At 40.0% G+C, this 288,358-nt stretch overlaps 4 protein-coding genes, 3 long non-coding RNA genes and 1 other non-coding gene across 79 annotated transcripts; 5 read left to right on the top strand and 3 right to left on the bottom strand.

Annotated features, from left to right (window-relative positions):
* Positions 1-11,844: 11,844 nt before the first annotated feature.
* SIDT1 (SID1 transmembrane family member 1) lies at positions 11,845-110,098 on the top strand. Of its 10 annotated transcripts, none has more exons than XM_081572118.1 (26): positions 11,884-12,726; positions 44,739-44,860; positions 45,821-45,991; positions 54,009-54,054; positions 58,250-58,351; positions 58,969-59,052; positions 60,905-60,992; positions 62,561-62,632; positions 63,212-63,305; positions 74,891-74,934; positions 82,166-82,237; positions 83,575-83,720; positions 84,488-84,561; positions 85,589-85,655; positions 87,343-87,416; positions 88,848-88,971; positions 89,170-89,287; positions 92,796-92,932; positions 93,563-93,671; positions 97,105-97,119; positions 98,172-98,248; positions 102,245-102,291; positions 105,466-105,571; positions 105,662-105,772; positions 106,966-107,079; positions 108,441-110,098. In XM_081572118.1, exons 1-26 carry the CDS (start codon positions 12,517-12,519, stop codon positions 108,501-108,503), a joined length of 2,487 nt encoding a protein of 828 aa, XP_081428244.1. In that variant the 5' UTR covers positions 11,884-12,516; the 3' UTR covers positions 108,504-110,098. The 10 variants fall into 10 exon arrangements, with proteins under 10 accessions (XP_081428242.1, XP_081428244.1, XP_081428243.1 ...); XM_081572117.1 differs by having other exon boundaries at positions 98,169-98,248; XM_081572116.1 differs by lacking the exon at positions 97,105-97,119 and having other exon boundaries at positions 11,845-12,726.
* LOC145538999 (uncharacterized) lies at positions 47,206-102,127 on the bottom strand. The gene is made up of 5 exons (XR_014077491.1): positions 102,027-102,127; positions 80,855-80,973; positions 74,687-74,810; positions 70,921-71,186; positions 47,206-49,922 (listed from the first exon to the last, which is right to left on the bottom strand). It is a non-coding gene; the product is annotated as an uncharacterized LOC145538999 (long non-coding RNA).
* LOC145539962 (U6 spliceosomal RNA) lies at positions 73,211-73,317 on the top strand. Its single transcript, XR_014078099.1, has one exon. It is a non-coding gene; the product is annotated as a U6 spliceosomal RNA (small nuclear RNA).
* Positions 110,099-124,332: 14,234 nt separating the features above from the next.
* On the bottom strand, positions 124,333-171,919 carry USF3 (upstream transcription factor family member 3). 5 transcript variants are annotated; one of them, XM_081572080.1, is made up of 7 exons: positions 171,635-171,919; positions 149,622-149,746; positions 146,619-146,683; positions 145,253-145,281; positions 142,295-142,377; positions 135,524-135,620; positions 124,333-132,832 (listed from the first exon to the last, which is right to left on the bottom strand). In XM_081572080.1, exons 3-7 carry the CDS (start codon positions 146,663-146,665, stop codon positions 126,396-126,398), a joined length of 6,693 nt encoding a protein of 2,230 aa, XP_081428206.1. In that variant the 5' UTR covers positions 146,666-146,683; positions 149,622-149,746; positions 171,635-171,919; the 3' UTR covers positions 124,333-126,395. The 5 variants fall into 5 exon arrangements, with proteins under 5 accessions (XP_081428206.1, XP_081428204.1, XP_081428205.1 ...); XM_081572078.1 differs by having other exon boundaries at positions 149,631-149,746; XM_081572079.1 differs by lacking the exon at positions 149,622-149,746.
* LOC145539000 (uncharacterized) lies at positions 127,042-163,613 on the top strand. Its single transcript, XR_014077492.1, has 2 exons — positions 127,042-127,652; positions 162,036-163,613. It is a non-coding gene; the product is annotated as an uncharacterized LOC145539000 (long non-coding RNA).
* Positions 171,203-207,148, top strand: LOC145538998 (uncharacterized). Of its 4 annotated transcripts, none has more exons than XR_014077489.1 (6): positions 171,625-172,255; positions 172,363-172,478; positions 172,594-172,736; positions 173,154-173,248; positions 197,260-197,389; positions 199,750-200,174. It is a non-coding gene; the product is annotated as an uncharacterized LOC145538998 (long non-coding RNA). The 4 variants fall into 4 exon arrangements; XR_014077490.1 differs by lacking the exon at positions 171,625-172,255 and adding an exon at positions 206,839-207,148 and having other exon boundaries at positions 172,310-172,478; XR_014077487.1 differs by lacking the exons at positions 171,625-172,255; positions 172,594-172,736; positions 197,260-197,389; positions 199,750-200,174 and adding exons at positions 171,203-171,250; positions 177,318-177,631.
* Positions 177,933-208,108, bottom strand: NAA50 (N-alpha-acetyltransferase 50, NatE catalytic subunit). Of its 7 annotated transcripts, none has more exons than XM_081572214.1 (6): positions 208,000-208,108; positions 204,417-204,499; positions 182,601-182,737; positions 182,059-182,178; positions 181,687-181,753; positions 177,933-180,954 (listed from the first exon to the last, which is right to left on the bottom strand). In XM_081572214.1, the coding sequence occupies exons 2-6, from the start codon at positions 204,431-204,433 to the stop codon at positions 180,777-180,779; spliced, it is 519 nt and encodes a 172-aa protein (XP_081428340.1). In that variant the 5' UTR covers positions 204,434-204,499; positions 208,000-208,108; the 3' UTR covers positions 177,933-180,776. The 7 variants fall into 7 exon arrangements, with proteins under 7 accessions (XP_081428340.1, XP_081428339.1, XP_081428341.1 ...); XM_081572213.1 differs by lacking the exon at positions 208,000-208,108 and adding an exon at positions 207,270-207,543; XM_081572215.1 differs by lacking the exon at positions 208,000-208,108 and adding an exon at positions 204,584-204,607.
* Positions 208,109-208,378: 270 nt separating this feature from the next.
* On the top strand, positions 208,379-267,955 carry ATP6V1A (ATPase H+ transporting V1 subunit A). 50 transcript variants are annotated; one of them, XR_014077470.1, is made up of 20 exons: positions 208,437-208,671; positions 209,207-209,317; positions 225,926-226,054; positions 227,058-227,165; positions 235,852-235,946; positions 238,316-238,490; positions 239,495-239,623; positions 241,702-241,916; positions 242,204-242,341; positions 243,611-243,762; positions 247,341-247,503; positions 248,050-248,158; positions 253,206-253,328; positions 253,424-253,538; positions 254,136-254,199; positions 260,553-260,756; positions 262,063-262,157; positions 263,691-263,862; positions 265,593-266,089; positions 267,250-267,955. XR_014077470.1 is itself a non-coding variant. In XM_081572139.1 (19 exons), exons 7-19 carry the CDS (start codon positions 239,512-239,514, stop codon positions 265,683-265,685), a joined length of 1,755 nt encoding a protein of 584 aa, XP_081428265.1. In that variant the 5' UTR covers positions 208,437-208,671; positions 209,207-209,317; positions 225,926-226,054; positions 227,058-227,165; positions 235,852-235,946; positions 238,316-238,490; positions 239,495-239,511; the 3' UTR covers positions 265,686-267,955. The 50 variants fall into 50 exon arrangements, 19 of the variants coding, with proteins under 19 accessions (XP_081428267.1, XP_081428261.1, XP_081428268.1 ...); XR_014077476.1 differs by having other exon boundaries at positions 267,233-267,955; XR_014077472.1 differs by lacking the exon at positions 227,058-227,165 and adding an exon at positions 212,869-212,929.
* The last annotated feature ends 20,403 nt before the right edge of the window (positions 267,956-288,358 follow it).

Raw genomic sequence — 288,358 nt, 5'->3', positions numbered from 1 at the left:
TGAAGGTAGACTGTATGTATGCTATAAGATGTATGCTATAAACTCTAAAGCTATCACTAAAATAGTAAGAATTATAGCTAACAGAGATGGTATCTATAAAAAGATATAAAAGAGATAATAAAAATAGTTGATTAATCTAAAAGTAGGCAGAAAAGTGCAAAAAAAGAAATAACAGATGAGAGATAGAAAATAGCAAGATAATAGATATATATTATTACATTAAATGTAGATAGTCTAAATACTTTGTCTATAAAACAGGTGATATGTATGCTTTAAATATGTGAAGTTTGTTGTGTGTCGATTATACCTCAAGAAACCTGTTTATCTGGCTTTCTCTGGGTGGTCCAAATATGAGCCAAAAAGCTCCCCAAACCATAACAAGCCCCACTTCTGCTTAGCCCACCTCCAGTTTCTGCATCCCAGATTATAATCAGAGTATTTCTGAAGTCTTCCCTTTATTTCACTATTAACATTTTCACTCCCTGTTGTCTTTGAGACTCTGCCAAATGCAAATGATGGTGGATGATCCTTTCTATACCAAATGCTGAATTAATGGTCTGTTCATTCTCATGTCAATAGTCTTTGTTCCCACAACTGCTTCTCTTCTTTGTGACATTTTTTTTTTAATATGGGGAAGATTCTTCTTCAGTACTACCTTGAGAAGAATCACTTTTTGTATATTCTGATTTTTGACATGTAGAAATGCCTAAGAGCACTGTGTGTTCAGTTGTGTCCAACTCTGCGAGTCCATGGACTATATCCCACCAGGCTCCTCTGTCCATGGAATTTTCCAGGCAAGAATACTGGCATGAGTTGCCATTTCCTACTCTAGGGGATCTTCCCGACCCAGCAATCGAACGTGCATCTCCTGCATTGCCTGCATTGGCAAGCAGATTCTTTTACCACCGCACCATCTGGGAAGCCCAGAAATACCTCAACTGGGCTATAAATCATAAAGATCTCTGCTTGGTAGTGAGGAGCAAAAAATAGGGAAGCTGGCAGACATGACCAAATCCTGACAATTCTAGGCGGATTGTTGCAGAGGTTATGGTTTGGTTCCTGGACTGACTGCTACAGAGATAGTGGGTCAAGTTCTATTGTTATATATTATCTGGTCATTGTCTGTTTGAATATTCAGATACCACCATGACTAGCAAACGAGATCTAGAGCAAATGCAATTTGTCCACCACTGCTCATGTCGATGAGTTGAGGGTGATTTATATATTTTGTAGAGTTTACATCAAAACATTAGTTAATTCTGCCGAAGTTAATGATAAATTCACCTTATAGTCTTTTCTACTTGTATAATTCTTGTATAATATTTTCTACTTGTATAATTCTCTTCATTGAGAAGACTGCTCTGATTGTTAGGGTAAACAATGAGTCAGCAAATTCTCCAATGAGTCAGGTACAGTACCTGAACAATCAAGGGTGTTCTCCTTTTGTAACTTGTATCTGTGTCAGAATTTCCATCGTTGGTGGTTTATAGAATTAAAGTCTTGGTGTATAAACAAGTGTTAGAATACTATTACTGAAGTACATAAAGTCTTGGTCTGAAGCAAACGAGACCATGTGTTCTGCCTGCAAAGCAAGTAGCAGCCTGAAGGGGCACATAGAAATCCAAGAAAAAAAGACTTTATCACAACATAAAGTCAAAACCAAGAACTTACATATTTAGATCTTTACTAGTCTCTTCCAAGTGGCAAGTATTTGGCCCATCACCCTACAAAGGCTGTTGAATTCAAATTTAGAATTATCCAGGGACTGATCAATAAATTTTAATAATTGATTCTTTCTCTGGGAGAAGGGAAACTAACAGAGTCATAGGTTAATGTGTGTAAGGTAATTTGTCCATGTAGGTGCAAGTGGAATAGTCATTGGCTATAATTCACTATGATCTCATTTGATGAGATTAGAGTAGCCTATAGATTTTCATCATGAAGGTCTAATGATGAATGATGTATCCAACAGTCATTAAGGTTGAGGACAGAGGGTCCTATTTGGGACAATCTAAGTAGAGTGTTACTGAATATGAATATGTTCCAATCGAACAATTATAATAAAAGGGGGGGAGGAGAGAAGGGAGCACTATGGGTAGAAAGCATCAGTGATCTATATAGTAATAGAGAATGAAAATGATTATCAGAAAACAGGTAAAAAACAAAACAAGAACTAGACAAGGGTCCTGGTGTAATATCTTGGTTGGTATTTGTTCATTTTTCCAAGGCCATGTGCTTATCCCAAAGGTCTTGGGTCAAATGTCTATTTCCAAAGATCAGTTGCTTCTAGAGGATCTGTAACAATCCTTAGCTTGAAGTTCCCTGCTGGAGTAGCCTTCCAGTTACATGAACTCTGAATTGTTTCTTTAGCGGTGAAAAGTTAAGTCAAAAATTGACTTGCTAAATTTTCACTAATATACTTTTTGTTTAAAAATAATTACAGAAGACAACTTAAGTGATGCAAACAAACTATACATAACACTTCATGAAGTAGACAGTCTCCTTGTGAAGAACTACAAAATGGAGTAGAAGGAAGGAAGCTTTTATTGGCTATAGAAAAGAGAAAAATAGAAAATATGATTAGCTGGGGCCACACAGTTGACCATGTTTGGGTGAGAAGGCTGCGAGCTGGCTTACACTTAGGGATTGATTGACTAGATGTACTACATTTCTGGTAAAGTAGAGCATTTACAGAGATGAAAAAGTTATCTAAGTTTTGGTTTACTAATGTGGCACCCTTGGCAGGAGTGACTCCATCTTGGGCCTAGAAAAGTATTTCAACAGTTGTTAACAATACCTAATAAGGTCCCTTCCACTGAGGTTCAAGAGAGGTTTCTTCCAGTGTCTCCTCCAATAGATGAAATTTTCTAGTTGATGATCATGAAAAGTCAATCTATGAAGTGTCAAGGGAAGCTACCTTATCAAGTTCACCATAGGACTGGGTATAGCACATGACTCCCTTGCAGTATTTTGCCACATATGCATTTTTGCATGCAGCAGAAAAGAATCTAATAGCAGGGGTGAAATTTCTAAAAGTATGTGCCTTCCTATTAACAGTTCATAGGAATATAACCAATGTGTCTCTAAGACATATGAACAAAAGGGCTACTGGGAGTAACTTTAGCCAAGAGAGCTCAAGGATTTCTGAGAGTTTTCCTAACTTTAATTTAAGGATTTCATTGGTCCTTTTGATCTTTCCCAGAAGTCTGTGGGTGTTAAGGATAGTATAATTTTTGAGAAAGTGTGATGCCTTATTAAGTTCTTTCATAGTGGTTCATGAAATTGTGTGCCTTGGTCAGTTGACATAAAAGTTGGTATACCCCAAGTTTGAAACACAAAATCAAGCAGCATTTTAGAGACTGCAATTAATGTTCAGCAAAGATTTTTAGCAAGGAAATGCTGTAACCCATCCTAAAAATAAATAAATCCCACAGAGAGCGGGAGCTGGATAAAATCCATCTGAAGGTGTTCATAGGGTTCCTGGCCATGCCTCACCTTTACAGTTTTTCCAGGATTATATTGTTCACAAGTTGCACATGTCCCCAAAATAATCTCAGCTGTGTTTTTAAAGTTTTCCCACCAATGCTGATTTAAAATAGTAAGCATTTTGTCCTCACCGTAAGATAATGAGTAGTGTCATGGGGAAATTCAGCTAACATCCATTTGAAGTCAAATGGCCATCTTGAGAGTCCCAACAGTTATCTACATGAAGGGTGCATCACACTTCTTCCATTCTTCCTTTTCCAAATTATAGGCAGGGCTTTTGATGTGGATATTTGCTCATGGCTTCTTTGACTCAGTCCAGAGATTTATCTTTGGGGGTTTGGTTAATATCATAACCTTGGTTAAGCCTGCTGGTTTGGCAAAACAATCTACTTGAGCATCTCCTTTAACTTCCATTTGATCTTTTTATCTCTGGCACCATGGGCTTCAAACTTATAATAGCCATCTCACTGGGAAGTTGAAGTACATCTAAAAATTCTTTAACTAGCTGTCCACTTTGATGGGGATTCCAGCAGAAGTGAGAAGTCCTTTTTGTTTCTGAAACGTCATGTACCACTCCAGAAGCATACCTGCTATCTGTATATGTGTTAATTCTCTGGTCCTCAGCTAGTTGACAATCTCTAATAATAAGTGTTTATAAATTCTGTCATCTGGACTAGCTTTCTCTCAGGTAGAGGACTATGCTGATAGATTGCAATCGGTGATAGTGTGATCATCTCCAGTTTCTATTTTGAAGTATGACCCATCAACAAATATTATATCAGGATTCTCAATGGGAGAATCCTCTCTAATAAAGTTTAGCAAGGTACAGAAAGGCCTTAATTGAAGCAAGCCAATTGGAGGTTCCACTTCTTCTGGTCAGGGCAGAAGAGTGGCAAAATTCAGGGTGTTGCACAGTTAATGAAAGAGGGAGAAGTAATGTGAGAGGGAGAAGGCAACAGAAATTCATAAGAAGTTAAGTGACTGACTTAACAGTATTGTATATTCTTAGTAAAGTCTACCCCCATGTAGATCTGTAAGGTCAAGCATGCAGCCTAGAATGAATTCGGCAGGAGCATCAACAAGTTTTGCAGTGGCAGCATTGCACTAGGACAAGGGGCATCAGCCCTGCAACTGGAGTGAGAGTAAGGCTACGGTAAGTGGTGGGTGTCTAACGGTTCTCATGATGTTCATTTATAACACCGAGTTTTGTCTAGAACACTCATGTACAAATAGACAAAAGTGTTTGCTGTTATTATTGCTTTTCAGGATGTCTTGGGAAATAGACTATGGAAGAGCTTTCTTCAGATTCTAGAAGGCTTGTTTAATACTTGGGCTTCCGAAAGACAGTGGCTTGTACTGAAGACTTAGCCATTTCGTAAAGAGATGTCACAATCTCAGAAAAACTTGCTGAAATGTTTAGCTGTCATCTCAATTGAAGTTTTATGACAACTCTAGGACAGGTTTGGGATAGTCTTCATCCCGTCACGACAGAATGTTTTTCCCTCCTTAACTAGGTCATTCCTTAAATAATGGACTATGTTTTGGGATAATGCAATTTATCTTTTTCGAAACTTTATGTACCCATTCTGCTAAGGCTGAGAACAAGTAAATGAAATCCGTTCTACAGGCTTCTCTCAACAAAATAGAAGATCATCTGAATGTTATTATCAGAACTGAATCACAAGGGCAATTTGAATCTTTTACTCCCTGATTACAAACCAAAAAAAAAAAAAAAAAGGAGGGGTTATCAGTGAACGCCTGGAGCCTAGCTGCCCATATTTGAATGTTGTCCAGTCAGTTGAAGGCAAAAAGATATTGACTGTCCTGATGTAGAAAATACACACTGAGAAAGGCAAAGCAATAGTCTGCTGCAGTGAAGCAGGTAATGTGGGGAAGAACTGATGACAGCATAGTATTTAAGTTAGGTAAGTCCCTTGGACTGCGAGGAGATCCAGCCAGTCCATCCTAAAGGAAATCAGGCCTGAATATTCATTGGAAGGACTGATGTTGAAGCTGAAACTCTAATACTTTGGCCATCTGATGCGAAGAACTGACTCATTTGAAAAGACTCTGATGCTGGGAAAGATTGAGGGCAGGAGGAGAAGGGGATGACAGAGGACGAGATGATTGGATGGCATCACCAGCTCAATGGACATGAGTTTGAGTAAGCTCCGGGAGCTGGTGACGGACAGGGAAGCCGGCGTGCTGTAGTCCATGGGGTCGCAAAGAGTTGGACATGACTGAGTGACTGAACTGAACCAAACTGAATGGGGAAAAAGGATAACAATTGTATTGATATCCCTGAGATCTTGAACAAATCAATATCTTTGTCCATTTGGTTTCTTTACTGGCGGGACAGAAATGTTACAAGGGTTAGTGCAGTTTATGAAAAGGCCTTTGGGTATAAGGCCCTCGACCACAGATTTGAGGCTTTTCTTTGCTCTGTGTTTGTGTGTGTGTTAGTCACTTAGTTGTGTCTGACTCTTTGTGACCCCATGAATTATAGCCCACCAGGCTCCTCTGTCCATGGGATTCTCCAGGCAAGAATACAGGAGTGATTGCCATTTCCTTCTCCAGGGGATCTTCCTGACCCAGGGATCGAACCTGGGTCTCCTGCATTGTAGGCAGATTCTTTTGGGGAAGTTTGGATAAGAGTTTGGTAGGATCTATCTGGACTTCAATAGATTTCATTCAAATTGTTTTTCTTATGCCAATTCCCATGAAAATTTTAGCCCATAGGGAGTCCAGTAGTGTCAAGATCTTCATCTGGAGTACACATGAAATATAGTGAAGAAGGGAAGGTTTATACAGAACAGACACAACTTGATTATGAATAGGCAAGCCTCTGAAACCAGAAACAGTCCCTCTTGTATGCATTTAATATTACACTTCCACTTGCAAACTATATCTCTCCATAATAAATATATAGGGGTGTATCACAGTGCAGGAAGGAATGTTTTTCAGTCAAAGACTCAAGGGTTGTAGTTAAGGAAGAATCTGTGGATTATCTGAAATACCTACCACTTGTGTGCTGTGCTTACTCCAAAGAAGAGATTGAACAAAGATGGCAGGACTTGATGGAGAAAGATAGTGTTGTGGGAAGATATTTTCTAGTTTCATCCTTTTGTTTGTTGACAATTGAATTATGGTCTATGGTCCAATCAACCTTTATTGGAAATGTTTGAGGCATGGCTTTTAGGAGAGTTTGACTTGAATTGATGGGCTTTTTTTTGACCCTGAGGTTTATCATGGAAAGAGGGATTCTATAGGTCCCTCTCTACATCAGTCTAATCAGTTTTGCAATCCAGAATTTAGCATCATAAGGTTCTGATCAACATGAGTACAAGTTGATATAGGTCAGGTAACCCTGGGTCATATGCACCCAAAGAATTCCAAATTCTTCCATGAATATTTGCTGGTATTGTTTGGGTTCAGGGAAATTTTTCACTATAGTTGCTAATTCCCCCTCTGTACAAGGTTAAATTTTACTGTTGTCTGTATACCTAGCTTATGGGAAGGATGAACTCTTAGAAGTAACTGGCATTTGGGGATTTTAAAAGAGTTGTTGAGAAAAGGTAGGAGGTCTGGACAAGATGGGGAGCTAAGATCTCACATGCCACATGTGCAGAAGAGAAGAGAGTAGAAAGATAAGAGGAGATGGGGAACTGGCTATAGGAAGGCAACTGGAAGACAAGGAGGGGGAGGACTTGCTATGGAAATGAGTCTATATTGTTGTTTAAGTTTGTCAAATTTGTTAATCAGCTTTGTCCAAACAATATTTTAGTGCAGCAATTTTTAACAGTTTTATTTCAGGGCTTCTGCAAACCAGTTTAAAAAAAATGCTTTCCATTAAGTCTGAGAAGTTTATTTTCTTTTTTAAGGTACCTCTCAAATGAAAGATTTTGTTTAAACCCAGTGTTCCACACAGTGGCCATTGAAGGCCCAGGTCATCCTTGGTGCAGTTATGCCATTTGAAACACGGGTGCAAGAATTAGAACTGTAGGGACTTCTGTGGAAGTCCAGGAGGTAAGACTCTGCGCTTCCACTGCACAGGGCACAGATTCGAAAGCTGGTGGGGGAACTAAGATCTCACATACCACACGTCCAGAAAATTTTTTAATTAATTGAGTAATTTTTAAAAAAAGAATTAGAACTATAATGAGCAGACGTATGACATATAAAAAGTAGGAGTCTTTCTAGAAGAAAGAGAGGAATTAGACTTAGCTGACCCCGTAAGACCTAGCAACAGTCAGTTGAAAGTGGTGCTGGTGCACTTTGAGACCCCAGTGTGATGGTGTGCATGCGTGTGTTCAGTCGCTTAGCCGTGTCTGACTCTTTGCGACCCTATGGACTAGCCTGTCAGGCTCCTGTGTCCACGGGATTCTCTAGACAAGAATAGCGGAGTGGGTTGCCTTGCCCTCCTCCAGGGGATCTTCCCAACCCAGGGATCGAACACGTGTCTCCTATGTCTACCTGCATTGGCAGGCAGGTTCTTTACCGCTAGTGACACCTGGGAAGCCCCAGTGTGGTGGTAGCTGCTTCCAAATGTAGATCCAACAACCTCCACCTTGAGGCAAGTGCAGAGCCAGAAAGAAAGCTCTCTATGGATCAAAGTCAAACTCTAAGGATTAAAAAAAGAAAAAGAAAAACAACAATAAAAACCCTGCAAGGATAGTCTTATTTAGGCTAAGCAACTTTAGTCCAAAAGAATGCCAATCTGATGCCAGTCCAGGGAGAACCATACTGGTCTGTGAGACTAGCTTAAACAAAAGGCTTAAAAGGTCTATGCTTGTATTCTCTTCTATGACAAACAGCACTTCTAGTTATCACAACACAAAACAGAAGTAGAAAAGAGAGCACAAAAAAGGATTAAAAAATAAAAGAATGGCCTGAATCCACCAAAGATGTCAGACAAATGGAAACCAATAACAAAACTTGGGTATCAAACTGAGACTCAATAGCCAATGAACTCGAAGCAAAGAACAGAGTTCAGACCCAGTGCTGACTCACCAGGTCAACACATATAACTGGCCCCAAGGGCAGCATGAAATCTGGAGTTGGCGGTGACAGGCAGTGCAGACATCCCCATGCAACTTTCAGGAAAACTATGGAAATAAAGACCACCCAAAGAAAACAAACAGAGGTTATTTATTCAGAGCTTGCTATAGTGAACCACCACTTGTGTTTGGCAGAGACTCAAAGGCAGACAGGAAAGTGGGAAAGATTTATACAGAAAAAAGGACATTTTCAGCAGCGCTCTGATTGGATCTTGATGGCATAGAGAAGCTAGGGTCAGGTGCATTTTACAGTTTGTGGAACATATTTGGCTTCCTCTGATTGATCCTGGGTTGGAAGCAGGGCTAAATTTGGAGAAGTTGGCAGTTACTGACAAAGTCCTGACTGTTTTGGGCCATTTGGTATGGAGTTTGTGGTTTGGTTTCCTGGAATGGCTGTTGCAGAGGCTGTGGGTCAGGGGTCTCTTGCCATATATGGTCTGGCCATTGTCTGTATGTTCAGTCTCTCACAGTGAAACCTCGGCATTGTAGATATTTTTAAAACCTGGTTAATTGACCATGTTTCATTTTTTAGTTATTGAACTAAAACTGTCATATAGTAATATTTGGTTGTTTAACATTTTATATTTTTTAATATAATTTCAAATACATTCTTCCTCCCTTTTATCTTGTGATCCTGGGGAGGTTAATTACCTAAGGTCATTCATTGGATTGGGGCTTGAATTAGGAGTCAGTCATAGCATAGGCTGATTTGCAATATAACACTCAAGTTGTCTGGTATAGACACCATCTATAAAGGCTTTAAAATAGATCTTTTGGGCTCTGTATGATAAAGGGTCTGTTCAAATTGCTTCTAAATTCATTACTTAAAATTAGGATAAAGGCTTGAAGAGTCATAGCTCCCTTCAAATACCTACAAGGCTGTCATGTGGAAGAAGGATTAGGTTTATTCCTATGGCTCCAGACAGCAGACCTCATACCAGTGAAGAGAAGCATATTTCAATTTAAAATGTGAAATATCTTTCTAGTAATGAGACACTTGCCCTCTAAAGACAGCTTCCCTGGTGGCTCAGACAGTAAAGAATCTTCCTGCAATGCAGGAGACCTGAGTTTGACCCCTGGGTTGGGAAGATCCCCTGGAGAAAGAAACGGCAACCCACTCCAGTATTTTTACCTGGAGAATTCCTGGAGAACTCTGCTGGACAGTGGAGCCTGGCAGGTTACAGTCCACGGGGTAACAGAGAGTTGGACACAACAGAGCAACTAAGCACAGCTCACAGCCCTCTAAAGAAGGGGCTACCTTGTAAACCGGCCAATTCCTCATCTTTCTTAGTATTTGAGTAAGACTCCATGATCAGTTCAGTTCAGTTGCTCAGTCATGTCTGACTCTTTCTGACCCCATGGACTGCAGCGTGCCAGGCCTCCTTGTCCATCACTAACTCCCGGAATTTACTCAAACTCATGTCCATTGAGTCGCTGATGCCATCCAACCATCTCATCCTCTGTCATCCACTTCTCCTCCTGCCTTCAATCTTTCCCAGCATCAGGGTCTTTTCAAATGAGTCAGTTCTTCACATCAGGTGGCCAAAGTATTAGAGTTTCAGCTTCAGCATCAGTCCTTCCAATGACTATTCAGGCCTGATTTCCTTTAGGATGGACTGGCTGGACCTCCTTGCAGTCCAAGGGACTCTCAAGAGTCTTCTCCAACACCACAGTTCAAAAGCATCAATTCTTCAGCACTCAGCTTTCTTTACAGTCCAACTCTCACATCCGTACATGACTACTGGAAAAACCATAGCTTTGACTAGTCGGACTTTTGTTGGCAAAGTAATGTATCTGCTTTTTAATATGCTGTCTAGGGTGGTCATAACTTTTCTTCTAAGGAGCAAGTGTCTTTTAATTTCATGGCTGCAGTCACTATCTGCAGTGACTTTGGAGACCAAAAAAATAAAGTCTGCCACTGTTTCCACTGTTTCCCCATCTATTTGCCATGAAGTGATGGGACCCGATGCCATGATCTTTGTTTTCTGAATATTGAGTTTTAAGCCAACTTTCTCATTCTCCTCTTTCACTTTCATCAAGAGGCTCTTTAGTTCTTCTTCGTTTTCAGCCATAAGGTGGTGTCATCTGCATATCTGAGGTTATTGATATTTCTCCTGGCAATCTTGATTCTAGCCTGTGCTTCACCCAGCCCAGTGTTTCTCATGATGTACCCTGCATATAAGTTAAATAAGCAGGGTGAAATATCCATGATCCTACACCTCTAGAAAGTGCTTGAACTGGCCAGGCCAGTTAATCTCAAAGGAAATTACAAACACCAAGTTTATGAAACATTTTGAAGTTATAAAAAGAGACATAGACATTTTAAATACAGAAGTTTAACATCACTCAAATTCTGCTTGAAATTATGTTTCTCAAAAAAAAGTTCTCAGTTCTATTTTAAACCCTACCCCCCAGACTCTTCTTTGAATTAGCACTTTAGTCCTCATGCCCACCCATATATTTTCAAAAACATTTTTTAAAGTAAAAAATGTTTTTAACGTCCTAGTAGGAAGTCATCTAAATCAATCTTCCATCTGCATTGTTTTCTGATCACACATTTACAACTATATATCAAATGTATTACACTCATTTTTTGATGTTTTAATAAATTGTAGGAATTCAGTGAGGTTTAAAAAGAGAGAGAGAAACCCTTTCCATTGAATGGTAAATGCTGGGATTTTAATCTGCAATCTTAACTCTTTGAACATGATCTTTTTTCTTCTTTGTGGCTTCTTTTTTTAATGTTCCCTCAGGTTGATTTCAATTATATTCTCTTCCAGTTTACAAATAACTTGAAGCTGAAATGAAACAGAGTCCTCCTGAACTGGGATTATCTGGTGCTCTAAAAGGATTTGCCAGAGATACTCTCCTCACTCTGCTCTTTTTTTTTTTTACTTTATTTTTAATTGGAGGATAATTACTTTACAATATCGTGGTGGTTTCAACCCACTCTTGACCTGCATCTTCAATTGTTTAAATTGAATCTCCTAATTTTTGCCTGAAGGGTATTTCCTTTTGATTTGGGGTTGTGGTTTCTCTCTTGAAAAACAATACAGAATCCTGGGGATTCTGCCAATCTAAGAGTCACTGCTGAGACAAAGTAGACCCGAAGTTGGAGCAGAATGTGTGTCCTCTGCACACATCCAGTTGCTCTGGGTCTTCTTGACAACTTCCGGGACTCGACTTAAGGCAGTGTTCAAGATTGTTTTCTTTATCATATTTATTTTTTTATGACTGTACATATTTACATATGTTCACGTATGGCGAGGGAGAGAAAAAGTGATGACGTGAGGCTCCTTGAGATTAGGAGGTGATAAGGAAATAAAGCAGGTGACTGGGAAGGGAGAAGTGAGAATTCTGTTAGAGAAGGGAGACTTGAGAGTTAATAACTATCTCTCAGACGAGCAGGAGTTCTCTGCAGGTAGCAGACTGGAAATGCGAACTCGTGCACCCTCTTTGGGGACAGGCTCTGTTGCTTTCTCTTCCTTCGCTTGCAGGAAGGTGCATATTTATTTAAAATGGATTGAATTTCCTGCTCAATGGCTGGTCTTGATTCTTCAGGACTAATGGGTATCTCCTTTTAATGTCTCCAATGCTGTTTTTTTCTTTTTGAGGTTGAGGGGGAAGAGATCGGTTGAAATTCTGGTTGGCTAAGTGCGAGAGTCTCAGAAATGAGAAAGGGGGCAGGAAACGGACTTAGAAGGCGGCAGGAGGCCCCGTTCGCCCCCCTTTGCTGAGCACCCACTACCTCCGCCTGGTGACATTCCGTCGAGACCCCAGGAGGCTGCATCAATATTTGATCAGCCTTTCGCCAGCGCGTTGCCAGCACTCGTCGGCGGGGCTTGCCAGGCATCGCCAGCGCGGCGCTGAAGACAGAGCCGGGGCCGCCGGGGGCTGTGGGAGGACCGGCTCTGCTCTCGCCCCCTCCCCCTGGGCCGCTGTGCTTGGCCGCGGCCGGGCCGCGGCGCCCACCATGCGCGGTTGCATGCGGCTGGCGCTGCTCTGCGCGCTGCCCTGGCTTCTGCCGGCGGTGGCACCCGGGCGCCCCGCGCCTCCCCCAGCGCTGCGCCGCGACCCCCGCAACCCTGCCAGGGGCGCAGAGTTCGATCGCATTTATAGCGGGGTGGTGAGCCTCCCCACCGAGAACATCTACTCCTTCAACTACACTAGCCAGCCCGGCCAGGTAAGACACTCGCTCCCCGCGCTCCCAGGAACTTGCCCGACCTCAGAGCCCCGCCGCTGCTCTGGGTCTCCGGGAAGTCGACCTCGGGAGACCTCGGGGACCATGGAACCCTCGTTCCCTTTCTCCTTCAAAGCAGTGACTGCCCGAGCTGCCGCGTCCTCTGCCACCGGCCTCGGGGACAACTCCGCCTGCCCTCGCGCCTCCCCAGCCTGGTAGCAGGCATTACTGGGCTTTGGAGGGGCGCCGGTTCCCCACACCGTCTGCGGGTCTCGGTCCCCTGACCGGCCCTTCTCTAGGGAGGTCACGATTTATAAAGCTGAGAAGGAAAATGACCACACCTCCGTTCCCAAGCCCCTGTGGGGAAGGAACCTCATCTCTTTTGGTTGATTCTGTCAGACCCTTCTATTCCATAGCGCCTGGGGAGGGAGAGCTGCTAAGAATCTAAAATGGGAATGTGTGAGAATGGACGAGAGCTGCAGAACCTCTGTGTGTGTGCAAGAGCCACTGCCTGCGTTTCCGTATCGTCGTCACACGCATGTGCTTCAGAGAAGCCAGAAGACCCGGCCAGAGATACCAGAGCTAAAGCCCTCAGCCGATCTATGGAGGTTTTGAGTTTACATAAAGATGGATAATTGAGTGCAAGTTCTAGACCTATTTCTGACCAAAGTTGAGGTGAGACAAGGGAAGGAAAAGATTGTTCCAGCATCTATCCTTATGACACATAATACTCTGGTTGTATGATGTGAGAAAATGTATAGTTAGCTTCCCCCCTCAAACACAGTGCCCTTTGAGGCACAGCGGAAAAACTCCCCAGTGTACCTGCCTCCCGTTCTTCTTCACATAAACGTCTGTGAATGAATGTGTGTATGTACATATACATTTGTATGAATGTGTATGTATCCCTTGCTGTGCCAGCATTCCCAACTCCCTCGGAAAATTCAGAAACAGACTGAGATACCAAAATGTGTCTTCCTAACTCTCACTTAGGATAGAAACTCAGAAATCTGGTAGCTTGGAGTAGTATTGAGCCAGAGGGACTACTGTGCCCATCACCACTCCCAGACATTTCCCCAGTGTGTGTGCTGAGCAAGTGCTCCATCTCCAGTCTGAGACCAGATCCTAAGCTTGGTCTTCACCATGGACCATGTCACCATATTCTTACCCTGTCCTGTCCCCCACTGACCTTCAGGTTGTACATCCTAAAGTGAGCAGAGTGATTGTGTGCAGAGCCATTTCACTGTAGACAAGAGGGGGAGGGTGTCAGTTTTTACTCCTTACATTCCTCCTAACCCAGTTCTTCTGGATGGGTGTGCTGTATGGGTCAGCTGACATTTCACTGAAGTAGGTTCCCAGTCCTGTTACTGGCTCAGAAAAAATAAAAGTCTGAAAAATCCCATGATCCATGGGGTATACTGTCAGTTTCCCTCTAAATCATCGGTAAGGAAACTCAAATGACGGGTGCAGAGTAAGATCTAACATCAGGCTTTAATAGTTCTTACACTTCTGCTTACAGATAGAGTGACTTTTTTTTTTTTTTTAGCTGTTGTTTGGACCTTTTTGCCCATAGTATTCAGGGAGTTCCTCTACCACAGCACAAGTCACCCTGTTTGCCCTTAGGGTCACCTACTTGACTCTCCCAGAAAACCATGAGATATTGATACATTTCTGTGTCTGTATTGCTACATTCTCTCCACCCTAGTACCTAGCACAGTGCTTGGCACATAACAGTTTACTAACGTTTTTGAAAAAATGAATAAATAGGTAGAAAAATACCTTAAGGAATCTTTAAGCTATAGCTAAATAAAATATATGCTTTTTAGTAGGTTGACTGTGAGATCATTTCACATAAAAACAAAATTTTAAAAAATTGTTCTGAGGTTATGCTCTTCCTATTTTGCCTTTATGTATGCTAAAATGCCCTTTATTTTGTGAAACAGTGGTGATAATTAGTTTTTAAAATATCTTTGCGTGATGCAGTAAAAAGCTGACAGTCCCTAAATTTTGCTAGTCTGGGAAATACAGTGGGGAACCATGGGACTCAAGTATTTTAATTATTTTAATGCCAATATGGAATAATATGAACCAGATGTCCTCAAATCTTACAGCCTTTTGAAACTTCTCTTTAATGTGCAAATAAGACAGTGGAACCCTCAATTCACTTACTTCGGAAAATTGCCCTTCGCTCTCTCCAGTCCAGTATTCCAGATGCTTTCTCCAGAGATGGCATTTTTCTGACCTAGCCATCCAAACCATTATTCTGTTTCTCTGGGTGGCTTCCTCTCTTCTTTGGTCCCTTTTGCCCTATTTTGGAAACCAGCACCCCCTCCTTCTAATACCATGAACAGAATCCAGTTGGATATAGCAGAATTTTACTGAAGGTTTGGAATAGCATGAGGGAACTGAATAGCAGAGTAGGTGATAGATTAAATCAGAAAATAGGCAACAGACTTAATTTTTGTGCTCCAAAATCACTGCAGATGGTGACTGCAGCCATGGAATTAAAAGACGCTTGCTCCTTAGAAGAAAAGCTATGACCAACCTAGACAGCATATTAAAAAGCAGACACATTACTTTGCCAACAAAGGTCCATCTAGTTAAGGCTATGGTTTTTCCAGTAGTCATGTATGAATGTGAGAGTTGGACTATAAAGCAAGCTGAGCACCAAAGAACTGATGCTTTTGAACCGTGGTGTTGGAGAAGACTCCTGAGATTCCCTTGGACTGCAGGGAGATCCAACCAGTCCATCCTAAAAGAAATCAGGCCTGAATATTCATTAGAAGGACTGATGCTGAAACTGAAACTCCTATACTTTGGCCACCTGATGCGAAGAACCAACTCATTTGAAAAGACCCTGATGCTGGGAAAGATTGAAGGCGGGAGGAGAAGGGGATGACAGAGGATGAGATGGTTGTATGGCATCACCGACTCAATGAACATGAGTCTGAGTAAACTGCGGGAGTTGGTGATGGACAGGGAGGCCTGGTGTGCTGCAGTCCATGGACTCGGAAAGAGTCAGACACAACTGAGCAACTGAACTGAACTGAGGCGATAGATTGAATCAATAGATAATAGATTAAATCTAGGACTTCCCTGGTGGTCCAGTGGTTAAGAATTCAACTGCCAATGCAGAGGACATGGCTTTGATCCCTGGTCTGGGAAGATTCCACATGCCAAGGGGCACAGAAGCCCATATGCCATACCTACTACACCAAGCTCTGGAGCCCATTCTCTGCAACAAGGGAAGCTACCACAGTAAGAAGCCCCTGCTCACCTCAACTAGAGAAAGCCTGCTCATAGCAACAAAGACCTAGTGCAACCAAAATTAAATGAATAAAATAAAATTTTTTTAATATATCCTTTTTAAAAATCTGAAATCTAAGCAACGCTGTCATAACAATTTACCAGCTATTCCCTCCATCAGAAGAAATGTCAAGATAGTAGCACTATTTTTCAGGCCCTAGCTTGTTACCATCTTCTTGGCCACCCCTCACCCCACATGCTGGCCTCTCAGTCTCTACATTTTTGTTACGGTCTCACATCAATCAGTTTTGCCTCCATCACCAACCCCACACTCACTAAAGAACTCTGTTAAATAAAGATCTATGAACCCAAGAGCAGAAGCTTGGCCATGACCTTTCTCCTTTAGCCAAGCAAAGTTTTGGTCAGGGCTCTCTCTCCTGAACAGGTCAATTCCCATCTACTCCTCTTCAGTACAACTAAGAATTTGGTTTAGATGTAGGTATATTCTAAATTGGAAAAATGAAAAATATTGAAAGAAATACATAGAACAGTGCTTATATTTGTGCTGGTGGACACAAAGATTTTTACTTTGAAAAGACTAATCATCATTAAAATTACACTGGATATTTCTTATAAATACATATCTGAAAATACTGATTATAATACTGTAAGTAAAAGAAGAAATTGAAGCAATGTGGATAAGTGCCATCTAAAAGAAAAAAAAAGAATTTGATTTAGAAATAAAAAGGCTATTTTTTATTTCATTTTGTCTTTCTTATCTCGTCAAGCCATTGATAGGTTTGCCATTATTTTTCCTTTACCTTGGAAGAGAAAGGCTATTCTAAGTTTAGACTTTGGTGGAGAGAGGAAACTGCCATGGGAGATTTTGCTCCTAATCTTTCCTGTCAGCTACTGCATCTCCCATACCAAACTCTGTCTCCCAGAACTATTCAGCCAAGTGTGTCATGCTAATCAGCTAAGCAAGCACCAGGAAAAGTCCTACATGCCTTCCAGGCAAAGTAATATAAATATTCAGTTGCCATTAAAAGAAAAACCATTGAAAGAATGGAGTGACTGGTGTAAAAAAGGATAATGAAAATAACTATTTAAGGTACAGGTTAGGCAAGATCACGGTTCATTTCAGGTCCCTGGAGGGGCAGTGTCTGGAGATGCCCTTTAAGGGGCATAGGATTTCATTGTGTAGGTCAGGGTGTTCTATAACCGTAAGGCTGGGTGGGGCCAAACCAGAAGGAAATCACCTTGTTGAGAAAGTTGCCAGGGATATGTTTGACTGCGACATAGAGCTTAAAAGGTTTATTAGGACATGAGACTCTCTTGTAAAGACAGGTGGTGACAACAATCAGATATTTCTATTTGAGCCAGATGGTGATAAGAAGCCCTTAAATAAAAGTTGGAGCATCACCCAGCAAGAGGTCTTCTCTTTCAATAACAGAATTCATCGTGTGCTATAGATTTTTGAATTTGGAATATTTCTCTGGACATATTTTGTTTATTAAACTGAGGCATTTATTTTTTAATGACATAAACGTCTCTATGCCTAAGGAACAAAGCTTGGCTTTATTAATATCTAGCAGTATCTAGAACTAGTTATAGCAGCTTTTCAGATCCTGATTCAGAAAGCCTACCCATTTCTCATGAACAATGAAATATATATCAGGACATCACAGGACTAACTTTTAGCTAGTGTATTACTACTTACAAAGAAGCATTTAAAACCTTGATGCCTCAGCTCTCGCCATCTGTCTGTCTCCCACTGTGTTGTGTATATCCTGCAGCAGAGGAGCCTGCTCTGCTGTCCTCCCACACCTCCTTGCTGAACTGGACTGGTGCTTGTGTGTGACGAGAGATTCATCTCGTTAGCACAGTATCTGGGTGGCTGGTTACTGTCTCAGTCAGCACGAACTGTTAGAGTACCACAGACGGTGCCTTAGAAAACAAACATTGATTTCTCACAGTTCTGAAGGCTGGGAAGTCCAAGATCAAAGTGTTAGCAGACTTGCATGTGGTGAGAGCTGGCTTCCGGGCTTGTAAACAGCACTTACAGATGTGTCCTCCTTAGCCCAGATAGCAGAGAAAGACACAAGCTCTCTCCTGTCTCTTCTCTCTCTCTTTTTTTTTATTTTAAAAAATATTTATTTATTTGGCTCTGCTGGGTTTTAGATGTAGCACTTGGGCTCTCTAGGTGCAGTATGGAGGATCTACTTCCCTGACCAGGGATCGAACCCAGGCCCCCATGCCTTGGGAATAGAGTCTTACCCACTGGACCACCAGGAAAGTCCCTCTCCTGTCGCTTCTTATAAGGACACTAATCCCATCATAAGGACTCTAACCTCATGATCTAAGTACCTTCCAAAGGCCCTGCCTCCAAATTCTCTCACCTTGGGAATTAGGCTTCAGCTGATGAACTTGAGGAGAGAGGGTACACAAACATTCGGTCCATAGCGTTATCTCTCACTTTTTCCTGTGTAGCTCTGAAAAAAAAAAAGTATCGACATGTCATAAGGGTGTTTAAGAGGCTGACATTACTCCAGTTAGGAGTCTGATTTTATGGAGGACCCATGTTCTGCCTGCCTTGGCCTGATAGTCATATGCTAAACTGTATAATGGATTCTGTGTGTGCTGTTCAATATTTTAGCCACTATCCACATGTGACTATCATTTGAAATGTGACTAGTCACAAAATGAGATGTGCTATGTAGAACACATACCAGATTTTGAAGACAGTGTGAAATAAACAACATAAAATGTGTCATTAATATTTTATTGATCAAATATTTTTATATATTCAGTTAAATAAAATACAGCAATAAAATTAACTTTACCTGTTTCTTTTTATGTTCTTAAAGTAGCTTCTAGAAAATTTTAAAGCATAATGTGACTCATATTTTTATTGGACAGCACTGGTCCCAAGACTACAAGACTTTAGAGAAGTCATACATCCTACAGATAATTTTGTCGGAGGAAATGAGGCTTGAAAAGGTCAAAATAGATAAGTAGAAGTTGGATACGCACAAAGAAAGGGGAAGGGCTGTTCAGATACGGAAGAATATGTCCTATTTCTTCTTTGGCGAGACTGCCATCAGGGGTGGTAGTAGTATATATTCCTACCAGGAGACACATAATGTCTACCCTCTTCTTGTGATGACAGCCACCATTGATCATGATTGTCTAGTTTCATTAATTCATTAGGAACAGTAAGATAATATTGAATTATGTCATTTATTTTTTCATTTCTGAGACAGAATATTCTTTTCTGTCTCTATGAATTTTTTAAATTAAAGAATGGTTAATTTACAACACTGTATTAGTTTCAAGTGTACAGCAAAGTGATTCAGTTTTACATAGATATGTATATTCTTTTTCAGATTCTTTTCCAGCATAGGTTATTATGATATATTGAGTGTAGTACCCTGTACTATATAACAGGTCCTTGTTTACCTACTATCTCTGGGTGGTGAGATTATGGAGAATTTTAATGTTCTTCTCTGTACTTTCCAAGCATTTCACAATAAATACAATACACATTTCATAATAAAAGTAAAAAAATAATATTTTACTTTTACTCAAGGCAAGGGAAGCACTGACTGGGGCAGCGTTTTATCCTTGTGTGTTCTACCCTTATGTGTTTTTATCCCTTTAACTACCTGTGATCCTTCAGCAAATTCTCTTGCCTCACTGAACTTTATCTTTCCTACTGATATGAGGAGAAGATTGCAGTTCTCATCCTTATTCAAGAACTAAGGTTCTGTGTTCTGACTTTTTTTTTTTTTTACCATGTATGAGATTGTAGATTTTTTTAACTATAGACTAGAAATTTCTTGCCAAAAAGATCATTTCTCTTTGTCATATAAAAGCAAGTAAATGCAAACTTTAAATTACTGTTTGCAAAAATCTGTTCTTTTTTGTATGCTTTGAGGGGTTTCCCATAGGGCTCTGCCTGGAAGAGGTTTTGTTTTGTTTCTTCCTTCTACCTCTGCTGCACGTGCCCAACTTGTTTTCCAATCAATTCCTTATTGTTCCTTTTCGAGTGCCACATCAATAGGCTTGCTCTAGGTTTGAGTTTGGTTTTTCAGTTGTTATTTGGTTTGGGGTAGATTTTTAGAGCTGTGATGGTCTCTTCTAAGGGAGTATTTTAGGTTGTTACACAATTCGCCGAGATTTTCTGCCTTTCTGCCTTTCCTGACTTGATTTCCGTGTATCACCTGATCTATTCCCTAGGTCATTCCTGTCAGCTTGACCTGAAGATACCATGAAACCTGTTTGTTGCTAGAAGTGCTAGCATTTCTTTCTTCATTTAAAATAGAAGTAATCACATCTTGTTGATACTATTACTTGTTGCCATGCAGCAACCCAGAGTATGTTAGCCAGCTCCTCCTGCATTGTGTAACACTGAAGCTGACTGAAGTTCCATGTCAACACATCAAGATGTGCATTAATGATTTAAAGGCACATCTAATGAGCTATTAGAATTGGGCCTCACTACCCTTTCTGTTTATTTGTTAAGAAAAATATCAAATATATCATGAGCTACCAGATAATACATTCACAGTCCTTTCTATTTTGCTTAAAATAAAAATAAATTTATAAACATTGATTTTTTTTTTCTTCTCTTGAATATTTTGAAAATGGAAACTTTGAGGTTTTCCGGTACATAGTTGGTAATACAAACCAAAAGAAAACTGAAGGACTTGTATTTTGCTCAAAACCTAAGATCAGCAATAAGAGCATCATATTCCATTAAGTCCTCAGTCTAAGATCCTTTGGTTTTTATATATAATGTTTCTAAGAATGTGTGAAAAAATTGTATAGAAGAAGTAGCTGATTTACATGTTACAAAATAGCACTTCATTCCTAAAAAGCAAAGCTGAGTCTTATGTAGCAAATTTAAATTATATAGTAAATATTATTAATAACAGCATTAATTAAAATTAATTTGCTGTAGTAATTAATTACTTCAAATTTTTATTCCCTCATACCCTCAGTTTATTTGAAGTGACAGTAATAGCCAAAGAAATTGATTTTACTACTGGCAAGAAGTTATATGCAGATGTTAATTTTGTTACAAGATTTGACAGGGGATTTTCAGTTGGTTGAACAAGAAGAGTGAGGCTGGCTTGAAGGTGTCATATTGAGAAAATGTGTGCAGAGAAAGCTGCATATAAGTTTTCTTTCCTGATAAGAAACTGGTAGAAATCCACTTCCCTGTCACAGTTCCTAAGACCTGGGACATTTTCTTCTATCCCTGGTGGCTCAGTGGTAAAGAATCTGCCTGTGATGCAGGAGCCACAGGAGACGCAAGTTCAGTCCCTGGGTTGGGAAGATTCTCTGGAGAAGGGCATGGCAACCCACTCCAGTATTCTTTCCTGGAGAATCCCATGGACAGAGGAGCCTGGAGGGTTATAGTCCCTGGAATCACAAAGAGTCAGACAAGACTGAAGCGACTTCGCATGCACGAACCACTGAAAAGCTCTTGAGGGGCTAGCTGTCAACCCATACTTTGAAGGAACTTTATTTTGGACCCAGCCTTTTACAGTTGATCCCAAGGATGGCTGGGGTGTCAGTATATGATTATGGAAATATTGGCTATTTAAAAGTTAAGATCACCTATGTTTTGGTTAAACTTTAAAGTATTTGAATAAAATACTTATTTTCCAAAAATGGTGACAAAATTAAAGTTTATCTAACATCATCAAGGAACATGTTGTCCTGAGTGAAAATATCCTTTGGCCTCCTGGGAACTTACACTTGATACTGTGAAGAGTATAGATAAAAATTAACCTCTCCTTCGCCTAACGTGGGATGCAAAAGATTTTCGACTTTGTTAGCTTCCTCACTATTCTCCTATATGTATATATTTTTAACTAAACTTTATTTTTCAAAGCAGTTTTAGGTTTATAGAAAAATTAAGCAGAAAATGCAGCGAGTTCCCATATATCCTCTCTCCACCCACACACAGTTTCCCCTATTGTTAATATCTTGCATTAGCATGGCCCACTAATGATGAGCCGATATTAATGTAATACTGATATGGTATTGACCTTAATTATTTATTAAAGTCCTTAGTTTACATTAGGTTTACTTTTGGTGTTATACATTTCTGTGGGTGTTGAGAAATGCATCATGTCATATATCCATCATTACAGTATATTGTACAGAATAATTTCACTCCCATAAAAATCCTGTGTATTCTACCTACTCTTCCTTTCTATCATACCCCAGCAACCACTGATTTTCTTTACTTTCTTTTTAGTTTCGCTTTTTCCAGAACGTCACATAGTTAACATCATACAGAATGTAGCCTTTTCAGACTTGCCTCTTTCACTTAGCAATATGCTTTCAAGGATCCTGCATATCTTTTCATGACTTGATAGCTTATTTCTTTTTAGTACTAAATAATATTCTATTGTTTGGATGTACCATAGTTTGTTTATCCATTCACCTGTTTAAGACATCATGGTTGCTTCCAATTTGGGGCAATTATGAATTAAGTTGCTGTAAACATTTGGGTGCAGATTGTGTGTGGATACAAGTTTTCAACTCATTTGAGTAACTACCCAGGAGCTTAATGTCTAGATCATATGGTAAGAGTATGTTTAGTTTTATAAAAAAAAAAAACCTCTCAAACTAGTCTTCCCAAGTGGCTGTACCACTTTGCACTCCCACCAGGAATGAAGGAGAGTTCGTGTTCCCCACCTTTATCCGCATCTGGTGTTGTCAGTGCTTTGGATTTCAGCCATTCTGATAGGTATAGAATGATATCTTATTGTTTTAACTTGCAACTTCCTAATGGCATATGTGGTTGAGTATCTTTTCATATGCTTATTTGCCATCTGCATATATTCTTTGGTAAGGCATCTTCTCAGATGTTTTGTTCATTTTTAAACTGGGTTGTTTGTTTCCTTGTTGTTGAATTTTAAGTGTTCTTTATAGATTCTGGATAGCAGTCCTTTATCAGACACAAGTTTTGCAAATATTTTCCCCTTGTCTGTGAGCTTATCTTCTTATTCTTTTAATAGTATTTTTTACAGAGCAGTCATTCTTTAATGAATTACCATTTATCAGTATTTTTCCCCGTGGATCATGCCTTTGGTGTTGTAGCTAAAAAGTTCTCATAATATCTAAGGTCACCTAGATTTTTTCCTGTGTTATCTTCTGGAAGTTTTATAGTTGAGAATTTCACATTTAGATTTGTGATTCATTTGGGGTAAGTGTTTGTGAAAAGTGTAAGGTCTCGGTCTAGAATTTTTGTTTGGTTTTTGTTTTGCATATGATATTCAATTGTTCTAGCACCATTGTTGAAAAGACTGCCCTAGTATTTCAGTCTTACATGTATATTTATGACCTATCTTGGATCAAAGAGCTTGAAGCAACTCTTTTTTTAGGATTCATTGTCCTCACTATTGTTCCCAACCTTCCTCTCTATTACCACCACCTCTGGTCTCTTGTTGCTCCTTTGCTTTATGTATCTTATGTCTCTCTGCTTTTTCCATCCCTTTTTTCTTTCCAGTCTTCTGTGGACACTATCAGCCCAACAAGGTTCTTCCTCTTCTCTGGCTTTTTGAAGCTTTGCTACTGGCAAAATAGTCTTTCTCCTTCATCTCAGAAGATACGCTTGTTGCTTCCTTCCTGATTCAGAGCCATGATGGGTCCTCTCATTCGCTGGAGAGCTGGTCTCTCAATTTTTAAGGTTTTGCTATAGAATTTTATTATACCAGTGGTGGAGGATGAAGAACATATATTATTTGAGCACTCAGTGTATATTTGTCCTGACTTCATGTGCTGTTATTGCCTTTATTCATGCTAACAAGATTTTCTTTGTCAAGTTTGCTTAGCTGCAGAAATGTGTCATTGGGATTGCATTTGAGACTTTTTTCTATCCTTTCCAAAAAGAAATATAAAATATCCCCCAAAACCATAAGAAAGAGAAAACTGTAATTTAAACTTAAGAGCTGAAAGGACCTTATAAATTACTCAATCTCTTCCTCTTAACAGGAGAGAAAACTGAGCTGGTAAAATAAATTACTTGTCCAAATTATGTAACTAGTTTGAAGCAAAGCCAGGAACATAACTTGGGTTCCTAAGGACATTTCCTTGGGATATTTCTATTAAAGCCTCCCACAAAAGCACATCTTTTGTGATTATAAACAACAATAAACACAGTTTTTAAGAACTATAGTCATACTTCCACAGTCAGGTCACTTGATCATACAATTTAAGAGTTTTATGTCTGACTCCCTTACAATTACTGAAAATTGAAACAAGAGGATTTTCATTTCTGTTTTTCTTCTAAGGATTGTCTAAACATCTCTTTGCCTATGTAAGTCAGGCAAGCAGAGTTGACACTAAGTAAAACTGTGAATTTGACAGATTTCCTTCAGTTTTCCTTCAGATTTCCTTCACAGAACCACATCCGCCCACCATCGGTGATCCTACCCTGACACCCTGCCGACCAATCTTCATCTCTTTAGTGCTTTATCATCATTAATGCTGGGTTCCTTCTTTGCACAGACAGAGTGCAGCTTGGAGACCCAAGGAGTTAACCTGTTACCCTAAGGCAGTATTAATCCTGAGAACTGGTATTTCCAGATTCCCACTGAGTCCGGAAATAAGCTACAAAGATAAACTATAGCAAACAGGAATACCTGACTACTCTGTCCCCTTAGATCTAACTGCCCTTTTGTGGATGAAGTGACTCACAACTATTTTAATTTACCTAACCAGTGGTATATATTATGCTCCCCCCCAAATTAGCATGTAAATGCTCACCGTTTTATTTTATCCTCTCTAATACTTACAAAAAAGGAATCCTGTATTTGTCCCCAAACTCTCCCCATATTTTTTTCACCAGAGTGAAGAAATTAAAGATTTCTAGAAGGACTGTGTTTATCTGGGTGTTAAAGGGACAAATGTGGGGGATAATGAGAGAGGCAAAAAGAGGAAAGTCTGGGTGTGTAGAGGTGGTTTAGGGTGATCTGTGGATAGTAAGGCTCAAGTTAGCTGCAGGGTATGAGTAAAGCAGACAGAGAAGGAAAGAGGGTGTGGGGTCAGGCAAGGTTATTGGCTAGAGCAACAGAAATCAACTAACCAACATAAGCAGAAAAAGAATTTACTAGATGGATATTGGGTAGCACCCAGCCTGAGTTCTTAAGCTCACACTAGAGTGACCAAGAGAGAATACACTGTAGAAATAACAACAGTCATGAAGCAGGAATGTTGTAGCCAGGATGCTCATCTAGGCACCACCACCTCCTCTGCCATTAGACATGGTCACCCCTAGAACCTGCTGTCACGGTCCCTACTGATGTCACTACTGACAGTGAATGCTAAACTCTCCCTTCATCTTGTATCATTTAATCACCATTGAAAGTACCAGGTGAGAGCATCCAACCATCTGAGCGTGGGTCCTGTATATGGCCTCTGTGGCATCTACAGGCAGTCTTTCCTCCCACCAAACACACGCGGTAGAGGGGAGGAAGTTCCTCTAAAACAGGCAAGGCATTTGGATGCTGTTGCTGTTGTTTAGTTGCCAAGTCATGTCTGACTCTTTTGCGACCCCATGGACTGTAGTCTGCCAGGCTCCTCTGTCCCTGTGTGCACTAAGTCACTCAGACATGTCCACCTCTTTGCAACCTTGTGGATTATAGCCCGCCAGGCTCCTCTGTCCATGGGATTCTCCAGGCAAGAATACTGGAGTGGGTTGCCATGCCCTCCTCCAGTGGATCTTCCTGACCCAGGAACTGAACCCACGTCTCTTTTGTCTCTTCATTGGCAGGTGGGTTCTTTATCACTAGCGCCACTATTAACCCCACTCAAGTTCTCATGGGGTGTCTCTAGTGAGGATGTTTGTTGGAAGACAGCTACATGGACCCAGACATAAGTGATCAGGGACTGAAGGGAGGAGATCTAGGCTAGCAAGGGCTTCTGTCTTTGCCCATTTAACGAGAAGTGTTTCATCTGAGCATTAGAGTAGAACTCAAGTCATACATATATCATCTCTGCCACAGTGTTTACTCCACGATTAGAAATAGTTTCGTCTCTTAAATATGGTCTTCCCTGAGATGTCTTCTGCTTGTCTCGGGAAATTTTCTTTGAAGATTTTGAAGGGGAAGATATTTGCCGATGATTGGCTTTGTCTTGTTTAGAAAGCAGTTTACCTTAGGTTACACGTATGTCCTGACAATACATGTTTAAAATTATAAATGGCACCAGTCTGGCAATGAATACCACTACAGAAATAAACAGCTCATAAGTGTCAGATCATAATTCTCACAATTATCACAGTTTTGTAGTGCTTTTCCATCTTTAGAGCATTAATTAAGTAGGCCTCAGAATAGCTCTAGAAGAAGCATGCCTGCAGTGCAATCACTCAGCATATAAATAAAAGCCAGGGAGTAGATTCTTGTGTTCTGCCTCCAATCATAAAAATAATCATTTTTCCCTCTTTAACCCCCTCATAGGAGAAGGAGTAGAAGCAGGGAATAGAGAGACAAAGGAAAGATAAAAAGGAAAGAGGAATCACATACAGAGATGAGCAGACTTGGATGTCTGAAAGGTTGGTGAATCAACAGAAACCCCTGGTTCTGTCCCAGGAGCCCAGACTGGAGATGCCTCAACCTGAGGAAGGGCAGTGGAATGGAGGAGCTCATGCAAAGGCTGTGAAAGGCCCTGGAGATACAGAAGATGGCCAGCTCTTGATGTGCTAGGCAAATGGCTGCCCACAGTTTACGAGGCCATGGGTAGGGAACAGGGTGGGGGAGAGCTTTTGCATAGTGCTTTCTTGCCTCCCTTGGTTTGGCCCAGGTGGATTGCCACCTGCCTGGCCTTGTCATCATCAGGAGGGAGGAAGTAAGCAGCACCTACCCAGGGATGCTGGCTTGTGGGATGATGTCTGTGGAGGCTGGAGGGAAGCAGGGTAACCACTGTGCCTATTGACCTGCTGACTCTGAGCAGCCCCTGCTTCCCCACTGCCGCCTTCTCAGGGTAGAGGCCAGCAGGTCAGGATGAGAGCAGGAATGGTGGGGAGACTGTGGAGGGAAGGGATAGAAGTAAAATTGGTGGGGGAGACAAAGAACCTGGAGGGGTAATAATGGGTGTGGTCACCTTAGCTTCTCTCTTCTGAGGTTCTCACTACTACCTTAGGTGAATGATACCTCAGAGAATCAGAGCTTATGGAAGAAAGTAACAACAGATTTGCAGAGGGAACTAACATGAGAAACATCAACCTTTATCAGATGTAGCAGAATTAATGAACAGGAAGAATAAGGCATCATAATAAGCAAAGTGAATATCCTGGAAGAGATATGAATAGGAGGGCACTGTTCAAATGAAACAGGTTACAGTTATAATGATGAACCAACTGGACATCCCAGGTTTAAAAAATAATGTTGTTTACATGAAGACCTCAGCAATGGGTTGAACATTAGAGTGAATGATGGATTCGAGAACTGGAGAATAAAGCTGAGGATCTACCTAAAGAGATGTAGAAATTAAAGAGAAAAATTCAGAAACTGGGAGGGCAGACCCAAGTATGACATCAACATAATAGGGGTCTCACAGGAAGAAAACAAATGGAGAGAAAGGAATATCTGTAGAAATAATGCTGAAGAATCAATAACAGCTATTTCCCTGACATCCTGGGGTGTTTTTAAGACTTGTGAAAAGCTACAACCTTAGCTGGACTACCTCCAGTCATATGCAAACAATAACTGTGGTGTATGTATTAGTGTTTTTAGTCGCCCAGTTGTGTCTGATTCTTTAAGACCCCATGGACTGTAACCTGCCAGGCTCCTCTGTCCATGTGATTCTCCAGGCAAGAATACTGGAGTGGGTTGCCATTCCCTTCTCTCAGGGATCTTCCTGACCCAGGGGCTGAACCTGGATCTCTTGCATTGCAGGCAGATTCTTTACCATCTGAGCCACCAGGGAACTAAGTGTCAAATACATGCTTGATTCCAAATATGTCACAGATAAAGTCCTCAAAGAGAGACAAACAAATACATGGAACAATAAGCAAATATGAAACATGAAAATATGGTATAATTGAGCGCTAAATTGGGTAGTACAGTCCATACAGTTCATAAGTTTTATGATATTAAATGATGAAATTAAGGTGAATGAGAGTCTTCAAGACATACTAGACTTGACACCAGTTTTTGTGAAAAAAAAAAAAAAATCACGGAATTTCCCAAAATGTGTTCTATGGAACACTGTTATGTGGAATAGTCTCAGTGCTGCATGTGAAAGGGATTCCATGCGGAGTGGAATTTGGTCATGTTTTAACCGCCCAATATCTGAACCCCATTCCTATATGTTTTGGGGTAAGTCCTCATTTCATGAGTCCTTGCTGGAGACAGAGCTCTTTCCACTAGGAAAGCAGAACAGCAGGCATCTGCTTTCTCAAACACACCTTTCCCACACCCACCAAGCTCAGACCTGGGCGTGTGGCCTCAGTGCTGCCTATCAGATCTGCTTCCCCCAGACTTTGACATGGAGCCAGTGATGCAGGGAGGCAGCTGTTCAGCAGCAACAGAGGCAGCACTGGGCATCCAGGGATGGTCGTGGCAAAGGGGTGGTAGCACTTAAAACCTTCCAAAGGCTTTCTATTGTCGTTAGAGTAAAGCTCCAACTTTCCTATTGTGACTTTAAGACTCTTCAGGACCATCATAGCCTTTCAGGACCTCATACTTCAGCAAACCCGATTTTTCCTTAACCCTTCTGACTTGCATCTTGCCTTCTCTCTCTCTCTCTTTTTCTCTTTCCCTCCTTCCTCTCTTTTCTTCCTTGTGTCTGCTGTACTGTTCCCTCTGTTTGGACATTTCTCTTGCTTTGTCTGCATTTTTCTGGTTAATTTCTATTCATCTTTTAGGAAGATATTTCCCAGAAAGTCTGTGCCATGCACTTCCACAGCAACTTGAATGTTAATGCACTTGCTTGTTGAATTGGCATTCCGTGTGCAAACATGTGATCTCAGTGAGGGCAAAGGCTATGTCCACCCTGCTTAGTAATGTATCTCCATGCCTGGGACAATGCCTGGCACAGGGTGGGGAGTCAAATATTTACTGAATGAACAAAGTCCATCCTAAAGAAGCTAGAATCTAGACCGTGTATTGTTCTATATTCCTAGCCTGCCAATTATTATACCTATCGTCATTGTTTTCTCATGTTTTTATTGGAATTTAAATGTTTAAAATAAAATTTAAATCATAAGCCAAATGAGGAAAGAGTATATAAATGTATTTCTGTCCAGATCATTGCTGGCATAATGACATGGGTGAGACAAGGTCTGTAAAGCATGATTCTTAGGAAAGTGCTCTGAATACAAAATGCTGAGAATCTAAAATAGAGAATAAATAGCTTCCAAGGGGTAAACTGCTCTTTTCGATGAGATGAACGAGCTCCTCCAGGAAAGCTGGAAGCCAAACTGTGAAAGGAAATTAATATCCTACATGAGATGGACTACACAGCTTTCTCCTCTGCCGGGGTAGTTGGGCTCGTAAGTGTATCTCCACACTGGAAAACAGTCAGTCAACAGCTGATTAACTGGTGAACATGCAGGAGTGGCAAAGTACCATCCCAACCCAGAGCCAGGTAGGGCAGCGCTGCCTTCTACTCTGCCTGATACTCGGCAGGTTACAGAACACGGTCACCCATAGTCTAGGGAAATGGATAGTTTGGGTGTGATTGTTCCCATTCTACAGTTGAGGAAACTGAGAATTTAAGTGATTTGTCCAAAGTCACCCAGATAGTAGACGTAATACCAGAAATAAAATCCAGGTCTACGTGTCTTTCCGCATTATAGCAGAGGTTTACAGAAGATGGTTTTCTAAGGCTGCATCAGGCAAAGTGAATTTTAAACAATCACATCAATAACTACAGGAATCACTTTAATGCTTATCTTAAAAAAAAAAAAGTATGATTAAAGCAACTCAGTTCCCTGCAGTAGTTATGAAACTCATGGATGAAATGCTTCACTTACTAGGACTTTCTAGCTTCTAATAAGAAAAGGATTCAGAACTGCAAGGTCACTTTTCTCCAGGGCAGCTCTTTTCACTCAATAGTCACATAGTGGACTCGGCCAGCAGCATGCCTTCATTCAGCATGAAGGCTCTTGGCAGGGGGATACAGGTTGGAGATCAGCTGCTGGTCAGGAAAAGGTGCGGAGTCCTGGAAATTTCACTACTTAAAAAGTCTACAAATCTAATGTTACAGATTGATTTATGCCCTCCTCCCCAAATAATGTTGAACTGCTAACCCCCAGGACCTGTGAATGTGATCTTATTGGGAAGAAGGGTCTTTGCAGATGTAGTTAGATTAAAATGAGGTCATTAAGATGGGCCCTAATTCAATGTGACTGAAATCTTTGTAAAAAAGAGATTTTGGACGCAGACATACACAGAGAGGAGAACAGAATGTGAAACACACACACTGACAGAATACCATGATGACAGAGGCAGGGACTGCAATGATGCAGCTGCAAACCAAGGAACCTCAAGGATTGACCATCACCACCAGAATCAGGAAGAAGCAAGAAAGGTTTCTCCCAGAGTCTCAGAGGGAGAATGGCCTGGCTGACATCTTGATTTCAGATCTACTCTCTGGAACTGTGAGCGAATACATTTTTGTTTTTTTAAGAGCCAGTTTGTGACACTTTCTTAAGGCAGCCCTAGAAAATTCATACACTTAATAACACAGAATTCTAGGCTGGTACATTACTGTCCAGTGCAGTACTGGCTTCATCTTCATTTTTCTTTTCCAGGGAAGAGCAATGCAGAAATGAGCCATGTTAATCAGACCAAAAATAATGTAAGGTTCTCTAGCCGATCAAGAGAGAGAAAGAGACAGAGAGAGAGGGAGAGGGAGGCTATAATCAGTGAAGTTAATATAAGCAGGTCAAGCACTAGTAAGGTCAGACTATAGCAAAATGAGTCAGGAGAGCAATGAGAGGAAGTTTTGGAGACTGTTTGCCACATCCTTGAATAACAAAGAACCTGTATACGGAATTCAATATACAGAGAATACTGGTGGTCCAGTGGTTAGGACCTAGCACTTTGACTGCTGGGGCTGAGGTTCAATCCCTGGTCAAGGAACTAAGATTCCATAAGTCATGCAGCCAAAACAAAGAACAAAGAACCTGTATAAAATGTAAAAGTGACAGTTGTTGCTCAGAAGTGGCAAATACAAATGCTAGTGCACCAGGGCTTCTTGATGATGGTGATAGTGTTGAACTATTTCATACATATAAACAAGAATAGAAAATAATATAACAAACACTTATGTACCCACAACTTTAGGAAGCAAAAAGATGATTAGAATTCTCTACTTACCCTTGCCCATCCTCTTCCTTCATCCCCCAAAGTAACCGTTATAGGGATGTAATTTTTCATAGGTCTCTTGATTTATGCACATCTTATAAGAAAGCAAGGACTGAAAGTTTTCTATACTGTTCTTTCAAGGACATTTATATAGTGAACACCTCAGAAGACAGAGATAGTGTCACCCTCTGGGGCAAAGATCAGGCAGGGTTTCTGCCCATGGTGTGACCAGAATAATAAAGTCCTTGCCTCTCACCCAGAAGTCTGGGTCTTCTATCAGTATTGATGAAACTGTGGCAAATGGGGTAAAGTCTCAGATTCTTCCAAGTTTTTTAAAACAATGGTCTTAAATTTGGTGTTTATTATTTTCATGTATATATATATATATATATATATTTTATTAAAGACAGACAGAAATATAGACAGACAAGTAGATAGATACTATTTTGCTTATTTACAAAGTTTTTGTAAATAGGATCATGCAGTATGTATCCTTCAGCAACTTTCTCTTAATTTATCTCCTTTAGTTCTTCATACTCATCCATATTCTAGTTCATTCACTTCATTCTTGTTGATGACTCCTTGTGTGTATGTAAGAGTTTTCCTTGTGTACAAACTTAGGAGTGGAAATGCTGGAATGTAATGTGAAACCATCTTCAGCTTTAGTACATATTGCCAATTTGCTCTCTGATATGGTTGTACCAAACATTTTCATAAGCAATATGCAAGAGTTCCTATTTTTCTCCATTCTTGGAAATGTGGTATTGTCATACTTTTGTCTTTACCTATCTGATGAATATAAAGTATTCCCATCTTTTTACATGTTCTTTGGTCATTCTTCTCTTCAGTTGATGTTTATATTCTTTACCCATTTTTTCCATTGGGTTATTGTGTTTTTCTATGAGTTTTCAGGATTCTTTATATATTCAAGATACTGATGCTTTGTCTGTTATATATGTACAAATAATATCTCCTATTCTGCGGCTTGCCTCTCCCTTCATTCATGGTGTTTATATAGCTTCTTGATGTCCCAGTCAAAGTCTGTATCCACAGTGGAGTCAGGGATTCAAAATGGTGATGACAGCATGATCTGACCGAGAATTATGTGGAGATTGGACTGCAAGAAGGTTGGATTCTAGACATGATTCTTCTATAGCTGAAATCACATCACCTCTCTGTCTCTGGCTCCGTTCAGTTCAGTTCAGTCACTCAGTCATGTCCAACTCTTTGCGACCCCATGGACTGCAGCATGCCAGGTTTCCGTGTCCATCACCAACTCCCAGAGTTTATTCAAACTCATGTCCATTGAGTCAGTGATGCCATCCAACCATCTCATCCTCTGTCATCCCCTTCTCCTCCCACCTTCAATCTTTTCCAGCATCATGGTCTTTTCCAGTGAGTCAGTTCTTTGCATCAAGTGGCCAAAGTACTGGAGTTTCAGCTTCAACATCAGTCCTTCCAATGAATATTCAGGACTGATCTCCTTTAGGATGGACTGGTTGGATCTCCTTGCTGTCCAATGGACTCTCAAGAGTCTTCTCCAACACTACAGCTCAAAAGCATCAATTCTTTGGCACTCAGCTTTCTTTATAGTCCAAATCTCACATCCATACATGACTATAGGAAAAATCATAGCTTTGACTAGACGTACCTTTGTTGGCAAAGTAATGTCTCTGCTTTTTAATATGCTGTCTAGGTTGGTCATAACTTTTCTTCCAAGGAGCAAGCGTCTTTTAATTTAATGACTGCAGTCACCATCTGCAGTGATTTTGAAGCCCCCCAAAAATAAAGTCTCTGGCTCCTCTTCTGTAAATGGAACCCTTGGACTAGATGATCTCCCTGAGTATCATCTAGATGTTCTCACCTTCCCAGGTGTAAGTTTCTCTAACACTATAAGTCCAGGTTATGTGCACCAGCCAGGCAATAGCAGGACCTATGTGAACAGTCTCCACTTCACTATAACTTGGTAAGTGACTGACTAGCTTCTGTATTTTTCACTCTAACTCCTCCACATGGGCAGCCACTTTGTCCTCTGGGTGCTCACAGCACCGCTCATGTTGCTACTATAACACCATCACATTATGCTTTTGATAATAACACCATCTGCCTCTGTGACTAGATCATGAGCTACACAAGGACAGGGTTGCCTCTAGTATATCCTTAGTACCTCCCATAGCTCCTGATTTAGGGAATGTCTGATGAATGATGGAGGGAGCATGGGCAGGTAGGAAGAAAGGATGGAAACAGATAAGGCAGGGAGAGAGGGAGGAAGGAATAAAGGAGGGACAGAAGGACAAAGAACCTAAACATCCCCGAGATATACACCCAATGAACATAAGTTTTTAAAACAGTTTACCAAATTATTTGTATTTGTTTGTAAAAAATTTGTTCCGTGATGTTTGTAACATGAGGAAGAGGAACCATTAGTGAATACTGTTGTAACTACTTTACATGTAGATCAGTTTTTCAAGATCGCATCATAAAACAATGGTATGACTAATAATTGTGTGTGTGCTCAGTAGTGTCCAACTCTTTGCAACTCCATGAACTGTAGCCCACCAGATTCCTCTGTCCATGGGATTTCCCAAGCAAGAATACTGGAGTGGATTGCCATTTCCTCCTCCTGGGGATCTTCCCAACCCAGGGATCAAACCTGCATCTCCTGCATTGGCAGGTGGATTCTTTACCACTGCAACACCTGGGAAGCCCTTAATAATGGAAACCAGTAATTTCTGATTTTTAATCTCATGTTCCAATAAAGTCTCATTATTTTAGCAAAACCAAACTAGATCTTGAATTAAACTCATTTTTAGCCTCTTTCTGCAACAGAGCTGCATTATTTACAATTTTGAACTTTTCTCTACTGACATGTTCTAAAAGATTAAAAAGGGACTCTCTAAGCTTTAAGACCTTTCATAATTGTAATCTATATATCAGAGATGGGAATACTTAAATACTTCTTCTCTCATAGTTATAATGCAATTCCCTACTTGTAGTAAACATAGTTAACAAGTTATATATATAAAAGTGCTTTTGTTGTCATGACAACAGGAAGCAGCAACAGGAGAAATCTTGGCTCTTAAGAGTGGTCTGTTACAAGGTATCAGAGTCCATTATGCATTCAATACCTTCATTTAGTTTTGCCTTTACATGGCTTGCTTCATTGCTGCAAAGGTAATCTAACTTTCTCAGTTGAATATTGGCCTCTGGAAAAGCAAAACAACATCTGAACAGGACTTTTTATCCTTTCCTGGGGGATGAGGGGTACATTATCTGCTCATCTTGAAAAACTGCCCAGTGTTTTCTACCTCTTACTCTAATATATTTTTTGCAATTTATTATGCCAGTATCGGGAGAAGGCAATGGCATCCCACTCCAGTACTCTTGCCTGGAAAATCCCACTGACAGAGGAGCCTGGTAGGCTACAGTCCATGGGTTGCTAAGAGTCGGATACGACTGAGCGACTTCACTTTCACTTTTCCCTTTCAAGCACTGGAAAAGTAAATGGCAACCCACTCCAGTATTCTTGCCTGGAGAATCCCAGGGACGGTGGAGCCTGGTGAGCTGCTGTCTATGGGGTCGCACAGAGTCGGACACGACTGAAGCGACTTAGCAGCAGCAGCAGCAGCATGCCAGTATCTCTGAGGTTTTGTTTTGTTAATTTTTAATTGAAGGATAATTACAGTGTTGTGTGTCTATTGAATATAAGCAAAGTGGCTCAGTTGTGTCCGACTCTTTGCAACCCCATGGACTGTAGCCTACCAGGCTCCTCTGTCCATGGAATTTTCCAGGCAAGAATACTGGAGTGGGCTGCCATTTCCTTCTCCAGGATATCTTCCCAACCCAGGGATCAAACCCAGGTCTCCCGCATTGCAGGCAGACGCTTTACCGTCTGAGCCACCGGGGAAGTCTAAACAGGTGGAAGTGAAAGTCACTCAGTCATGTCCGACTCTTTGCAACCCCATGGACTACACAGTCCAGGGAATTCTCTAGGCCAGAGTACTGGAATGGGTAGTCTATCCCTTCTCCAGGGGACCTTCCCAACCTAGGGATTGATCCAGGGTCTCCTGCATTGCAGGCAGATTCTTTACCAACTGAGCTATCCGGGAAGCCAACACAGTGGCTTTTTAAAAAAATAATTTATTTATTTTAATTGGAGGCTAATTACTTTACAATATTGTGGTGGTTTTTGCCATACATTGACATGAATCAGCCACAGGTGTACATGTGTTCCCCGTCCCAAACCCCCTCCCACCTCCCTCCCTATCCCATCCCTCTGGGTTGTCCCAGTGTACCAACTTTGAGTGCCCTGTTTCATGCATCAAACTTGGACTGGTCATCTATTTCACATATGGTAATATGCATGTTTCAATGCTATTCTCTCAAATCGTCCCATCCTTGCCTTCTCCACGGAGTCCAAAAGTCTGTTCTTTATATCTGTGTCTCTTCTGAGGTTTTTAAAATCATAATTAGTAAGAACATTATTCAAAAATAAAAAGGTAAGTGAATTATGAGAGCCAGACTAGGAATAAAAGAGTGTGGAGATAAAGAGTGGGTTAGAGTAACCATGGCAGTAATACATCTGCTCTGCTCCTCTCCAAGCAGACCTCTTTCCAGCTGGCCCCACCAGACACACTAGCTTCCAGACATGCTAGTGACATTGGTGATCTCATGGTTGCGCACGTTGTAAAAGTGTGGTAGTGAAAGCCACTCAGTTGTGTCTGACTCTTTGCAACCCCATGGACTATACAGTCCATGGAATTCTCCAGGCCAGAATACTGGAGTGGGTAGCTTTTCCCTTCTCCAGCGGATCTTCCCAACCCAGGGATCAAACCTAGGTCTCCCGCATTGAGGGCAGATTCTTTACCAACTGAGCCATCAGGGAAACCCACAAGGGCAACTGGCAAGGTGTTGACAAATGGGGCCATCCACTAGATGGTTCCTTTGGAACAGTACTTCCCAAAGTGGGCTCCAATTCATGTGCATTAGAATCTCCCTACATTCTGTTAAAAACGCGTTCTTTTTAAGTTCTGTTCCTGATCTGCTGAATCAGAAATGTTGGGGGTTAGGTTTGAGAGATTTGAATGCTAAAAAGCACACTAAAATTTGGGAACTACTGCCTTAGAGTGACGTTTGGAAAAAAAAAAGGAGGGAAATCTCTCTGGCATTAAGTACATAAGAAGGAAGAAGGAGTTGAATGAAAAGGGAAGTCTAATGAAAAGGGAAGCAGACAAGCTAAAGATAAATCTGGCTTGTTCACAGCTTTCCTTAGGCTTTTACCTTGGTTCTGACTACTGTAGATTTAAGCCAGACGAAAGTGTGCTCTAAACATGTGTGCTGTGGGTAATGCTGGTGTTGGTTTTTGAACCTCAAAAATGAGCCTGCTTCTAAGCAAACTCCTTGTGCCAGCACCAGAGATGCCAAAGATGGTGTTTTCAGCTTCCCAGAAGAGTCAGGCAGGTAAACTAAATTAACTGTTAGAATATTGGGAGGTCCACATCCACAATGAGATACCACTTCATACCCATTAAGATAAGTATTATCTAGAAGACAGACAGTAGTTAGTGTTGACAAGGATGTGGAGAAATTTGAAACTTTTACATTGCTGATCATGTAAATTGCTAGAATGTATAATCCTGCACCTCCTTGGAAAACAGTTTGGCAGTTCCTCAAAAAGTTAAACATAGGAGGACTTCCATGATGGTCCAGTGGTTAAGAATCCTCTTGCCAATGCAGGGGACATGGGTTCGATTCCTGGTCCTGGAGGATCCTGTATGCTGTGGGGCAACTAAGCTTGAGTGTGACAACTACTGAAGCCTGCATGCCCTAGAGCTGGTGATCCACAACAAGAGAAGCCATTGAAGTGAGAAGCCCACGCACCACAACCAGAGAGTATCCCTGGCTCGAGGCAACTAGAGAAAGAAAGCCCACACGCAGCAATGAAGACCCAGTACAGTCAAAAATTAAAAACAAAAAAAGTAAAACGTTTTAAGAGTTACCACGTCACCCAGAAATTATACTACTAGGGATACACTCAAAAGAACTGAAAACATTTGTTTACACAAGAACTTCTTTACAGATGTTCACAGCCAAAAAGTAGAAACAACCAAAATTTCCATCAACTGAAGAATAAACAAATGTGCTTTATTCGTGCCATTGGAATATTACTGAGCAATAAACAGAAATGAAGTATTGACACATACTGTAACATGGAAGAACCTTGAAAACGTTATGCTAACTGGAATGAGCCACACACAAGAAAGCCTATATATTATTTCATAATATATGGAATAGGAAATCACCTACATGAAATAGGCAAATCCACAGAGACAGAAATTAAATTGCTGGTTACCAGGCATTGTGGGAAGGAGAGAATGAAGAGTGGCTGCTAATGGGTACAGGGCTTCTTTAGTGGGGCAATAAAGTATTCTGGAGTTAGGTAGTGGTCATAGTTTCCTAGCTCCGTGAATACGGTAAAACTACTGAATTCTATACGTTTAAGAGTAATTTGTGTGGTGTTATGTGATGGCAACTATGAAATTAAAAGATGATTACTCCTTGGAAGAAAAGTTATGACCAACTTAGCGTATTAAAAAGCAGAGACATTACTTTGCCACCAAAGTCCGTCTAGTCCAGGCTATGGTTTTTCCAGTGGTCATGTATGGATGTGAGAGTTGGACTATAAAGAAAGCTGAGTGCAGAAGAATTGATGCTTTTGAACTGTGGTGTTGGAGAAGACTCTTGAGAGTCCCTTGAACTGCAAGGAGATCCAACCAGTCCATCCTAAAGGAGATCAGTCCTGGGTGTTCATTGGAAGGACTGATGTTGAAGCTGAAACTCCTATACTTTGGCCACTTGATGTGAAGAACTGACTCATTTGAAAAGACCCTGATGCTGGAAAGATTGAGGGCAGGAGGAGAAGAGGACAACAGAGGATAAGATGGCTGGATGGCATCATCAACTCGACAGACATGGGTTTGGGTGGACTCCGGGAGTTGGTGATGGACAGGGAGGCCTGGCGTGCTGCGGTTCATGGGGTCGCAAAGAGTCAGACACGACTGAGTGACTGAACTGAACTGATCTATATCTCAGTTTTAAAAAGTGATGGGAGAAATGGCCAAGAAAGGAGTCAATTTGACTACATAAAAAAGAAATGGTTTGGGGTTGTCTATAGGAAAAGCTAACTTCTGTTTTCTTCTATTCACCCACTACTTCTGACATCAGATGTGTGGATCTTACACACATCAAACAATATGGTGACACCAGCTGTGTGTCCTGTGATTCAGTTCGGTTCCGACAGGATTTACCTAGTGTCTGCATCAGATCCCATAGGTTAAGGGCTCAGTCCCACAAGACTGCCCACCTCCCACTTCAGATGCCGATCACAAGTCTAGGTTGTTACCCATGCTCTGACCAACCAGCTGTTAATCAGAGATTGCTGTGACACCCCTCCCCCACCAGCTTTGATTAATTTGCTAAGCAGCTCACAGAAGAAAAAAATTTATTTACTAGATTACTTGTTTATTATAAAAAGATGTAACTTAGGATCCCCTGGAGTAGGAAATGGCAACCCACTCCAGAATTCTTGCCTAGAGAATCCCAAGGGCAGAGGAGCCTGGCAGGCTCCAGTCCACAGGGTCACAAAGAGTCAGACACAACTGAGCAACTAACACTTTCACTTTTAACTCAAGATGAGCAATATGGAAGAGGTGCATAGGGTAAAGTCCAGAAGTGGACACAGAAGCTTCTGTCCCCATGACGTTGGGGTGCTCCACCTTCCTGGTATTGGATGCATTCACCAACCTGGAAATTCTCCACACCTGTATTGTAGGAATTTTTATGGAGGCTTCATCCATGCTGCTGAATTGCTTCAGTTGTGTCCGACTCTGTGCGACCCCATAGATGGCAGCCCACCAGGCTCCGCCATCCCTGGGATTCTCCAGGCAAGAATACTGGAGTGGGTTGCCATTTCCTTCTCCAGTGCATGAAAGGGAAAAGTGAAAGTGAAGTTGCTCAGTCGTGTCCAATTCTTAGTGACCCCCATGGACTGTAGCCTACCAGGTTCCTCCATCCATGGGATTTTCCAAGCAAGAGTACTAGTGTGGGGTGCCATTCATTGCCTTCTCCGTCATCCATAAGAATGACCAATTATTAACTCAATCTCCAGCCCCCTCCACTTCCTGGATGATGGAGGCAGAGCTGAAAGTTCCAAGCTTCTAATCATGGCTAGGTCTTTTGGGTAACCAGCTCCCATTCTGAAGTTATCCAGGAGCCCACCTAGAATCTCTTCATTAGAACAAAAGAAACTCCTATCACCCAAGAAATTCCAAGGGATTTAGGAGCTCTGTCAGGAGCCAGGAATAAGACCAAATATTAGAACAAAAGATGCTTCTAGTGCTCTTATCACTTAGGAAATTACAAGGGTTTTAGGAACTCTGTTTCAGGAACTGGGGGCAAAGGCCACATTTTTTCTATTATTTTACAGTGGTATTAACATGCTGTATAGAGGTAATCAGAGGCCACACAGTCCCCTCCAAGAGAGGACATCCATTTATTAGATGGGATAGGGAAATATCAGGGAAGACTTGTCCAAAAAGGACATTAGGGATGAGAATGAAATTAAAAGACCAGATATCGGAGACACAGCCCTTTTGAGAAACAGCAAGGAATTAGGCACGTGGGGGACTACCAGACAAATAAACTAGAGAACAAGACAGTGATTAAGAAGAGCCCTGAGTGACTCAAACCAGTGGAGAAAAGATGAACTTGTTAATAGGTGGTGTTGGGACAACTGGAGAGCCATGTTGAAAAAAAAAAAATTAAAATTAAAGTCATTCTTCATACCATATACTAGTGTTGATCACAAAGGGATAGAGATTTAAGTATTAATAATATGATATCATAAAAGACTAGAAGAAAATACAGGCTTTAGCAACCTGGAGTGGTGAAAACTTTCTGGACTCTAATTCAAAATCCAATGAAAAGATTGAGAGATGTAGTTACATGAATCTAATCAAGCCCCTAGCTCTAACTGTCAGTCTATAAAAAATACAAGGGATAAAGGAACTTGTTTAATGACACCAAAAGGTGCAACCAACAAAATCTAGAATATGAGTGTGTCAGATTTGTACTGCTCTGTGAGCAGCTTTCTTCAACAAATAAATGCCAAAAGAGTGTTGCCGTGGGGAGGGTTGCCTTTAGATTAAAAGAGATTCAAAATACTTACCAACTAAATGAAATATATGGATCTTGTATGTACTCAAAATTTTTTTAATACTGAAAAACACAATTTTTAAATAAATCAAGAAATTCAAACACTGTGTTCTTCTTCTGAAGTTGCTCAGTTGTGTCTGACTTTTTGCAACCCTATGGACTTTACAGTCCATGGAATTCTCCAGGCCAGAATACTGGAGTGGGTAGCCTTTCCCTTCTCCAGGGGATCTTCCCAACCCAGGGATTGAACCCTGCTCTCCTGCATTGCAGGCAGATTCTTTACCAGCAGAGCCACAAGGGAAGCCCAAGAATACTGGAGTAGGTAGCCTATCCCTTCTCCAGCGGATCTTCGAGACCCAGGAATTGAACCAGGGTCTCCTGCTTTGCCGGCGGATTCTTTATCAACTGAGCTATTAGGGAATCCCTGTGTTGGTATTGGATAATTTTTTAAATTGTCATTAATTTTATTAAGTATGATAATGGTAATATGTTATATTTTAAAAAGGAGGCCTTATCTCTTAGAGATATGGATTGAAATATTTACAGATGAAATGGTATTATCTTTGGTATTTAAAATAATCAAAAAAAGATGTGTGTGGGAAATGGAGTTCCATTCAGTCGTTCAGTCATGTCTGACTCTTTGTGACCCCATGGACTACAGCACACCAGGCTTCTCTGTACATTACCAACTCCCGGAGCTTACTCAAACTCATATCCATTGAGTCAGTGATGCCATCCAACCATCTCATCCTCTGTCATCCCTTCTCCTCCTGCCTTCAATCTTTCCCAGCATCAGGGTCTTTTCAAGTGAGTCAGTTCTTCGCATCAGGTGGCCAAAGTATTGGAGTTTCAGCTTCAGCATCAATCCTTCCAATGAATATTCAGGACTGATTTCCTTTAGGATTGACTGGTTGGATCTCCTTGCAGTCCAAGGGACTCTCAAGAGTCCTCTCCAACACCACAGTTCAAAAGCATCAATTCTTCGGCACTCAGCTTTCTTTATAGTCCAACTCTCACATCCATACATGACCACTGGAAAAACCATAGCTTTGACCAGACAGACCTTTGTTGATAAAATAATGTCTCTGCTTTTTAATATGCTGTCTAGTTTGGTCACAACTTTTCTTCCGAGGAGCAAGTGTCTTTTAATTTCATGGCTGCAGTCACCATCTGCAGTGATTTTGGAGCCCCCCAAAATAAAATTTCACTGTTTCCACTGCTTCCTCATCTATTTGCCATGAAGTGATGGGACCAGATGCCATGATCTTGGTTTTCTGAATATTGAGTTTTAAGCCAACTTTTTCACTCTCCTCTTTCATCAAGAGGCTCTTTAGTTCTTCTTCATTTTCTGCCATATGGGTGGTGTCATCTGCATATCTGAGGTTATTGATATTTCTCCCAGCAATCTTGATTCCAGCTTGTGCTTCATCCAGCGAGGCATTTCACATGATGTACTCTACATATAAGTTAAATAAGCAGGGTGACAATGTACAGCCTTGATGTATTCCTTTACTGATTTGGAACCAGTCTGTTGCTCCATGTCCAGTTCTAACTGTTGCTTCTTGACCTGCATACAGATTTCTCAGGCAGGTCAGGTGGTCTGATATTCCCATCTCTTTCAGAATTTTCCACAGTTTGTTGTGATCCACACAGCATTTTCTAAAAACAGCTTGAACATCTGAAAGTTCACAGTCCATGTATTGCTGAAGCCTGGCTTAGAGAATTTTGAGCATTACTTTGCTAGCATGTGAGATGAGTGCAATTGTGTGGTAGTTTGAACATTCTTTGGCATTGCCTTTCTTTGGGATTGGAATGAAAAGGTGTAAATAAAATAAAATGGGACATTTTTAAAAATAATTATTAAAGCTGGATAAGAGTCAGACACAACTGAGTGACGGAACAGCAACAACAAAAGCTGGGTGATAAGTACATGAGTATTCATTATTTTGTTCTATCTTTTCATAAAAATACTATTCTCATTCCTTTGGAAGTAAATCTGAAAATTCTCAGATCCACTAAAGGCCTTGTAAGCAAGGATAATGCCAAGCTGAAATTGACATCTGAGGGGGTATAGCCCTGGGGATAAGAAGGCTAGATAAGGCACCAACAATGAGGGTCAAGGACTGGACCAGGAGGGTGTCATGGATGGGGGAGGGGAGGATCTGGGTATGGACACTATGAAGTTGGTAGAAGTGGTAGAACTTGATGACTTACTGATGGAGAATGCTACAGAAGTAGGAATCAGGGATGACTCAGGCTCAGAATGGCTGTGTCGTTCATTCAACAAGCAAGGAAATTCAGAACTTCCCTGACGGTCCAGTGGTTAAGACTCAGCACATCCACTGCAGGGAGCATGAGTTTGATTTCCGATCAGGGAATTCCGCATGCTGCAATGCAGCAACCCCCTCAATCCTCAAAAAAAATAGCAAGGAAATTCAGAAGATATTCAAGTTAGCAGTGAAGGAAGTGACAGGTTCCACTTCAGACAGTTTGTCTTTGTGCCTGTGGAACATCCAGAGCTTAGGAAAGAAGTCTGCATTAGAGACATGGTGTTGGCAATGATCAGCTGCAGCATAATTTCCATGGAAACATGTAGGATGTGGGCACAAGAAAACACTCCCTTTGTGAGCAAGCTTTCTTACCTAATTAATAAATTAATCTTGGACTGTTAACATTAAAAAGCAAAACTGGCTTCATCAAAGATGATATATGAGACCCAAATAGTAATAATCTATGATACCCATGATACTCTTGTCTCTCAATTTCCATTTTGAACAAGTCATAGATCTTCAGGGTTTCACTGCAAGGCTTCCTTGTTTCATTTATTTCCCCTACTTTTCAAGAGAACACTAAGGCTTAAATGGGCTTCACTGGTGGCTCAGATGGTAAAGCATTTTCCTGCAATGCGTGAGACCTGGGTTCAATCCCTGGGTCGGGAAGATCCCCTGGAGAAGGAAATGGCAACCCACTCCAGTACTCTTGCCTGGAGAATTCCATGGACGGAGGAGCCTGGCAGCAAAGAGTTGGACACAACTGAGAGAATTCACTTTCACTTTCAAGGCTTAAATACATTAAGGAGAAAACATCTCATATGAAAGATCAACTTTTTCTTACTTTGCCTTTTTTCTGTTGTCTATAGTATTAATATTATAAAAAGTGAAAACATTAGAACCATCTAGATTCAGGGGCATCGTTCAATTTCCTATCTTTTAAACAACCATGATAGTTGTTTAAAACTATCCTTCTGTTTGTGTTAGTCGCTCAGTCATGTCTGACTCTTTGCGATCCCATGGACTATAGCCCTCCAGGCTCCTCTGTCCATGGGATTTCCCAGGCAAGAATACTATATTGGGTTGCCATTTCCTTCTCCAGGAAATCTTCCCTATCCAGGGATCGAACCCAGGTCTTCTGCATTGCAGGCAGATTCTTTTACCGTCTGAACCACCAGGGAACAAAGGAGCTGCTGGTTTACAAAAGCATTTAGGGATTGATTACATCTTGGATAAGGACAAAGAGAAGACTCTTCAGCCCCTATCATATCTGTGGCTAGGGGAACATCAGTCCATCTGCTAGGCTTTAACAAAACATGGCAATCACTTTTTGGTTGAAAGCACAGAATGATTTTGCAAACCAAAATTAAAGCTTGTAAGCAGTTGAGGCACTTGTAGTTCTTTTTTTTCTTTTTAAAGGTATTTGTACATTTACCATTTATATTCAGATAAGAAGAGAAGCACACCGACATCTTTCTTTTTCTGTTCTGGGGTTATTCTCCTAATCTTGTGTTGACTGCCCAATTCAAACTCCTCAGCCTGCCCTTCGACACCTCCATAATTTGGCTTCACCCAAAATGACTTAAATCAGAATTTTGAGGGTTGGACCCAGGCATCAGTTTGTTTTCTAATCTCCCCTGGTGATTGTGCAGCAGTGTTGAAACTGACTGTGGTTACAATATGAATGAGGAGAAGACAACTGGGACATTTGGACTATCTATGAAAGTGCAAAATGAAAGTGTTAGTCGCTCAGTCATGTCCGACTCTTTGTGACCCCGTGGACTGTAGCCCGCCAGGCTCCTCTGTCCATGGGATTCTCCAGACAAGGATACTGGAGTGGGTTATGGTTAGCAGCAGAGGTAAGAACTGAAGTTTTTCAGAGCTTCAGATGGCAGCTCTGATGTGCGTGTCTGTGTGTGTGTGATCTGTGTTTCCTCCGTCTCGGCCCTGCTCGTAGGTGACTGCCGTGCGGGTGTACGTGAACAGCTCCTCCGAAAACCTCGACTACCCGGTTCTGGTTGTGGTTCGCCAGCAGAAAGAGGTGCTGTCCTGGCAGGTTCCTCTGCTCTTCCAAGGACTGTAAGTGGATCTTTCCCTGACAGCTTCATTACATTTGTTTTCCTTCAACATCCTAGACTTTAACTGCTCTTTTCCCTAGAGAAATCAGATGTTCGAAACATTGACATAGTATGCATGCTAAGTGCAAACAGTTGACATTGTACATGCCCTGACTGGTTCAGCTCTGTCCAGCTTCTCTCCTCTTTGATAATCTCTGATAAGAACCTAGAATTGTAGCACCTGAAGAATGTCTTGGTTGGTTAGTGGGTCATCCACAGAGGACAGGGCTAGGCCTTGCAGTCACCTTAAGTGAATGACACCTCCCGTTCTTCACAATGTTCACCGAGTGTGTTTTCTTTATCCCATAATATTTATTGAGCACTACTAAATGATAGATGCTGGGGATACAGTGGTGGAAAACAACAATGAAGTCTCTTCCTCATGGAGTTTATATTTTTGCAGGGGAAACTATATAGGGTGCTAGAGCACCAGCAAGAACAAACCAGAAAGCATGCAGACATGGGCACAGAGTACAGTGTGAAATCATTTTGGAGGCTGAGAATGTGAGGACTGAAATGCTGACTCTGATGCCTTGACTTGGACTCTGGGGCTTTCTTTATATTCGTTTAGCAAAGGCTTAAAGAGTGGCAAAATGGAATCAGGTTGTTTTATCAGAAGAGTTTCCCTTCTAAAATCTGATTAATTTTCTGATTGAATTAGGAGGGTGATGTGGTGATGCAGACACAACCTAAGTGAACTGGTTGGCACTCAGCAGTCCCCATATCTGTGTTACAAGGTCACACAATTCTGTGCCAAGTACATTAGCTGTAAAAATCACAGTCAGTAGGTCCAGTATGAAATTTTAAATATAAGGGCCTGGAGAGAAACTCAGAGAGAACTGAAAGGGAACGTTTCTTTCCCTCCTTGCTCACTGAGTGTCCTTTTCCTTCTCCCTGGTTTTCCCTCCCCTGGCTGCTGCAGATACCAGAGGAGCTACAACTACCAGGAAGTGAGCCGTACCCTTTGCCCCTCAGAAGCAACCAATGAAACAGGACCTCTGGAGCAACTGATATTTGTAGATGTCGCATCCATGGCGCCCCTGGGTGCCCAGTACAAACTGCTGGTTACCAAGCTCAAGCACTTCCAGCTGCAGTAAGCAGGGCTGCTTGTGGCCTTTCTCTGTTTGCCTGTCTGCTCTTCCTGTGCTGTGCGTGCTTGGTCCTGCTTCCTCCCTCCCAGATCAGCACTCCAGAAGGAAGTCATCTACTTGGCATGTTGTCTGTGCACCTTCTGAACTCCCCTGCTCACAGCCGGGCAGCAGGGCCTTAATCTGTGCAACAGGGAGGCAGAAGGGGACTGGAGCAGAGGGGAGAGTGGTAGACCTGACAGGCGTATCCTTTCCTGTCTGTCATCCAAGCTAGAGTGATGTCCAAGCGCTAGTGATGGGTACTTCTGTGTTCCTCACCAGTGCCACTTCCCTGAAGGCAGTTTTAGTTTTGTTTTAAGGAAGATCTTAAGCTGTTTTTCTCATCCTTATTACTATTCCAGTTTTCTCTTTCTGGTTAGGAATGTATACAGACTGAAAATAATATTTTATGTGGCTTTGTCCTTTGTGTAAAAAAACTTAATGACGGCTTCCTCCTTCTCCTTGCACTACTGTCCTTTGAAACCAAATCAGTCAGGATACATCATCTCAAATTGTTTACATTAGACATGGAGTATAACAAATTCAGTGGAGGGCATTGCCTCCAAAGGATCTGTTCCCTCTCAGAGATTACTCATGTAAAATACTGCATAAATCTGTGTGAAAAGGTAAACAGAAAGGCTAAGGTTATTCCTTAATAAGGTCAAAAACTTCAGGGAGTTTCCTGTCCCTTCCTACTCTAAGCTCAAGGCTTCTCAAGGGTTCAAACCATTTCCTCCCTTCTCAGTGTTCTAAGGAAACTTTTTAAAATATATCATTAAATTGGTTATATTAAAATTTTCATTTGTACTCATCAAAAGGTATCATTAAGAGAACAGAAAGACAAGCCATAGACTGGAGAATATGTTTCCAACACACATAAGAAAGGACTCATATACAGAATACATAAAGAACCTCTACAAATCAATAAGAAAACACTGGCAAGATTTTGGTTGCCATCTCCAGTATCACCCACCCTTCTGTGGCTCTGGCTTCTTCTGGTTGAGGATCTTAGAGCCTACAAGTCTGAGCACTGCTCAGGTTCAGACTCCTTTTCAGTGGAGTGAATAGATTTTCTGAGGCAAAAATGAGGAGATCTCAGGGCCAGAAACTACTTGAGAAAACAATCCCAACTTTGACCTCTCACTAGAACTTTGGGACAGAGTCAGAAGAATCTCAGAAGGAGAATCAATGTTTATATTTACCCAATGAAAATGAACAACATATCATATGTGATGGTTTTCTAAATCCCATTAGTCTTTTACTTGGCATATTTGAGTCCATTTATATGTTGCTTACAAGAGTGCAATCTTTAAAAAAGAATGTGTAAATGTAAATAAAAGATAGTAAAAGAAATATCATACTGATACTAAATAAAAGAAAGTCGATATAATATATCATATTATACAAGATATTCCTTAATGCAAAAAGCATTATTAGCTATAGAGAAACATACTTTTGCAGCTTATTTTTCTGATCAGAATGTTCTGCTCTATTATAAAACTCTCATTAAGTTTTCTCAGGCAGTTTATTCTGAAGTCTGTAGCCAGTGGAGTTGCTAATAGTAGTCAAATATTTATCTTGGTCTTCTCTATACCCTGTGACAGTGTATATATACCTGGATATAGATGGACAGATGGATTAATGAATGGTGAGAAGGATGGAGAAGTAGTTAGAGCATTTTACAAGTCCCTCCATTAACTGCGGAATAAAAAAAGTGATGTGATGATTTCAAGAGTAAAGAACCACCTACCTACCCCCCCAAAAAGGCAGAAAAAGATCAATTATATCAGTCTCTAGGAGGGAGGTTTGATCATTATAGAATATATGTTTTTAATAGAATCTCCATGTGATTTTAACGTGCAGCTAGAGTTGAGAACAACTACCTTTAAGCAATTTCTAAATGTGGTTCTTGTGTTTGTTTTAATGCTTAAATTTATTTGTGATATTAAACGGTATGGGAATTCATGCTCATAATCTGAAGGAGGTGGCACACGTTGCTTGAACAGAGGGCATTTTGAGCTTCAGAGGAGCCCTGCATCTGCTAATTGGTCTCTGTGTGTCTAACCTGTCACTGTCACTTGATAGCAATGTACTTGAATTCTAGGGCTGGTATCTCTAAGGCTACTTAGACACTTTGGAGAACTGAATTCTGTGAAACTGAAGTCATAAGGTCACAAGTCTGTGAGTGTTAATGAATGATTCTCATGTAGTGAAACTGTGAATCTATTCCCTCACATTGTTTTTTGTTTCCGCCTCTCACAATGTGACTTGACTTCAGCAACCAGATATTCAAGACCATTTCAAAATGTACATAGTTACAAGAGCTTTTCTGAGATTTAGATAAGCCAGAGAAGAGATGGAACTGAGATTTATGTGTCCCCTCCTCCCTGGCTCTGGATTGTCCCACACCAGCCTTGCTGTGTGTTAGTCACTCAGTTGTGTCTAACTCTTTGCAACCCCATGGATGGTAGCCTACCAGGCTCCTCTGCCTATGGAATTCTCCAGGCTAGAATACTGGAGTGGGTAGCCATTTCCTTCTCCAAGGGATCTTCCCAACCCAGGGATAGAACCAGGGATCCTGCATTGCTGGAAACCCAGAAATCCAGAGAATGATGGATCAGGCAAGAACTGAGGACTGGGGACATCTGGACTCTAGGTATTGAAAGGAACACTGAAGAATTAACTCAACTTTCCTAACACTGAAGTTTCTCTTGTATGTTTTTCTGTGTCAGGCTAGGAGGTACATGAAACATGTCCTGGGATTTTTTTTCTCGAATTGTAAATTTTAAGAATAGAAGGACATTTGGGGATTGAATTCACTCATTTCATTTTTACAGATGAGCAAACTGATGCCCAGAGAGGTTAAGTGATTTGTACACACTCACACAGCTGGGAAAGGGCAAAATCAAGACTAGATTAGACTCTGACTTGCAGTTCTGAGTTCTTCCCACTCTAACATGCTATTTCTACTTTCTGTTTTAAAACTGCCTTCTGAATTTGTGTTGACCTAAAAATGTTTCTCAATTCCAAGGAGCATTTCTTTAAATCCAGCTTAAAAAATAAAATTATGCTTTAAAACATTACTCCTTGCTGTCTTAACTCTCCTGCACCTGCCTCCACACACAAACACTCCAGTTTTTCCCTCTCTCCTTTTCCCAGACACCACTGTTCTGGTGTTCAGTGTGCCAGAGTGTGATGCTGCAGACGGGGAGGAGCAGAAGGCTGCAGAAACAGGCAGACACCTGACCCTGGGGCGGGAGGAGCATGGAAGGGCCGTTAAGAAATTTAGACAGTTGTCTAAAATGTCATAGGTGTGTGGAGAATGGATTTGAAGGGGGCAAGACTGGAGGCAGAGAAATTAAAAGTACTGATGCTGTGATCAAGATAAATAATAAGGAGATGAATGGGAGAATTTGGAGGTGAAGTTGACAAAGCTTGATTGAATATTTGGGGTGAGGGAAATGGGAGAGTCAAGGATGACCATATAACTTGTAGATGGCGATGCCTCTAAGAGAAAATGAGAATTTTGAGGAGGGAGGGAAGAGATGAGAATTTCATGCCGAACTTGAAGTGCAGGTACCCAGCAGAGAGTCGAATGTACACCAGCGCAGCGCTCAGGAGAGAGGGCTGAGCGACACAGTGCCCACCAAAGAGAAGCTTCACGTGGAAGGCCGGGCCATGTGGTGCCCACGGCGGAGTTACAGGAGACAAGGAGAGAAGCAGGCAGTACCCCATCCTTGCTCTCGGAGATCTTTATACTGTACCAGGGAGTTTAGACTTCACCTTGCAGGTTATGGAAGCCACTCATGAATCTGATTTTTGAGATGATTTTAGTAGCCATGTGGAAGACGAATTGGAGAGGCAATGGTAGAGGCACATAGGCAAATGAAAAGTTATCTGAATAGAGAAGAATAAAAAAATTATCAGGACCTGAATATATTATGGCAGCAACAAAGCTGTAATGGAGAAAAAGAGTCAAATAATACATATGGGGACAATTTACAAATCCAAAAAAAGACATGTGGCATGATCAAACAAGGAAGGGACATATGTATACCTACAACTGATTCATGTTGATGTTTGACAGAAAACAACAAAACTCTGCAAAGCAATTATCCTTCAATTAAAAAATAAATTAAATTAAAAATTTTAAAATACAGTCTTATACGAGTACTTGAATCCTTCAACCCTCCCGTAGCCTTCTAAGTAGAGATCTTGAGTCTGTTTTGAGAGAGACTTTTCAGTGTGCTAGCGCAGCTACCATGCTGTAAACAGCAATAGATTTTTGAGGAAATGGATGAGTGAAGAGGCTTTTAGACCATTTTGCTATGCGTCATCCTATGTAATTGCCCTTTGATATTTGGGGTAGACTACATAATGATTTATATTTCTTTTCAGGTTTGTTTTTTTGTTTTTCTTATTGGATATTACTTGAGCTAAGACAGTACTTCAGGTGTTACATTTATACTAATAGAATCAGTAAGACAGAGTGAGTAGTAGTTGCGGAGGGGAATCCAAGATGACTCCAACAATGATATCAGAAGTCAGGTGAGGCTTATGGACAGATGTGGCAGATAAGCATCAAGGAAAGGGTAGTACATTCCTTTTTGATCATATATGGAGTTTGAGATGCCTTGAGGGACAGTGAAGTGCAGAAGCCCAGCAGAGAAACACTCTTCAATGAGTGGAGCTCTGGAAGTAGCCCTGGGCTGAATGTGGAAACTTGAGATTCTCTGGCATTGTTGCAGCAACTGTGTGTGTGTGTGTGTATACAGACACATACATACATACACATATATGAGATTTTTATGGCAATTATAACATATGGTTATACATATATGAATGAAGATATATATGGTTAAGGAAAATGAGGAGATCAAAAACAGGACTGTGGGTCACATCCTCACGTAAGAGATGGTCTGAGAAATGGAACTCTCAGAAGAAGCTGAGTCTGCATGGTCAAATGCATGAGAGAAAACCCAGGAAAGCAGGTGTCACAGAGCCCACGGGAGGGAAGAGTTCTAAGGCAGAAGGTGTAGTAGTCAGTGTCAAATGTCACAGAGAGGGAAAGAACATTAGGGATTAAGTCACTGGATTTAGCCAAGAGGAGGTGACTGGCAACCTCAGGGAGATGGTAGGGAAAGAACCCTGACAGCAGTGGGGAAGAAAAGGGTGAATGAGGGATGGGAGCACAGCACTCTGTGAAGAGGCTGGTCTGTGAAGGAGAGGGAGGATACAGAATGATATCGAAGGAGGGAAATTCATGGGAAAGAGCACAGCTTTGTTGGGTGCATTTGTTCGTTATTTATTTTGAAAATGGTTAAGACTAGAGTATGTTTATAAACCAAGGAGATGCAAGGCAAATAAAGTTTATAGGACAGTTGGATTTTTGTAGAAGCAAAGCCCCAGAGAAGAGAAGAAAGGACAGAATTTAGCGCATGCGTGGAGAGTTTATACTCTGACCAGAGCCATGAGGTGGAGGGCTACAGATGGTGGAGGGCTGTGGGGAGATTTGTGGTAAACAAAGTCAGTTCATGACAGATGGCAAGAAGGAGATAACAGGAAATGATACCCTGAAGTCCATAGACCAGGTGAATAACCAGTGTAATTTCCTTCGGCAAACAAAGTGAGGGTTTTGAATCCCCACTCTGCTCTGTGCTAGGGCCTTATTGTCATATAATAAGATGAATATGAATCTCACAGTCTTCTCTGTACTCACCTCAAAAAATGACTTAGCTTTTGACTTTGTCTTTCCACTGATCCTTTCTTCCCATCTCCCTTTCCTTGTCCTGTTTTATTACCTCCTGCACTCTCTCTCTCTCCCTTCCCCATGGACCCCTCTCCCCTCTTCTCTCATCTCTCTTAACTCCTCTGTTCTTTTTCTCTTTCACTCTTCCTCAAGCTAGCCACAGTGAGGAAACAAAGTTTGTTTTTAGTTTTTCTTATTTATTAGGTAAACATTTGTTTCCCGTGTTTAATTTTTTCAAACAAATAAGTCAAAAATTCTACACTTCCTTCTCTAAAACTGAAGGTGTACATGTGTCTCAATTAGACTTGTTCTGTTGTTTAATGACCCCTGATAAAATAAACCTTCTCTACCTCTGCTGAGGCGTATGGGGAAGGAAGCAGAACCTTTCATCTGCAATAGACACCATGTTTATTTTGCACACACTGTTGACTCCAGGAGAAAGAGGAGATTACATGTGATAGTCTTAAGGAAAATAATATGTTTTCAAAGTTCGTATGTGTTGGACTAGTAAAGAAAACAGAAAGAACAAGGGGGAAAAAAAAACAGAAAATTCTTATCCATGTCCACACATTCAATGTCTTAACTGGGATGCAAATGACAGCAGAGAATTTAAAAACAAATTTCTGGCCAAAGAACACTGTTTGCTTCTGGAAATCTTAACCTGTCTGTTGCCAGGCAAGAAAACCAGCGTCCTTTTCATTCCCCTGACCTGGCAACAGACAGAACTGAGGGCCCGTGTTGCCCTGGTAACTGCAGATGACATTCTCCATGCTGCAGAGAGCCATGCACAGCACGTGGTTCCTGACTCTGGCTGTGGAGTCTCAGAGCACATACAGAGCTGGATTTGACAGCAACTTCAGCTTCTTTATATGACATAAGGTCGTGTGTTATTAACCATGCTTCAGCAGAACCAACCCTTGAGTCTAATGATGATTTCTATTGAGAGTGGATATATATACATAAATTGTATCTATTGCTAAATTCTAAATCTAGTCTGCTAGTGGCCTAAGTTGTTTGTCATTACCTTTAGAAACAGTGCTCAAAATCTGTGACTTCTAAACAACACCTCCAAATACCAACTTCATGCTTCAATGTCCTGACATGCCCTTTCTAAAGGAATCTTTAGTAAAAATTTTAAATGGTTTAATTTTTATAAAGGGAAAAATTAGGAGTGGATAAAAAAGACTCTTCAGAGAGCACCAGGGGATGAAGCTGGGGAGGGGCCCCAGAAGTTCAGGTTTCCAGAAGTGCAGGTCACACTGAAGGGTTGGGATCGTGCCATTCTCCTGACGCAGGCATTGAGAGTACAGTGAGTATGTGTGAGCGATCCTCACAATTAAGGATGAGACAAGAACCAGAAAGAACAAAAGCCCCAAACAGCCCTTGCATGGCTACAGAGAAGACCTAATCTGTTTTTGCATTTTCCAGTCTCTTGAACTGTTCACATGTGTCCTTTCCAATAGCACTCTATGCTACAAATGTATGTTTCCCACATCCTCCTCACACTCTCCTCAGTGCTGGATCATTGCTGTCTTCCACAGAAGATGCAAATATCTAATAAAATAATTTATAGAAAATTGATAATTGAAAAGAAAATAACTTCATTATATTCTTTTGGAGGTATGTGCATTTTAAGAAGGGTCTTAGAAGGCAATGTCTAACCCAAAGAAGACCCGATCTTGGAGGGAAATGTAGACAACTGTGGGGTGCTTGGGGCAGGAAGAGCATGCTCCTATTCCTAGAGACCCTCCCATGGTGATTATCTATTCATGATGTTTTTTAAAAAGTGATACTTTTTAAATATCCCATGGATACATCAAGATTATTTTTAAGTTCTATCTGAATTATGCAAAAGAACCTCAAGCCTTCTTTTCCTCTCTCTTTCAGCCCACTTCTGACACCTAAAACCTATAGTTGAGTGTAAAATCTTAAGAGAATCTGAAGACAAATGTGTCTATAAAAGTCAAAGTACTTACTTGTATAGGTATAACTTTATGGGTTTATTTTTATAAAAACATAAAATTGATCCCTTCCCCAACTTGATCATTCTTGAGAGCTGAAACCACCAAGTTCCCATGCAGTGTACGTTGTCACTCTTATGGGCCCAGACAGAACTGCTTTCTCAAAGGGAAGGGCTTTTCTTGCAACTAGTTTGATATTTTTTTAAGAAATAACTTTTGCTTGCTAACTTATGTTTTTCTTTCACTTTTCCCCCTTTCCCTTGTATTTCTCAGGACAAATGTTGCCTTTCACTTCACTGCCAGTCCCTCTCAACCTCAGGTAAGTGAAGGCTTCAAGGTTATCATGATTTTTACCCAAAGAAACCATGGTAACAGGTTGAGTTAGCACGTGGTGTAGCCCTTAATCTTTTACAACTTGAGCTATATTTGTATTTTTGGAATGTGGTTCATATAACCGGGATTTTGGACACTTCATTAACCTCATCACTTGAACTGGGTGATATGGGAGGCATGACATGTTTACAGATATTCCTTGGCTTAACCTTCATTCTGGAGAAGGCAATGGCACCCCACTCCATACTCTTGCCTGGAAAATCCCATGCACAGAGGAGCCTGGTAGGCTGCAGCCCATGGGGTCGCTAAGAGTCGGATACGACGGAACGACTTCACTTTCACTTTTCCCTTTCATGCACTGGAGAAGGAAATGGCAACCCACTTCAGTACTCTTGCCTAGAAAAATCCCATGGACGGAGGAGCCTGGTAGGCTACAGTCCATGGGGTCGCTAAGAGTCGGACACAACTGAGCGACTTCACTTTCACTTTTCACTCTCGTACATTGGAGTAGGAAATGGCAACCCGCTCCAGTATTTTTGCCTGGAGAATCCCAGGGACAGCGGAGCCTGGTGGGCTGCCGTCTATGGGGTCGCACAGAGTCGGACACGACTGAAGCGACTTAGCAGCAGCAGCAGCAGCAGCAACCTTCATTCATCAAAGTGTGGGCCAACTGTGCACACCAGGTACAGTGTTAGGCTGTACTAGGTGTCAGGGATAGAAGGATGAAGAAGAAGAGAGGTGCAACTTCTGCTTGCACGGACCTTATAATTAGGATGGGGATGGGGAGACAGAGCGTGGAAGGCCACCACTAAACAGATAAAAAGTAAACAACTGATCTGGAAAATATAACAAAAATGAGACAGATTTTATTATCTACAGTGTTATGGATGAAATTCATTTCTCCCATCATTAAGAAAGAACAGGTATGCTGACAAAAATTATCAGAAGATTTAGATACTTGGGTTATGCTCTCCACTAGACGGTAAACATAAACCACATAAACAGATTAAAACTTTGATTGATTCAGGCTGCTTTTCTAGTGATAATTCTAGCTACTTTCCTTTTTCCTTTCATAGATTCTGAAAGAGTAAGGTTCATGCAATAGCCAAGTTCAAAGCAGATTTATTTAACGTCCTGATGTTTCTTGTAAATTTTCAGTAGGCTGCAATACAACTTTGGTCAAAAGTGGCCTTGGATATACTAGAATTGGGTTTAACATATTGTATGGATGCTGCTGTAAATCTATTACAATCACTTGTGAGCTGGTGCACCAATTCTCAGAGAAAAAGCCCTATTTTGTAGAGTTTGCCCATTTCTGCAGTGTAAATACCTCCACCCTGGCTGATTTGAGACTGCCATCATGACATCACTGAACACAGAGTTGGAAATCGATGTGCACAGTCAGCTCCCCAAAACTGTCAAAGCCGACACCCGCACACCTTTAAGAGTTACACGTCCCATCAGTAAAAGTCTCCACAGTGCATATATGCTGCCACCCAGTGACAGAAGGGGACTACAGACCCACAGTCCATTGACCTCAAAGTATCGGTCACTTAATTCATGAAATGTTTGAAAGCACTAGTTGCAAGGTGCAATGGGAAGTATCTGGATAGGAAGGGAAAAACTTGTATCCCAACTGCAGAAAGAGTACAGTCTAATAGTCCAGTCCAGAGTCCTGAATGTCCTGAATGTCGTGATATACTTTGTAGACTGAAAACCAGTGATGATTATATATTGCAGCTTCTTTCCATTTTAAAAAATTATTAAACACTAAAGTCCAAATAGTTTGTATATAAATTACGAACTAGAGTAAAATATACCCCAAAAAACTCATGAAACAAAACAGAAATTCTTTGACACCTATAAGGTCTTATTTTACTCATAACTGTTTTCATTTTGGCCTATATTTTATATCTTCTTCAACTGTAGGAAAAACTTTCTGTATCTTTAAATGCACCCAAACTATTGTACAGACTCAGACAACCTGCGTCATCACTGCCTGCCTCTGCCCCTATTGACAGAAGCAGATTACAGAAACTGGATAGGTAATCAGGATGTAAGAAGGTGATTTTTAGCCTAAATTCCAGGCATTGCTTTAGATCTTTGTCATTTGCTTCTTTCTGGTAGAAGTACATTATCAAGGCAAAGGTTTTATTTACTTGGGATTTATGGTAATTTAGAGATAAAGATGGAGAAGGCAATGGCACCCCACTCCAGTACTCTTGCCTGGAAAATCCCATGGACAGAGGAGCCTGGTAGGCTGCAGTCCATGGGGTCACTAAGAGTTGGACATGACTGAGCAACTTCACTTTCACTTTTCACTTTCATGCATTGGAGAAGGAAATGGCAACCCACTCCAGTGTTTTTGCCTGGAGAATCCCAGGGACGGCAGAGCCTGGTGGGCTGCCGTCTATGGGGTCACACAGAGTCGGACACGACTGAAGCGACTTAACAGCAGCAGCAGCAGCAGCAGAGATAAAGAAAACTGGTGGGACTTCGCTGGTGATTCTTCTGCTCGTTAAGAATCTGCCTGCCAATGCAGGGGACACAGGGTTGATCCCTGGTCCAGGAAGATTCCACATGCCTCGGGGCAACTAACCCCCTGCGCAGTAACTACCGAAGCCCTTGTGCCCTAGAGCCCATGCTCTGCAACAAGAAAAGCCACCACAGTGAGAAAGAAGCTCACACACTGCACCTAGAGAGTAGCCTCCACTCGCCACAACTAGAGAAAGGCCGCATGCAGCAACAAAGGCCCAGCACAGCCAAATAAATCAATCAAGTTTAAAGCAGTTTATAAAATAAGAAGATTGGTAATACTTTGGCATATAGATAGGACTTCAGTAGAGGTCTACAGCTTGCACAAAACCAACTCCTAGAATATATAGGAATATATATGACATTCATTTTCATTACTGCTAATAGTAGCCATAATGATGCTTTTGAGGTAACAAAGTATGGTTTCCCTAAGAACCAAGAACACATGTTGGGAATTCCAGAGTATTCACCTTTGGAAGAGCCCTGTATTCTATGTATTTGAATCAAGCTTCAAAATAAAAGCACAAAATGAAGTGGGTTCTTGAGAGCATTGCCATCTGTTACAAGGCATGAACAGACTTCCAAACAGTACCAATAATGACACTCTTTAATCTTAAGATAATTTTTCCCCACTTGGAAGGCTTTGTATTGTTGAAAAGTTCTATTTTCATTGCTCTGGTTCTCAGTATAAGATTAGTAAAGAGGATGATGGAATGCAATATGAAGTTTTAATGGGTTTTGCTGCTCCTTCAAAGTGATAGATTTACTAAAGTCTGGGGGTGGGGGCTTTTTTGTGTGGTTTCCTCAAAGTCTTAATCATGTATTTCATGTCAAGCTTCTCAACCAGTTACTATATTTATAATTATTGGGAAGAAGTCCCCTGTCTTCATTATTAGCAACATGTTTAAAACTTAGAGTTAATAAATTTTTCTAGTGAATTGATAATCTAAGTAGGTAAATAGTATAACCTCTATTATAAATGTTTCCTTATTCTGATATTTGAGAAATATGTTTAAAGATATCTTAGCCTGCCCAAAATTGAGAACATATTTCAGGAGCCTAGATGAAGGGCTTGGTCTTTGAATCTAAATGTCATCTCACTGAGTTCCAGCCAAGAAATAGATTCTTTGGCCAAAAAAAAAAAAGTCTAGGGGAAAGGTGGGTGTAGTGCTAATTCTTGCCTATGGGAAGGTGGTTAAGATTCTTGGAGAACAAGCTTGTCTGCCTTCAAGGAAGAGCTTCATATTTCAAAATGACCACGTAGAGGTAAACTCTGTTTCCTGTTACATTTCACATATCTCTGATTCAAAGGGTGGGGGGATCTTCTTAAGTTGAAATTGGAATGAAGTGTGGCAAAGTTTAGTTGATAAATAAATATCATAAAAAATGATACAGCAGTGTTGTATGAAATGGCTCCTTTGTCTTGCTCATGGCTGTATTCCTAGTGTCTGAGCCCTGCACAGAGCATCTGCTCAATATGCAAGAGATAAATGGCTGGCTGAATTACTGGAGGCTTGCTGAGATTTACATCTGAACTTTGTGCCTCATATTAGAGGAAACCACCTTATTCATGAGAAAATAGTTTGTGACTGTAAACATTTCTCAGCATTAACAAATCCTATCTTCTTTTTTTTTTTTATTCTCAGTATTTCCTATACAAATTTCCTGAAGACGTAGACTCAGTTATCATTAAAGTCGTGTCTGCGTTGGCTTATCCATGCTCTGTTGTCTCAGTCCAGAATATCATGGTGAGTTTCATAACTTGTCAACCTTCCAATATGGAGTTTTATATTGTCCCAGGATAAACGAGAGAGAGCGTGAGCACCATGTCATCCTCTCTTACTTTGTATTGCTCACAAGACTGCTAAATAATAAAAGTGGTATCTTGTGCACACAAGTGCACAGTATGTGTTTATAGACATTGATCTGGGGAGATAGAGGTTGACTCTTCACCGAAATAAACAAAGGAAGGAAGGGAGGGAGGGAGGATCATGACAGAGAATAAGGAAGACCAAGTTATGAACTGCACAAGAAAAACGAATCTACTGCTTGTTCTATGTTTTGAATATTTTGTTGTATCATTAGGTCCTTTCTGTTTCATAAAGTATCAATAAAATATGGGAAAGGTGTGATATACTCTAAGACAGATCTTTTATGTTCTCTTCAATATTAATATAAAGTGACCTTGACTTCAGAGGACAAGGCACCAAATTTTAGGAAAACTATTTCATGACTGTTCTGGGAGGAAACTCTTCGTGGTTTCTGGCTCAGTAAGGACCCCCTCCTCTGTGATCCAGGTGGTATGTGTGGCATGTATATATGACATTAGTGATGTTTTCCTTTTTATCCCCCATGCACATGACAGTGCCCAGTATATGATCTCGACCACAATGTGGAATTTAATGGTGTCTACCAGTCCATGACTAAGAAAGCTGCCATCACACTACAGGTGAGACATCACTTCTGTGGGCATCATCGTCAATGAAAATGCACAGTTTATAATCAGGTTACCTACTGAACCAGTTTGGTCACCCACTGAATTTAGAGAAACCTAAAGGATTACCGCTCACTGTGTACGCTGAATCTCTTTCCTTTCTGATTGATTTCAAAACAAAGATTGCTATACGTGGTGGATAATGCTACTATACCAGGTGCCCTGTTCCCCTTGGGGAATCTTGGGAACCTGTGATGCAGCAGGAGAGGTGTCTGAGAGATTGCTTACAGAGGTAAGGGTGAAAGATTCCAGTCAACTCAATGGAGGGTGGAGGGTGCTGGTACCAATTTAGCGTAAAGCTTATCTGATCAATTTAAAACAACTAAATATATTCTACTAAAACAATATTGTAAATCAACTATGTTTGCATGCATGCTCAGTTGCTTACTCTTTGCGACCTTACGGACTTCAGCCCACCAGGCTCCTCTGTCCATGGAATTGCCCAGGCAAGAATACTAGAGTGGGTTGCCATTTCCTCCTCCAGGGAATCTTCCAATCTAGGGATCAAACCTGCATCTCCTGTGTCTCCTGCATTGGCAGGCAGATTCTTTACCACTGAGACACCTGAAAATAGTATATTTCAATTTAAAAGACACATATTTTGATAATTCATACTAGTGACAGTAAACAAAAGAGGACTTCAACTCTGGACAGAATGGGTAAGTTCAAAGGAATATGAACCATATTTGTGTAGAAGTTTGCCCTTTTGGTATTATAATTAAATTTTTGTTTCAAGGATAATTTTATAGCAAAAATATATACACATCATGTCAGCATATTTTCAAAGAGATTCTCTTCCTGCCCTTAGAGTGGTATTTACTTGAGGTAGCTGCAATTTGATACATTCTCTAGGTAAGGAGATACTGGTTACTGAATCACAGGCCATGAATGAGGAGAGGTTAATTATAATTTAAGTATCAGATCTAAAAACTTCTATTAGTCAGGCTTTAATTTTTAATGTCTCAGATTTGATACCTCAAATATCTGCTCTTGTTTTAGTAATTTTTTCCTTAGCACCTCAAATTTAAAAGGACAAAAAATAAGCATAATAGGAAGCTCAGATTTTTACACCATCTGGACAGTAAATTAACGAAGTACAAAGTGTATCAGTACTTTCTTACTCTGAATGTATTTGACAATAAATTAATACATCTCTCTGGACTCCTGATTCAGTCCTGGGCCATTTTCTTGGTAGGTTGAACATTAGAAATTTGAGAGTAATATAAAGTCAAAATCGTATAAATATACTAGATCTTAAAGATTATCTTGTCAACCATGCTTCATTCATGGATAACAAACTGGGACACAGAGAAGCTCACTCAGAGAAAGTCAAAGCCAGGACTATAACTCAGGTCTCCTAACTTGAGTATTTGCTTCCCTAACCTAAATTATTTATTTATCTGCTGACTGAATGACTTTTCAGAAAGTCATTTATCATTGAATTTTAAGATAAAAACACTATAAAAAGCTATAACACTATAAAAAGCTAAAACAGCTCTAAAAATAAAGTTTATTGAAGAATTTAATATGTAAGTATTAGACATAGGCTGTTGACATATATTTTATACAGTTCTAAGCACTCAAGTAGGCACAAGACAGACTGAAATCAGAAGAGTGTATCTACATAATTTCTTGGATATAACAATTATTTTATTATGGATAACCTGGAGTAGATCATGGGAATGTGTGAGTCCTTTCTAAGGAGTTAGGGAGAGGGGTGAACTTTACTTTTTTTCTCTTTTCTTCTTTTTGCCCCCACCACCATGAATTTTCTCCCTTCTTGTCACTATCTTTATGTCTTATGCAGAAGAAGGATTTTCCAGGTGAGCAGTTCTTTGTGGTGTTTGTGATAAAGCCTGAAGATTATGCCTGTGGAGGATCTTTCTTCATCCAGGGTAAGCAACAGTGAGGAATATTTGGCTATGTAGAAAAACATAATGGAAGGGAATGGAAACGAACCAAAAAGTTCCTTTTGGCCCCTTCTGATCCCTTTCAACCATCTCTGGTTCCAAGTAAGTCAGGGTTATCAGCAGTGGCTTGGCAAGGCAGTCTGTGATGTACTTGAGAAAAAAATAAAGAGAAGAAAATAATAGATCTCAAGACATTACTGATACTTCAAAATGCCATTTACCACCTTGAATCTTTTCAAAGTCTTGTATTTCCTCAGACTATATGAGGTAAGTTGGCTCTTTACTCAGCAAATATTTACTACTATGAGGTAATGGGGCTTCCTTGGTGGCTCAGATGGTAAAGAATTCCCCTGCAATGCAGGAGACCCAGGTTCGATCCCTGAGTCGGGAAGATTCCCTGGAGAAGGGAATGACTACCCATTCCAATATTCTTGTCTGGAGAATTCCACAGATAGAGGAGCTTGGTGGGCTATAGCTCATGGGGTCACAAAGAGTCAGACCTGACTGAGTGACTAACACACACACACGCACACACACACATGAAATAATGATTTTAATACAGCAAATCAAGGTCCATTTTCTAAGATCATTTTGGTAGCTAGCAATAATGGAGCCACCTATATTTATCAGTAGTCATCATTTCCCCAGGAAAAGTCAGAATTCTCAATTCCCATTGCCAAAATTGTACCCTTCAAGATAGTAAGTAAGCAAAGTAGGGCAACTTATCCCAAATGACAACTTACCCAATGCGTAAGCTCTTAGGCACAATACAGTGGTTGTGGGCAACTACCTACTAATTACCAAGGCAATGGAAAATGCTGTTGATTGAAAACATGGACCCCTCAACAGCTGATGGGCCATATGTGACCAACGTGGAGAGTGTTTACTGTTAAGTGTAACCCTGTTCTCTTGGTATTCAGGTGAATCTTTTTCTCATGTATTCTTTTTTTAAAGCACTATTTTAATTTTTATTGGAATATATTTGTTTTACAATGTTGTGTTAGTTTCTGTTGACCAACAATATGAGTCAGCCAAATGTATACATATATCCCCTCCTGCTTGAGCCTCCTCATATATTCTTTAATCTCTTAGTTACATAGCTCTAGAGTTTTGCCAACATCCAATGTTCTTGTAAACTACAAGTCCTTTAATGGCTGTAGAAGAAAAACAAATTCTCACTGGCTAGAAAAATGCAAACCAAAAGATGAAGGCACTCTCTATTTTTGCAGCTGTTTTCCTCAGATTTCCATGGTATATTGAGTCGTATGTGATACGAGCAGAAAGGTCAAGACTTCTTCATTTAAGAAATGAGGCTACATTCTCAATTAAGTCACTTAGTGCTACCAAAATGCACCCAAACAAAGGTCAAATGGAAAGTTTTAGCCAAAGAGTATTAGATGGTTTGAAGGTTTGGTGGTTTGGTTTTCATGTAGCTCTTGCTAAAAGAAAATTTAGCAACCAGAATTCATCCTGGATAGTTTTTAAACAACTGTTCAGATGAGAGGCCAGGAACCTAGTATCTGACCCATTGTGCTTTGTTCTTTTTTTACCAGAAAAGGAAAACCAGACTTGGAATCTACAACGTGCAAAGAACCTTCAAGTGACCATTGTTCCTTCCATTAAAGGTTAGTTTTGGTTGTTATTGTTGAGTCACTAAGTCGTGTCCATCTCTTTGCGACCTCATGGACAGCACACCAGGCTTCCCTGTCCTTCGCCGTCTCCTAGAGTTTGCTCAGATTCATGTCCATTGAGTCAGTGATGCTGTCTAACCACCTCATGCTTTGCTGCCTCCTTCTCCTTGTACCAGGATTCAGTGGAGAGATTCCTGTCAGGAAGGAGATCATGTCATTCAGTGCTAATGTCATCCTTCCAGAGAACATCGTAAGAAAACTAACGTTTACCTTAGAGATAGAAGAGAGAATCAAAGCATTTTGTTAAATCCCTTACAGAAAGCAAGGGAAGTCAGTTATGATTTTGTGTATAGGAAGCCCCTCCCAGCTTCCCTGAGGAAGTCATCACTGTGAAAGGCAGCCGTTTATGGACCATGACTGGGTGACCTCCAATAGCTTCCCTGCTTTGAATGGGATTACCTTAGGATTTAAGAATGGGTATGATGCAGATGGGCCTGTGAAGCTGTCCTGTCCCAAACATGGTCCTCTTTTCTCCTGAGGACATCCTGACCAGAGCTATTTCTCTTCCCTCAGGATCCGTTTATGTGGAATCCATTCTTCTCAGTTTCTTCATCTTCTTCTCCTTCTACTTGGTATACCTGTTTGTTGCATGCATTCATTATATCAGGTATGTCAAGAGCTTCAAGAAATGTCAACCCCCTTCACCTGTCTCTGCTTAGCAGTTAGCATGTTAGACTTTAGAGTCATACTGACTGGATTCAATTCTACCTTAGCCACTGTGTGATCTTGGGCAAGTTACTTAATCTTTCTGTACTTCAGTTTCCTCATCTGTAAAATGAGATAATAATTTACCTCACAGATCAGTATAATTGCAACGTTTATATCAATGGCCTACACAGAGTAAGTGTTGGTAGTGATAGCTATGTTCATAGTGAAACTTCAACGGAAAGGCATCTTGGGTATTTTTTAGAACAGAAAATGCTCAATGTAGATCTTATGGAATGTAGGAAATCAGTTTTACCTAACATGGAGATTTAGAAACAGCTTTGAACATTTCATCAAAAAGTAGAATTAATGCCTAAAATAAATCTTGTGGTATAATAAGTGCCAGGAGTAATAAATATGCTGTGACACTATATTATCAGGTACTTTTTTTACTGTTACAGCATCAATTTTACAGTCAAATATTCCCTCAGAGAAAAAAAGGAGATAATCATGCTGTAATTTGACCAAGGAAATTTCTCTTCCCAAGCGTTTGGAGCCCCCAGTGAAAAAGAATTGCAGTCTTTCCTTGTATCTCTGAACAAGCCTGAACTTGAGAATTCCATAGTTTGTCCCGGTCTCTGTGAAACAACTGCAAAGGAATGGCAGGAGGTACAATAAACAAATGTTCTCTCTCCTCTTGAGCATCTAAAGAAAACAAAGCCAATGTAGAGTTTTCAGATTATTGAGAAAGATTAGCCTCATCTGTAGAAAAACCTCACAAGCTACCACAGCAATACAACTTCTCAGTGATACAGGCCTACCTCTGACCCTAAAATGAATCCCTCTATGACCTTTCTGAAGCTTTGCAACTGAGAAACTGACTTCAAAAACCATTGACCATATCTGGGACAATTTGAGCACCAAAATAATTAAGGAGAATAGTGAATTATACACCATTGAGAAAAACAGAAATTCATGAACCCTTACCAATAAGGGAGAGAGGAAGGAAAAAAAGGGAGAGAGTGGAGGAGGGAGGGAAGAAGGAAGGTAGGAGGGAAGGAAGGACCTAAATACTTGCATATATACATTCAATGAATTCAACAAAATTACTAAAATATTTCCACATTAGGGAAAGGAGCCATTAGCAAATGTTGACATAGGAGGGAGGACTCTTGCCTACAGCAGAACACCAAACACTGACTGGTAAATAAGGAGAGAGTCCCAGAACTGGAAAATCAGTATTTTGCATAGGTCAGATTAAGAATCATCAATGAATACTAAAGCTAGGAGGAAAATCTGATGAGGATCAAGATATTTGCATGGCCTTAAAGTGATTCCCCACAAAAAGCTTGGAAGTTGTAAGGGAAAAATAGTAACCGTACCGAGGAGAAATTGGATGATTATTCATGTTGCAGGGTGATGAATATTAATATGACCAAAGGGAAGATGGATACTTCCTAGGTGTGACACCCTGAAAAGGACACAGCCTCACTTGTGCAGTACTCCAGCCAGAAATGCCCATTTTTACTATAATCATGAGGAAAAAACTAGACAAACTCAAAATGTTGAACATTCTATTAAAATGTGTCACAAAAGACGAAAATTAGCTATGGAAATGTTCCAGATTGACTGAGACTGAAGATACATGATGACTAAAGACAATACTTGATCTCGGACTGGATCTTTTACCAGAAGAAAAATATGCTATAAGGGACATTATTGGATCAATTGAGACAACTGTAATACAGACAAGATAAGAATATCATATCTATGTTAAGTGTATTGAATTTGACAACTACACTGTGATTATATATAAGACACTATCTTTATTCTTTGGAAGTATTTAAGCATAAAAATTGATGACATATGCCACTTGCTTTCAAATCTTTCCAAAAAATTTTGTATACACATATATATGAAAACTGGAGAAGGAAATGGCAACCCACTCCAGTATTTTTGCCTGGAAAATCCTGTGGACAGAGGAGCCTCATAGGCTACAGTCCATTGGGTCGCAAAGAGTTGGACACAACTGAGCGACTAACACACATATATGAAAACACACACATGCACCCAGAGACAAAGAATGATACAGCAAAGGGAGTAATATGTTAACAATAAGTCAATCTAGGTAACAATGTGTGGGTATTCTATAGTCAATTCTTATGGCTTCTCCAAAAATTTGAAATTATTTTCAAATAAAAAATGCTAAAAACAAAAACACCAGTCTACAGGCAAATACACCTGGAAAGTATATATACATTAACTGGTTATCAGCTCAATTAATTGATTAGATCATAACCACTAACATAGAACAAGTACTTGCTCTATGCCAGGCACTGCACTGGGCCTTCTAAGTAGATTATCTCATCTAAATCTCGACCACAGTAAGTACTAGTATTATTGTTATTATTTGACAGTTAAGAAAACTGAGGTATTGAGAGGTTAAGTAATTTGACCAAGAATTCACAGCCACTAAATGAAAGAGATGGGATTTGAACCCAGGCAGTCTGGCTGGATCATCGAAAAAGCAAGAGAGTTCCAGAAAAACATCTATTTCTGCTTTATTGACAATGCCAAAGCTTTTGACTGTGTGGATCGCAATAAACTGTGGAAAATTCTGAAAGAGATGGGAATACCAGACCACCTGACCTGCCTCTTGAGAAACCTGTATACAGGTCAGGAAGCAACAGTTTGAACTGGACATGAAACAACAGACTGGTTCCAAATAGGAAAAGGAGTACGTCAAGGCTGTATATTGTCACCCTGCTTATTTAACTTATATGCACAGTACATCATGAGAAATGCTGGGCTGGATGAAGCTCAAGCTGGAATCAAGATTGCCGGGAGAAATATCAATAACCTCAGATATGCGGATGACACCACCCTTATGGCAGAAAGTGAAGAAGAACTAAAGAGCCTCTTGATAAAAGTGAAAGAGGAGAGTGAAAAAGTTGGCTTAAAGCTCAACATTCAGAAAACTAAGATTATGGCATCTGGTCCCATCACTTCATGGCAAATAGATGGGGAAACAATGGAAACAGTGTCAGACTTTATTTTCTTGGGCTCCAAAATCATGGTAGATGGTGATTGCAGCCATGAAATTAAAAGACGCTTACTCCTTGGAAGGAAAGTTATGACCAACCTAGACAGCATATTAAAAAGCAGAGACATTACTTGGTCGACAAAGGTCCGTCTAGTCAAGGCTATGGTTTTTCCAGTGGTCATGTATGGATGTGAGAGTTGGACTATGAAGAAAGCTTAGCGCCGAAGAATTGATGCTTTTGAACTGTGGTGTTGGAGAAGACTCTTGAGAGGCCCTTGGACTGCAAGGAGATCCAACCAGTCCATCCTAAAGGAGATGAGTCCTGGTTGTTCATTGGAAGGACTGATGTTGAAGCTGAAACTCCAGTACTTTGGCCACCTGATGCAAAGAGCTGACTCATTTGAAAAGACTCTGATGCTGGGAAAGATTGAGGGCAGAAGGGGAAGGAGATGACAGAGGATGAGATGGCTGGATGGCATCATCGACTCAATGGACATGGGTTTGGGTGGACTCTGGGAGTTGGTGATGGACAGGGAGGCCTGGCGTGCTGCGGTTCATGGGGTCGCAAAGAGTCGGACACAACTGAGCGACTGAACTGAACTGAACTGAACCAAGTCTGGCTCCAGAGTCTTGGCTCTTAAAGCAAGCTGGTCAAGATGGGACTGGAGTGGGCAGGGCATGTGAGGGAGGGCAGTCCTGATTAAGGAGACCAGATCCAAAGCCTGGCACCCCAGCATGGATTCAATTGAAAAAGGTTCCAAAAAGCTGCCAACTTTGATTCTGATGAGTTCTAGTGTCATGGAAAAAGAAGTTCATCTTTTCTGCCTCTTTTAGGAAAACTGTCTCTACCACTGATGTTTTAGATTTTAGAAAATAGGATTTTACCTCTTCAGTTACCTAGCAGACATAACCAACACTAAGACAGACAGAAAAATTAAGTTAATAACTGGATATCAATCTCTCTAAAGCTGTTATTCAGCCTGCTGAAATGAGCACAGTTTTTAAAAGTTGCAGCCTAAGGTTCTATTGAAACCTCTGGCCACCCCAGATTACTGTGCTACAGTCAACTGCACAAACAGAATCTTTCCAAATACAGGCAAACTGAAAATAGAGATCTGGAGACATAAGAACTACTTGGCATATAACTAGGGAAACAGAATGAGAGAAAATGCTAACAGAACTCTTCCTTCATTGAACTGAGCAGGAATCACAAAGTTTTCTGCAAAAGCAAGTGAAGCCAGTCGTGGAGCAGAATACCATTTGCTTATTGAGCCTCCTGTTCCTTATTACCAATACCTGTAGTGTTTCCAGCACATGCTATGAGATGAGGGTGAAAACACTGATTAGAGACATGGCTCCTGCCCTCAGGGAGCTCAGAATCCAAAGTGTTTTTATGCTTTTTTCTGTTTCTGTTTTTTTTCTCTTTTTTAATGTTTTTTTTGGCTCAACTCCATTCTTCCCCTCCCACCTCCGAGCTCAGTTTATTTAACAAGTATTTATGGAGCCCTTGCAATGGTCCTCTGAGTCAAGCACTGACTGCATCCATGTTTCTCATTCCTTCCTCTCAGTCACCCTGCCAGACATTGAATTAAAACTGCATAATACTGATTACTTGTCCTTCTGTTGATTCCTGTATTAATTATCTGTTACCACAATAACACTGCATAAAATCAACCAAAAAAACTCCAATGGCATACAGCAATACATATTTATATTTACTCACAAATCTTTGGGTCAGCTGGTTGATTCTGCTAATTTGGACTCTGGACTAGGCTCAAGGGCTTCCCAGGTGGCGCTAGTGGTAAAGAACCTGCCTGCAATGCAGGAGACACAAGAGACGTGGATTCGATCCCTGGGTCAGAAAGATCCCCTGGAGGAGGGTGTGGCAACCCACTTCAGTATTCTTGCCTGGAGAATCCCATGGACAGAGAAGCCTGGCAGTCTACAGTCCCTAATAGGGTCGCACAGTGGGACACGACTGAGTGACTTAGCATGCACGCACGCACTAGGTGTCAGAGCTCTCAGCTGGGGTGGTCATACTGTGAAATTACTGGGCAGGTTAGTTAGTTAGTTAGAGCACTGGCTCTTCCAGACCGGCCTCAGCTGTACTTTACCCCTCATCCTCCAGCAGGCGAGCCCTGGTTTATTATATCTCCAAGAGAAATTGCACAAAAATGCAGGGCTTCCTTAAGGTGTAGGCTTTAAAGGGGCACAATATCACTTCCCCCTTGGTGTCCTTGGTCAAATCAAGTGATGAGCCCAGTCCAGATGCAAGAGGTGAAGATACAGACTCCATTTTTGATTGAATGGGCTGAATACAAGATGAAGTGTAGCCATTTTTCAACCAATCTAGAATAGTTCTCATTTACTCTTTTTTCTTTTATTCATTATATACTGCCTGCCTCACACTCGCTTTGTAAATCACTGCTACTGCTGCTGCTAAGTCGCTTCAGTTGTGTCCGACTCTGTGCGACCCCATAGATGGCAGCCCAGCAGGCTCCGCCGTCCCTGGGATTCTCCAGGCAAGAATACTGGAGTGGGTTGCCATTTCCTTCTCCAGTGCATGAAAGGGAAAAGTGGAAGTGAAGTTGCTCAGTCGTGTCCGACTCTTAGCGACCCAATGGACTGTAGCCTACCAGGCTCCTCTGTCCATGGGATTTTCCAGGCAAGAGTACTGGAGTGGGGTGCCATTGCCTTCTCTTTTGTAAATCACTGAACTCCTCTAATAAAGAATTTTATCAGCTCCAAAACCTAGAGCAAATGTGGGTAAATCCAATTAATACAAACACAATCATCTTTTATCAGTTCATATAATTGCTTGCTAGTTAATATCACTAAACTTGTTTTTTTTAGAGGGACTTCACTAGAGCCTCATTTGCCAGCTAGACCCATCAGCCCCAATTGTAACTGCTCTCCTTAATGATATGACTCAACAAATATTTACTTATCCTTTCCTGGGTGCCAGGCCCTGTCCCAAAGGTTAGGGATTTGGTGATGAACAAGACAGTCTAGAAACCTGCTCTAATAGAACTTACATTGTACAAAGGGAAGACAGATAAGGAGGCAAGCAATTAATAAAGAAAAAAATAACTTCAGGTGTAGAACAAACACATTAATGACTTTATTAAGATATAATTCATAGACCATAAAATCTACTCCTTTTTAAAAATTCAATGGTTTTAGTATATTCATAGTTGCACAACCATCACCACTATCTAACTTTCATTATCTCTAAAAAGAAACCCTGAGTTTACCAAAATGATAGGATACAAGATCAATATACAGAAATCAATTGTATTTTTATACACTAGCAAATATAAAATTCAAACTTGAAATCAGGAAAATGATCTATTTACAATAGCATCAAAAAAAATAAAACACTTAGGAAAAGAATTTAACAAATTAAATATAAGACTTTTACATTGAAACCTACAAACATCCTTGAAAAAAATTAAAGAAAATCTAAATATATGAAAAGACGTCCTGTATTCATGAATTAGAAGACTTAATATTGTTTAAATGGTATAGTAGACGGAATAGTGGCCCCCAAAAGATGTCCATGTTCTAATATTTAGAACCTGTGACTATGTTCTTTACATGTCAAAAGAGATTTTACAGATGTGATAAAATATGGCAATTATCCTAGATTATCTGTGTAATGTATAATGGAATTATACATTCTAATGTAATCACAAGGGTCCTTATAAGAGAAAGACAAGAGAGTCAAAGTAGGAGGAGGTATGATGAGGAAAGGCGAGGTTAGAGTAACATATCTGAAGATGGGGAAGGAGCCATGCCTCAAGGAATGCAGGCTACCTCTAGACATTGGAAAAGGCAAAGAAAAGGATTCTTCCTTGGAGTTTTCAGAAGGAATACAGCCCTGCTGATATCTTAATGTTAGCCATATAAGACTCATTTTAGAATTGACATCCAGAACTGAAAATAATAAATGTGTATTGTTGTAAACCATAATATTGTGATAATTTGTTATAGCAGCAATATAAACTAAAAGAAGTGGCAATATTCCTCTAACTGATCTACAGATTCAACACAATTCCTATGAAAGTTCCAGATGACTTTCTTCCAAAAATTGATAAACTGATCCTAAAATTCATATGGAAATGCAAGGGATCCCAAATAGGAAAAACAATCATGACAAAAAGAACAAAGATTCTGGACTCCCAATGCAGGGGGCCAGGGTTTGATTCCTTGTCAGGGAACAAGATCCCACATGCCTCATCTAAGAGTTCTCATGCCACAACTAAAACATCCCAGGTGTCGCAACTAAGAACCAGTGCAGTCAAATAAATAAATATTAAAAAAAAAAAAAAAACCTCTGGCACTGATATAAGAAAAGACATATAGATCAACGAAACTGAATTGAAAGTTCAGAAATAAACCCTTACACTTATGGTCAATTGATTTTTGACAAGGATATACCAAGACAATTCAATGAAACAAGAATATTCTTTTCAACAAATAGTACTGAGACACTTAGGCTTCCACATGAAAAAGAATGAACTTGTACCCCTACCTCAGTTTAGTTCAGTTCAGTCGCTCAGTCGTGTCCAACTCTTTATGACCCCTTGGAATGCAGCACGCCAGGCCTCCCTGTCCATTGCCAACTCCCAGAGCTTACTTAAACTCATATCCATCAAGTCAGTGATGCCATCCAACCATCTCATCCTCTGTTGTCCCCTTCTCCTCCTGCCTTCAATCTTAGCCAGCATCAGGGTCCTTTCAAATGAGTCAGTTCTTTGCATCAGGTGGCCAAAGTATTGAAGTTTCAGCTTCAGCTACCTCAGAACACACAAAAAAGTAAACTCAATATAGAACAAAGATCTAAATACAAGAGCCAAATGTATAAAGCTTTTTAGAAGAAAACACAGGAGTAAATCTTTGTGACCTTGGATTAGGTAATAGTTTCTTAGATATGACACCCAAAACACAGGTAACAAAAGAAAAAAATAGGTAAGTTGGACTTCATCAAAATTAAAACTTTTGTATTTTTAAAGGACATTATCAAAAAAGTGAAAATACAACACAAAAAAATTGGAAAAAAATGTCTGCAAATCATATATCCATAGTAGTCTGGTATCCACAACTATATTAAGAACCCTTCCAACCCAATGATAAAAAGAAAAATATCCTAATTTTAAAAGGGCATTTTTTAATTAAATAGATATTTCTCCAAAGAAAATATATAAATGGCCAATAAGCATATGAAAAGATGTTTAACATCATTAGCCATCAGGGAAATGCAAGTCAGACTACAATGAGATATCACATTATATCCACTAGGATGGCTACAATAAAAAATTTTACTGGAAAAATAACAAGAGTTGATAATGATGTCAGAGAAATTAGAAACTTCTGCATTGCTAGTGGGAATGTAAAATAGTTCCTGCTATCAAGCTGCAGTGGAAAACAGCTTAAAAAATAAAAGTTAAACATCGAGTTACCTTATACCAAGTACTTCCATTCCTAGATATATACCCAAGAGAATTTAACACATATATCCACACAAAAACTTGGACAAAAATATTCATAGCAGTGCTATTCATGATAGCTAAAATGTGGAAACAATCAAAGGGTACATCAAGTATAACAAATAAACTTGGTATATCTATACAATAGATATGATTATACAGCCATAAAAAGATTTAAGTATTTTCAATGAGTGGTGGTGGGAAAACTGGACAGCTACATGTAAAAGAATGAAATTAGAACATTCTCTAACACTGTACACACACACAAAAACCTACAATGGGTCAAACACCTAAATGCAAAGGTGGACACTATAAAACTCAGAGAAAAACACAGGCAGAATATCCTTTAACATAAATTGCAGCAATCTATTTTTGACCCACCTCTTAGAGTAATGATGTACTTCCCTAGTGGCTCAGACTGTAAAGCGTCTGCTTACAATGCAGGAGACCCGGGTTCAATCCCTGGGTTGGGAAGATCTCCTGGAGAAGGAAATGGCAACCCACTCCATGGATGGAGGAGCCTGGTGGGCTCCAGTCAATGGGTCGCAAAGAGTCGGACACGACTGAGAGAGAAGTCTTGTCTTGTCTTTAGAGTAATGAAAATAAAAACAAAAATAAACAAACAGGGCCTAATTAAAAGCTTCTGCACAGCAAAGGAAACCCTAAACAAGACAAAAAGACAACCCAAAGAATGGGAGAAAGTATTTGCAAATGAAGTGACCGAAAAGGGATTAATCTCCAAAATATACAAACAGCTCATGCAGCTCTATGTCCAAAAAAAAAACCCAACCAAAAATATGGGCAGATCTAAATAGACATTTCTCCAAAGAAGGCATGGAGATGGCCAGAAAGCACATGAAAAGATGCTCAACATCACTATCAGAGAAATGCAAATCAAAATTACATACAGAATTCACCACACAGCAATCAGAATGGCCATCATCAAAGTTTACAAACAATAGGGACTTCCCTGCTGGTTCAGTGGTTAAGAATCCACTCTACAATGCAACTAGGGATCAAACACACATCAAACACCCTGGATGTGTGTTTGATCCCTGGTTGGGCTGAAGAGCAACTACGCCCTCACGTCACAATTACTGAGCCCATTCACCACAGCTAGAGAGTGTGTACAGTGCAGCAAAAACCCCGAGTGCTGCAACTAAGACCCCAATTAGTCAAATGAATATTTTTTTTTTTAAGTTTACAAACAATAAATGCTGAAGACAGTCTGGAGAAAGGGGAACCCTCCTACACTGTTGGTGGGAATGTAAATTGATACAGTCATCGTGGAGAACAGTATGCAAGTTCCTTAAAAAACTAAAAATAGAACTACCAGTGCTTATGTGGGCAACACATATACTAAAATTGGAATGATACAGAGAAGATTGGCATGGCCCCTGTGCAAGGATGACATGCAAACTCATGAAGTGTCCCATATTTTTCCTTTTACATTTCTGTCTATACATTCTATTTATTTTTGAGAGTTTAATGTTGAAACTCCAACTAAAAATCTTAATTTACCTACTTTAAGAAATAATTGTAATATATAGTGGAACTACATGTAACTTTGTTCTGTATTTTTGGAGTCTCTTATAAATGTGTTATCATACTTTCATAGTTTAAAAAATAAAGAAGAAAAAATAGAACTGCCATATGATGCAGCAATCTCACTCCTCAGCATATATCCAGAGAAAATCATAATCTGAAAGGATATATGCACCCTGATGTTCATTGTAGCACTGTTTACAATAGCCAAGACATGGAAACAAGCTAAGTGTCCATCAACAGAGGGATGGAAAAAGATGTGTATTATACATACACACACACACATATATATAATGGAATATTACTCAGCCATGAAAATGAACAAAATAATGCCATTTGCAGTAGCATGGAGGGACCTAGAGATTATCATACTAAGTCAGACAGAGAAAGACAAATATTATATGATATCACTCTTATGTGGAATCTCGTTTTTTAAAAAGATACAAATGAAATTCATTTACAAAACAGAAACAGACTTACAGATGTCAAAAAGAAACTTCTGGCTACAAAAGGGGAAAGATGGGGTGGAGGGATAAATCAGTAGCTATCTTATATATACTACTATATATAAGATAGATAATCAACAAGGACCTGCTGTATAACACAGGAAGCTCTACTCAATATTCTGTGATAATTTATATGAGAAAACCTAAAAAAGAATGAATGTATGTATATGTGTAACTGAATCACTTTGCTGTACAGCTGAAACTAGTACAATATTATAAATCAACTAGACTTCAATAAAATTAAACATTTAAAAAAGACTTACATATTCATTCATGCTACCACACAGCATTATGCTAAATGAGAGAAGCCAAAGAGTGTATTATATTATACAATATAATTCCATTTATACATGAAATATCCAGAATAGACAATTTTATAGCAGCAGAAAGTACATTAGTGGTTCCCTGGGGCAGGGAGCAATAGAGAATGGGGAGTGACTGCTATTGTTTGAGATTTCTTTGGGTGATGACGAAAATGTTCTGGATGTAGAAAATAGTGATGGTTTCCCAACTTTGTGAACATACTAAAATTGGTTGAACTGTGCACATTAAAATGGGGGAGATTGGTGGGCTGCCGTCTATGGGGTCGCACAGAGTCGGACACGACTGAAGCGACTTAGCATCAGCAGCAGCAGCAGTGCACATTAAAGGATGAATTTTACGGCATGTGAATGATCTGAAAATAAATGAATGTGGAAGTAAATGGCATGTATGTGCCTAGGTGTGGAATTGCTGGGTCATATTGCATCTGTAGGTTTACCTTTTTGAGGAACTGCCAAATGGTTTTTCAAAGTGGCTGCTCCATTTTACAGTTCTACCAGCTGTGTGTCTGAGTTCCAATTTCTGTACATCCAAAGGCCCATTTGAGATCCCAGCAGAGAAATCTGCAACAAAGTATATGGGAACAAACATAAAATGCTGAGGTTTTTGCTGTCTTAGGAACATGTGTATGTCTTGTCTGCAGGTTTCAGAGAAAATCCACTGATGGAAGCTTTGGTTCCAATGATGGTAAGAAAAACCCCTGGTTTCAATTCAAACTGATGTCAAGTAAAAGATAACATCCCATCTGGTACTTCTGTCTCTCTGACTTCTGTGATTTCCAAATCCTCTGTTGATTCCCATTCCCCCAGAGTGGTCTAATCTGTAGTCTTTCTACAGAAACCAGAGCTAGTAAGAACTAATCATATAACATTGTGTAAGTTTTGGGTGTACAACATGATTCTATACTTGTATAGACTGCAAAATGATCACCACTAGAAATCTAATTAACATCCATCACCACCAGTGAAGTTGCTCAGTTGTGTCCGACTCTTTTCGATCCCATGGACTGTAGCCTACCAGGCTCCTCCATTCATGGCATTTTCCAGGCAAGAGTACTGGAGTGGGTTGCCATTTCCTTCTCCAGGGGATCTTCCAAACCCAGGGACTGAACCCAGTTCTCCTACATTGCAGGCAGACGCTTTACCATCTGAGCTACCAGGGAAGCCCAAGATGATCCATCACCACACATAGTTATAAATTTTTCTTGTGGTGAGAATTTTTAAGATCAATTCTTTTAGCAACTTTCAAATGCAATACATTATTATTAACTCTAGTCACCATGTTGCACAGTACATCCCCAGGACTTATATTTTATAACTGGAAGTTGGTACCTTTTATGTGTCCTATTTTCTGAAAAGCCTAAACCAGCATGAGTTACTTAGTGTTGACAAAATGAAGAAGGCTCTGAAAATTAGCTCGGAGCTAGAGGTACCCTTCAGATGGCAAGCAGAAATGAATGAGTGATCCAGAAAATAAATAAATAAAGATGCATCAGTTGGATTCATGTGGCTTCAGGTAACAACAAAGTTTATCTCAAACATACTTAAACAATAAAGGTGTCTCCTCTCCCTGAAAGTTGAGCAAAAAGGTGCTTCAGGATTCACTGAATCCAGTGGCTCAGGTCCTTTTGCTTGCCATTCCCCTGGTTCTGCTTTTCCCACAGTGCTGGTGGTGAGGTGGGTCCTCACTGACAATGTCCAGAGGGAAGGCCTTTTTCAGAAGCACCTAGAAGCTTCTTTCATGTTTCATTGGCCTAGAGTGGATCATATACTTATTTCTAAACCAGTCACTGCAAAGGAATCTATTTACCTAATATCAGTCAAGCCTGCTTATAGAATTAGGGTTAGGTCATCCTTCTCTAGGATCAAGGTTTCTCAAACTCAACATTATTGACACTACAGTCAGATGATTCTTTGTTGTTGGGAGCTGCCCTGTACGTTGTAGGATGTTTAACCACATTCTTCTCCTTGATCTATTAGAATTCAGTAATATACTCCTTCCTTGTGACAACAGAAAATATTCCCAGACATTGTCAAATGTCCTTTTGGGGGCAAAATGTTCCCCCTACTCTTACCCCCAACGGAGAATCACTGACTTAAAAATGTGGGCTGCTAGGCACAGGTGAGAATACAGGAACAAAATCCTAGCTTAGTTAGAAAATAGGAATGAATGTTCATGCCAAAGGGCTTTGAAATTAGGAGGAAGTAAGGAACCTTTGTGGGCTTCCCAGGTGGCGCTAGAGGTAAAGAACCTGCCTGCTGATGCAAGAGACGTGGGTTTCATCCCTGGGTCAGGAAGATCCCCTGGAGGAAGCATGGCAATCCACTCCAGTATTCTTGCCTGGAGAATCCCACGGTCAGTGGAGTCTGGTGGGCTACAGTCCATAGAGTCACAAAGAGTCAGACACAACTGAAGTGACTGAGCACGCATGCACAAAAGGAACCTTTGTCATGCAGAGAGGCTATGGTGAAAGATGGCACACGACCACTGGTGAGACAAGACTCAGGTGCTGCATAAAAGAGCAGAGAAGACAATCTCCATCCTAGGAAAGAATCAATTAGTGACTCTTAATCGTAGGAAGCAAATCACTGAGAGCAAGAGACAGAAGCAAGTGAGGGATTTTACCTGTAGTCTAATGTGAGAGATTCAGGGGAGGAAATTCTGGAGAAGAGCAAGGATACAGAAGGGCCAGGATCAGTGTGCCCACAGGGGCTACAGGAAGTTTAACTGAGCTCAGAGATACAGGAAGTGCCCTGGGGGCTAGAGTCTAGAAGAAAATGCTAGGAGCAGAGTCTGAAAGAGGGGATCCCACTAAACTTGGCCTGTTGGCTGCCTCAATCAATGTGGAGCTAGACATCGGAGGAACTGGGCCTAATGCTTTCACCTTAGGTGTGCCTGAGGTGGAGGAAATGGAGCCAGGTCCCTACAGTTTGCCAGATGGTTGGCAGCTCTTAATTATGTAACAATAGGATGGCTTCATTTGGAAAATCTATTAGCTCCCCTGCGTTTGTTTTTCATTGATTTGCCCTGCAGTTTGTAAGTCTTATTTGAAAAATGTTGACACTGGCTCCAACTGAACTAAAAAAGCAAAAGAATTTCTTTCATACTTCATGGGAAGAAGAAGGAGATAAGACCCTGGAGCCCAGATGAAGTGGAAATAGTGTTTGTAAAGAGCAGCTTCGGGCGAGAAGGGGCGTGATTACTGTGGTGTGACTGGATGGACCCCGTATTCTCCATTGTCACTTAAGACAGGGGCCTCTCTGGTAATCTGAGGGGCACCAGGCAAGCCTCCGCGTTCTAGAAACATTTCCTTCAGGGACAAAGGAGCCTGGCAGGCTACAGTCCATGGGTCACAGAGAGTCAGACACGACTGAGCAACTATCATTCTCTCACTCAAGGGCTCTGTCAGTAGAGAAACCCTACACTTTACATCGCTGTTAAAGAGCATATACAGAAACTCAGTTACCACCTCGAAAGAGAGACAGATGAAGCATAACTCGCAGGCCTCTGGCACGCGTGAGCTGTCACCATGATGCTGCGTGCAGCCTAAGAGGAGGGTACTTTCTCAAGTAGGGGAGCTGGACAAACCTGACAAGTCTGTAGACTGAGGAACCAAATGACCAATCAGATCCTTCCCTGCACGGAGCTATTACTGAACCAGCCTCCCAGCAGAGAGCAGGGTCTGGAAGGGAGAAGACAAGCAGTGTGCTGAGTGCAGAGGAGTCGGGGAGCACAGGCCATTCTCAGAATCTGTGGTAACGGGTCTCAGGCTCTAGTATTGACTCTCTGATCGATTTTTCCAAATTTCCTTGATTTTGCTTGCCTGTTTTTTTCTTCTAGAGGAATTTTACACCCTTGAAAAGATAGGTGGCCTTCCTTATTTTCTCCTCAACTTTTGACATATTAATACAACATGACACCAGTTGGACTAGGTAGCCAACTGGCATAAAAATGAAACCTCACAGCAGCTCAATTCACATCATTTCCAACTCCATCATTTCCAACCTTCTAAGGCTAGAGACAGAAGGGGGCAGGACAGTTATATATGTGAAGTCCCTGAAAGAGTCAAGCCTGCTTAAAATGAAATGAAGTTTTTCTCCTCACATGGAGCAATTAATATAAAAGGCAGGCAAGCAAGCATATCCTGTTCTAAGTTAGCAAAGCAGACAGATGGCAAAGGGCTCACGTGTAAAGAAAAACATACCAGAACAAGTTTCCTCATTAAGATGAGCTCATTCACAACTTTATATGTTTGCTTATTCCCAGCCAGAACATCTCAGTCTGTCCTATAAACTATTTTTTTCTGTTTAATTCTGCTTTCTATATACCATACAGTTGAACAGAAATATGGCTTGCCTTCTGGGAGCATCAATCACATTTGAAGTTTGGGAGGCAGTGCTTTGGTTCTTGCATTTCTAGACATTAGAAAAGTTAACAGAATATTGTTATCCCATGTTATCCAATCTCCTATTTACTTGTGCATATACAAGTACACAGATTTGAAACAATTGTACTGCATATGAAAATTTTGATGCTCTTGTCCATCACATAACTGTTGGTGTTGTGGTTGCTTTGGAGTGTAAGGGACTGGGAACTATACTGAAACCAGGTCCTGCTCAACTGTGAGCCAGAGTAGAGTGCAGAAATCATCCAAGTCTGAACAAACCTACACAGCTGGCTTTTTCTTTTTAGTGAAGTCGTTGCCTAACAAAACAGTGATTGTTTTTGTTTGCACTCTTGCTTTGATTTTAGTTTTCGCATTTTTTTTTTTGCCTCTTTTGATCACACACACAAAACCCTTTGCCTCCCACAGACCACTTCAACACCCCACCACAGTGGAACTCAAGCATTATCCTACGCACGCATCTATTTCCCATACCAGAGGGCTTCCTAGGAACAGAAAAGACTTGAAATTCTGCGGTTTATGATTTTAGTATCATTTTCACTGTTTGACATGTAATATTTTTTAAATTACACTGTAAACAAGGACCTAAGTTATTGATTATAAGAAGGGAATTTAGGCTTGAAAAGAGAAAAATGTGAAAGATACTAAGGGAAATGTGAAAGTTACATCACCTAAGGAAGAGACCAGAATGGTGGTTTCTGTGAGAGTCCCCTCCCCCTCCCAACACACACACAATGACTTTGATAGAAAACACTGTAAGGAATTACAGGCAAGCAGCAGCAGCTCATCTAAAAAACAAATATTGTGCTTAGGTACCTTTTTTGAATATATGAGTAGAAATGCAAATGTGCCTCAACCCCTTGTCTCTTTTGAAAAATGAGCACTGTAAAAGCAACACACTCACTGCCAATTATTCGTATGTTAAAGGAAAATCCCTTCCTTTTTTTTCAATTAAGAAGATAAATTTTAACTGAGACCAGTGCAACGAACCATTATCTATCCACTATCTGAGTGATTCTGGACAAATGACTTGATCTGTCAGTGCCTCCTTTTTGTCATCTTTAAAGTGGTGATAGTAATAGTACCCATGTCACAAGGTTATTGAAAAATTAAAAGAATGAATTCTTGGAAAGAACTTAAAAGAGTGTCTGACACACACTACTGTCACTACTGCTGCCTAACGTTTATCAAAAACTTACCGTGTGTCAGACACTCTACGTTAGGCAGCAGTAGTGACAGCAGTCGTGGCAGTAGCAATCGCAGCAATAGCAACAGAAGCCTTCGTAGCAGTACTAGCAGTGGTGGTAATAGTGGTAATAGTACTTGTTATTCTCAATAGCGGCGGCAGCAAAGTGCTCTGCCCAAACTACAGCCAAATCTGTCCTTGGCCAAAGAGAGTCAGTCAAACAGTACATGGCTTCTTCCCATAATACTCTTACTGTGCTCAAAAGATTTAATCTCTCACTCTGAAGAGTCTAAAAGTAACCTGTTTCTTTGCCTTGAAGTTGTATGAAAAGCACAGATGGTGTTGATACCATGTTACATATTTATGGGTGAGCCCAAGAAAAGCCAAGGAACATCTACTCTCTCTAAATAGTAAGAACTATATCAAGGAGTCTCCAAGCCTAGGAGCAATGCCAAGGTCCATTGTGAGAGCCCTGGGAATAGCCTTGCCTGCCAGGAATGTTGCATTAGCCAGAGGCCTTGCTGTCCAAGTGAGCTGGCCCTTGGCTAGGCTACCAAAAGGAGGAAGGAAATTGAGTCTCCAAGGCTATTGATTTGTTCCTCATCACTGGCTAAATGTTTTGAACTTAGGATTTAATTATTTTTCTCCATGGAGGAAAGGAATAGGCCCACAAAGAGTAAAAACATGATGAAGCCTACAGATTGGCTCCCCAAACTATGAATGTTTTTACTGTCCACCAGTGGGAATGAAGTTTGAAAGCTGTATGAAAAGAGCTGATTGTGACAAACAATGAATTGTCTGAGGCTTTTGGTTCTTTTACGTGTGTTGCATACTGTAACATTAATGTAAAGAATAATTGATGATATTTTCAAAGAAGAAATGGAAATATATTGGCAATGAGGATATAGAATATCTTACATGTCTTCACTGAAAATAGATTTCTCTGCAAGAGTACAAGACACTGACTAGTTAACTCACAGACTCCTTCACCTGCAGTGTGATACAAGCAATCTCACCTCTCAGGGAGAAGACCCATGATGGAAATTCCCACCAACCTGACGATATCCCAGATCTGACAAAGCTTAGGAGGCAGCAGAGAAATGTTCTCAGGTGTCTTCACCGATGATTGTGGCTCCTGGAAATATTGTGGCACGAAGTCAGAGTCAGAGAAACTGCCTAGATGCCTGTGCCCTTGTTTCTGTTCTCTTTGTTCAGCTCTTCCTAATTCTCAGAAGTGGATAAACTCAATGGGATAGCATCTTTTCAAATAACCAGTGAGAAGCTTAGGAGGCAGTTTTCTCTGGGGCTTTCCAAACCTCACTGGAATAGTTTGAGGAGCACCATCTTAGAAATATTTTTCTCTCACTGCCAACAGCCATTCGGCAACAGACACACCTATTATATCTCTGAAAAAAAAGTGAAAGTATTCATCGCTCAGTCATGTCCAACTCTTTGTGACCCCATGGACTGCAGCCTGCCAGGGCCCTCTGTCCATGGGATTTCCCAGGCAAGCATACTGGAATGGGTTGCCATTCCCTTCTCCAGGGGAATCTTCCTGACCCAGGGATCGAATCCAGGTCTCCTGCATTGCAGGTGGATCCTTTACTGTCTGAGCCACCAGGGAAGTCCATTCCATCTCTGCATTATCCCCCAAATAACCCATCTTCCTCTACATAGTTCCTGTAGTCACTATTGTTTGTCCCCAGGAGTGCAGTAATTTCTTTCCTGTCAGGGCTAATCCTGCCTACAGTTAGGGTACTGCTAATGGCTGTGACAAATAAACCTCTGAATTACAGTGCCTTAATCATAGAAGTTTATTTCTGGTGTTTATGTTCAGTGGTGACCTTTCTCATAGTGATTCCAGGACCCACACTCCTTGTGATTCTGCAGTACTGTTAGGCAGGAATCAGCAACATTTTTTTTCTGGAAAGTGCCAAATAGTAAATATTTCAGGCCCTGCAGGCCGTGGAGTCTCTGTCACAACTGCTCCTCTTTGCCTTGGTAGCCAAAAGGAGCCATACCCAGACTCAAATGAGTGGTTGTGTTCTGGTAGAGCTTTATATTCACTTAAAATCTAAAATTTCACCTGTCATAAAATAGTATTGCTCTTCTGATTTTCCTCCAAACATTTAAAAAATTTTAAACCATTTCTAGTTTAAGGGTCATGCTGGAATGGGTGGCAAGCTAGATTTGGCCTGCAGACCATAAAATTGACCTGCAGACTCCTTATATTAGAGTTAAAAGAAAATCAAACTATTTAAAGTTGTGTCCTTTCATTCTGGCAACTAGACACAAAGTGTTTGCCTCTTTGTTTTTCCTTTTAACAGGCTCTGGAAATATGTCGGTGTCACATCCCATTGCTGCCAGTACCCCTGAAGGGAGCAATTACGGGGCAATAGGTATTTTTACAATGAGTCCATTCATGGAAGTGTCTCCTGATTCTCCCAAGAATAAGATATAAGTGGCCCTCCAGCCACTAATAACTGTGAAAGTGGGCAAGGCGGTCACTGTATAAGATTAATTGACTGGGTGATCTGGAAGTTTCCTTCCAGCCTTTTTTCTGGTTCTATTGATCTGTTTCTTGAGTCTGCTAGCCACATTCAAGCAGAATTTTCTGTGACCATTGCTGTCAACTGTGGGGGTTTTTTCACATCCAGCCTGAGTTTAGGGTGTGGAAAATGCGTCAAGAGTCTGTTGTCAGGGAGCCCAACATCAATTGACCCATTGTTTCATTCTCAGGTTTCAGTGGAGTAAGGGCGCTCAGAAGATGAGGCTGTGCAGCAGGTGAACATGACTGAAGCCTAGCAATCCTCCATTTGGGCTAACTTCATAATTGAACCTGCTCACTGCCACCCAGTCATTCACATGGCAACCCCCAGGCTGGTTAAGTAGCCTGAAGGGGAGAGAATTCTGATCCCTGTCCTGTTAGCGTTGGAGGCCATTGATGCTTCCACACACTTCCATGATGATTACAGGTCTATGAATGGTGAGCTTTAAGCTGTCAGCATAGAGGGCCTGGGAATCCTGTATTCCTGCCCTGTTATTCTGTAACTTTGAGAAGCATGTGGGCTCAGTGCTGGAGACTTATTTCTGGCTCTGCAAGAACAGGGTTTTGTTGTTATTTTTTTTTTTTTTCTTTAACCATCTGAACAGAAGAAATAAAAGTGGAAGGTAGGCTTGGCTCATGTGCTCATTAAGCTGCACAAATTCCCATCTGCTCTCAGAAACATTCACAGGAACACAAGGATTCTTCCTGAGAATGTGGCTTCTATTATATAATCACAGATACGGCATGTGGGGGATTTCAGTGTACAAATACCTTATCCATGAGAAATGTATAGCTGCTGGATATGTGGGTGCTTACATATACATGTGGTAGATGCTATACATAAGTACATGCATGTGTATGCTTATATATTTATGTTCATATTTCAAAATATGAAACATGAAATATAAGCATATTATCTTTGCATCCAAAGAGTTAACAGAGCAGATGCCTTTATATTTTGTATTCAGCCCTAGAAATAGGTGATTTAAATATAAAAATAGGAGACAAGGAAAATCAGAAGTCCATTGAGGAAGAATTGTGAGAACATGTGTTATGGGTAAGGAGTTGGTTTTTACCAACACAATGTGTCCAAGAAAGGGTCAGCACTATGCTTTTTGCAGAGAGAGAGAGATGGGTTCCATGGGTTCTTCTCAGCTTGGGAAGGCAGAACAGTCTCCTCTGTTTCAGATGAGTCAAGCTCCAGTCCTGACAGGCAAATATCCTCCTCTGATGGTAGACAGCCATGCCAGTCAGACACTGACAGCTCCGTGGAGGAAAGTGACTTTGACACCATGCCAGACATTGAGAGCGATAAGAACATCATCCGCACCAAGGTACCCTCTCTGCCTGGCCACACCCTCCAGAGGACAGAAAGTTCAGGAGTCAAATACAACTTCAACAATGCCTCAATTGCCTTTATATATTCATATATCTATATATATATATTTTTTTTTTTCTTCAGGGGAAGTCAAATTTCTCAGGGGGCTTTTTAGATAAAGCTTAACTACCTACTAAAAGCAATACCCAGTTAATTAACACTCCTTTCTGGAGGGAAAAAGCGACAGCAGTAAAGAGAGCAGGGCTCTACAACGCTCACGGGTCTGAAGTGGCTGATTATGGACAAAAATGAGGAAGGGGTCCAACCAGGTGGAAGAAAAGATTCCACTGAAGGGTGTACTTGGAAAAACTCCCTGGTTCTAGGCATAAGATGCTTCAGGAGTAAAAGCTCATTTCTTTCTGACTCATATGTATCAGACTATGTTGTATCCAGTAAATGACATGAAGGTGAATGGCATGTTTCAACTCTGTAATTCAAGAATCGCACAGTGGGCATCTCTGAAAACTGGGAAACCAATTCTTGAGATTTAGGAAGCATTCAAGATTCCCAATGGGTTTCTCACATCAGTCAGTTTCCCTAAACCCAAGGGAAATGCTAGGATTTTTAAAGGCATCCTGGGAAAAGCAAAATTAGGAGAAAAGTCTTGTTTAATAATTTTAATCCCTAATGAGGGATTAAACTGAAATGTATAAAGCTCTTCTTTGTATTTTATGCAAGAAATTCAAGTACAGTTTTGCATTCTCTTTTTACTTGGCATCCCAGATGTTCCTTTACCTGTCAGATCTGTCCAGGAAGGACCGAAGAATTGTCAGCAAAAAGTATAAGATTTATTTTTGGTGAGTAGATAATGAGAAAGACTATGGCTCTCTTTAGTAAAAATTAAATTTTTCTTTGTAAAAGCCGCAGTGACTTATGTGATTCATACAAGTGAACCAAACCACAGGTTTCAGTGTTTAATGACACACACGTACAGGTGTTTAGAGGATTTAAGCCACAACGCATAGGAAAAACAAACAAACAAAACACAATCAAAGGCAACCAGTCCTAAACAAAATAAATACGAAGTATAAATAAGAACAGTAGTGGAATCCCATGTTTTTAGGGAGACACTAAATCCTCTTCCAGGAAGATACCAAAACCATCTTCCAGGAGGCATGTTACACTGAAACCATTCCCTCTTCTCTCACCAGGACTTACTGTTGGGAGAGCCAGTGATTTCTGGGATGAGATGCCTAGAGCACCTCAGGGTAGCTAGAAATCACCCTAAGGGAAGATGATACCATCAGCCAGTGATAAATAGACGTGCGATGGCCAGAGACCCACAGAGGCAGCCTCCTTCCAGGCAGAAAGTCTGAGGTGCCTGGCTAGGTCCCCTCTTTTCCCTCAGAAATCCCTGACTGACAGTTGTGACAGTTCCTCTCATTCTTTTCTCTAGAAGGATGCCCTTTTACTTGGACACGGATGCTAGAGGGAAACAAGGGCCAGTCAGTGGGGGTCATGTGGAACTCCATAGCATAGTGGGACCAGCGTTTTGGAATTAAGAGGTAGCTAACAGAGCTACATCCCCTTCGTGTGATCCATCACCCATTACCTACTCTCTGATCATTTTTAATCTAATGAAATCCTAAAGAGATAGGCCTTTGTTGATAATTTCGTTAAACCAGAGGTATTATTTACACAGTTATGCAAATGATTGTATGAGAGGAAGTTTGGGGAAATAGGAACCATGTGATCAGTTTCTAATCACTTTTGTGAGTTAAGCAGGCAGTTATGGGGTGTAAAGATACTTAAAAAAAAATAAAAGAGCAAAAATTCCATTGTTAATTTGGAAATAACCATTTCTGGTTCCTTTTGTCTGCATAGGAACATTATTACCATTGCTGTGTTTTATGCACTGCCTGTGATCCAGCTGGTTATCACCTACCAAACAGTAAGTGCTGCCTCAAACCCCAAAATCCCAGCTTTCACACAGCAGAGAAGGATCTTTGCTGTAATTTACAGAGAGAGGTATAAAGAGCTCTGTCCAAGAACTAATTTCTCATTTGGATTCCCGCAGGATTTCTCCATTGGTTTGTCTTTGACTGAGCTTTAAATCTAGTTCCCCAATGTTTTATCACAGACCTCTTGCATTACTTTGTCTACCAATCTGAAATTATTACCTTGCACTCATTTAGTCCTGGTATCTATCAGCTGTGTCTATTGTTTAACCAGTCTGAACTTCTGATCATCGTGGGATGATGGGTAAAGTTCCAGACCAAAACAAAGAAACTTGATGTCTAATTTAGCCAGTGTCCCGTCATTGAGGGTAAATATTTTTTGTAAAAGTTAGAACAGCTTCACTAATAAAATATTTAAAAGAAAAGGAAATATAAAATAAATAATAAACAAACAAAGGACTTTCCTAGTGGCACAGTGGATAGGAATCCACGTGCCAATGCAGGGGACACGCGTTTGATCCCTGGTCTGGAAAGATCCCGCATGCACAGAATAACTAAGCCTGTGCGCCACAGCTTCTGAGCCTGTGCCCTAGAGCCCATGCTCCGCAACAAGGGAAGCCACCACAGTGAGCGGCCCACACACCACAGGTAGAGAGTAGCCCCCACTAGCTGCAACTAGAGAAAGCCCACGTGCAGCAACAAAGATCCTTTGCAATGAAAAATAAATAGATTTTGTAAAGGCAATCAAGAATTAAAAAAAAAAAACAGCTTGAGAATCCCCACTGCACCTCTGTAGAACCCTAGGCTCCAGGTCACATAAGTGATCTTGTCTAGGATCTATTATACATGAAAAAGCCCATTTAGAATAGCACCAGGCTAAAGGTGTTTCTAATACAATGACTCTCAAACTTTGTTGTGTGTTCAAATCATCTGTGAGATTTTTTTAAAATACCAGTGTCCAAGCTGTACCCCACAGCAGTTAGATCAGAGTGGAATCAGGCATCAATATTGATGAAATTCCTTGTGATTCCAATATACGCCCACATTTGAGAGTCAACAGTTTAATAATATTTCACCAATTCCATACTTAATACGTGATGAGCACAAGGACTTTATAAGGTTTGAGCACCATGATTTATACTCTAAATATTCTCTGAATACTTTGGGGCTCTGTTGGAAGATACAGCTGTGCTGTGATCTAGGAAGGTTCTTAACGATAGTGATAAATATGGAAAACTGACCAAATATCTCCTTATGTCCACCTGCCCTGTGGTTATCAATTCAATGCAAAGGATGGGACAGCTCTTTACCCTCCCAGGATTCATCTAGAAAATAGGATGTGCTGTGACAGTCCTGATAGGCAGGCCCCAATGTTAGCATCCTTTCAGAATCCTTTTACAATGAGAACAAAGGAAATGTTTTCAGTTGAATCCTGCCTTGCCACATAATGAGGGACACAGAATATTTTAGTTCAAAGCCAGATGGTAGCATTTAAAGGAAATGTGTCTGTACTGTGTAAAGGCTGGTGATAATGACTCATCCAATGTTGAGAAGGAGCACTGGTTACACTGTAAATCTCTGACAGTTGATCACTGCAAGCACTGTTGTCTGCTTTCTGTGATTTCAGGCTCAGGGGATGGAGGCAGACAGCATCTCCTCTTCTCGTTCTTGCTTTTACAGGTTGTCAACGTCACTGGCAACCAGGATATCTGCTACTACAACTTCCTCTGCGCTCACCCCTTGGGTGTCTTGAGGTAAGCCCAGTCCTCTGGTTGCCCATGAGGCAATGAGAGATGCCTTTTTGTGTAATGTGGTATGGAATGTGTATTTTTAAAAAATACTAGAAACAATTGTGGGGAACTACCTCAATCAAAGAGTACGTGTAGTTGCTTAGTCATGTCTGGCTCTTTGGGGCTGCGTGGACTATAGCCCGCCAGGCTCCTCTGTCCGTGGAATTTCTCAGGCAAGAATACTAGAGTGGGCTTGCCATTTTTTTATCCAGGGGATCTTCCCCACCCAGGATTGAACCCAGGTCTTCTGCATTGCAGGCAGATTTGTTACCATCTGAGCCACCAGGGAAGCCCTAATTAAGGGTAAACAGGAATGAAATCAAGGATTGGAGACTAGGTATTCCTCTCCCACTCCTGTATGGGGTGTGGGGGGGTGGGGAGGAGCTCAGGAAACAGCCCTAAGAATAATCTGCTAAGGAGAAGGTGGGATGTGTTTGAAAATATCAGGTCCCTAGCTGTGATGGCCCTCTGTGGGCATAAGCTGCAAATACATTCAATCCACTAAACAACCTCATGAGATAGATATGATTATTATTACCACTGTTGTTTTTTTATTTAGTAGTTTTATTGCTGTCTTTAAGGAGATTATTTTCAATTATTATCATTTTTAAAAATTATTTTCTTGGCTGCACTGTACAGCATTGGGATCTTAGTTCCCTGGCCAGGGATCAAACCCATGCCTCCTGCAATGGCAGTGCAGAGCCTTAACCACTGGATCACCAGAGAAGTCTCATTACCCCCATTTTTAGATAAAGATATTAAGGCCTAGTTAGAAAGGCAAGGACTTGCAGAAGCTCCCTCAACTGTGAGTAATGTTGGGCCTCATAGCTGGGCCTGCTGCCCCCAAGGCTGTGCTCTATCCTCCAGAACATGGTGAAATGGAAAGAGGGATTTTCCTGGCAGTTGAGAGCCTGGCTTCTTCATCCAGAATGAACTAGTCTCAGTTTTCTGAAAGAAATCTGCTGACTGTGACTAGCTAACACTTATCCTGAAATTCACAGTTACAGAGCTGAATATGGACATATAACATGGGTCCATCTATTTGAATTCACTCTTGCAACTAGCTGAATGGCCCAGCTGCCCATCTGCAGAATAGCTCTCTTTCCCAGGATTCATTCCCTGCCAGTGCCATCGGGTCAGGAGAGGATCAGTGGGTGTTAGGGAGGCTGAACAGGCATCCCTGGGAGGAAACGGACACATTATCACAGGCTAAGCAAAGCATCCTAACACGGAGTTAGGACAAAGATGCTCTCTGATGATTTTCAGTCCTGAAGTCTCATGGAAAGGTTATTGGTGGAAAGCAGTACTGATTTCACTCGCTCCTCCATGCCTTCGTTCAGTCTCTGAAGCTCTCAGATGCCTTGACTCACTCGCTGTCTCTCTCTGTCTCCTTAGTGCCTTCAACAACATTCTCAGTAACCTGGGCCACGTGCTCCTGGGCTGCCTCTTCCTGCTGATAGTCTTGCACCGGGACATTCTACATCGAAGAGCTCTGGAAGCCAAGGACATCTTTGCCATGGTGAATAGAGGGCAGGTAGAGGGAGGTGGGAGCTAGGAAGGGTTATGGTTCCAAACAGGATCTGCAAGTAGGAGGGACATCTGGTGTGATGATGGATCACGTGTAAGGGACCACACAGGGCCAGAGCATGGGTAACGGGTTCTGTGGCAAAGTCACTAATGAGGATCTTCCCACTGACCATGCTTCCTGCTTTTTCAGGAGTACGGGATTCCCAAACACTTCGGTCTCTTCTATGCCATGGGCATTGCACTGATGATGGAAGGGGTACTCAGTGCTTGTTACCACGTCTGCCCCAATTACTCCAACTTCCAGTTCGGTAATCACAATTTACATCAGCTACACAGATCTGAGGTATAGGAGTCTTATCCTGGGACTCTCTCAAAAATGCCAAAGTCACGCTTGCAAGAATTAAATGACATTTACGTGTGCCGAAGTGATCAGAGGGTACCTCGCCACAGGGCATGATTTTCCCACGTTATATCATTGTTTTCTCCCTGACCACATTTTATCGACTAGAAAGCACTGAATACTGAGTATTGATCTCATGGCTAGGTCTGCAGGTAGGCAGTGGGGTGTCAGGCAGCAGGTCAGGTGGATCTACCAACAAGGTATCTAGAAATCTCCCTCAACGTAGCTTGGCTTAACTTAGCAGTTTGCCTGCTTTGGGTTGAAAGCAATTAAAAAAGCCAATTCAAATCAGATTAAATAACAAGTATATTTATCAGTGCAAGTCCAGTGGTGGCCCTGGCTCCACTTCTCTGTAACCACCCCCCTTGGCTGCACCCAGACTGCATGTTAGTCTTCTCCTCAGGCTGTGTTTCTTCCTGGTGGTAAAAATAGCTACATTGGGTCTTTGCTTCCTATCTCCATACCATGATGTCTGGAGGAGGCAGCAAGCTGGTTTCCAGGAGCCATCATTTGAAATCGAGGAAAGTTCTTTACCCCAGACTGCCCAGATGACAGCCCCTCACTCCTCAATAGCTCACACAGCCCTGAGTCCACTTCAGATTCTTTCTCTCTGTGTGGGTTAGTTTGGGCCAGGGTTACTACACCAATCACCGTGCCAAAGGAGGGGAGGTTACCTTTAGACAAGGGAGACGCTTCCCTGAAACCAGAAGTGCTGTGAGCTTTCCTGAACAAACAGGCTGTGAGGTGTGCATTTCTGAACAGAATTGGAGCTGAGATATTTGAGTTGGCATCTTCATGCTATTAGGATGGAGCAGGAATAGCTGACGCTGGAAGAAGGCAATTAACAACGTCCTCCACACTTGAATATGCGAATTTTGAAAACAGTCATTTTGTGTTTGTGCTCCAGCCTCCAGATGTTAACATCACAGAAATTCTGTCATATTTTAACTTTTTAAAATTAGAAGACGTTTTTAATAGAGGAAATCTATAGAGAACAATACCATTCACGACTCAGAAGGAACAAATGCCAACACTTTAAAATATTTGCCTTAATCTACTTTGTTAAAGAAACACAACACTGTGTAAAGTTGAGGTCCTGTTTTGAACTGCTTTCCAAACTTGTCCACTCTCTCCTTCCTCAGAAGCAACACAACTATGATTAATTTTATATTATCCTTCTAGTTTGTTTTTATAATTTTTTATTTGAATAGTTTTTCATTTTAATTTGAATAACAAATTAATACTAATTTATCACACTGTGTTCTACATCCTTTTTTCATTCAACAATGTTTTCAAGATTTATTGGTAATGAATCAAGGATACCCAGTTCATTCATTTTTGAAGATTGTCACTATGTAATAAAAATATACCACATTTATTAATTTCTCTGTTGAACACCACTTCAAGATTGCCAATATTTTGCTCAGTTCACTTCAGTTCAGTTCAGTCGCTCAGTCATGTCTGACTCTTTGCGACCCCATGGACTGCAGCACACCAGGCTTCTCTGTCCATCACCAACTCCCGGAGTTTACTCAAACTCACGCCCATTGAGTCGGTGATGCCATCCAAAGATCTCATCCTCTGTTGTCCCCTTCTCCTCCTGCCTTCAATCTTTCCCAGCATCAGGGTCTTTTCAAATGAGTCAGCTCTTCTCATCAGGTGGCCAAAGTAGAGGAGTTTCAGCTTCAACATCAGTCCTTCCAATGAACAACACTGATCTCCTTTAGGATGCACTGATTGGACCTCCTTTAGGATGGACTGGAAGACTCTCAAGAGTCTTCTTCTCCAACACCACAGTTCAAAAGCATCAATTCTTCGGTGCTCAGCTTTCTTTACAGTCCAACTCTCACATCTATACATGACTACTGGAAAAACCATAGCCTTGACTAGACAGACCTTTGTTGGCAAAGTAATGTCTCTGCTTTTTAATATGCTGTCTAGGTTGGTCGTAACTTTTCTTCCAAAGAGCAAGCGTCTTTTAATTTCATGGCTGCAATCACCATCTGCAGTGATTTTGGAGCCCCCAAAAATAAAGTCAGCCACTGTTTCCACTGTTTCTCCATCTATTTGCCATGAAGTGATGGGACTGGATGCCATGATCTTTGTTTTCTGAATGTTGAGTTTTAAGCCAACTTTTTCACTCTCCTCTTTCACTTTCATCAAGAGGCTCTTTAGTTCTTCTTCACTTTCTGCCATAAGGGTGGTGTCATCTGCATATCTGAGGTTATTGATATTTCTCCCGGCAATCTTGATTCCAGCTTGTGCTTCCTCCAGCCCAGCGTTTCTCATGATGTACTCTGCATATAAGTTAAATAAGCAGGGTGACAATATATAGCCTTGACATACTCCTTTTCCTATTTGGAACCAGTCTGTTGTTCCATGTCCAGTTCTAACGGTTGCTTCCTGACCTGCATACAGATTGCTCAAGAGGCGGGTCAGGTACAGACAATTTTGCAATGAATACCTTCATATATGTCGCTTTGTGCACATGTGAGAAAGGTTTCCTGGAACACCTAGAATTAGAATTTGGGGATCACCTGCTTTATGCATCTTCCATTTTACCAGAAAAAAAAGCCAAGTTTCTCCCCAGAATATTAGTTTGCACTCACACTAGCTGAGTAAGAGTTCCCACTTCCCCCATGTCACTAATTTTTGTTATTGTTAGATATTTACAGTTTGCCACATTTTTGAGTAACATAGGACATTACATTGTTGTTTTAATTTGCAGTCCCCTAATCCTCCTGGGGCTTCCCTGGTGGCTCAGATGGTAAAGAATCCGCCTGCAACATAGGAGATGTGGGTTTGATCTCTGGGTGGGGAAGATCCCCTGGAAAAGGAAATGGCAAGCACTCCAATATTCTTGCCTGAGAAATCCATAGACAGAGGAGTCTGGTAGGCTATAGTCTATGGGGTCACAAAAAAGCTGGGCGTGACTTGGCAACTAAACAACTGCAACCCTCATACAGCTAAGCCACGTGTAATTGCTAGCTGTCTCCTGTTCCTAGGCTAGAAAGCTGTGTACATGAGCAGTAATCAGTATGGTTATGTTTCAGGACACTGAGAAGGACCTCCTGCATCCAACTGGGACTCTCTTTATTGTCACACTATCCTGTCACTGTTAGCGGTTCTTTTGTTGTTGGACAGGGGCGTTTATATACATTCACCCCTGCGAGTGGGGGTAGTCAGTTATTCATTATATCATCTTATACTTTTCTTCTGTGAGCTAGGAGCCCCCCTCTTGCCGGGGGTGAGAAATGGAGTGTGTAGGGTTTGCCTCGAATGTGTCTGGGGAGGCTGGTACACTGGAGGTCACCACACGGGCTGAGGGCAGCAAATACTCCAAGGCCGGGAGGGCAGGGTTCTCTAAAGATCGGTCTGCCACCTACTGGATCCTGACTGTCTCGGCTCCTCCTCAGACACCTCCTTCATGTACATGATCGCCGGCCTCTGCATGCTGAAGCTCTACCAGACCCGCCACCCGGACATCAACGCCAGCGCCTATGCCGCCTACGCCTCCTTTGCCCTGGTCATCACACTCACCGTCCTCGGAGTGGTGTGTCCCTCCCTACAGCTGGCAGCCCTCTTGGGAGGCTTTTTATTGTTTGTGTTTATTTTTTGGACCTCAGGTGTACAGGTTTAATTAATCATAACCCTTGGCCCATGACACACTCTCATCATTGGTCCATTCACGGCATTTTAGTTATTTAGCTAGAAATTTTGAGAATGTAACAGATCCCTGTATAACTGACCCTGGACAGTGTTCATATAGAGCTGGTACCTGACTCAGGTAAAACTGGAATAGCCACACATAGGCCCTAATGGGACAGAGACTGACCTGAAAGAACAGAAGCCATTTCCCAAACATGTGTGGACAAGGGTCAGTCGCCTTCTGTTATTTGGAGAGCGTCAGCCTCCAACTGTAGACCGACTGCCTCTTTGACCGCTGTTCAGCTGCCTCACCCACTGCTGCCCATTTCCATTTCTTTCTTTTTCATGCAGCCAGGTAGCCATTCTTTCTCCTCTGAGTGTAGTAAGATCCCTGAGAGCTCAGAGGACAAGGAAATCCAAAATACACACACAGCTCGGTTTTTGACAACGTATGCATGCACAAGGGACGGAACAACTTTAATGAGTTCTTTGGGGGAAAAAAATAGATGATGGTAACTTTCGTCTTTACTTTTAGGTGTTTGGGAAAAATGGCGTGTGGTTCTGGGTCATCTTCTCTGCGATCCATATCCTGGCTTCTCTGGCCCTCAGCACCCAGATCTACTACATGGGTCGTTTCAAGATAGGTGAGTCACCTGTTCCTCTATACTAAACATGCCATTTAACGCCCACCCCCGCCCCCCAAGAAGAAATTGTCCTGCTTATCCTAAATGGGAGTATTACTTGTCGCTGTGAACACGTGCTCTGAATTGTGTGTGTTTAATAGCATATATTCTAAGAGCTTCCTCTCCTGTATAAAATTTCAGCAACTTATTATCACTAGTTCTGTTTTCAACTGAGAAACTAAGCTAGCTCAGAGCTGAGGACTCCTTCCTACTCCAAGTCTCAAAAGCTTTACAATTCACCAGGATTTGAAAGTGCGTTTGCAGAACAGTATGATAGTCACACCGCTAGTTCCACCAAAAAGAGTGTTTCTCAGTTTGCAGTATTTAAAAAGAATATTTCTCTAACCATGCTAAGTAGCTATCAAGAATTTATATATTCTTTTCAAATTCTGGGACTGGAACTTTCAGAGACCAACTTGCCAGTCTCAGGGGCAGGATACCTGCCTAACGTTCTCTGACACTGTGAACAGATCACGTTAGAATGCCTAGTGTCCTGCGGAAATCAGCTTCTGATCTACTGTTGGTCATTCAGCATACATGGGAGCAAATCATATTAGAGCATCTAAATTTCACCCATCATTTTAAGGTCTGGGAAGTCAGACTCAAAGATTCATTTGTATATTTCAAGAAAAACCAACATATATAAACATAGAGGCTCATCCCTAATATTTTCAGAGCCAAGGCAAGATTGTAAATAAAAGCCTGTACACCATACATATGAAAATGTTTATGTTATAAATAAAACTAAAAACACTATTATATATGGGGAAGAAAGAAAGCAGACCAACAACTGATACATACACCTTTATTACAACCTAAAAGGTACAAGCTCAAATTTAAAATTCTCAGGTGCATGGGAGAATATTCTAGAACACAGAACAGAACATAGCTGTACAGGAGAGCTGGTCTCCAGCCCCTGCCCATCTTTTCTTCCCACTGCTGGCTCTGTCCTGCATCTTAAGGGGTCTCACAGGTATGCATTTGGACACCCACCCTTGTCCAACATCCAATTGGCTATTCCTTGCCTCTAGAAGTGCATACTGTCCTCAGGAAAAATAAACCAGGGGAAAAGTTTATGCAGGTTCTGAGAGCAAACTCAAGGCCATCAGGGCAGGAAATTTTTGGGTCCAGAAATTCAGAATGTGACCTGGGGGGAGCAGTCCCCTTGCTCTGCAGACTCCTCACTCACTGGGGAATGAGTGCCTTTCAAATATGGCACCCCTGTTGCCCAGATATAAGAGCAATTCTAGATAACAATTGGCTTTAAAACTGTGCTGTGTACTTAGCCGCTCAGTCACGTCTGACTCTTTGCGACCCCATGGACTGTAGCCTGCCAGGGTTCTCTGTCCATGAGGATTCTCCAGGCAAGAATACTGGAATGGATTGCCATGCCCTCCTCCAGGGGATCTTCCCAATCCAGGGATTGAACCCAGTCTCCTGCATTGCGGGCAGATTCTTTACCATCTGAGCCACCAGAGAAGCCCGGCTTTAAGACTAGACAACAAAATAAAACAATCTCTCATTTCAGCAGTTTAATTTTCCCTTTTGGCATGGTCAGTAGGTTAACACTTGGTGTTAACGTAGCCAGGATACCTCCAGCTTCTCCAGTGGAAGCATCATGAGCTAGTTGTGTAGGACATTTGGTACAGCTCTCTGTTCATGTCCCATCCTCCATACTCAAAACTGAGTGAAACTGGACAAACTAAACTCTCAAAAGGAGAATAATTTAAGCACTATATTTCTGGGTTTTCCGAGTTGGAAAAATGCAGAATACGGAATACTGAATACAGATACATGTAATGGTCATGACCATTAATAGATAGAGGGGCTTTTAATATATTTATATCACCTTTGCCCCATACCTTTTTAAAAAAGGAGGAATTTAATGTAGTCTATTATAACCATGAAATAGTTTGTCAGGGTCCCAACAGGAAAAAGATGCCATGCCCAAAGACAAATGATTTATTCACAAAGGGACTCTCCATAGGACAGGAGTGGGGCAGAGAAGAATGAAAGTAACCTGGGGTTAGGAGCAGAGAAGCTTACTATCCACAAGCCCAAAAGAACACGGAGGAAGTGGTTACCAAGATGTGGAAGGAGGGCATCATGGAGAGCAAGTCAGCAGGAAAGGATCGATGTCCTTTTGTTGACAGGCAGCCTCACGGGGTGGGCATCAGGCAGATAGTACTCTGAGCTGACTGTTCTTTCTCTGTCCCTCCAGTCTCCTGCCGGGGCTTCTCACTGTCCAAACCCAACGGAATTAAGGGGACCCACTGCATGGTCCCTATAGTCAGCCTCCCCAGGCATGGTAGGGACAGAGACATGGCAGGTGGGTCTGGAGAAGCGAAGGGAAGATAGTCCTCACATAGCTTATCTGAATATTTTAAATTCCTGTACTAGGGAGTCTTCCCCAAGTGGTTACAGATTTACCAAAATCAAAAGGAAAATTCGCTACTTCATTGTGACAACTCAGTTCAGTTCGGACAACTCAGTTCAGTTCGGTTCAGTCGCTCAGTCGTGTCCAACTCTTTGCGACCCCATGGACTGCAGCACGCCAGGCCTCCCTGGCCTCCATCACCAACTCCCAGAGTTTACCCAAACTCATGTCCATCGAGTCGGTGATGCCATCCAGCCATCTCATCCTCTGTCGTCCCCTTCTCCTCCTGCCCCCTATCCTTCCCAGAATCACAACTGCATCTACATTTAGTCCAGAGGCAGGAAGTTGGGTTAGTGGAGAGTGGTCAGACAACTGCCTTTGCTTCCTCAAATCACAGCCTCCTTTCCCTGTGGCCCTCAAGCCTCACCTGAAAATAAATGTGGACACAGGAACAGTGGCAGGAGGGAGGCAGAGCATTGCATAGTTTTGTTAGTCACTCAGTCATGTCTGACTTTCTGCAACCCCATGGATTATAGCCCACCAGGCTCCTCTGTCCATTAGATTTCCCAGGCAAGAATACTGGAGTGGATTGATTCCTTTCTCCAGAGATCTTCCTGACCCAGGGATCAAAACTGGGTGTCCTGCATTGCAGGCAGATTCTTTACCATCTGAGCCACCAGGGAAACCCAGACAGAAAACTACAGAGCTACTTGCCCAAATCACTATTGTGTCCCTTGCCTCCCCAAAAGGACCACAGAGAGAGGAAGGGTTATAAGCTGCAAGGGGTGCACAAAAGAACATAGGGAGAGAAAAGTCTGACTCATGCTCTGAATGTGTGAGACAGGCAGGAGTCTGTGTTCTTTATGAGAAAACATTTCTTTTGTAATCACAGAACAAAATTAAAGTCATCCATTTCTAAAGGAAAATAAAATGACAGTAGTTTACCTGTTTGGCTTCCTTCTTACAAATCTTTTTTTGTTTTTTTTTCCCCTATTTCTCTGCTTCCCACTGATTCAGATGTGTCTGACACAGGTAACGTTCAGCTGTCCTTCCCGGGGTTTTCTAGGTTGTTTTCTTAACAAAACAACCTGCCTGGCTGACCTGCCAAGTCTGCTTTCTGAACACCCCTTCCAGATTGGGCAGGATTTGGTGGGAAGGGGGTGCAGAGAGAGACTCAGAGCCAGGTATGCACCCCAACCAGCCCACCTCCCCTGAGCTAATGCATGCACATCCTCCCCCCTCCCAGAGTATTCAGCTGCTTCAGGTGAACCCAGGGTTGACCTTGAAGAGTTGCAGCAGTCACAACAGACTTGGGGTCTACCTTCTCTGAAATGTTCACTTCAGGCAGACCCCAGCCTTGCCTGTGACATCTACATGTGGATGGCTCACAGGACAGCCCCACCTGGGGCTCTGGTCCTGTTTATATAACAATTATAACATGCACACTCACTGTGTTTCAGACCATCCTTTTGAAGGATTGCATTAAAAAAAAAAAAAGCTCCCCTCTCTCTTTCTCTCCCATCTATGTTCCTTTGACTATTGTTTTAATCCACATTCAGGCTTTCTGGACAAGCTCAATAGTCCCCAGTATTCCCTGGTTTAATTTTTACTCACTTTTAACCACAATGAGAAATACAAATTTGAATTTTTACAAGCTATGATTTCCCATGGTCTAGAGAGAGCAGATGTTTTAAGGTGACTTTTGAGAGGCCCCATACATCTCTGCTGTAAAGAAAACAGCACTAGAGTAAACCATCAACAGAGGGAAACTTAGCCACAGGAGACCGCAGGCGGGCTGGCCAGCTGCCCAAGCGGTCTGTGAGTGCTTGTCCCCTGTGTCCATCTTATTGCCTTTCTGCGGGCTGCCGCACGGATAGGGCACACCTGCCATGAAATCCCTGATGGCGGTGGGGGTGGGGGTGCATTTTTGAAAGCAAGTATTTATGACTGACCTATTAGGTGCAAAGCATGGCTTTTATGAGGTGAGGACATCTTCATCCTGGCCACAAAAGCTTGGGCCACAGTGGAGTGTTCTACATTATCAATGACTAAGCCTTCTTACCATGCGGTTGTGTCATCAGCAGATTGGGGAATCTTCCGGCGGGCCGCTATGGTGTGCTACACGGACTGCATCCAGCAGTGCAGCCGGCCTCTGTATATGGTACGTGCACGTCCTTGTGTCCCTTGGCCCTCTCCCAGACAACAGGACAGCGGGGCAGTCACTCAAGGCTCCCCAAACCAAGGGGGCCAGATGGCCTAGGGTGGCTGAGGTCCAGTTAGTGAGGGAAGAGGCATCTTGCTTCCTTTGCTTCTCACTCTTAAAAGACAAGAGGGAATGGAGCCCTTTTTATGTAAAAATTGCTAATATATAAAGAAAACATATGTACAAAACTGTCAAACAGTAATAATTGCTAGGGAGGGAGGATCAAGACAGAGTGTCCCTATAAAATAATCATCCAAAGAGGTATGATTATTCCATTTGTGAATACAAGGCAGTATTCATGATGACACCTGGACCATCCCAAGCCAAATGGGTCATATGGTCATTCCAATCACTTTCATCAGGAACTTACACTTTCCACAGTTTTCATTTGTTTGTTTTTTGTATACTGTTTGATTCTGACAGCGAGTAGGAATGTGTTTTTCAAATTTATAGTTATTGGTTCTTGGTAAAAATACACTGTTAAATATTCTGCCTTATAGTTTTCAATATATTACATGTTTCCACAGTGAGCAGAGGGATCAGGGTGCTGGTCTCAGCTGCCTTGGCTTGCTGGCCAGGGACCCCAGAGAACTTGCATCCCTCCTCTGAGCCACTGCCCCAGCCTTTACCCAGGCCTGTGGTCAGAACCAGTGATGCCCTTTGGGCCTGGCACATAGGTGTTCACTGAATTTCTGCTGATAGTTTATAATCAGAAGGATTTTTATATAAAGAATATACAAATGTGAATGTCTTTAATCCTGCAGAGCTTGGGCAGGAGCTATAGGCACTAAAAATTGAGGAAATTGAGGCTGGAGGGTTTTACTCAGGAGAGAATGTAAGATCCCATTAGGACCTGTGAGTATTATGGGAGACAAGCCTCAGATGTGAAACTTATGGGGAAATTGCTGCTGCTAAGTCGCTTCAGTCATGTCCGACTCTGTGCGACCCCATGGATGGCAGCCCACCAGGCTCCGCCATCCCTGGGATTCTCCAGGCAAGAATACTGGAGTGGGTTGCCATTTCCTTCTCCAGTGCATGAAAGGGAAAAGTGTAAGTGAAGTCGCTCAGTCGTGTCCGACTCTTAGCGACCCCATGGACTGTAGCCTACCAGGCTCCTCCGTCCATGGGATTTTCCAGGCAAGAGTACTGGAGTGGGGTGCCATTGCCTTCTCCATGTGGGGAAATTAGCGCTTTTGTTTTTACATTAATTGATGCATGCTGTCTTTTTAAAAATAGACTATTTTTAGAGTATTTTAAAAGGTTTTAGGTTCAGGGAAAAATTGAGAAGAAAATATGGAGATTTCCCAAATGCCCCTCCTCCACACAGGCACAACTTCCCCCATATCAACATCCCTTCCAGAGGGGCGCGTTTGTTACAGTTGATGAACCTGTTAACACATAGTCACTCAAAGCCTATAGTTTGCAGTTCACTCCTGGTGGTGTACATGCTATGGGTTTTGTGACGAGTTTGTAGTGACATATATTCATCATTATAGTATCAAACAAAGTAGTTCCCTGCCTTAAAAATCCTCTGTGCCCTACCTATTCTTCCCACCCCCGCCCTCCCCAACTCCACCAACTACTGATCTTTTTATTCTCTTTAGTCTTACCTTTTCCAGAATGTCATATGACTGAAATAATACAGCATGTAGTCTTTTCAGATTGGCTTCTTTCACTTAACAATATAGACTTATGTTTCCTGCATGTCTTTTCATGGCTTGATAGCTCATTTCTTTTTAGTGCTAATGTTCCATTGCCTAGATGTACTATAGCTTATTTATCCATTTACCTATTGAAAGACATTTTGGATGCTTCCAAGTTTGGGCTGCTTTGAAAAAATGTGCTATAAAATTTTGTGGGCAGGTTTTTGTATAGGCATGTTTTCAGCTTCTTTAGGTAATACCAAGGAGCACACTTGCTGGATTATATGGTAAAAGTATGTTTAGTTTTCTAGGAAACTGTCTTCCAAAATGATTGGACCATTTTGCATTCCCATCAGCCATGAATGAGAATACCTATTGCTCCATATCCTTGCCAGCAATTGGTGTTAGTGTTTTGGATTTTGGTCTTTCTACTGGTGAATTAATTATTTAAAAAGGAAGATATTTCTTTTAATAGATTTATTTAATATTTAATAGATTTTTATTAAAAATTAAAAAGATTTTTAAAATAGATTTTATTTAATAAAATTTAATAGATTACCCACAAAGAGAATCACTACTTTGAAACAGATGAGTGGCCATGAAAACTAAAGTATAATCAGATAGCACCTAAAAGTGTTACAAGCAGATTATGAATAATATGTTAGAGTAATTGTCCTTTGAGATGAAACTTACCTCTCTATTTTCTCCCCTACCAACAAGTTTAATCTTTGACCAGGGGATTTTTGCAGAAACTAATTCCTGTGGCCAGCGATTTTTATTTTGGCCAGCCAAAAATTCTGTTAATTCACTAGCACTATACAGGTTCGGAGAAGGCAATGGCACCCCACTCCAGTACTCTTGCCTGGAAAATCCCATGGACAGAGGAGCCTGGTAGGCTGCAGTCCATGGGGTCGCGAAGAGTTGGACATGACTGAGCAACTTCACTTTCACTTTTCACTTTCATGCATTGGAGAGGGAAATGGCAACCCACTCCAGTATTTTTGCCTGGAGAATCCCAGGGAAAAAGGAGCCTAATGGGCTGCTGTCTACGGGATCCCACAGAGTCAGACACGACTGAAACGACTTAGCAGCAGCAGCAGCATGCAGGTTATTACATTCAATAGTTACACCAGACACACCTGTGAAGTCTTCTCTAGCACCATGAATTTCATTTCCACTTTCTGTATCAGAATCAATCACTAAGTTTTTGTTTTTTTGTTGGTCAAATAATCACATCATCTGGATCCATATTCTGAAGAACTGTGATCTTCTTAGACACTAGTATATATGTCGCTCAGACAATCAGAGGAAGTATTTGCATAAAATTCACCAAAAAATTCTTCTTCACTCAAAAGTTGGTGATACATCATTTAAAAAAATTTATAGTAATACACTTGAGTTTAAAATATACACAGTGAAGTGAAAGTCGCTCAGTCATGTCCGACTCTTTGCAACCCCATGGACTATACAGTCCATAGGATTCTCCAGGCCACAATACTAGAGTGGGTAGCCTTTCCCTTCTCCAGGGAATCTTCCCAACCAAGGATCAAACCCAAGTCTCCCGCAGAGTGGATTCTTTACCAGCTGAGTCACAAGGGAAGCCCAAGAATACTGGAGTGGATAGTCTATTCCTTCTCCAGCAGATCTTCCCAACCCAGGAATCAAACTGGGGTTTCCTGCATTGCAGGCAGATTCTTTACCAACTGAGCTATGAAGGAAGCCCTATAATATACACAAGATTGGAACAAAAACCAAACGGAGCAAAATGTGAATGATAATGACAATCATGAATTACATTATGAGCTCTTGGTCAATTTTAGGTGCTAACAGCTTCTCACAGTGATGTCAATTGTATCACTCTCTAAAACGTATTGACATGTCTCTGGTCAATAACGTGTTCGAATCGTGTGTCTAGAAACCAGGAGCCTGGGAGCTGCGGGACCTCCTTGGAGCCAGAGTAATGAAACAAATTCCAATTGTGTCTCAAGAGCTGCCTTAGGTCCCACCAGTCACCACAACCCAGGGAAAAAAATCTCAGGTGCCCAGCTCCTTTAAAAGCAGGAAGGAAACAGCAAGACTTCTGCTTTACTTACCAGGCCTTCTTTTATAGGGAGAAAGTCATGTCTGCTTGCAGTCGGAGGCTTTGCCATTTAGCCCTTCAGAGGATTAGTGTTCATTCATAGGCACAGCTCTCCTGTATCGATAGAAAAACTGTTTTCACTAAAGCAGTTTTCCCATAATTGATGCTTCCTGTATGGTAAGAAGTAGTGCGTGCAGCCTTTCATTCACTGTTTTCTCTCCTCCTTTCCAGGACAGAATGGTATTACTCATCGTGGGGAACCTGGTTAACTGGTCCTTGTAAGTAGTCTTAGGAAAACATGTCTTTCTCTTTACTAATTTCTCTGTGACACTGTGGCTTAGCTTTCCTTGGCTGTCATTTTTACAAAGAAATCTGAAATTAAGGAGAGTGTGCTTGCTCTAGAGACTTGAAAGAAGGCTATTTGTCGTCCTGCAGAAAATGCACTTGTATACTAGTAGTGGCCTACCTTAAAGCAATGAGTTCCACATGTCGATGCCTGGAACTCATTTGTTCACCAAGACAAACATCAAATTTGCTATATTTATGTGGATAAATTAGATTAGCTATATATGCACATACATACATACACACAGATTTATAAAGAGAGAGATTAACTATGGCAGCAGTCAAAAATGCAACCATTTTAAACTTTTTTAGAGCTTTCCATAATGCTATCCAGTAGGCATTTCTCTTTCTTACTAGGGGGAGTGGGGTGGTGTGTGTGTGTCTGTGTGTGTGTGTAAGTCTCTTTCCTGTTTCTTTCTTTCCCTCCGGGTCTCAGCCTTCCTACTCTGCGTGTATTATTCTTCTTCCTTTTCTTTTCCTTCATTATTACCTTGCCTTTGTTTCCTCAGGCATGCATGCTGTTGCTTCACTTGTGTTCAACTCTTTGCAACTTATGGACTATACAGCCCGCCAGGCTCTTCTGTCCATGGGATTCTCCAGGCAAGAATACTGTAGTGGGCTGCCATGCCCTCCTCCAGGGGATCTTCCCAACCCAGGGATCAAACTGATGTCTCTTACGTCTTTACCAGGCGGGTTCTTTACCACTAGAGTCACCTGCGAAGCCCCTTTGTTTCCTCAAATGACCTCAAAGTAGAACAGTGCAGCAAAAGTATGTTTATGCTAGCTATATTATATGTATCTAGTGTTTGCAACTTATTCTTAAAAATGTGAATGAGTGACATTTTATTTATCTCTCAAAAAATAAGTAAGTTTAGCTGCTTTTATTAGTGGTTCTTAGCTGATCAGCAACCTTTGATAGACAGATGACTCTCCTCCTCCTCCCTTTAAGGCATCAGATATGAAGAAAGAGGCACACCCCAGGAAAACCAGAATCAAGTCATGAGAATTTGAATCTTATTTAGGGGCCATGTACATACAAAATAAACTTCCCACAATGTTGCTGCCCCAGGGGTTACCTTGGGGAAGGTCCGTACCTGTGAAGGACTATGCTTTACTGAGGGACGCATGCAGCAACATGGATGCAACATGGATGCATCCAATGCAACTAGAGATTATCATAGTAAATGAAGTACGTCAGAAAGAGAAAGACAGATACCATATGATACCACTTATATGTGAAATCTAAAATATGGCACAAATGGACCTAGTCATGAAACGGATTCATAGACACAGAGAACAGACTTGTGGTTGCCAAGTGCAGGGGATGGGCAGGGGGATGGAGGAGGTGAGTAGATGCAAGCTATTACATATAGTATATAAACAAGGCCCAACTGTATAGCACAGGAAACTATATTCAGTACCCTGAGACAAATCCTAATGGAAAAGAACACTAAAAGAATGTATATGTGTGTATAACTGAGTCACTTTGCTGTACAGCAGAAATTAGCACAACATTGTAAATCAACTATACTTCAATAAAAAATATATTTTAAAAAATGAACAAAAACTATTAATAACAGCTTTATACTTCAAATACTTAGGAATAAACTTTGAGAGATATGCAGGATCTTTCTGCAAAACATTTAACTACCTCATTAGGAGATAAAGACAAAAACTTAGCTAAATGAAGAAAGATAGCATGCCCTGGGTGAGAAGATTAACTATTATAAAGATATCGATTCTCAAGGTAATGTGCAAATTTAGAATCAGAAATGGAACTAAGTTAATAGGGTTTTATTCGGAAATTTATTTACCTAGTTAGACAAAATTTTCAAAGGTCTCTGCAAAGGATTAACAGAAGAAAGAAGGCACAGAGGTGTATAGTGACAGCCCAGCACTATCCAACAAAATTTCTGGAATAAAGCTTAAATGTTTATTAGCCACTTGTGGTTATTGAGCACTTGAAATGGGGTCTGACTGAGAAAATACACTTTTAATTTTATTTAATTTTAATTTAAATAGCCACATGTGGTTACCATATTGGATAGTGCAAGCTAGCCTAAACTATGTTGGGAATTCCCTGGTAGCTCAGTTGGTAAAGAATCTGCCTGCAATACAGGAGACCCTGGTTCGATCCCTGGGTCAGGAAGATCCCCTGGAGAAGGAAGTGGCAACCCATTCCAATATTCTTGCCTGGAAAATCCCATGGACAGAAGAGCCTGGCAGGCTATAGTCCATGGGGTCACAAGGGTCAGACACAACTTGGCGACTAAACTACATCTGACAACCTATGTTAGATAATCTATAAAACAATAACAACATGGTGAGGCACTGATTCAAAATTATGAATTAGTAAATCAGTATGAAGAGGCCAGAAATCTGACTATATATCATACATGTGCATAGTGTGTCTGTATTAAAAACAAGGTTTCAAAACCACAAGATAAGAAAGAGCTATATAGTAAATATTTCTGTTATCTCCTGCACTGCAGGCATTCTTTACCATCTGAGCCACCAGGGAAGCCCCGGATAATAAAGATTTCTGTTATAACTGAGTAGAAATTTGGAACAAAATTAAGGCCTGCTGCTGCTGCTGCTAAGTCGCTTCAGTCGTGTCCGACTCTGTGCGACCCCACAGACAGCAGCTCACCAGGCTCCGCCGTCACTGGGATTCTCCAGGCAAGAACACTGAAATTAAGGCCAAACCCCAACCAAATAAACTTCAGTATTTAGACAGCTAGCTAAAAATTGGTAATATGTGTCAAACCAATTATTGAGACAATTCTACGTCTAGTAATCTAATCATCTTAAATGCAAAAAGAAAAAAACCATGATATGTCTAAAGGTAGTCATTGTTGCAATTTTTTATAATAGTGGACAACTGAAGGACAAAGAAAACTCATTTCAACCAGAGAGTATTGTTTAGGTACATCCATGGATAGGAACTTTATAATCATTAAAATGAATGTTCTGAAAGAGATTTAATAAATTGAAAGTTAAAAGATTTTTAATTCCCCTCCCACCCACAATGGGGGTGGGGGTTGGAAGGGTCGGTAATACTACAAATCCAGCTTCCTGGCTACACAACAATTCCTCTGTGCGCTCAGTGCCCTCTTTGGACTCATCTACCGACCCAGGGACTTCGCTTCCTATATGCTGGGCATCTTCATCTGCAACCTGCTGCTCTACCTGGCCTTTTACATCATCATGAAGGTAAGAGTGGCTGCTGGCTGGGCGCCGCGGGCCCTCCTCAGGTGACCGGGTGATGCAGGAAGCCTGGCGGTATTTGCTTCTCACCCACAGCTTCGCAGCTCCGAGAAGATCCTCCTGATCCCGCTTTTCTGCATTGTCGCCACCGCTGTAGTGTGGGCTGCCGCCCTGTATTTTTTCTTCCAGAATCTCAGCAGCTGGGAGGTAAGAGAACAGTGTTTGTCTCCTGGACAATGTGCTCTCTCCATCTTGCTTTGCTGACCTTCCTAGCTCCTTCTCTTCACGGGCTTATTGCTGTTTATCTGTTTTATATTCTTTAATGTGAAAGCTTTTTTAAAAGGGGTTGGTTTTATATAAATATCCACACATAAATGCTCAATAAATGGCACGTCAATGGCTTCTTAAACACAAAGCCCTATCCCCACTGCCAATATGATCTTCACTGTGTGTTGTATTATGATTGTGATCCTGTTCCCAATGGATGCTTAATGTGTACAGAAAGCTTGATTAGTGTATCATCTCCACCTTATCATAATCATCATCCATAAACAGATACCCAGCTGCAGGTGTGTATAAATCCATTTCACAGATAGGAAAGCTGAGGCCTAGGAAACTGGTGATATATGTGAGGCATAGAACAGGGAGGAAGTCTTAGCTCCCCATCACCATAACCACCGCAATCAATATCAGAACATTTTTATCACCCCAGGAAAAATCCTACATCCATTAGCAGTCAGTCCCCATTTCTCCCTAACCCCTTAGCCTGAGGCAACCACTAATCTTTTGTCTCTATAGATCTACCCATCCTGGACATTTCATATAAATGGAATCATATGCAGTCTTTGAGTCTGCCTTCTCTGTGTAATGTTTCCTAGGTCCACCCATGTACAGATCACATCATGTCAGTATCAGTACATCATGTGTTTTTATTGCTGAATAATGGCTCAGACAGTAAAGATTCTACCTGCAATGTAGGAGACCATGGTTTGATCCCTGGGTCGAGAAAATCCTCTGGAGAAGGGAATGGCTACCCACTCCAGTATTCTTGCTTGGAGAATTCCATGGACAGAGGAACCTGGTGAGCTAAAGTCCATGGGGTCACAAATAGTCAGACACCACTGAGTGACTAACACTTTCACTTTTCATTCCACTGTATGAATATGCCTCATTTTAGCAGATGTTCAGTGGATGAACATTTGGGTTGTTTCCACTTTTTGGCTTTTATGAACACTGCTGCTATGAACATCTGTGGACACATTTTTGTGTGGACGTATGTTTTCTTGGAAGCTAATAATAATGTAGTGACCCAGGCATCTAGTAGCGACTGTAGGTTTCTGGATGCTCCGTCCCCTACGGAGTTGAACTGTGGGACTACATCCTGCCTCGCCTCCTTCCAGGGCACGCCAGCTGAGTCCCGGGAGAAGAACCGAGAGTGCATCCTGCTGGATTTCTTTGACGACCATGACATCTGGCACTTCCTCTCTGCTACTGCCCTGTTTTTCTCCTTCTTGGTGAGTTTATAAAAACTTTTCTTCTCTCTTTACATCTTGTATTCTTTTTTTTCTCTTCCCCCCTTACTTACATCCTCCTATTTTTAATTTCCAAGTCTTCATTATGATTCAATGTACGGATTGTTGTTTTTTTTTTAACATTGTATCCTCTAGTTAGATCTTCATTTTGTTCTTTTACTCTTCACTACTTTAAGACACAGTGCTAAAATAATTTTCCTTCAGTTGCACAATGCTTGGACTGCACTGATGATTAGAACTCACATGCCCAGCTCCCCCAGGAAGCGCTTTTGGTGGCACTCGCTACCATCTCAGCCACACTAGGTTATTCCTTCTTGTGTCATACTCACATTCCTCCCTCTCCTCCAGTCTCACTACATACCTTATTAATACAAACATTTTACAAGTTCCTGGAGTGGCTCAGGATAGCAGCCAGGCCTCCTGCTGCCTTTCAGTCTCTTTCAAATCTCTCCTGTAGTTCCTTTGTTTTTTGCCCACACACCTTCCCTGAAGCTGTGCATATTATAACAACCCAGGATGACAACTCCCAGCATACTTCCATCTTAATTTTGACTTTTCCAAAATAAAAGTATATGGTGCCTGCACACAAGCTCTTTTAACAAGTAATAAATAGGAGCCTCCTGGGTTCACTCCGACCCTTTACTTTAGTCTCAGCCAAGGAACCTCAAGAGCGGAGCGGGGCTGCCTCCTAGTGGCCAATTTGGGAAGTTTAACCAGTCTGTATAAACATCCTTCCTTAAGGCTTTCTTTAATCGTCACATTCTCTGGGGAGACAGAGATAATAAAAGTGGAGCTAAGAGTTCCCTCTACATCACAGAGAGAGTGATGGTAGAGGGAACTATAAATGGGGGGTGGGGGAACAATTCTTATAGCAATATTTTATTGCAACAAGGCTTTATTCCCTTTAGGTCCCCACCCAAATGTCCCCTTCTAAGTGGTAATGACGTCCCCAGCCACCCAAAAAATTTTTTTTACTTCATCCCATCCCATACTCCCTATATTCCCTCCACAGTTTAATTTTTATCCTTAGTACATACTGCTATCTAACATAGTAGCCTCTGTTCATGCATTTGCTTCATGTCTGAAGCCCTCTCTCAAATGTAAGCTCCGTCAGGTAGACATTTGTTTCTCTTTTATCCTAAGCTATATCACTAGCATCTACAATTGCACTTAATAGACCCTTGATAGATACTTGAATAAATGAATTGCAAAATTACAAGTGTCTATTAAGAGCACAGCACTGCAGAAGACATGAAAACAATTAAGTAAACTTGTGAGTCTTAGAAAACAGGGACTTATTGCAGCTGTGCATTCCTCTCATTTTTCTGCCCGTCTTGTTTCAGGTTTTGTTAACCCTAGATGACGACCTGGATTTGGTTCGGAGAGACCAGATTCCTGTCTTCTAAGCCTCCAGCATGAAGAGCCGGGGAGAGAGAACCACTGATCTTGGTGCTGTTTCATGAAAAACACAGGGACTGCAGCAAAGTCACCACTGCCAAACGCTCCACTCGCCCGCTGTTGGGTGAGCTCTGTACACATTCCCACAAGGAGGAGAGGAGCTAAGGGAGGCCCAACCTGCAAGAAAGGGAGGCAGACGAGAAGCTGCAGCTGTGGACAGAGATGAGACCTCCAGAGTCAGAAACACCCACCCTTCCCTTTTGTTGCAACTCTGAGCTAGACATGGGCAAGCTGCATCGAAGTCGACCACCTTGGGACTCCTCCTACTCTCACCTGAGACTCGCCAGCCATGGCAGAACCATGCTACACTCTGTCCTCCCCCTGCCTCCCTCCCCAGAGAGGCCAGCAGCCCAGATTTCCTGCCCAGAAACTCCAGGCTGGCCCCCTATGCACCTCTGTAACATCCACTGCTCTAGATATCCCCAAACACCAGCCTCCTCCTCCAAGGTCCTGGGATGATGTGATTCCCTAAAGTCTGGTAGAGGGGTGGCTCCAAGGCCCTGCCCAACTGGGATAGATGTTCTGTAGCTCCAGCTGGTCACCTCTGCTGCAGGAATGCTGTACACTTCCCTTAGGTTCCCGGCAGCATTAGGAAGACTCCAGGTTGTCACACACTCTTGGCGGGTAACTGTCTCTGGGACCAAGGCATGGGTGCTTCCCTGTTTCCTGAGTCTTCATCCCAGCGTTGTGTGTTGACCCCATGACTCAGGCTCTACCTTCTTGGGAAGGCCCTGTTTCTCCACAGATCAGCTCCAAGGTAGAAGGGGAAATGGGAAACTCTTCCACCATCAGGAGGAGCAAGAGGAATGCCCGACAGCACTAGGAGGCTGCTGACATCAGCCTCAGGCCAACGGGCCTCACACAAAAGACTTGGGTTCCTGGCACAGATTTAGCAAAGGCAAAAGTATCTCCAACTCAAATAGCTCCATCCTGTGCCCACACAACCCTTGGGGAAGACATGAGTGTTCTCATCAGGGTCACTGCTCTCGGGTTCCTGTGCCTCGGGACCATGACCCTCTTCCGCTGCTTCATGCAGATCAGGGCTCCAGACTTTCCCCCGAGGTTCTCTGGAGGCCACTCTCAGGGTGAGCCCATCTCCCTCCTCCCCTCCAGCTGCAGAGAGCTCAGCCATTTGGGGTTGTCCCTCGGATTCACATTCTCTCCCCAGGACAGTGTTGAAAAGCTCAGCACCCCCCACCCTCACTCTCACGCTGGTGGCTGCTCTGCCCCCAGGAAGTCCCATTTTGACCAAACTCCCTTGTTACCTGGGCTAGGATGCCATCATAACTTGTACATGCAAACACATGCACAAAGGTATGTCTGCCTGTGAAACCGAAGTTACTTTCTCACCTCTGCTTTCCTGATCTTTCGTGAGAGAAATGGATCAGCCACCCCTTTTAAAATATATTATTCTTTCTCTCTAAAATAGTGTTCAAAACACATTTTGGAAGTTTAAATAGCAAACTTCCCCTAATTTTAAGAACACAGAGATGCTTTCAATGAAGCATTGTGACCTTTTTTTTCTAAAATACTCCCAAATTTGTAATTGGTCTTCTGTTATTCTTTATTTCTTAAAAATTGTTGGCTTCCATAGGCCACATGCGGCTTCCCAGATGGCGCTAGTGGTAAAGAACCACCTGCCAGTGCAGGAGACACAAGAGACATGGGTTCGATCCCTGGGTCTGGAAGATCCCTTAGAGGAGGGCATGGCAACCTACTTATTTTCTTGCCTGGAAAATCCCATGCACAGAGGAACCCGGCATGCTGCAGTCCATGGAGTTGCAAAGAGTTGGACATGACTGAGCTACTGAACTGAACACATAGGCCATATGAAGGCCACCTAGGAGATGGTTCTATTAATCTAACATCTAAAACAAATTTCAAACCTGTTTAACTTTGCTGAGTTGACCTAATTCTTTTATTTTTTAATGCACTAAAGGATTTCATATCCAAAAAAGGTGGGGGCGGGATGTGAACAACAAAGTTTCTTCAAGCACCCCTGTGGCCTAAAGTGAATAAATTGTAGGACACTTAACCTGTTTGGTAGCTTGTCTGGGAAATATGTCCATGGAGATGGAGAGGGGGCCCTGTAGAAATGGATAGATTATGCTGCTGTATTCTTCAGCATTGTTTTCTGACAGTGTCTGCCTAGTGCTATAAACTCACATACTGTGGTTCAGTTATGTTCTCTGCAGCAGGACTGAAAACCCAGACCAAGCCTACTCCTATAAATATCAATTCTAAATGTATTTGTTGTTAGTTCTTTCTGTAGTGCTGATTTGTGCAGTGGTAGGAAGATATAAGAAAGGCATTTGACTGTGTCTGTTGGGTTGACAGGAACTCAGGGTAGAGGGGTGGACAGAGCTATTCATAGTGGTCCCTCGTCCACGCTTAGCACAGGCCGGTGCAAATTCTGTGCTCATGGACTTCTCTCTTTCCATGAGGGGAAGGCAACTCTGAGTTCAACAGGAGGGTAACGGGAGACAGCCAGCCCGTGAGGAGGATCTTGGCAGAGGCACAGGGTAACGAGAGCAGTTCACTTGGAGGGCAGAGACGTGGCAGCCAGAGGAGCAAAACGGCACATAAGGAACAGCCTCTTCACACCTCTGACAAAGGCTGGAGGCAGCCCCAGCTGTTAGCACTGGGTGGTAGAGGGATCAGCCTGGTTTTATTTTAGCAGTAGCAGTAGCCAGTGGAAAACCCGAGTCTATCTGGGGAAGGGACTTTCCATGGCTGGGATGGAGTCATCACCTGGGGCAATGACAGTGGCAGCTGCTTCTTCTGTGGCTCCAGGCAGCCCCCAGAATGGTCCGTGGGGTCACAAATGTATGTGTCAGGGGAACAATAACACCCAAATGTTTCTCCTCCTGGAAGATAGTCTGTCTAAAACTTGGGGAAAGGGGGAAAACAAAGATAAACATTCTTCATAGAAGGACCAGTTGGGTCTCGGAAAAATTCTTGAGTCAGACTTTAGTCCAGATATGTTCACCTGCTTGCTGTGTGACCTTGTGCAAAGTGCTGGAACTCTCTGGTCTTCACCTGCCACATCTACCTGACACTCCATGGAGCTGTGCAGAGCAGAAGGAGCAGTGCCTGCAAAGAGAAGATCCTCACCCGCACCTCTCGAATCCTGCAGGGTGGCAGCTTCCCCTCCTTGGCTGGCATCTCTCACGCATGGGGGCCCTTCACTGAAACCAGCTGTGCTGTCTTCTATCCTCAGTCCCAGGAGGCCCTGAAGGGGCTGGGAGGCCTCTCCACCTCCAGAGGAACTGTCCAGAGTTAACAAACATCCCCCTCCCCTCCTTGTCCTTTTAAAGCTGCATTTCACTGTCTCCGGCCCTTAAGACTGCAACACAGATGAAAAATCACTATCAAAGCTAGGGCCAAGTGGAAAGTCTGGCTGTGCACAAAGTCACACCTCATTACTGCCAGCTCTGCCCTGGGAATCTCAGAGAAAACCTAGACTTTCTCCTCTCCCCAGCAGTTACTGCTACCATGGTCCAGGGGATGCCCTGTGCAAACGTTTCCCCCGACCCTCCCCACCCTTATCTGTAGATAAAGCCAGGATATTCAGCCTGCAGGTGACAAAACCGGTCCCAGAGGAGGCCTGGGAGCGTCTCCTGGTGAAACTAACGAAGATCATTATGAGTAAAGATAGAACTGGCATCTACCCGAAGTCAGGTAAAGCCCTTGTTTACCATAATTTTGCCCAGCTTACAGTCTTTTTTTGGCTTTGTTTTTTAATGCTGTTTGGTGGTGTTACGGAACCAGGTCCATTTTACCTGATGTACAGCAACCAAAACGCCGAGACGCTGAGGTTCACAGCAAAGACAGGGTTTATCCACATGGCAGCCGCGCAAGTAGACGGCAGAACAAACTTCAGATCCTCCTCCTTGAAGGCACGTGGCGGGGTATATCTGGGATGAGGTATAAAGAAGCCGGAAGCACGGTGGGCTGGGGCGCAGGGAGCATGGCGAGACGGGAATAGGTGATGGGGAAAAGGTGTGTCAACATCTTTCCTGCAGACGTAACTAGGCTACGGGCCTCTGCACGTTCCAAAGAGCACAGGTAGACACCCCCACATGCCCAGTTGGAGGGTCAGTGGTCCCACCTAGTTTCAGCCAGTTCAGCTGAGCTAGATGCCATGGACTCCAGGTTCCTGGAAAACATCTCAGGCAAACAGGTTACTTATTGTCTGGGCCACATGCAGCTTGGAGGACATGGGAGTCTTAAAACAACCTTGATTAGGGAATGCAGGGGAAATGGATTTGACTAATTACCAACAGTTTCAGTGGGAACAAGATATATTTGTGTGGCTAAGTTCAAATGTCTCCTCGATATTAAGGCACCATCATCAATAAGGTTAATCACCTGCTAAATCTCAGGCTTTAACACACATGAATTCAAATAAGCTTGGTTAGGGTGGTGGATCAGCCTTCGCCAGTTAGTTTCTAAAAGGCGGTAGTAAGGGAACTCTTCCCTCTTTCTGACTATGTGTAGATTAGAAGTTTTCATGATTTCCCCTGAACTAAAAACTTTAACTCTTTGATTTTTCCTACCTCTTTTTCATTGCCTTGAAGTCTCTGTCATCTAAGGCTTATCCATTTCACTGGAGATGAAAAATAGCTAACCACAATATAATAGCTTTGAAGTCATATCACATTAAAGCTATGCTAATGTCTGGGTGTCCCATTTCTTATCCCAGCATTATAGTTATGACTCAGAAGACAAGAAATTTAAACACTGCAATATTTTCAAGTCAGAACATACAATCCCATTGTGGCTGGTTCCTGGGCCCCTAATTTCCTCTGACTCTTTACATTCTTTGTGAATTAGAGCTTTTAAATCCTTTAAAGAGAAGATTATCCAAATTAACTCAAAAGCCCTCCCCATTAGGGTGCTCTAATGTTGCCACCACAGAAAAAAAAGTTGATTTGTGTTTCATGATTTTTATTGTGTTCCTTATCTGGGCCTTTCACAAAGTTCAGTACCGGGATCTAGGCAGGCCTCTTCAAGGAACAGAACAAATTCAGGCCTGAGGTTCACCCTGGTTCTCTCTCAGTGTGGGATACCTTGTAAAGTCACTTGCTTCTTAGGGCATCCATTTCCCCTTTATCTTCTTCTCACCGCTTCTCTGTTCACTTATATAGAATCAGAAACACCGCTTCAGTCAAAAGTCAATCAAGAAATATCTGGGCCAAGCGCTGTGAGGAACCAAGCACAGCAATGAATTAAACACAGTCTCTTCCATCATGGATCTATGTTCCAAAAGAGGAGATATGCATGAGACAAATAGTTTGTTCATTGTAAGTAGGCAAAGAGCTCCAAGAAGAGAATGGCCTAATGCAGACCCAAAGAGAGTCCAAATATGTATCAGCAATATTTACTTCCAGATGTGTAGTCCCTAAACTACTGATACAACTCTCAAAACCAAATTCCTAGAAAAAAATATTTGCTAGGTTTCCAGGAGGACCTCTGCAGGGAGGTGTAGGTTCTCGCCATCTGTGGTTGCCAATTCTACCACACAATCAAGCAGAGAAATAGAATAATCGGAGGCACTCTGCTCAGTGTCAGAGAGAAGGTGCTATTAATAGTTCCCAGGAACGTACAACTTTGAAGACATTAGCTTATTGCTAATATTGCGTCAACTATGTCAGAATTTCAAATTAACTAGGTGCATGAAGAATTAAGGAGAAGGAAAGCTGAGATGAGGCAAGAATAAGCAAACATAAACCTGAGAGACCGAATTGAGATTCGATCAAAGGTCTGGTTCAAGCAGAAGTGTTTTCTGGGAAGCTTAAAAGGGAAGGGACCAATGAGATTTCAGCCTGACCCATCCCTAAGAAACTATAAATGGCATTAAACAAAAGGGTAAATTGAGACTTGATTGGGACACAGAGGGGAAGATAGCTGATTCTTTGAGTAACGAAAGTTGAAGAGTAAACTAAAAGGGAAAGAAAGTCGTTTACCTTCCGAGAAGCACTGGGCAGTAGTGTTGGCACACACATGATGGGGAGAGCCTATGGAATGTTGTTTTGAGAGAACTCTGTAAAAATGGTCAGAGAGGGGGACTGAGCCAAAGGAGGATGGATATACTTTTGATGTGGTCCAGTTGTGAGTTTGGTTTTGTTTTCAGGAAGACTGAAAGCAAAATGAAAGAGCCCCTTAGGCTCCTCTGAGCTGAGGCTGCCGAGCTGGGCAGTACTTGAAAATGTCAATTTGGACTCACAGGAAGGTTGCACTGTTGGGCTCTCACAACCTGCCTGTCATACCCAGAGGAGGAGAAAAGTGAGTCCTCTCCAGTGAAAGGGAAGAATCAGAAAAATAAGACAAATATTTGAAGCAACAACCTCAGTTTTTCATAAGAAAAACAAAAGTCACAGTTTTAATCCCAGCAGAGGACAGAGACTGTTAAGAGAGATGACTGAGGTGGGGATCATTTTAATTCATCCTTGAGGAAACAAAAACAGCTCCATCTCCCTAATTCTTAGGAATTGCAAAAACCCCACCCTGCTGGAGGACAAGCATGGGACTGAGGTCTGAGGTTTGCCCTTTTAGTGGGATCTTGTTATTGGAAACTATTACCCTCAATTTTCATCTCCAACCTCTACAAGATTAACGTTGGCAGAACTGATTATTAAAACAGAAAACTTGACATTGTGCCAAAGGTTTACATACATTCTATACATTAATCCTGAAACACTTACCACCACTAACTCCATGAAGTTTGCATTATTACTATTATCCCCATTTCCCAGATGGAGAAAACTGAAACATAGAAATAAGTGGTTTATGTAACAAGAACAGAGACAGGCAAGATAGATTGTATTGTAGCTTTTATTTGTGTCTGTATATGCAAAACACAGCCTGGAATTGTATAACCCCTGAACATATTAACAAAAAGAGAAAGTTTTTCCGAAATTTAGATGTTTGTTATATAAACCTGAGTGACATTGAACACACTGTGCTTTAGAAAAGCCAACCAAAATAAATCTGCGGCTTTGAATCATCTGGGCTCCCTAAACTGGACTCTTGCTTCAGTTTCTAAGCTTGTACAGTTAAGAACCAAAGCCCTTCTTATACATTCACTGACTACATTTGGCAAAGCCCTGAAGACCCAAAGATTTTCATTTTAAATTAAAATATACGTAGCCTAAGCTGTCAGGTCTCTACTGGGAGCCTGTTGGTTCAGAAACAAAATTAAGAGTGAAGGGAAATTACAAGAATACAGTGGTCTTTTTAACTTCCTAAAACACATTCAAAAACTCTAAATACTGTCAAGAGTCAAAAAATCTTTCAAAGTTGCCTCTGAAACTGATCTATGCTGGTCCAGTAGACCAACCAGAATCTACGACTGCCATCAGCAAAGACTGCTGAACTGTCTTTGCTCCTGGTGGCTGGGAGTGGTGGCGGTGTTCAGTCGGTCAGTCGTGCCCAACTCTTTGCGACCCCACGAACTGCAGCATGCCAGGGTTCCCTGTCCTTCACCATCTCCCGGAATTTGCTCAAACTCATGTCCGTTGAGTCAGCAAAGCCAACCATTTCATCCTCTTTCGTCCTCTTCTCCTCCTGCCTTCAATCTTTCCCAGCATCAGGGTCTTTTCCAGTGAGTTGGCTCTTCACATCAGGTGGCCAAAATATTGGAGCTTCAGTTTCAGCTTCAGCATCAGTCCTTCCAATGAATATTCAGGGTTGATTTCCTTTAGGATTGACTGGTTTGATCTCCTTGCTGTCCAAGGGACTTTCAAGAGGCTTCTCCAGCACCATTGTTTGAAAGCATCAATTCTTTGGCATTCAACCTTCTTTATGGTCCAACTCTCAAATCTGTACATGACTACTGGAAAAACCATATGGACCTTTGTCAGCAGAGTGATGTCTCTGCTTTTTAATATGTCATCTAGGTTTGTCACAGGTTTTCTTCCAAGGAGCAAGTATCTTTTAATTTTGTGGCTTTTTAATGACGGGAATGGTGTCATTTCACCAAAGTAAGGCAGTGGAATTAGACTGCATTGAATTGGGAAATCATAATTCTTCAATTTGGGGTACAATGATAATGAAGACAAAGGCTTCTAAATTTGTCCAGGAGTAAGACCAAAACAAACAAACAAACAAACAAACCCCCCAAAAGCAATATGACTTGTTTGAAACACTGACATACTAACCAATTTTCTTCTCCCATACTATATGCTATCTCTTGGGCTTTAAAAACATAATAATGGGAATTTGCACATTTGCCAGCCAGCAGCACTTTTTTAATGGGGTTTAACCAAGCTGAATAATGAGTTCCCAGAAGGAAAGTTCCCTGAAGCAGTAAGTTCTCCACCACTACTATTAGGCTTCAGTCTCTTTCCAAACCTGTGATAAAGCAATGTAAGAAAACACCACCCAGACCAGACCTATACAGCACACACTTAGTTAAAAACTGGATTTTTGTGTCATCCCCAAATCTGTAGTTTATGCGGTTACTTGAAAAATAAAGTGGCACATTTATATTAGATAACCAACCTACCTAACTTCTGAACTTATGCAGGCAGGAAATTAGCATTATCTCTTTAATTTCTCACAGGGAAAAGGAAAGGTCAAAGCAGATGTTGAGATTGACCAACATAAATGGATGCTGAATTTTATCAGCTGTTCGAGTTATGATATTTTATCTCTTTTATCCTGTTAATACAACAAACTGTATAAATTGACTTTAAAATGTTAAAACAACTTTGCACTCCTGAAAAATAAACCCCATTTGGTCATGATGTGCTATTCTTTTCTTGTATCAGTAGATTCGATTTGACATTTTCTTTAGAATTTTTACACCTATGTTTATTAGGGATATTGAGCTATAATTTTCTTTTATTATAATGTTACGACAGACTTGGTATCAATTTGGTTATGTTAACTTCGTAAAAGAGGTTTGAAAATAATCCCTCCTTCTCATGAATTTGGGTAGATTGGTGTTACTTCTTCCTTTAATATTTAGAGAAATTGCCCACTAAAATCTGCTGGGCTTGAGGTATTTTTTGTGGGAATACCTTTAAAAAAAAACAAAACAGCTGTCAAGATGTAATTCAGACATGATAGAATTCCCCCATTTAAAGTGTATGATTCAACAGTTTTTAGTGCATTCACAGAGTTGGGCAATCATCACCAAAATTTTAGAACACTTTCATCACCCCCAACAAAACTCCATGGACATTAGCAGTCACTTCTCACTTTCTCCCAAACTCCCCAACCCTGGGCAACCACAAAGCCACTTTCTGTTTCTTCAGATTTGCCTATTCTGGACATTTCATAGAAACGGAATTATATAATATATGGTATGAAGCTTTTTTACTTACAGATTTAATTTGGCTGATGGGTATAGGTGTTAAAGATTTTGTTTCTTCTTGCGTTCATTTTGGTAAATTGTATTTTTCAAGAATTGTGTCCATTTCATCTAAGTTGCCAGTAATGTTGTCATAAAGTTGTAAATAATGTTTTATGATTTTAATTTTTGTATGCTCTTTTGTGAAGTCCCCTTTTCCATTCATTTTATTGGCAATTTATATTTTCTTTCTTTTTTTTTTCTCCTGATCAGTCTTTCTAGGAGCTCTTTTGTTTGCTTTTTAATCTTTTCCAAAAACCAGCTTTTGGGTTTTCTGATTTTCTCTGTCATGCATCTGCCTTTTCTTCTGCTTATTGGTCACATTTTTTGTATTGGAGACTGTATATATTTCCTGGATATTGTACATAAATGAACTGCAGAGATTGAAGTTGTGTTATTTTTCACCAGAAAGGGATCACACTTTTCTTCTGTTAGACAGAGTTGAGCTGAGTGAGAGCTCAGATGCAGCTGTAGTTAGATGCAGTGAGATACAGTTCTCTTCTGGTTTTCAACATCTTGATGGTGAGACTGCTTCATCTAGCAGGAATTTGTCTCCTAAGTTTCATAAAACTGTGGGAACTTTCACACTGCCTTTTCAACCCATACTCATCCTATGTCCCCAGGGGAAAAAAGAGAGCCTAGAGATCTCATCTCACAGTAGGGAGGAATTTTTCTCTCTGGAGTTTTGTTCAGATCTATGTATACAGTCAAAGGAATTTTGTCCTTTTTATTGATGGGTTTTAGTATCTTTTAAAACACAATTTTTCTAACAACAATGTTCTGTTGTATATTCAATATCCTGTAATAAACCATAATGGAAAAAATATGGAAAAGAATATATACACACACACATATATACATACATACATATATATATATATATATATATATACACACACACACACACACACAAACACAATATAACTGAGTCACTTTGATGCATGGTGGTAATTAACACAGCATTATAATTCAACTGGATTTCAATAAAAAATACATTTAAAAAATAATTTTTCTAATTTATCTCTTTGTTCTAGTTGGTGCAGTGGGATTGTGGACCTGCCACTTGCTGTTAAATTTTACCTAAAAGTGAAAATCCCCTGGATAGCTTTTTAAAGAAATTTAAGTCACTAAAATCATCTTCCTTCAAACATCGAACTAGACTGGAAAGCTAACAAAATGTTACAGTATATAGCTATTATAACCTGTACATTCATTTTAGGGAGATTGAATTTATGCCTAGCGGTTGCACTATTATGGGTTGTATACACTTTATGGCTTATTAGGGCTCCTTGTATAATCAAAATGTGTGATTCATCTATGACCTGAAATGAGTAACAGTGGGCAACAGCAGAAAAAATGCTAAACCCTTGATCGTCAGAATACTGAGCTTTAACCTGAATTTGCAAAAAGCTCGACCAGGAAACACTGTGAGCACTAGTTTTCTGGAGGACATGTGGGATGTGCACTAAGGTCCTTACTTTACCTGTTTTAATATTGGCTATGTTTTATTCACTCCTAAGACAAACATGTCAGGTGTGAGATGAACACCTGGGTATCTGCTCTCCAATCCAATAAACTCTACCGATGCTCTACAAGTACCTCTCTCAACACTCTCCTCCTCCCTCCTTTCCTAGGAAGGATTCATCACTGTGAACTTTAGGTTTATCATTTCTTGAATTTATAATTTTTACCACATCTGTAGGCTATCCCCAAAGAACAAACTGTTTGATTTATAGGCATTTAAACTTTACATAGTTTTATACTGTGCAAGTTCCTCAGTGATCTGTTTTTTTCCCCTCAAACTTCATGCTTGTGAGATGTGACAAGTTGATGTGGGTAGTGGTAATGAAACACCTAATTCTTATCCCAAAGTGATTTTGTGCTTGTTTCCGACACTATAAATATACAAGGAGGAGAATTTAAATAAATCATCTCTCAGTTCTCTCCAGACCTGAAATTCTAATCCTACTTTTCACAATAAGTATAGAGGTGTACAGTTTACTGCAAAAATACAGCACTGATCGTAATTATGATTTGAGGTTGATTCTTTCATCAGAAATACAATCCCCATGGGCAATGTGTCATGATCTCATTTTCGGACATTCTGGCAAAATTTCAAGATTACTCGAATACAAAACTTCAGTACGCAAGACAAATCATTTTAATACCAGGTTTGAAGTGGTACATGCAATGATCAGAAGAGACAGAATTCACAATGCAAAAATGCAAAGTTTATTTTCTTAAATAAAATACTATATTCATATCTATACAAATAATTATTACAACCATTAAAATGTTACATTTACCAATAAAAATTTCAAAACTTTAAACAAGAGCATGGTTCAGAATATTCACACCCTAATACAATGCATTTGTAAAAAGATGTCAAAATAAACAGGACCTGTTCTTATTTACAACTGTAGGACAATCCTGGCCATATTATACATATCTGCTCTGAATTCATTACAAAACAAATTAGTTCCCATTAGAATTATAAACCAGGTGATTTACAGTAATAGGACACAGTGCACAGCAGACATTGCTGGCATGGGGATAGATACAAGTATTACATATACTGAAAGCACTACAGTTAGATTTTTTCTGGTGACTGCCCTACAGTAAGCTTCTCACCCAGTGTATCTATAAATAATGTGTGAAGGTAACTATGTTCTCAGATTTTTCCACCCACTTTTACTGAAGTGAATATATACGTGTATATATGTGTGTGTGTATATATATATGTATCTCCTGTTGAAAGTGGAAGCAAATCTTTTCTTCACAGTAACACAACTGCAGCATTTGAAGCAACACTGTCTGGTCCCTTTCTTTTGGAAGATCAACAGTTCAATTCCCCCTAAAAGTTACCAATATAGTCAAGTCCAGTGCCTCAGTGACCTTACAGATAAAAAACGGTTTTAAGACTTACGAGGTGGGGAATAGAGATCTAGAAAAGTGAAGAGGGGATTGACATGGAGTAAACTTTAAGTTCCTATGACACAGTATGGTGTATACCTGTACATAACAATTGAGGAAAAAGAAATTCATGATCATTTTTTTAAATGTCAAACTACAAATGGAGACTTATCTTCTATGTCTCATGAAATACCTAGTGACAGATTATGCAATCATCCAAAATAACACCACTTTCAATATTATCCCCAATATTTTCAATCCAGGTAGGCTCATGTTTATGAAGCATCTGAACACATGCGTGCACCAGAAAAAGACTACAGTTGACAAGGTTTGTGCAAATCTAGAAATAAGAATATTGAATGGCCACCACATACAAGCTCTGAGTTTAAAAGGAGTCTTGTATCTAACTAGTAAATTTTTTTTTTTTATAAGATCAGCATTAAAGATGGCTCAGAGAATGATAAGGCAACAGTGAGAAACGTCAGCTGTATTTGTCATCTAGGTGTTTGATTACACAGCATGTACCAGGCTGGTCCTTTGCCATAACAGAGGAGTGGGTGAGCGGTATGTTCCAATGGCTGGTCCTAGGACCAGAGGCACAGCTGCAGGTAAAGTGCAGTTTCCAGGTAGAGGCATGTGGGCACAACCAGAAATTCTGTGTCTAAGAAGGTCCTCAACACTTCTTCCCAGAACACCTCAGTCTGAACTTGATGACCCCCACAGACTCTAGTAGAAACACTCTTAGGCTCACACAGAAGTGTAGAATATAGGGAGAATATGATTAAGTAATAAAGGACCCTTTCCTGTTGAACTCACAGGGGAAGGAGAAATGGTTTCAGTCAGCCAAAAAGTTATCAGAGAAGAAACTAATTTCTAGCCTTTAATTTGCATAAGTGTATCAAAAATCATCACTTACTATTATTGCCCTCTGGAAGTACACAGCCATAGGTGATCAACAAAGGCAAATTTAGAGAGAACAGAATTAGAACAATGACTGCCAGGTTCCTAAGGATATCAACCCAAAGCCATCTGATTTTGGTACTACCTTTGCCCTTTCTTTACTCCTCTATGGGGGAAAAAAACAAGCTCTCCAAAACAAGGAACAAAATTATATGGCACATTAAGTATTTTCAGCCAATCTTGAATTACTTTTGTTTTGAGGAATTCTCTTTGCCCCTTAATAGAATACAGTGATTTCCAAAGCTAGGTCTTTGGGAATCATGGATTTGGGAGTATGAGTCCCTATTATGCACTGATCCAATGATGCTGGTCTCAATAAATGTTTCAAGGCAGAGGAGTAATCACTGATCCAATGATGCTGGTCTCAATAAATGTTTCAAGGCAGAGGAGTAATCATTCTGCTAAGGAATGACTGGGTTCCCTGCCACTTGTTTGACATGGAGCAGACAGAAGAAAATAAGAGCCTAGGTACTTTGCATCAAAGGAAGGATACAGCTAAGAAGAGTCTTAACCTTTTCTCAAGTTCTAAAAACATCACTCCCATTAAAATGTATTTCCACACTTTTTTGGAGTATAAATCTCAGCCTCTCTGTGAAATGGCTAATGTTAGAAGGCAAGAGCAGGGCAAATGAATTATCTTTAAAATATTTAAATAATTTGTATATTAAGAAGGCTAATTTTAAAAAGTCAATCCTCATTGCAGTTCACCCTGAAATGTGACTGAAAATCACTGAAAAAGAAGATTTCCTCCTCATTTTTCTCTTTCCACAGTTCTGACACATTAAATTTTATAAAGCATGATCACTCCGGAATGCGCACTCTTTACTTAGAAAAAGGGTACCATTGCTGGAACACCCCAAAGGTCTTAACATAAAAACAAAAACAAACTTCCTGGAATAGTATAAAATATCTCAAAACAACTTGTATGTACCAAAAAAAGAAATGACATCAAAGTTGATTTCTTTTATCCATGATTGACACATTAGAAATTTTTGCATGATAAGAAATATGAAATTTTTTACCCTATCAGAAGTTGCTGTGTTAAATGTTTAGAGGAATCAACATCTTTCTGAAATTGATTCCAGGTGATCAATAACACTAGGACAGAAATTATTTAATCAATGATTCACATATGCTTCATACATGTTTGTGTATTTCTAGAAATTACAAATTTATCTGTAGAAATGATTTTACATTTTGTAGACATATATTAGCAAGCCATGAAAAATATTAAATTTACTATAACCAAAACCGACTATGTTCTCTGCCATTTGTTTGCCAAAAAAAAATATCCAGAGATTGTTATATATTAAATAATAAATTTCCTTGCCCAAATCATGTGGCTCTAATTATCAAATACTTAATACTGCTGGTAAATCTCATATAATCGTGCTTATAAATCAAGTAAGATTACTGTGCTCTGAACATTTTCAGAATTGAGTTTGTATATAAACACATACATACGCGTATGTCTGTAAGACAATTAGAACTATATGGAAGCAGGAGCCAAATTATTTGCAGATGGTCACATCTTTCCTCAGATGGTCAAATAAACCTTACTTAGGGCTAGAGACTCATTTGGAATCAAAGTGTTGTATGCTTGGAATGAAAGTTCTGAGGAATGTAAATATTATCTCTGAAGAGAGCTGAGGAGAAAAATACAATTGAGACAACAGAGAAATATCTGCAAGTACCAGGCTTGAGGCCTTTCCACTGAATGTTCAAATTCAGCTTCTCCTTAGCCTGTTACCTTAGTTCTGATTTTACCTAACAGTCCCCAGTTTTTCAGAACTCAACAGCCACTGTGTGTGTGTGTGTGTGTGTGTGTGTGTGTTTGTGTGTGTGTGTGTGTGTAGGAGGAAGAGAGAGAAAGAGAAGGTGGGAAAGAGAGAGAGAGGGAGGATGAATAGCTGAACACACTAAGAGCAGTTCTTGAAACTGGCAGATTAGACCTTTCAAGTACAAGGAAAAACTTGAATGTTAAAGCTTAAAACTCAGTTAATTTAAGTTATAAATGTCATATTTTTTTCTCAATTAAACGTTTTAACTGTTTACCTGTTTTTCTTGTTTAAGTAACTTATTCATGAAGCTCTCCTATTTCTCCCCATGACCATTCTGAAGGAAGAAAATACAGACATATTCTTTGTTTCCAGTATATTTTTTGCCTCGAGGAGGCTGCCTCTGCCAGCAGCAGGGAGGGGAGTTTGGTGAGAACAGGTAAAGAGGCACAGATGACCCTTTTGGGTCTACTACAGACCCTTTTGCTGTAGTAGAGGTATTTGCTAGAGTTATCTGCTCTAACCAAGCCTTCTGTGTGTGTTCAGTCGCTTAGGCCTGTCTGACTCTTTGTGATCCCATGGACTGTAGCCCGCTAGGCTCCTCTGTCCATGGGATTTCCCAGGCAAAAATACGGGAGTGGGTTGCCATTTCCTTCTCCAACCAAGCCTTAGGAGGCTTTTTTTTTTTTTAATGGGAGTAAAACCAAAACGCTGGTCCATGGGTTAACTTTGTTAACAGAGCAGTTTATATCTCCCACTCCATTCCACTTTTGGCAGAATATAACAAGCAATGGGCTTGAAATGTGAGTACACATCAATTGTTTTCTTAACTTTTAATAAAGTTTTCAAAATGCAATACATGAATTTTGAATATATATCTTTAAAATTCAAAATTCATTATTAACTTCAGTGGGGCTTAAAAAAAAAGCTCTATATCAAGTTCTACTCTTCAACAGGTCTCAGGTGCCAATTTCCTATTTTCAGATGGCAGGCCTATTTTGAAAGAGCTAGTTTATACCTTAAAATCTATGTCCAAGTACACACACACTCACACACATGAACTTATATCAAGACAGTTTTTTGAAGCACCATTTCACATCTACCATCAGGAAAAGCAATGAACAAATTCATCTTCTCATTGTAACTCTACAATGAAGGGTAATAATGCAATATACAATGCCATATCTTAAATATAAATATCAGTAAGTGAAAATACTGACAGAGCTTAAGACTCTGTTCAGAAATATTTGAAAAGTAAGGCTCAAATAACTGTAGATTCCAAACACACTATTTAGTGATCAGTCCCTAGTGATTAAACAAATGTCAAAGAACCTATTTCAAGATCAAATAAATAGAACAGAGAGAGAATTCTACAACAAAACTCAATGAATGAAACAATCCTTAACTGAACACATGCAAAACCTCACAATACAACTGGCTATCATTCTTATGGCCTGATGCAAAACACAAGGACAAAATGGAAAACATCTATGTACTCTACTGTTTAGCTTTTCACTTTTAAGGCTACTTATTTAAGGAAGACCTTTGCTTTATAGGATCTTGGCACATTAAAGGATAAAATCACTGCAGATGGTGATCACAGCCATGAAATTAAAAGACGCTTACTCCTTGGAAGGAAAGTTATGACCAACCTAGACAGCATATTGAAAAGCAGAGACATTACTTTGTCAACAAAGGTCCATCTAGTCAAGGGCTATGGTTTTTCCAGTAATCATGTGTGGATGTGAGAGTTGGACTATAAAGAAAGCTGAGCGCCGAAGAATTGATGCTTTTGAACTGTGGTGCTGGAGAAGACTCTTGAGAGGCCCTTGGACTGCAAGGAGATCCAACCAGTCCATCCTAACGGAGATCAGTCCTGGGTGTTCATTGGAAGGACTGATGCTGAAGCTGAAACTCCAATACTTTGGCCACCTGATGTGAAGAGCTGACTCATTTGAAAAGACCCTCATGCTGGGAAAGATTGAGGACAAGAGAAAAATGGGACGACAGAGGATGAGATGGTTGGATGGCATCACTGACTCAATGGACATAAGTTTGGGTAAACTCCGGGAGTTGGTGATGGACAGGGAGGCCTGGCATGCTGCAGTTCATGGGGTCGCAAAGAGTCAGACATGACTGAGCGACTGACCTGAACTGATGGTTCCCTAATTAGGAAAACAAGACACAGAATTCAGATAATTTATAAATTGTTATAATTAAGGAAGAAGCTTCTACCTAAACCAAACCTTGGGAATAAAGGTTGATTCAATAACTCACCTATTTGCTAACTGCTTGACTTGAATCATGGACATTCATTCTATATTAATTCAATACCAGCCATGGGTAAGAGACTGTTCCAGAATACATTGGGCCAGCATTTGGTTATGAGCCACTGTGTTCTATCAAAATGTCTGTTTTGTTGGAGAGCAACTCAACTATCTCAACTATTTTACAAATTATCAACAATCAAATTTAAAATCTAGGTTCCTTCCTACTACCCAGGACACACCAAGATGACTTCCCCCAACTTCCAGTCTATTAGTATCTAGAGAATGTCAGATTACAAATCAAACCTGAAAATGTCAGTCTGCTTGGGAAATTTAAAGCGCACACCATGCAGTTAAAAATGAAAGATAATTTTTTTTTGACAACCTAGTATGCGCCTCATCTCTGACATGGCTTCCCTACATTCAGAAGATAACCGGCAGCTGATTATACAAACACAAGGAGATACACTCACACAACCTCTCTTCCTGTGCATGTATGTGTGAACACACACACAAATACATTTGTAATCTCACTCGTTACACTTATGTTTAGTCAATCAGTATTTAAACAGCTGAACTGCAATCATGACCTAAGATATGGCTTATGTTGTGGGCAGGTCGGTTGGAGGACTGCTTGGAAGAGTCTGAGGCAGAGGAGTTTGCTATCGTAAGCAAAGGGGACATCGCTGAGCCGTCAGGAAGAGCTGTAGCTATTTCTGGAAACAAAGATGTCATATTAAAATTGGATAAGTGAGAGTTGGTCATGTGCATTGGGGGCATGTCAGGCAGAAGAGGAAAACTTGGTTGAGCAAAGCCAACAGGTCGGGGAGGAGACAGAATTGATCCGAATCGGTTATTCAAACTTCCACTGTTTACCTTCTCTGTGCTGGGATTTGAGAACATTTGATTAGAAAAATAGGGGATTGAAATATCATTGGACAGTGTGGGATGAGCAGGAGAGTATGGGGGATAGAAGGAGGGGAGAGTATTTTGGGGATCCACAGGGATGAGGGCTGGGGTTCGAGTGGCACTAGGCTGAGTAACCTGTGGAATGAAAGAAGCATTAGCATTTATTGGCGGGTTCATGCCACCCTCAGGGATAAAAGGAAAACCAAAATTTTGTGATAGCGTGTGCTGGTCAGGCACTGAATTATCATTAGGTACTTGTGGGCTATCCGGCATGAAACGAACAATACTTCCTCTCTTTTCTGCAGCAGGTTGTTGGCGTCCAAGAATCATACTGCCGCCAGTAGACAGAGGAAGGTGAGGAAGACTTGGATCAAAGACATTGCTATGTCTTGGGTTTCCAGAGCGAGTCCTTTCAGGTGGACGAATTTTGGAACCGCTGCTGTCTTGCAATGGATGCCTTGATCGCTGGGGAACTGAAGAACTGGTTTGACGTACAGGAGGCCCTTGGTCAGCATTTCCGTGAGACGCAGACGGATGCGGCAAAGCTGGCCTTACAACCCCATGCATGTTGGTTGTGACTGGAGGGTTCATGTGGCCCTTGGTCCCATGACTGTCAGTAATCCTCATGGGAATGGATTTCTGTACAGACACATTGGGACTCGTGTTTCGACCTTGAATATCTCCTGAAGATGAAGAACTTGAAAATGGAATATTCAAGGTGCTGTTCCGGGTGTTAATTGCGCCCAGGGACATGTCACAGCTCTCCCTACTCTGACTCTCACTCTCCCTTCTAATATGGACACTTTCATGGCTCGGGGGACAGTTATATTCAATTGCAGAGGAGGGACCACACTGTGTAGTCCTCTGATGTTCTGAGAGGGATCTCTGACTCCCAATGACCTGATCGCCCAGGTGAGGGGCAAGTAAACTCTGCATGAAACTTTGGTGACATGTATTTTCATTGTCCCTTGTTGGGATAGCATTTCCTGTTGGGATGCTCTGAACTGGTGGATAAGGTAATCGCTTTTGGCGGTCGACTGGTGGTGGACCAGGGTTTTGACTAATACGAAAAGCTTGGGGCTGCATACTCCTCAAGGATGTTACAGGGTTACCTATTTCATTATTTCTTGAAGACTGTACTTCAAAATTATTCTGGGGCTGCTGACTGGCTCCACTTGGTTTAAAGGTCTGACAGTCAGAAAGGCGGATATCTGAGGCAGTATGGTCCACACGACCCTGCATATTATGAATGGCTAAACTCTTGTTTCTGGGAACATCAAGGTAGCTTCTCATTTCAAGCTGATCTGAAACTCTGGAACCCTGAATCGATATACCCATTCTCTGCTCTGAATTAGAAGATGTTTTTCCAATGAGTGCCTCAGCAGAGTAACTTGAAACTCTGTTTCTCTCCGGCCTGTGTGGAGCGCAGGTCATGTCTGAAGGTCTTGTCACAATACTCGGTTGGGATGCCATTTGCTGCTCTATGCCTCTTGATGTCAACAGCCTCTGCATTGGATTATGCCCAGATACGTGTTCAGAAGAAACCCCTGGAGCTTGCTGCCGGCTTCCCACCTCCTGTTGGTGCAGAATATCTTGACTGAGATGGTTCTGGTGGTTCCGGCTGGTGGAAGGGTTTTCACAACTCTTCTCTGCCTGGGAGCTTCCAAAGTGTTGCTGCATCTGTTGCTGCATCTGCTGATGGTGTGGGTGCGGCTGACCGCTCTTGGGTCGGGATTGGTCAGTTCCATGATGCTTGGGTTGTAAAGACAGCTGAGAGGCCTGAGTGCCCTGAACAAGATTCCTCTTTTTTTGCATCTGGACTTCCTGTTGCAGGGTTCTCTGTTGGTGGACGCTGTGGGGCTGAGAGTGGACAGAGCTCTCTGTGTGAGGTACATGACGCTGCAGCTGATACAAGTGATGCCTCTCTCTCAACTGCCCTGCTTGCTGCTGCTGCTGCTGCTTTAAGTAGAGGTGGTTACTATGCAGGTGAGGTACCCCTTGAGCTGGAACATGTTGCTGCAGGGCCTGCAGATGTTGGCCGGCCTGGGCTGGCTGCTGCTCGGCAATGGAAGCCTGCGAACCACACTGAACCTCGGTCTGCCTCAACACGGGGGCCACAAAGTTGTTACTAGGCGGAAATAATCGGGTAAGGCCATCCCCGTGTGCTGGGTTGCTAATAGGCACAACTGAGTTTGAAGAGTTGGGAGGGATCTGACCAACCATCATTTGAGTTTGATCGGAAATGCTGTCTGGAGTTCGGCTCATCAGGGACAGACCTTCAAGCCGGAGCGGGGCTGGCTGACAATGCTTCTGACGTTTAGCTGAAGACAGTAAAAGGTCATCCTGGACAGCACGCTTAGCAGAGTCTTTACGGCTTTCGTGATTTGGCTTTAAGAGTGGCTCTTGAATTGGTGTGTTTGGTATGGTACCAGCCATAGTATTTAGCTGTTCTTGGGAGTATTCGGTCATCAGGGATGGTCCAGGAGGCTGACTGCCATAGGAGCTAGATGAAACTGTCAGATTCACTGTTGTAGGAACAGCTGTTTGCTCTGAAGTCTGGGACAGACCAGTGCAGCTGACCAGAGGATGGCTGAGGGTACTCTGGTGGATAAGATTATTCACACTTAAACTGGTGATGCTTGGTGGCTGGGAAGTCGAAACCTGCAAAGAGGCATTTGATGTTTTCATTCCTATAGAACAACTTGGTTTTTCAAGGGACCTATCCACTGTGGCTTCAATTGAATCCTGAGAATTAAATTCATTTGGTGTTGCCTCTCCCTGTCCTGGACCATTCTCTTTAGATATCTGTGTTTTGAAAGGCTGGTCTCCCTCTAAAGAGGATGCTTCAGAAGACTTTGAAGGAACTTCCCGTATATCAGCTGGTACCTGGGTACCAGCTCTTCCCTTCTCAAGGTTCTCCTGGTCAAAAATAGCTCGTGCTGCAAGAGCAACTATATCAGTTTGCTCCACAAAGGTACAGCTGTCACACGTATTAGTCGTTGCATTGCTGGTGACATCCTCTCTGGCTGTTTCAGGAAGCATAGATGCAACTGAGAAACTACGACTACTGCCAGAGCTGGTCGACATGGGAGAGTCAGCCTGCCTATTGGTGAGCAGAGAACTATTAATAACCTCCTGGTCAGGGTTGCAGGAATGAGGCTGTCCTGGATCTCTCTCATCACTGCTCATCAGTAATAGCTCCTGTTTGGGATTCAACTCAACATTTGAATCAACTATTTTAGAATTTTCTGAAGAAAAGTCAGGATGGTCCACCTGGACTGAAAGAGATGATTTCTGAGGGTCTTTTTCTTTAGCAAGACCAGACAGCAGTGCAGTTAAACCTTGCCCCTTTAAGAGATCTGTGGTTTGTACTGTATCTGATGACTCTTGCTCAACCCTGCAAGGGTCAGTAATGACTTCTACCTCAGAAACACAGTCAGTACTTGTAGTGCTCGTGGTAGATGACAAATGAGAAACCTGAGAGACCAAAATGGGGGCATCATTCGCAGAGGAAATCAACACGTTGGCTGGTGTGCAGGATTTGGCAGCATCTGGCAAAGCCAAACTACTTGGTGGCTCATCCTGAGATGTCTCTCGTTGCGAAATGGGGAGAGAATCTTTGGATTTTGCTGGGGCCATTGTAAATTGTTCACTTGTTACAGATTCTTGGGAGGGTGAGCTAGACTCTTCGGCTGACTTAGATTTGGGTACAGACTCAGGCATCACTGATTCAGAATTCAGAACATTCCAAGAATGTGAACCAGAAACACTTACACTATTCGTCTGGGGCACAGCGGCAGATGGTAACACACCAGGGAGGCTTTCCAGAAGTCCATCATTACATGATGGCTCTGCGGAACCTTCAGTGCTGGGGCCATCTGACTTGCCCACATCTCTGAGTGGATTCAGGGAGCAGGTTGACTTGTTAGCGGCTAAGTGTTTCTTGACACCCGGCTTCTTATTCAACCTTTTTGCCTTCGTGTTAGGCAAACAAGCCACAGTGTTCACTGAGGGAGTAGTCACTAGGTTATAAGTACTGGGTGGTGTGGCTGAATTATCTGTTGTCATGGGAGGTGCTACAGTTGTTAATGAAATACAGTTAGCTGGGTTGATTTGACTATTTGCAGCAGTTTGAGGATGGACTGGATGGCTAACAGACAGCTGTACACAGCTTTGCCCAGCCATCTGCGATATGCTTTGATTGAGGCTGGCCAAAGCGCCAAATGTATTCAGGGCAACATTGGTATTTGGATCTTCGCTGGTGGTGGGCTGAATAATTTGCATAGGGGTTTGATTTGTAGTTCCTGATGAAGACATCACAGGCTGCAAAGCAAAGAGCTGTCCATTTAAAGAAATGGTTTGAGGCTGCTGTTGGCTGGATACAGTAACAGAAAAAGTTTGTGTGGAATTTGATGCTGATAAAGATGTAGGTCGTGGTAATATATGGACAAGGTGCTTTCCTCCAAAAGTCTGTGGGGTGGAAACATTTTGCACTGAATTGTTAGACCCTATGATAGCACTGGCTCCATTGACAGGGAGTCGAACAGAACCAGGAGGTGGAGCAGAGAGAAGTGGCAAAGTATTCTGGTTAGCTGCCTGGATGATGACTATCTGCTGACCTACTGTTTGGTTGGGAACCTCTGCCCTCATCACTGTTGGGCACGGGGTGGTGCTGGGTGGTTGAAGAATGATAACGTTCTGATTAGAAGGAGCTGCATTAACAGCTGACCCCACTGGCTGAGCCATCTGAATCACCTGCATGGCGGAATTCAATGGGAGGATACTTTTTGGAGGCTGAGATTTAACTTGTGGCTGGGTGATCAGTGGCTGCATAGGTACAGATGGACAGGAAGGCAAGGTTACAACTACTTGCTCAACTGGCTGCCCCTCTGCTGAAAAGGAATTATTCGAGCTGATGCCTGGAGCCACACATCTACTGTGGTTGGCTGTGGTGGGGCTAGTGCCAGATTCATTTAATACCGGGGTCACAGCAGAAGATGGTGTCTGGCTTAAGGGCTGAATAGTGTTTCCCGCCAGTTGCAAAGTAGTCCACGTCGTCTGTGTGTTTCCAGCTGAGGAAATTCGGGTAAGGCTATTCATGTTTTTCAAATCTGAAGCACTGACAGCTGAAGAAGGCAAAGAACAAGAAAGGGTCCAACCACTGTCCATAGGGTTTGCAGAAAGGGTGCTTACAGGCATGGTGGTCATCCCTCCTCCAGGGACAGACGGGGCCACCACCATGGTAACACTTGCGGAGTCTGCACCCTTGCTACTGCTTGCCACACAAGAATCACCGGCAGGTCTGGGAGGCTGGGAGCAGACTGCGGTGGTGACGGAAACAACCAGGGCGGTTTGAAGATCACTTCTGTGATCCTCTGTGCTCAGGCAGGACTCGCTTCCAGGCTGTCCTTGAGTGGCAGTTGCTGAGCAGCTGGAGGAGATGCTTGTGGCACAAGGGACTGTTTTCTTCAATACTTGGGGGCTGTCTTGCCCCTTCTTATTTTCAGAAGAATTTTGATCATTTAGACACGTGTGCAATGAACGATGCTGGGGTGGTTCAGGCCCAGCAGGAACAGCGACCAGTGAGCTGCTGGTGGGACCAAGCACGCTCGACTCACTTTCAGAGGTGGAGAGCTCAAGAATGTTTTGAGCAGAAAGAGCAGCAGGAAGACAAAGAGGAACAGGCTGGTTGGCAGCCAATGCAGAAACCGTGGTCTGATGCCATGGCTTGTTTTCAGAAGGGTAAACTCCAGAAATAGACACAGGAGTCACAAGATTGCAAGTCCTCTGCACTGGCACCACATTGGCAGTTTGCTTTTGTAAATTATGACCAACATTAAAGGTTATCCCCTGAACAGCTGTTCCCTGGCTGTTTCCACCAGGCTGACTCCCATTGGAATAAACAATGATATTTTTTTGAACCTGGTCACTGGGAATAACAACAGAGACCTTTGAATTTTTAAGATTTCCTTTCCAGTGGATTGTGGGGTCATCATATAAACATATGTCATTTGCTTTTAGTAATTCAATATATCGGCCATTTTCTTTTTGAATTTCTTCCAGTTGTTTACGTAGCTTTTTAATTTCTTCAGCTATAATATCAAAAAGAAAAATTTTTTTAAATTACCTCTAAATGTCAGTATTTACATTAATTTAAGAAAGAGCTGTATACTGAGCTACTGAATTCTAATTTTAGCAGTCTAAATACCTCAATTAAGAATCTTCAGCTCTTTTCCAATATAAGTTCTTTCTTCTTTTTAGAATGGTATCTCAAACCTCTATCTCAATCCTTTAAGAAGTACATATCTTTAAAGATCAACAACTCAAAGGTCAAAAATTACTCATAATGTAGAAATCTCAAAATTACAAATTCAAAATAGCGCAGCTAAAAAGGTGAAGCAAGGAAAGACATACTGCTATCATGGTAACATGCTAGGAAACTAACACTGAATATCAATATAGTAGCATTTCAATGTTAAAATAATGAACATTACTTATGGTGGTAACAATCTTTTCCCCCCTCCCCCAACCAACCACACCTGCCACCCAGCTTGTGGTATCTCAGTTCCCCGATTAGGGGCTGAACCCATGTCATGGCAGGGAAAGTTCAGAATCCTAACCACTAGGCAACCAGGGAACTCCAGACAATCTCTTTTATAAACGTCTTTGAAACAATAGAGACCAAGTAGAACATGTAAGAAGTAAGGTGGGAGGGCGATAAGACAGCATAAGTGGTGAAACTTGCATTTTCCTTAGTAGGGCCATATACTCTACTGAGGCATGAAGATGTCTGTGATGCCCTAAACCATTTTAAAAGAGACAGCCTCACTCATGGATCCTACTAAGGGTTAGGCTTGGCTGCTGGCATTTATGCTCTGTGACCCGATATAGCTCCACCTGCCTTGTCATAGTGGTAGGTATTCACCACTCCCTCCACCAAAGGCAGCTGATCCTCAAGGCCAATACCCTACATGGTAGCCTGAAATAAAAAGTTCTGTTCCAACAAGGAGGAGCGGAGACTATCAAATTGCTTTTCTCAGGTATTTAAACAGGAGACACAGAAAAAGATGCCAATGTGCTACAGACATCAGAAATTAAAGGACAATTATCCTGGACCAAATAATAAAGATGATTGTTCTCACTGACTGCACACTTACTATATGCCTGGTACTTTTCATTCACTGTCTCATTTAATAATAACAAAAACAGTAACAACAACAGATAACATTTATCAAGCATTTACTATGTTCTGGGCTTTACTCTAAGTGCTTTACCTGTGTATCTCTTTTAATCCTCATAAAGACCATGAGATGGGAACTACCTTTGTCATCACTACTTCTAGATGTAAAACAAAACAGGTTCAGAATAACCATATAATTTGTTTAAAGTTGACCAGATAGATGTTACAATTATCCTCATTTTAAGATAGGGAGACTGAGACTTGGAGCTGAGTAAAGGAAGCCAAGACTCAAACCCTGGTGGTCCTAACTCCCAAGGCCACTGCTGCGGTCACTGTGTGAGACTGTCATATGGACAGTGAGTATGTGGAGGAAGCTGTTGGGAGAAGAAAAGAAGAGAGAGCAGATGCACACACACACACACAAAAGGATGATGACAGAAACGACAACACAATCGGACTTAAGGGGCCTCAGGTGCCCCCCCAACTCCTGGTCTGGCTATTCAGCTCCTCTTGAATCCCATGCAACTTGAGTTTCCCTTTTCGTTAAGGTAACTTGATGGCCTCGGGCACTGGGCTATGAAACCAGAGGAGCCCTCATTAGAAACGTATACATCACTCTAGCCTTATCATCCCTTTTGTGGGTGCCAAACATTGATTGGTTACCAAACATTGATTATGTATCTAATTGCCCGACAGCATCATAAAACAGGACCTGGACCATAAAAGACAGCTGGCTGAGAGGGGTGGGGTAAGTTGCCATCTAATTTAAAAGTAAACAAGAATTCAGAGCGCCGACCTTCCAGACGTGCTTTCCAGTATCCTCCTCATTTCTTACAATAATCACGGCTTTGCATCATCTCTACTTCACTAAACTCCACCTTTGTTTCTCTCCTTTTAAGGTGACCTACTGAGTTGTCATAGGAGATTCTGTCTCTTCTCTTCTCAGAGACATAAATGAAAGATGGCTCAAACTGCCCTACCCCTCAGAGCTTTATACTTGCCTGGGGTATATTTGTTTTCAGCTGTCATAAGGAAACCTTCTCTTCAGTGCAAGTGGGAAAACAGAACTCATCTGATAGCATAAAAAAGTCACCTCTAAAAATCAATATTATTAAATGATCAGGAAGTCTGAGCCACACAATACATGCAATACACACAATTATGAACTGAATGCTTTGGCCTTTTGAGTTAATTCACAGTTAAGGGTTGACACAGGCATATACCTGTTTTTAAGTTACACTGAGCAGGACTCCCCCTACATCCTCTTATGGGATTTCCCCTAGCTGGGAGATCCATCTAGAATAAAGGAGAAACAGAACTATTCATGAGTTAAGCAAACAGAAAGTACAAAAAGAGTATAAAATAAAAATTGTGTATGTCTACAAGGTAAGAATTGCTCAAAGAAGAGGGGAAGAGATAAATCTGAATAAAGGCTGAATTTATTTGTAACACTATTCTCACAGACCCACTGAATATATGGTCTTTATAATGTTTTGGGGCAAAAAAGCCTTCTGTATCCTAATATAGTATTGTAAGTTGCACTGTGACACAAAGGCCTGAACACTGAAAAAACGATGAAAAGTAAGAATCTCAAAATCTTTACCTTGTTCATTGTTTCCTCCGTTAAGCAGGAGTTCATCGTTCTGCCTTTTCAATTCTGTTATGTACTTAAAGGCTTGGTCCAGGATCATATTCTTGCTCTGTCAAAGAAAGTCAACCATTTAAAAGTTTCACTGGAGGTTAAGAACTTGCCAGAAGAAAGTTAAAGCTTTGGTTTTTCCAATATGTATGATACATATCTTTTCACAATTTAAAACTGGCACTGTATTCAAAAACTTCTACTATTCATCTTTTATTTATGAAGTATTTACTGAGGCTCTGTTCTAGGCACTTGGGATGTAATAAACAAAAAGGACAAAGTTCTTGACCTTGAGGAATATTACTTGTTTATGAGGAATTATTATATAAAAATATTTACGTTTACAAATAAAATCAAGTGGTGATAAGTGTCATGAAGAAAAATAAAGTAGGGTCTTTTACTCTTTTAATCAAGTCACCTCCCCTTCAGGCTCCAGTTTGAGTTTAGATGCATCTTTCTCTAGGAACTCTTTCATGGGCCTCTCTGTTCTAGAATTCTGTATTTCCTTGGGTAAACTGCAGGAATTGTTCCTCTCTTACTAGAATATTTACTGTGTGCTAGAATCACAACATAGCATAATGGATGGGAGCGCAGGCTCCTCCACTTAGCATTTTTGTAACTTGGGAAAGTAACTTAGTCTTTCTAAACCTCAGTTCACTTGTAAAATGGGGATAATGAAAAGTGTCTACCTTGAAGGTGTGGTAAGGTTAAAGGCTTTAATACAGAGAGACTTTTAGAACCCGATGGGGTATAGAGAAAAGTGCTTCATAAGTGTTAGGTACTTGTAGCTACTATATGTCTGGTCCTATGTTAAGTACTTCAAATACATTATTTCTTGGACTCATGAGAAGAACTACGTTGTTATTCCTTACTTTTTTAAACTTTATTGAGGTACAATTGACTAAGATATTAAAAAAAAAATAGTAAAGAAGGACAAGGAAGGAGTCACAGAGATGGCAGAGGTTACTCTGTGCTGTGGACTGAATGTTTGTGTTCCCCCATAATTCATGCTGAGGCCCTAGTCCCTGAACTGATGGGGCCTTTGGAAGATAATTAGGTCATGAGGGTCTGTTCTCCTGGATGAGATCACTGCCCTTAGAAGAAAAACCATGAGAGAGGCGATCACTGACTCTGCCGTGTGAGGACACAACCAGGAAGAAAGCCCACATCAGGAACCGAACCAGCTGGCACCTTGATCTGGGACTCCCAGCCTCCAGAATTGTGAGAAATATATTTCTGTTGTTTAAGTCACTCAGTCTATGGTAATGTTCTTAGAACGACCCAAAATGACTTAGACATTCTGCTACAATATATTTCATAACGGGAGGCTGAGGAAGGCTCTCTGTGAGGTGCTGTCTAAGCAAAAATTTGAAGGGAGTATAAGAAAGCATGCCCTGTGGACATCTGGAGAAAGAAGGCTCAAGCAGCAGGACTGGCAAGGACTAAGGCCCCCAGGCAGGGTTGAGTTTGGCATGTTGGAGGAATGGAATGAGACAAATGAGATGAATGAGACAAAAGGCAAGTATATAGGGAAACAGTGGGAGGAGACAGGCCAGAGAGGGCCTTTAAGACCATGCAAAAATTTCAGATTTTAATGTGATCCTTTACTCTGTCAACCACAACTACAAACTATTCTAAATAGTAGGTTGAGATAACAATGTCACTTGGTTGAGTTTTGGTGCCATGCTCCTAGTATATTCCATTCCTAAGCTTTTACAGAAAGGTTGTATTTTACGTCAAAGTCCCTGTACTCTTTATTCAAATTTTTTAAATGGAAAACATAATACATACATAATGCAAAAAATGTAAATAATGAAGAGATATATAATGAAAAGCACATTCTTTTTGACTTTAGCCCTCTAAAGCCCTTTCCAGAGTCACCCAAGTTACTTACGTATCTTTCCAGAAATATTACATGCCAATACATGGATATGTTATATATATGTGTATGTATATATATATACACACACACATATCTTTTTTTAAAAATCCAAATAGAAGGATACTATAAACAGTATGTTACATGGATACAACTAGAGATTATCATACTAAGTGAAGTAAGTCAGAAAGAGACAAATTCCATATGATATCACTTATATGTGGAATCTAAAACACGGCACAAATGAACCTATCCACGAAACAGAAACAGACTCACAGACATTGAGATGAGACTTGTGGTTGCCAAGGCGGAGGTGGGGAGGGAGAGGGATGGACTGGGAGTCTGGGGTTGGTAGATGCAAACTATTACATTTAGAATGCATAAACAACAAGGTCCCACTGTATAGCACAGGGATATCCCTGGGATAAACCATAATGGAAATGAATTTTTAAAAAAGAAATATATATATGCATATAACTGAATCATTTTGCTGTACAGTAGAGATTGGCACAATATTATAAACCAACTATACTTCAATAATACTTCCCTGATAGTTCAGTTGGTAAAGAATCTGCCTGCAATGCAGGAGACCCCAGTTTGATTCCTGGGTCGGGAAGATCCGCTGGAGAAGGGGTAGCTTACCCACTCCAGTATACTTGGTCTTCCCTTGTGGCTCAGCTGGTAAAGAATCCGCCTGCAATGCAGGAGACCTGGGTTCAATCCCTGGTTGGGAAGATGCCTTGGAGAAGGGAAAGGCTACCCACTCTAGTATTCTGGCCTGGAGAATTCCATGGACTGTATAGTCCATGGTGTCGCAGATTCGGACACGACTGAGCGACTTCCACTTCATACTTCAATAAAAAGATTTTTAAGCATGTTTTAATTTTTAAAAACATACTTTTGATATTATAGTCATTTTAACAATACTAATTCTTCGAATCCTTGAGCATGGTATATCCTTCCATTTGTTTGTATTGTCTTTAATTTTTTTCACCTGTGTCTTATAGTTTTCCAAGTACAGGTTTTTACCTCCTTAGTTAGATTTGCTGCTAAGTCACTTCAGTTGCGTCCGACTCTGTGCGACCCCATAGACGGCAGCCCACCAGGCTCCTCCATCCATGGGATTTTCCAGGCAAGAGTACTGGAGTGGGGTGCCATTGCCTTCTCCTAGTTAGATTTATTCCTAGGTATTTTATAGCTTTTGATGCAACTGTAAATGGGATTGTTTTCTTAATTTCTTTTTCAGACAGTTTGCTCTTAGTGTATAGACCATAACATATTTCTGTATGTTAATTTTATATCCTGCAAATGTATCATACAACTTTACTAAATTCATTCATGAGTTCTAGTAGTTTCCTGGTGGCATCATTAGGATTTTCTATGAAGAATACCATGTCACCTGCAAAGAGTAATAGTTTACTTCATTCTTTCCAATTTAGATTCATTTTATTTGTTTTTCTTATCTGATTTCTGTGGCTAGCACTTTTTTTCTATTGGAAGATAATTACTTTACAATGTTGTGTTGGTTTCTGCCATACAATAATATGAATCAGCCGTAAGTATACTTATGTCCTCTCCTTCTTGAACCTCCCTCCCACCCCTCCATCCCATTCCACCCCTCTAGGTTGTCTGTCACAGAGCACCAGGTTGAGCTTCCCGTGTCATAAAGCAACTTCACACTATTTTACATATGGTAATATAAATGCTTCAATGCTCCTCTGAATTCATCCCACCCTTTCCTTCCCCCACTGTGTCCCCAAGTTCTCTATGTCTGCATCTCTATTCCTGCCCTGCAAATATGTTCATCAGTATCATTTTCCCAGATTTCATTTATATGCATTAATATATGATATTTGTTTTTCTCTTTCTGACTTATTTCACTCTGTATAACAGGCTCTAGGTTCATCCACCTCACTAGAACTGACTCAAATTTGTTCCTTTTTATGGCTGAGTAATAGTCCACCTATATAAATACCCATTCATCTGTTGATGGGCATCTATGTTGCTTCCATGTCCTGGCTATTGTAAATAGTATTGCAATGAATACTGGGGTGTGACTAGCACTTTTAATGCTATGATGAGTAAAAGTGGCAAGAGTAAGCATTCTTATCCTGAAGAAATGCTTGCAACTTTTTACCGCTGGGTATGTTAGCTATGGGCTTGTCATATATGGCTTTATTATGCTGAAGTATGTTTTCTCTATACTCACTTTGTTGGAAGCTTTTATCATAAATGGATATTGAATTTTGTCAAAAGCTTTTTCTGCATCTATTGAGATGATCATATGATTTTTATTTTTCATTTTATTAATATGGTATAAAACATTGATTGCTCTGCAGAGAGTGAACCATCCTTTCATCCCAGGGATAAACCCTTCTTGATCATTATTTATGATTTTTTAACATACTTTTGAATTCAATTTGCTTATATTTTGTTGAGAATTTTTACATCTACATTCATCAGTGATATTGGCCAGTAATTTTTGCACTCATGGTTTAATATTGGTATAAAAGGATTAATACTGTTAAAATGAGCATACTACTCAAGGCAATCTACAGATTCAATGCAAAATCAAAATACCAAAGGCATTTTTCACAGAATTAGAACAAATAATTTCAATATTTGTTTGGAAACAATCTTGAAAAAGAACAAAGTTGGAGGTATCATGCTCCTTTATTTCAAATTATACTACAAAGCTGCAGTAATCAAAACAATATAGTACTGTCCTAACACTCACACAGAGCAATGAACAGAATAGAGAGCCCAGAAATAAACCTATCCACTTATGGTCAATTAATCTATGACAAAGGAGCCAAGAACACTTTGAGGATAAAAGACAATCACTTCAGTACATGGGAAAACTGGACAGCTACACATAAAAGAATAAAATTGGAAATTTTCTCACACCATGCACAAAGTAAACTGAAAATGGATTAAAGACTTAAAGGTAAAACTGGAAACCATAACACTCCTAGAAGAAAACACAAGCAGAACATTCTTTGACATAAATTGTAGCAATATTTCTTTGTATCTGTCTCCTAAAGCAAGGGAAACAGTAGGAAAAATAAACAAAAGGGACTACATCAAACTAAAACTAAGACAATGTCCTTTCTTAAAGCAAAAGTTGCGACAAAAGCAATTGATAATGCCCACCTGCTGTTCTCTACTGCAGACAGGGGTGGGGACATCAGGCAAAGTGAAGAAAGTCTAAATCTATTCAACTTCTAGAAACCAATACTGACTTCCACTGCACACTCTAGGGCACCAAGAAATGATTATGGTTTCCTTTCAGAGAAACTTGTAGGAATAAAAGCCAAGAGGAGGAATATTTCACTAGGCAAATACCAAAGCTTACTGAGCAGTTACTATACACTGAGATATGGGGAAAGAAAAACAATCAGGAGACACAGTGCCAGCCCTTAAGTTTGCTTTTGTGTTAAGGAAACAAAAAGTATATTTTTAAGAAGACTGAAAAACACATTTATGCAAGACTGGGTACTACCTTTCAGGGAAGAATGTAAAGAAACTGAATTATAAGAACTTGCTGAAGGAAACAGTGTTGAGAAGTGAACAAATTGATCTGGCCCTCCTCAACAAAAGTCTGGGATGGTTTAGGACTGGGAAGCTCCAGCGACCATGGAAGGTGGGGTGAGGCATGGGGTTAAAAATTGAGGGGATTGGTAGAAAGATTCTTCTTTTGTAATAAGAACCAGTCCCCACACACACCTTATGCAACTGGATGACTTCCACACCTCCCCAACCACAGGAGACAAGTTTATATTCTGTGAAATTTGAACCCAAGGATTTCAGCCTCAGAGATACTTTCATGGCACAGAAGTGGACAAGATGAGGCTCCTAAGTGAAAACATGGTGGATGGGGAAGTAAAACAATGCTTCCTAAAGCATGAGACTCTCCAGCACCAGTTCCCTGCCCCAGCTCCCAGAATAATGGCAATGAGCTAGTCCTCTTCCCATTATCCCCACTACTAGGTAGGGTGGTGAAGGATCCTTCTCCAGAAAATAAAAATTAATAGCTAATTCCAAAAGAAGAAAATCTACAAATGTTGACATTTTTTCACTCAATAACAACAACTACAACAACACTAGATCATCAGACAATCACTAAACCATTAGGACCACCAAAAGATAAGCCTGTTCAATCAGCTTTTTAACGCCTCCTTCTCAAATATGAAAAAACAGCTGAGCTGTTATTAAACATTTAAGGAATGTCTCCAAAAAGAAAGACAAAACATCACAACAGAGGAGAGACATTTTTAAAAACCAAAACCCAATATATTATTCTCAAAGATGAGATAATACTGCATCGTCTTAAATAATATAAAAGGTACAAAGACAATAAGAAAAAAAGACATGGAAATTAAAAATATGAGAGCTGAAATTAAAAACAGAGGAGTTGAGGACTTCCCCCCGTGATCCAGTGGCTAAGACTGTGCTTCCAATACAGAGAGCGTGGGTTTTGTCCCTGGTCAGGGAACTAAGATCCCATGTGCCGCCTGGCCAAAAACGAAAAATAGAAGATTTGAAACAGACCAACTAATTGAGACTGAAAAAGAAGGGTAGAGGGTTCCAGAAGTAAAGTCTCAAAGGAAAAACAGGGAAAATGAAATTTCACAGCAATTTGACCATGCAGAAATTATAGTAAGAGACTGTTGGGAGGTGTGGAGAGAGTTAGAGATATGTACATAAAAAAGTTGAGCAAATGAAAAACAATGAGGCAATTATTAACTCTAAAAAAATATTTTTTGCCAGGGAACAAAAATAATCATTCTGAGCACAGACACAACTTAGGGAATTATCTGATCACAAGCAATTGGTTAAAGTATAAGATTTCTTACCTGTTTCAGTGCAGGAGAGCATGGGATCAGCTCTCCTATTCTGTTTATCCCAGCATTGATTTTCTTCTTTCTATGCCTCTCCACTAGATAGAGAAAAAATTCATTTATCAAACCTTGCAGTACTGCTGCCAAAGTGCCTCATTCTCCAAGGGTAAAGAAATTTTAGGTAAAGAAATCTTAAAGAAGTCTTATCGAACAGTGTCTACTGAATACAAATAACCATAATACGATTTCTAAGAATGTCATATTCTAAGCTTAGTGTTAAGGAAATCAATACAAGCCATACTTTTTTTTGCTTTTTTCCTCTCCCCCACCTCCCCAAGAGTTTTCTCCACCTTTAATCACCTTTTATTTGGATTTTAAATAAAGGGATCTGTAATAATTAAATTCAAATTACAAAAACAAATGACTAATACTGTATTACTCTTAGCTCATTATTATATTTCAAGTAATTATTAGAGATTTTAATGATAACTAAATTTCAAGAACCCACTACTACTTATGTTACTAGAAAGCTGCTGCTCTATAGAAAACATCAAATTAGACCTTTCCAGGCAGATTAAAGAACTGTAAAACACCTTTTAGGCTGACTAGAAGGCATTTTTGGAGTGGAAATAGCTATTAGTTGTGACTTAAAATAGATGAGAAAAGGCAGTGGCTTATTTTTCTCTACGGTGTCTGTGCTGTTCACTTTGCCCCATCTAAGGAGTTAGACAACTGACAACTTGGGAGAAATGTTCCAGGCTTGCATGTTACAACTTCAAAAGCTGTATGAAAGAGGCAAGAAGATACAAGAGATGATCTCAATAGTTTCTATAAGATAATGAAAATAGAAAAACTGGTTTACATTTTGTTAATTTTCTAAAATCTTCCTTTTAACAAAGGATTTCAGTGCTTCTAAGAAGATGACCTTTCAGATATAGCATAAGTAGGTCTTATTTCACAAATATATATTTTTTGCCTCATAATCTAGCAGTGAGAACACCCTCTCAATGACAGTGATTTACTTTCTCAATAAATTACTATCAGGACATATTTATTGTCCCATGTGACATTTAATTCCAGTAAAAAGATTTATCTTATAAGGCAAAAAAAAAAGTTTAGATGTACTGATACAGCAAAAAAAAAACACAGAGCAATAAAATAGAGCTCACCATTCTTCTGAATACTCTAACAATAATATTTGTTGTTATCTAAGAGCATATTTTCTAATGTGTGTAGACAAAACAACAACAAAAATAACATTAAGACTCTATCTATCCACAGTGATAAAAGGGAATTCACATGCAGTGAACTCCCATTCTGGGGAACATCAGTGTTCAATATTTCTTTCCATAGATAAAGTTTTCCCCAGGCTCCTTTCCTTAGGGAAAGGAAGATATTTATAGAGTAAAGTGAGTGAAGTGAAGTGAAGTCGCTCAGTCGTGTCCGACTCTCAGCGACCCCATGGACTGCAGCCTACCAGGCTCCTCCATCCATGGGATTCTCCAGGCAAGACTACTGGAGTGGGGTGCCATTGCCTTCTCCAAGAGTAAAAGAAACAATTAAATATATATTTTTAGACATGACTATAGTCCCTGATGGAAAATAAAATGTTAAACAATATATCAAATTGTCAATGTATGCATGATTACTTCTATAAATGTTTACCTGGCTATGGCCTGTAATTCTGATATTTAAGATTAAAGCAAAGTTTTTTTTCTACATTTCTTCTTATAGTTGAGGATTCCACAGCTTAATTTAAAACTGGTCACATTTCAAGTACCTTTAAAATCTACAACCGTTTCTTTCAAACTCCTGTAGGCAGCTAGCCTCCTCTAAAATTTCTGCAGACACATACTCTTCACTCTTTCCATAAGGAGTATATCTGGAATTCCTCAGTGGGTGAAATCACTTAAAACACTAGCTCCAGAGGTATACTAATCCTTAAATTAGCTAAATAGACTATAAGTCTTCATGAAACTTAGGGAGTACTTTGTCAACTAAAAACAATACATCACTCTGTATAATAGGCTCCAGTTTCATCCACCTCATTAGAACTGATTCGAATGTATTCTTTTTAATGGCTGAGTAATATTCCATTGTGTATATGAACCACAGCTTCCTTATCCATTCATCTGCTGATGGGCCATTAAAAAGAATACATTCGAATCAGTTCTAATGAGGTGGATGAAACTGGAGACTATTATACAGAGTGAAGTAAGCCAGAAAGAAAAACACCAATACAGTATACTAACACATATATATGGTATTTAGTCAATCGGTAAAGATGATCCTGTATGCGAGACATCAAAAGAGACACAGACAAATAGAACAGTATTATGGACTCTATGGAAGAGGGCGAGGGCGGGATGATATGGGCGAATGGCATTGAAGCATGTAAATTATCATATGTGAAACAAATCGCCAGTCCAGGTTCAACGCATGATACAGGGTGCTCGGGGCTGGTGCACTGGGATGACCTGGAGGGATGGGATGGGGAGGGAGGTGGAAGCAGGGTTCTGGAAGGGGAAAACATGTACACCCATGGTGGATTCATGTCAATGTATGGCAAAACAAATACAATATTGTAAAGTTAAAAAACAGAAAATAAACTAATTAAAAAAATTTTTTAAAAAAATAAAAATACAGCACAAATCATTACATATAAAATAAATAAGCTATATTGTACAACATAGGGAATACAGCCAGTATTTTATAATGACTATACATGGAGTATAACTTTTAAAAATTGTGAGTCACTATGTCATACACTTGTAATTTATATAATATTGCATATTGACTTTACTTCAATTTTAAAAAATGAAAAATAAAACCCCAAACAATAAAAGAACACTTTCCTATAATATAATGAATAATGATTCTGTGCTCATAACATGAAAACACAATCAGCTACAGTATAGTTTCATTTTGAATACAAAAAATGCTAACAAGTACAATTTAAAGTATTGTTTCTACCTGCATTGTGTGTCTCCCGATTTTTCTTTCTGAAACAAAAAATATAGATAATAGAAACATGAAAATAATAGGAAAACATTTTACTTTATATTTTGAGAACCATAAAAATTAATTTGATGAATTGGTATTTGTTGTATCAATAAGAAGCCATTTTAAAGAAAATGTTCTCAATAACAGATTATGGTATAAAAACCTAACTGCAGATACATCATTATAAATTCAGAATTCACAACTACTAAAAGTAACTACTATTCTCTATTTTCTCTTACCCCAAAGTCATTGGTTGGGAAATAAATCAATCATTGAAAATTGACCTATTTGAAAAATGTAATTAAGGAGCTAGTCAACTCCTAAAGTGATATGCCAAGTACAGTTGACCCTTAAACAACATGGTCTGGGACTTGTTCACTTATACACAGATTTTCTTCAATAGTGAATTTTATAGTCCCATAGGAACCAGAGTTGGTTGAATCCATGGATATGGAATCATGGATACGGAGGAACCGTGAATAAGAGGTCTGGCTACACCCTAACTACCACTATGTTCAAGGGTCAACTGTAGCTGATTTCCACCGTTTGCTCTGGCACTAGCTAAGGGTAGGGGTGACTGTGTAAAGAAGACAAACAGTAAAGAGGAACCTTGTAGTCCCAGGGAGGGAAGTGTGGCAGCCACCAGCACTCATACACTAACAATTGGCATTTGAGCCATCTTTTGCATTTATGTACATTAGGTTATCCAAATTCTTACATTTTCTCAAAAGCTGATCTACTAAAATCACCAATTTTCCCGTATATACCATTATTCAATACATAAGCATTCTCTAATAGCTGTCTAATCTCTGACAATGATTGTAATATTTAATATTGGAACCATTGGTCATGCAATTCTAAGCAGAAACATTGCCCAAAATGCCGGAAATTCTGAAGGAGGTATTATACAAGGAACCAGAACTAATGTTATATTGATGTGCATACTGGTATTAATGGTTTGTAATTTCACAAAATGTCTATTCAAACTGACTTCAGTCTAAGTGAACTTTGCGTCCACCACAAAGACTAATATTGAATGCAAGTAAAAATCTCAGAAGAAACTAAACATTTAGCACAGATTTAGGTATTATACTGTTTTAACTACTGATAGTCATTTTACCACTTATACTGCTAGAATAATTCAAAGGACAAGTAAATTTTAACTATATACCCCTTTCCATATATCTATTTATATTTATCCACAGCTATTTTTGAAGAGTAATGGTTTTCTAGACATCCAAATTAAAGTTCCCTAAAGGACTACCTATTTTAAAAAGTGGGGACCAATTCTGCTTATCTACCAAAACTGTATTATTTTTGGACTGCGTCTTCATACCTGTGCTGCTTTTTTGTAGGAGTCTCATTCTCTGTCATTTCTGGCATGGTTACAGTGATAGGAACCTACAAGGCATGAAAAGACATGTTAGAAAGTCTAAAGGCATTCTAGTATCTGGGAGAAACTGATTAATAGCAATTTGGTTTGAACCAAGATGCTAAAAAAATAAAAGTGACATCATGAAAAAGCACTGGATTAGGTATTGTGGACAGGGAAAAAAGTATAAGAAGATAGGACAAAAACTATTATAACTAGCAGGTGGAGAACATGGTGAATGTCAAATGTGAGATATAGCCAGGAAGTGCTTGAGAACACTGAAGAGAAAGATCATCACAGATTTGGAAATCAAGAAAAGCCTAAAGGCGGTATAGATTCAAGCAAGATCTGGAAAGACAGGTAAAACATACTTGATTTGGGAGAATATGTTCTTTGCTCATGATACAAAATTGAAAACAATGGTCATTCTCTCTGAATGCAGAAAAACCAAAAGTGACAAGTGCACAAATACATGCTATCCCACATATGGAAGCAAGCATTCATTCATTTACTCCTTTGCTGGACTTCTTTCATTTCAACCTGCTAGAAGTTTTAAACATTATCACTTGAGAATCATTAAAATCTGAGTTTGAGTATGAAAATTCTATTAATACTTAAAATACCGTGATACTAAAGAATATATATATTATGTGGAAATACACTCAAAAAGCCTGAAAGCAAATATATTACAATACGAATCACAGTTACATAAGGCCAGGAATATTATAGGTGATTTCTCTCTCTTTTCTGATTTTCAAGAATTTTGCAGTAACTTTAATGCCTTTAAATCCCAGGGATTGGCAATCTTTCAAAAGAGGCCTGTCAGGTTGGGCTACCTGTTCTGATACACTGCAAGAGTGCAAGAGCAGTTTCCCATTTTCTCTCTGAAGGCAGAAAGTAAGAAATTGGAGTCAGTGTGAGTTTAAAATCTGGTTCTGCCATTTCCTAGTTGTGAGGTCCTGGCCAAGTTGTGTAACCTCTTGGAAACTCAGACATTTCATCTAGAAAGTGGATCATAATCACAGTATCTAGATCACTGGGTTGTTTCAAGAAAGAAAAGATGAAATAATGCAAGGAAAGGACAACAGCATGGTGCCTAGTTGTAGTAAGGATTTAATCAATGTTAGCCATGGATATAAATGACCTGGATAAACAATGATGTGGTCACTCACCTAGAGCCAGACATCCTAGAGTGTGAAGTCAAGTGGGCCTTAGGAAGCGCTACTATGAGCAAAGCTAGTGGAGGGGATGGAATTCCAGCTGAGCTATTTCAAATCCTAAAAGATGATGCTGTTAAAGTATTGCACTCAATATGCCAGCAAATTTGGAAAACCTAGCAATGGCCACAGGACTGGAAAAGGTTCAGCTTTCATTCCAATCCCCAAAAAAGGCAATGCCAAACAATGTTCAAACTACCGTACAACTGTGTTCATTTCATATACTAGCAAGGTAATGCTCAAAATACTTCAAGTTAGGCTTCAGCAGTGCATGAACCAAAAACTTCCAGATGTACAAGCTGAATTTAGAAAAGGCAGAGGAACCCGAGATCAAATTGCTAACATCAGATGAATCATAGAGAAAGCAAGAGAGTTCCAGAAAAACATCTACTTCTGCTTCATTGACTATGCAAAAGCCCTTGACTGTGTGGATCACAACAAACTGTAGAAAATTCTTAAAGAGATGGGAATGCCAGACCACCTTACCTGTCTCCTGAGTAAGTTATATATGAACCAAGAAGCAACAGTTAGAACCTTACATGGAACAACTGGTTCAGACTGGGAAAACAGTACGACAAGGCTGTATATTGTCACCCTGCTTATTTAAATTCTACGCAGAGTACATCATGCAAAATGCCAGGCTAATGAATCACAAGCTAGAATTAAGACTGCTGGGAGAAATATCAATAACCTCAGATATGCAGATGATACGACTCTAATGGCAGAAAGCAAAGAGGACCTAAAGAACCTCTTGATGGGGGTAAAAGAGGACAGTGAAAAAGTTGGCTTAAAACTCAACATTCAAAAATACTAAGATCATGGCATCAAGTCCCATCACTTCATGGCAAATATATGGGGAAAAAGTGGAAACAGTGGCAGACTTTATTTTCTTGGGCTCCAAAATCACTGCAGATGGTGACTGCAGCCTCGAAATTAAAAGATGCTTGCTTCTTGGAAGAAAAGCTATAACAAACCTAGACAGTGTATTTAAAAGCAGGGATATCACTTTGCTGAGAAAGGTCTGTTTAGTCAAAGCTATAGTTTTTCCAGTAGTCATGAACAGATGTGAGAGTTGGACCATAAAGAATGCTGAAAGTCAAATAAAATTGATGCTTTCAAACTGTGTCCTGGAGAAGACTCTTGAGAGTCCCTTGGACAGCAAGGGGATCAAATCAGTCAAGCCTAAAGGAAATCAACCCTGAATGTTCATTGAAAGGATTGATGCTGAAGCTCCAATACTTTGGCCACCTGATGTGAAAAGCTGACTCACTGGAAAAGGCCCTGATGCTGGGAAAGGTTGAGGGCAAGAGTAGAAGGGGACAACGGAGGATGAGATGTTCAGATAGCATCACGAAGTCGATGGACATGAGTTGGAGCAAACTCTAGGAGACAGTGAAGGACAGGGAAGCCTGGCTTGCTGCAGCCCATGGGGTCACAAAGAGTCAGACATAACTTAGTGACTGAACAACAACAACAGCCATGGATATTGATGATGTATTTCAGGTTAAGGCTTTAGCTCTAGAAAGGAGGGAGAAGAGTCCTGGGAAAGAAGTAGAAGTAGATGCAGACAAGGTGCTGACAGAAAAGCACTGACTGAATCAGCCTGGGGAGAAATGTGTGCTCTACGTCTATTGCTGGCAGCTTATTAATTCCACTTTCTCTTTAACACTTATGAAGTCCAGATCAGCCTAAAAGCAAGTTCACATTACATAATGTGGGATACGTGAGTAAATAAATCAATCCCTGTCACCTTTCTCACCCAAGGGCTTGCAGAATCTCTTCACTTTTGATTCCTGGCTTCCAACGCCTCCCGTTTCTGATCCAAATCTATCATCTTCTGCCAGAAGATGGTCTATAAGTTATGTTTTCTTCTTGCTACACAAGAGAAAAATCAGTGAATGTTTATAGGTTTCCATTAGCAGCATGAAATAAAATGAGGACTAGCAACCTGGGGCAGGCAGGCAGATTTTCCGTGGCCTACAGGGTGATCTTGAAATCTCCGCACCTCTTAAAAGTTAGTGAACCTAGTTGCTTTCAAAAGTCACTTCCCAGTGGGTTATGCATGCTCCACCCCGACAAAAATGGTAGCACAGCAGCCATTGGACAGTCTCCCAGAGGTGAGTCTCTCCTTTCTTATGATGGCTCACTGTTACTTGCCCTTCACCTAGCTTTTACACCAATTGTCCTCAATTCTAAAATTATCTTTCCTTCAATCTCCTACTTCCCCATTCTCTCTTGTGAGAGTGACTGAAGACTTACTCAAGGACCTTCCACTAAAGGCATCAGGAAGACAGCTCTCATATCTGCACATTGTATCTGCTCTTAAAAAATGTCAACATGGGGAGAATTCCCTGGTCATTCAGCAGGTAGGACTTTCCTTGTCGTGGGCCCAGGTTCAATCCCTGCTCAAGGAACTAAGATTCCACAAACCCTGCAGCATGCACCCCCCAAAAAAAAGCAGGGGCTTCATCCCAGACAAATGAGAAGTGCTAAGGAGGGCCACAGAATTGGTGCTTTTGAACTGTGGTGTTGGAGAAGACTCTTGAGAGTCCTTTGGCCTGCAAGGAGAGCCAACCAGTACATCCTAAAGGAAATCAGTCCTGAATATTCATTGGAAGGACTGATGCTGAAGCTGAAACTCCAATACTTTGGCCACCTATGCAAAGAACTGGCTCATTTGAAAAGACCCTGATGCTAGGAAAGATTGAAGGCAGGAGGAGAAGAGGACAACAGAGGATGAGATGGCTGGATGACATCACGGACTCAATGAACATGAGTTTGAGTAAACTCTAGGAGTTGGCAATGGACAGGGAGGCCTGGCGTGCTGCAGTCCATGGGGCTGCAAAGAGTTGGACATGACTGAGCGACTGAACTGAGCTGAAGGAGGGCCCAGGAATCTGTGTTTCCAAAAAGGTCTCTATGTGATTTTTCTTTTCTTCTTCTTTTTTTTTTTTGTACAAAAGAAATTCTTTTTTACGGCAGTATTTCCTAAACATTCCTATTAATCCAAAGGTAACAGTTTAAAAATATAGATTCTCAGCTCATCCCAGAGGCACTAAATCTGTCAAAAGAAGCAATTCTGATCTCCAAGGTAGGAGCCTGAAATTTAATGAGTGCCCCTAGGTGGTTCTTATCAGGACAACTTGCAAGCACAGGCAGTTATCTTGGTGAAATTCAGGGACCTGACCAATACTTCACTGTAGAAGAGATTGTTTGGGATGTGGTATGAGAGTTGACCAGATAATTTTACCTATAAACCAGTAAGGTCAGATTTGCCTCATACCCACATGAGTCAGCATTTGGTGATTAATATCACAGTTCCAGTTGTTCCCCTCCAGTTCTCCTTTTTTCTTTTTTCAAACTTTTCAGATTCACGTTACAATTAAGATACATGAAGTAAAAGTGTTACTTTTTTTAAACATCTAGGATCTTACAGCAAATGACACTAGAGCCCTATCACCTAAGTAGACACAATCAATATATTGCACTGGAGTGAAAGCCAGCAGTTTACTGAAAGAGGAATACAACCTCAAATCAAAATCATCCAGTTTACCAAATGTCACTATAAATATCCATCTCAAAGCACATTTTAACCAATTCAATTAACCTAATTCAATGCAAAATTATTTCCATGTCCAGTATCTCCTGATATTAAAATTGTATTCCTGACACTGAAAAAGAACATTTACTGGAACAAAGAAATATATATTGTCATGAACCCTTGTCCACTTATTACCCTACTAATAAGAAAACAGCATTTTTAATACAATATTTATATAACCAAATACAAATACACCCTTTAACATTTTTAAAGTATCATGAATTTTTAAAGAAAATTGTCAAAATATTACATTAGTAATCTATGGATTATTATTTTTCATGGTAAGAAAGTTATTTCTGAAGTTAGTCAAACTCAGTGGTCTCAAAATGTGGCCTTGAGATTTCCTGCATCAAAATCACATCTTTTTTCTTTTTTTTTTTTGATGTGGACCATTTGTAAAGTCTTTATTGAATTTGTTACAACACTGCTTCTGTTGTTTATATTCTGTTTTTTTCACTGTGACACTTGTGGGATCTTAACTGGAAGGTGAAGTTCTAGCCACTGGGCCACCAGGGAAGTCCCCAAATCATATCTTTTTTCCCCATGAGGTAACTTTTTCTCCCATGAAGTAAAGCTTACATATTAGTAAAATGCACAAATTTTAGTATAACAATCAGTGAGTTTTGACAAATGCATATACCTGTGTGACACAACCCCTATCAAGGCGCAGAACATTATTATCATCAGAGAAAGTTCTCTCGTGACCCTTCCTGTCAATCTCTTCTCCTACTCCCACAGAGGCAACCAGTGTTCTCATTTATTTTTTCCACCACAGAGCTTTATAATGTTTTATCTGAGAATTCTACTGTGGGGGGTGAGGGGCAGAAAGGGAACCTGGACCAGACTGTAAAGGAATATTTTACCTAATGAATGTGCTCAGATTGTTTCTTAAGATCAGTGGTTCTTGAACAGCAATCCACAGAAACTAGCCTAGCCCTGATCTGAAGTAAAATGAAGTCCCCTAGTCTACAGTAAAATGGAAAAAAGGACAATGCAGTTAGGATTTTTTTCTTTTTTATTGATATATAACTTTCATATAATAAGTCACTAATTTAAGTTCACTCTAATCACCTATTATTTATTTTCTCTCTCTCTTTTTTTTTTTGACTGTGCTGCACGGCTTGCAGGATCTCAGTTCCCCAACCAGGGATTGAACCCAGGGCACAGCAGCAAAAGCCCAGAATCCTGAGCACTAGACCACCAGGAAACCTCTCATGTATTGTTATACAAGGATACAACCATATAACCACCACTTAGATCAATATATAGAACATTACCAGCATCTCAAAAGGCTCTTTCAAGGTCACTGCCACTTAATCCCCTGAAGTTTCTTTTAAAAATATATCAACATTCAAGGAAGAATATATATTCTAAAGAAGACATACAGATGACCATCAAGCATATGAAAAGATGCTCAACATCATTAATCATCAGGTACATGCAAATCAAAACCACAAAGATATCTTAATTCACACCTGTTAGAATGGCTGTTATCAAAAGCCAAAAGATAAGGGTTGGCAAGGATGTTAAGAAAAGGGAATCCTTGGACACCATTGGTGGAAACATAAATTGGTACAGCCATTATGGAAAACAGCATGGAGGTTCCTCAAAAAATTAAAATAGAACTACCGTATGTTCCAGCAACGGAGAAGGCAATGGCACCCCACTCCAGTACTCTTGGCTGGAAAATCCCATGGACGGAGGAGCCTGGTGGGCTGCAGTCCATGGGGTTGCTAAGAGTCAGACACGACTGAGTGACTTCACTTTCACTTTTCACTCTCATGCACTGGAGAATGAAATGGCAACCCACTCCAGTATTCTTGCCTGGAGACTCCCAGGGATGGGGGAGCCTGGTGGGCTGCCGTCTATGGGTCGCACAGAGTCAGACACGACTGAAGCGACTTAGCAGCAGCAGCAGCAGCATGTTCCAGCAATCACACTTCTTGACGTATATCCAAAGGAAATAAGTTACTATCTCGAAGAAATATCTGTACTCTAATTTACTGCAACATCATTCATAGTAGCAAAGATATGAAAACAACCTACATGCCCATTGACAGGTGAATGGGTAAAGAAAAGACTGTACTATATGAATGTACTATTTCATACATTATATGTGGTATATATATGCTCATGCTCAGTCGTGTCTGACTCTCTGCGACACCACAGACTATAGCCCACCAGGCTCCTCTGTCCATGGAATTTTCCAGGGAAGAATATTGGAGTGGGTTGGTTACTATTACCTACTCCAGGGAATCTTCCCAACCCAGGGATCTAAATCTCATCATTTGCTTCTCCTGCATTGGCAGGTAGGTTCTTTACCACTGCACCACCTGGAAAGCCCGAAACACACACACACACACACACACACACACACACACATACACACACATATATGGAAAGCCTGACACACACACCTATATGGAAAGCCCGACACACACACACACACACAGACACACACACACACACACGTTATTCGGCCTTAAAAAAAAGGAAATCCTGATTATTGTAACAACACAGGTCAGTCTGAAGGCCAACAGGCTAAATGAAATAAGCCAGACACAGGCAAACACAGTGTGATCTCAGTTATCAGTTCAGTTCAGTTGCTCAGTCGTGTCCAACTCTTTGTGACCCAATGGACTGTAGCATGCCATGCCTCCCTATCCATCACCAACTCCCCGAGTCCACTCAAACTCATGTCCATCGAGTCAGTGATGCCATCCAACCATCTCATCCTCTGTTGTTCTCTTCTCCTCCTGCCTTCAATCTTTCCCAGCATCAGGGTCTTTTCAAATGAGTCAGCTCTTTGCATCAGTTGGCCAAAGTATTGAAGTTTCAGCTTCAGCATCAGTCCTTTCAATGAATATTCAGGACTAATTTCCTTTAGGATGGACTGGTTGGATCACCTTGCAGTCCAAGGGACTCTCAAGAGTCTTCTCCAACACCACAGTTCAAAAGCATCAATTCTTTGGCGCTCAGCTTTCTTTATAGTCCAACTCTCACATCCATACCTGACTACTGGAAAAACCATAGCCTTGACTAGACAGACCTTTGTTGGCAAAGTAACGTCTCTGCTTTTTAATATGCTGTCTAGGTTGGTCATAACTTATCTTCCCAGGAGTAAGCGTCTTTTAATTTCACGGCTGCAGTCACCATCTGCAGTAATTTTGGAGCCCCCAAAAATAAAGTCAGCTGCTTTTTCCACTGTTTCTCCATCTATTTGCCATGAAGTGATGGGACTGGATGCTATGATTTTTGTTTTCTGAATGCTGAGCTTTAAGCTAACCTTTTCCCTCTCCTCTTTCACTTTCATCAAGAGGCTCTTTAGTTCTTCTTCACTTTCTGCCATAAGGGTGGTGTCATCTGCATATGTGAGATTATTGATATTTCTGAGATTATTGATACTGATCTCACTTACAGGTGGAAACTGAAAAAGTCAAACTCATAATAAGAGATGGTAAAACTCTTGTTACCAAGGGCTAGGGGGTGGGGGAAAATGGCGAAAAGGTACATTCAGTTATAAGATGAAAAAGTTCTGAAGACCTAATGTACATCACAGTGACTGTAGTTAAAACAAAGTACTGTAGGAAAGATAAGAAAGCCTTTTTCAGCAATCAATGCAAAGAAATAGAGGAAAACAATAGAATGGGAAAGACTAGAGATCTCTTCAAGGAAATTAGAGATACCAAGGGAACATTTTATGCAAAGATGGGCTCAATAAAGCACAGAAATGGTATGGACCTAACAGAAGCAGAAGATATTAAGAAGAGGTGGCAAGAATACACAGAAGAACTGTACAAAAAAGATCTTCACGACCCAGATAATCACGATGGTGTAATCACTCACCTAAAGCCAGATGTCCTGGAATGTGAAGTCAAGTGGGCTTTACAAAGCATCACTACGAACAAACCTAGTGGAGGTGATGGAATTCCAGTTGAGCTATTTCAAATCCTCAAAGATGATGCTGTGGAAGTGCTGCACTCAATATGCCAGCAAATCTGGAAAACTCAGCAGTGGCCACAGGACTGGAAAAGGTCAGTTTTCGTTCCAATCCCAAAGAAAGGCAATACCAAAGAATGCTCAAACTACCACACAATTGCACTCATCTCACACGCTAGTAAAGTAATGCTCAAAATTCTCCAAGCCAGGCTTCAGCAATACATGAACCATGAACTTCCAGATGTTCAAGCTGGTTTTAGAAAAGGCAGAGGAACCAGAGATCAAATTGCCAACATCCACTGGATTATCGAAAAAGCAAGAGAGTTCCAGAAAAACATCTCTTTCTGCTTTATTGACTATGCCAAAGCCTTTGACTGTGTGGATCACAATAAACTGTGAAAATTCTGCAAGAGATGGGAATACCAGACCTTCTGACCTGTCTCTTGAGAAACCTGTATGCAGGTCAGGAAGCAATAGTTAGAACTGGACATGGAACAACAGACTGGTTCCAAATAGGAAAAGGAGTATGTCAAGGCTGTATATTGTCACCCTGCTTATTTAAGTTATATGCAGAGTACATCATGAGAAATGTTGTAAGGAATCAAGATTGCTGGGAGAAATATCAATAACCTCAGATATGCAGATGACACCACCCTTCTGGCAGAAATTGAAGAAGAACTAAAGAGCCTCTTGATGAAAGTGAAAGAGGAGAGTGAAAAAGTTGGCTTAAAGCTCAACGTTCAGAAAACTAAGATCATGGCATCTGGTCCCATCACTTCATGGGAAATAGATGGGGAAACAGTGGAAACAGTGTCAGACTTTATTTTTTGGGACTCCAAAATCACTGCTGATGGTGATTGCAGCCATGAAAATAAAAGACACTTACTCCTTGGAAGGAAGGTTATGACCAACCTAGATAGCATATTTAAAAGCAGAGACATTACTTTGCCAACAAAGGTCTGTCTAGTCAAGGCTATGGTTTTTCCAGTGGTCATGTATGGATATGAGAGTTGGACTGTGAAGAAAGCTGAGTGCCGAAGAATTGATGCTTTTGAACTGTGGTGTTGGAGAAGACTCTTGAGAGGCCCTTGGACTGCAAGAAGATCCAACCAGTCCATCCTAAAGGAGATCAGTCCTGGGTGTTCATTGGAAGGACTGATGTTGAAGCTGAAACTCCAATACTTTGGCCACCTCATGCGAAGAGTTGACTCATTGGAAAAGACCCTAATGCTGGGAAGGATTGGGGGCAGGAGGAGAAGAGGACGACAGAGGATGAGATGGTTGGATGGCATCACTGACTCGATGGACATGAGTTTGGGTAAACTCCGGGAGCTGGGGATGGACAGGGAGGCCTGGCATGCTGCGATTCATGGGGTCACAAAGAGTCAGACACAACTGAGTGACTAAACTGAACTGAATTGAAAATATTTTATGGCACACTGCATGAACATTATTTGTCCATGAGTTGAGAAAAATCTTTTCAATCTCTGTGTTTACTTCTGTTCTGCTACCATGTAATACATTCCTAAACATTTTCCAGTTACTTAAAATGTTTTAACGAGTGGGTACATTGATATGCAGTTTTAAAATATGTTCCATTTCTTTATATGAGATCTCTAATAAATCCATAGTCTTCTCCAATCAAAATGACTCACACTACTGAATACGATCCACGGAATCACAACACAATTAAGCATAAATCCTGGGTTAGGTCATGGCCATTAAACTGTTAGGCCATGGGCAAAGTTCTGTTCTGTTTTTCACTTAAGGTGGGCATTTTTCCATGTGGTTCAAAACTGTGGTTACAGCATTTACATTCAATATCTTGGATATATGTACTCTACCATCTTATTCATCCCTTGAGGCATCTTTGCCCTCTGCACTTTGCTAGATGAGCTATTATTTGTATTTATCATGTCCAGCATTTTAGGTTAAGAAATTCCTACATAGTCTACCTGGTTCAATTCATTAAGTCTTTAAATCTGTATTAATAGTACAAAAATAGCACAGAGGTGCTTTTCATGTGCAAAAGAATCCTTCTTCTATGCATGTGGCTGCAGCAGCTGCTTTCCATCTCAGTGGGAACTTGAGGAGCTGTTTATGAATGTGCTGTGTCGTCTTCTGCTTTGTGTAACTGTTATCAGAAGTTCTAATTTCCTTTGCCATTAAAGAAATATTACATCCTTTAACAATGTTTGTTGGCTCCTTCCTCCTCAACATCATGCTGTGTGCCATCAGTCACGGAGGTCTCATAAATGCCAACCTTGAGATGCTATGACATATATAAGAATATGAAATAATGAAGTCCTGCTTTCACTGTGCAGTTGAGTGAAACAATACTTCAAGAAAAAGAAATAAGCCAAGAGTATAGTAATTTGCTCAGCATAGTTTTTATTGTTTTATTTTTAAGCTACACTTGTAACCTGTTTGTATAAAAAAATAATTTTTTATTGAGATATAATTGACATATAACATTACTTTAATTTCAGACATACAACATAATGATTTGATACTTGTATGTATTACAAGATGCTCACTACAAGTCTAATTAACATTCATCACCACACACAATCACAAAATTTTTTTCCTGTGATGAGAACTTTTAACATCTACTCTCTTAGCAGTTTCCAAATATTCAATACAGTATTATTTTAAAAATCATTTTTGAAGAGTCTAGAAATATATAAAGTTAAATGAAAATGTTACTTAGCTCTACAACTACACTCTTCAGGAATACCCACTGTAAACAGTTTGGCATTTTTTAGACCTTTTCCTTGCTCTTGCCCATACAAACTACAAAAACTTCTGGCTCAGAAACTGTACCATAATTAAATTCAGAGAACTTCATGCTTTCAGGATTCTTTTTAATTCAGTTGTAAAAAATAATTCTTGCTCTTTGTAAAATTTTAAACAGCACAGATGTATGTATATAAAGTACCAATGCCCTTATACTTTAAACAACCTGATAATATCAATTCCAAATATTTTTCCTATGTGAGTGAGTGAAAGTTGCTCAGTCATGTCCGACTCTTTGTGACCCATCTCCAAGCAAATACTTATGCACATATTAGTAACTGTTAAACTAAATGAGAAGGACACATAAAATGCAAGCAGTATAAAATACCTTCCAGTCCCAGTTCAAATCTCCTCTGGTGGGTGTTCCTACTCCTTGGATAAAAATTAGGGCAGATGCCATGACTTTACTGGTCACAACTACATAATAAAAATTGTCTAGTCATTTCTAGTTACAAAACAATCCCCTGGGAATACATCAGTACAGTTCCTTTATTGTGAGTAATGCCTCCCATCACACCATCTCTTGCACTCTCCTCACCCCCCAACTTCTGTCTCTGTTCTTACAGCTCCCATCTCTTTCGCTGAGGTGCCCTTGTCCTGTCAGGAAGGCTTATGGCTCAGTGCCCAGACCAACTCCCTCCTGACATAATATGGACCCACACCTGGTTCACAGAAACACATAACTCTTTAATGCAACAACTCCTAGAAATTAACCTATAAGTATATTCATGTATGTGCCAGCAGATATTTATTCAAGAATATTCAAGTAGCAAAAGACAAGGAAAGGCTCATCAAAAGGAGACTGATTAAATATGTCACAGGATCATGCAGAACCACCTGAAATTGCCCATATTTCATACTTTCTGCCTCTAGAAACTGCAGGTGGTTCAACCTAGTTTCATCCATACAATGCAGTTATATGTACTGAAAGTCAAATATATAAATTTATGTATTTGTATGTGCTGTATTATATCTCCCCCAGATTCACATGTTGAAGTCCTAATGGCCAATACTTCAGAATGTGACTGTATTTGAAAACAGGACCTTGAAAGAGGTAGTTAAGTTAAAATGGGGTCGTTAGGGTAGACCCTCATCCAAGATGACTGGTGTCCTCACAAGACAAGGAAATTAGAACACAGACCACACAGACATAGAGTTGACCATGTGAGGACACAGAGGGAAAGCAACCATCTCCAAGCCAAGAAGAGGCTTCGGAAAAAGGTAAACTTGCTGATACCTTGATCCTGGACTTTGAGCCTCAGGAACTTCAAGAAAATTAATATTTCTTATTTAAGCCCTTCAGCCTATGTATTCTGTTATGGCAGCCCTAGCAAAGTAATTAATTAATGTATGTATGTATTTTATAAATCAACTTGTATATATGTATCCTTTGGGATACAGAGAAGAACATGTAAATGATGCACAGCTAGTAAATGATGCACAGAATTTCTCTGGAAGGACTGCACAGGGGAAATGGGAAGCAGGGTACATGGGATATCTTCATATGCAATTTTAATTTTTGCCACATGTATGCATTATGAATTAATTTTTATCTTTCTAATAAATGCATTTAAGACTATAATATCTCCTCAAGGTACAACTTTGTCCATAGCCTGTAAATTTTGGTATGTAGTATTTTCAACTTACTAATTCCTAAATAGTTTATATAGTTTCAGTTAAATTTTAAATAATTTTAAAAAATGCTATCCAAGTCAGGTGTTAGTCGCTCAGTCAGGTCTGACTCTTTGCTATACTGAAAAACAAAAAACCAAAAAAATTACCCCTAACCACATCCCTTTTTCCAAGGAAGAAAATTAAAGTCCCCAGTACAACCTATTCATTCTACCCTCTCCCAAATGGTAATCAATTTGACATCAATTTTCTTGATCTTTCTACAGGTGTACATTTACATATATATCTTATAACATGCACAAAAAATTTTTATAAAAATTTAATCATGTTCTATGTCACTCTGAAATATGCTTTAATTTAGAAATACATTATGGACATCTTTTTAATTTAACTTACTCTTTTTAATACCTGCATAGCATTGTGTAGCATGGATGAGCCATCATTTATTTAGCTGTTACCCATTGATTAATACTCTTTATCCCTCTTCCTTTTTTATTTCTGGGTTTTGTTTCACTTGGTTTGCTATTAAAAACAATGCTGACAAAAAAAGGCTACAATCAACATCTTTTAAGTTTTTAAGTCCAAAGCAACAAAAAATATTATCATTGCTTAACCTTCATCTCCTTGAGGACTAGTGAGGTTGAATATCATTTCACATGTTATGAATAATTTATATTTATTTTTCCAGAATTTGCTTCTTTTTATTATCTGGAATTTTCCTTCCTTATAATTTCAACTTTTATACCCTCTTCAAACTGAGTTAAAGTAAAAAGCTTTCCAAGTAGTTATATTTCTTCTTTTTTGGTTCCCCTTTTGTTAAGTGAGAGAGTGTATGTGTGTGTGTGTATGTGTGTGTGTGTATGTGTGTGTGTGTGTGTCTCTGTCTGTTTCCTCACATTACAACTGGCAATAACTAATTTTTAATTTTCAGAATTTGAGATTTCCTGTGTAGCCCTGTTACATGACATATTTTTGTTACGTGTTAGATGAGTATTTAAGAAAAGTATGTATTTTTAGCTCCTTAGGTATATAAAGTTTTATCAATTATTTTCAATTAAATGTTTGTTGTGTGGAATTAAACTTTGTCTGATAACAAATTATTATGCATTTTCTTCCATTCAACATTTGCCTGGAGTATGTATGTGTTTATATTATTTTAATTTTTCTGCATTATTTTGTTTGTATTTGTCTGAAATAACACAAATCCGAAGATTTGTCTCTATACAATTTAAGAGCCTTTAAAAAAAAGAGAGAATGTATTGCATTGCTACAATATTTTGCTTTTTTTCTCTTCCCTCCTCCACTATCTTTTTACTTTTCCTTGGCTGATTTTTTGTTTTTCTTTATTTTCCTCAATATCGTCTTTCCTTTTATATCTATTCTATTCATAAATACCTTTAACAATTTTAAGAAACATACTGTATGGACACTTGTTATACATTTTCTCCTCTTCATTTCATGAACTTCCTCGATTTTCACCTCCCCAATCTACCCCTCCCCAACCCAGTCATCGCACTTCAGTAGTAGACCTTGGCAGGTCTTGGCAAATATTTTTTTTCTGACTCTAATGGTCTCCAATTGATCCAATCAAAGCAAAGCTCAGGACTTTTGTTTGATGAAGCAGGTAGTTATACTCTCACTCCTTCCACTGTAAAGAAAAAGGATGTGATTTCAAATACTGCACTTGCAGACATCTTCCAAAAGAGGGAAGCCAGTCTGAGGATGAAATTAACACACAAAGAAAAGCAAAGCTGAGAGAATAAAGCTAACAGCAGAGGAATCACATATCAATAACTTAAGATAAACTAGTACTGAATTTAAATATATTTTCTTCATATTAAAAAACAGTATCTATAGTCTCTTCTATCAATACAGAAGTTGTAAATACTCTAATTCTTACCCACCAAATGTCCACCATCTCCCCTCTGACAAAGACTTACTGAAATTGTGCAGAATTTTAGCGTAAGGTGTTAGTTCTCCTTCTAGATATGTATTTCATGTCTAACAACTTACAATTTTCTTCTTTGTTCTTTTGTACCATATTTCAGAAGAACTCCTTGGGTCTGATCTTCCAGTTCATTAATTTAGTCAATCTATTACAACCATGCTGCTATTCAATGTGCTATTAAATTTTTTATCACAGAAAATACGTTTTCAACTTCCAAAAACTTTCTTGTTCTTATTTCTCTTTTATAGCGCCCCGAAGGCAATGGCACCCCACTCCAGTACTCCTGCCTGGAAAAGCCCACGAACGGAGGAGCCTGGTAGGCTGCAGTCCATCGGGTCGCGAAGAGTCGGACTCGACTGAGTGACTTCACTTTCACTTTTAACTTTCATGCATTGGAGAAGGAAATGGCAACCCACTCCAGTGTTCTTGCCTGGAGAATCCCAGGGACGGGGGAGCCTGGTGGGCTGCCGTCTATGGGGTCCCACAGAGTGGGACATGACTGAAGTGACTTAGCAGCATTTCTATTTTATGGAAACTGTATTCCCTAAAATCTTTGAGGACATTTTTAAATAACAAATATTATCTATTATGTTCAATTTGTTTCCCCCAAAATTGATTCCTCTGTTTGTTCAGTTTGGTGTTCCTCTTTCACCCTCTTGATTTTCCTTAAATATTTAGTGAGTCTCAGTTAACTGAACTGATTGCTAAAGTTGGTTTCCCCAGCAAAGTGGTTCTCATCTCTGGATGCACTGTAGAAATCACCTTTAAATTAAAAAATGACCTAGGTGATTTTAATGGTCATCCACCTCTTAGAACCACTGCTTTAATATGTGTGAATATCACTCTTCTCTGCATCATAAACATGTATGCTGAAAATGAGAGTTCTGCCTGTCAAGAGTGTCATGCAGAGATGGAGGGAGCAGCTAGATGGGTAAATTGTGAAGAAAGGAGCCCCACATTCACAGTGGCAATTAGAAGTTCTCTGAGATATAACCCTGATTCTCTCTCTGGCCCTCAAGCACAATGGAGATACACCTAATTTATATAAATAAGTTCTAGTAGGTTAGCCCAGGAGTAAACATTGTTATTAGGTATTCTAATTAGTCCTAATACAGTTCCAAAATCTAGTAATTAATTATCTTTTGACCACTATTATCATCTGAATATTTGCACCCCCCCATCCCAATTCATATGTTGACCTCCTAATCCCTAAGGTGATGTCATTAAGATGTGCGACCTTTAGAAGATGATTAAGTCAGGAGGGCAGAGCCCTCATGAATGAGACTGGTGCCCTTATGAAAGAAGGCCCAGAGAACTTGCTTGCCCCTTCCACCTTGTGAGGCTGCAGCAAGAAGAAGGCAGTCTGCAACCTGGAAAAAGGCCTTCACCAGAATCCAACCATGTTGCACCCTGATCTGGACTCCCAGCCTCCAGCACTGTGAGAAATAAGTTTCTGTTGTTTGTAAGTCATCCAGTCTATGGTATGTTGTTAAAGCAACCAACATGGGCTAAGACAAGCAACCTCAACTTTTCAGTCTCTGAGCTTCGGAGTCTTCCAGAATTGTGTTGGAAAACTCACTTTTCTAGCTTTTCCCCTTCAAGTCTATACTGGTTTGCAGACTTCTCAATGCTGTATGATTTTATCATCAAACTGTTCCTATGTGCTTTTCATTTTTCATAAAGTCCTCAATGTTTCTGATCCTTAGATGACAACTTTCCCAGCTTTTCAACACTAATAAGGATGTGTTCTTATTCTCCCATTTTCTTATCCTTGGTGTTACTTAACTAGGTTTTTTTTTCATTATACAATAAAACATCCTTTATATTAGACTACTCAAATCATTCTGAAGAATTTAAGTTGTAAAAGTAGTAGTCATCCCCACCAATTGTCCTCCTCAAATTTCTTGTTAATATTATTCAAGTAGTCACAGTAATGCTACTATATTTCCCTTCATATTCTCTATTGGTTGAAAGTGAATACTACTAGGTCGAGTCCACACTCAAAGGGAGGGGAATAAATCTCTATCTCTTGGAGAAGACATATCTAAATACACATTTTACAGAATTCTTCTATGAAGGAGATTTGTCTCCTCTCAATTATTTATTCAATCATTTACTTGTATCATTATGAACTCAGGATATTTATTTTATTCTTTGAGTCAAAATTTAATGCTATAATTATTTTTGTCAAATTGTTCAAGCTTTGGCCATTGGGCACTCCAGTGTTCTTTTTACATGCCCTTCCCCTTGCCCCTCTTCTGCTTTGTAGTACTTCCCTATCTTTTGGCACTATAAGATGCTCCAGACTCATCTTGTGACATATATCCTATTGTTTCTCTGGAGAACCCTGACTAATATAGTGGATAATCAAGGAGTAAGCTGATAAAGGAATGAGTGACAGGGGTAAAGTACAGGAACTTTTTAAAGCCCCTCAAATGCTTCTGAGACACAGCCAATGTAATCAGTAACACAGAAGCTGTCAAGGCCCCGATACTCTTCACCTCACATTAATGAATGAATGGTAGAGGGTAATGAGACTACCCTTTGATATCAGACCAAGGATCATATCTCAAAGTTGACATTCACTAGCTATTTGGTTTTAAAAATAAGTATTCAAGGCACTTCCTTGGTCCAGTGGTTAAGACTTCGTCCTTCCACTGCAGGGGGCACAGGTTGGATCCCTGGTGGGGTAACTAAGATCCCACGTGCCTTGTGGTGCAGCCAAAAAAAAAAAGAGAGAAAAATGTAAGACTTCCCTGGTGGCCCAGTGCGTAAGACTCCATGCTCCCAATGCAGGGGGCCTGGGTTCGATCCCTGGTCAGGGAACTGGAGCCCATAAGCCAAAACTAGGAGTTTGTATGCTGCAACTAAAGATACCACATGCCACAACTATGATCCAGCGAAGCCAAATAAATAAATATTTAAATATGTAAAAATTAGTATTCATTGAAATCTTAGCACCTGCAAATTTAAAACTGGCAGATTATCATGAATCCCTCAAAGAACTGTTAAGAGTTTACATGATGATACCTGGAATGGATCAAGTAAAGTATCTGGTACATAGCAAGAGCTCAAGACACCTTAATTGCCTTTCTTCCATTTTCCCCCTAATTCACTGGGAAGATAAAGGTCATCTGGTTCAAGTTCCTTAACTAGATCCTACATTTATCATAACAGACCTCGATCTATACATCTGTCTGTTCAGCTTACCAGAGCATCCTAAAGCTAACTCCATCATCTGTGGAGAGAGATTCTATACTTCTTTCCTCTTTAGCACTATAGTCCCTCCTTAACCATTTCTCTCTTGCTTCTTCATATCCAACAAGCATTTACTGCTTTTTCTATTTATCATTCTGTTTCTCTCCTCCTATTTCTATGAAACTACTCGGCTTTCTTTCACTGGCCAATCTCTTCTAAACTCCATGGTGGTATGCCTTCTGACTGCTCCTGCCAATCAAAACTACTTTCTTAGAGGTCAGGGACTATTTTTCAGCAAGCCAGAGGCCTTCTCCTCTCTGCAGTATATGAGGTTGCTGATCTCTCCTTTTGCTTGAAATTCTCTCTCCCATGCTGTCTTCCTCTCTCCAATTATGCATCATCTTTGTCTAACATGAATCCTGTCTTTCTCTCATTTTGACTTCCAAGGATGAATGTTTTTTCCTATTTGCTTTTTCCCTACAAAGTTTCAATTTCTTTCTGTATAAAAGCTGCTATGTTTTTACAATACAGCTAACATTTCAATGCTGATCTTATTCCAAATCTTTGGTTAGGCAAAGCACTCTTCAGAACAATTCATTTCGAAGCAATAAACCAGAGTCTGTTTGCAACATGTCAAAATGGCCTTGCCTTGTAAGAGAACTACTTCCAATCTCCATTTTATCAACACCACCAAAATTTTAACTTGGCTTTAAACCCCAAAATGACCTTCAGATCTTCTCACTGCTGCTGCTGCTGCTAAGTCGCTTCAGTCATGTCCAACTCTGTGCGACCCCACAGACGGCAGCCCACCAGGCTCCACTGTCCCTGGGATTCTCCAGGCAAGAACACTGGAGTGGGTTGCCATTTCCTTCTCCAATCTTCTCACTGAATCCTATCAATTTGTTTCACAATGGTCATCTCCTAATGTTTGTTACCACCACCTTAGAGTAGTCTCCGTTTTACACAGGTCTGGGACTTTATTAATAGTCTTTTGCTCCCAGTCTTTTCCCTATCCTTCAATGGTTTTATACTCCAGTGTCTCTGTTATCTTTCCATTGCACTGTAACCCATCCTTTGCCTCTCCTGCTGCAGAGTCTACAGTACCATTTCCCCACATCTACTGCATCAAATCCAAACTCTTGGGTCCTGCCTTTCCTGACCCTACTTCACACTGCCGTCTTTTCTGGCCCATCTCGCTCATCCACATCTCCTAGTACACGCCACAGAGAAGCAGGGTTATTATACAGCTGATCACATCACCAACTCTTCCCTCCTCCCCACTTCACATAGGTTCTTTCCTGTGCTCCTTACCAGTTAGTTTACTTTTTGCTAAGTTTATACTATTTTCCCACCGGCATAACCTCTTCATTTTACTCTGCTTATCCAAATCCGATTAACTCTTTAAAGCCCAGTGAAATCTGTCTTCTTCTATAAAACCTTCCCTAATATTTCCAGCTAACACTTAACCTTCTACCTTTATTCTAGACTCTATCACTCCCACTTCTTAGCAATCTTGTTACAAAAATATATCTTAACTTTCATTTATTATTAATCTCTCCTTCTTTACTAGTGCTTTTACATTAAAATACATTCATTCTTTCCCATTTAAAAGTTTTTAAAATTCTTTTTTATCTTTCTGACCTTGCCACAGATTCTAGGTATTCCTATTCTTTTCTCCCTCCTCACCATCAGGCTCCTTGAACAAGCAGTTTATACTCAGGGTCTTTTCTTCCTCACTTGCTATTCACTCTTCAATTCCCTGTTATCTGGCTTTTATTCCAAAAACTGTTTACATCAAGCTCACACATCATGATTTCCACACGGCCAAATCCTATGAACTCTGTAGGAAATGTCTTGTTTGGGGCCTTCTGGCAATACCACCTCACTTGTCCTTTGGAGAGCTTCTCTGTCTCACTCCTGAGATCTGATATGAATAAAATGTGGGTTCACTCCTGAGATGGGCATGGGGCTGACCAACAAGACTGCACAAGGAAGAAAACTGGCTGAGGTTGAGTTAGCCCCATAGACCCATGTGATCCTAGAAGCTGCTTTCTCTGGTCTTCCCAAGGCTTCATTATTTGACTTTTCTTCCACTTCTATGCGCTTACCCAGTATTTATCCATAAATCCCCCTTTTCCGCTTAACTTAGCCAAAGGCAATTTCTGTTGTTCACAACCAAACAGAAATTTATCCTGCAACTGAAGTAGAGGCAGAAGTGGTACCTCTCATGGTTACACTACAAATTTCTTCTCCCTGCCCCCTTCACTATGGATGTCTGCTGTTCAAGAAATTATTGTAGCTAAGAGGAGAATGTTTTTGCCAAGGGACCCAATAATGGCTTCATTAATTTGGAGGGAAGACTGTTTGAGGCTCCTCATGCAGCCAGCTAATAGACAAAAGGGAAGTCACAAGGAGCACAGGTGGGAATTGAGCGAACCTGGGGGTACCTCTTTTTACTAACACTAGCAGTGAAGTTACCACACTACTGCCACATTACACAGACAAGGTCTGTGAGGGCTCAGATCTCTAGGAATAAAAGTTTGCAAACCACACGTGTCTGACCCCAAAGTCCATGCCCTTTAACATACCACTTTTCCACCACAACAATCTACTTGCAGCTCTTTAATCAAGAAAAGCCCTCTCTCATTTCCATGCCTTTGTACCCGTCACTCCAGAAAGTCTTAAGAGGAAATACACTCTATATCCTTATTGGGTATTCCCAGTAGATTATAAACTTCTAAATGGTAGAAACCAAAGCTTCCACATTCGTATCCTCAACAATTAGTACTCAGTATGGGGGTGATGTCTATTAAAAGAATATCTGGTCTTTCTCTTAATTTTCCATGGTATTCATCACTGCAACATCAACTTTGAGTACTTATTTTAAATTAGCTAATGAATATTGTGTTCAGTCCCTTATTTGATATGATGTTCCCCAATCCTCCCAATAAGTCTAAAAACTTCTTAAAAGCTGAGTCCACACCATTAACTACTTTTGTATTCTCTTTAATACCTAAGAGTATTGGGCACATGGTAAACACTCAATAAATACTTCATGAACTGAATTAAAAACATAGTATTAGCACATTAATAGGAACAACTTATCATCCCCTACTGATCTAATTAAAAGATCTGGCCTTCTGAAGTAGTGCAATTGTACCCATATGGAAAACTTAATGAGAAAAAGAAAAATTATCTAATTGGAAGTTAACAGCTTTTCTCTCAGCATTACACAAATATTTTATGGATAACAAGAGTCAACTTCCAGAGTTCAGAGTAAAAGACTCAAGGTATATATCTCCATGCATATTGCAAGGAAGATTACATGTTTAAGGGATCCATCATAACCACAATTACTTAAATTCCACTAATCCTTAACAAATCCATAATAGTAGTATAGGACATAAAGAATATTTAATGGTGAAATCAATTAATGCCAAATCAACCTATGCTAAAGATGCATAAGGTTATCTTCACATAATATATAACATAATAGTCATTTACTCATTTAACAAACATTTTTTGAATGCCTACTAATAATTAGTGCTATGTTAGGTCCCAAAAGTACAAAGATGAGAGAACACAGTTGCTATGTTGGTGGGGTTCTATCTCCACCATGTTGCAATGGTATGCAAGAATACAGTGTGAATTGTACCTCCTGGAGCCCTCAATGTGGATGCTCCAGGGGTAGCAGGCTCATAGGGAAGGTGGATAAACACATACTCAGTGGCAATGTGATTAGTGTTAACAGAGAAATAAGTACAAGCTGTTTATTGGGACCACAGAAGAGAAAATAATCAACTTACTGAAGAAGTCAGGAAAAGACATGGAAGAAACTGACATACATGAATTCTGATGTGAGTTAAGGTGTGAGGAAGCTACCAACACAGAAACATCCAGAATGGAATCAAACCTGAAACTACAGCTGCAAGCAGTGTTGGGGAGGTTTCAAAGCAAATCAATCTGACTCAAAGCAAACTGTTGTAGAAGAGCAAACAATAAAACACTCCTTGCCATCAAGTTTAAGAACAATGAAACATAAACACAAAAGAAGTAAGAAGTTAAACTACCAGATGATATAAGCATAAAGGGAGTCTCTTAAACAATATGTGGATGAAAAGTTCAAAGGGAGACAATCACTAAAGAGTTAGAGAGAGCTGTCCAGGAAAACCTTCATTAAAGTAGAGTTAGAACTACGATCATTGGGAGAGAGAGCACAGCGGGGGCATCCATATGCTGAGAAAGACCAACATCACTAACAAAAGCCAGGATCTGAACTGCTGATGTGCGGGACCACAAGGAGGCTCATGTTGGGAAGCAGTGGGGGGAAAGCTGGATAGGTGAGTGCAGGCCTGATTTAGAAAAGCCTAGAACACAAGTTTATTAGATTGGACATTTTTTAGACACATAGTCATTCTCAACCCTTATTGCTAAATGGAAACACCTGGGGAGCTTTAAAGACTACACCTATGGCTGAGGTTCACCCCATATCAAAAGTAAGAGAATCTCTGACACAAGCAGCCTGGGTATTAAAATGTAAAAGCACATAAAATGATTCTACTATGCAGTCCAGACTGAGAACCACTGGGTCAGAGGGTAGAAAGCTAAGGCATGACAGATATGGTTAAGACCCAAGTATGGAAGCTTCCCTGGTGGTCCAGGGGTTAAGAATCCACCTGCCAATGCAGGGAACATAGGTTTGATCTCTGGTCCGGGAAGACCCCCCCATGCCTCGGAGCAACTAAGCCAATGCACCACAGCTATGGAAGTTCTCACACCCTAGAGCCCATGCTCTGCAACAAGAGAAGCCACCACAATGAGAAGCCCAGGCACCCCAGCAAAGAGTAACCCCCCACTAGCCACAACTAGAGAAAGTCTGTGTGCAATGAAGACCCACCACAGCTAAAAAATAAAATAAATAAATAAATCTTAAAAAAAAAAAAAGACCCAAGTTTGATTCAGTCCCTGTTTATAAGCTACAGTTTTGAGCTGACTGCCTGTTGAAGCTTATAAACATTCTGTTTTCTTAGAGCTTCTTTTCCCTTGGTGACAATGCTAAACTCTGCAAATAGAAAAATAACCCATCAATTTCTCTTACCTGATTATTTCACTGATTGCACAATCTGCAACTTTAGAATTTTATTTCCACAATGTCCCACAGACAACTAACTTTGAAAGTAATTATTCCGGGGACTTCCCTGGCGGTCCAGTGGTTGACTCCACACATCCACTGCAAAGGGCATGGGTCTGACCCCATGGTTGGGGTTGGGGAACTAGGATCCCACATACCACGTGGAGCAGTAAAAAAAAAAAAAAGAATTTTAAGTAATTATTTCAATCCTATGCTGCCCTTAAATCGCTACAATGGGGTGCTTTTATACTAAGGAATGTTCTAGGCTGCAAGTTTGTCTGGATTTTATAAAACTTTTAAATATACAGAGAATGTAATACCTGTGTATAAAAAAACTCATACTGCTTAGATTAGAGCAAAATATGAGAGTAAGTTCTTCTTTACACTGTTCCTGAGTCCAGGTACTTTTCCCGGTTTCAGAAGTGCAATGATTACAAGGTATTTTGCTTATTTTGTAACAAATACTTTTAAAGTACTTCACAAAAAAGGGGTAACAATAAATGTATCCCATATAGCTACTCTGTACTATATTAAATATATGTGCTGTGTAGGAGGAAAAAGTCATCAAGGTGATTAGTGTGTGTGACAGCCTGTTGATCCTTCAAAAAGCAGTTTTTTGCTTGCTTGTTTTTTTAAGAAAAAGCAAAGGTACAAATATGCTTCAGAATCCATGTTACTCACAGAAATGTTTATTTAAGAAATCTGTACTTTGTTAATAAGTAAGCAACTGTCTTTTTTTATGCAAACTTAGTTAACCACAATTGTTTAGTGTTGTGTTAGGTCAATATATCTACTATCGGCAGTAAAAATTGCATGAGAACGTAAGTTTAAAGTCTATCGCTGGGATCATACACATTGGTTTATGTTTAGGTTTATAGTTAATAAATCCGAAGGATCATACTGCAATGTAACAGGGAGGCTGGGGGGGGGGGAGGGTTGCGGGGGAGGGGGCCGTGAGTTTGGGAGAACCGTTCCAATTCAGAACGGAAAAGAAAGGCTTCTAAAAAGAAGACCTGCAAGCCTAACTCTACTACATAGAAGTGAGAGTTAAAAAGCAAGTCACATGAGTCTGACCACTGGGTCCGAAGGAAATTCGGAAGGCACGGAAAGAGGGAATGAAGGAAACAGAAAAAGGTGAAGGAGGCGGGCAAAGGCCATCCGGTGTGAATCTTGATTCCCAGTTCTTTATGCACCCGGGGCAGCGTGGACCCCTTCTCGCCCCGCGCGCATCTGGGGGCCGGGGCGCAGCGCAAGCCCCCCACGGGCCTGGCACCAGAGGGCGCGGGGCGCCGAGAGATCGGGCAGAAGAGGGGTGCGCGCGCCTTCCGTGCTCGCGGCCCCCAGGTTCCGCAAGCAGGGGTCCCCAGGAAGAAGACACACTCTGCGAAGCCCTAGCCTCCGGGAGCTGGGAAGGGGTGGGTGGAGCAGAGCCCGGAGCCGCCCCCCGGAGCCGCCCCCGCAGCCCCGGCCCCCGCCCCGCGCCCCGGCTGTCAGCGGCCCCCTCCCTCAGTCACTCACCCGCGGGCTGCGTGCTCTCGGCCGCGGCGGCGGCGGCAGCGGCGACCCCAGCCTGGGTCATGATCCCAAGCGGGTTCCGCAGGGGTGTCCGACCGCCCGGGCCAATCTCTCCGTCCGCGGCCGCCGCCGGCTTCTCTGGGGCTGGGGGAGCGCGGGCCCAGGCCCTCCTCTCCCCCCGCCCCCGCCGCCTCTTCTAGCGGCCACCGCCGCCACTGCGAGCCCGAGCCCTCAAGGCCGGAGACCCGGCGGCAGCGCGGCCTCAACTTTCCCAGCCCCCCTCCCCCCGCCCCTCCCCGGCCCTCCCCGCCCCTCCCGCGGCCGCCGCTCGGCTAGCGAACAGCCTACCCTGGGTGCACCGCGGTCCCGCCCCTGCCACTGAGCTCACCAATCCTAACCCGGAGAGGCGCAGTGGTAGCCAATCGGGGCCCGAGACGCCGTTGCGCTATCTAGGGGGCGGGAAGAGGTGGAGGGAAAACCAAAGAGTGAACGGGCCTCGGGCGGCCCAATGAGGAGGGCCGGGGGTGGGTGCGGAGGTGTGCAAGTTGAGTTGAAGGAACAGGAAATATTCTTAAAGGTAGAGTGATGAGCAGGACCGAAAGCCAGTAGATGAATGGGAAAGAGGTGGGCCTGGTTCCTTAAAGGGGACGCCTTGAGAACCTAGAAAAAAAGGTGTTTGAAGAAACTTCTTTGTATCCTGTTCTCTGTTCTGCTTTACACGTCTTTTGTAGGAGTTTGAAAGTGGAAAAACTGGAAAGTAAGAGGACACGGAAGGCTTTCAAGAACGATTAGAGAGATCCTCTTATCTTAGAGGGCAGGAAGGCGGGATGAAGCTCTGTAATAGAAGGTGAGGAAGAATAAAAAAGAATGCAGACGTCTCCGGCACTGGAAGACCATTGCCGACCTGACGCTGCTCGAATTTGTTGGCTGCGATCATCTGTCATTTTTCGTTTGCCCCAAAGGCGGATTCCTGCGAACTAGAGATGATCGTGTTAAGAAAGGTCCTGCTGCTGCTGCTGCTGCTAAGTCGCTTCAGTCGTGTCCGACTCTGTGCGACCCCATAGACGGCAGCCCACCAGGCTCCCCCGTCCCTGGGATTCTCCAGGCAAGAACACTGGAGTGGGTTGCCATTTCCTTCTCCACTGCATGAGAGTGAAAAGTGAAAGTGAAGTCTCCCAGTAGTGTCCGACTCTTGGCGACCCCATGGACTGCAGCCTACCAGGCTCCTCCGTCCATGGGCTTTTCCAGACAGGAGTACTGGAGTGGGTTGCCATTGCCTTCTCCGAGAAAGGTCCTGGGGGGCTCCTAATTAGAGGAAGCGAGTGTGTGGCTCGGGGATGAATTTGGAACTTCAGGCTTGGGGTCCTAGATACCTAGATCTGTGAGGTACAGAGCCGCAGGTAATAGCATGGAGACCAGGGTCCGCTAATTCCAAGATGGGTTTGGGGCCCTGGAACCGTGGTCACAACTCCCTTTTCCTGGTTTCACTTCCTATTTCATAACCCCTCCTCTTCTGAAACAGGTGTCCTCCACCTAGTGGTGGTGAAAGATTTCCAAGCGCCTCCACCGCCAGGTTTGGAATTGTCCCAGATCTCATACGTCGGGGGAGTAGACCAGGTAACTTACAGAAGGTGCACAGGGGGCATGGCATGGTGGGAATTACTTGAGCCTGTGTACAGAGGAAGCTGACCTTGTATTGGGAAAAGGTGTAAAGTTAAACAGTAACCGCACCTTATGTTTGTACAGCAGTTTAAAAGCTATGATGAAACGAATACAAGGCTTTCAGTGTTATTTCTAAACTATGGCACTGTGAACAGTCTGGAAACTTTAACTTTTGCATCTCAGCATATGAATTTCTAGTTAGCCTCCGAATACATTTAGCACACCCAAACAAAGCTGCAGATAAGAACGACACTAGGATTCAAAGCCTAATAGTGATGCTAATATAGCACCTCCATGAAATTGTATAGCATTAGTTAGTATATCCAGCTGTAGGAAATAATTTCCATTGTGATCAGAATATAATGTATTCTGTTTAAAAAAATATTCTGGTTAATAAATATAGTATCTAGGGTATGTATGATTTTCGAAGCAAGTACAATGGATCGAGTCTAAAGTAAAATAACAAATAGTTTTGATCGTTCAGAAAACAGACGTTAAGAGTTTCTTTGGATCACCATTGGAATACACATGAATACCTTTCTGGCACAATGTATAGGTGTTAAATAAGAGAAATTAATATTTGATAAAATGTGGGGAGGGGGATAAATTGGGAATTTGAGATTAACAGATACAAACTGCTACATGTAAAATAAACAATAAGGATCTACTGTATACCACAGGGAGCTATGTTCAATATCTTGTAATAACCTATAGTGGAAAAGAACCTGAATCACTTTGCTGTACACCTGAAACATTGTAAATTAGCTATGCTTCAAAAAAATTTAAAAAGTAACACAACAAAAAGTTCTAAATGTTTGCTTTTTAATTTAATCCTCATTCCTGACTGAAGCCCAAATCCCAATCATAGATCTTTTCGTTGACTTTGCCAATTCAGCATTGGTTTATTGCTCTACATATGAGAGGATGACATCCAATAATGGCACCAGGCCTATTTCAAGCTCGCTGCCATGTGCTCATAGTGCCGCTTTTTGGGTTTTTTTTTAAGTTGCTCAGTCGTGTCCCACTCTTTGGGACCCCATGGACTATACAGTCCATGGAATTCTCCAGGCCAGAATACTGGAGTGGATAGAGCTTCCCTTCTCCAGGGGATCTTCCCAACCCAGGGATCAAACTCAGGTCTTCCGCATTTCAGGCGGATTCTTTACTACCTGAGCCACAAGGGAAGCCCCCTACACTGATAATAAAATATGGTGGTAGAGTGAAACTGATCCCTTTGCCTCCAGGCCAAGTCCACTTTTTACAGGGCTCAAGTAAATCTGATTTTCACCCACATACTTAAGATCCTTCAGTAGCTCTAAAATTCTTCTTACAAGCCCCTTAACCTGCATCCCCAGTTTCATTTCCTGATATCCCTTTTTTTTTTCCTGTTCCTGGGGATGAATGACTAGAGAGGGGCGCCGACATCCGCAGGGAGCGGGGCGTCTCTGAGTTCTGTTTTACTGAACCCCTCCCTGCTCCCCGAGTAGGGGACTGCGCAGACTGTGCCTACTTATGGGGGACGGTTGAGTGCAGAGCCTGGTGGGACACGAGAACGGGGTTGGGGGGGTGAGGGGTTGCGCGCATCCCTCTTCTCTCCAACCTCTGGGCGCCCTATATCCCAGGATGCCCGACCCTTGGGGAGCTCCCGCTGCGCACCACCCCCACCCAAGCTCCAGATGCGCCGCGGGCGGCGGGGGAGGCTCCAAGCTGGCATTCTCTTTTAAGAAGCTTAGAGAAATGAATGGCAACGGTGTATGCGAATCGTCCATTGTTTTCCAAAATGGTCGTAGTATTTCTCATTGTCAACAGAAATATAGGCGGATTCCAGGTACTCCTCCTCTTCGCCAACCCTTAATATAGGCAGTCTTTTTCATTCTAGCCCACATAGTGAGTGTGAGGTAGTCTGTCATGATTTTAATTTGCACTGCTCTTATTACTATTGGTGTTGAGCATGTGTTCTATGTTTATTGGACACATGCACACCATCTTTGGTAAAGTGTTCAAATCTTTAGCCCATTTTAAAAGCAGGATGCGGGTGGCTCAGACAGTAAAGAATCCATCAGCAATGCAGGAGGCACCGGAGACGGAGACGCAGGGTTGATTTCCTGGGTGGGAAGATCTCCTGGAGAACGGAATGGCAACTCAGTCCAGTATTCTTGTCTTAAGAATTCCATCCATTGGGTCGCAAAGAATCGGACACGACTGAGCCTCTAACACTAACACTTATTATTGAGTTGTAAAAGGTTTTTTACGTTCTGAATAAACGTTCTTCCTCAGATAAATGTTGGGCAGATATTTTCACCTAGTCTGTATCTTGAAAGCAACAAACAAAATTGCTTTCTTGAGGTATGATTTATCTTCAATAAACTGAACGTTTAAAATGTACGTCACAGATTTTGACATTTGCAAGCAGCTGTGACACCATCTCCACAATCAAAACTGAACATATATGTCCTGCCCTGTTTCTTTCATCTCCCTTTATTCACTCGCCCTTATCCTGTTCTCCAGGCAACCACTGATCTGCTTTCTCTCACTATACATTCTTTTCATTTTCTAGAATTTTATATAAATGGAATCTATTTATACTCCATTTTGTCTATGTCTTCTTTCATTCAGCATGGGTAGGGGGAGATTAATCCACTTTGTTGTGTGTATCAATAATCCATTAACTTTTGTTGCTAAGTAGTATTCCATCATATGGACATATCATGTATATTCATGTTGGTGGCCAGTTGGATTGTTTGCAGTTTTTGACTATTACAAATAAAGATGCTACAACAGTTGTGGACAACTCTTTGTATGGACATTTGCTTTCATTTTCCTTAAGTAATAACTGGGTACGTATCCAGTGGCATGACCAAGTTAGATGCTAAGTGTACCTTAAAAAAAAACCTGCCAAATAATTTCCTAAAGCTGTACTAATTTATATTCTCACTAGTACAGTTTGGGGATCTGAAATGTACCATATCAACACTTAATAAATCTTTAAAAATTTTAATTAATAGGTAGTATTTCATAATAACTAATGATATTGAGCATTTTTCATGTACTTATTAACCATTTGTCTTTTGTGAAGCTGTTTTAATCTTTTGTCCATTTTTATTGGGTTATTATTAAGAGTTCTGGATTCTGGACACGTATCTTTTATCAGATATGTGATATGCAATATATTCTCCCAGTTCTGGGCTGTCTTTTCATTCTTTTAACTGTGTTTTTCAAATAGTTGTTCTTAAAGTCCAGTCTATCAATTATGTCTGAGTCATGCTTATGGGGTCATATCTAAGAAGTCTCTGACTAACACAAGTTCACACAGATTTTTCTATTTTTCTTCTAGTAGTTTTACAGTGATGGGACCAGATGCCATGATCTTAGTTTTCTGAATGTTGAGCTTTAAACAAGAATTAAAAACTTGGATAAAGTTCAGCTATGTGAAAGTTTTCAGCTTACCAGAAATATCTAACTCAAAGTTCACTAACACCAAATATCCCCAACCCAAAAGACTATTTTCCCAAATGCTGGGTTTAAGCTTCATCACAAATTAATAAAAAACAGGCTGTAAGTCTTTGAGATTTAAATTCTAGGCAGTGATTGATTCATATTAACTTTATGCTCCCAACGATTCCTGGAGCAGGCTTTTGATTTTAGATTTTTATCAAACTGCTTTAGAGAACTGAAAAGATTGAGCACTTCTGCCCCAGTTGACAGATAATGAAGTCTCTGACTTCACATTTCTCCATGTCCCATCAAGGTAACTACACCTACATTTAAGAATCTGACTCACGCCTTTCTCCATATGGCTATGTTATTTGGTTGTATCTCAAACTAGGACTAAATTCCTATAGCATGGTACTGTAAAGAAGTCCAATTCAGGCCTCTCTTCTATATGGCTTATTATATCTGAGAAGTTCTCAAAGGCTCACCACTTCCACTCATCATCATAGTACTCAACTTCCCAGGAATGTTCAAATTACACAGCTAGAGAAGTTAGAATCATCTAAGAGTATGGCTTCTGCTTACTCTCCAGGATCACTCGCTCTGGGGCCAAGTCAGCTGCCAGCTGTCACTCAGGAGGCTCTGTGGAGACACCCACATAGTAAGGAACTGAATCCCCCCAACAGCCACATGAGTCAGCCATCTCTGAAGTAGCTTCTCCAGGCCTGGATGACAGTACTGTAACCCGATGAGACCTTAAGCCAGAATCGTCTGTCTAAGCTGCCCTTGGATTCCTGACTCAGAAACTGGGTGATGATGCATGTTCATTTAAGCCACATTTTTTTAAGAAAAAAAATCTGAATGTAAGTTATCTCTAGTCAATGAACATTACTAATTAAATCACAACCTGAAGTGTCTAGTGTTTTTTAACAATTGCATTCAAAATATAGCAGCAGTAAGACAGCCCTTTGGATCTTACTTTTTTCTCTCATGGGGACTGAACTGCAGATACTGAACAGTGTTTCTATCTAGTTCCAAAAGGTCTGAATTAGGAGGCCTTGATTACATTTGGCCTGTTTTAATTAAAGTTAGATCTTAAAGAAACGTGAAGTACATAAAACAGTATGGGCAACAGTAAACAATGACTACATATAGAATTCAACACAATGCATTTACACTTCTTTTGACATTTACCAGACATCACAGATTTCTACCAGAACATCACATAAGTTTATTTCAGATGTAACAGCAATGTTAAAATCAACAAGTTTAAATCTTAACTGCACCAAGTAAACTTAGCTATTTAAGTATTTTTAAAGTTATTCCCTCCAAAAAACTGAGGGAGCTTTTCTTTTCCACCCCACATTCCATGGTTTCCCAATAGTTAGCTCTATTTTTGGAGGACTCTCAATTGATAAGTAAACTGCGTTGGGGATATTTCAGAACTTCTTTCCCCAAATGAAAACTAATCTGGACAAATTATATATTGCATAGATTTCTCTGCAGATTCTTTTCTTTAGAACCTAAATGTAATTACCATATGATACAATTTTACTTATTTGCCCCACAGAAAAAAACCCATCTTCCCTAAAAAATACGATGGATACATCTTGTGATCTTCTAGTTAATAGAATTATTTTACCTCAATGATAATTATCGTATTTCAAAATAACCAACTCAACATGGGACATTATTTCAGTCTTTACTGACTTCTAGACACATGAAAGAGTGCCTAGCTTCTACCTCTTCTACATCCTCCTCCTCCATAAATGGATGGAATTATTTCATGTAAGTGTGATGTAGGACAATTCACCTTTTACAAACACAATTTAGGTTAAAGTCAGTGACTAGTGTGGAGAAAGAAACACTAGAATGATAGGGAGCCTACACACTCAATTCAAAATTTAATATTTTTTCCTCCATAAATAATATGTACTTAATTGTCATGAGGCAGCTATTCGGTTTTCATTAACCACATTTAGGGATACATTCATAGGACTGATTAGATAGTCCAGGTGAAATGGTTATAGAAATAGAGGCAGTGTCATCTCACAAAACTCATTTATATATCAAAATCTATTTTGACATCTGAAGTTTACAAAAAGACTGAATTCTTCAAACTAATCTTGCCTTCTGTAACTCAAGCATTCTTCTCTTGGCAAGAGCAAGCTGAAGCTTATCCATGAAGGTAAAGGTGCTCAATGCTAAACTTCTCTTCTAAGCTTAGATTTGGACTGCTTAAGAAACTGATACCCAAGAAACCAGCAAGGTCTTTCTACATTTTTACTATCTTAAGATTAGAATTATATGAACTCACTCATCAACTATCTTCCTTTTCTATATTATTCTTGGCACTCAACTAAGACTGTTGAAGTCTATTGTACCTTGCATTTTCACATTCTCAAATAAGAATTTAAGATTATAAGATGTGCATAAACATTGTGTAAAATAATTTTGTCATTCAATGTATTTGAAGAGATGAAACTTTTATGCCAGAATTTACACAAGAGGATAAATGTTATAAATCAACCTTCTTTTTAAAGTCAAATGACAGAAAATTCAAGCTCTGTGCATTGTTTTAAGTCTAACGAAAACATTTCTTAGGCCACTGGTACTTGTAATGTAGAAAATTTTGAATATTGGAGATAGGATTATGGAGGAAAGCCTGAAAATTTTAGAGGTCTTCTATCTTACAGAAAGTTACTGACCCGTCAAAGCCACTCCCTAAGTGCCAGAAAATGATCTGGCATAAACCAGTCCTGTCAGTACAGGTCACAGACATTCGCATTATTAACACTTATAGACTTCTACTTTTCCCAAGAACAGAAGCAATGTGTTTAATAATTCCCTCTCCCCCAAATCCTTAAACTCAGTATCACAGGCACAGAATGTAAGCAAATCTGGGATGTTCTCCAACAGATAAGCAATAGCACAGCTATGTTATTCTCAAAAATACTGTCTAGATATTCTTTCCTCTAAAATCAAATGCTCAGTGGCCACACTTCTAACAGTCTGCGTTAGCTGACATTAAATGCCTTTATTGTGCCACAAATCCATCTAAGCTTCCGTTTAGGTATTTTTTTGTATGTCCAGGAGACAATATCTACTTCAGGTTTATTTAAGAGCACTGACCTATAAAGGACATCAACTCCATATTTAAGGTCTGACCAACTACTGTGGGTTTACTGAAGAAAAACAACAGGAGAAAAAAAAGCAGATCGCAACAAACCTCTTTAGGTCAGTTAAAGGCCATATCTCTAGCTGGGATATTAAAAAAAAAATTAATCTCACCAGCCCATATGCTAAAAGATAATGCCACTAGTAACAATCAACAGCAGGAAAAACAAACCTGCTAACCACCAGCCCACTCATTAGCAAAAAGCAGTTTAACTCACATACTGAGACCAAAGTCTAATACTACTGATTCAAACTGTCCCACCCACCTTCAGCCACCAGCAAGGAAGGAAGAAATAATTGCTTAACAGAACAAAATAAGCTTAGTATTTCTTACAAGGATAACAATGGCCCAACTCCTGAGATAATACTCAGAAGGACAAAAGGTGGAGTGAAGGCAATGTATAGGGATTAGTATCCCACAAAATCTTTAAAAACCCAAAGTACCACAAACACACTAAACTTGTCTAAGAGTTAGAGAACAAGATATTGCTGCTGCTTCTTTTGTCCTTTGAAATATATAATATTTTGTAGGCTCTGCCCTTCAATGTGAAAGCAGGACATTAAAGAAAAAAATGCAAATTGACACTCAAATTTTTGGGACCATATATATCTTAACTGTGAAACTAAACCGATCTATACCTTCTCCTTCCTACAATCAAACCACCTCACAAAAATAAGAAAACTAAAACAATCCAAACATGATTAATAAATCCTTAAAAGTTTAAAACTTTTAGAGGAAAAGGAAGCAAGTTTTGAAAGGAGAAAAAGTAAGAACAAAGAAGGGGGAAAGTTTTAAAAGAAAGAGGGGCGGGGAATCAATGGGCCTCTTTTATTTGGCGACAAGCAAGTGCAAGAAAGTTCATCTGTAATTTGTTCAGTTGTCTGTCTTTTGCACATCTGCGTTCTGGCCAGAAGGGACTTTGAGGTTTTTCTGCAGCACATGAGCATCTGCGGGCTCTATCCTCTTATAGTAGTTCTTCTTTGTCTCAATAATCTCAAAGCCAAACTTTCTGTAGAAGTCAATTGCAGACTCATTGCTGATCTGGACATGCCTGAGATGTAAAAGGGTATCAGAAAAAAGAAATGAAGATTTCATCAGCTTTTATGTATCCTCCACAGATAGCTTCAAATTAGTTGAAAACGAGAATAATCTTAATATCTGTATTATGAAAGAATCCACACTGGAAGCTATATCCAATATCCTATGATAAACCATAATGGAAAAGAATATTAAAAAAAAGAATGTAAGTGTATAACTGAGTCACTTTGCTGTCAGCAGAGACTAGCACAATACTACTGTAAACCAACTATGCTTCAATGAAAAAACAAGAACCCAAAGTTTCCATCTTCGCCTTACTCTTAAGATTCAAGTATAAATCAGCTAAGTACTCTGATTTTGATTATTAAATTCTACTACTAAAGAGTGTGTCACTGAAAGCCCTGAACAAAACTCAGAATGACATGATAAAAACAATATTAATGTTATTTATTTCTTAAATTCTGAAGACTTAATCTCGGCTTCACATCTGTGACTTTGGAACTCCCACCCCAAAGTAATAAAGCAAAGTAAAGATGTTTTATCAAAGGTTCCTTATCTATTATTGAAACAAAACAAACTTCACAACTATTAATAATACTTCCATGGTATTTCCAAGACAATAAGTGTCCAGATTTAAATTTTTCTAGTAAAGATTTCTATTGCCATAAAAAAAAAAAAAAAAAAGATTTCTATTGCCAATTTATTAAATTCTTTAGATACAATCACTAAATACGACTTTACTTACAGATAGATGTTGTCAAAAGTGCCATCTTTTTCACAGATGTTTAAGACATGATTTAACATTTTAGTTCCTATTAACGAGACAAACAACAAATAAGAAATCTCATAACAGTCAATCTTTATATTAAACATCTTTTTGAGTCCTAAAGGAATCTGAGATAAACATCAGGCAGCCTTATTTCCCAAAATTTTGTTCTCTCTACACTACCTACTATGTTTAAAACTTCTGGCAGAAAAGCAGTCTTACACTCTTCCAGTAAGAAGGAAAACAGAGAAAGGAAAAGGGTATTAGTAACAAATCTATACAAGGCTTGCAACTGAATTATGTTAATAAGCGTCTTTGAAGAAAAAAACAAAAACCACAAATAATGTTTACCAATTCCTAGCCTTCGGTATGGTGCCAGACATCCTAGTGTCATGATGTAAAGTCTCTTCTGATTCTGTGAATGATCCACCCTACAGCACACTGCACCCACTGCGATATCATTGAAATAGGCTGCCATAGAAAATAAAGACACAAGGTTTAGCAGACACAGTTAACACATTTTATTGAATCTTCCCTTCCCTTAGACAGCAGTTAAAATTGCTGCTATCAGAATTAATTAGATTTTTATCAGCTACTCTAAGTATCAATAGCCTCAAAAATATCCTAAACCTTCTTAAGAATTTAAGACCTCTTTTGAGTAAAGCTAAATATGTGAAAACACAGACACAGCCTAAATAACAAAAAATATTTAGCATTTCCTTCTAATATTCAAGTATCTATCTTGATTCTTCTCAGAACCTGGACTGCCCCCACTTCCTCACTTGTAAAACAATGAGATTAAATTAGTTATCTCTTTTCTTTGCCCTAATTAAAACCGAGGTGTCAAGAACATGAATAAACAAATGAAAGGAAGAAGAAAAAGCATATCCTACCAAGTTTTGCTAGTTCGCCAACCTCCAGCACATCCTTGTAGAACTTGTCATTGTAGCTGACTGGAAAGATGACCTGGTTTAATCTCTTCAGCTGTTTAATATTGTGTGGTGTCACATCTCCCAGCTCGATCCGGCTACTGGAACAAACCAAAATGTACTCAATAAAATATAATAAGCTTCGTTTGCTATGATGGACATTAAATTAAATTAAATTAAAAGGGTACCAAGTCTTTTTTACATGACTGATAAATTTGGCCCTTTCATAGCAACCTTATATTCCTATGAACATCACCATTTATAAGTAGATTTTGCCTGTCATTCTGTCCAGATTCCAACTCCTAGCTTTCATACAACTGTATATACATTTAGAGACAAATACAATAACAACAATTACTAAGAAGGCCAGAATAATCATCTACATAAAGGCCAACATTTTCAGAGAAATTTAAAGATACCTATGACTGATCAAAAAGATTTATGATACCTAATTGGCAAAGGGATAGCAAGATTTTTATACTCTGCTGGCAGGGATGTAAATAGACACAATATCTCTGGAAGATAATCTAGCACTATGTATTGAGAAGCCTGAAAAGACATCTCCTTTGTCAAAGCAACCCCACTGTAGGAATTTATTCTAAGAAAATAATCAAAACATGCAAAAGTCATGTGTACTCTATTCACTTGACACAGGAACCACACATGGGGTGGTAATCAAATGCAGATTACAGGAACCACCCACTCCTACCATGAGCCTTACCCCCACCCCGACCCCGCCAACTCCCACCACACACACGCACCTTCAGAAGCAGAATCTCTGGAAATGGAACATGGGAACCTACATTTTGAAAACAAAACCAAACAAAACAAACCCCAGCTTGAAAACTACTTATCAAAAACACAAAACACAAAAAAAATCTACTTATCAAAAACAGCACTGCTAAGAAACTATACTTAACCAAAACAATTGGTTCCACGGGAAAAGACTAAAAAATTTTGGGAATCACAGTGATAAAGTTGTTTTGCCTATAGTGAAAGTGAAAGTCACTCAGTCTTGTCCAACTCTTTGCGACCCCCTGGACTATACAGTCCGTGGAATTCTCCAGGCCAGAATACTGGAGTGGGTAGCCATTCCCTTCTCCAGGGGATCTTCCCAACCCAGGGATAGAACCCAGGTCTCCCACATTGCAGGCGGATTCTTTACCAGCTGAGCCACAAGGGAAGACCAAGAATACTGGAGTGGGTAGCCCATCCCTTCTCCAGTGGATCTTCCAGAGCCAGGAATTGAACTGGGGTCTGGTCTCCTGCAGGGCAGGAGGATTCTTAACCAACTGAACTATCAGGGAAGCCCAACCTGTCAACAAATGAAACTTTTAGGAGTTCAAGTCAATCTCACCACCACAAACTGAACGTTGATCAACAGTGACAAGGCAAACCTAAAATCTTAATAGTAGGTGGTAAAAAGATTTACAGAAAACAATGTCAAATCAAACGTTGAATTCAAAAATAAACAAAACAATCCGGGGCCAACAAACCTAGAAAATGATGGAGGTCCTACTGCTAGGTGCTAGTTCCAGATCACAATGGCATTAGTCAACAGCAGGCACATGCAAACAATGCACCCTAATTAATCATTTACATCATATGCACAGAGGTTTTTGAAAACTCTGTTGGAGAAATGAATAACTAAAAGGGTTAATCATCACACTTTTATAATGACTTAAAAAAAGGAAAAGAAAAAATCTGAGTCCTCTAATGGTGGCATTAGAGGACTGTTTAATTAAATAAAGCATGACACATTTATACTACTAGCACAGAAAAATATTGATATATTGTTTTCTGGGGGGAATATATGTATGTGTGTAACTTTTCCCAACTTTTGTTAACATACAGAAAAATGTCTGTGGTGAGAATTGTAGGTAATTTTGATAACAATATTCTCTGAAATATTATAACCAAAAAAACCGTGATTACAGACCATTGTGCTCATTTGGAACATTAGTCTAACTCAATTATTTCATTTTTATGGTACTGATTTTTATTGTTCACTATGACTGACCACACTTGTATATCTGGCATGTCTTAAAATGTAAGCACACTGAATTTCTTAGCAACCACACAAAATTTTAAGATGCAGACATTCCAGTAAAAAACAGTCTACTCTTTTTTAAAGAAGGATTCCTTTCATTTAGTTAATTAAACACATCCCATCAACTTTTTACTTTGGTGAGAACACTTAAGTTCTACTGTTAGAGAATTTAAATTACACTATAGTGTTATCAACTATATTTTAGATTCTCTGACGTTATTCATCTTATAGCTGAAAGTTTGTACCTTTTCACCACCCTGGCAACCACCTTCCTACTGTTTCTATGAGCATGACACTTTTCTTTTTTAAAGAGTCCACGTACAAGTGATACTATCCAGTATTTGTCTTTCTTTATCTGGCTTATTTCACTTAGCCAAATATTACTCTTCAGTATTGTACTAAAAACTGAGTGCAGTAATTTATTTTAAATATAAGACAGGTTATATTGATTATATTTAGAACACACTAAAAATCACTCCAGGCAACTTTCCTGCTGGCCCAGTGGTTAAGACCCCACAGTTTCATTGCAGGGGGCACAGGTCTGATCCCTGGCTGGGGAACTACATCCTGCATGCTGTGTAGAACAGCAAAAAAAAAAAAAAGAAAAAAACTTCACTGCTCTTAAAATGCCGGTCGCTGTATTTTAAGTGATTGAAAATTTACATTATGAACTGTAATAGTAAACAACAATAAAGGAAAACTTCAGAATATATGAAGTCAAGCTTCTAGATAATAACTTTAAAGAACTTGAGTTTTTAAGAGTTTAAGAATAATTTCTAGGTAATCACCATGCAGATGGTGACTGCAGCCATGAATTTAAAACACTTGCTCCTTGGAAGAAAAACTATGACAAACTTAGACAGTGTATTAAAAAGGAGGGACATTATCATACCAACAAAGGTCCATGTAGTCAAAGCTATGGTTTTTCCAGTAGTCACGTATGGATGTGAGAGTTGGACTATAAAGAGAGCTGAGCACCAAAGAATTGATGCTTTTGAACTGTGGTGTTGGAGAAGACTCTTGAGAGTCCCTTGGACAGCAAGATCAAACCAGTCCATCCTAAAGGAAATCAGTCCTGCAAATTCATTGGAAGGACTGATGCTGAAGCTCTAATACTCTGGCCACCTGATGCGAAGAACTGACTCATTAGAAAAGGCCCTGATGCTGGGGAAGACTGAAGACAGGGGGAGAAGGGGACGACAGAGGATGAGATGGTGGGATGGCATCACTGACTCGATGGACAGGAGTTTGAGCAAGCTCCAGGAGACGGTGAGAGACAGGGAAGCCTGCCGTGCTGCAGTCTGTGGGGTTGCAAAGGGCTGGACACAACTGAGCGACTGAACTGAAATGAACCATGCTTCAAGATTATAAATAAAATTTTTTAAAAGATAATAACCAGGTACTGTGTGATTTCATACAGAAGAAAAAGGTGGCTGTGATGCAGTGTGATAAGACTGAAACTATTAAAAGGTAACAACTAAAAAAAGTTTCCATCAGGGTGGGTAGTCATGACTGAACATAGAACTTTCCTTAGTGGTCCAATGGTGAAGAATCCATCTGCCAATGCAGGGGGCACAGGTTCAATCCCTGGCCCCAGAAGATTCCACATGCCCTGGGGCAACAAAGCCTGGTGCCACAACTCTGGGCCTATGTGCCATGAAGCCCATGCTCTCCAACAAGAGAAGCCACTGCACTGCAACTAGAGACAAGCCCTGGCTCAGTGCAACTAGAAAAAGCCCCTATGCAGCAATGAAGACTCAATGCAGTAAAGAAATAAATCTTTAAAAAAAGACTAAATATAGAATACTGAATCATTAGGGAATACACAGCTTACTCTTTCCCTGCCTAATTTAAATCCAGCACCACAGAAATGAGTTAGGTGTATACACTCTTCCAATATTCTTCTCTGCACATACACACTAACAAATGTTTAAGAGAGAAATTAATCAAGTTTGATTTTTTAAATTGAAGTATAGTTGATTTACCATGTTGTGCCAGTATCTGCTGTACAATAAAGTGATTCACATATATACATTCTTTTTTAAATATTCTTTTCCATTATGTTTATCCAAGGAGATAGGATACAGTTACATGTGCTATACAGTAGGACTCTGTTGTTTATAATCAATTTTTATCATTACCAGATTGTCAGCATATGGGAGAAAGAGAATCTCAAAATGTCTATTAAATGTAATTTTGTCAGCAAAATTCACCTTCAAATACAATTTAACTCTTTTGAACATGATATTCTGATTGAAATGGAACACTTCGGTAATCCTGATCATTTAGTTCCAAATTATTCCAAGATGTGGATATTCTAAATGTATCAGAGTAGTATCAACTTATAAATTAAGTAAAGAATGTGTAGTATCAAAGGCATAAACAGACAGAGCTACATAGAAATGTCAAGTAATTAGAACATCATTTGACTGTAAACAACCAAAAAGCTTTTAAAAGTCTGAAAGAATCTGATCCAAAAATAGCTTTAAAATTTTTTTAAATCGAAGAAAATGAATAGAGCTTTTAAGAATTCCATCTATGAATCAAAAATTTTCTACAGTTCTGAAGAACATAGTAAGTTGCCTATTAAAGCATAAATCAGTTCTATTTCAGTAAATATTTCAGCATCTATGTGCTAACACCTGGAATACAAAGGAGTTTACATCTAGTAGAAAATACAGGTATATATAAAACAGTATGATAGTAATAGCAAACACATCAGTTCAGTTTAGTTCAGTCGCATCTGACTCTTTGCTACTCCATGGACAGCAGTATGCCAGGCTTCCTTGTCCATCACCAACTCTTGGAGCTTGCTCAAACTCATGTCCATTGAGTTGGTGATACCATCTTATCCTCTGTCGTCCCCTTCTCCCCGTCTTCAATCTTTCCCAGCATCAGGGTCTTTTCTAATGAGTCAGTTTTTCCCATCAATTGCATATGTATATAAAATATAAAAATACTAGAATGGAAGTGATCCTGGGAAAGGTAATGGAGGATGACCAGGAGTTTGTTTTGTCGGAGGGCAAGAATTGCAAAATACACCCCAGGTACAGGGCAAAGGAGAAGCCCCAGCAAGACAGCAGAAGGGGGGAAATCGCATTTACAATCAAATCCCATACCTGCCAAAGACGCTGGGAGGGCTCAAACAAAACCTTGTGTATGCACACCAGGAGACTCAACAGAGACTGAGCCAGTCCTGCCTTTGAGGATTTGAGCATCTCCTGTGGAGGTATGGGTCAGCAGTGGCCTGCCGCAGGGGCAGGGGCTCTGAGTGCAGCAGACCTGGGTATGGCATAAGCCCTCTTGAAGGAGGTCGTCATTCACCCCACCATAGAGCTGCCAGAACTTACACAGGACTGGGGAAACACTCTTGGAGGGCACAAACAAAACCTTGTGTGCACCAGGACCCAGGAGAAAGGAGCAGTGACCCCACAAGAGACTGACCCAGACTTGCCTGTAAGTGTCCAGGAGTCTCCGACGGAGGCGTGGGTCAGCGGTGGCCTGCTGCAGGGTCAGGGGCACTGAGTGTGGCAGTGCAAGCAGGTCACCATTATCTTCATTAACTCCACCATAGTCTGGCCTCAGGTCAAACAACAGGGAGGGAATACAGCCCCACCCAACAACAGAAAATTGGACTGAAGATTTACTGAGAATGGCCCCGTCCATCAGAATAAGACCCAGTTACCCCCTCAGTCAGTCTCTCTCACCAGGAAGCTTCTTTAAGCCTCTTATTTTCATCCATCAGAGGGCAGATAGACTAAAAACCACAATCACAGAAAACTAACCAATCTGATCACATGGACCACAGCCTTGTTTAATTCAATGAAACTATGGGCCATGCCTTGTAGGGCCACCCAAGACAGATGTGTCACGGTGGAGAGTTCTGACAAAACGTGGTCCACTGGAGAAGGGAATGGCAAACCACTTCAGTATTCCTGCCCTGAGAACCCCATGAACAGTATGAAAAGGCAAAAAGATAGGACACTGAAAGATGAACTCCCCAGGTCAGTAGGTGCCCAATATGCCACTGGAGATCAGTGGAGAAATAACTTCAGAAAGAACGAAGAGACGGAGCCAAAGCAAAAACAACACCCAACTCTGGATGTGACGGGTGATGGAAGTCAAGTCCGATGTTATAAAGAGCAATACTGCATAGGAACCTGAAATGTTAGGTCCATGAATCAAGGCAAATTGGAAGTGGTCAAACAGGAGATGGCAAGAGTGAACATAGACATTTTAGGAATCTTCTAACTAAAATGGACTGGAATGGGTGAATTTAACTCAGATGACCACCATTTCTACTACTGTGGGCAAGAATCCCTTAGAAGAAATGGAATAGCCATCACAGTCAACAAAAGGTTCTCAAAAGCAGTACTTAGATGCAATCTCAAGAATGACAGAATGATCTCTGTTCATTTCCAAGGCAAGCAATTCAATATCACAGTAATCCAAGTCTATGACCCAACCAGTAATGCTGAAGAAGCTGAAGTTGAACCGTTCTGTGAAGACCCACAAGACCTTCCAGAACTAACATCCAAAAAAGATGTCCTTCTCATTACCAAGGACTGGAATGCAAATATAGGGAGTCAAGAGATACCCGGAGTAACGGGCAATTTGGCCTTGGAGTACAAAATGAAGCAGGGAAAAGGCTAACAGAGTTTTGCCAAGAGAATGCACTGTCATAGCAAACACCCTCTTCCAACAACACAAGAGAAGACTCTACACATGGGCATCACCAGATGATCAATACTGAAATCAGATGGATTATATTCTTTGCAGCCAAAGATGTAGAAGCCCCATAAAGTCAGCAAAACAAGGCTGGGAGCTGACTGTGGCTCAGACCATGAACTTCTTATTGCCAAATTCAGACTTAAATTGAAGAAGCAGGGAAAACCACTAGACCATTCAGGTATTACCTAAATCAAATCCCTTACGATTATACAGTGGAATTGACAAATAGATTCAAGGGATTAGATCTGTTAGAGTGCCTGATGAACTATCGACGGAGCTTTGTGACACTGTACAGGAGGCAGGGATCAAGACCATCCCCATGGAAAAGAAATGCAAAAAGGCAAAATGGCTATCTGAGGAGGCCTTAAAATAGCTGTGAAAAGAAGAGATATGAAAAGTAAAGGAGAAAAGGAAGGATATACCCATTTAAATGCAGAGTTCCAAAGAATAGCAAGGAGAGATAAGAAAGCCTTCCTCAGTGATCAGTGCAAAGAAATAGAGGAAAACAACAGAAGGGGAAAGACTAGAGATCTCTTCAAGAAAATTAAAGATACCAAGGGAACATTTCAGGCAAAGATGGGCTCAATAAAGGACAGAAATGGTGTGGGCCTAACAGAAGCAAAAGATATTAAGAAGAGGTGGCAAGAATATACAGAAGAACTCTACAAAAAAGATCTTCACGACCCAGATAATCACGATGGTGTGATCACTCATCTAGAGCCAGACATCCCGGAATGCAAAGTCAAGTGGGCCTTAGGAAGCATCACTATGAACAAAACTAGTGGAGGTGATGGAATTCCAGTTGACCTATTTCAAATCCTGAAAGATGATGCTGTGAAAGTGCTGCACTCATTATGCCAGCAAATTTGGAAAACTCAGCCGTAGCCACAGGACTGGAAAAGGTCAGTTTTCATTCCAATCCCAAAGAAAGGCAATGCCAAAGAATGCTCAAACTACCACACAATTGCACTCATCTCACACACTAGCAAAGTAATGCTCAAAATTCTGCAAGCCAGGCTTCAACAGTACGTAAACTGTGAACTTCCAGATGTTCAAGCTGGATTTAGAAAAGGCAGAGGAACCAGAGATTAAATTGCCAACATCCACTGGATCACAGAAAAAGCAGAAGAGTTTCAGAAAAACATCTACTTCTGCTTTGTTGACTATGCCAAAGCCTTTGACTGTGTGGATCACCATAAACAGTGGAAAATTCTGAAAATGATGGAATACCAGACAACCTGACCTGCCTCTTGAGAAATCTGTATGCAGGTCAAGAAGCAACAGTTAGCAGCAGGGACCGCGACCGCGACAAGGCCCGCGAGCGGGAGCGCCGCAGGGACCGCAGCCGGAGCCCTGAGCGGCCCCGGGACCCCAAGACCGAGACCCCTCGGGCGGCGGCCCCCACTGCCCAGACCTAGGGCCGTGTGGGAGCCGCACGCCCTGCTGAGCAGATGGTCTTGGAAAGAACTGGGGGCTCACACACAAATAGAACCTTCTGGACTGGAAACATTACTGTAATTTTGTGTATAATGGTTTCTTACAAAATTTCACACCTTTACAATTCCGATGCTTTTTTAGAAACAAAAAACTAAGAACTCTTAACATTTCCATTTAAATGTACTGAAATGGGAACGTACCTACAAAAGCATATTGCTTTTTCAGATTATAAAGTTACCTTTTCTAATAACTTGACTGTTGTAAATTCTGAGGGAGTTTAGTGGCTGTTAGGGCCACGCCTTTCCTGACATCTCACCTGTGTGGCTGTTTCCAGAGTCTGTTTTCACAGGGTTTGGACCTGGTGGCCATGGGTTTCTGTTCATGGCTGTCAGCTAACCTCTGGATGGTTGAGAAATGCCAGACTTAACAGATGCATCTTTCTCTCGTCACAAAGAAATTTGAATTACAAATTTCAACCAGAAAACAAAACATTTCTTAGTTTTGCTCAGTTTTTATGTATTGCCTTACACTTTTTCTTTCCCAAAAAACATGATTAAAAGCAACATCTGAATAGAAACTGTTGAATTTTAAATAACATTTAGTTTAAAAGATTTAAATTTTACCAGTCTAAAGAAAGGAAATAAATCAATTAAGTGTAATTTAAAAGGTGGGGTGGGGCAGGGGGGCCGTTCTTTGACTTGAATAATCAGGAACAGTTCTTTGGTTGAACTTTACCACCTGAGCAGTTCGTTCTTATGTCCCAGGAAAAGTGCACTAGGTCCACACTGCTGTTCTTGTCAGGTGATAAATCTCAGCATTTGTCGTTGAAATGGAACAATATTTGTATAAAGCCTGAAGTGAAAATACCGCTATTAGCTCAAAAACTGCAGATTAGAATGCTTTTCACCGTGAAGCACAGTAAGCTGCTTCTCTTCGTGTGTTTCCAAGTACTTCTGAAGTGGAAAGTAGAGGAAAACTTGCTAATTTATTTGACTGTATAAATACACTTTGATAATTTTTTTTATATTTTCATAAACTTAATTTTGCAAATGTAAAGTTAGAGAATTTCCTTTGTTCTTTGGAGTCTATTCCATTGTACATCACTACAGATTCTTCCCTTTCTAGCACAAACGTTTAAGCTGCGAGAACATTGAGAACTTAGCAGTTTGGGGTGATTTGTGGGTGTTACAGACCCTATCAGTAGGTTAAGTTAAAGTGGTGACAAGTTCCAGCATCTAATGTGATGTGAAGGTTTTTTTTTTTACATGTAAAACAAAAATTTTCTAATTTAAATACAAGAAATGTAAAAAATCAAGTGTGTTTCTTTAGGTTTACTTGATAGAAATTTCTGTAAATTGTATTTTATATTGCAAAGTATTATATCACTGTACATTTAAACATGAAACTTCATAGCTTTGTTACATGAAGTAGAATAAACATCTGCAGAGAAAAAAAAAAAAAAAGAAGCAACAGTTAGAACTGGGCATGGAACTGCTGCTGCTGCTGTTGCTAAGTCGCTTCAGTCGTGTCCGACTCTGTGCGACTCCACAGACGGCAGCCCACCAGGCTCCGCCATCCCTGGGATTCTCCAGGCAAGAATACTGGAGTGGGTTGCCATTTCCTTCTCCAGTGCATGAATGGAAAAACTGAAAGTGAAGTCGCTCAGTCGTGTCCGACTCTTAGCGACCCCATGGACTAGCCTACCAGGCTCCTCCGTCCATGGGATTTTCCAGGCAAGAGTACTGCAGCGGGGTGCCATTGCCTTCTCTGGCATGGAACTGACTGCTTCCAAATCGGAAAAGAAGTACAATCAAAGCTGTATACTGTCACCCTGATTATTTAACTTACATGCAGAGTACATCATGCAAAATGCTGGGCTGGATGAAGCACAAGCTGGAATCAAGATTGCTGGAAGAAATATCAATAAGCTCGGATATGCAGATGACACCACCCTTATGGCAGAAAGTGAAGAAAAACTAAAGAGTCTCTTGATGAAAATGAAACAGGAGAGTGAAAAAGTTGACTTAAAGCTCAACACTCGGAAAACTAAGATCATGGCATCTGGTCCCGTCACTTCATGGCAAATAGATGGGGAAAACAGTGGAAACAGTGACAGACTTTATTTTTCTGGGCTCCAAAATCACTGCAGATGGTGAATGAAGCCATGAAATGAAAAGACACTTACTCCTTGGAAGGAAAGTTATGACCAACCTAGACAGCATATTAAAAAGCAGAGACATTGCTTTGCCAACAAAGGTCCGTCTAGTCAAGGCTATGGTTTTTCCTGTAGTCATGTATGGATGTGAGAGTTGGACTATAAAGAAAGCTGAGCGCCGAAGAATTGATGCTTTTGAATTGTGGTGTTGGAGAAGACTCTTGAGAATCCCTTGGACTACAAGGAGATCCAACCAGCCCATCCTAAAGGAGATCAGTCCTGGGTGTTCACTGGAAGGACTGATGTTGAAGCTGAAACTCCAATACTTTGGTCACCTGATGCGAAGAGTTGACTCATTGAAAAAGACCCTGATGCTGGGAAAGACTGAGGGCAGGATGAGAAGGGGATGACAGGGGATGAGATGGTTGGATGGCATCACCGACTCAACGGACATGGGTTTGGGTGGACTCTGGAAGTTGGTGATGGACAGGGAGGCCTGGCGTGCTGCAGTTCATGGGGTCGCAGAGTCAGACACGACTGAGCGACTGAACTGAACTTTTAAAATCTATCCCTTTCTAATAGATTTGTTGTGATATTTCATTGTGGTTCTAATTTGCATATCCCTAAATAATGGTGAACATCTTTTCATGTACTTCTTTGCCACTCATATATCTTCTATGGTAAAGGAGATGTTGCAATCTATTACTCTTAAAAAACTGGGTTTGAAATATTGAGACTTAAGTTACTACGAATACATGTCCTTTGCAAGTTATGTGTGTTGCAAAAGATTTATCCTAGCTGTGGCTTTTTTCATTTTGTTAGCAGTGTTTTTCACACAGCAGAAGTTATACATTTTGAAGAACTTCTGTGGATCATACTTTTCAGGGTCATATCTAACAAATCTCTGCCTGACCCAAAGTCATTAAGATTTAGATTTTGTTTTCTTCTAGAAGTTTTATTGCATTTAGGTGTATGAACCCAATCCCTGTACACTGTTCTTGTTTTTCTCTTAAACAGCCTTCTTGAAGTATGATTTATATAGTATAAAATTCACCTACTTTAAGTGTACAGTTCAAGGGTTCTCATTTTTAACACAGAGCTGTGATCTTAACAATATTGAGTCTTCCTGCCCAAGCACAGGGTGTATGTCTCCATTTATTGACCTTTTTTCACGCTTGTCAGCAATGTTTAGTAGTTTTCAGTGTGCAGGTTTTTTGCATCTTTGATCAGATTTGTCCCTAAGTATTTCACTTTTTTGATGCTTCTGTAAATGCTTTTTTTTAAAAATTCATTTTGGCCGCACTGTGTCTTAGTTGTAGCAGGTGGAAACTATGACCTTCGCTGCAGCATTCGGGATCTAGTTCCCTAACCAGGGATCAAACTCGGGCCCCCCTTGCATTAGAAGCACAGAATCTTAGTCACTGAACCAACAGGGAATCCCAATGGTATTTTGTTTTAATGTTAATTTTCAATAGTTTGTTGCCTGGTATATGGAAACACAATTTCCTGTTGTAAGGATGTGAAGTATCTTAAATACTCAATGTATAATAAAAAAGTCTAACAAAAAACTATCTATATAGACTTGTTAAACCATCTTCTCAATTTAGCTTTAGAGCACTCACGTCATACCCCTCAAATCTCTTGTGCACAGCTGAGATAAATCCCCCCACCTACTCCAAGGCAGCCACTAAATTCCCCTTCTTTCTCAAGACTTAACCATTTCTGAACATTTCATATAATGTGATCTTTTGAACTAGGCTTCTTTCACACAGCATGTTTCTGAGGTTCAACTATATTCCAATTTGTCAGTAGCTGAATAGTATTTCATTGTATGAATATATCACATTTTGTTTATACATTTACCACTTGCTGGCATTTTAACTTATTTACTTCATGGCTATTATAAACAATGCGGCTATGAATACTGCATACAAATCTGTATGCAGACATATACTTAATCTTTTTTCTGGTAGATACCTAGAAGTGGGACTGCTGGGTCGTATGGCAAATATGTTTTACTTTTTAAAGAAACTACCTGTGGTAGGCAGAATGATGACACCCAGAGGCTGTCTAATCCCAGGAACCTTTAATATGTTATCTTATATGAAAAACGAACTTTGCATATGTAAGAACCTGAGACATGAATATTAACCAGGACTATCTGGTTGGGCCCTCTGTAATCAGACAGATTCTTAGGAATCAGAGAAGATGTGACAACAGAGACAAGAGAGATTTAAAGATGCTATGCTGCTGGCTTTGAAGATAAACCATGAACCAAGACATACAAGTAGTCTACAGAAGTTGAAAAGGCAAGAAAACATTAGTCTTAGGCCTTTGGAAGAAATACAGATCTATTATATCAGTTTCTTAGAACTGCACAAATTCAGTGGCTTAAAACAATAGAAATGTATTCTCTCAAAGTTCTGGAGGCTAGAAGTCCAAAATTAGAGTGTCAGTAGGGCCATGCTCTCTAGGCTCTGGAGCAGAATCTTTCCTCACGTTTGCCAGCTTCTGGTGGCCTCATACGTTTCTAATGTCTGTCTCTATCTTTACATGTTCTTCTGGGTGTATGAAGGCTCTCTTCTTATAAGGACATCAGGGCCCACCCTAATTGAGTATGACCTCATCTCAATTACATTTGCAAAGACCCCATTTCTAAATAAGGTCACATGCTGAGGTCCCAGGTAGACAGGAGTCATTATACCTACCAACACCTTGATTTTAACACAGTGAAACCCATTTCAGACTTTTGATCTCAAGAACTAAGATGATACATCTGTGCTGTTTAAGTCACCAAGTTTGTGGTCATTTGCTACATCGGTAAGGGAAAACTAACACCTTGTTAAACTCTTTCCCTAAGTGGCCACACAATTTACATTCCTAGGAGCAGTGTATTAAGGTTCTAGTTTCTCCACATCCTCATCAATGCTTTTTTACTGCCTTTCTGTTTTTAGCTATTCTACTGGTACACAGTGATAATCTCATTGGATTTGCATTTCTCTAATCATGCTAAGCAATTTTTTTTTTCCTTTGATTTGGTCATTAGCCACTGGTACATCTTCTTTGGTGAAATGTCTATTTAAATCTTTTGCCCATGATCTAGGACTTAAGTCCTTTATCACATATGTATTCTGCAACTATTTTCTCTCAATTCATGGCTTGTCTTTTCATTTTCTATGTACCATACTAATGTAAGTTGTTACTAATAGGGGATAGTGGGAATACAGGGAAAATGTGTCTGTACCATCTTCAGAAATATAAATCTAAAACCATAACCAAAACTATTCTAAGTAATCATTTAAAAAAAAAAAAGGAGGAAGAACTGGCAGATTATAAAAGATGGTAAGATACTTCAGCCAACTGGGACATGTGGACCTTTATGGATTCTGACTTGAACAAGCCTAATACAGACTGGGTGTCAGATCATAACGTGGTATCAGGTAGAACAGTATTGTAGTTACTTACTAATGACATTATTTCTGATACTAAAACTCAGTAGAAAGCACTCAATGTCTCAATTATTTACTATTTTAAAGAACAAAAGGAGGCTAGAAGTTCAAACTTTAAACAAACACTAAAACTTCTCTATTTCCAGCTGTAGCAAGCTTTCTATTTTTGTAGAAGGGAAGCTCAATGAGAGGTAGATGAGAATGAACCTTCCGTTCTGGTAAAGACCTAAACTTCTAAATCAGCAATCTCTAGCCTGTCATAGTCTGTTATTGGTGTAACTGGTTACATGGCCAGACGACCTCTCCACCCTGTCCCATTGAAACTACAGTGTCCCTCTGTTTCAAGACCCTTTGCTGCCCCATGAGGAACCAGATCCCAGGGGGCTCAAGTTCCTTATATATAATGACACAGTACAGTTGGCCCTCTGTATAATACTGTCAAGTATTTTAAAGGTAAAAATTATCATTAAAAATATTTATATAACCATTCAAATGCTACCAAATGTGACTGGATGCAATGTTGTTAAGTAGATAAAAACAATTGGCAGAGAGAATGCACCTAAACTTTTTACATTATTCTAACTCCTAAGGAAAAAATTCTGTTTTGTAAGACATCACTTTGAGAGTTGTTTCCTGGAATATCAATAATGCAGATCTTCTATTTATGGGAACAGATCACATTACCAAGAATGTCTATAGTGGGAAGAAAATCTAAAAACTACCAAAAGTGAAAGAAAGTGAAAGTGTTAGTCGCTTAGTCATGTCTGACTCCTTGTGACTCCATGGGTTGTACCCCACCAGGCTCCTCTGTCCATGGAATTCTCCAGGCAAGAAAACTGGAGTGAGTTGCCATTTCCTCCTCCAGGGGATCTATCCAACCCAGGGATTGAACCCACATCTCCTGAGTCTCCTGCACCAGCACCTGAATTTCGTAAGTAAAAGAACAGGAGCCCATAAAGATACCTGAGAAACAACCATCAACAGAGTTTAGGGATTAATCTGGAGAAGCAGTGTATGTGACATAATTAGTATCGAGAAACTGTGACTCAAACTCAAACTGGCCTAATTCTGACAGCCGGGTTTTTTAATCACTACACTAACTACTTACTTCAGATAAAATTTCAATATAATTTAACAATGTAAACTATTTTTAATGGACCAGTTTAAGACCTCTGCTCTGTAGATAAGCCCAAATTCCTGGCCTAAAAGCCACGTGGCCTCATCTGTTTTGAGTCAACAATTTTTTGTTTTTCCTAATTAAGTTGGCTGCTAATTTTTAAACCAGGAGATTTTCTACATAAAGCTTACATTTCTTGTTTAACACAATTACCTTATCTGCTTGGTGCCAGGTCCTGGGTTCCTGTTGGCACTAGAGTTCACAACCCTAACTAAAAAACTGAAGACAGCAGTTATTAAAGAAACTATTATCTCAGCTCAAGTAAATTCACATGATATGTCACTTTTTGTTTTTCAAATCCATAACACTCTTAAGACATCTCCATACCAAAGTTTTGAGACTAAGTATCTAAAGGGGTGAGGGCAGACTGACACTGTAGAAGCACCCACAGAAATGTGAACCAAATCCTCCGATCTGGAAAACACAGCTATTTGCCTCCTACTTTATAGAGCAGCACCATAAGATTAGCCTGTTACTCAGACAAATCTCATATAATCATTGCACTTAGAATACAGTAGTAGGAAATCTTTACTCTTAGCTTAAAAAACAAGTGCTATGGTAAAATGGAATAATCTGTGTAAAATATTTAGTAGCAACATCAGATAATAAGCACTTTAAATATTTCTAGCTTTTAAAGGTAATGTCAATTATGGCCATACTTATAAAACAAAATTTAGTGGCAATATTCTCAAAGGCCACAAGATGGAGGTATGACTACACAAAAGTGGGTCTTTTTGTACAAAGTCTGACTGCTAAAGTTACATAGCAACAAGAGAAAATGATGTACAGAGAAATCTTAAAGTCTTGATACTTTAGATGCGTATTTAAGTGCATCTTGGCACAAAATTTTAACTGGTCACCTCGTATGAAGAAGGGTTTGATCTGGAAGGGACCTCAGAAGACACTGACTCTAATCCCCTTCATTTTATAGATGACAGAACTGAAGCCCAGATATGCCTGTAGCCAATTATCAATAAAGCCAGAATCAGGCCTATGTCTATGAATGTCATTATAGTGCAAGGTTAGCTACACTGTATGACTTTCCTCAAAGGAATCATCTTTACTTCTCAAGGTTAAAAACACTTATCTAAGGTGTACTGATAAAACAGCTTTGCATAAAATTTAAGTTTTCTAACAAGGATCAAAGAACGCCCACGGTCCTTTTCTAACAAGGATCAAAGTATGCCCACGGTCCTTTGATAAAAAATTTAAGGGGTTTAGAGAATAATTTTTTCTTAGCTAGCAGTATCTGGTTCTAAACTCTTGCCTTCAAGTAAATTACATGAAAGAGTGATTCCTCTAAAGTATAAATTCCTTGAACCTAAAAGTAAGCCCACTCAGCATTTATTAAAGCACAGCATTAAATACTGTTCTTGAGGCCTTAATCTGTCATCCTGCTGAGATTTCCACCTCATTTGACCTATATCACAGTTGTACTCTTCCAAGGCACAGAACCTCTGCATTGCTGTAAGCATTTGTTTTTGAACCTAACCCTTACAAGACTTAGGGCAGAATCTCAACTACTTCATAGAATTGCTAATTTTAGTATATCTAAGACTCTCTAGGACCTTAGTAAAACTGATGAGCTCTCTTTCATCTCATCTAGATTTTAGATCAGTTTCTCAATTTTGGCCCTACTGATATTTAGGGCTCAATAATTCTGTTGTGAGGGGCTTTACAGAGCACTGTGGGATGTTTAGCAGCACTGCTAGCCCTACCACTAGATGCCAATAACCATCCCCCTACTGCGATGACTTATAAATGTCTCCAGACATTATCAGATGTCCGGAGTGGGATAGGAGCGTGCCCCTGGTTGAGAGTCACTGCTCTAGAGGTTTAGCAGGTATCAAAACAGCAGTGGTGGGTGAATCAGTTCTCCAAGCTGTGTGACTGCAAATATTAGATGTGTAAAAATCTCAGTAATTATTTGATTGCATACTAGAATCACTAAACACACACAGGGACATATATTCAAAGTTATAATGTAAAAAGAATATGATTATTCCTTGAAAAAATTTTCCATGGTTATCTGTATGTTCACCTAGGAGAGCTCCTTACTAACCAGAGCTTTTCCCTTACTACTACCTAAATACTGATGTTTTGGACTTCCCTAGTGGTACAGTGTATAAGAATCTGCCTGCCAACGCAGGGAACATGAATTCAATCCCTGGTCCAGGAAGATTTCGCATGCTGCAGAGCAACTAAGCCTGTGAGCCAGAACTACTGAGCCTGCATGCTGCCAACTACTGAAGCTCACATGCCTAGAGCCTGTGGCCCACAACAGGAGAAGCCACCATGTTGAGAAGCCCCTACACTGCAATGGAGAGTAGCCCCGCTTGCCACAACTAGAAAAAGCCCTCACGCAGCAACAAAGACCCAGCACAACCAGAAATAAATAAAAGTTATGTCTACAGGAATCAAGAAGAACTGACTCATTGGAAAAGACCCTGATGCTGGGAATGACTGAAGGCAGGAGGAAAAGGGGACAAGAGGATGAGATGGTTGGATGGCACCACCGACTCAATGGACATGACTTTGAGTAAGCTCTGGGAGTTGGTGATGGACAGGGAAGCCTGGCGTGCTGCAGTCCATGGGGTTCCAAAGAGTCAGACACGACTGAGCGACTGAGCTGAACTGAACAGGAATCACAAATTCAACACATCAAAAACTGAACTCATCATTCTCCATAGGAAATCTGTTCTCTATGCATAGCCTCATCATTCATCCAATACAGAAACCTAGCTTTAAATGTACTCTAACATCCCATTTTAATCCCTATTGATTCTGCCTCCCAACTATCTTCATAACTTGTTCCTATACCCTTTCTCTTGGTAGTATGGTTCAGGCCATCATTCTAACCCGTATCTTAATAGCCTAATAAGGGGAAAAAGTCTACAGCTAAGGAGACAAAGCATCACAATACAGTCAGAATAATCCTTCTAAAACACAAATTTGACCGTTCTACTTATCTACTTAAAATCTTTCCAAAAAGCTGCATATGATCTACCAAACCAAATTCAAAGTAGCCCTTCATCACCTACCTGTGGCCACTGGCCTAGCCTTGTCTTTGCCACCTCCCATTTTTTTGGCTATACACAACTACTCAAAAACCCCAGAACCCATATGCTTTCTTTCTTGGCTCACCTCTGTATCTGTTTCACACTATATTTATAGTTACATTAATAGACCATGGACACTATTTTATATGAGGTTTACTGCCTGGCACATTACCTTAACAGTGCCTCCACTGTAAAAGGTAACAGTGGCAAGGGGGAGAGATGGGAGAACAATTCCCAAAAAGCATACACAAGAGAAAAATGAAGAGAGCAGCTTAAAAGAGAACAATTCAAATATGATTCCAAAGTTTTGTTTCTTGGTATCATAGAAAGCTAAAATTGACAGAGACCGGAAATGGCAAACATATGACACACATGCCATTAATAATCAATGATATCACTCCCTCCTCCACAGTCTGAGACCTCATAAAGCTACCAACATATTAAATGTAATACTGATAAGATACTATCAACAGATTAGAACTGGCACAAGAATCTCTGGCCTTTCCTATTCAGGCTCAAGCTGTTCTCGTTAAAGAAAGAAATGAGAGAATTTTCTAGCAGTCCAGTGGTTAGGTATGGGGTTCAATCCCTGGTTGGGGAACTAAAGATTACACAAACTGCAAAAGAGGCAAAGAAATGATGGCCCAGAAGTTAAGAATCTTATTAGTTACTAACTAATTAGTTAGCACTAACTACAACATGTGGTTGCTTTTAGTTCAAATGATTTTTGCATTGTGAGTCTCCTTTTTAAATAAAAATTATGCTACAAATAATAAACTCTACAGTCTGGTTGCAGGGAGAACTCCAAATACATCTTTAAACATATCTTAGTTTTCTGGAAAGAGAAAAAAATGTTTAAAATGCTTCTAAGTACAAAACATTTTCCTTGCCTACCCGAGCTTAACAAGCTCTGCATATAAAAATTTTTCTAATGATCTGGGTTCTAAATTGGCAACACAAAAAACATTTACTAACGTGAATATCTCAAGCCCATTTTCTAAAGAATATTATATTTGATGTTTTGTAATTTGAAGTCAAAAAAGCAATCTAAATCCAAATTAAAAACTGGGAAGTTTATGTAACAGTTAAGTCACAAAGATACACAAATGGCCAGAAAAATGGGAAATATCCAACTTCACCAAGTAATCAATAAGAAAGGAAGGAAGAAAGGCCATTTATCACCTAGTCAGCAAAGTAAGACTAGAATTAAGGGTATATGTGTCCTCAAAACCAACTTGTAAAAAAGGAACCGTTATGTCTATCATTTATAAAGGCTCAGTGTGTGTTGTTCATCCCAGAAAAAGGTGATTTACACCGCCCATGAAATGGTAGCCACAACGTCTTCCTCCATTTCGCTGAGGTTTCTGCAAGTGTTCCCCTCTTTCTCATCAACCCTTGAAGAAGGGCATTCTCATACACTGCTGGCAGTATAAATTGTTACTGTTTCTGGAGGTCAGGTGGCAACAAATATCAGAGCTTTAAAAATGGCAGTACTTTTTGATCCAACAAATTCTTCTCCAGTTAATTATCCAATCCAAAATAATTATTCAAAAAAGGTAGAATATAGGTTGTATTAGCTCAGGCAAGGCAAATACATACCCCTCTTCCTTTACGCAGAAGATATGACTGGATTATGATATTTTAACCTAAAACGAGGAGCGGTTACCACAAAGGTGTAACCAGCCACACACTATCTGTTTTCCCACAGTTGAAACATTTACCATCTGAGTTCTAGATCCCAAGGGAAGAGATCATGTTTTAGACATTTATCTGTTCCCCCCCACCCCCAGGGTCTAGCACAGCACTGCCCAAGAGAAATATAATTCAAGTCACATATATAATTTAAAAATTTTTAGGTCCCGAGTTCAAGTCCCTGTTTAAAAAAATTTTTCCCTAGTATCTACATTAACAAGGCAAAAAGAAATAGGTGAAATTATTGCAACATGTAATCAAAATAAAATTAGTATTAAAAAAAATCATTTTTCATAGTAACTAAGCCCTTATTAAACCCAGTGTACATTACACTAACGGTACATCTCAATTCAGATGCTAGTTTTTCCTTGGAAATATTTTATCTGTACTTACATTTCATAAAATTTACACTGGACTTACATATCCAAGTTGTTTGAAACACACATAGAAATTGTCCAACAACTGACCTTTTAATTCTGTTCCTCAGTAACACAAGACACATTTCAACTGTTCTACAGCCAACTGTAGTTAGTCACTACTGTATTGGACAGGACAGGACTAATATTTTGCTAATAAGTCAGGCACTGAATGAACATGACTAGGAGATGACGGAAGAGAACAGCTCAAGAGAAAGGAGTGTTTTATGACAGAACAATTATATAATTTTGTAGTTATTAAACTATAATCCATTCAATTCTCATTCCTATGATGGAAAGGACGTTTCTATTGATTACTACTGGTATTCTAATGGTTTCTGTAGGCTGCACTTCTAAAAAAGAAAAAAGGACACCATTTAAATAATTGAAAATGTGTATCTTCTCAGATGGCACAAAGCTGGAAGACATAGCTAATACCTGGAAGAGAAAACCAAGAGTCAAAAGGATTTCTACAGACCTAAAGAGAGGATTGAGCAAAATGAAATTTAATATAGATACTAGTTTGGTTAGGCAAAAGCACTGGCTTTGAAAGATAATGCTTTATATAAGTAGCCTTTACAAATCCTTTCTAACCCACAAATTCTTGATTATTCTGTGTTTTGTTCAGAACTTCACCAAGAGCTGTCCATACTGGGGGGAAAAATCATAACACTGATAGCAACACAGCATTACTTACCAATGCACACATCTATATTGGTAGTAGATATACTTTAGAAATTTATAGTTTATATTTACAGACAGATGCAAACATCTGATTTAATGATTTATGTTGTTGTTGTATCTGTTCGTCTGGATGTTAAAATAGATATCATATTGCAGTTTACTTTCCTTTTAATCTCCTTTACATTTGTTAGGACATTTGATTTTTCAAAACTGTGGTACAGATAGGTTATATTTTATATGAACTGGTCTGAACATGGCAAGGGAACATTAGAAAGTATTTGTTAAAATTTATTATCTTACTCAACATCCCACAAATTATTGACTTCACAAAGCAAAGAGTATGAATTGCAGGTTTACAAATGTTCCTGGATTATGTATACTTCAGCCTCACTGGCTTTGCTTTTTTTTTCCTGACAAGATCAGCAGTAAAACTTAAAAATTTTCTACTGCAGTATAAAACACATTCTGTAAAGAGCACAACTTTTTTTTTTTAACAGCTCAATGATTTTTTTTTTTTATTTTATTTACATATGAACACACCTCTTAGAGCTTCCCAGGTGGCTCAGTGGTGAAGAATCTGCCTGCCAACGCAGGATACAGGAGTTTGATCTCTGGGTTGGGAAGATCCCCTTGGAGAAAGAAATGGCAACCGACTCCAGTATTTTTGCCTGAGAAACCCCATGGACAGAGGGGCTTAGTGGGCTACAGTCCATGGGGTGCAAAGAATCAGACCCAGTTTAGCAACTGAACAACACAGCCCTTCAACCAATACCCAAGGTAAAGATGTTGCAATTTGGGGCATCTAATGCTCTGACCAGGGATCAAACCCAGGCCCCCTGCATTGGGAATGTGGAGTCTTATTCACTAGGGAAGTCCCCAGAATCTTTGTATTTTAACACTTCAATTGGTAAACTACACTGTTTTACTTACTTTATTATTGCTATCATCTTTACTTTGTTCACGTGTATTCACATCTAGTTAGACATCTTAGAATTTACACCTCTTTGCTACAGCTGAAAGGTAAATGGATTCAGTTTTACTTTCTATTGTATTGACTAATTACACTACCAGCTCAGTCTGGGCTGTGTACAACATACCTTTTTGCTTGAATATCACCCTCCCTAGAGAGGAACAACAGATAAAAATAATCAGCTTACCTCCCACAAATTCAACCCCTAAAGTCTCTGGTTCATAAAAACAAGCAACCTTGGTATAAAGGAAGTAACATCTCAAGTAATATACTTAAAATTTCTAGACCATGCATATAAACACATGTGGTAATTAACAACTGGAAATCTATCTTGTTTGGCAGAAAAGCAAATACATGCCAATACATAGAAAGTCCTACTGCTACTACTAATAAACTAAAAATATTAAGAACAAACCAGGTAGGATACTTAAGTTTTAAAAGCTTCAAAATGATAGACAATATAGGTAACAATGTAAAACATTCAAAGAGTACATTAATTTAGAGTTAGGAGTTCTACATGTTTCCAATTTTAGGTATTTCTATCCAACTTACAGTTCAATCAGCTCAGTATCCAAAAAAACACTTAGCAAATAAAATTTTATACAAAAACCACATAATCAGAACCACTGTTTCATTTTCACAGGCTTTTATAAACCAGGAGGCAGGACTATTAACACTGACTACACTGCCCACGGCAATACACATCTTTGAACTCAAGGACCTTAAAAATCTTTTAAATAACATCCAGTCTTCATTCGTTCAGTCTTAAGAATAAGACTAACAAGTGAAAAAAAACTTTCAAGTTCCATCTTATGTAGGAGTTAGTTCATCTGAGATGTAAGAGGTCTATTCCTCTGAAATCATGTTAAAAGTTTACCATTAGGAACAGGATCCTAAGCTCCCAATAGTGAGAGGTGATAGGAACTCGACTTAAGGACTTTAACTGCCTCATGAGTTTATTAACTGACGGTAGATTATGAATATTAACTGCTGTTTGATCCCATTTCTATTGCTAAGTTAGTAACAGGAAGGGCATTACATCCCAGGTAGACTGAGCTAGACCAAAAGAGTTTGGATATAAACATCCAGAATAATTCCTTGGAGGCCCTCCTTTATAAATTCACGCACAACCTCAACACCAACAACTCTTCAGCCTCATTTTTATCACTTTAACAAACGCAAGTAAGTATTAAGTGCCAATGAGAACACAAAAACAAGTAAGAGAAAGCACTAATACTCAAGAAAAGAAAGAGATAAAACTTGCCAAGTTATACTGGATCACATATAAAACAGCCAACATTCTAGATCATGATTCAAGTGCAGCACATACTTCCCATACCCCCAATTAGTATCCTGATTGGAACTCTTTAGAACTTGATGTGAAACAACGCAGGAACTGCGAAAATTTCTTCACTTTTTCTAAACTTTAACACTAAGCAACTGAACAACAAAGATCAAATTAAATTTTCTTGGACCTCTTCTGCGGCCTCAAACACATACACACACCAAGAAAAGTGCGTGTGTGCTCAGTTGCGCGGGACTCTTTACGACCCCAAAGACTGCAATCCGCCAGGCTCCTCTGTCCATGGAATTTTCCAGACAAGGATACTGGAGTGGCTTGTCATTTCCTCCTCCAGGGGACCTTCCCCAACCAGGGATCGAACCAGCGTTTCTTGTGTCTCCGGTATTGCAGGGAGATTCTTTAACAGCCGAGCCATTGGGGAAGCCCCATACACACAATAAAGTAGTATTTAAATCCTTGTTTTAGACAGTATGAGATTACTTACAACACGGACTTTTACTCTTATCTTCAAAAGGGCTGCGGAACAGTTTGAAAGCTTTCCCTAACTCAAAACATAGTTACAATTCTTTAACTGACTTGCTCTAACAGAAGAAACTCAGCAACCTCACAAAGCTTTTAACACTGATAAGATTTCACTTCTTTCTCTAAGGAGGGTAAAGGCAAGCAAGGGCTAACTCCGTCAATATTTTAAAACACCGTGTTATGTAATTAACACTTTAACAGTGTGTAACTGAATAGTAAGGTGACATCTTATCCAAATGGAAATAGTCGAACCAAAATAATCCCTAATTTTGTCCAAGAGGTAAACTGTGAGAGAATATTAACTTTGCCAAACACCTTAAGAAAGCTTGCTAGGAACCCAGGACTCCCTCCCGGCCCAGGGGCAATAGTGAAGTGCTGGAGCAATAGCTCCACCTATTGATCAGCAACACTTCCTTAAACATTTTGGCACCCCAAGTCTCCAATGCTCACGCTCTTTCCCCCTCCTCCACTCGCTCTGACCCAACCCAAATCCAGTTGAGTCACTAGCTCTGAATACTCCTATCCGTGCTCTTTATTCCAATTCCTGCTCTCTCCAGAAGGTTCTGCGCCGCTTCCAAGTGTGGATAACCTCGAAAGGTGTCAAAGACCACAGTTCTCAGTGCCGAGCCTGGATCTGAAGAGGACAACCGGACCGCTGCCTCGGAGTGCCGGGCCGCGGGTGGCTCTGCCGTTCGCTCCTGGGGAGCAGGAGGCCTCAGGAGCCTCACGACAGCTTTTCCCCGCCGCCCTACTCAGCAGCTGTTCTCCAATCAACCCGCATTCGTCTTCTGGGCCCCAATCCTGGGTTCCCCGGGTCCTACCTCTGCTGGCCCTTCAGCCCGCCAACAGCCCGAGCCGAGCCTCCGCCCCCTCCGTGTGCACAGAAGCCCAGAAACCTCCCTCCGCCGGGTCTTCGCCCAGAGTCTCATCCCTCCTTCGCAGCCCCTCTCCCCCGCCGGTAGGGCCCTGCCCCGCTGCCCTTCCTCACCCTTTCATCTTCCCTGCCTGCTGAGGCCGTTGTTACCGCCGATATCAACGCCGTTGTCGTCGCCGGCCTGAGCTCTCCGCGCCCTCAGCTCGGGCCACTCAACCCCACAAGCCGGCCTCCTCGCCTAAGGCAAGGAGCTGAGCGGGTGACGGAGGCCGCGAGAGTTTAGCGCGGCTCTGCGTCGCCGGAGGGGGCGGAGGTGCCTCCCGCCGCCGCGCTAGTGCAGCAGCGTCTCCACACGTGCGCACAGGGAACTCGCCTCCCGCCCGCCGCCGCCAGCCAGACCCGCCGCCGCGTTATGACCTTTCACCCCGCCCCCTCTGCGCGCCGGCGCGTCGGCCGCCCCTCGCGCAGCCGCACTGCAGGCCTCCGCGTACCCTTCCCCCTCCACTTCAGGACCTCCATCTTTCTACTGGGCTGTGCCCTCTGGCGTCATCTTCCTCCTCCCATTCCCTTACGACATAACTTGTGAGGCTTGCTTGGTAGGCCCTGGCGGTAAAATCCGGATTTTCCACCCCTCCCTCTCTCCTTTCGCACTTCAACAAGCTCAGTCTTCCTTGACTCGGGTCTTCCCAGTTGGTAGTCTCCAGTATGACCTTCAAATGCACCTGTCTCCTAAAAAAATTTTATAAATCTTGTTCCTCTAAATGTAAAGAAGGCTATGGAAAGTAATGAGGTGCTTTTAAGACAAATAAACGTAGTCAACAATTGGCTAGATAACTTGGCTTACGTTCAGGACTTTTCAGTTTCGATATCACGTGATTGCCCAAACCTTTAAGCCTCGGGATTTTACCCGCAGGCCCCACGGGGACGAAACTCCAATGCCATTTCCGGTCCCTAGACCACAGCGTAAACGTCACTTCCTTAGCAATGCACTTTAACCCGTTCCACCCACGCGTTTTGCGTTGCACTTTACAACCTGATCTTTGTAGACATTTTTTTTTCCCTTTCTAAAATCTAGTCGCAAGGAAATTAATGTTCAAAAGATCCGCTAAAATACAAGACCCGGAGATGCAGCCAGCCCGGCTGGGGTTGACAGGGCGGAGCTCGGGGTCACGTGACGGCATACGCCCGCCCCCCCACCCTTGCAGCTGAAGACTTCCCCTCCCGCAGTGACAGAGCCTCTGGGTTGGTGATCGGTACAGTTTCTGCACCTCGCGCCCCGGCAGGTGAGCGGCGACCGGTAACCAGCGGCTGGTGGGGATAGAAGGGGTGGGAGGAGGAAGAGAAGAGAGAATGTGAATAGTGGCCTCGCTGTCCCAGGCTTTCTCCCGCTGTCATCCTGCCCCGGCGAGGATCTCTTTTCTCCTTTTATTTTGACCCCCGCCCCCTGCCCAATCCCCGCCACCTGGTCGCCCCTGCAACTTAGGGGTTGAGATGTTCACCTTTCCCGGGGCTAGGGGTGAGTGCGGCCATTACGGTTACCCCTTCAAGTCTTTGGGGCTTCGGGTGGTGGGGTTGATTCAGGCATTAGTTGGGGTCTGCAATAGTCTCCAGGTTTCAATCCCCAAAGCCTGTTCTTTCGCAGAGGCCTTGTAAGGTCTTCCCCTTCAGCTCCCGACTGGGGAACCAGGAGATAGGAAAAACCCCGGAGGCAGAGGCGTCTCCTGTGAGACAGGCTTAGAAGAGAATGTCGCGATGCAGACACTCTCTCACTGCAGAGTCACTGTAAGCTTGCTTCCTAGTGTACATTCTCAGTAATTCTGAGTTTTTATCTAACATCCTTGCGAGAGATGTTCACAACTTTTGAATGGATCTGGAAGAGTAAAAGGTGGCTTTTTGCCTTTCTCTTCTCCAATTTTATGGTGTAGAAACGGAGAGGATACTTGAAAGAGTAACGCTATACTAGCTTCAAAAACAGGCAGTGCTGTTAATGCGACAGTCTAGATTGAATGAGGAGGCGTTGAAAGATGGTGTTGCGATGTCATTATCTACAGGAGACCCAGGCTAGCTTATGCAGAACTGACTTCCCTGAAAGGGAGTAATTCTTCAGAAACAAATTGGGCTGGAAAGATAATAAACCAGGGCGTTTGACCCTTAACTTAAAGGTAAGGAGGTTAAGTCTAAATATTGCTGACTTCATATTTTTTGCCTATGACTTCCTTTTGCCATTTCTCCCTAAAATCCTATTTAATCGCTACTCCCAATCAATTCTTTAACTAGTGCTAAATTAATATTAAGTAGCATTTGTATCCCTCCTTTCCCTGTTTGTAAAACTCTAAGTGACCTCTTCAGATTTTGATGAATAGTATTTTCTGAAAACGCAGAAATGATTGTTTAGGTTTTTGCCCAACCCAGTGTACTCCCATTTCATGTAGTAACCAATGTAGTAATGTAGTAACCAATGTAGTAATGTAGTAACCAATGTTTTGACCCCAAACAGTATGCTTTATGGAAGAATGTTTTTCTGTTTGGGGTTAAACTCTTGTTTAGACTACAAACTCAGAAAATCCCTTCCTTCTTTTAAATTGAAAGGACTTACAGAAATTGCAAATTTTATTTTTAAAATTTAAATTTCACTTTTTCTTCTTCTGAAAAGTCATTTTCTCAGTTAAACCTTAAAGCCAAGTTCAAAAATAGAGAAACTCACCTATTGATGCTCATTACTAGATAAGATAACCTTAAAGATCTTTCTTGCTTTCTCTAAGTAATGAAGACCACTATTATGCTTTACAGTTTTAGTGTTTTGTGCATATACCTATATTGGTATATACCTAATCTGTTGAGATGTTTATGTTTCAGTATGTCTGCTACTGATATGTAGTTTTATCTATTAATTTGCTCCAGAGTGAGATTCCCTGATCTCTAGAGGACAGAAAAACATAAGCAGTGTTGCTTCATTGCATAGGTGACATTTCACCAAATAATAACGATTCTTGAAGTCCAAATCAGTCCTGTCTGGGTGAGACCAAAATGGGATAGAGAAAACAGGCTAAAAAGGATTGAGTACTAGAGGAGAAAATGTCAGTGTGAAAGAGATTGAATGAGTTTGCAATTTCACTTCACAATTCCCCTGATTTTAGGAAACTTACTAAAGCAATCATTTAGACCACTAATGAAATCTGGAAGATTGGCAGCAGGAATTGGTGACTGAATTACTATTAAAGTTGAATTTGAAAAAGAGTTTTGATATTGTACACAGTTTTCACAAACAAATGATCTGTTGTGTGGCATGGAAGCCATTTCTGAGACTAGCTTTATTTATCAATGAGTATTATATGTAGAAATCTCTTTTTTCTTTTTGGCTGTGCCTCACGGCTTGAGGGATCTTAGTTCCTAGTTCCCTGATCAGGGATCAGACCCAGGCCCTCGGCAGTGAAAGGGATGAATCCTAACTACTGGACTGCCAGGATATTCCCTGTATAGAAATCTTAACATTCATTAGAGAACTGTACTGAAGTTCAGTATTAAATGGCACACAGGGATTCTTGTATTTGAGTCCCAAACACCTCTTGTATGCTTACTCTGAAGTCTTGCTTATATGTCACTATCTTAATAGATATGGCCAACACCAAGAATGCTTTCTTCCTTTGTGGACAGAGCTAGGCACTCACTTCTGTAGAATACTGCACATTATTCCATTCCTCTATTTTCACCTCCAGAACACTGTTTTTAATTGCTGTTTGCTGGGCTGTACCTTAATAAACTGTAAAAGTACTAAGAATTCAAGGACAGTGTCCCTACTCTTTGTCTTTAGCTCCTGGATGATGAGTACTTGATAGGCATTCAATAAATTGTTTATTGACTGAGTATGAGATAACTGGACAGGGAGATTAAACTAGTTTTAAACTTCCTGTACATCATAATGCCTTCTAAGGTAACACACTAGATACTAGCTTTCAAGTGTAAATTATCAATAGTTGCCATCAAAATCATGGTCAGTAGAATAGATATAAACCTCAAGTGGTCTTTATTAACGTAGTGACCAACTTATTTTCACAGCATATATGTTTATAATGTGTTTGGATGATATGAGAGGGAAGGAAAGCAGAGTGAGTTGTATTTAATGTAAAAGGGGGCATTGTAAGGCTACATGTACTATAGCACTAGACTAAAAGTCAGTAGATCATCCTTCAGCACTGCACTTTAGTTATATGCTTTTTAGAAAACTTGGGATTGGGGGCTTAGGGTTTGATGTTTAGGACCTTTCTGTCAAGGGTATTAAGATTTCAAGTTAGAGAAACCCTAAATAATCTATGTGAAAGTATTTTTAAAACTAAGTGGTATTTAAATGTGAAGCAAGATTGTACAAACTTTACAATAATAGATTTCTTGATTGTATAGACCTGAGTTCAACTTCTGGCCTTACCACGTATTTAAGCTGTGTGACCTTGGACAGTTTACTTAATCTAAGCTTAAATTTCCTCATGTTTAAATCTATGCTGCAGATACTGTTAAATTAGATCATGAATGCAGAGGGCTTAGTACATACTTTGTACATTTTAAAAATTAATTTTACTGATACCTGGTTGCCGTCCACTGTGGAGCTGATGCTGGGAAAGATTGAGGGCAAGAGGAGAAGGAGGCGACAGAGGATGAGATGTTTGTATGGCATCACTGACTCAATGGACATAAATCTGAGCAAACTCAGGGAGATAGTGAAGGACAGGGAAGCCTGGTGTGCTGCAGTTCATGGGGTTGCAAAGAGTTGGATACAACTTAGCAACTGAACAACAACAGTTTGACTATACATACTGGATTTCTAAAGGAGACTTTTATATATCCTATAAAATTAAGCAGCAAGTTTGGGATATGGAGAAAGGAGTAAACTTTGAAATAAGGCTATTAGCAATAGCAAGAAAAATGTACCTCTAGCAAAGATTCTAAAACAGATTTTATTATTTTTTTAATTATCTTTTTTTTGGCTGCACTAGGTCTTCGTGCTGCACGGGCTTTTCTCTAATTGTGGTGAGATGGGGCTATTCTTTAGTTGCAGACTTCTTGTGGTGGCTTCTCTTGTTGTAGAGCACTGGCTCTAGACATACCACCTTCAGTAGTTGCGGCACAGGAGCATAGTTGGCACAGGAGCATAGTTACCTCAAAGCATGTGGGATCTTCCTGGACCAGGGATCAAACCCATGTTCCCTGCATTACAAAGTGAATTGTTAACCACTGGACCACCAAGGAAGCCCTGAAACTGATTTATTAATAGAAGCTAAGAAATATCAACTTAAAGCCCATTATTTTGGGAACTGCAATGACAAATATTTTCTGTATAAAGATATTGCAGAGCTTGTGATCATTAGTATGTGGAATCAGTTTAAAGAGGTATTTATTTTTAAATTCTTCTAGAAATGTATAAAGTTATCCCAACCTGTACAGGAGGGACTTTTGAGTTTGTGCTTATATTTTAAATTTCTGCCCTTTATTCTAAATGTTTTTATATCTTATTTTTGTATTGGAAAATATCAGTAAATTAAATAGTAATTGAAGTGTAGCTAGCATAAGTTTATGTTTCACCTTAATCTTGAAAAAAATAACTCATTTGTTCTAAGGAAAGATTTTATGAAGAGATTATTGAATATTCTCTTTAATGTCAAGTTTTCTATTATAGTGAAATAAATTATGGTCAGTAACCATATTTTACATTTTTCTGTAGAGACTTTAAAAGCTACTATGTTTTTGTTTCCTGCTATGAACTGAAAGTGACTTTAGTTTATGTAAGTGTATTCTTTTATATATATAGTATATACATATTTTATATATATATAGTAAACACATAGACATAGTGTGTATATTTATAGTTAGCTGAAATAATGTATATATTCATAGTAATAAATCTTGTTACCTGAAATTATTAAAGTCACGTTTATGATTAGTTACTATGTGAATAAAATTATCTAATGATTAATTTATTTTAAACTCACCTTTATATTTGTTCATAGTTAGCTCCATTTAATGAATTACACAACTGCAATTAGTTTTCAAAAATTGATGGTATTTCATAGGTATTTTGAGATTTAACCTAATGATGTTTTTTGTTGCTGTTTTCTTGGTGTCGATATTGTGACTGCAAGTATGTGCTGAGTCGCTCAGCTCAGTCATGTCCAACTCTTTACAAATGCATGGACTGTAGCTTGCCAGGCTTCTCTGTCCATGGGATATTCCAGGCAAGAATACTGGAGTGGGTTGCTCTTTCCTGTTCTGGGAATCTTCCTGACCCAGGGATCAAACCCCAATCTCCTGCCTCTCCTGCATGAGCAGGCGGATTCTTTACCACTGAGCCACTTGGCAAGCCCTTAATATTATGACTAGCTACTACAATAAAATTTTCAATTTTGAATTTTAATACTATCTGTGGAAAACTATTGTTCTTTTGTTGACAAACATTTTTAAAAATTATATCAACAACGTGCCATGCATGATATAATGCAGAAGAGCTCCACCTGTGCTTGAGCAATGAAAAACAACCAGACTTTATGTTTGTAGTTATTTCTTAGTTTAATTCTTAAAATGTTTATTTAAAAATGAAGTAGAGAAGACTGATTACATTAGAAAACGTTTATAAAAATGAAGAAAGGGCATGATTCAGAAACTAAAATAATGATTGTATGTACATATGTGGAAAAGATGATGGAAATTCAACAAAATAAGTAATTATCTCTAGATTAAGAGTTTTAAGAAAGATTTAAAATTTATTGTATGTTTTGAGTTTCTCCAATTACTCTTAATTGCTTTGAGCAGCAAAAATTTTTTAATTTGAAATGGAGAATTGAGCCATTTAAATGATGATTTCTACTTAGTTACTTGAATATCTTTAATTGAAAATATTTCAACTTGTCTAGATAATGAATATGTTATTTAAGTTTATAAGTGAAGGTATATTTTTAGGCCTTTGTAAGTTCAGCAGAATTTTGAAAAGCTGAAGTAAACCCAGAATATAAAGGAATTTAGTATATGGCAAGGTGATATTTCAATCTAGTGGGGGAAAAGGAGGCATAGGTAGTAAATATAACTGACACAGTTTATCTGTCTGGAAGAAATTAAATTGAGCCAGTACTTTGTAGCATATGCAGAAACCAATTTCAAGATGGATTAAAAACTTAAATATTTAAAATATTAAAAGTGTTAGTTCCTAAAACTTTTTTTGTATTTACAATCTAAATGTAGTAATGATCTTTTAAACTAAGATAGGGAATCTGAAAGTCATGAAAGTAAACAGAAATGTGAGAACACAGAGAAATGAAGAATATTTCAATGGCAAAAATAGAAGATAGATTTAAGAAAATTGAAATATGCATAACAGTTGAAGAGTTAAAAGTGTACACAACAGAAACATGGGTAAAGCATATGACCAGAACTTCAAGAAAAATTGAAGCATTCTACAAACTTATGAAAAAATGTGTAACTTCTCTAGTAATCAATATTCTAACAATGAAATTTTTTTCTGATTAGTAAAAATTAAGTGGTAAACCTTCTGGTAGCAGGGATGTGTGATAAAGGATTTTCTCAAAATGCTAGTGGAAATGTAAATTGTTAGAGTTTTGTGAGTTTTTTTTTCTTTTTAGTAAACAATCAGGCAATATCTGTTATTATTAAAAATACATATTCTTCCATCCAGCAGTCCTGCTGTTTGGGATTGCCAGAAATGGCAATTGTCTGAGTTTTTTTTTGTCTTATTTACTTAAGGATCTGAAGGGAAAGTGTATAAATTACACTGATAATTCCATAAACTTTCCTTAATTTTGTTTTTGTGTGAATATTAAGTCTTCCAGAAATGGTTTCTTCTTTGGGGATGATAGAGCATATTGCACAAGTATGGAGTCTGTCACCTCATGTAATCATATGACAGCATAAGGAGAAGTTCACATTTGGGTTTTGGTGAGTAAAAAAACTAGGTAGAAGATTAACTCTCCTTAAGAAAACTTCAAACAAGGTTGCCTGTAAAGCAAAATTAAAACTAATTTTAACTAATAACTAATCTTGTACTTGATTTCACTCCTTTTAAGAGTCTGAAATTAATGTATCATTCAAAGTCATAATAGAAAACAGCAGATGGTTTAGAGTGAGATTTGTTGCATGTTGAAAGCTTCCATGTCTATGTTGTTGCAAATAGCAAGATTTCATTCTTTTTTATGGCTGAGGAATATTCTATTGTATGTGTATACCACATGATCTTTGTCCTTTCATCTGTTGATGGGTACTTGGTTGCTTCCGTAATTGGGCAATCATCAGTAATACTGCGAAGAACAGAGTGGGGTGCATTTATCTTTTCTAATCAATGAATCAATGTTTTTACTTTCTTCAAAAAAAGTAGCCAAGAGTGAAATTGTTGGGTCATATGGGAGTTCTGTTTTTCATTTTTGAGGAATGTACAAATTCCTTTTGGAAAGAGTTGGGATATATATAAATAAAAAGTAATTTTAGGACTTCCTGGTGGTGCAGTGAATAAGAATCTGCCTGCCAATCTTCCGTGGTCCAGGAAGATTCCTGCATTCTGAGGATCAGCTAAGCCCATGCTCCACAACTATTGAGCCTGTGCTCTGGAGGCCACAAACCCCAACGCCCAAGCGCCCTAGGCCAGTACTGCCCAACAAAAGAAGCCACCCACCACCATGAGAAGCCCGTGTACTGCAATAGAGAGTAGCCCCAGCTCGCTGCAACTAGGGAAAGCCTGCTCACAGCAATGAAGACCCAATGCAACCAAAAATAAATAAATAAAAGTAATCTTAGAGTAGTATTGAGAGGCAGTGCAGCTAGCAAGGAGGTTAGGCGTGTAAGTACTGAAGCCAGACTGGCTCAAATCCTAGGGAAGTTTATCTTCCTGTATTGCATTTTCTTAGCTCTAAAATAAGGATATTAGGAGTATAGTTGTTTCATTAAGTGTTGTGAGGATTAAATGAATAAGAAAAGTGATTAGAATTACTGGTATATATATAATAAGAGCTATATGCTTGTTTGCCATTATTGTTTAGTTACTATGCTCTTTGCTCACCTAATTAGCTATATATAGTAATTTTACCCCCTGGCTTAATTGTTTTAGCACACATCTAATGATTCAATATTTTTAATTAAGTTGAATGGATGATACATGTACAAATATAGTAAAAATTATAGATTCATACATATGTGCGTTTTCTCCCTCTTCATCCTTACTCTTTTTATTCACAAAGGTAGCATCTCATCATATTCCTCTGGGCATTACATTTTTTACTTAACAATATTACCTTGGAGATTTTTCTGCATTGATACAGTTAAAGATGCCTCATTCTTTTTAATAATCCTCTAGTACTCAGTTGTACTAATGTACCATCATCATCCTATGTAACATTTATTGATAATTTACTCCTGTGTTGGGCACTTTTCTTCAATTAAGTCATGCAAGGCTCACAACAACCTTAGGAGACTAGGTATTGTTTTAATCCTCATTTAACAAATGAGGCAATTTAGGCTTTCAGTGATTAAATGCCCACCAGTGTCACACAGTTCATAAGTAATAGAATTCTGGAGGAAAAGAGAGTCATTTTCCAGATTACTGTCTTAACAGCACAACTTCTCATACTACCACAGGTGATGTTTACTGTATTCTCCGTATTAATGGACATTCCTTTTTTTTTTTTTTTTTTGCTGTAAGAAATAGTACTGTAATAGATATTTTGTTAGTAGATAAAGTAAATTCCTGAAAATTAAAGAGGTAAGTCAAACAATATGTACAGTTTGAATTTTGGTGGTATTGCCAAATCATTCTTTCATATACGGATGCACTGAAGGTCAAGTTTGTACTCAGTATTTTGCCAAAATCTACCGTTTAGCTTGAATCTTTGGGAAGCTGAATAGCTAAATGCCTTTAACATTTTTAGCGTCCCTGAGTTACATGTGACTACCATCATGTGATAGCATAGGTTACCATCATATCTAATTAGTATAACAATGTCAGTATGAGAACAAGGTCTGACTAATGTCATGACTTTTTGTTACTCTCAAAGAATGGTAAGCATTGTAAATACAATTTAAAGTGCTGTTTATGTGACTCATACGTTGAAATTCTATCAGTTGAAGTTTGAATGTAAATTAGTAAAAGAATGGCATACTACAGTTGTTAATAATTGTGAAAGTTGCTGATTTTATGTACCAAAACAATTTTGTTATAGCTCTCAAATAAAACCTAGGGAATAAGATTGCCAATTAATATGAACATTGAGAGTGTGATAACTAGCCAAGTGTAAGAATAACTGTATCTTTTCTTGTGAAAAATGGACTTTACTGGACTCTATAAATCCTAGTCCCAGGTTTAGGCAGATTTAGGCAGTGAGAGACTTTATTAAGATGAGTTACAATATCCACAGATTATTTTGAATATAACATTCTTCTCTTCAGTGTCCTCTTTCATTTGTTTCAAGGAGAAAAATACCTCTTATTAATCCAAGGAATAGGCTAAGTGACACCAGACTCTTTAGTATGATCCAGAGTAGACACTTAAAATACAGAATGCTCAAGTCCCAACTTGGTACACCTACAGTGCTTGAATAGATTAATAGTACCTGCTATTGTTATTTGTGTGTGTTTTAAATATGATCTCATCCTCACCCAAAGATACCATTGGGTAAGGAGAGTGGGGGAAACACCTATAAACAGGTGAAGATAAACAGACTATTCATTCTTTATTATTAACTATTTTGTAAATTTTCTTGTAAACTATTTCTATCTCAGAGTAGAATAAAACAACAGATGATAACACCCTCCATCTTCACTCTCCAAATGAGTTATTGCATTTTAGCAACTTTGATATCCAAAATACTAGAGTTTAGCCTGAGTTTTAGAAGACAAACCCTTCTATGCCTAATGGCTCAACAGTTCAACATGGGATTTTTTTCCTAAATCCTCACCAAAGATATGTCACTAAGCTTTGATCTGAAACATAAATGAGGAAGTACTTTAGAGGCATTTCTGACTAATAAACTTCTGAGCTTTTAAGGGACTATGGAAAGTCCCATGATTTGCTGAACTCGACTGGACAAGTGAGTACCCACACAGCCTTATCAGGAGCCACGTAAGTTGATTCAAAACAGACAAAAGCCCATTTAGTTGTTTTCAGCTGTTCCATCTACAATATTCCCAGGGTTAAGGTTCTCTTATTAGTATAGACCATATGGTCTTTAATTAGTGGTAGCTAACAAATAAAAACGAAAGTGAATACAATGTATTCTGTGTAAGCATTATGCCCTTACAGGAGTCATATTATCAATACTTTGTGCTTTTATTTTCTTTAAGTGTTATTGAGGTATAATTGACATAATTGCATGTATTTCAAATGTACTGTTTGACTTTTTGGTATATGTATACACCCATGAAACCGTCAACTACAATCAGTGTAGTGAATATGTCCATCACCTTCAAAAGTAATTTCCTCCTGCCTGTTTGTGATCCCTCCCTTCCACACCTCCCCACTGCTTGTCCACAAGGACCACTGACTGATCTCTTTTCTGTCACTACGGGTTAGTTCTACCTCTTTTATAGGGTTCAGTGATACATTTCTTTTTTTTTTTGGTCTGTGCTGGGTCTTCATTGCTGCATGAACTCTTCTCTAGTTGCGGAGAGCAAGGGCTCCTCTCTAGTTGCTGTGGGCAGACTTCTCTGCTGTGGCTTCTCGTTGCACAGCATGGGCTATTGGGTGCGAAGGCTTCAGAAGTTGTGGCTCTTGGGCTCTAGAGCACAGGCTCAGCAGTTGTGGCACACAGGCTTATTGCTCCACAGCATGTAGGATCTTCCTGGACCAGGAATCAAACCCGTGTCTCCTGCACTGGCAGGTGAATTCTTTACAACTGAGCCACCAGGGAGGCCTAATTATTATTTTTTTTTAATTGCTGAATATTCACTATATTGGGCTTCCATGGTAGTTGAGCTGGTATAGAATCCGCCTGCAATGCAGGAGACCCTGATTCAATTCCTGTATCAGGAAGGTCCCCTGGAGAAGGGATAGGCTACCCACTCCAGTATTCTTGGGCTTCCGTCATGGCTCAACTGGTAAAGAATCTGCCTGCAATGTGGGAGACCTGGGTTTAATCCCTGGTTGGGAAGATCCCCTGGAAGAAGGCATGGCAACCCACTCCAGTATTCTTTCCCGGAGAATCCCCATGGACAGAGGAGCCTGGCGGGCTGCAGTCCATGGGGTCACAAAGAGTAGGACGCTGAGTGACTACTGAGTGTAGTCTACTGAGTGTGACTAAGCACACAGCACAGCACATTCACTGTATTCACAGGTGACGCAGTGGTAAAGAATCCACCTGCCAATGCAGGAGACACAGGAGACGTGCGTTTGATCAGGGTCAGGAAGAAACCCTGGAGAAGGAAATGGCAACCCAGTCTAGTATTCTTGCCTAGGAAATCCCATGGACAGAGGAGCCTGGTGGGTTATGGTCCACGGGGTCTCAAAAGAGTTGGACACTACTTAGCAACCAAACAGCAACAACAACATTCAGTGTATACCACAAGTGCCACAGTTTGTTTATGTTTATGTTTGTTTATGTTTATCCTTCACTTGTTAATGGATATTTGGGTTGTGTTTCTGCTTTCTGGCTATTGTGAATAAAGTGATTGTGAGCTTCCATGTAAAAGTCTTTGTTTGGACATGAGCTTTCATTTCTCATGGGTAAATGCCAAGGATAGAATGACTGGGTCATATGATAGGTGTATGCTTCGGTATGTAAGAAACTGCCAAATTGCTTTTCATAGTGATTGTACATTTACATTCCTACCAGCACTACATGAAAGTTCTAGTCCTGTAGCCTTACCAAAACTTCCTGTGGTCAGTCTTTTAAAATTTTAACCATCCTGCTAGGTGGCATTTTGTTGTTATTTCCTTTGCATTTTCCTAGTATTAAGCATATTTTCATGTATTTATTTGCCACTCATATGTTTTCTTTGTGCAGTATATCTTCAGATCTTTTGTCCATCATTTTAATTGTATAGTTTTCTTACTGAGTTGTAGGAGTTCTTTTTATGGCCTAGGTATGAGTCCTTTATCAGATTTATGCTTTGCAAATATTTTCTCCCAGTCTATAACTTGTCTTTCAGTTCTAATAAGAGCAGGTGTTTGTTACTTTTATGAAATATAATTTACCAATTTGTTCTTATATGGGTTTTGCTTTCAGTGTTGTAGCCAGTAAATCTACCTAATCCAAGGTCACAAAGGAAGTTTTGTAGTGTAAGGTTTTACATTTCAATCTGCCATACATTTTTAGTTTATTTTTGCTTATGGCACAAGGTATGATTTGAAGTATCCTGTTTTTGCATTTATACATCGACTTGTTTTATGACCACTTGTTAAAAAACTATACTTTCTCCACTGAATTGCCTTTCCACTTCTGTCAAAAGTCAGTTGTCCATTTCTGTGTGTGGTTGTATAGCCTTTTTGAGCTGATATTTGTTTCTACAATTTTAAATAGTAATTCCAGGCAAAATAGTGGAGATAAAATTGTACTGTTCCTTGTAGAATTATTTGGTGTTCTAGCGTTCATAACATCAAACAAAGTAACCACCTAAAGCTGTAACATTTTAAACTTTTAATAAACATTTTTGTTCTTTTACATCCAAAAGTCATTCTAGTTCTATCATGGTGATATTTGGCTTCAGCTTTGGCCTCAGGTAAATACTGATTTTTAAAACCTTGGCTGTTGAGCATTAGGCCAAAATGTGTATGCAGTGCCTTTCAAAGGAGATGTATGACTTTTCATTTAGTGAATGCGGATGACTATTTCCCACACACCTTTGCCAGTACTATCTCTTAACAGTATGTAGTAATTGCCTTCTATGTGCTTTACTATCTAACTGGGGTACACAATGAACAAAGCAGACGTGGTCTCTGTTTTCCTCACACTTCCAGTCTGGCAGTAGAGAGATCCGAGAACAATTCTGTTCACAGGTTTTTAATTACAGCAGTGGCAAGTGCTTCAGAAGAGCAGTATTGAAGGCTGGGGCACATACCATGGGGAACTGGAAGTAAAATCCTTAGCAAACCATACTGTTGAAAGTGTCCATCGTATCTTTAAATCCAGACTGTGTTTTTTCACCACTATTAAGCAGGGTTCTTTTCCTTTTTTATCTTCAGTTTATGCTTTACGTCATATTTTAATTGCAGAGATTTTATGAATTCTTAAGTTGGAGGTTAATCGATTTAGGATGATGTGCTTAGTCTCTCTGTCATGTCCGACTCTAGCCCGCCAGGCTCCTCTGTCCTTGAGATTCTCCAGGCAAGAATACTGGAGTGGGATTACTTTACCTGGCATTACTATTTAATACTATGCCCTCCTCCAGGGGTCTTCCCAACCCAGGAATCGAACCCAGGTCCACATTGCAGGCGGATTCTTTACCATCTGAGCCACCAGGGAAGCCCAGTTAGGATGATGCTTCCTTGTAAACATTGAGTTTTAGTGAGTCTTTGCATAGTTTGTAAATCTTTCTCTTCCATCTCACCCATGAAATAAATGCCAGGACAGATCAATTAGAATATGTAATCATGATTTCATAACACACATGAGTAGCATTTGTGTTGCAGTACTGCTGATGCTGACTCTTCTCCTGTGTACATCATTCTCAGATACATGCATTGCTTATGTTTGGCTTGCTCATGATATGTTTTCTTGGCAAAGCAATCAAGGAAATTTCTCATTAACATTCAGGAAAGTGGTATCATAATAATTTTAGGCAGTTTTCAAGAGAAGTTTCTAGGTGTTTTGAGCAATAGTTTTTTTATTTTTTTAAGTAGTTATAAAATTTCTGGGTTGACTGCTTTTGAAAGGGATAGTTGTCATGCAAGACTGTTTGAATTTTTTTAAAAAAATTAATTAAAGGCACTTCTTGTTTAGTTTATCTGAGAAAATCTATCCAAAAGCTGAAGAGCCATTGCAGTACTTAGAACCCACAAAGGTTAAGAATCCTTTCAGAAGAGGATTTGCTACGGAGAGCCCTTGGCACTGTGAGCTTGGAGTTTAAACCATTTAACCCAAGAAATTTCATTATTATTATGAAATACTTCTGAGAAGGAGGACTAGGATTTGAAATAAACTAATACTTCATTTTTTATCATTATTGGATTTTAAAGGTAGTTCTAGCTGTTCACTTTTGTAGTGTTAAACACATAAGGATTTCCCTGGCAGTTCATTGGTTAGGACCCCATGCTCTCACTGCTGAGGGCCCCGGGTTCAGCCCCTGGTCAGGGAACTAAGATCCTATAAGCCACCCAATGCAGCACCAAAAATAAACAAGCACACACATATAGATAAATCCTTATCTACGTAGCAAACATATTTCAGGAAGTACAGTTTACAAATAAAAAGGTTTGAACATTTTTAAAGGCCTTGTTATGTATTGCCAAATTCCTTCCCACATTTCTTACAAAATAATAAACCCAAGCTGACCTTTGATGGTTGTAGGTCATTTTAATAGCCATTAACCAATTCATAAAGTCTTGTCTACTTTTTCCCTTTTTTGTGTGGTTTTTTTCTTTTTTCTTGTCTATTTTGTTTATTCTTAGAGTGTAGCTCTTTAATGATTTGTCACTTTAAATCTACAGTAGTCTAAAATATTAGTAATAACTTTTAATTATACATAAATTGAGTCAGTAAGACTATACAAAGTTCTCTTGCAGTGTGTAGAATCTTGTAGACTGTTTCTAGCAGTATAGAGATCTTATTTTTCTATTTCTTAGGTCTTTATTCCAATGAAGGTTGGCAAGCCTGACCTCTTTATATATAAACATTACTGTGCTGTATTTAGTTCTAATACCATATATTATCATTCCTAGGACATATTCCCCCCACCCGTATCTTATAGTTTTGAAATTAGTGTCTGTCCTGCAGTTTCTTATGTGCCATAGTTTAATATGTAGGGTTTTAGTAGTTCTTGAATATATTATAATTGATGGTATCTTAGATTAGATGAAATATGGTATTACTTCTAGGCAAGAGTGTGTGTGTAAGAATTGCCCTTGTGAGACAGCAGCATAAGAGTATTAGTAAGGATCCTTAGTTGGTTGCCTTACCTTGGCTTCACCTAGTCAGTGAGTTGTGAATGAACATGTATTAGCAAAATGTAAAAAATAAAAATAGCAAAAAATGGGAAGCTGTAAAAAATACAAATAACAAAAGTGGACTACTGTAGTTTAAAGAAGATTGTTGAACTGTGGTATCCATTTAATGGAACATTACACAGTTTAAAATGATACTTGTTAGCAATATGTAAAGTTGTATTATAGTATTGATTATAGTTATGTAAAAAAATGGAGAGGAAATAATATCAGGGTCAACAGTATTCAAGTTGTGAGAATTTTCTTTAGGTATTTTTTAAGCTATAAGTATATTGCTTCTGGAAATAAATTTTAAGGAAAAGTACATAATAAATGGGCTTCCCTGGTGGCTCAGTGGTAAAGAACCCACCTGCCAATGCAGGAGACCAGAGTTTGATCCCTAGGTTGGGATGATCTGGAGAAGGAAATGGCAACCCACTCCAGCATTCTTGCCCTGGAAATCCCATGGACAGAGGAGCCTACGGGCTATACTCAATGGGGTTGCAAAGAGTCGAACACGACTTAATGACTAAACAACAGCAACAACATAGTAAATGCTTGTTTTCTTTACTGTCTGTATCATTTAGCTATCTTCTCAGCTGTTTACATTCTTGGTAAGTTAAGGTATAAAATCAGTGACTGGTTTTTTCATTTTTCTTTGTAACTTGAAACCAAGAAATATTCTAAAAATTCACTTAGAAGCCTTATGGGATATTAATGTTAGCTTCACTATAACTTTTAACTCTTTAGTAAGTTTTATTTTAGAAATAAGAGGAATTTCTCAGGTATTGTTTAGATAACTTTTTTATTCCAAATTTATAACAATCGATTAACCAGAAATTTTCTACCACTATTTCCTGTAGCAAAATTGTGTTGGGTCTGTTTTCATTAGTACTATTATTTCCAAATATGCCCATTTACTTTACAGGTTTTTTTTACTGCTTTTATCAGTTATTTGTGTTTGTGTTATAAACCTAGGCATTAATAAAATATAGCATTATGCATTATTCTTTAGAAATCTTAGTTCTTGAGAAGATAGATATTCTAGGAACAGTCAGTTCTTAGTTGTTCTCCTTGCTCTTTAGTTTGTAAATGATCTGTTCTGTCATGTCTTTTTCATCTCCCTTTTGCTATTCTAATATAGAGTTAGTTAATAATGGAAAAGAGGCATCCCAGGCTGTTCTTTAAGGTGAAAGTATTAGTCACTCTGCTGCTGCTGTTGCTAAGTCGCTTCAGTCGTGTCTGACTCTGTGCAACCCCAGAGACGACAGCCCACCAGAGACGGCACCTCTGTCTCTGGGATTCTCCAGGCAAGAATACTGGAGTGGGTTGTCATTTCCTTCTCCAGTGCATGCATGCATGCTAAGTCGCTTCAGTTGTGTCCAACTCGGTGCGACCCCATGGAGAGCAGCCCATCAGGCTCTCCCGTCCATGGGATTCTCTAGGCAAGAATACTGGAGTGGGTTGCCATTTCCTTCTCCAATTTGTCACTCAGTTGTGTCCAACTCTGTGTGACTCCGTGGTCTGTAGCTTGTGAAGCTCCTCTGTCCATGGGATTCTCCAGGCAAGAATACTGGAGTGGGTTGCCATGCCCTCCTCCGGGGATCTTGCCAACCCAGGGATTGAACCCAGGTCTCCTGCATTGCAGGCAAATTCTTTACCGACTGAACCACCAGGGAAGCCTATTTGTTTAAGGTAATAAAGGTTAAAGTTACTGGCTAAAATAAGGTCTTTTGAATTATTTGGTATTAATCTCCACTCCATAGCTCTCACCTTGAGTGTGTTGCTTAAGTCTCAAAACCTGTTTTCCTAATCAAACAATACCTGCTTCCTATAGCTGTTGTTAAGGGTTAAATGAAATGTGTTTCTTTTTTAGCACAATGTCTGTGGAGTGTGGTATGTGCATAACAAGTAGTAGTTTATATCTGTTTTTAATTTCAGAACATTTAATTGAGTTACTGATGTCCAGTGTGGAGGGAAGAGAGGGAAAAAAATGATAAATATACTCCTTGAAGGCAGGGATACCAGAGTCTGTTTGTATGACACTTTTACCATTGGTCATAGGATTCTAGCCTATAAATTCATGCCAGAGAACTTTACTAAATACAGTATTCTGTTATTGTGGTTACTACAAAATGTCACACAGCCCAATTTTATTTGTAAAATTTTGAAATGAAAGGAATCTGTGATTATTTCTAGAAATGCTATAAAAGTTGTTTATGGATAAGCTTGTCATCAAACCATAAGCATATGTAGTGGATACATTTTTAATTCTCTTCCCAGCTAATTGTCCACTGGAGCTTTTACCTTTTCTATTTCTTATACAGGATTCGTTGTATTTTGGTAAGTGAAGGGATGTATGTGTTTGTGCACTCAAAAGATTTTATTGTGGTAGGAAGAACTCGTTCCTGATTCTGTGAGTCCAGTTTGCCATCTGTGATCATTCTGTACTTCTCTATTCTGATTCCCACTTGTGCCTGCACATTTCCTGTAACCCATCTCAGTAGTTTTTATAAGCTAGTTATGTAATGACCTTATATTTGCCTTTGTTTTTAACCTTTTGGCCTATTTTTTAAAAAATAGCATGTTGAAACATATATATCGTATAAAAATATTTATTCTTGAAACCCTCTCCTTTCTATTATGTTGTTAGATTCAGTGGACCAAGAAAGAAAACAAAGACCTAGATGCTTTCTTTCAGTTTTGCCATTCTTAGCAAGGTGGTCTCTCTGCTTTGATTTGCTTCCTTCGAGGTCCTAAAATGGCTGTCGGCCCCATACAGGTAACTAGTGTGGGTTGCCATATTCCAAGGGAGTAAGTGTTTCTCATGGCCTGTATCTTTTAAAAGAAGAAAGAAATCATTTCCAGAAGGTCCCCAATAGACTTTGCCCTACCTCTTACTGTTGAGAACATTGTTTCATGCTCATTTCCAAACCAGTCATTGCCAGGGGTACTGGAATAATACCTTGATGTGTCTTCCCAAATCGGAACAAATTTAAGGTTTTTGCTATCACAAGCTAAAAAGGGGGGAACTAATGTGACAGTCAGTAATCTGCCGCATAAGCCTTTCTAATGGCGTTGCTAGGTAGGTAGGTTAAATAAAATAAACAGAAAGGTGCTTCACAAAATTATTTTTGTACTGTATAAATATAATGTTATTAGCTGGAATTGTACCAGTTCTCCAAGCATGAAAATATTATATTAAACAGGATCTTGATGCCTTGTCCCAAGAAGATAAACTGTGTATGAAAATAAGTATTTGCTTTTCTTCATCTTCAAAAAGAAGTAGTCTTCAATCAGTTGGGTAGAATGTATTTTTCTAAGTGTTACACTAAGTATTAATGAAGTACCCCAGTATCAGTGAAGGATTTTGTATATAAATAAAATGTTGTCTTAGAACCTTGATATTTAGCTTTTACATAACACCTCACTCTTGGCCCCAACACCTGTATCATCCAAGACTGGTACTAAAAACATTTCTGGGCTAATGAAATCACTAGGTGTTGTGCATTAACCGGTAGCAATTTGTAAGGGATCTTGTAAGACAGAAGGGACAGAAGTGGGCCTCTGCCGTCCTGATTTACCACTGCAGTGTTCCGCAGTGTGGGGGTAGACTGATGACTCGTTAGACCGGATGGTCGCCTGTGCTATCTGGATTTTTCCCTGTCTACAGCACAATTTTTTTTTTTTTTAATCTTTCACAAATACGGGAGAGGGGTACTGTTTCAGTTTACGGCTATTAGATTATTGGTTTTAATTGCATTTACTTTTTTTCCTTAAAACAGGAGTCCAACAGCTAAAGGCATTGTTTAGAATATAATCATTGAGTTTATTCTGTGAGTGCCGGCCAGTACACATACCACATTGTTTTCATGAAAGCAGCGGTTTTTAAAGTAAATATCACGCTTTTATTTTTTAAACAATTGAAAGCGTCAGTAATAATTGCATACTGTATTAGAAAAGAGTTATTACACAGCATATAAAACTTGATGTAGCATTAAATTACATCGTGATTGCTTGGATCTTATGAAGATTTGGCATAAGGTTAATTTACAGTATAATCTAACTTGCAGTATAGTTTGCTTATTGCAGAGTTACTGTTTTGGGAGATTTTTATCTTAAAACGTTTTTAAAACCCCATGCTTTTTCACAGAAAGACATAAGCATTAGTAGTGAAGCAAATTTTAGTGTAGTTTTTTATTTTCACTCTTTCCATAGATAACAATGATGGGTGATTAATGGATACAAATTAGTAAGTTATATGACCATGTCTATTAAACTGCTATATGCTTTGCCCTATTCAGTGATTAAGTCAATATGTCTGCCTCATTTATCATTTTTATTTTATTTGTGGAAAGGAAGTACTTCTATCTTTTTCTTGTAAAACATACATTGTGTATCAGGAAGGAGAGGGCAAGACTTGTTTGGATTAAGAGGATATACAAGAGCATACAAAGAATTTCCCTGATTACAGTTGACTGCTATAACATCCTATTGTCTGTCAAGATTCTGCAGGAATGGTGGGAGGATATTTATTTATTTAGTGTTTACTTGTTTTTCTGCAGTTGGAGTACTTCAGTGAAAAAGCTTTAGAATTATAGTATCTACCTATCTGTATGTATGTGTATCCTTATATCAGTGCTGCAGGAATTGCAAATTTTAATGTTCAAGAGAGCCTATTACCTTGGACTAGTCCTTGGAAGTTTCTCAAAGTGCTAAACTGTTAAGAGGTTGGAGCCTGAAACTTCTGGACCAGGAAAATATTTTCCAGTATCAGAAAATAGTACCTTAGACTTTTTCCCTGTAACTACTGGTGATGGGCTCTCTTGAAGGTTTATGTTGGAGGAGGAGGAGCAAGTTCCTTTTAGAAACTAAGACTTCAGTTGTATGGAAACCTGAACTCTATACTAAATTCCTTGGCTTAGCCTGAGAACTGTCATATAGGCCCTGCTTTCTAAATCCACTTTTCTATTGTTTTTTTCCATTTCAAGATTACTAAAACAGAAAACAAGCCAAAAATTGTAGTGCTTCAAGTGTGAGTCTTAAGCTTCAGTTATCCAGGGAGCAATTATTCAGCTTACTCATTGTTTAAATATTTGGGTTCTCTTAAATCAGATGTGTAGAAGGAAGTCTGGTGTATAAGGTGTACACAAGTGAGAGGAAGGGGGCAGAAGCAGAATTTGGCCGAAGTGCAAGCCCTGCAGAGCCTCAGCCAACCAGGTGGAGTGATCTGGACTGAGCAGTTAGTGCCTGTGACAGTATCCCACATTGGACTGACAGGATGGGGTCTTCATGTATATACCTCCACTTTCCTCGGTCACCCAACCCAGATTGCTCTGTGAAGGGTGTGAATGTGGGCAAGGCAGCTCTTTGAATCTGACCCTGAAGGGCTGCCAGCTGTTGCCTTTCCACTCCCTTGTCCTTCCTGGAAGTAGAATCTGAATTTTGCAGCTCTGTCCCTGATATGACAGAACATATGTCTTGAGGGAGAGACTGTTGTCCTCTGTACCACATAGGATTGTTTAGATGTATATAATAGAAATCAGCCTAGTTAATTTAGGAGGCTGAGTGCAGAACTTAAAGAGCATAGGCTTTGGAGTCAGGGAGTCAGGCTGCCTGAGCTCACAATTCCACCTTTAACTGTTTGCTGGTTGAGAGCTGGTTTGGGGATGTATTTGTAACCACTTCTCTGCACGTTGCACAATGGTGTACAGAAAGCTAAATTACTTGGCAACCGTCATATTTTTGTCCTCTTAATGCTGACTGGTTTTTCTTCTAATTTTGTACTTATTGAGTATATTCCCCACACTGTACATTTCATGCCTGTGACTCATTTATTTTGCAGCTGGAAGTTTGTACCTCTTCTCACATTTCTTTCTTTCTCCCACCTGTCTTTCCTCTGGCAGCCACCTGTCTGTATCCTTGACTTTACTTTTGTCTTATTAATCTTTCTTCATTTGCTTTGTTTTTAAGATTACACATTTGAGAACTCAGATAGTATTGTCTTTTTTCCGTATGACTTATTTCATTAAGAATAATACCCTCTAGGCTCAGTGGCAAGATTTCCTTCTTTCTTATGGCTAAGGAAAGCGGTAGGGCTTCACAGGGAGCTCAGTGGTGGAGAATCCGCCTGTCAATGCAGGAGATGCAGGTTCATTCCCTGGAGAAGGAAATGGCAACCCACTCCAGTATTCTTGCTAGGGTAATCCCATGGACAGAGTAGCCTGGAGGGCTACAGTCCATGAGGTCGCAAGAGTCAGACCGGACTTAACAACTAAAAAACAACAATGTTCTATTATTCATGTGTACCCCGCCTTCTTTACCCATTCATCTATTAATGGGCACTTAGGTTGCTTCCATATCTTGGCTGTTGTAAATACTGATTTGTTTTAAAATAGGATCATCTTGATTTGATATAATATTAATCAGATGAATGCAAATTTGTGGATCTGGTAAAAAGTGTACCTAAGTAAATATATCGGAGAAGGCACTGGCAACCCACTCCAGTACTCTTGCCTGGAAAATCCCATGGACGGAGGAGCCTGGTAGGCTGCAGTCCATGGGGTCGCTACGAGTTGGACATGACTGAGTGACTTGACTTTCACTTTTCACTTTCATGCATTGGAGAAGGAAATGGCAACCCACTCCAGTGTTCTTGCCTGAAGAATCCCAGGGACAGAGGAGCCTGGTGGGCTGCCGTCTATGGGGTCGCACAGAGTTGGACACGACTGAAGCGACTTAGCAGCAGCAGCAAGTAAATATATAGAATTATCACTTAAAGACTTTTGATTTTCTTGTTAGTTTGATGTCAGTATTCTTAATGCCTGCTGTCTTTGGCATAAATTAAACAACATATGCCTAAAAATAAAGTTGAAAGCTATAGAATCATCAGTTTCCTATGGTGGCTAGAATTATCCAGCTGAGTAATAAATCCACAAGGCAGCTGAATCATGAACAAACTCATTTGATTTCCACAAATTATTACTCATACATTTGGAGGCTCTCGTTGTTTAAAGGGAAAAGTTGTAAATACCTATAATTTAAAAATCAGAACGGATACCATTATTGCCTCATAAACATTTCAGAACACTTTCATGACCCCTAGGAGGTTTGAAGCATCTATAAGAAAGTTCAGCTGTATACTCTAATGTCTCCTTATTCATCTTTCAAGTTTCAGTTTATTATCCTCTAAGTCACTCTTGTCCTGCCCAAGTTTAGGTTAGATTCTCTGCTTTATACACTTCTAAATCACTCTGCATTGCTCCTATGAGAGTACATTTGTTAACTTAATGTAACTATGTTTGCTTTTTATCCCACCAGGCTAGAAACTCCTTGGGGGAGAGATTGTCTTACTCCATTGTATTTTCAATCTATAATACTGCACTTGGCATATCACTGATGCTTAAAATCTGTTTAGTTTTAGAAAATAAGGGTATGGTAAAACACACATAATAACTAAGGGAAAAAACTAGCCACTTGGCTAGATTTGGTTCAAATAACAAGAAGATAAAAATGTTAGCTTCTTTTTAAAAATTAGGCAATATTAACTTACACTAACAGAATAGAGTTAGTAGTCATCAGTATTTTCTATTAGGTTTACTGTCTGGTGCCTCACAACAATCCCAGTAGATTTTACAAATGAAATGAGTCTCAAAAGGTTGAAAGAATTTGATTTTCTTAAGGGCACAGTTTTTAATTTCAAACTCAATTTGCCTGACTCAAAGCCTTGGTCTCGGTTTCTCAATAAAAAGAAGCAGCCAGAATAGATAAAGTGGTACTCTTGAAGAGTTACTCATATGACATTTAGAATATAGTTTTCAGTTTTATTTGCTCTGTTTTAAAAGAAACATTGACATTGTAAAATACTTCGAGAACAGGGTATAGCCTCGTGGGAGAAAGAGCTGAAAAAGGCTGTCCTTTCAGGGACAGTTGAAGACACTAAAGAGAATTTCCTTGGAGAGGGAGTATACTCTGTGTGGCTACAGTAGTTGGAAGAAACAGGGCCAGAGGGTACAAGTTATGCTACTGCTAAGTCGCTTCAGTCGTGTCCGACTCTGTGCGACCCCATAGATGGCAGCCCACCAGGCTCTGCCGTCCCTGGGATTCTCCAGGCAAGAATACTGGAGTGGGTTGCCATTTCCTTCTCCAGTGCATGAAAGGGAAAAGTGAAAGTGAAGTCGCTCAGTCATGTCCAACTCCTAGCCACCCCATGGGTCTGCAGCCTACCAGGCTCCTCCATCCATGGGATTTTCCAGGCAAGAGTACTGGAGTGGGGTGCCATTGCCTTCGACAAGTTATGAGAAAGTGTTAATAGATTTAGGCTGGATACAAAACAACTCTCTTATAAGAGATTTCTAAAAATAGAATAGCTTTTTAAAAAATTGAAGCCCTGTTTAAATAGTAGGTATTACTGATGAGAGTTTTGTAAGCATTTTACATCTCACAAGGAACATTTTTGACGAAACTGTAATTTAGTCATAACCCCAGGGTAGGGGGTACTTCAAAGGAAGATACGGAGAGATTCTGATTTGTCCAAGATCTCCGTAGATCTTTCCTAAGTGTGACTCAGTATTTCATGCTGTTTCCACTTTAATAGGCAGATGACCATGTATCATAGGAAATAACCATATTTGAGGAAGAAGTTAGACTGTATTGTTATAAATTTCTCTTCTGACTTTGAAAATCTTTGATTTTCTGGAGATTAAAATTTGACTTCCTTTGCTTGTTAGCCTTTGCCTAACCCATCTCCCAAATAAATTCTTATCTTTAAACTTTGTTTTTTCTCTTATCTAAGTAGTTTCTAGAAAACTTCCATCTTTTTAAATATCTAATTTTTAATCTAATCTTTTGCAGTCCCATTCCTCCTTACTCAACAATCCCTTCTGCATCTTTAGGAGGCTGGAAAATCCTAATAAACCACTTTCCCCTTTTCTTTACTTCTCTCTCAACTGCCCTTCCTCCAATTTAATTTTCCTACAGAATCCAAAATTCTTGACTTCTTTATGCTGACATTTGTCACTATAGTAAATATTTTTTCATGATTTCCAATGACTTATGCACTAACTTCATCTTTGCCAATAAATGACCAAAGTGATGATAGTCTCTTATCTATCACCATCTTTTATCATCTTCAAGGTATTGGTACTTATCTTGCCCCTTTGTTCATATCCTTCTCACTTGGAAGGTCTCCTTTATTGCCATATGGTTTTGATCTTTGTTTTTACTCTTGCTTGTTTCTTTAATCACTCTTTTAATTCTTCCCTGTTAGCTCTGTCCACCATCTCCTTTCTGAAAGCACCAAGAGTATCAAACCAGAATTCCACTGTTAATGACTTTACTGTTACACTCCCCTCCCAAATTGCTCGACACCTTGGTTTGTTGTTCTTGTTCATTCTCTCTGTCGTGTCTGACTCTTTGTGACTCCGTGGGCTGCAACATAGCAGGCTTCCCTGTCCTTCACCATCTCCCGGAGCTTGCTCAAACTCATGTCCATTGACTCGGTGATATCATCCAGCCATCTTGCCTTCTGTCATCCCCTTCTCCTCCTGCCTTCAGTCTTTACCAGCATCAGGGTCTCTTCCAGTTCTTCGCATCAGGTGGCCAGAGTATTGGAGTTTCAGCTTCAGCATCAGTCCTTCCAATGAATATTCAGGATTGATTTCCTTTAGTATTGACTGTTGATCTCCTTGCTGTCCAAGGGACTCTCAAGAGTCTTCTCCAGCACCACAGTTCAAAAGCATCAATTCTTCAGTGCTCAGCCTTCTTTATGGTCCAGCTCTCACATCCATCCATACTACTACATCAATAGCTTTGACTAGACGGACCTTTGTCGGCAAAGTAATGTCTCTGCTTTGGTCCACCTTGATTGAAAATAGAAGTTACTCAGTCATGTCTGACTCTTTGTGTCCTTCTCCAGGCCAGAATACTGGAGTGGATAGCCATTCCCTTCTCCAGGGGATCTTCCCAACCCAGGGATCAAACCCAGGTCCGCATTGCAGGCAGATTCTTTACCAGCTGAGCTACCAGGGAAGCCACCTTGATTAATGGATTACAGATCGTGTTCCAAGAAATGTAAGATTCTGTAGCGATCCTTCAGTGGCTCCAGAAAGACTGAAAAACATTACTCTACCCTGCCTCAGTGAATCCCCAAGGCTCAGGGTTTAATTTTCCTCTCGTTCTGTAGTCTTTCTTTCTGGACTCAACCCAGCCTTGAAACTTACTTTCCAATTATTGGTTCCCCCAACTCATCCCCATTGGTTTACACTTTTCTCACAACTGAATCAGTTTCTCCTCTGCTCCCTGTATATTGTCATTTTGAATACTTAAGTACATTTGCTTTATGGTACAGTTGTTTAAAGCTAGTGAAATCTCCTTTTATTCACAATCTTTATTCCCTAAGTTTACTGCTACTGCTGCTCAGTCACTTCAGTCGTGTCCGACTCTGTGTGACCCCATAGACGGCAGCCCACCAGGCTCCCCCATCCCTGGGATTCTCCAGGCAAAAACAGTGGAGTGGGTTACCATTTCCTTCTCCAATCCATGAAAGTGAAAAGTGAAAGTGAAGTTGCTCCCTAAGTTTAACACAGTACCTTTTCCTTGGTAGGAGCTCAGTGAACAGTTAATGAATTGAGTCCATTTGTTACTAAATTAAGTTTGTATGTACCCTGCCCCGGCTGTAGCCCACTGAGCCCCCTGCCTCCATGGGGAGGGTTTTTCTTCCCCCTTTCGTGTTCCACCAGCCAAAAAATGAAACCAAAGCGGAATTGAAACAACACAAACTTTATTCAGTGGCCAGAGAATGGAGAAGTGGGAACTTAGTTGAAGAGTCAAATTGTCCCCCTAATGGCAAGAGGGATTTGCTTTTAAGGAATGAAGACAATAGGGAGAGGAGTAAGACTAATGATGGGGAAGTATATGCATTATTTTTGGGGGAAAAAGGCAAGGTTTTCCTGGAAATGGATGCCACCGCCTTTCTGTTCTTTTTTGGTCAGTGACTTCCAGTCATGGCTGCAGGTAGGAATGTTATTTTGTACACCAGTGTAGGGAAAAAAATCACTGTTGAAAGAGATTCAGGGTCTGTTGGAGATCAAATTCATCACCATCTTGATTTCAGTTTTCTAATATCAAGTTTTTTGTTTTTCTCTCCCTATAGCTTCCTTTGTGTCCAGACCCTGTGATTAAAGATACGTTAGTTCCTGTTCAAGGGAGGGGTTGGTTGGTTTTGAGCAAGGGTCTGGTGACAGCTCTGGTAACACATAGACGCAACCCATAACTATTTCCAGAGCTTTTCGACTTCTCATCATGCCTGCTTCCCCTCTCCTCTTAATGTTAGATTGACTAAACATCCTTCTTCTCATAACAATTCTCCCTCAATCTTTGGTTATTTCCTATTGTTTGTAGGATAAAGTCCACTAGGCATTCATCTTTAGACCCATAAATTAGTCTCTACCTTTGGATCCTTATTTCTCACTGTTGTAGTAACAGTGCAGTTTTTTATTGCAGTCAGGCTGGTCCATTAACTCTCCAGAAATTTTTATTTCCCTTCTCTTGTTCTTGTTATTTCTCCACCTGGAATGCTTTCGTAAGCCTCCTTTTCCTATGCTAATTCTCCCTGATCTTCAAGATGTATCCCATAAACATGCTAATCTTTGAACTTTTAGTAAATAATGTATATTATTTGGTACTTTATTATATATATTGATCTGTGACCTTTAAGGTTGTTAGGACACATTATTTAGCTTTTTATCTGTGCATGTATTTTGTTTCCTTTATTAAATTGTCTGTAATAAGTTAGACCAGCAGTTATAAAGAAACTTTCTACTTTGGGATCTGTAACTAGTTTTCTATTTGGACTTAGTACATTGTTTGGGTTTTTCAGGTTGTGCATCTATAGAGTAAATAAGTTGAACTAAATTTCCTAAACTGTTCTGTATTCTGCTAAAGGCGGGTGGGGGGGGGGAGTGGGGAATGATCACGGAAACATTTTAAAGATAGATTATACATTTAAACATTTTTTTAAGATATAATTTGTTAGATGGTAAAAGATAAAGTAGGGAAGAGAGGAGGTATGTTACAATTTTAAATAGATGGGCAAATAGGCAAAAAAGTCTCTCAGAGTGGGGGACATTTGAGTGAAGACCTGAAGGAGGTATAGGAGCTGACATCCGGGAGAAGAGTATTCCAGACAAGGGGAATAGTGTGTACAAAGACCCTGAGGCAGAATGTGTATGTGTTTTGAGTAATGACAGAGTTGCATGTTTATGCAGCATGATAAAGAGTAGTTGGGGAAGTCAGAGAGCTAAATGGCAGGGCAAGATGTTGCAGGGCTAGAAAAGCCATTGGAAAGACATCACATTTCTTGTTACAGTCCATGGGCTATTTTGAATACAATTCTGAGTTTTAGTAACTGTAGACTATCCAAGAATGAGATAATTTTAACCAAATCTTAAGAATTTTATATTCATTCTATTTTACTTTGAAGAAGTGGTAATAACTCAAGTATACACCAGAGTTCACTACCTATATTGGTTATTTTGTTTTAAAGTTTTTAAGTATAACTTAATTTCTTTTTTATCATAGGTAAATTAACATGATGGATTTCTCCAAGCTCCCCAAAATACGTGATGAAGATAAAGAAAGCACGTTTGGTTATGTGCATGGGGTCTCAGGACCTGGTGAGTAACACATCATAATCATAATAATAAAAATCCCTAATATCAGTTAATATCTTTTTAAGGTGTTTTAGGCAGAAATACACAAGTTTCTCTTCACCTATGTAAGTTCTGTTTTTAGAAGATTTCATACCTGCTGTAAGACTGAGGCAATACTTCCATCATAAGGGTTACTATAACATTATCTAAATTTGATAATTATTATGTAAATGTATAGTTGGTGTTACATGTCTTGGATCTTTTTTGTTGTTAAATCTGAGGTTAAAAAGCTATAAAGTTTATAGGTTTTATTTTGTGATAACTACATGTCTATTAATGTGATTTAAATTTTAGTAATTGCTTTTAGAACATTTCTCAGAAATATCAACCATGGCTCTTTGCATGTATAAATCCTTCTGAGTGATGATTCAGATATCACATAACTAGCTACCTGTAGCAAAATAGTCTTATGACTTGATAATGAGAATGGAAAGCAGTTTATGTTTGTTTTGCCCACAACTTGGAGTACTGCATTTTAAATAATAAATAAATCTCCTCCTAGTATTAATTTTGTTATTCCATATTTCCACTGCAAAATGTGACTCAGTATCTGTCAGTAAAACTACTCATTGATTTGTAATCTTCAGTGCCATGAAAATTCGCTTTTCCTTGTCTTTTTATAAACCTCATGTTGTCTTTTTCATGTTCTAATCACAATAGAGGTGAGGTGCTTTTGGGTGTTAATGCAAGTGAAGATTATCAGTCACTGGGCTGCTTATTTCTCCTTAGTAAGCTTCTACTGCTTAGAAGTTGGTGTTTGAGGTTGAATTTTTAGCAAATAATATATTTCACTATTTTCAATCTCTTCACCATTCAGAGAAACAATTTTTCACCTTGACGATCGTAAGGTCTTCAAGGAAGACAGACTGTACATAAGAACTTTTAGGAAAAAGGCAAAGAACACTATCAAACGAGTTTAGGTGAAAATATTTTTCTGAAATTTGTTAACACTTTAGTTATCTATGGCATTTCAGTGTGGGCCTCCCGGGTAGCACTAGTGGTAAAGAACCTGCCTGCTGATGAAGGAGACGTAAGAGATGTGGGTTAGATCCTTGGGTCGGGAAGACCCCCTGGAGGAGGGCGTGGCAACCCACTCCAGTATTCTTGCCTGGAGAATCCCATGGACAGAGGAGCCTGGCAGCTACAGTCCATGGAGTCACAGAGTCAGACATGATTGGAGTGACTTAGCACACAGCACACATTTCTATGCTTCTTAATTATTCTTAAAGATACAGAGGTAAATATTGATAAAAGAAATAAATTTCCATTGTTCTAATGTAAGTTAAATAAATATTAATCCCCTAATAGTTTCTACTTGAATATTACCTAATTCATAGTTCTAATTAAATTGTATCCAAAGGCTAAATATTGAAATAGACTTACTCCATTGAGGCCTGCGCAGGTCCCAACCTGTCTGTGGTTTGGGGTTGCTATCTGCCTCATAGAGCAAAGCAGAGGCTTTGTCTTCTGGGAAGACAAAAGACCTCTTACACAGTTGGCATTGGCATCTTCCAGGAATAGGAGGGCAGGAATTGAGACCTTAGGAGTCTGGTAGGGAGAGGCAGAGAATCTGAAAACATACAACCTTCCCTTCCTGCCGGAAAAGTAACTTTTGCTTGCTGGGCAACATGATCCAAAATAATAAGTGCATATTCTAATACAGTATTTATAAGAAATAGGGATTCTTAATGAGGATTTCACCCAGCAGTCATGACTGATTATAAACATCCTATTTGTTGTTGTGCTCAGTCTGACTCTTTGTGACCCCATCAACTATAGCTTGCCAGGCTCCTCTGTCCATGGGATTCTCCAGGCAAGAATACTGGAGTGCATTGCCAACCTACTCCAAGGGCTCTTCCTGACCCAGGGATCGAACCCGCATCTCTTGCATTGGCAGGCAGATACTTTTACCACTGCACCACCTGGGAAGCCCAAATGCAAATGGGAGTTTTTCTAGGTAGATCTGTCCAAGAAGAGTTTCAAGAACCACTGGTATAAAGTCTTAGAAAGTAAAGTTGTTTTATGTGATATTTCTCAAAGGAATGGTGAAAACAGAGAGTGCTGATGATTGTTAGTTTTAGTCTTTTATTATTATTATTATTTTTCCAATACCCACCATTCCTTGTATTATAGCAACCTAGGTTGATCAAAATTTGCCTAAGTGCTACTAGTTAAGAGTTTGACGTATATTTGTCATATAGAACTTCAAAATGAAAATAGTATTCATGTGTATCATGTAAGCAAGTAATCTTAGCCTAAAGCCTAACAAAATTTTATTCTGTTTATCCCATCTATAACATATGCTAAAAAATGTGTCTTTTTTATTAACAAAGCAAAAAGAAATGGAAGAAAGTATTTGCAGTGATGTGACTATCAGAGGGTTAATATACAAAATACACAAACAGCTAATGTAACTCAATATAGAAAAACCAAAACAACTCAATCAAAAAAATGGGCAGAAGACCTAAATAGACATCTTACCAAAGAAGACATACAGATGGCCAACAGGTACATGAAAAGATGGTCAACATCACTAATTATTAGAGAAATGCAAATCAAAACCACAGTGAGATATCTTTTCACAGCAGTCAGAATGGCTGCCATCAAAAAATCTGGAAATAATAAATGCTGAAGAGGGTGTGGAGAAAAGAGAACCCTCCTATACTGTTGGTGGGAATGTAAATCGGTGTAACTAGTATGGAAAACAGTACATGTTTCCTTAAAAATAAAAATAGAGCTACATATGATTCAGCAGTCCCATTCATGACTATATATCCAGAAAAGAGGAAAACTGTAATTTAAAAAGATATATGTACCCCAGTGTTCATAGCATAACTATTTATAGCAGCCAAGACCCAGAGCAACCTAAGTGCCCATCAGCAGATGATCAACTTAAGAGGATGTGGTATATATACACAATGGAATGTTATTCAGCCATATAAAGAATGAAATATTGCTGTTTGCAGCAACATGGATGAACCTAGAGAATGTTACACTTAGTGAAGAAAATCAGACAAAGATAAATATTGTGTGATATCCCTTACATGTGGAATCTAAAAAATAATACAAATAAATCTGTATATGAAGCAGAAACAGACTCACATAGAAAACAAATTTATGGTCACCAGTGGGGAGAGGGAGGGAAGGACAAATCAGGAGTATGGGATTAACAAATACAAACTACTGTACATAAAATAGATAAGCAACAGTGATTTACTATACAGCACAGGGAATTATACTCAATATGTTATAATAATCTATAGAAAATAATCTGAAAAAATATATGTATATAGCTGAATCATGTTATATACCTGAAACGAACACAGTGTTTTAAATCAAGTATGATTTTTTAAAAAAATGTACTTTTTGAGAGACTGTGTGTCCCATAGTAGGTGTTTTATTTTTCCTATAAATATGTGAGAGAAGTGTATTAACAGATTTATTGGGTGTTTTAATTACCTGGAACTATTCAGAGTCTTTAAGTCATTAAAATACTCATTTGTTCCTTTCAGTGGTTACAGCCTGTGACATGGCCGGTGCAGCCATGTATGAACTGGTGAGAGTGGGCCACAGCGAGTTGGTTGGAGAGATTATCCGATTAGAGGGTGACATGGCTACCATCCAGGTGTATGAAGAAACATGTATCCTTTTTAGTTCAATTTCTGGCCATTTTCTGCAAGTCAGAATTTAAAGATTTTTGGCAAAGGTAAAAGCAACACCAGTGGCATCAGAAACATGGAATGCTGGTGTTTTGAAGAAAACTGATATATATAAGTTTATTGAAAGGTATTAGGAATTAGTGCTCTTATTTTATGGAGAAGGAAATGGCAACCCACTCCAGTACCCTTGCCTGGAAAATCTCATGGACGGAGGAGCCTGGTAGGCTACAGTCCATGGGGTCGCAAAGAGTCGGACATGACTGAGTGTTCACTTTTCACATTCACTTTTCCCTTTTGTGCACTGGAGAAGGAAATGGCAACCCACTCCAGTGTTCTTGCCTGGAGAATCCCAGGGATGGAGGAGCCTGGTGGGCTGCCGCCTGTGGGCTCTCACAGAGTCGGACACAACTGAAGTGACTTAGCAGCAGCAGCTCTTATTTTGAGAAGCAGCTCTTATTATCTCCTGAACTTTCATTGCTGTTAATATTTCCATGCTGTTATTCTTAAGCATTACTGCTCCGACTACTTAATTACGTTTTATTTGGTACAGCTTTTTTGCCATGATAAAATATATGCTTACAGTACCTCTTCTCTCTATGTCAGTATTGGAGTACTAATTCTAAATAAAATCACCTGAAATTAATAAAATTAAAATTCTTCATAGCTATGAAATCGTCACTAATCAAAAGGATTTTTTTCTGTTGTTAGATTTATCTTTTATTTAGTCTTTCACATGGTTTAAAGATTTAAAGTAAGCAAATGAACGTGTATAGTGAGAACCTGCTCCACTTTTGTCATCCTGTATTTGGCCAGTTTTCAAAACAGACATGCATTCGTGCAACCAGTTTTATTAGTTCCACTTAACTATATATTCTTCTAGTTTTTTATATGGACCATTATAAATGTGTATTTTTATTTCCTTTTTTTTTTCCAGAAGATAGTATATTATAGGTACTGTTCTGTACCTTTTATTCACTTAAAAGCATATGTATTGTGGAAGATGGATAGATATGTGATAAATACAATGCAGTGTGTATGGTAGATCACTGTAATATTCTTTCAACTTTGCTGTAGGCTTGAAATATTTTTATAAACAAATATTGGAAATGAAAGTATATTTTGGAGGTCTTTCATGCAAAATTCATAAAAGTACCTGTCCTTTTTTACAGCTACATAGAATTCCAGCATATGAATATACCATCACTTATTAATAAATCTCTTAATGATTGTTAAGTCTTAAAATTTTTTTGGTTGTTCCTCAGTCTTAAGAGTTTAAGTTTTTTTTCTAATTCTAATATCTTTTTTAAGGAACTGATATTCGTCATCAATATAGTTGAAGCAATGTATTATAGAGAGACTTTTGAGTCTATTTTTAGCCTGTGGTTCCCAAACTGTGCCCAAGGCACTCTGGGCAGCTGCAGCAAACTCATGTGGTGCCCCAAGATGTTTTAAGGATTTGCGGTAAACACAAGAGTATTCGACATCTTCTCAGACACCATGAGAACTAGTAGCTTGAGATGATAAACAGTTTCATTATCCGACTGCACTGTATTCTTGTCGATGATGTCATATCTTTGTGAAGCCGAGTTTTTGGCAATTGCTAAGCTAAAAACCAAGTGTCATATGAAAATGATGTGGATTGGGTATTCAGTCTGACTCCTAGGTTTGGAAATTATAGACTACCCAACAGGCACATAAATCCCCTTTGCAAGAATTGAGATTATTTAAAAATGAAATTAAAATGTTCTTTTTTCTTTCAATTTATGTGTCTTTTGGTTTCAATTTATGTGTCTTTTTCTTTCAAAGTGCTAGTCACTTGTTAGACGTATAAACTTATTTAAATGTTTGGGCATGATTATTTAGTAGATGGAATTATTAAATATATCTTTTGTTGTAGATCTCTATGAAAAAGTTACCGAAACACTCACGATGCTGTGGACTATAAGTTTGAGAATCTCAGGTTTAGCTTCTTATATGTCATTTCCTGTTAAGCTGCGGTACTTCTTTTTTATAGTATCTCCAGTATTTCATAGTGAGTTTTCCTCAACCACTGTTCCAAGCTGGTGTGTCTGTTGGAGACCCTGTACTCCGCACTGGTAAACCCCTCTCTGTTGAGCTTGGTCCCGGCATTATGGGAGCCATTTTTGATGGTATTCAAAGACCTTTGTCAGATATCAGCAGTCAGACTCAAAGTATTTACATTCCCAGAGGAGTAAATGTGTCTGCTCTTAGCAGAGATGTCAAATGGGATTTCACACCTTGCAGAAACCTACGGGTATGTCTTTGTAATCAAAATTTCTAAAGTTGGTGAAAGAATGTGAAAAGAGTGTTTAGTGAACTAGTTTGTATTCTTCGTCAAAATAAAAGTAGACCACAGAAGCATAGTTTACTTCTTTTTTTTTTTTAAAGCTCCACGAGAAGGATTATAGAACAAATATGTTTTATTGATAAGTGAGGCAAATGAGTTAAATAACGGCAAGGGGAGTCTCCTTGATGTTTACTGAACATTAAATGGCTTGACATTTGTTTGAGTATTAAGCAACAAGTATGTTTGTTCTCTAGGTTGGTAGTCACATCACTGGTGGAGATATTTACGGAATTGTCAATGAGAACTCTCTCATCAAACACAAAATCATGTTGCCTCCACGAAACAGAGGAACTGTCACCTACATTGCTCCACCTGGAAATTACGATACCTCTGTAAGTATCATATAAACTTTAACTCACATGAGTGGCCCCACTGACATAGTTACCCAGTTGTAGAACTCTCAATAGTCATAGAATTCATATTTAATATGTAGGTTTTAAGTTACTTTCATAATTTAAGATATTTTCCTTTAAAACTTGAGCTTGGGAATACAAAAGGCAAAATATATTGTTTCTTTTTGAAGAGTAGCAGCTAGTAACAGTATTTTCTTACCTTCTTAACTTATGCTATATTATTTAAACCCTTGATTCTTTTCTCTTTTTTTATTTTGGTCACACCATGGGGTATGGGGGAGCATCATTCCCCAACCAAAGATGGAACCCATGCTCCCTGCAGTGGAAACACAGAGTCTTAACCGCTGGACTGCCAGGGAAGTTCCCAAACCCCTGATTCTTTAGGCATAGAAGAGACTTTGATCTTAATTTTCAGTCTCTATTCACATAATGAATCATAGAATAGATGGGAAGTTCTTACTCTCCATGAACCATTTAAAACTTAGTCCTTTGCTATTATTGATAATCACATCATATCAAATACAGTAGATACATGATAATCTTTGTGGGTATGAGGAATCTTCATTGGGAAGGTCATTGTAGCATATAACTTTTTCCCAATAAGATATGATGATAACAATCTTCTAATCATCTCACATGAATAAGATGTGTGCTCTACGGCATAATAGAGAACAAAAGAATTAAGATTGGGGTTCTGGGCAGTCAGCTAACCTTACTCACTAGCTTAGAGAATCACTCACCTACACGTTAAAGAACAGTCCTAAAGTGGACAATTCAAATTCATGTATCAACAAGATTACAAATTTCTGTAGGTCTTTGGACCTTGAGATCATTTGTGAATAGTTAAAACCATCTCATTGTTTACAAATGTTAAAAGTTACTCATTATCTTTTTGCTTTTGTAAATAATTTAAAATATTTAACTTTATTAAATATTTTAGGATTCTTAATTAGATTAGTATTTTTCATTAAAGCAGTGCAAGAGGATTATAATAAAGTAAAAAAACAAAGAATGGAAAATAAATTATGAAAGTGTTCATTTCTTCCCTCCCTCAGTTCCAGGAATATCTTTTGTATCCTTCAGGAATTTTTCCTTTGTATATTCATGTAATTTATTTAACTGTTTCTCATAAAAGATGTAAATCTCCCTCCCTGCTTCCATATACCCCCCTAGGAGAAGTCTGGCATTACTTTTCTTTAGAGGAAGAAATGTTCATAGTATTCTGAAAATCCCACTGTATTTTTATAGGATGTTGTGTTGGAGCTTGAATTTGAAGGTATAAAGGAGAAGTTCAGCATGGTCCAAGTATGGCCTGTACGTCAGGTTCGGCCTGTCACTGAGAAGTTGCCAGCTAATCATCCTCTGTTGACTGGCCAAAGAGTCCTTGATGCCCTTTTTCCGTGAGTTTGAGCTGTGTCCCGTACTTTTCCCTCAGATTTTTATATGTGCTTACTGTTTCACTTCTTTATAGATAAGGTTTTATGTGCTAATCCTATAATATGTTTTATCTAGAGAAATATGTTTTATGTTTTTGCCAGTGCTCATTTAGAGAGTCAAACCATTGAAGAGAATTTCTTTTTTCACAGTTGCAAAAGGAAAGCATTATTTCTAAAACTTTCTGAAAAAATGAAGTTTTCTTGTTATCCTATAATTAGTAGATTGATGTCACTATAAATTGATGATTTCTAAAATCACCTGGGTTCTCTCTCCAGCAGTCTTTCTTAACTTTATAGTCTGCTCTTTGCCATTTTCTTCAATTGCTTAAAAACCTTTCTCTTTAAGTTTTAGGCATAACCATACTATCCTTTACTTTTAACAAATAACTTCATCTTTTAATTTGCAGAAAAGACTGAAGCAGTGAAATTAACTCTTTTAACTTCTGATCACCAACCCCTATATGTCTCCCTTCAGCTCTCTTACCTTTAAACCTACTCTGTGTTGTTCTGTTACTCTCTCATAAGATCTTCAGTACTTTGACTCTTCTTATTTAGTCAGTACCTCCTGTTTGTATATCCTTTAGAATCCAGTTTAAATTTAATGGTCTATCACTTCTATGAATATGTCAGTATATTAAGTTTTCTTGTTTCTCTGTCTTCTATCATATCTACCTGGTAAAATATCAACTGTGAATCAGTCTGGCTATCTCCTTCTCCCAAATCTACACTCAGGCTGCTGAGAAAAATAAATAATAAGTGCCAGTTCGTATCTTTGCGCTGTGGCATAATCCTTCTGCATTTCCCTGACTGTCATTCTTCTGCTCTCCTCAGTGACTGTTTCAAACCTCTCCACCTGCCTCAGATCTTCAGCTCTTCTTCTTTCTCCTTCATCCTCACCAAATGGTCATCTCAGATCCTTCACACAGAAATGAGGGGCCATCAGATTTGGAATTCTTTCAGTTAACACATGTTCCCGTTTATCCTTTATTCTTCTTCCTTTTTCTGGTGTTTACCCCACCTCATGTCTTCTCAGAGACCTTCCATTAGGTGACCTTCCTTTCTTCTCTCATCTAATGAAAAGAGATCTGCCTTCTACCCTTCTCTTTCTGCCTTCCACTACTTTTCTCCTTATCTTCACAGCCAAACTTCTTGAAAAAACGTTGTCTCCGCTTTTCCCACTTTAATTCACTGTACCGCTATGGCCATGGTTCCACTCCTCAGTGAAACTACTCTCACTGACATCGTTAGTCACTCCCATACTGATAATTCAATAAATAAGTTCGTATTTTCTTAATTCCTACAACTTTTGATATTGGATATTGGTTTCTACTCCTTCTTCCTTGAAACACCCACTTTCTTTGCTTTTCCATTTACCTTCTTCTACAGGAAGCTATTGCTTATTCTCCATTGGAGGTTCCTTCTCCTTAATTTTGCTATTTCTTAGAGTTTTTCTCTTTTCTTTCCTCATTATACATCTTACCCTCTGTGAATGACTTCATCCACTCTCAAGACTTAAATGTTCATCTATATATGTTGATTTCTAAACCCATATCTTCATCCCAGATCTCTTCTGCATTCCAGGCTCATATATCCACTTTGGATTATACCTCTCCTTTTGAATATCTTGCAGGTACCCCAGAGTTAGTGTTTTAAAACTAATATCATCATCTTAATCACCACTCCTTTTCTTGAAACTTTACTACCTCTCTCAGCAAATGTCATTACTGTACATCCAGTGAATCCCTCTTCTAAAATCTGTGACTTCTCTCAAGGATCATTTTTACTCTCCCGCATCTCATTAATGAACTAGTGCTATTAGTCTGTTCCCTAAATATATCTTTATCTACATCTTTCATCCCTACTCCATGACTATAATTAAGGATCTTACCCTAATTCCTGCAATAATCACATTTAATCAGACTTCACATCTTCAGTTTTGCCTTCTTTCTGAGTGGTTGTCCATATTACATAATGATCCAACTAAAACACATATGTGATCCTGCACTGTTTTGCTTGAAGTGCTCTTTATTGCTCTCAAGACAAACACACAATCCTTAACCCCATACAAAGCCACCCATGACCTGACTCCTGCTTACCTTCCAGTATTGTCACAGCCACTTGCTGCCCAACTGCTTCCTTACAGACCATGCTCCAGGCTTCCCGATGGGCTTTTAAATCCTCAAGCAGGGCTCCTTCTTGCCCCTGGCCTTTTGGTTATGCTGTTCCCTCTGCATGGCATGTTATTTCCCTAAATATGGCTGATTTCCTTTCAGGTCTTAGCTTCTTTCAGAAAGAATTTCCTAACCCCACTCCAGTCCAGATGTCAGACTTTGTACCCCTTTTTTGTGCTCCCACAAACCTTGAATGGTCTCTGTGATAGCACTTTTCACACTTGATGTTGAACTTCCAACATGGGACACACCCAGCCCTGCCTTCCCACCCTGGCTTAAAAATGATTTGAAAGAAGTATGCAAAGCCATAGGATGAATGGACATGCCTTCCTAGTTTATCAGAGTCACTGAAAGGTTTCAATGGGAAAATGTTTTAATGCATACTAGTTTCCTATGAGAAAAGTCTGTTATCCTTATTAAGGATGCAGTGTTTGTGTGAATTTTATGATAAAATACACTATTACAAAGGAATTTCCCTTAGCATTGTGTCTCATTTCTTCTGTCCAGACCCTCCTGCCTGATCCACACACTCTGTCACATACACATACACACATACTTGTGACATTCACACTCCTCTGCTTTTAAGAGTATGTCCCTCTCCACTCACACTTTTTAGGGAAAGTTTGAAAGTGGTTGCTAAATGGTTTATAATTACCAGCTGACTCCACCAGAGTCATCAGTGTACACTACTGGAATGAGAGCTCTGTGAATATAGGAACATGACTGTCTTCTTCACTGCTGTCCCTCTAGCATCTCCAAGCATCATTTGTAGTGCCTTGGAGGGATTTCATAGGTAGTTATTGAGTGGGTACATTGCCTTAACACCTTAACAGAAGTCTTTGTTTTTTAACCTCTGTAACAAGATAGGAAATTCTTAGGTCTTATTTTTCACCTCAGAAGACAATTTTCAAAAGTGTTTGTATTTTTCTTTTAGCTTTAATTCTTATATTGTCCTTTCATAAACTGATTTATTTAAGCATTCAGAGTATCTTTAGTACTATTTTATTTATCTTATTTTCATATTCCTCTTCTCCAGGTACCTTATGGAACATACTTTACTTTCCAGCTGTTACAGATGATTAATTATTGTAAAAAACATATCCTACTTTGGGTGCAAATAGGGGAGCAATTGTTATATCTCTGTCAGTACCTCAACCTTTGTAAGTGTATGTACAGATGCAGATGACAATATTTTAAAGTGCTTTCTTTCACTTGTATTTCTGTGTCACTTTTGTTGTTGTTGTTCAGTCGCTAAGTTGTGTCTGACTCTTCCTGCAGGCTCCTCTGTCCGTGGGATTGTGTCTCTTACCTACTTTTTTTATTGGTGTATATTAGCGAGTAAAGTAATCCTTACTTGTTTGCTTTGTGTAGATGTGTACAGGGAGGAACTACTGCAATCCCTGGGGCTTTTGGCTGTGGGAAGACAGTGATATCACAGTCTCTATCCAAGTATTCCAACAGTGATGTGATCATCTACGTAGGATGTGGTGAGAGAGGAAACGAGATGTCGGAAGTCCTCCGGGACTTCCCAGAGGTTTGTATCTATAAAGCTTCCAATACTAGTCTAGAGAAAATACCAGTAATCAACTTTCATTGGCAATTAATAAAGCTTTGTTTTGGATCTGGAGCAATGCTCTTATTCATCAAACATCTTTTAAGGAATTTTCTAATTATATTTATGATTCAATTTGTATACCGAAGGAAGGGAATTTGAATTTTTCAGTCAAAACATTTGAAAATTTCTTTTTGTGGTCTGGTGATTTTCAGTTATTGGGAGAAAAGATAAAATAGGCAAAATATTTATTGGTGTGAACGTCACATAGACTTTGTATGGTCTACTAGGTTACTGTAGTAATAACATTCCTATTTCCATAAAATAATGGACTTTTTTTATGAAATGGAAATACTGACTGTTTTCTTTACAGCACAGTGGGATAGAAGGAAGAGGTTGGAATGATGGGAAATACTTCTTTGGGAACACAGATTATAAGAGAGATTAAATACAAACAAGTTGTGGAAAAGAAACTGAAAAGTTCTATTTAGAAACGGGGGGAATCACTAATATATTGTTTGTCTCTAGCTCACGATGGAAGTCGATGGTAAGGTAGAGTCAATTATGAAGAGAACAGCGTTGGTAGCCAATACATCCAATATGCCTGTGGCTGCTAGAGAAGCCTCTATTTATACTGGTGAGTGTATGAATTGGAATGAAAGAGATTAACATGTGTTCTTAAGTTTAAAGCTAGCACCAAAAATTTTTTTTTTTTCGAAGAACTTTTCATTCTAAAGTATCTTCATATGTATAACCATATTCCTAGAAGTTTTTTTTTTTTTTTTTTTTTTTTAGTATTGGGCTTCCAAGGTGGCTCAGTGATAAAGAATCCACCTGCCAAGCAGGAGACTCAGGTTCAATCCCTGGATCAGGCAGATCCTGTGGAGAAGGAAATGGCAATCCACTCCAGTATTCTGTCCCATGGACAGAAGAGACTGGCAGGCTACACAGTCCATAGAGTCAGACATGACTTAATGGCTAAACCACCACCACCACGTTGCACTCATTATTATATCTTAAGACTATGTCCATATAAGACAATAATATGTATGTGTGTGTGTGTGTGTGTGTGTGTATACACACGTGCACTAAGTCATGTCTGACTCTGTGATCCCATGGAGTATAGTCCACTAGGCTCCTCTGTCCATGAAATTTTCTAGGCTAGAATGCTGGAGTGAGTTGCCATATCCTACTTCAGGGGATCTTTCTGACCCAGGGATCGAACCCGTGGTCTCTTGCATTTCCTGCATTGGCAGGTGGATTCTTTACCACTGTGCTACCTGGGAAGCTCCATAAGACATTAATAGAACTGCTTTAATCTTTTTAATGACTTTAAAATGAAGTAACTTCTATTTCTGGGGTTTTGGGTTTTTTTTTTTCTTTTCATGTTTTGTCGTTACTCTGTCTCTGAATATTATCTTTATAACTTGAGTTTTCAGCTTTGAATTATAATACTTTGATTATCAGTATGTTTATGTATTACCTTCCATCTTTGCTCCCATTTTCATCCCAGCTTTTGGTACTTTGAATTCTACATATTCAGGAGTTATAATATTCATATTCTGTTCTGTATCCAGAGATACAATGTTTGCATTAGCTTTAGACCTAGTAAAATGAGTCACTTGCCACTGGCAGTGCAGTCCCTTGACTGTACTTTTTCCATTTGTTTTACAATTGGACAAATTTTGATTTTTGGAAGTTTCTTCAAGAAAGGCTCATGGAAACTATATTCTCTGAATTCTTATTTCTTTGTAAGTTTGAGTTTTTTCTACTGCCTTATAATTCTAACAGTAATTTGACAGAATATAAAATTTTTCGATCAGTATTTCTTATGCTGAGGAGAGATCTGACGCTGGCCTACTTTTTTCCCTTTTGTAGGTGATTTTTCTTTCTGCCTAAAGGAATGCTTCTTTAACTTTGAAGTGTTATAATTTTATTGGAATATATCCCAGTATTGATAGTTCTGTTAATTTTTTCCTGAGGCATAGTGTACCTTTTCAGTCTGTGACTATGTCTTTTACTTTGGAAAAATTTTGACAATTGTTCCTGAAAATTTTTCTCTTCCATTATGGTTATCTGCAAGTGGAACATATTGCATCTCCTTTATCTGTTTCCATATGCATTGTTTCCTCTCTAATTCTTTTTATTTAGCCATTTGTTCATTTTTTTCACAGGCTAATCAGTGTTTATTCTTTGTGCTGCTTCTGATGAAACTTTTATGTTGTTTTAGTTCTTTGTTGAGTTCTGCTGGCTCATGAAACAACTTTTTTGATCTTCCTGTATATTCCTTGAGATTTTTATTTTGTGGTAGGATGCAGTATTAAGATTTTCTTTTACTAGTTAATTGTGATCTCAGTTCTCATTTGTTCCTTGGCAGGTTCATTGTTGTACTATGCTCTTCCTTTTTTTCTTCTTTTATTTTTGTTTAGGTCATATGCTGATGTTCATTGTTACTATCACTTATCTTTGCAGGAGATGGGAGGGGATGGTTGTTACTATGATCCAAAGTAGCAGGACTTCTTTCTGGTAATCAGTGAAGTTTGTTATAGCATAAAATTATAAAATTTATTTTACTTTTTCTTCTGTCCTACCAGCAAAATCCACAGCAACAAGGCCACTTACCATGAATTCTTTCTCTTCTACTCTGCTTCATTCACTTTTTACTTACTGAAAAGGGGTATCTTTCTGAACTTTATTTGTCTCCATCCCCCTACTGCCCCTTGAGGCCAAACTGCGTCCATAAAACCCCTGCTGCTAGCCCTGTACCCCTTTTACTGTGTTCCAGACAAAGGACTCTTGGTTTTGCTCCTCAGGATGTACTTTCTAGTTTGCAGAAGCATAGTCTGAGGCTCTGCAGCCTCAGGTGAATTCTCGGTGTCTTGTTTTTTTGTTGTTGTTTGTTTTAATCTCTTTAGTTAGCTTTCCTCATTATTTTGTTTTGAAGCTAAACATGGTCCCTAGTTTTTGACAGTGAAGTTTGTGTTTCTGTATTTCTTGTTCTTCTTGTTTGGTGGTTACTTGTCTGAGAAGGAGAAAGTGACATAATCATCTACTATTTTAAGACTAGAAGTCTACCTCCTTCTTTTAACTGACTACACAGTATCCCTTTGTATGGATATGCTACTGCTAAGTCTGCTACTGCTAAGTCGCTTCAGTCGTGTCCGACTCTGTGCGACCCCATAGACGGCAGCCCACCAGGCTCCACTGTCCCTGGGATTCTCCAGGCAAGAATACTGGAGTGGGTTGCCATTTCCTTCTCCAGTGCATGAAAGGGAAAAGTGAAAGTGAAGTCGCTCAGTCGTATCCGACTCTTAGTGACCCCATGGACTGTAGCCTACCAGGCTCCTCCGTCCATGGGATTCTCCAGGCAAGAGTACTGGAGTGGGGTGCCATTGCCTTCTCCACATTGTATGGATATATCGCAGTCTATTTAACTGGCATTCCTTTGGTGGACACTTGGATTTTTGATAGGTTTTTTGCTCTCACAAACATCACACCATGAAACATCCTTATGCGTGTTATTTACACTATTACATCATATGTTTTATGTACATTTTTCTTTGTATTTTTGTCAGGTTAAGTTCTTAGAAGTAAAATTGCTGAGAATATAACTGTTAATGTAGATTTTAGATTCTAATAGCTCTTCTTCAAAAGGAATAACAGTGGACACAAATTCTGTTTCTTCAGATACTCACCAATGCTCATTTTTCTAATAGTTTTTTATGATAATTATTATACAGAAAAGTTAAAAGAATACTACAGTGAGTACCTATGTACTCCACACCTAGATTTGGCAGTTAACATTTTACTCCCTCTGCTGTATTAGATGACTCTTTGTTCTGTATTCCTTACAGGGAGCTAGCATTTTTCCTGAATCTGTTAACTATTTGAAAACTGCCTGCTGTCCATTTTTGTATTGGATAGTAGTTTATCATACTGATTGGTAAAGCTCTATGAAATGAGTCTTTCATCTTTTGTGAGTAGCAGATATCTTCCTAGTTTGCTCATCTTTTGATTTTGTCTGATTTGTAGGCAATAATATCTTTAGGTTTATGAAAGTGGTCTGTCAGACTTCTTTGAGGTGTACTCTTGTGTATCTGTCTCTTCTGTCAAGTCTTTTTAATATATATATATATACACCAGCATTAGTGAATGTCATCATAGAGACATAGTGTGCTTGTATAAGAGACATAGCATGCTTGTACCATCAGATTGAAATACGTGATAATTACTGTGTTTTTTAAGCCTTAATAATGATAAGTGATACTACTTAAAGACTTTCTTCCTTGGACCATATTTTGGGAGCCTTGGAAGTCAGTATTTTTTACTCTGACAGATGTAATATGATAGATAGTAAAGTTGTGAATTTTCCAGCAGCTATTTTATTTATATAAGCATTTGTTTCTTTACTGGTAAAATAAAGGAATTAAGGCAGTGGATTTTGGAATTGTTATGATGTAGCAACTAATACAGGAGAAGGCAATGGCACCCCACTCCAGTACTCTTGCCTGGGAAATCCCATGGACAGAGGAGCCTGGTAGGCTGCAGTCCATGGGGTCACTAAGAGTCAGACATGACTGAGCGACTTCACTTTCACTTTTCACTTTCATGCATTGGAGAAGGAAATGGAAACCCACTCCAGTGTTCTTGCCTGGAGAATCCCAGCGACGGGGGAGCCTGGTGGGCTGCCATCTATGGGGTTGCACAGAGTCGGACACGACTGAAGCGACTTAGCAGCAGCAGCAACTAATATACAATTCTAATGTCTTACACTTGTATAGTACTTTGTATTTTTCAGAGGGCATTTATAGATACCATATCATCTGATGTGTACAGCTAGATGGGGTGAGAATTATTCCATTTTAAGATGAAGAAACCACACTGGGAAGTGAGGTTACTTTGCTAAGATTAATGACAGTATGAGAACTAGAACCCAGGACTGCTTTCTGTATACTGTATCAGCTTCTTCTGAGTGGTTTACTGAATGTGATTTTATAGGAGAGGACCTAGTCTGTGTAGCAATAATCTAGAAAACGAATATTATTTCTCACATTAATAACATTTACTACTTTTGAAAAATAACCAAACAAGCTAATTAATTGAGTGTATTTTTGGTATCATATATGTGAGATACATAGAAAAAATTGCATTGTAAATTAATTTCAGACTTAATTATCTCAACAAAGAATGGGAGAAAAGTCTTTTCCTACTTTTAAAAATGTTTATCAGGGTAGACTAGGCTATGAAAAACCCAAACATAATTGTTGAGTATAATAGATGTTTATTTCAGATGATGAGGGCATTCTCCTTTATTCTGTCATTTTTGGGTTGGGACCCAGGCTAAAAAGAGCTCTTTCATTTTAACACATACCTTCCATGGATCCTGGGAGTTCTCACCCTCTCAGTAAGCCAGAAGGAAGAAATAGCATGGAAGGATGTCTGTCTTGCCTTCTGAAGAAACACTTGACTCCACATTCCATTAGATAAGGGTCAGTTACTTGCCAAACCTAAATGCAGAGGAGGCTGGACAGTATATTCAGCTGTGTACCCAAAAGAACCACAAACTATGATGAATAACTAGCAGTCTTAACTTAGGAACTTACCGCTTTAAAGTTTTCTTAAAGGTAAAAAAGTCAGGATTCTATATTATAGAATTATAATTTGTAATATTCTTCCCGTTGTAGGAATTACACTGTCAGAATATTTCCGTGACATGGGCTATCATGTCAGTATGATGGCTGACTCCACCTCTCGATGGGCTGAGGCTCTTAGAGAAATCTCTGGTCGTTTAGCTGAAATGCCTGCAGGTAAATCTTTGTATTGCGTATTGTATAAGCAAGACTGGTAGGATTTGGGGGTTGGCTTAGAACTTCTCTTTTAAAATTTTCTTTTCATTTTTCAGATAGTGGTTATCCTGCATATCTTGGTGCCCGTTTGGCTTCTTTCTATGAGCGAGCCGGCAGAGTGAAGTGTCTTGGAAATCCTGAGAGAGAAGGGAGTGTCAGCATTGTAGGAGCGTAAGCACCCAAACTGTTTACTTTTTACAAGAAAAAAGTTACTTTATTTTAAAGAGATGATATTTAGCCCCGCTGAGGGAAGTGCTTCTTAACCAAGGTTGCACTGGAGTCACCCCAGGGGCTCTTTAGAATGCACATATTTAGGTCATCTCCACTTGTGCTGGTTTCATAGATTTAAGTTACCTAGCAACAACTTAGAAAATTATAGACATGTTAAGGTAAGATCATATCACAATAAAAACAATATGAACATTCACTCTCCTCACATATAGCCATACCTTGTTCCCAGAGCTTTTCCTTCCTTCTTGCTTCATCTGTTTTAATTAGAAAAATGAAACAGATTATGATTAAATGTCTGTCTCATTTCTCAAACTAGAAGGTTTTTAGTAGTTGTCACTCTTAACTTTTAACTTAGTACTGGTTTTTATTTAAAGTTTTTATGTAAGATCTTCTTTCCAAAGGTTGTATTTCTTAAGTAATTTACATTAAAATTGACTTCAAAGAAGTGCTTTTATTTTATTTACTTATTGTTTAAAATTGCTTTTATGTACAAGTTATTTTCCATAAGCATTTCTAATGACTTTTTCCTGTTTTTAGAGTTTCTCCACCTGGTGGTGACTTTTCTGATCCAGTTACATCTGCTACTCTTGGTATTGTTCAGGTATGTCTTTTCCTAGTGTAGTCAACTTCTTAGCCCCACCCTCACCCACGCCCAGGCTATCCTAATATCTTCATCATTGTGAAGCATTTGATTTAGTCATTGAAAGATAGGCAAGGGTCAAGTCAATTTTAGCAACATTCTTACTACTGAAAGTCTTTGATGCCTTATGTTCTTAGCTTTTTACCCAGAATTTATAATAGACTTAATGTCTAAAGTAGTAATACATCCAAGCAGCAAACTTTTATTTGTGTTAGAGTAATATGACACTCTAACTTTTGAGTTAGACTATCGCATGGAAGTTTCTTTCTCCTTGTGGTTTGGTCCAAGTCAGGTGATCCTATCAGAGGATGGCTCTTTTCCCTTCACCTTGGCTCCACTTGCCTGGTAATGGTCTGCATTTGGCTGGTACAGGGCGACTGGAGGCTCACCTGCTTTTTGAGCTTTGGGCTCAGACCTGGTTACTCCACTCATTCTGTTAGCCACACCCAGACGAAAGCAAAGCTGGAAAGTGTAGTTTCTGCCTAGGCAGCTACTTCCCAGTGACAGGACATGAATTATGGTGCATAGCTAGCCAATTTGGCCATCAAAAGTAAGCCTAAATGAAAGACATATATAAATCAGGGCTATATTGTTTCTGATGTTGATACATTTATAAGCACAAGTATTATTCATGTGGGAAAAATACAGTACTTGCCTATGTTTCTGTCAGTATCAGGTAAAAAGAAGTGGCAGAGGCTAAATTTACAACTTTCAAGGTGTTTAACCTTTGCTAAAATTTTGAATTTTAAATGACAGGGAAGTGGGGAGCAAAATTAGGAATGCCTAAAATATATGAGAATGTTTGGCCTCAGAAAAATGACTGTCATGGTGGAGAGTTCTGACAAAATGTGGTCCACTGGAGAAGGGAATGGCAAACCACTTCAGTATTCTTGCCGTGAGAACCCCAAGAACAGTATGAAAAGGCAAAAAGATAGAGCACTGAAAGATGAACTCCCCAGGTCAGTAGGTGCCCAATATACTACTGGAGATCAGTGGAAAAATAACTCCAGAAAGAATGAAGAGATGGAGCCAAAGCAAAAACAACACCCAGTTGTGGATGTGACTAGTGATGGAAGTCAAGTCGGATGCTGTAAAGAGCAATATTGCATAGGAACCTAGAATGTTCCGTCCATGAATCAAGGCAAATTGGATGTGGTCAAACAGGAGATGGCAAGAGTGAACGTCGACATTTAGGAATCAACAAACTAAAATGGACTGGAATGGGTGAATTTAACTCAAATGACCATTTTATCTACTACTTTGGGTAAGAATCCCTTAGAAGAAATGGAGTAGCCATCATAGTCAACAAAAGAGTCCAAAATGCAGTACTTGGATGCAATCTCAAAAATGACAGAATGATCTCTGTTCTTTTCCAAGGCAAACAATTCAATATAATGCTAATCCAAGTCTATGCCCCTACCAGTAATGCTGAAGAAGCTGAAGTTGAACGGTTATATGAGGACCTACAAAACCTTCTAGAACTAACACCCAAAAAAGATGTCCTTTTCATTATAGGGGACTGGAATGCAAAAGTAGGAAGTCAAGAAACACCTAGAGTAACAGGCAAATTTGGCCTTGGAGTACAGAATGAAGCAGGGCACAGGCTAACAGAGTTTTGCCTAGAGAACGTACTGGTCATAGCAAACACCCTCCTCCAACAACACAAGACAAAACTACATGTGGACATCACCAGATGGTCAATACTGAAATCAGATTGATTATATTCTTTGCAGCCAAAGATGGAGAAGCTCTATACAATCAGCAAAAACAAGACAGGGAGCTGACTGTGGCTCAGATCATGAACTGCTTATCGCCAAATTCAGACTTAAATTGAAGAAAGTAGGGAAAACCACTAGACCATTCAGGTATGACCTAAATCAAATCCCTTATGATTATACCGTGGAAGTGACAAATAGATTTAAGGGACTAGATCTGATAGAGTGCCTGATGAACTATGGACAGAGGTTCGTGACATTGTACAGGAGACAGGGATCAAGACCATCCCCATGGAAAAGAAATGCAAAAAAGCAAAATGGCTGTCTGAGAAGGCCTTAAAATAGCTGTGAAAAGCAAAGGAGAAAAGGAAAGATATACCCATTTAAATGCAGAGTTCCAAAGAATAGCAAGGAGAGATAAGAAAGCCTTCCTCCGTGATCAATGTAAAGAAATAGAGGAAAACAACAGAAGGGGAAAGACTTAGAGGTCTCTTCAAGAAAATTAGAGATACCAAGGGAACATTTCGTGCAAAAATGGGCACAATAAAGGACAGAAATGGTGTGGGCCTAACAGAAGCAGAAGATATTAAGAAGAGGTGGCAAGAATACACAGAAGAACTGTACAAAAAAGATCTTCACGACCCAGATAATCACAGTGGTACGATCACTCACCTAGAGCCCAGACATCCTGGAAAGCAAAGTCAAGTGGGCCATAGGAAGCATCACTATGAACAAAGCTAGAGGAGGTGATGGAATTCCAGTTGAGCTATTTCAAATCCTGAAAGATGATGCTGTGAAAGTGCTGTACTCAATATGCCAGCAAATTTGAGAAACTCAGCAGTGGCCACAGGACTGGAAAATGTCAGTTTCCATTCTAATCATCCCTGGGATTCTCCAGGCAAGAACACTGGAGTGGGTTGTCATTTCCTTCTCCACTGCATGAGAGTGAAAAGTGAAAGTGAAGTCGCTCAGTCGTGTCCGACTCTTCGTGACCCCACGGACTGCAGCCTACCAGGCTCCTCAGTCCATGGGATTTTCCAGGCAAGAGTACTGGAGTGGGTTGCCATCGCTTTCTCCAAATCCCAGAGAAAGAGAATGCCAAAGAATGTTCAAACTGCTGCACAATTGCACTCATCTCACACGCTAGTAAAGTAATGCTCAAAATTCTCCAAGCCAGGCTTCAACAGTACATGAACCATGAACTTCTAGATGTTCAAGCTGCATTTAGAAAAGGCAGAGGAACCATAGATCAAATTGCCAACATCCGTTTTGATCATCAAAAAAGCAAAAGAGTTCCAGAAAAGTATCTATTTCTGCTTTATTGACTATGCCAAAGCCTTTGACTCTGTGGATCACGACAAACTGTGGAAAATTCTGAAAGAGATGGGAATACCAGACCACCTGACCTGCCTCTTCAGAAATCTGTATGCAGGTCAGGAAGCAACAATTAGAACTAGACATGGAGCAACAGACTGGTTCCAAATCGGGAAAGGAGTACTCTAAGCCTGTATATTGTCACCCTGCTTATTGAAATTACATGCAGAGTACATCATGAGAGAGGCTGGGCTGGATGAAGCACAAGCTGGAATCAAGATTGCCAGGAGAAATATCAGTAACCTCAGATATGCAGATGACAGCACCCTTATGGCAGAAAGCAAAGAACTAAAGAGCTTCTTGATGAAAGAGGAGAGTGAAAAAGTTGGCTTAAAACTCAACGTTCAGAAAACATAAGATTATGGTTTCTGGTCCCATTCATTTCATTTCAGTTCAGTCGCTCAGTCGTGTCCGACTCTTTGCGACTCCACGAATCGCAGCACGCCAGGCCTCCCTATCCATCACCAACTCCCGGAATCTACCCAAACCCATGTCTATCGAGTCACTGATGCCATCCAGCCATCTCATCTTCTGTCGTCCCCTTCTCCTCCTGCCCCCAATCCTTCCCAGCATTAGGGTCTTTTCCAATGAGTCAACTCTTCACTTGAGGTGGCCAAAGTATTGGAGTTTCAGCTTCAACATCAGTCCTTCCAATGAACACCCAGGACTGATCTCCTTTAGGATGGACTGGTTGGATCTTCTTACAGTCCAAGGGACTCTCAAGAGTCTTCTCCAACACCACAGTTCAAAAGCATCAATTCTTCGTTGCTCAAGACCTACAAGACCTATTAGGACTAACACCCAAAAAAGATGTCCTTTTCATTATAGGGGACTGGAATGCAAAAGTAGGAAGTCAGGAAACACCTGGCGTAACAGGCAAATTTGGCCTTGGAGTACAGAATGAAGCAGGGCAAAGGCTAATAGAGTTTTGCCAAGAGAACTCACTGGTCATAAGAAACACAAGAGAAGACTCTACACATGGACATCACCAGATGCTCAACACCAAAATCAGATTGATTATATTCTTTGCAGCCAAAGATGGAGAAGCTCTATACAGTCAGCAAAAACAAGACCGGGAGCGGACTGTGGCTCAGATCATGAACTGCTTATTGCCAAATTCAGACTTAAATTGAAGAAAGTAGGGAAAACCACTAGACCATTCAGGTATGACCTAGATCAAATCCCTTATGATTATACAGTGGAAGTGACAAATAGATTTAAGGGACTAGATCTGATAGACAGAGTGCCTGATGAACTATGGACAGAGGTTCGTGACATTGTACAGGAGACAGGGATCAAGACCATCCCCATGGAAAAAAAATGCAAAAAAGCAAAATGGCTGTCTGAGGAGGCCTTACAGATAGCTGGGAAGAGAAGCGGAAAGGAAAGATATTCCCATCTGAATGCAGAGTTCCAAAAAATAGCAAAGAGAGATAAGAAAGCCTTCCTCAGCGATCAATGCAAAGAAATAGAGAAAAACAACAGATTGGGAAAGACTAGAGATCTCTTCAAGAAAATTAGAGATACCAAGGGAACATTTCATGCAAAGATGGGCTCGATAAAGGACAGAAATGGTGTGGGCCTAACAGAAGCAGAAGATATTAAGAAGAGGTGGCAAGAATACACAGAAGAACTGTACAAAAAAGATCTTCATGACCCAGATAATCACGATGGTGTGATCACTCACCTAGAGCCAGACATCCTGGAATGCAAAGTCAAGTGGGCCTTAGAAAGCATCACTACGAAGAAAGCTTAGAGGAGGTGATGGAATTCCAGTTGAGCTATTTCACATCCTGAAAGATGATGGTGTGAAAGTGCTGCACTCAATATGACCGCAAATCTGGAAAACTCAGCAGTGGCCACAGGACTGGAAAAGGTCAGTTTTCATTCCAATTCCAAACAAAGGCAATGCCAAAGAATGTTCAAACTACTGCACAATTGTACTCATCTGGTTCCATTACTTCATGGCAAATAGATGGGGAAACAGTGAGAGGCTTTATTTTTTTGGGTTTGGAGACACTGCAGATGGTGACTGCAGCCATGAAATTAAAAGATGCTTACTCCTTGGAAGAAAAGCTGTAACCAACCTAGACAGCATAGTAAAAAGCAGAGATATTACTTTGCCAACAAAGGTCCGTCTAGTCAAAGACAGGGTTTTTCTAGTAATTATGTATGGATGTGAGAGCTGGACTATAAAGAAAGCTTAGTGCTGAAGAATTGATGCTTTTGGACTGTGGTGTTGGAGAAGACTCTCAAGAGTCCCTTGGACTGCAAGGAGATCCAACCAGTCCATCCTAAAGGAAATCAGTCCTGAATATTCATTGGAAGGACTGATGCTTAAGCTGAAACTCCAATACTTTGGCCACCTGATGCAAAGAACTGACTCATTGGAAAAGACCCTGATGCTGGGAAAGATTGAAGGCAGGAGGAGAAGGGGACAACAGAGGATAAGATATTGATGGCATCACCAACCCAGTGTACATGAGTTTGAGTAAACTCCGGGAATTGGTGATGGACAGGGAGGCCTGGCGTACTGCGGTTCATGGGGTTGCAAAGAGTTGGACATGACTGAGTGACTGAACTGAACTGAAAATGACTGTCAGACTTCTGAGGACTGACCCCTAATGATCGGCAACTGAATTTATTCCGAATACTTGGAGGTTTTAATTAAAGTGAAGTGTCTGTCATTATTGGCATTTTCTGGTTCATCTGTTTATATTGCACCATACCAGTCTTCAAAGGAGTCAGTATCTTTTGCTGTCAGATTTGACGAACTGTTAAGGAAATCCAGATAAATTTTGATTCAAAGAAGAGCCGACTCATTGGAAAAGACCCTGATGCTGGGAAAGATTGAGGGTAAGAAGAGAGGTGGGCAACAGAGATGGTTGGATGACATCACTGACTCAATGGACATGAGTTTGAGCAAACTCCAGGATATGGTGAAGGACAGGAAAGCCCAGTGTGCTGCAGTCCACAGGAGTGTAGAGTCAGACACAGATTCGTGACTGAACAACCACGATTCATATTGAAACTAAAAGAAATATTTTTCTGTTTGCAAGTTTTATTCTATTTCATTTATATTTGGTATATACTAAAAACATAAATAATTTGACCACAGCAGTATAGAATTCCATAGTTAGGACAAAGAGATATGCTTCAATACTTTAAAAAGTTGTTTTTAAGAAAAATCTTTGTGTTTTGTTTTTGGTTTTGTTCTTAAATCAGGTGTTCTGGGGCTTAGATAAGAAACTAGCTCAACGTAAGCATTTCCCTTCTGTCAATTGGCTGATCAGCTACAGCAAGTACATGCGTGCCTTGGATGAGTACTATGACAAACACTTCACAGAGTTTGTTCCTCTGAGGACCAAAGCTAAGGAGATTCTGCAGGAAGAAGAAGACTTGGCAGAAATTGTACAGCTGGTGGGAAAGGTAAGTTGTAAAATCTCGTGAAGAACAGATCTGTGAGTTACACTGGAGCCTTTTGGGGGTTACACTGGGTCTTCATTCCGGTGCATGGGCTTCCCATTGCAGTGGCTTCTCTTGTTGCAGAGCACAGGCTCTAGGCGTGCAGGCTTCAGTAATTATGGCACACAGGCTGAGTTGCTTTGCAGCATGTTGAGCCTTCCTGGACCAAGGATCGAACCTGTGTCCCCTGCATTGGCAGGCGGACTCCTGTCCACTGTACCACAGGGAAGTCCACACTGGAGCTTTTTAAGGACAAACAGAACCTTGGATAGGCAGATTCTTGCCTGGAAAAATCAGTATTAATATTTTTTAAACTAATAAAATTGTAGATTATTCCTTTATCGAGCAAATATTTCAGGAGCCTGCTTGTATTGTGGAAAATAGAAAGATGGTTATTGTTTATAGATTATCTATTTTTGAATAACAAACCAGTTTGACATTTAGTGGCTTAAATGGTGCGTTATTGCTCATGGTTTTGGGGCTGATGGTCTTACTTGGGCAGTCCCCTCATATAGTTTTTGCTGTCATATGGTGGCTGAGACTGTAGTCATCTGAAAGTTTCTTCCCTCACACATCTGGTGCCTGAATTAGGATAACTAGAACAGCTAAGGATTGGGTAGGCATTTCTCTTTCTGGTTTTTCAAAAAAACACATCATGGGTCTATTTGTGTACCCATATTCATAGCAGCACTTACAAGCGCTAAAAGGTAGAAGCAACAGAGATGTCCTTTCCAACACACATGCATCCACTCACATATGCATATGCAATGAAATATTATTCGGCCTTGAAAAGGAAGGAAAATTCTAACACGTGCTACAACGTTATGAACCTTGAGGAGCCATTATGTTAATAAATGGTCACAAAACAACAAATACTTATATGTAACTTATCTGAAGTAGTCAAATTCATAGAAACTATAGTGGTGGTTACCAGGGGTCCAGAGGATGAAGGAAAAGGAGTTGTTGTTTAATGGGTATAGTTTCAGATTTGTAAGGTGGAGAGTTTGGGAAGTCATTTCACGGCAATGTGAACATGCTTAACCTACTGAACTACACCTAGAAATGGTTAAGGTGGTAGATTTATATTATATCAATAGTTTTTGCAACGAAAACAAAGTGAGAAAATCAATCAGGAAGCAATTATGAGATGAATTTATTAATGATAGTTGATCATGTGTCGATTACTTGGTTTCTGCTTGCTAATTGATTGCAGCAATTGGTCCCACATTGTGGCAGTTCATTTCTAAAAATATATTTTTTCCTCTTCTAGGCTTCTCTGGCAGAAACAGATAAAATCACTCTGGAAGTAGCAAAACTTATCAAAGATGATTTCCTTCAACAAAATGGATATACTCCTTATGACAGGTAACCTAGCCTGATTTTCTTTAGATATTCTATCAAGTTTTGAAGAAGGAGCTGCCTACATGTATGTTAAACTGCCCACCCCTCTTTTTTCTCATACAGACACACTCGGACTCAGTGTATACGTTTATTTTACATTTTTTATAGCATACATCTAATGATCCGATATGTTCCCTTATCTTGATTTGGCTCATTTTCCAACTTATGACTGTTTTCACTCATTATCCAGCCAGCTTAAATTAGATTGAATTATGGCTTAGTGCACAGAGCTCGAGGAGTCACTGCCTCTTTCAGAAGCTTTTCTCACTACCTGTTGTGACACCCCATGCCTCTTCTACTCTTTGCCAAAATAATACACTTTTGTGCCCCATTTCCCAAGAGTCCTGTTTTTTTTTCTACTATTGGACATCTCACTAGTTCCTATTACTCCTACCCAAGGCTTTCTGTTTTTTATTATTATCTCTGCTACTACAAGGGCTTTCCTTGTGGCTCAGCTGGTAAAAAATCCGCCTGGAATACGAGAGACCTAGGTTCGGTCCCTGGGTTGGGAAAATCCCCTGGAGAAGGGAACGACTGCCCACTCCAATATTCTCGCTTGGAGAATTCCATGGACAATACAGTCCACAGTGTCACAAAGAGTCAGACACGACTGAGTGACTTTCACTTTCACTACCATGGCCAAAAAGCTCCCATCTCTTTTAAACTTGGATAATTTGAACACTTCCTCATAGTCTAACTTTTCCTCCCTCAAATCATATCTGGTCCCATATAAGCCTCTAGGAACAAATAGATTAGCAGAATATAGGACAAGCAGAAAACATGACAATATAATCAGTAAGGCTCAAAAAAAAAAACCTGTATCAGAAACTCTAGGAACCAGCCACACAAAGATAACTCCACAAGGGGAAATTCTTTGAAAAGAGTGTACATGAAATTGTATATGCAAATGAGTTTAAATGTGTTAGAAAGTTTATTAGAATGCATGGGATCCAAGTTGAATATTAACTTGTGTGTGTTCATTATTAAAAGGTATGTGTAAATGCAAATGAACACTTTAGTGGAGAAGGGGGCTGCTTATTAGCTCTAGGAAATTACAGTTCCCTGCTTTCCTGTTATTTATTCAACCTTAACTAACTATCACAAGGGACTCTTTACAACTTAGTTATTTTCCATTTGGGTTACTGCTTTAACTGCACTGTACACAAACACATTCTCAGAGAGTCATTAGATTGTAGCATTACTGTTTTATTGTTCTTCAGATAAAAATTAACATCACTCTTAAATAAAAAAATGCATATGGCTCCATCTCTCTATCCACCCCATATTCCTGAGACATCGCTGTCCAAAAACTCCGGTTACTTGTTACTGATCTTTTCCACTATGTTTTTCTTCATTCCTTAAGTATCATGCCATAAATATAAGTAGTATGCAGATCTAAATAAAGAAACTAATGCTCTGGTATTTCACAGATGAAATGAAAAGAATGAACTTGCTTTCGATTTTCTGTTTTATTATTTTGACTTTCATTTATCCTAGGTTCTGCCCATTCTACAAGACAGTGGGGATGCTGTCCAACATGATCGCATTTTATGATATGGCCCGCAGAGCTGTTGAAACCACTGCCCAGAGTGACAATAAAATCACGTGGTCCATTATCCGTGAGCACATGGGGGAGATCCTCTATAAGCTTTCCTCCATGAAATTCAAGGTATATTTGTGCCATAAACTTTTTTTAGTAGAAAGTGTTTCTTTTTTATTTTTTGAAATATTTGGTTCTCAAACTTGATGTATGAAGCTTGCATTTATCATTTTCACACATGCTCGGGTTATGTAAAAGCAGAGGAGACCTCAAAGCTGTGTTCAAATAGGAATTCTAGTGATAAAGATTATAGTATGTCATGTCTAAAATAAATGCTGACGTGTTTTCCCTTTTGTCTTAACCACCAGGCAGTTTAGAACTAAAATCATTACTAAGCAGCAATTATACCTTACCTCAAGTGCCTGTTGTTATCTAACCTCCATGCTCCTTCTTGAAATGATTTCTGCTGCCTACTTATTTTAAGTATCCTATTATACACATCATTTTTACTTTTAAGTGGACTCTCATTCTTTGGGAAGTACACAAGACATAAATAGATAATTAAGTGAAATTATAGGTGGAAACTTAAATGTGTAAGATTGTTTTTAAAATACTTGATCAGTCAAGTTGTATTTATTTCTAAATCATGATATCCAAGTATAGTTACTAATCTCTTATTGAGATATTGAGACAGATTCTTTGAATGTGTATGTTAAGATTGAAAGTAAATTTGTACAAATAGATACTCAATGTATCAAGGATTTTAAAATATCCACGTGCTTTGAGTCCTATCTTTCCACTTAAAAACTGATAACCCAAGAAAATAGTCAGAGATTTTGATATGGATACATGTAGAAGATTGCATATGAAACTTCTTAAATATCATCCAAAAGTGAACAGAGCCAGCCATACATTGTGCAATGTACCTTACAACAAAAATATTATGAAGGCATAGACATCATACATCTTTTTTTCAAAGAACATCCAAAGACATTGACATGGTTATGGTATAATGAGTGAAAAAAAAGTCAGGTTGCAAAGAAATTCCACATGTAATTTGATCCAAATTTTATTTTTAAAAATTACACATCCATAGGAAAATGATAAAAAAGGTATGCAATAATGTAATAATGATGACTTCTGGTAATATAACTAAAGGGGCTATCATTTTTATGTTTACAGGCACATTGTATCAAATTAACATCTGTTATTTTTTAGTATCATTCAGTATTTTTCTGTAGCACTATTTTGTGACTGAAGAATATTTTCCTTTTCTTAGGCATTTGGAAGTTTTTGGTATGGACAATTTTGTTAATGCAATTGGATTTGTGTATCTTCCTCATATATGTTTTCAGAAGTAGAATGATTGGGTCAGAGGGCTTAAACACTTTAAAGTCTCTTTTATAAACTTTACTCAATTAAGTTGCTTTTTATACAGATTTTAAATGGGGTGCATTTTGAGGTTATTTCATGTCCCAGCATGATAATGCCAGACCCTGAATAGTAAATTCTGTTCTGATTAATTCCAACTATGTATATACAAAGAGGAATGTATCTAATATGCATTGCTGCCTAGTTTCTTAATATTTTGCATATTGTCAAGGGTAAATCCTTCAGTTGTTGAACACAGCAGGCAGGACACAAAACTGAAATTTTGTCTTCTGTTTGGTTAGACTATTCCTTTATACATTTTACCCGTAAAGGAAAAAAAAATAAGGTTAATCCTGCCTCCTACCTTGTGTTTTACTTAACCTTCTCACTTAACCTTCTGCTCAAATATAGTAAATACAAATAACTCACTATGTGTTAGAAAAATAATTTTCCAAGGGTAAATTGAATTCTGTAATGTCTTTTTTCAGGATCCAGTGAAAGATGGTGAGGCGAAGATCAAAGCCGACTATGCACAACTTCTTGAAGATATGCAGAATGCATTCCGTAGCCTTGAAGATTAGAACTGTGATTTCTCTCCTCCTTTTCCTCAGCAAGCTCTCATATGTGTATATTTTCCTAAATTTCTCATCTTGGACCCTTTGCTTCTTTACAGTGCAACTTTGAGACTAGTGCCTCTGTGTGTAATCATTTGTTTCCCCATTTATTTGATAGGTCTTATATATAACAAACATTCCTTTGTTCCAGTGTTTGAAGGGCCCCCCTGAACATTTCTCTGAAGTGGTGAATGTAGTAAATTTGATATACAATGGCTACACTACTGTAAACTTGTATGTAGGGTGACGTCTCTCCTTGTCCTAGGTTTACCCTTTCCTCATCGCTACTAAATTGTAAACAGGACTGCTGCATGTTATTCTCTTTGCAGTGGATTTGGAATGGAAGACCAGACTTCAATACACTTTGACAGGTACTTTGTGAAATGACTTTACTTGCAGCTTAGCATTTTGCTAAGTAACTGCTTTGCAGGAAATAATTGCTTTTTTTAAAACATGAATGATTAATGTTTCAATTATGTGTTGCTTCCTCCAGTATAAATCAAGAATATTTGTGGGAAACTGTTGAAAACTATACTGTTTTTAAAGCAGGCGTCTGTGGGACTCAGCACAATAGATGAATCAGTGCCCTCTAAAAAAGTGAAAAGGGAGCCAGGTGGTCAAACTTAGGTTAACATCACCTTGTTAAAGCCTATTTTATTTCACTGGGAAAAATTCAGTATCAAGGACTATTCTACTATGTTACTAGGCAGTTCTTTTTAAAGTTACATTTAAAACAATCAGGAGAACTTGATTTACATCACACCTTCTTTTTTTTTTCCCCAAACATCTTAGAAGGCTAAGCTTCTGAGAATCATGTGGCAGTGTGATGGGCAGAAAAATGCCACAGAGACTATATTTTGTAGTGGTTAAAGGCTGTTTGCACCTCTAAGGACCAGTTGGGCTTTGGTGATTCTTGGGGCCAGAGTGGCATTATGTTTTTACAAGATAATAACATGTGTCACATATTTGCATGTTTGTTTGCTTATTGAATCTTTGAACAACCAGTTTCCTGATTGTAGAAAATACTGTTCTTTCATGTGAGTTATGATTCACTGGCTCAACAGATTTCCCAGAATATCTGTAGCTGTAGCAGCATAACAGTTCCAATTCTGTTTCATAGGAATGAAGTTAGTTCTAAAATCAGCAGATGCAAGATAATAGAATTTGGGTTATGTGAAAAAAAAGATTATTTCTTCCTATCTTTTAAGTATATGTTTTAAAATAATAGTTTCTGCATTTGTATGATAAGGCACACTGCAGAATAGCTCTAAAAACATCAGTTTCCCATGAAGTCTTTCTGACCAATCATGCTGGCGCCATTGCTTCCTCTTTGGGAAGAGGAAAGGGTATGTGAACATGTCCAACAATCTCAAATACTGAAATGTAATAGCATTTATTTATGTTATGCCTCAGTATGTTGTTATTTAAATTTTGAAGTAATGTATTTCTTTTGGTCTATTAAGGAAAGATACAGTCAATAGAGAATTCAGCTTTATTTGTTTAAATCCTTACAGATTGCATTTTCTTACAGTGGCCTGCTATTCAGGATAAGTATCCTTCTTTAACCTTTCGGAGTATTGGAAGATAAAAATTATGCAATGATTTGTTGAGATGTGGACATAATGGTGCTGCTTAATCAGTTTGCTTCTAGTGTGGCCTCCTACCTAGAGGCCCTGAGACCAGTGGAAATTAAAAGAATTTCAAAAACTTTCAGTTCCTACCTTAAATCTACCAGCAAACTAGGATTGTGATAGTAATGAATGATATGGCAAAGGAAGTTTGACCAAGTTTGTCTTTTGTTGTTCTGAATTTGCAATATACATTCTTACTCCTTTTTAAGAACATTGGGATGTGGCTGTGAAGCTACTAGAGAAACTTCACTCAGAGCCTCATTGTAAGTGTCGCTTCACCTATATGTTGTAGAATTTCATATTGGTCACTGATCAGTTTCTTTAGTAAGAATGTGTCAAAGTTACAATAATCTTTTAAAAAGATGATTCAGTTCTGTATTTATTGTGCTGTGTCTGGCCCTAAGTGGAGCCAGTTAACAAGTTTCATATGTATTTTTCCAGTGTTAAATCTCACTCATTGTACCCTTTGGAACTTTCCATCCTAAAGAGTGAATAGAAGAGGTCATGTGTATTGCCTCCTTATCCTTGAGGTTTCACTATCTTTATGTTAAAAGTTGTGTATAATTGTTAAAATCTATGAAAGAATAAAAAGTGGATTTAAATTAATATTTTTTTCTTTTTTTGGGGGGTGTGGCCAGATCTGCTTTAAAAAAGAAGTGTCACATTGTATTTTGGCTTGTTTTCAGTATGAACTTTTAAAGTTTTTTATTTTTCTCTTTCTGCTTAAGATCACGAAGTTGAATCGGGGCCCTCACTACAGACTGCATGAAGTCCTATAATCATATACCACTGTGATTGGAAAATGTAGTACATGGAATCACATAGCGTTCAGAATATTACTTTAAATTGAAAAAATGAATGGTTTCTAAAAATAGACATAAATTAAATCAGTGTACTTATCTCTACTTTTGGAAAATGAGCTAAAGCTTTGTAATTCATAATTTTGCAAGGCAAATTAATTAAGAGCCAGTATGGCATGTTCACAGGGCATTTTACTTCATTGAGAGTATTTTTATTTCAGTTGATGCTTTTGCACTGTGGTGTTGGAGAAGACTCTTGAGAGTCCCTTGGTTAGCACAGAGATCAAACCAGTCAGTCCTAAAGGAAATCAATTCTGAATATTTATTGAAAGGACTGATGCTGAAACTGAAGATCCAGTACTTTGGCCAGCTGATTCAAAGAACTGACTCATTGGAAAAGACCCTGATTCTGGGGAAGATTGAAGTCGGGAGAAGGGGACAACAGAGAATGAGATGGTTGAATGGCATCACCGACTCAATGGACTTGAGTTTGAGCAAGCTCCAGGAATTGGTGATGGACGGGGAAGCCTGGCATGCTGCAGTCCATGAGCTCGCAAAGAGTAAGACACGACTGAGTGACTGAACTGAAGGGTATTTTTAACAATTTCTAAAGTAATAAGAAGCAGTGTGAAATTAACAATTCTACAGTACTATCGAGTGCCAAGTTTATATAGAGAAATCCTTAAAAATTAACTGAAAAGTTTATTGATTATAGATTGTTCGGGTGATTTTTAGTCTTCTTTGGTAATCAGTATTTTCAGATTATTTGTTTTACTGTATTGCCACAACATAAAAAGTATGAAGAAAGGAACTGATAAAATGCCACTGAAGTTCTAAGGGCTCCCTTTTAGTTTAAGTTCCCCTAGAAGTTGACACTGAAATGTGTCTTTGATTGCAGGCAGTCTGTTTGGGATGTGATCCCAGGAAACTACCAGTAGGGAAATAGAGAATTAAGACAGAGTTGAAGGAAGCCACGGAGAAGGCAATGGCACCCCACTCCAGTATTCTTTCCTGGAAAATCCCATGGATGGAGGAGCCTGGTAGGCTACAGTCCATGGGGTCACTAGGAGTCGGACATGACTGAGCGACTTCACTTCCACTTTTCACTTTCATACATTGGAGAAGGAAATGGCAACCCACTCCAGTATTCTTGCCTGGAGACTCCCAGGGACGGCAGAGCCTGGTGGGCTGCCGTCTATGGGGTCACACAGAGTCGGACACGACTGAAGCGACTTAGCAGCAGCAGCAGCAGAAGGAAGCCAATAAGTGTTATCAAACAAGTCAGTATTTTGGAGCACAGTCCTGCTGGGGAGTTGTGGGAACAGCTGAAAAATATGCACCTCATTATCCCACCTGGGATGCAAGGAAACTAGAGTACTTTTCAGCGTCACTGATGGGCAGTCAGCGATTCATTGGAAAAGACCCTGATGCTGGGAAAGATTTAGGGCAGGAGGAGAAGGGGGCAACAGAGGATGAGATGGCTGGATGGTTGGATGGTATCACCAACTCAATGGGCATGAGTTGAACGATGATGAAAGCTGCTGTCAGTCATCCACTGAAGGCTGTTCCCACAAAGACAGGGAGAATCAGTGACCAGCACATGCATATAAATAGGTCAGGTTCTGGTGGCCACAGAAAACCCTTTGCAAAGAGATTCACGTGCATGTGACCCCATGGACTGCAGCCCGCCAGGTTCCTCTGTCCATGGAATTTTCCAGGTAAGAATACTGGAAAAGGGAAAGGGAAAGGGAAGTCGCTCAGTCGTGTCCGACTCTTTGCGACCCCGTGGACTGTAGCCTACCAGGCTCCTCCGTCCATGGGATTCTCCAGGCAAGAATACTGGAGTGGTTTGCCATTTCCTTCTCCAAAGAATACTGGAGTGGGTTGCTATTTCCTGATCCAGGGATCAAACCTGCATCTCAGCTGTGTCTCCTGCATTGGCAAGTTGATCTCTGCACCACTGAGCTACCCGGGAAGCCTGCAAAGAGATGTAGGTGCCAGCAGTTGGGAGATCAGCTAGTGGGCACTGAAATGGTAGTCATGGCCAAGGAGATTCAGTTGGGGTGCTCCTAGCAACTACTTTAGGCCTCTTAAGAACCCAGGGGAAAAAAGATCACTCAATCAGTAACTGAAAAACTTGTTCTGCAACAGAAAGCAGCACCCTGTAAAAGAATCAGGACACTCTTGGAAAAAAATGTTTAAAAGAGAATCTCTTCAAAAAGGTGTTTTTTAAAAAGCAGATAGTACACACACCAATTATGCTTATAAATAGGCAGATGTGGGGTTTAATGCTTCTGAAGGTAAAGCAGCTTCTTGGACGAAAGGGGATTTCGATCATATTTTCCAACCTCCTCATAATAGAGAAGAGAAACGGAATTCTAGAGAGGTTAACTGATGTGCTCCGTGTCACAGAGAAAGTAAAGCTTCCTGGAGCTTACTCAAACTTATGTCCATCGAGTCGGTGATGCTATCCAACCATCTCATCCTCTGTTGTCCCCTCCTCCTCCTGCCTTTAATCTTTCCAAGCATCAGGGTCTTTTCCAATGAGTCAGTTCTTTCCATTAGCTGGCCAAAATATTGGAGTTTCAGCATCATCCTTCCGACGAATATTCAGGACTTATTTCCTTTAGGATTGACTGGTTGGATCTCCTTGCAGTCCAAGGGACTCTCAAGAGTCTTCTACAGCACCACAGTTCAAAAGCATCAATTCTTTGGCACTCAGCTTTCTTTATAGTTCAACTCGCACATCCATACATGACTACTGGAAAAACCATAGCTTTGGCTAGACGGACCTTTGTTGGCAAAGTAATGTCTCTGCTTTTTACTATGCTGTCTAGATTGGTCATAGTTTTTCTTCCAAGGAGCAAGCATCTTTTAATTTCATGGCTGCAGTCACCATCTGCAGTGATTTTGGAGCCTCAAAAAATAAAAGTCTCACTGTTTCCATTTTTTCCCCATCTATTTGCCGTGAAGTGATGGGACCGTATGCCATGATCTTAGTTTTCTGAAAAGTGAGCTTTAAGCCAACTTTTTCACTCTCCTCTTTCACTTTCATCAAGAGGCTCTTTAGTTCTTTGCTTTCTGCCATAAGGGTAGTGTCATCTGCATATTTGAGGTTATTGATATTTCTCCCGGCAATCTTGATTCCAGCTTGTGCTTCATCCAGCCTGGCATTTCTTATGATGTATTCTGCATTTATAAGTTAAATAAGCTGGGTGACAATATACAGCCTTGACATACTCCTTTTCCGATTTGGAACCAGTCTGTTGTTCATGTACATTTCTAACTGTTGATGCATACACATTTCTCAAGAGGCAGGTCAGGTGGTCTGATATTCCCATCTCTTTCAGAATTTTCCGGTTTGTTGTGATCCACACAGTCAAAGGCTTTGGCGGAGTCAATAAAGCAGAAATAGATGTTTTTCTGGAACTTGCCTCCTTTTTTGATGATCCAACGGATGATCAATGGGATCATCGGGGAAAGATAGGAACTAACTTAACAAACTTCCCAGGTAATTCTTACCATGGGACAAGTTTGGGGCAACAAGTATATTTATTCAGTGTTTAGATATAAAAGGTAACACAGGAGATTTAAATAAATATTCTCTGAATATTAACAGTTCTACTGCAATCTCTACTTGAAGATATTTCTGAACCATTTATCTTTTAACATGTCCATAGTTATTGCCCTTAAACAGTGCTCTCCTGATTTATGTGTTTTCTGACTAATTTAGATTCAGAATTGTCTGACAGTTGGACAGAGTTTTCCTAAATCATGAAATTGGAGCAATAATGAGTTTAACAACTCATGGATTTCAAACAATTCTGTTGTAATGGTTGCAGATATTTATTCGATGAACTGCAATTTCTCTTCTGCTCATTTCTTTGTAATCAGGAGATTTCAAAAAGGAGTCAAATCCTGTGACATATTTTAATTTTTTCCTCCACAGGCTTAATTTGTAAATAAAATGATAGAATATAATTTAGTTTCATGTTTTTGAAAAAAATAGTACTTGTCCTGAGATTCAAAATTCCTTTTCCTTTAATCCATTACAATAAATTTTAGTTTGGTTTTCAACCATCATCTGAACAACTCTTATACTGTTATAGCTTCCAAGTAGTACATCTAGCATTTACTAGATGATTTGAAATTGCACTAAGAGTCTTGAACACCTTGTATAAAAGCGAAGTTATATTTCAGTCACACAAAATCATATTCATGGGCTTTATTTTTCAATTGCATGCTTTATTTCATAGTCTTTATAAAGACCTTTTAACAGTCATCCTAAAAGAACGATTTAGGACAATATTTTCTCAAGCATTGTATCGCAGTTTGGGTCCTTTGGAAATGGATGCTGAGATAGAGATGGAGGTGCAAGTTGCTTATTTAGAATCAAGAAAGAGGGTGCAAAGCCGCATTGGGCAAAGCGGAAATCAAAGTACAAAGCAGGCTTGGCATAGCCTTTGCCCCTCCAGTGAGGAAATTCTGGAGCAAATATTGCCAGTCAGAGTTGACATGCATCAGACTGAGACAGCCAGGCCTTAGTACTCCATGTGTCTCCCTCTCACAGTCTGGTTCATGATGCCCTGGAAGGACATGACCTGAGGTGACATGGCATCTGTAGATACAGCCTAGCAGGAGCTGATGGCTGGCAGCTGGGCGTCAAATCTTTTCTTGAAGGGGGAGTGCATAGCACAGCACTATTTCTGTGCCCATGAGATGGGTTTTGGAGAGAGACGGATGAATAATATACATTTTAATGTATAGAGGCAAATATGTACTTCATATCCAAGATTTCAAGGATTTGTTTAGGGAGCAGGCCAAACTAGTAAAAACAGTTTTTGAAGTGAGTCATTTTTAAAGAAAAAAATTTAAGTACAGAAAAGTGCGGGCATTAAGTTATAGCGAGATCATGAAGGTAGTCTTCAAACCAGAAGTTTTAGCCACACTGCTTATAAGTGAACAGCCAGACTCTTAACACTTGTTAAAATGTCAGTGCTTACTGAATCCTTCTCAAAGAACCAATGTTAGCCTGATCCTATATAAAAATTCATTATCAAATGCAAAACTCTTCAGCAAGTGACTAATTCAAAAATAATAAAACATTGACATTTGAATCATGTGACTTACCTAATTAAATAGAACGAACAGACAAGAACCATTTCAAATATATTTTTTTCTTCTAGCAGCATCTCTTGGTGTATCACTTCAGTTAAACTACTGCCCGGTAAGAAGTAACTTTGTGATAAACATAGTTAAATAAATCTCTGGTATTTATAGAGTTGCTCAAGTAAGAAATAGCACCATGTACCTCTGCAGCTACTTTATATTTGAGGTGTCTTTTGGGCTTCCCAAAGCAAATTTTGCATGTGCCACATTGCTTGTATTTTACCCCAGATTCAGTGGCTAACTTATTTGAACCCTCCGTTGATTAGATTATAACTTAGTTACAATTCTTTGTCCGTGAAAAGGGGGCCTATGTCATAGCAAGAATCACCTATATGATATCCTCAAAATGTATGTTCATGAGAAAATTAAATTAATCCCTAGAAACTGCAAACAAACCCAGGCTGTTGAGTTTATATATTGGGCAGAAGGGGAAACACACATCTTGATTTTACAGCAGTTTGGATTGAAGTAAAAGCAATATCCATTTAAATATTATGAAGTGAAAATTTTAAAATTACACTTCAATAAAGTAACTTACCCCACAAACACAACAGAAGGAAAAAGGATGGGCTTGCCCTTTTGGAAAAGAATTCCTGAATTAACAGCTATATAACTGGCTTTTCAGCACTAGTGGTAAAGAACCCACCTGCCAATGCATCAGACACCAGAGACACGGGTTCGATCCCTGGGTTGGGAAGATCCCCTGGAGAAGGAAATGATAACCCACTACAGTATTCTTGCCTGGAAAATTCCATGGACAGAGGAGCCTGGTAGGCTGCAGGCCATGGGGCCACAAAGAGTTGGACATAACTCAGTGATTGAGCAGTAACAACAAAATTAGATTAATTTCTCACAGGATGTTTAACTAAATGCATGTACATGTAAATTTCTTTCTAAGGTTTGAAACATAAGCAGTTCTCATTTATACTGAAACTTGCTCTCAACCAATAGGGGTTACCACACATGGCAATGCCCAGAAGGAGAAGCATCCTGTGTCTGCTCCCACCACTCACACCCAGTGCTCCCCACCACTCACACCCAGTGCTCCCCACAACCCCACACCCAGTGGTCCTACCTCCCAACACCTGGTGCTCCCCACCACCCCACACCCGGTGGTCCCAAGCTAAGATGACGGTATCAAAGGACGATCCTCCTGCCTCAAAGTGACACAGTCAGTGATGACATTCCTGCTCTAGAGCTCCCTGTGGGATCAGTATAAACTTCAGTTGCACCCACGTGTCTACTTCTTCGCCTCGCCTTTCCTGCTTCCCTTACAATTTTCCCTGAGCAGTGCTCACTCAGCAAGTCACTTGTACCGCAGTCTCTCTCTCAGGTTCAGCTTCTAGGGAATAATGGCACCGAATACGTCGCCTTTCCTTTCCCTCCTCTGGACAATTTCCTCTCCCACAGAAATTCTCTCTGAGTAGAAATAATGGCACCCCACTCCAGTACTCTTGCCTGGAAAATCCCGTGGACGGAGGAGCCTGGTAGGCTACAGTCCATGGGGTCACTAAGAGTCGGACACGACTGAGCGACTTCACTTTCACTTTTCCCTTTCATGCACTGGAGAAAGAAATGGCAACCCACTCCAGTATTCTTGCCTGGAGAATCCTAGGGACGGCGGAGCCTGGTGAGCTGCCGTCTGTGGGGTCGCACAGAGTCGGACACGACTGAAGTGACTTAGCATAGCATAGCATAGCATAGAAATAACTACCATGATTTTTCCAGCCATGTTGACTACGGTCAAGCATTTTGTTCTGAGGCATTTTCACTGGAAAAAAACTCCATGGACTGGTGGTTCAGTGGTTAAGAATCTACCTCGCAATACAGGGGACACGGGTTTGAACCCTGGAGGGGGAAATGAGATCCCACATACCGAGGGACAACTAAGCCATGCTCCATGACTACTGAGCCCGTGTACTACAACTAGAGAGTCCGTGCTCCTCAGTAAAATGTCCTGCATGGCACAGTGAAGATCCAATGGGCAACAAGACCCAACACAGCAAAGTAAATAATAAATAACTAAATATTTTAAAAGTTCTTCACATTGTAGCCTTCATTTTAAGAGGATTGAGGATTCAAGTCCACATATTTTTCTTCTATGACCTGAATCACACATAGATGCTGCTCCCCAGAAGTTGGACTTACTTTAAAATGCACCTCTGTGTGGTCCAAGGCAAGATCCTCACTGATACTAGTATTCTCTGTCCCCAACAAGCATAGCTACATGAAAATTACTACATATTTTACAGCTTATATACATTTAGCATTGAGTTCTAATCACCATGAGCACAATTTGTATCTTTCATAGGCAGAATTAACATTTATCCATGAATTGTTATAATTCAATGCTAAATTATTAATGATCTCACTAGAGATTAAAAAAGTGTTCCTGTGGCCTGTTAGATTCAATAAAATAGATAATATAGTTTCTGGTGGTGATGGTAGTTTAGTCGCTAAGTCATGTCTGACTCTTGCGACCCCATGGACTGTAGCCCTCCAGACTCCTCTGTCCATTGGGTTCTCCAGGCAAGAATACCGGAGTGGGTTGCCATTTCCTTCTCCAGGGGATCTTACCAACCCAAGAACTGAATCCAGGTCTCCTGCATTGCAGGCAGATTCTTTACCAACTGAGCTTAAAGGGAAGTCCCCATGTCTAATTTCTGGGAGGAGTATTATATAAAGGAAAACATTGTCTCAAGATGTTTAATGATCTCTGGATTTAATTACACTATCAATAGTCTATTAGAAAACATCTACTTGTATCTTTGTGAAAGCAAAGCATTACTAGTTAAAATAGCAATGCTAAAATTGTGAAATTAGTAGATATCATTAGGGCAAAGGAATGGGAGAGGGGTGTGAGAGATGGCAGGTCAAATTTCAGTTCAGTTCAATCGCTCAGTCGTGTCCGACTCTTTGCAACGCCATGGACTGCAGCACGACAGGCCTCCCTGTCCATCACCAACTCCTGGAGTTTACTCAAACTCATGTCCATTGGGTCGGTGATGCCATCCAACCATCTCATTCTCTGTCGTCCCCTTCTCCTCCCACCTTCAATCTTTCCGAGCATTAGGATCTTCTCCAGTGACTCAGTTCTTCGCATCAGGTGGCCAGAGTATTGGAGTTTCAGCTTCAGCATCAGTCCTTCCAGTGAATATTCAGGACTGATTTCCTCCAGGATTGGTTTGATCTCCTTGAAGTCCAAGGGACTCTCAAGAGTCTTCAACACCACAGTTCAAAAGAGTATGAAAAGGCAAAAAAGGTCAAATTTAGATGTGCTTATTGAACACCACAGGTTATAGTGCTCCATTAGATAATATAAGACACCCCATTTCAGGAATTGACTCAAAGTGGATTTAAATAATTCACGGTTTAATGAAATGAAATCTAGAAACCCAATACCTTTAGCAAATGACATAGATGCTCTCTCAGCTTACTCTCCTCTTTTTATTCTAACACAAGCTGCTACTTCACATGTACCCTTAGATTTTTCCAGTCTCTAAAGTTGTACTGTCCAATGGATCTTATGCTATTCTCTAAGGAAATATTACCCTTTCCCCTATCTTGAGCCTCTTTTTATCTTTTGGGTCTTTCCTATTAGGCTAAAAATACATTCAGGTCACTCACATCTTACAAAAATGATTCAATCAAAACCAAAATCTTTTTGTCAACCCAACATTTAACAAGCATCATTTAAATAAAAATAGAATAGCTTTTAATTGTTTATTTTTATTAACTTAAAAATACTATGAAATGTATCATGCATACAGAAGAATATACAATATTTACTTGGACAATTTTAAAAATAGTATAAATATGTATGTTCATTACTCTGGAGGAGGAAATGGCAACTCACTCCAGTATTCTTGCCCGGAAAATTCCATGGATAGAGGAGCCTGGCAGGCCTCCCATCCATGAGGTCACAAAGAGTCAGACATGACTGAGTGACTGAGCACACACAGACCCATTACTCAGATTAAGAAATGGAACATTTAAGGAACAAAGAAACTCTGTGCCTCTCCTCAGTTGTATCCATCTTCCTCCCCACAATGATACACATCACTCTGAATTTTGTTAATCAACCACTTATCTTATTTGCATATTTCCCATCCCCATATGTATTCCTACACAACATCTTTAGTTTTATAAAAGAAGGGACTTCCTTGGTGGTCCAGTGGTTAAGAATCCACTTTCCAGTGCAGGGGATGATGTGGGTTCAATCCCTAATCAGCAAACTGAGGTCCCATGCGCTGCACGGCAAGCCCACTCTCTGCAACTACTGAGCCTGTGTACTGTGGATGCTCAAGGATGCACAGGGAATACAGCCAATATTTTGTAATAATTATAAAGTGAAAGCACTTTTCAAAATTGTATAAAAAATTTTTATAAGAACACATTCCATTAGTGTTTAGGAAGACCCAATCGCTTCTTAAAGACGCCACCTTAATATTACCATCGCTTTGGGGGGTTATGATTCAACATATGAATTTTGGGGGGACACATTCAAACCATAGCACTTGGTGATTTGAATATCCACTAAGATTATATGTTTATTCCCTGGCTTTTCAGTTCCTTGACCTCTCCACCTTGATCTTATTGCCCACTCTGGCAGCCACCCACTGTCATGCTCATATCAGAGAATTTTACCTCCACTGCAACTTGTCACGATCTGTTTCAAGAACTGTTCCTATCTATCCAACTCATCACCTTCTAATTATTTCTTTAAAAAATTGATTTGCTTATCAAAATGTCTATTAATTTTGCCAGATGAGAAATGGGATGAGCTTCTTTGTCACATTATTATTTACATAAAACTTTAAAAATTGTAGCTGTTACCTGCAATCCTTCAAATACAATTAGATTTATCAATTTGCAATCCCAACACTTTTCATTGTCCTTCACACTCTTCAAACTTTGCTTCTCACCCAGGTTGGATTCCAGGGACAATCATTATTGCTATACACTTGTATACACACTCATCTCCCTTTTTCCTCTCTTGCTTTGGCATACTCACCTGGTAAAAATCAAATCAACTCTAATTAAATTCAACTCTGCCCATCCTGTGCTTCCATTTATGCAACTGCATAAAAAAAATACACCTATGCAGGATGTACTCCCTTTACGCATTTATTTTTGACTGGTTATAATACTTTTTAATTATTTGAAATACGGAAAACTTCAAGAATAGTACAAAAGTTTCCCACATACCCTTGATCAGATTCTTCAATTATTAGTGTTTCCATGATGTCTCTGTTTGTTTCATGACTCTTTCTCTACATAAAATTGTTTTCTGAATCATTTGAAAATGATCAAAATCTAAATACAGGAGTTGTTGCTGTTTAGTTGCTGTGTTTAGTCACTAGTTGTTGCTGTTTGGTCACTCAGTCGTGTCTGACTCTTCATAACTCCATGGATTGTAGACAGCCGGGCTCCTCAGTCTATGGGATTTCCCAGGCAAGAATACTGAAGTGGGTTGCCATTTCCTTCTCCAGGAGATCAGTTAAACCTAAATAAATATTCATCAGTATATTTCCTAAAACAAACACCCATTCTTACCTAGTTCAGTTAAGTTCAGTCACTCGGTCGTGTCTGACTCTTTGCAACTCCATGGACTTCAGCATGCCAGGCTTCCCTGTCCATCACCAACTCCCAGAGCTTACTCAAACTCATGTCCATCGACTCAGTGATGCCATCCAGCCATCTATCTCATCCTCTGTTGTCCCCTTCTCCACCTGCCCCCAGTCCTTCCCAGCATCAGGGTCTTTTCCAATGAGTCAGTTCTTTGCATCAGCTGGCCAAAGTATTGGAGTTTCAGCTTCAGCATCAGTCCTTCCAATGAACACTCAGGACTGTTCTCCTTTAGGATGGACTGGTTGGATCTCCTTCTCCAACACCACAGTTCAAAAGCATCAATTCTTTGGCGCTCAGCTTTCTTTATAGTTCAACTCTCTCATCCATACATGACTACTGGAAAAACCATAGCTTTGACTAGATGGACCTTTGTTGGCAAAGTAATATCTCTGCTTTTTACTATGCTGTCTAGGTTTGTCATAGCTTTTCTTCCAAGGAGCAAGCATCTTTTAATTTCATGACTGCAGTCACCATCTGCAGTGAATTTGGAGACCCAAAAAATAAAGTCTCTCGTGTTTCCATTGTTTCCCCATCTAGAAATGACAGGACCAGATGCCAAGATCTTAGTTTTCTGAATGTTGAGTTTTAAGCCAACATTTTCACTCTCCTCTTTCACTTTCATCAAGATGCTCTTTAGTCCTTCTTTGATTTCTGCCGTAAGGGTGATGTCATCTGCATATCTGAGGTTATTGATATTTCTCCTGGCACTCTTGATTCCAGCTTGAGCTTCATCCAGCCCGGCAGTTTGCATGATGTACTCTGCATATAAGTTCAATAAGCAGGTGACAATATACAGTCTTGACATACACCTTTCCCAATTTGGAACCAGTCTGTTGTTCCATGTCCAGTTCTAACTGTTGCTTCTTGACCTGCATACAGATTTTTCAAGAGGCAGGTCAGGTGGTCTGGTATTCCGACCTCTTTCAGAATTTTCCATAGTTTGTTGTGATCCACAGAGTCAAAGGCTTTGGTGGAGTCAATAAAGCAGAAATAGATGTTTTTCTGGAACTCTCGTGCTTTTTCAATGATCCAATGGATGTTGGCAATTTGATCTCTGGTTCCTCTGCCTTTTCTAAATCCGGCTTGAACATCTAGAAGTTTATGGTTCACATTCTGTTGAAGCCTGGCTTGGAGAATTTTGAGCATTACTTTGCTAGCGTGTGAGATGAATGCAATTGTGTGGTAGTTTGAACATTCTCTGGCATTGCTTTTCTTTGGGATTGGAATGGAAACTGACATTTTCCAGTCCTGTAGTCACTGCTGAGTTTTCCAGATTTGCTGGCTATATTGAGTGTAGCACTTTCACAGCATCATCTCTGAGGATTTGAAATCGCCCAACTGGAATTCCATCACCTCCTCTAGCTTTGTTCGCAGTGATGTCTCCTAAGGCCCACTTGACTTTGCATTCCAGGATGTCTGGCTCTAGGTGAGTGATCACACCATCAAGATTACCTGGTTCATGAAGATCTGTTTTGTACAATTCTTTTGTATATTCTTGCCACCTCTTCTTAATATCTTCTCCTTCTGTTAGGTCCATACCATTTCTGTCCTTTATTGTGCCCATCTTTGCATGAAATGTTCCCTTGGTATCTCTAATTTTCTTGAAGAGATCTCTAGTCTTTCCCATTCTATTATTTTCCTCTATTTCTTTACATTGATCACCGAGGAAGGCTTTCTTATCTTCCTTGCTATTCTTTGGAACTCTTCTTTCTTACCTAACCATACTCTTTCTTACCTATCCATAGTCTAATTATCAAAAACAGGAAATTAACACTGAATAACTATCAATACTATAATCTAATCTACAGACTGTATTCAAAGTTTTCCAGTTGTCCTAATGATGTTCTTTATAACAACAAAAAAATTTTTTTAATTTTTTTTTTTGTTCAGAGTTTAGTCCAAGGTCACCCTCTGCATTCAATTATTGTATGTTTTTTGCCTTCTTTAGATTGGGCAATATTTCAGTCTTCCTGTGCTTTTATGAGCTTGACATTTCTGAATATTTTACGTAAGTTACTTTATAGAATATTGTTCAAATTGACCTTGTCTGGTATTTCCTCATGATTAGATTCATAGAATACATTTCTGGCACTATACACTGTGCTTTTGTTATTTAGCAACATTTTTTTTAATCTTTCTGTATCAATACTTAAGAATGTTATCATTGTGTCACTATTTCATCAAACGTTCTTTTTGTTCCTTTCTCTCTTTCCTCTCTCTTTCTGGGATTTCCATTATGTACATGTTGATACATTTAATGGTGCAACACAAATCTCTCAGTTTCTGTTCATTTTTCTTCATGTTTTTTTCTTTCTGTTCCTTAAACTGTATATTCTCAATTGAACTATCTTCAAGGTTGCTGATTCTTTTTTATTCCTGTTATTGGATCTGGTAGCAAAATTTTCATTTCAGTTACTGTACTTTTCAACTCTGGACTTCCTACATGGTTCCTTTTGTAATTTCTTTATTGATATTCTCTTTTGAGAAATTGTTCTCATGTTTTCCATTTTTGTATATGGTTTCCTTTGGCTCTTGGAGTGGATACAGAATGTTTGATTTAAAGTTTTGCCTGTCCAGTGTCTGAGCTTCATACAGATTAGTTTATCTTAATATTTCCTTGTATATGACCATATTTTCTTGTTTCTTCTTACAAAAGTCCTGGAATTTTTTGTTGAAAACTGAACATTTTGTACATTATTATAATGTGGCAGCTCTGGAAATCAGATTGTCCCCTCCCCAGAGATTGTTGTCGCTGCTTGTTTTAGTTCTTGTTGGTTGGTTGTTTGGTGACTTTTATGAATGAATTTTTTTACTTAGTAAAATACATATAACACAGTTCAGTGGCATTAAGTGCATTCAAATTGCTATGCAGCCATCACTGCCATCCACCTTCAGAACTTTTTCATCTTCCCAAACTGAAACTGTACCCATTTAAAAAAAGATCCCCATTTTGCCTTCTCCCCCTAAAACCACCATTCCACTCTCTGTCTCTGTGAATTTGACTACTCTAGGGACAGCATAAGTTGAACTAATTTTGAAAGTGTATATTCTTTATCATATGTGGCCATGAAATCTCTGTTCTGTTAGCTTAGTGGTCAGTTAGAGGTTGGACAGAGATTTCCTTAAATTCCAGGGAAAAAAGAAAGAAAGAAAAGGAAACAATTTCCCAGTCTTTGCAGACAGATGGCATGTCTGTTTTGGGCCTGCCTTTAGTACTCAGCTAGGCAATTTACAACTCTGCCGTAGCTTTCCCTCACTGCAGAGACAGAAGTGCAGCCCGCAGTGAGAGCTTAGGGCCTTAGGTCTTTTCTGTGCATGCTCCAAGCTCTGAATGTATATGTGTGTGTGACTTTCTAGATTCCCTGGAATTTGTGTTTTTTTTTTTTTTTTAATAAATTTATTTATTTTAGTTGGGGGCTAATTACTTTACAATATTGTAATAGTTTTTGCCATACATTGACATGAATCAGCCATGAGTTTACATGTGTTCCCCTTCCTGGACTCCCCACCCACCTCCCTCCCCATCCCATCCCTCTGGGTCATCCCATTGCCCCGGCCCTGAGCCTTTGTCTCATGTATCGAACATGGAATGGTGCCATATGATCCAGCAATCCCACTGCTGGGCATACACACCGAAGAAACCAGAATTCAAAGAGACGCGTGTACCCCAATGTTCATCGCAGCACTGTTTACAATAGCCAGGACATGGAAGCAACCTAGATGTCCATCAGCAGATGAATGGATAAGGAAGCTGTGGTACATATACACAATGGAATATTACTCAGCCATTAAAAAAAATACATTTGAATCGGTTCTACTGAGATGGATGAAACTGGAGCCCATTATACAGAGTGAAGTAAGCCAGAAAGAAAAACAACAATACAGTATACTAATGCATATATATATGGAATTTGAAAGATGGTAACGATAACCCTATATGCGAGACAGAATAAGAGACACAGATGCATAGAACAATTTTATGGACTCTGAGGGAGAAGGTGAGGGTGGGACGTTCTGGGAGAATAGCATTGAAACGTATATTATCATATGTGGGAGGTTTTAAAACTCTTATTCCCTAGCCTTTCCTCCAAAACTTCTCAGATTGTCCATTGTTTGCCTCAGCTGTTTTCCCTTGTCCCAAACGGCAGTGGTTAATACTCTATTTAGGGTTTCCCAGGTGGCTCAGTGGTAAAGAAGTTGCCTGCCAATGCAGGAAGTACAAGAGACATGGGTTTGGAAAATCTCTGGAAAATCCTCTGGAGAAGGAAAATCCTCTGGAGAAGGAAACGGCAACCCTCTCCAGTATTCTTGTTGGGAAAATCCCATGGACAGAGGAGACTGATAGGCCACAGTCCATGGGGTCACAAAGAGTCAGACGTGACTGAGCACACACACACAAACACACACACACAAATGTTTGTGTGTTACCTTCAAATGTTTTCCATAAATCCTACCCTCTTCCCCTCTGTTTAGGTAGAGTCCTAGGAGAGTTCTGAGTTAGGTGAAATAGGCAAATTCTTGAGCTGTTCCTTCAAGGAGCCACCAAGACAGGTCAAAACAAAACCCACAATTCTTTAATAAGTTCTGTGCGACTCCTCTAATAGTAAGGACCAGTTCTAGAGATGTGGGTTATTGTGAACCAGTGGGTGGTACCTGAGGAGTAAATGAAAATGTCACAAAGCTCTCTTACTGAGACTCAGCTGCTTTTTCTTAATTAAGCATTCCCCTGACTATTGTAAACTTTCAGTTGGATTCCAGAGTTCTGAATAAGTAGGTCCTGACAGTTTTTGCCAGCTTAATTGTTGCTTTTGTAAAGGTCAGACTTCCAGAATCCCCTACTCTGGCATTTTTGTTGGTGTTACTCCTTCTCACTCTTTTTTTTTTTTAAATTGAAGTATAGTTGATTAGGTATATAACATAGAAGTCTTCTTCTCATTCTTAAAAAAAATTCAGCCTAGAATTCCAGTGGCTAGATGGACATAGTTTATTTATCCAGGCCATCACTGATGAACATTTATTTTCAATTTTTGATAATGCAAATAATTCTCCAGTGAATAACTGCATGTTTTTTTGCATGTATGCAATTAAATATATAGGCAAAAGCCCAGAAGTGGAATTGCTGTATCTGCATTTTGTGATTTTTTACAGCTATTGCCAAAGTGTCATATTACTTTACATTGCCACCATGAGAGTTCCTGTATGTCCGACAGATTTGTCAACAGAATGTGTCATAAAATGTTTGTACTTTGTCAATCTAGCAGGTGAAAATGATATTTCAGAGTGATTTCTTTTATTCTGAGAGAAATTGAGCACTTTTTAGTATTTTTTAAAGAGGCACTGTGGTGTTGGAGAAGACTCTTGAAAGTCCCTTGGATTGCAAGGAGATCCAACCAGTCCATCCTAAAGGAGATCAGTCCTGAGTGTTCATTGGAAGGACTGATGTTGAAGCTGAAACTCCAATACTTTGGCCACCTGATGTGAAGAGCTGACTCATTTGAAAAGACCCTGATGCTGGGAAAGATTGAGGGCAGGAGGAGAAGGGGACGACAGAGGATGAGATGGTTGGATGGCATCACCGACTCAATGGACATGAGTTTGGGTGGACTGCAGGAGTTGGTGACAGACAGGGAGGCCTGGCGTGCTGCGGTTCACGGGGTCACAAAGAGTCGGACATGACTGAGTGACTGAACTGAACTGAACTGAAAGAGGCACTAGTTACTCAGATGGTAAAGAATCTCTGCCTGCAACGCAGGAGATCCAGATTCGATCCCTGGGTTAGGAAGATCTGCTGGAGAAGGAAATGACAACCAACTCCAGTATTCTTGCCTGGAGAATTCCATGGACAGAGGAGCCTGGTGGGTTATAGTCCATAGGGTCACAAAGAGTTGGACATAACTGAACATGCAGACATGACTGTGGAATGGCCTTGATTTTGTCTTGCTCTACCATGGGCTTCCCAGTTAGCTCAGCTGCTAAAGAATCCTCTTGTAATACAGGAGACCCTGATTATATTCCTGGGTCAGGAAGATCTGCTGGAGAGGCTACCCACTGGAGTAGCCAATAGTAGCCAGTAGTACTGGAGGCTACCCACTCCAGTATTCTTGGACTTCCCTGGTGGTTCAGACGGTAAAGAATCTGCCCGCAATGCAGCAGACCTGGGTTCGATCTCTGGGTTGGAAAGATCCCCTGGAGAAGGGAACAGCTACCCACTCCAGTATTCTGGCCAGGAGAATTCCATGGGCAGAGGAGCCTGGCAGGCCTCAGTTCATGGGATCACAAAGAATTGGATATGACTGAGTGACTTTCATTCACCATGGTCACAGAGTGGCTTTGTTTAACATTGGTGCTGTATGAAATTTTTTAGGTTCGAAAGAACTTTGTGACCTGGCTATGAGTGCCAGGCCATCTCCTGGCTGTCAGGGCTGCCTTAATGCAATCAGAAGAGAACTTCCACAAAGCCAGGAAGAGAGTCCTTATTAGAAACTGAATTCAGTGGGACCTCGGCCTTGGACTCTTAGCCTTCGGAACTGTGAGAAAATACATTTCTGTTGTTTAAAACACTCAGTCTGGGCTATATTGTTGTGGCAGCCTAAGGTAATACAGTACTGTTACTATCTCTGTGTATCAAATGAGGACATAGGTAACAAGAGATTAGATGAGCTGCTAATACACGGTAGAGCCAAAATTTGAACCCAGACGATTTTTACTTCCGGGCCAGCCATTTGTTCTGCCTGGCCAAGGGAATCATTTACTCATGTCCTTTGTTCATTTTACCTATGAAGGATCTTATTTTTTTTAATTACTTTTATTGAATATTGAGTAGATAGAATAATTGTGAGGCAGGAGGTAGATCCCCCCTGCCACCAGAGCAGATACTCCAAGACAAAAATAATAGGACAATTGAGGGAAGAGGCTGAGCCCTGGCCAGATAGAAGACAAGAGACCATATATTTTTCATTCTTGAAGTCAGGAGACCTCCCCAGCCACACAGGCACAGAAAGACTTCTTGGAGGTCAAAAAGGGAGTGATGCTAGGTGATACTAATTTCCCATAGGCCTCTTTGGTAGACTCTATCTTGGCTAAGAGAGGCATGTGAACATATGGGAAGACCCTGAGATATACCAAATATGGACTCTGAACCAGGCAAATCAAAATGATTGGCCAGGGACTTCCCTGGTGGGCTAGTGGTTAAGAATCCACCTTCCAATGCAGGGGACATGGGTTCAATCCCTGATCAGGGAATTAAGATCCCACATGCTGTGGGGCACTGCTGCTGCTGCTGCTGCTAAGTCGCTTCAGTCGTGTCCAACTCTGTGCGACCCCATAGACGGCAGCCCACCAGGCTCCACCGTTCCTGGGATTCTCCAGGCAAGAATACTGGAGTGGGTTGCCATTTCCTCCTCCAGTGCATGAAAGTGAAAAGTGAAAGTGAAGTCGTTCAGTCGTGTCCGACTGTTCACGACCTCATGGGCTGCAGCTGACCAGGCTCCTCTGTCCATGGGGTTTCCCAGGCAAGAGTACTAGAGTGGGGTGCCATTGCCTTCTCTGCTGTGGGGCACTAAGCCCATGAAACTAGAGAGCCCACACACTTTGGATCCCACCACAACCGAGATCCTGCATGCTGCAGCTAAGACCCAACACAGCCAAATAAATAAATAAATATTTAAAAAGAAAAAGAGATCGGCCAAAGGAAACCTGGAAGAAATGCCCATAAAAGTGATTCAAACTACCATGAGAGTGCAACTCTCTGAGTCCACCCATGTGTCTATCCTCACGTACTGTACTCTTTTCCTTCTAATTAACACTTGACTTGTTTCGCTACTTTCTGTCTTTGTGGGCATTCTTTTTTTTTTTGCAAAGCTGAAGAGCCAGGGCCTTGTTACTGACCACTAGTCTAGTGGCTAGGATTCGGTGTTCTCACCACGGCGGCCAGACCACAATCTCTGGCCAGGAACCGAAGCCCTGTTTCAAGCAGCTGCCTTCTGAGGCCACTGAAGGTCAATTACATAATAGAACACACACACACACACACACACACGCACACACACACACACACACACACACACATATATATGTAAGGTATCCAGAATGACTATACAACAAACATTTTTATATCTCTGCCAGTCTGAAGCTACCTATGCACCTCCCTGATTCTAACCCCTCTCAAAGGGAAACTGTATTTATCACTTTTTGCTTCTTTTCAGAGTTTTATTTGTGTTCTTTAACTGTATTTACAGTGTACTGTTTGGTTTTAGATGCTTTGAAATGTTATCAACTGAATCTTACTGTATTTTTCTGACTCACTTCTTTAACTCCACATTATGTTCTTGAGATTTATCCATGTTGTGTGTCTTAATGTTTAATAAATTTCTATTCACATAAAGATACCAAACTTTTAGCTTTTAAAAAACATGTTATTTTTTTACTTTTGGAATTTTATTTGCATTTTAATGGATTCTGTTGATCTTTCTTTTACGATATCTTTTTCTTATAAACTTCATTTTTTAAAAACAATATCATCCATGGTAAAATTGGGTCTAAAACCTAAATAGTGATTTGTTCAGCACAACTTCATTTCTTTGTCAGGTGATTTTCATCTTTTCAGCCTTTGCAAACAGTTTAAACTATTTAGTGGGGGCATCACTGTGAGGGGTTTCAGGCAGAGAGCAGGGTGGGGACAATGAAAGATGCAGTGACTGCCATGGCTGGCCAAGGGGTATTAGGGTGGGATGGATGATGAGGGGTCTGTGCAGAGGATGGATTGACAGGTTTAATATTGCACATATTACATACAGGAGGTATGGTAACTAATTGTAACACGATTTGGGACTAGATTCTTTTGCTATAAAGGACATTATTGGGACAATCAGTAGAATTTTAACGCATGTGAAAATTAGAAGGTGGTAATACCATGTTAATTTCTCAATTTTGTTGGTCATATTGGGACTGTTTAGGAGAGTGTCCTTGTACATAAAAAAAATATTCACCAAAGTATTCTGAGTTGATAGTTGACTAAAGTAAGGCTTTATGGAATAAAGTGTCCAGTGTCACAAAACAGTGAATTATCCTGAAACACTTGAGTTGCAGTGACTCACAGATGACACAGTTTATTAACTGTGGAAAATTCTGAAAGAGATGGAAATACTGAGAGAGTCATTTCCTAGGCAGGTTGATAAGAAGTCTAGGGGTCCCCAAGGAGAGAGGGGTCTGAAATTCTCAAGGAGGAAGAAAGGACAAACTTTTTTTTCTTTTCTCTCTACATTCCTTAAGATTATACAACAATAATGTATCCTGGTTGAGGACAGTCTCTGGAAAAAAACCTTCTGGCTAATCCTGTTATCTTAAATTGTAAATTATGGGAGTGGGTCTGGTGAGGTCTTTACAACCTCCAGACATTCTTTTGATTCAG

Source organism: Giraffa tippelskirchi, chromosome 2 (assembly GCF_054371585.1).
Source record: "Giraffa tippelskirchi isolate mGirTip1 chromosome 2, T2T-mGirTip1v1.2.pri, whole genome shotgun sequence".
Classification (NCBI taxonomy): domain Eukaryota; kingdom Metazoa; phylum Chordata; class Mammalia; order Artiodactyla; family Giraffidae; genus Giraffa; species Giraffa tippelskirchi.
Note: the sequence above shows the minus strand (reverse complement) of the source record. Positions and strands in the feature narration are given on the sequence as shown.

Bases quoted from the DNA above. Each gene is read 5' to 3' on its own strand.
- USF3 (XM_081572080.1), bottom strand. From the start codon at position 146,665: ATGCCAGAAATGACAGAGAATGAGACTCCTACAAAAAAGCAGCACAG. The intron at 142,378-145,252 runs GTAGAAACAATA...TTCTCTATCTAG, and splicing joins TCGGGAGACACACAATGCAG to TGGAGAGGCATAGAAAGAAG. The intron at 132,833-135,523 runs GTAAAGATTTTG...TTGATATTATAG, and splicing joins CGGAGGAAACAATGAACAAG to CTGAAGAAATTAAAAAGCTA.
- SIDT1 (XM_081572117.1), top strand. From the start codon at position 12,517: ATGCGCGGTTGCATGCGGCTGGCGCTGCTCTGCGCGCTGCCCTGGCTT. The intron at 12,727-44,738 runs GTAAGACACTCG...CCCTGCTCGTAG, and splicing joins ACACTAGCCAGCCCGGCCAG to GTGACTGCCGTGCGGGTGTA. The intron at 88,972-89,169 runs GTGAATAGAGGG...CTGCTTTTTCAG, and splicing joins CCAAGGACATCTTTGCCATG to GAGTACGGGATTCCCAAACA.
- NAA50 (XM_081572214.1), bottom strand. The intron at 181,754-182,058 runs GTAAACATTATT...TCTCGTTAATAG, and splicing joins ATACCGAAGGCTAGGAATTG to GAACTAAAATGTTAAATCAT. The intron at 180,955-181,686 runs GTAAGTAAAGTC...TTTACATCTCAG, and splicing joins ACTTTTGACAACATCTATCT to GCATGTCCAGATCAGCAATG.
- ATP6V1A (XM_081572129.1), top strand. From the start codon at position 235,862: ATGATGGATTTCTCCAAGCTCCCCAAAATACGTGATGAAGATAAAGAA. The intron at 247,504-248,049 runs GTTTGTATCTAT...GTTTGTCTCTAG, and splicing joins TCCTCCGGGACTTCCCAGAG to CTCACGATGGAAGTCGATGG. The intron at 260,757-262,062 runs GTAAGTTGTAAA...TTCCTCTTCTAG, and splicing joins TTGTACAGCTGGTGGGAAAG to GCTTCTCTGGCAGAAACAGA.